Source organism: Arachis stenosperma, chromosome 6 (genome assembly GCF_014773155.1).
Source record: "Arachis stenosperma cultivar V10309 chromosome 6, arast.V10309.gnm1.PFL2, whole genome shotgun sequence".
Classification (NCBI taxonomy): Eukaryota; Viridiplantae; Streptophyta; class Magnoliopsida; order Fabales; family Fabaceae; genus Arachis; species Arachis stenosperma.
Genome location: NC_080382.1, coordinates 7173405 through 7460519, shown reverse-complemented (window position 1 = coordinate 7460519; position 287115 = coordinate 7173405). Strand labels below are relative to the sequence as shown.

General features: G+C 33.9%; 28 protein-coding genes, 1 long non-coding RNA gene and 2 other non-coding genes across 44 annotated transcripts; 20 read left to right on the top strand and 11 right to left on the bottom strand.

The window, feature by feature from the left end:
* Positions 1–22972: 22972 nt before the first annotated feature.
* Positions 22973–35380, bottom strand: LOC130935336 (protein SUPPRESSOR OF QUENCHING 1, chloroplastic). 2 transcript variants are annotated; one of them, XR_009067851.1, is made up of 30 exons: positions 34870–35380; positions 34176–34276; positions 34026–34082; positions 33844–33938; positions 33408–33507; positions 33022–33080; positions 32744–32868; positions 32294–32426; positions 31960–32047; positions 31786–31864; positions 31350–31410; positions 31047–31122; positions 30856–30966; positions 30543–30638; positions 30177–30299; positions 29837–30034; positions 29652–29756; positions 29432–29496; positions 28952–29045; positions 28677–28834; positions 27803–27852; positions 27590–27711; positions 27231–27338; positions 26760–26852; positions 25892–25925; positions 25154–25401; positions 24897–25046; positions 24542–24719; positions 24141–24231; positions 22973–23239 (listed from the first exon to the last, which is right to left on the bottom strand). XR_009067851.1 is itself a non-coding variant. In XM_057865037.1 (28 exons), exons 1-28 carry the CDS (start codon positions 35261–35263, stop codon positions 24555–24557), a joined length of 3288 nt encoding a protein of 1095 aa, XP_057721020.1. In that variant the 5' UTR covers positions 35264–35379; the 3' UTR covers positions 24288–24554. The 2 variants fall into 2 exon arrangements, 1 of the variants encoding a protein (XP_057721020.1); XM_057865037.1 differs by lacking the exons at positions 22973–23239; positions 24141–24231 and having other exon boundaries at positions 24288–24719; positions 34870–35379.
* Positions 35381–42025: 6645 nt separating this feature from the next.
* On the top strand, positions 42026–45478 carry LOC130932451 (uncharacterized). The gene is given in 8 exon segments (XM_057861778.1): positions 42026–42253; positions 42821–43348; positions 43434–43499; positions 43599–43765; positions 43848–43941; positions 43944–44381; positions 44957–45061; positions 45172–45478. Coding segments are annotated over 8 exon segments (1857 nt in total). The 5' UTR covers positions 42026–42031; the 3' UTR covers positions 45409–45478.
* Positions 45479–51564: 6086 nt separating this feature from the next.
* On the top strand, positions 51565–54951 carry LOC130935791 (laccase-2-like). The gene is made up of 6 exons (XM_057865686.1): positions 51565–51747; positions 51840–51991; positions 52097–52341; positions 52433–52567; positions 53524–54489; positions 54593–54951. The coding sequence occupies exons 1-6, from the start codon at positions 51619–51621 to the stop codon at positions 54721–54723; spliced, it is 1758 nt and encodes a 585-aa protein (XP_057721669.1). The 5' UTR covers positions 51565–51618; the 3' UTR covers positions 54724–54951.
* A 1317-nt stretch (positions 54952–56268) lies between these two features.
* On the top strand, positions 56269–63522 carry LOC130936515 (protein SEMI-ROLLED LEAF 2-like). 6 transcript variants are annotated; one of them, XM_057866595.1, is made up of 19 exons: positions 56269–56416; positions 56884–57022; positions 57356–57430; positions 57552–57667; positions 57817–57931; positions 58255–58383; positions 58592–58639; positions 59295–59497; positions 59594–59790; positions 60012–60295; positions 60397–60543; positions 60693–61082; positions 61180–61329; positions 61706–61778; positions 61885–62009; positions 62114–62305; positions 62386–62520; positions 62639–62776; positions 63083–63522. In XM_057866595.1, the coding sequence occupies exons 1-19, from the start codon at positions 56379–56381 to the stop codon at positions 63338–63340; spliced, it is 2952 nt and encodes a 983-aa protein (XP_057722578.1). In that variant the 5' UTR covers positions 56269–56378; the 3' UTR covers positions 63341–63522. The 6 variants fall into 6 exon arrangements, with proteins under 6 accessions (XP_057722578.1, XP_057722579.1, XP_057722581.1 ...); XM_057866596.1 differs by having other exon boundaries at positions 56272–56609; XM_057866598.1 differs by having other exon boundaries at positions 56275–56427.
* Positions 63523–65779: 2257 nt separating this feature from the next.
* LOC130933576 (protein FAR1-RELATED SEQUENCE 5-like) lies at positions 65780–68107 on the top strand. Its single transcript, XM_057863205.1, has one exon. It carries the CDS (start codon positions 65780–65782, stop codon positions 68105–68107), a length of 2328 nt encoding a protein of 775 aa, XP_057719188.1.
* Positions 68108–76998: 8891 nt separating this feature from the next.
* On the bottom strand, positions 76999–77907 carry LOC130933575 (uncharacterized). The gene has a single exon (XM_057863204.1). It carries the CDS (start codon positions 77905–77907, stop codon positions 76999–77001), a length of 909 nt encoding a protein of 302 aa, XP_057719187.1.
* Positions 77908–90540: 12633 nt separating this feature from the next.
* Positions 90541–92166, bottom strand: LOC130932589 (uncharacterized). Its single transcript, XM_057861936.1, has 3 exons — positions 92149–92166; positions 91745–92035; positions 90541–91257 (listed from the first exon to the last, which is right to left on the bottom strand). Exons 2-3 carry the CDS (start codon positions 91979–91981, stop codon positions 90985–90987), a joined length of 510 nt encoding a protein of 169 aa, XP_057717919.1. The 5' UTR covers positions 91982–92035; positions 92149–92166; the 3' UTR covers positions 90541–90984.
* Positions 92167–94183: 2017 nt separating this feature from the next.
* LOC130932758 (nicotianamine synthase) lies at positions 94184–95406 on the bottom strand. Its single transcript, XM_057862168.1, has one exon. The coding sequence runs from the start codon at positions 95345–95347 to the stop codon at positions 94388–94390; it is 960 nt and encodes a 319-aa protein (XP_057718151.1). The 5' UTR covers positions 95348–95406; the 3' UTR covers positions 94184–94387.
* A 6110-nt stretch (positions 95407–101516) lies between these two features.
* LOC130933574 (uncharacterized) lies at positions 101517–102473 on the bottom strand. The gene is made up of 2 exons (XM_057863203.1): positions 102404–102473; positions 101517–102067 (listed from the first exon to the last, which is right to left on the bottom strand). The coding sequence occupies exons 1-2, from the start codon at positions 102471–102473 to the stop codon at positions 101517–101519; spliced, it is 621 nt and encodes a 206-aa protein (XP_057719186.1).
* An 863-nt stretch (positions 102474–103336) lies between these two features.
* On the bottom strand, positions 103337–105407 carry LOC130935641 (40S ribosomal protein S14). The gene is made up of 6 exons (XM_057865482.1): positions 105329–105407; positions 104738–104857; positions 104598–104643; positions 104068–104153; positions 103684–103813; positions 103337–103600 (listed from the first exon to the last, which is right to left on the bottom strand). Exons 1-6 carry the CDS (start codon positions 105329–105331, stop codon positions 103533–103535), a joined length of 453 nt encoding a protein of 150 aa, XP_057721465.1. The 5' UTR covers positions 105332–105407; the 3' UTR covers positions 103337–103532.
* A 3638-nt stretch (positions 105408–109045) lies between these two features.
* Positions 109046–112266, bottom strand: LOC130932842 (peptide chain release factor PrfB2, chloroplastic). Its single transcript, XM_057862277.1, has 7 exons — positions 111735–112266; positions 111442–111654; positions 110996–111097; positions 110618–110755; positions 110021–110325; positions 109768–109921; positions 109046–109666 (listed from the first exon to the last, which is right to left on the bottom strand). The coding sequence occupies exons 1-7, from the start codon at positions 112137–112139 to the stop codon at positions 109532–109534; spliced, it is 1452 nt and encodes a 483-aa protein (XP_057718260.1). The 5' UTR covers positions 112140–112266; the 3' UTR covers positions 109046–109531.
* Positions 112267–113945: 1679 nt separating this feature from the next.
* Positions 113946–117751, bottom strand: LOC130936790 (universal stress protein PHOS32-like). Its single transcript, XM_057866937.1, has 4 exons — positions 117266–117751; positions 117058–117164; positions 116719–116837; positions 113946–114692 (listed from the first exon to the last, which is right to left on the bottom strand). The coding sequence occupies exons 1-4, from the start codon at positions 117471–117473 to the stop codon at positions 114575–114577; spliced, it is 552 nt and encodes a 183-aa protein (XP_057722920.1). The 5' UTR covers positions 117474–117751; the 3' UTR covers positions 113946–114574.
* Positions 117752–123654: 5903 nt separating this feature from the next.
* LOC130933573 (uncharacterized) lies at positions 123655–124452 on the top strand. Its single transcript, XM_057863202.1, has one exon. The coding sequence runs from the start codon at positions 123655–123657 to the stop codon at positions 124450–124452; it is 798 nt and encodes a 265-aa protein (XP_057719185.1).
* A 7252-nt stretch (positions 124453–131704) lies between these two features.
* Positions 131705–136636, top strand: LOC130933572 (probable protein disulfide-isomerase A6). Its single transcript, XM_057863201.1, has 12 exons — positions 131705–131731; positions 134284–134462; positions 134581–134665; positions 134780–134877; positions 134979–135034; positions 135232–135349; positions 135422–135449; positions 135531–135622; positions 135726–135882; positions 135976–136100; positions 136247–136346; positions 136571–136636. Exons 1-12 carry the CDS (start codon positions 131705–131707, stop codon positions 136634–136636), a joined length of 1131 nt encoding a protein of 376 aa, XP_057719184.1.
* TRNAP-CGG (transfer RNA proline (anticodon CGG)) lies at positions 133904–133975 on the top strand. The gene has a single exon. It is a non-coding gene; the product is annotated as a tRNA-Pro (tRNA).
* A 2603-nt stretch (positions 136637–139239) lies between the features above and the next one.
* On the top strand, positions 139240–143250 carry LOC130933571 (uncharacterized). The gene is made up of 5 exons (XM_057863199.1): positions 139240–139721; positions 139964–140129; positions 140655–140814; positions 141720–142294; positions 142684–143250. Exons 1-5 carry the CDS (start codon positions 139240–139242, stop codon positions 143248–143250), a joined length of 1950 nt encoding a protein of 649 aa, XP_057719182.1.
* Positions 143251–145375: 2125 nt separating this feature from the next.
* LOC130932760 (uncharacterized) lies at positions 145376–145874 on the bottom strand. The gene has a single exon (XM_057862173.1). It carries the CDS (start codon positions 145854–145856, stop codon positions 145524–145526), a length of 333 nt encoding a protein of 110 aa, XP_057718156.1. The 5' UTR covers positions 145857–145874; the 3' UTR covers positions 145376–145523.
* Positions 145875–152886: 7012 nt separating this feature from the next.
* LOC130935670 (calmodulin-binding protein 60 B-like) lies at positions 152887–155465 on the top strand. Its single transcript, XM_057865528.1, has 7 exons — positions 152887–153071; positions 153149–153209; positions 153299–153348; positions 153434–153933; positions 154018–154178; positions 154259–154459; positions 154558–155465. Exons 1-7 carry the CDS (start codon positions 152959–152961, stop codon positions 155212–155214), a joined length of 1743 nt encoding a protein of 580 aa, XP_057721511.1. The 5' UTR covers positions 152887–152958; the 3' UTR covers positions 155215–155465.
* Positions 155466–157859: 2394 nt separating this feature from the next.
* LOC130935474 (calmodulin-binding protein 60 B-like) lies at positions 157860–160497 on the top strand. 4 transcript variants are annotated; one of them, XM_057865235.1, is made up of 8 exons: positions 157860–158199; positions 158300–158351; positions 158491–158564; positions 158656–159131; positions 159207–159367; positions 159442–159663; positions 159785–159905; positions 159972–160497. In XM_057865235.1, the coding sequence occupies exons 1-8, from the start codon at positions 158099–158101 to the stop codon at positions 160337–160339; spliced, it is 1575 nt and encodes a 524-aa protein (XP_057721218.1). In that variant the 5' UTR covers positions 157860–158098; the 3' UTR covers positions 160340–160497. The 4 variants fall into 4 exon arrangements, with proteins under 4 accessions (XP_057721218.1, XP_057721217.1, XP_057721215.1 ...); XM_057865234.1 differs by having other exon boundaries at positions 158638–159131; XM_057865232.1 differs by having other exon boundaries at positions 158282–158351; positions 158638–159131.
* Positions 160498–160815: 318 nt separating this feature from the next.
* On the top strand, positions 160816–169312 carry LOC130936744 (calmodulin-binding protein 60 B-like). Its single transcript, XM_057866888.1, has 9 exons — positions 160816–160974; positions 165482–165588; positions 166087–166210; positions 166302–166371; positions 167148–167269; positions 167441–167946; positions 168045–168205; positions 168458–168679; positions 168768–169312. The coding sequence occupies exons 3-9, from the start codon at positions 166113–166115 to the stop codon at positions 169200–169202; spliced, it is 1614 nt and encodes a 537-aa protein (XP_057722871.1). The 5' UTR covers positions 160816–160974; positions 165482–165588; positions 166087–166112; the 3' UTR covers positions 169203–169312.
* Positions 169313–169658: 346 nt separating this feature from the next.
* On the top strand, positions 169659–178233 carry LOC130933436 (uncharacterized). Its single transcript, XR_009067722.1, has 3 exons — positions 169659–169899; positions 171106–171289; positions 176069–178233. It is a non-coding gene; the product is annotated as an uncharacterized LOC130933436 (long non-coding RNA).
* A 4810-nt stretch (positions 178234–183043) lies between these two features.
* LOC130933435 (calmodulin-binding protein 60 B-like) lies at positions 183044–187942 on the top strand. Of its 5 annotated transcripts, none has more exons than XM_057863050.1 (8): positions 183044–183610; positions 184010–184082; positions 184185–184246; positions 184318–184772; positions 184858–185024; positions 185401–185514; positions 186061–186130; positions 187503–187942. In XM_057863050.1, the coding sequence occupies exons 1-8, from the start codon at positions 183606–183608 to the stop codon at positions 187664–187666; spliced, it is 1110 nt and encodes a 369-aa protein (XP_057719033.1). In that variant the 5' UTR covers positions 183044–183605; the 3' UTR covers positions 187667–187942. The 5 variants fall into 5 exon arrangements, with proteins under 5 accessions (XP_057719033.1, XP_057719032.1, XP_057719031.1 ...); XM_057863049.1 differs by having other exon boundaries at positions 184004–184082; XM_057863048.1 differs by having other exon boundaries at positions 183044–183903.
* A 10636-nt stretch (positions 187943–198578) lies between these two features.
* On the top strand, positions 198579–201059 carry LOC130932372 (calmodulin-binding protein 60 B-like). Its single transcript, XM_057861689.1, has 7 exons — positions 198579–198763; positions 198870–198957; positions 199261–199289; positions 199415–199914; positions 200159–200319; positions 200470–200623; positions 200789–201059. Exons 1-7 carry the CDS (start codon positions 198672–198674, stop codon positions 200851–200853), a joined length of 1089 nt encoding a protein of 362 aa, XP_057717672.1. The 5' UTR covers positions 198579–198671; the 3' UTR covers positions 200854–201059.
* A 5480-nt stretch (positions 201060–206539) lies between these two features.
* LOC130936203 (uncharacterized) lies at positions 206540–208102 on the top strand. The gene is made up of 5 exons (XM_057866240.1): positions 206540–206934; positions 207028–207115; positions 207207–207277; positions 207613–207669; positions 207756–208102. Exons 1-5 carry the CDS (start codon positions 206824–206826, stop codon positions 207909–207911), a joined length of 483 nt encoding a protein of 160 aa, XP_057722223.1. The 5' UTR covers positions 206540–206823; the 3' UTR covers positions 207912–208102.
* A 5678-nt stretch (positions 208103–213780) lies between these two features.
* Positions 213781–214779, top strand: LOC130936406 (GATA transcription factor 16). The gene is made up of 3 exons (XM_057866470.1): positions 213781–213956; positions 214041–214139; positions 214226–214779. Exons 1-3 carry the CDS (start codon positions 213933–213935, stop codon positions 214502–214504), a joined length of 402 nt encoding a protein of 133 aa, XP_057722453.1. The 5' UTR covers positions 213781–213932; the 3' UTR covers positions 214505–214779.
* A 1850-nt stretch (positions 214780–216629) lies between these two features.
* On the top strand, positions 216630–219188 carry LOC130933240 (exonuclease DPD1, chloroplastic/mitochondrial). The gene is made up of 4 exons (XM_057862795.1): positions 216630–216942; positions 217686–218325; positions 218563–218768; positions 218856–219188. Exons 2-4 carry the CDS (start codon positions 217751–217753, stop codon positions 219071–219073), a joined length of 999 nt encoding a protein of 332 aa, XP_057718778.1. The 5' UTR covers positions 216630–216942; positions 217686–217750; the 3' UTR covers positions 219074–219188.
* Positions 219189–220259: 1071 nt separating this feature from the next.
* Positions 220260–220333, bottom strand: TRNAT-AGU (transfer RNA threonine (anticodon AGU)). The gene has a single exon. It is a non-coding gene; the product is annotated as a tRNA-Thr (tRNA).
* A 16498-nt stretch (positions 220334–236831) lies between these two features.
* Positions 236832–240091, top strand: LOC130935883 (protein DEHYDRATION-INDUCED 19 homolog 3-like). Its single transcript, XM_057865794.1, has 5 exons — positions 236832–237055; positions 237689–237831; positions 238184–238263; positions 239337–239585; positions 239777–240091. The coding sequence occupies exons 1-5, from the start codon at positions 236977–236979 to the stop codon at positions 239883–239885; spliced, it is 660 nt and encodes a 219-aa protein (XP_057721777.1). The 5' UTR covers positions 236832–236976; the 3' UTR covers positions 239886–240091.
* Positions 240092–240916: 825 nt separating this feature from the next.
* On the bottom strand, positions 240917–244467 carry LOC130935882 (uncharacterized). The gene is made up of 4 exons (XM_057865792.1): positions 244039–244467; positions 242496–243875; positions 241439–242399; positions 240917–241290 (listed from the first exon to the last, which is right to left on the bottom strand). The coding sequence occupies exons 2-4, from the start codon at positions 243873–243875 to the stop codon at positions 241034–241036; spliced, it is 2598 nt and encodes an 865-aa protein (XP_057721775.1). The 5' UTR covers positions 244039–244467; the 3' UTR covers positions 240917–241033.
* Positions 244468–255540: 11073 nt separating this feature from the next.
* On the top strand, positions 255541–261408 carry LOC130933570 (kinesin-like protein KIN-14I). Its single transcript, XM_057863198.1, has 20 exons — positions 255541–255697; positions 255779–256021; positions 256121–256195; positions 256287–256355; positions 256447–256521; positions 256613–256678; positions 256775–256849; positions 256939–257115; positions 257232–258047; positions 258131–258212; positions 258314–258409; positions 258500–258673; positions 258764–258870; positions 258944–259124; positions 259221–259380; positions 259458–259711; positions 259799–260019; positions 260109–260285; positions 260605–260999; positions 261087–261408. Exons 1-20 carry the CDS (start codon positions 255659–255661, stop codon positions 261202–261204), a joined length of 3600 nt encoding a protein of 1199 aa, XP_057719181.1. The 5' UTR covers positions 255541–255658; the 3' UTR covers positions 261205–261408.
* A 21682-nt stretch (positions 261409–283090) lies between these two features.
* LOC130932471 (probable protein phosphatase 2C 5) lies at positions 283091–286351 on the top strand. Its single transcript, XM_057861803.1, has 8 exons — positions 283091–283392; positions 283967–284213; positions 284527–284698; positions 284768–284985; positions 285070–285177; positions 285271–285396; positions 285483–285715; positions 285875–286351. The coding sequence occupies exons 2-8, from the start codon at positions 283995–283997 to the stop codon at positions 286083–286085; spliced, it is 1287 nt and encodes a 428-aa protein (XP_057717786.1). The 5' UTR covers positions 283091–283392; positions 283967–283994; the 3' UTR covers positions 286086–286351.
* The last annotated feature ends 764 nt before the right edge of the window (positions 286352–287115 follow it).

The following is a 287115-nucleotide window of genomic DNA, read 5'->3' as shown; positions in this document are numbered from 1 at the left end:
ATTGGAATGCATCATCGTTGATGCATTTAGATCCTCGATCAGGGCAATGTGAACTAGAAGTTCAAAAGATTATACATTTGCAAAGAATAGCAAATGAATTGCCTGATGCATTTTCCGATACAAAGAGGATAACCAAATCTTATATACCAGCGGAAAATGCCTCAATTCGAATTGACGTCCCAGTAGGACAAGTAACCACTGAAGCAAATTCACGCCAGAAGCGTGGCAGGGCGGAAAATGCCCCAATTCGAATTGATGTCCCAGTAGGACAAATAGCCACGGAAGCAAATACACGCCAGAAGCGTGGCAGGCCTGTCGGTTCCAAAGATAAAAATCCTCGAAAGAGAAAAGAGGTAAATACGATTCCTGTTGAAAAAGACATAGTAAAGACACCGACAGTTGTCCAAAATTCTGATATAACGCCAGAAGACGTTCAGGTACCTGAAAATTGTGAAAATGATGAGATCTCAATAAATTATGTCTTTACAGGAGAGAAATGGGACCGAAATAAGACAATTGTCAATGAAATATTTGCATATAATGTGGCATCAGATATCATGCATGAAAGTAAGGATCTTGAGCCAAGATCAGTCGAAGAATGTCGACAAAGAAATGATTGGCCAAAATGGGAAGCAGCCATGAAGGCTGAATTAGACTCACTTGCAAAACGTGAAGTCTTTGGACCTGTAGTCCGTACACCTGAAGATGTAAAACCTGTTGGATATAAGTGGGTATTTGTGAGAAAACGAAATGAGAAAAACGAAGTTGTGCGCTACAAAGCCCGACTTGTGGCACAAGGTTTTTCACAAAGGCCCGGTATAGATTATGAAGAAACGTATTCCCCTGTAGTGGATGCGATAACTTTGCGTTATTTGGTCAGTTTATCTGCATATCATAAACTGCATATGCATTTAATGGATGTGGTAACAGCCTATTTATACGGCTCATTAGATCGGGATATCTATATGAAAGTCCCTGAAGGATTAAAGATATCTAAACCATCCAATGAATATTCACAAGGGCTATACTCAGTCAAATTACAAAGATCTTTATATGGTCTAAAGCAATCTGGACGAATGTGGTATAATCGTCTTACTGAGTATCTGGCCAAAAACGATTTCAAGAATGATGACATCTGCCCATGTGTTTTCATAAAGAAAACTACATCTGGGTTCATTATAATTGCTGTGTACGTTGATGATTTAAATATCATTGGGACTCCTGAAGAGATTCCAACAATTATAAAAACTCTAAAAGAAGAGTTTGAGATGAAAGATCTTGGAAAAACTAAATTTTGTCTCGGCCTGCAGATCGAGCATATAAAAGACGGGATCTTTATTTATCAAACAACATACACAGAAAAGATCTTGAAGAGATTTTATATGGATAAGTCACATCCATTAAGTACCCCAATGATCGTAAGATCTTTGGATGTGAAAAAGGATCAATTCCGTCCTAAAGAAGAAAATGAAGATATCCTTGGTCCTGAAGTGCCATATCTTAGTGCCATTGGAGCACTAATGTATCTTGCTAATAATACGTGACCTGACATATCATTCGCGGTGAATTTACTAGCAAGGTATAGTTCCTCTCCAACCAGAAGACATTGGAGTGGAATCAAACAAATTTTTTGATATCTTCATAGAACGGTTGATATGGGATTGTTTTATCCCTACGGATCCAAGTCACAACTAGTTGGCTATGCAGATGCCGGATACTTGTCTGATCCACATAAAGGGAGATCTCAAACAGGATATCTGTTTACATATGGTGGTACAGCTATATCTTGGAGGTCCACGAAACAGACGATTGCTGCAACATCCTCTAATCATGCTGAAATACTGGCGATTCATGAAGCTAGTCGCGAGTGTTTTTGGTTGAGGAGTCTGATTCAATATATTCTGTCATCATGTGGACTGATTGATCATAAGATAGCTCCAACCGTCCTGTTTGAAGATAATACAGCATGCATTGCTCAACTTAAAGGCGGATACATTAAAGGCGATAGAACAAAGCACATTTCTCCCAAATTCTTCTTCACTCATGATCTTCAAAATCAAGGGACAATTGATGTCCAACAGATCCGTTCAAGTGACAATCTGCCAGATTTATTCACAAAGTCACTCCCAAAATCCTCCTTTGAAAGATTGGTACATGAGATTGGGATGCGCCGATTTCAAAATATTAAATAATGTCAGCAAGAGGGGGAGACTGTACTCTTTTTTCCTTGGTCAGGTATTTTTCCCATTGGGTTTTTCTTGACAAGGTTTTTAATGAGGCAGTCCCCATCACAAAGGATATTGTACTCTTTTCCCTTTACTAAGGTTTTTCCCACAGGGTTTTCCTTTAGTAAGGTTTTAATGAGGCAATAATCCTAAATGGGCATCCAAGGGGGAGTGTTGTGATAAGAACAAGCAACGTGGATGCCCATTCCCATGTAAAACTTATATTTTCAAAAGAGAATGAAGATTAAATGCATGTTGAAAATAAAGACCCCATGCATGTATAAATAGGGGGTGTTGTACGAGTCTTGTAATACAGCAATAAAAAATCCTCTTCCTCTCTTTATACTTTCTCCTCCCCTTAATACGCTTCTAATATATAAAAGTAGTAAATATATAAGTTTCTATTATATTGTGATAAGTAATAAGAAATCTATTCCCTCTTTATGTTACAATCAAATACTCTTCTCCTTATATTCCTACTACAATTCTTTCTCTTCTTTTATTTTATAAGTATTTTAAATTCTATTTTCTATTACTCTTTACATATAATATTAATAGCAATATTAACCATCTTTATTATATTGAGATAGTATCAAATGCAAATCTCTCTCTCTTTATTTTTAATACTTTTTCTTATCTTTGTATATATATACACAATACAACATATAATATTATTATATATATATAATAATTATTGAGCTAATTATATTAATAATAGAGTCTTCTATTTATACATCTTTATTTTATATATCCTTTATTTTACAACAAAAATGAGGTAAAAAATTGTGTACAACTAAATTATTGATTTTCAGTTATGAATTTACAGCCCCATGTGTTAGCAAGCAGTGTGCATTTAACATTGGTTTCAATCTTCAAGCTGCCAACTGTTGATTACTTAGGAGGAATGGGAGGAGGTGGTTATTTTAGAGCGGAGTGCATGAACAGAAATAAATGAGTAATAATCTAAGCAGGGTTTCATTTGAGAGTTTGAGCACACTACTAAGGGTTCCTCTAGAAATTTTAGAAGTAACTTTTTTTTACTTTTGACATATAAAAAGTAGTAGTATTAATATTTGGTATAATTTTAAGGATTAAATTACAATTTTTTAAGAAGTTATTTAGGAGCTTACAGAAAAGTTAAAAAAATAATTTCTCTCATAATACTTTTATTTTTCATCACATTTCTATAAAATAAGCACTTTTAGAGTTAAAAATTTAAATACAAAATAACTTATTTATAAGTTACTTTTAACAAAATCATTTATTGTTTAAGTTATTTTATAAAAAAAAACTTAATTAAGTTAGTTACCCAAACTGAGCCTTAACAAATTAACACAATACTTTTAGAAAAATGTTCAAACACTAGTATAATTTATTATTTTTATTAATATTTTTAATTATTAATTTAATTTTTTAATTTAGTAATTTAATAATATTTTTTAATTTATATTTTTAAATATTAATAACAAATTACTGACAAAAATTAATAAAGGAGAATACTAGGTAAACAATGACTATCTTGAATAACATGAACAACCATCAATGAAATAAAAATATACTACACCTTAATTTAATGCTATTAATTAAATTTACTCTTTTAACTCTATTAATTCACATTATTTACACATTATTCAAAAAAGTTATTGGTTACTTATATTTTTTCACTAATAAATTTTACTAATTTTCTAATATTTTGAGTGTTTTGAATATGCTAAAATAATGGGAAGCAGATAGTGACCTCACATGGCACCTCCTACGAAGGAAATTTTCGTGTATATGATTGGACAAGGTGTGCCAGTGGACAACTTGTTTCAATAAATTATCACATTCTCCTTCATTCTAGCCTGTTCGTGATCTTTTTCTTCAATTTCAGGCCTTGACTCCTTTGTAGATTTTTTTTATTCCAAAATTCGTTTCAGCAAACATTAAATTCAAGTCATGGGAGTGAGGCACTAACTATTATTAATTAATTCATTGATTCCCTAATACTTCCTTCCATTTTCAAAGCTAGTATTTAATCACTGTCATTTAGAACTGCTTACGGATAAGATCTCCTGTGTTAATGATTTTAACTTGCTTGCAAAGACAGTACCCAACGACACAAAAAAAAAAGAAGAGAAAAACACACGTTAATAAAATTTTAAGTCTTGTCCTTGCTTTAGATGTTTATATTTGATAGTAATCATGATTCATGACTTATTGTAAAAAGGGATGAGAGATAATATTAGACAATGCACAAACAAGATGCAAGTTCACATATCAAAGTATTTCAATCAAACAGTATTCGAGCGTTGCCATCTCTTAAGTCTTAACCAACGATAATAATGCTTTGTTTTATCTATTTACTTAAAACTTTGGTAGGGTCTAAACTGAATCCATCAAAACGGTGGCATGTGATAAAAGCACTAGCTAGGATCTATCTTTATTATTATATAATGTAAAAAATCATCGAGTTTCATGCCTTTATCTGCAAGGATTGGATGCTCAATCCTTGAGAAATTGATAAACAGTTAGTATTTAGTCAATGTCATTTTCGAAATAAAAACTGACGTTACTCTCCCTCTGATTTAGGTGGAATAGATTGATAGGCATATAAAGCGATGGCTTTAGTTTCCAGAAAACAAAGAAAAAATCTTTTGAAGGCAATTATGAGGTGCCAATTCCTTATTGGGTAACAAAATTGTGTTGGAAACAATTCATTGGTTCCGGGCATGGGGCCGGACTTGATTGTTTTATTCCCGGTAATGATTAGGGGGGAATGCATACAAATGAAAGCCAAGACAGAAAAAAAGGAACGCATGTGGTTGTTTTCATCGCACTTTCCATCACCTGGGCCTCCGTCTTTGTTATTTTAATAAATAAACAAATAAAAGGAGGAAGCTTTGAACTCACCTCTCATACGGTGTGGCCAGGCTTCATCCACATTGCCCAAACCTCTCTCTGGAATGTAGTTCGGAGAATATTTTTCTGTACAGAATCCTGCATTATTGGTTCACCCTCCATTCCCACGGCTTTATTCAATCAATTGCTTCTATGTTGTGTGGGTTTGAGAAGATTGTGCTATATTAAACATTGAGCATATCAGAGATGAACCAAAAAAAAAAGAAAAGAAAAAGACAAATTGATTATTGACTTTTTGGTACCCAGACATTTAAGTTTCTGAGAATTTAAAAACACATTTAAATTTTTGATTTTTTGCAAATCTGCACATATTGATCTTTGAGTTTAATTTGTTTAATATGCGTATTTATATCAACTAAGTTAATACAATGAAAGTCACATTTAATTTTCTGTTGAATCGGATAGACACAAGTAAATATGAAAGACTTATATGTTTAAATTAAAAATAAAATCTAGAAATTTTTAAAATTTGAAAATTTAAATATCTCTGGATTAAAAGATTAAGGACTTATAACATTTAAAAAAAAAAGAAAAAAGAAAAAAGAGAGCCAAGACATAAATGAATAGTCGAAAATAAATCTGTTACAATAGATCAGTTTCGCATCCAACCAACCAAATGACATGGCACAGAACTTTGCCCCCCTAGAAAGAGACATGCTTTACTGTTTAAGCTTTCCAAAATCCATGGGAAAACAAATACTGTTAAACTAGAATGAACTTGGTCCGGTACAATGGTTTTCGCTTTCAGTAAGGAAATAATCAAAGTCGTACGCTTTAATCATGCTAATGAGGAATAACTATGTGAATTAGACTGACATCCCTTCCTCTTTCTCGGAAACTTCACTGGCTGACAAAATACAAGTGTGAAGTGTCCCAATAGGGTGCACATGGTCACCAAATGAAACTCTTTTTGTTTATTGTTCTCTATATTGATTGCTGTCCTTGTGCACTTTTTACATTTGAATTTTCATTTTCAAAGTTTTCTGGGTCGTAAATTGATCTTTACTACAAAAGGAAACAATCAGGTTTTACTTTCTTAGATTCACTCTTAACCTTAGATCCTCCTGTTGGGTTCGAAGGTTTCCAAGGCCTGCAACTTGAAAATCTTTGTTAATACCAAATGGAGAAATCTGGCTCATCAATACTTTATATGTGATATTTGATGATATGTACTACTCCCTGGTTAATAACGAATTTGAATCATCAATAAAACAGTTTTGCACATCCTTTACTTCAATCCATTCTACAAAGTTAATTTGCATTCCACTTTTTATCGAATGAATTATTTTGTTATGCAATATATTGGTTAAGTATTTTTTCTTTTTTTTTTCATTGTTTAGTGAGATAATTTAAAGGCAACTAGTATTTAATAACGTGTTATACAAACTTCCAATTATATATATTATTCATAAAAGGAAAAGTCTAAGAAAACTAGTATAATGATGATATGAAATTGTGAATAAGCAGATTATTACTATTCAACAAGTGTGCTATCATCATGGGATTTCTCGTTAGTATAGATAATGATCAAGCTTTGAATAAACCCACGATAATTGTGCTTTATACCAAACAACTAAACATATGTTAACTTAGTCAGATCCAACAGAGATGGAGAACCTTGAGAACTCTCCTAGGATTTCACCGGAGGAAGAAGAAGATCTAGTACTACGCAGTACAAAAAAAATCAAAACTCGTGGAGAGGTTGACCTTAACCAACCAAGCGATGACATGGAGAAGATCCTTCCAGAGAGTAACGAGGCCTCTAATTTGAAGCCAAAAGCATCTTTCAAAGAATCCCTTCTGACACCAACTAGTCCCTCAATAAAAGACGATACAATACAAGAAATACGTTGAATATCATCGAATTTACTATTGGAATTAGCATCGGATATTAGCGATTAATTTACCGGCAGATTTTGGATAGGATACAAGGTAGCTTATATTTTCCGAACTTGTTTATTGTCATATTTTGCAATCTAACGCTAATTCTGACTGTGATTAATGGCGCGAAATATTATTTTGTTGGCGCCACACTTATCGGTGGCTTTATCGGTGGTTTTCGTCGACGATAAGTGGATTTAATGAAACGCTGTGTTGCATCAATTTACCGTCGGATGCAGTAAAGTGGTATAAGATTCAAACGTGAACCATTCCTCCCTCACTTGTTCGAATTCACTCTCTCTCTCTTCTCTCTCCTCTGGTTCTCTCTCTCGCCGCCCATGTTTCGCTGTCAGAGAAGGGCCTGTCGGTGTCGCCGTCACCTGCCGGAGCTTCTGGTGCCACTGCCGCATCACGTGGTCGCCCATGGAGCTGTCGATCACGGCTGGGGAGGTTGGAAACGCTGCTGCTGTTCTTGGTGGCCACTATCGTTGGTGTCGCCGTCACTACTGGTACCACCACCGCTCTAGCATCCTGCAGTCATTATCAAAGGTAAGTTTGGCATAACTTTTAAATTTTATTAAAACTTTTACGTGAGTTTAGAATTTTTTAGTAGATAGTTTACGGAATTATTATTTAAATTAGTGTAATAAAATTTGTGATTAGGATTTAGTATAATTTTATGGAAAAGTATAGGGTACCAACATATTATCTGTCAATTTCTGCCAACTCTTATTTATATCTGTGTTTTATGGAAGTGTGTTAGTAGATGTGTCTAATAATTAATATATTTTAAATACATATATAAAGAGACACATCCAGAAAATATATCTATAAAGACACTTCTATTAAATACAGTTATAAAAAAGATATTTTTATTAGACACATCCACGAACACACTTCCATGAAACACAATTATAAATAAGAGTTGGCAGAAGTTGGCAGATATGTTATTGGTAACGTAGCGGAACCGTAATTTTATTTTACTATTTTTCAGATTTTTGTAACTTTAGGATTTTGTTAGGTATGTTACTAAGTTGCTGATTAAATTATGGTAATAGAGTTTGTGGTTAAGGTATGGTTTAGAATTTTTATTAGTTTTCTTAGATTTTGTTGTAAGTATAGGATTTTGTTATATATTTTATTATCAAATTATTGATTAAATAGGGTAATGCAGTTTGTGGTTAGGATTTTTATGTTAATTTAATGTAAATAAAAATTATAATTAAGTTAATGTGTTAAGTAGGGTGAGATTAACATTATTTGACTTTGTTTGGTTTGTTGAATTAATTAGTTTCACATAGTGAGTTTAATAAGTTTTTTTTTTTTTCATTAGGATGGTGCTATTTCTCTGAGAATAATTGGATTTTGCTTCTTCCATATTTTGTGCATCTGTATTTCAGGTAGATTTTCTATCTCTAACTATAAACAATTGTTTAAGTTTTATGCTTTACTTACTTTTCCTGGAATAATATTTTAGGACGGAAGTGGGAGAAGGTCGCGTAGATGCGCCTTTTCGAAATCCTTGTTTGTTGGAAAATTGTGAAGTTATAAGAGGTTGCGTACTAGAACAGCTATGATTTGATATGTTATTGAATTTATGTTTATTCTAATACATGCATGTAGTTGTTTCCATTGTAAAAATTGTTATATTTATTTGATGGATGTCTCTGAGTTAAGAAAAAGTTCTACCAAAGTTTCGTGCGATTTGATTTAAAATTTGTTTGGTTTACAGAAGATTCTAATTATAGGATATGCTATGCTGGATTATGTAAAAACTTTAATAATTTTGTCTTGTTCATTAAATTCTCGGGTGTGTGATTCAAAATGATTCCAAGTAATCATCTATAGATGTATGATAGAGATAACAGTGGATGCATGGGGGAATTAAAACATTAATTCTTTAAGGGGGTTGAAGCTTTTGTTGGGCATGTATATAGCACAAAACCGTTTAGGTCTGAAAGGGTATTTAGTTGTCCGTGTGAAACGTGTCGGCTGACTAAGTGGTTAGGGCCTGCGGATATATCACTTCACCTTTATCGTAACAGGTTCAAGGATGGGTATTGAACGTGGACGGAATACGGAGAAGTGGACGAATAGAAAATTAACCGGCCTGACTTGAACTTCAATAAGTTTGATTGTCGATCAATGAGGATTCGGGTTAAAAGATAACTAAACATAAAAAACATGACTTGGGAGGATAACCAACAGAGATACAACGAGATGATATTTGATGCAATAGGTGTTACAGAGTAGAAAGAGGCTGAACAAGAGCCTAACCCAGAGACAAAGATATTTTATCATCTGTTAGAATATGCTACAAAATTTTTGTTTGAGGGAAGCATTCATTCGGAGATGTCTGCATGTACTAGAATAATGACTATTAAGTCGGAGTAAAATCATACTCAAGAGTCTTTTGATAAGTGGGTCATCTTTTGCAACAAACTGGTACCTGTTAGGATCTCTGGCATCCCACGAAACAACTACGAAACAAAGAAGCTAGTTTCGAAATTGGGTTTAAAGTCGTTGAAAATTGATTGTTGTTTGAATGGGTGTATGTTGTATTACAAGAGGATACAGACCTAACTGAATACAGATTCTGTAAATCAACAAGGTTCTAAATCGAGAGAGAATATATTGGTAAACGCAGGTTAAAGAGAGTTCTTATGAAATGGATGCACTACTTGCCGTTAATCCTTAGGCTAAAACGATTGTTTAATTTGCATCGATAAGTTCGGCCCCTCATATGGCCTAACATAGTAACAACAAGAGAAATGATGAAACTATGACGCATCCGTCACACGGCGAAGCTTAGAAGCATTTTGGTCGTGTCCATCCTATATTTGTGAGTGAGCCTAGAAACATTAGACTAACTTTGTGCTCTGACGGGTTCACATCAAATTCCAACTTCGGTAACGCGTACTTGTGTTGGCCTGTAGTCGTGATATCTTATAACCTGAGTTCCGAAATGTGCATGAAGAACCCATACATGTTCCTAACTTGTATCATACCTGGTCCTAGCAATCCAAAGGCTAAAATAAATGTCTTCTTGCAGCTCTCGGTGGATGAGTTAAAGGAGTTGTAGATTGATGATATAGAAACGTATAATATTTCGACGAAAACAAACTTTCAATTGCAGGCTGCCTTGATGTGGACCATTATCCATTAACGTCTTTTCTGCATATGGCATGTTGTCAAGTTGGTCCACTCAGGGCAGAATGACATGCCCTATTTGTATGAAGGATACGAAAGCATTTTGATTGTCGAATGATGGTAAGAATTTGTAGTTTGATTGCCATTAAAGATTTCTTGACTATAATCATTCTTTTTGGCGCAATAGGGACTCGTTAAAAAAGAATACAACTGAACACAAAGAGTCACCCGTAAAGTTGAATGGTAGGCAAGTTTGGCATCGTGTTAGTAGAATCCCAAGGATCATCGCAAACGGGACATATTTGAGACCTCCGGGATATGGCAGGAACTATAATTGGACTAAACAGAGTATATTTTGGGAGTTGTCTTATTGGAGAGACAACTTGGTTCGAGATTATTTTGATGTGATACACATTAAGAAAAATGTGTTCGATAATATCATGCACACAATAATGGACGATGAACGAACAAATGATAACGATAAGGCACAGTTAGACTTGATGGACATTTACAGATAGCCAGATCTGAACTTAATAAGGAGACTTGATAAAGGGCGGTGGGCTAAACCAAATACGGTGTTCGCTCTAACGAAAGAGCAGAGACAAAATGTTTGTAGGTGGATTAGAGAATTGAGGTTTTCTGATGGTTATGCCTCTAACTTAAGCAGGTGTGCGAATGTGTCACAAGACAGACTTGCTGGGTTGAAGAGCCATGATTGTCACATTTTCATAGAGTCTTTGCTTTCGGTCACATTTAGAGAACTTTCAACCAACATCTAAAAACTCCTCACAGAAATAAGTGAGTTCTTTAGGGAGTTATGTGCTACCAAACTTAGCATTAATGATCCCACAGTCATGAACAGGAATATTTGCATCTTACTTTGTAAGCTAGAGAGGATATTCCTTCTATTATTTTTTGACGTTATGGAGCATTTAGCAGTACACCTACCATACGAAACAATACTGTGTGGGCCGGTACAATTTTAGTGGATGTACCCATTTGAGAGGATGATTGGTTCATTCAAGCGCACCGAGAAGAACAGAGCTCGGATTAATAGTAGCATCTGCGAAGCATTCCTAGCTAAGGGAACAGTCGCATTTTGCTCATTCTATTTTCATCATCAGGTTGAGTCATATGGAACAAGGATTGCAAGGAACAATGAGAGGGGACAATCATCGTCAAGTGGAACAACATACCCACTCTTTGTCCCGGAAGGAGTTGTAATCAGTGCGGGCAGTCATTACTGGTTAGAGCAGAAGAAAATCGATGCTGCACATCTGCATGTGTTGTTTAACTATGACCAGATTTTACTGTACTTCATGTGAGTTTATTAAGTCGTCGTAAATATTGCAATCAGTAACATTCTAACTTTTTAATGTAATCAAAACTTCTTTATGCTATTCTATCATACATGTTATTCCAAGAGGCAAATTCTGATACCTTATTGAACAACTTTTCACATTAGTTTAGAGAATACGTCAGCGTGCAGCTACGTGACACAATAGATTCAGAACTAGTTGCATTTGGTTCGGGCCCTATGAATAAGGGCACTAGCTACCCGATGCACACTGTTAATGGATATCCGTTCCATACCTTACAGTGGTCGATAGGGAAGAAAACTGATAACATTGGAATTTGGATTCGTGGAGATTCAAACGGTTTAGTGTGTTGCACAGGATAATTGAGTTATAGTATTTCTGTCGTACTACATACAAGGTGTGTGTGTTTCAATGTGAATGGTATGATCCAAGTTCGTGACAAAGAATATAAAATCACAAGGACTACGATATCACTAAAGTTAATGTAACTAGAAAGTATAGGCACTACGATCCTTTTATTCTACCTCAAAATGCACGGCATGTGTACTTTTTGCCTTATCCGGGTTCATGCAAGTATATTTGGGTTGTTGTGGTTAAGACTAAGCCAAGAGGCTGCATCGAGTCTGATGATAGGATAGAGGGTCAGGAACATGACAAGATTGATGACCCAACCCCTTCGAAAATAATGGTTGATACCGGTGAGCCGATTATCCTTAGCTCTGCTGTTAGGGATGATGATATCATTGACCTTGGATTACAAGATGACACACTACCACAATAAGACGAAGATCTTAAAGAAGAAGACGGGGTCGATGTGGACGAAGAAGAGGAAGACGAGTTCGATGATAAAAAAACTACCTCGGAAGAGGAGGATGGTGAACCAGAGAAAGAAGATGATAAAACTGAATAAGGTTAATGTAAATATAGTTTTAGGATATGTAAAATTCTTTACCAAACATTGAGAATAATGAATTGTAATTAACATTGTTTCTGATATATCAATTACCATGTATTTTTCCATTCTTTTACGTTGTTCAAAGCACTGTTTTAATTTGTGTATGTCATCAGGTTACGCTTTAAATGGACGGAAAATAATTATTTTTTTAATAAAAACTTATTTTCGTCGGCATTATCGTATGAATTTACTGATGGTAATAACCAATAATTTTTTAAAAAAAAACCTCAAAAAAAGTTCTGACGGAAAAATGGCGAGAATGTGTGCAAACATGGCGCCAACGTTAATCCGACAGCAACTTTCTATATATTTCTTCATTGTACCCTATATTCCGCCACTAATTTTGATGAACGTTAGTGTCAAACTACAAAATTCCAACAGTAAAAAGTTTTCGGCGAAGTTTATATTGTCAGATTTATCTAAAAAATTTGCCAGTAAATCCGACGATTTCTAGCAACTTTCTTGTAGTAATATGACATCACTTGATGATATAGATAAGGATTCACCCGATCCGGAGGATTGATGGTATAAGGATAACGAGGATTCCCCCACTGAAGAGAAACTTTTTTATCCATGTCCAACTATTAAAGTAACTCAGGAGGAGTTTGAAGAATGGTGTAAACCATGACATGCATCGCTCATCGTTAAAGTGTTAGAAAATGAGTCAATCTTGGCTTCATGGAACAACGTCTCAAGAGAGACTAGTTAAAGAAAGATAACATTAATAATATTGGTATGGATTGTGACTATTTATTGATTCACTTTTCAGAGAAAGAAGACTATTCGCACGCGTTGATGGGAGGACTTTGGATGGTGGTGGGTCATTATCTGATTTTTCAAAGGTGCCGCCCCTTCTTTCTTGAGTATGAAAAAGCAGTAAGGAAAATAGTGGTTTGGATTCGTATTCCCAACCTTCCTATCGAGTTGTATAATCGCCGCTTTCTTTGGAGAGTGAGAGCGATAATCGGCACCATATTGAAAATTGATAGAGCCACTTCTATTCACTCTAGAGGGAGGTTTGTCAAGATCTGTGTGGAGATAGATCTAACTAAGAAACTTGTTCCCAGAATCTCGGTGCTAGGAAGTATTTTCAATATCGAGTACGAATGTCTTCAACTTATTTGCTTCATTTGCGGTTTGTATGGACATCACTTGGAAGACTATAGTGAACAATGGTTCATGAATAGGTCGCTAGAATGTTTCCAGCGGTAGTAGAAAAGACTAATTTCGATGAGCAGAGGATTGGTGTAATCATTGAAGACGAAAATGGGAATAGAACAAAATTCGGAGGACAAAATCAAAAGAAATTTGATCAGAATCCACCCAGGTTTAGTCTTTGGATGATGGTATTAGTGCACGGAATTGTGATCACACTTTTCACAACTCCGGTACAACTAACCAGCAAGTGCACTGGGTCGTCCAAGTAATAAAACCTTACGCGAGTAAGGGTCGATCCCGCGGAGATTGCCGGCTTGAAGCAAGCTATGGTCATCTTGTAAATCTTAGTTAGGCGGATTCAATTGGTTATGAGTTTTGATAATTGAAAGATAAATAAAACGCAAATTAAAATAAAGATACTTATGTAATTCATTGGTGGGAATTTCAGATAAGCGTTTTGGAGATGCTTTGTTGCTTTTGAACCTCTACTTTCCTATTGTCTTCATCCAATCATGCGTGCTCCCTTCCATGGCAAGCTGTATGTTGGTGGATCACCGTTGTGAATGGCTACCATCCATCCTCTCAGTGAAAATGGTCCAGCTACGGTTTTTGTACGGCTAATCAACTGTCGAATTTCTTGTCACGGATGAAAAATACCAGGCACAGCTACTGCACGGCTAATCATCTGTCGGTTCTCACTTGTGTCGGAATAGGATCTCTCTATCCTTTTGCACACTGTCACTGCGCCCAACATTCATGAGTTTGAAACTCGTCACAGTCATCCCTTCCCAGATCCTTCTCGGAATACCACAGACAAGGTTTAGACTTTCCGGATCTCAGAAATGCTGCCAATTGATTCTAGCCTATACCACGAAGGTTCTAACCTCACGGACTCGGTCCGTGGATCAGAAACCCAAGAGACTATACTCCGGTTGTCATCCAATGACTACCTTGAACATCATGTAGACCGCTTGTGGTTGTCAGGCACGCGGATCTTGGCTAAGTGAGTAACGAAGATAGTGGGTGATTCTTACGCCAGAAAAGGGTCTCTGACTGGCGTTTAACGCCAGTTTGGGCCATCAAATCTCGGGAAAATTATGGACTATTATATATTGCTGGAAGCCCAAGATGTTAGCTTTCCAGCCCAATTGAGATCGCGCCAATTGGACTTCTGTAGCTCCAGAAAAACGCGTTTGAGTACATGGAGGTCAAAATCCAACAGCATCTGCAGTCCTTTTTCAGCCTCTGAATCAGATTTTTGCTCAAGTTCCTCAATTTCAGCCAGAAAATACCTGAAATTACAGAAAAACTCACAAACTTATAGAGAAGTCCAGAAATGTGATTTTTGCATAAAAACTAATAAAAATATAATAAAAAGTAACTAAAATATACTAGAAACTATGTAAAAATAATGCCAAAAAGCGTATAAATTATCCGTTCATCAGGTATGAAAACAATTTAGAAGAAAATCAGAGAAATATTTGGAGAGTCAGAGAAGCAATCCATATGGAAAAAAATCTTTGCCTATTAAGGAAGGAGCTCATTCTAGCATTGGTCAAGACACAAAATCCGGATCCAGATACAATGTTTTATTTGAGGAAGATTCAGAGGATATGCATGGATTGCATGAGAACTGGGGTAATGACATAAATGACCAACCCATCGTGCTACACAATGGGCTGTAACTGATCTCTAAACAAAAGAACCATTGGCTTACTACTAAAGCCCATCAAAAAGTCCTGAGGCAAGGAGCTGGGAGAAAACCACAGTGGAGCAAAAAAGTTTACATAATAAAGCTGGGGTAGCTAGGCCTTCGAATGTTGAAAAAAGTCCCAAAAATGCAACAAAGAAAATTGAAAACAAAGTGCTCTCCTCGGAGCCACAATCCTCCAATATGCAACCTGGAATGTTTTCTTCCAGGGATGCCAACATGGCTTCTATGGAGCTTGAGATGGTAGAAGACATGAGGAGGATTCAAAAAGAACAGTGGAAGGCTTATGATGAATCGAAATCGAATAATAATTTCATGGATTCACATGTTGTGATTAATAGCTTCCTCACACAAGTCCCAAGGGAAACCGTCGTGGGCGGTGTTCTGGTGTAGTGACAACAGAATTGGTTGATGGAAAAACACTGGAGAAACAACCAGACAAAACTAAGAAAGACAATTCTAGCCAATCTTTTGACAGTTTTGAGGAAGCCCAGAATGAGTTTGCCAAGCCTGCTTCGGGTATGAGGGATCCTGCTTGGGTTTAATTTGGAGGTCATTTTTTACCCTTTCTTCTTTTATCCTGGTTATCCATGAATCTTATATCTTGGAACTATAGATGTGTAGGTGGGAAGGTGTTTTCCATCCTCATCAAGGATATAAAAAAAATAATACACTGCTAGTTTTTGCATTTTATTAGAAACCTACACTAGTGGGTCGTGTGGGAAATTAGTCTGGAGCATGATGGATTTTGATGGTTACTTTATAGAGGAGGCTAGAGATCAATCGTGTGGTATATGGTGCTTGTGGGATTCTGGTATTTGGAAAGTTGAAATCCTTTCTCACAATTCGCAAATGGAGCTATGAAAGTCAAAAGTGGTGCTTCTCCCACTGGTTCCTAACAGCTATCTATGGAAGTCCATAGAGAGCTAATAGTAGTTACTTGTGGGACAACATCCAAGCCTTGAGTAATGATGTTGATCAACGTGGTGTTTGATCGGAGACTTTAATGCCCTCTTTCATGAATTCGAACACCACAGAGGATCTACTAACATTAAGAGGGGTGCTTGCTCTGCATTTCAAGAATGCATTGCGAATTGCGGATTGTTCGACTTGGGCTATTCTGGCTGGCCGTTTACATGGAGAAGAGGTGATTTGGTGGAAAGGCTTGACCGCAGGCTCTGTAATTTGGAATGGCAAATTCAGTTTTCTACTGCTTGCATTACTCATCTTCCTAATTTCAAATAAGATCACTTCCCCCTTTTGTTTGAATATGTGTAGTGAATCCCAACCTAACATGGGCAGAAGACCCTTCCAGTTCCAAGCTGCCTGGCTATCACACCCGGACTTTCCGTATATGGTTAATATGAACTGGAAGATGCGGGGCTCATTGAATTATGATATGAATGCTTTCAAAACTTCCCTCAAAAGCTGGAATCATAGGGTGTTCGGTAACATTCACCAAAGAAAGAGCAAAATTATAAGCAGGTTACAAGAAATCTCAAATTCTATGAACCTTAACAGCAATTCGTTCCTACAAGAGCTCCAAACCTTGTTATGGGAAGAATATGAACATATTCTTGCTCAAGAAGAGATATTTTGGTTTCAAAAATCGAGGGATAAATGGATCCAATGTAGTGATCGAAACACAAAGTACCTTCATGGTACCACTATGGCAAGAAAAAGGAAGTATAGAGTTAATTCCCTCCAAGGCGATAATGGTAATTGGATATCTGATAAGCTTGCTTTAGAAAAATATGGCTACTTCTTTCCACTAATTTGTACAATGATGATATGACTGATGTGCCTTACATTTTAAATAACTCTTTCCCCACCCTCAATCAGTATGATATTTGAAGGTTGTAGAAGGATTAGAGAATGTGGGGGGGGTTGAATCTATGACCTTCTTTTACTTTAATGAATTAAGTCTTTACTTACAAACTTTTACTTAGAATCTGTTTGAACTGTGCAACGGAAACATTATGAGATAATTCCATTTTGTCTCATAAATATCAAAAATCAGAACTCAGAGAAAGAGAAGAAGAATAACACATGCATGTATCTTGGTTCAATTGCCTTGTGCAATGCAACCTACATCCAGTCTCCACCACAACAATGGTAGAATTTTCACTATAGTTCAAGTATTCCATACACCAATTTCTTAGGATTTACACAATCTTTTCTCTCTCAAGTTCTAATCTAACTTAACTTGGTTATGCTAATACCTAACTCTTCACTCTAAGTGCTAACCCAAGTTAGAAAGGGGGCACCTCACAGGTAAAAGACACAAGACATAAGAAACAACCTAAAGAAATCTGAAATAACTCTTGGCTTTTCTCTCAAGTATTCCACTAAGCCTTTTATCACTCATAGGCTTTTTCTTGATTCCTCTCTTTCAGCCTTTTACCTCTCAAGAAATTATAGAAAGATATACATTGAAAATAAAATACACACTGTAAAACATGAAGGAGATTGATGTAATAACAGCTTCTGTTGCTATAAGTTGAACCGGATTCAGCTGACTCTGATTGAGTTCTTCATCTTGGCAAAATGCATTTTTAACTAGAAAACACTGTTCAAAATTGATAAACTCTATAGAGAAGCTCTTCAAAACAAAACACTCATAATATGGTTCTCTTTCCTTACTCTTCAGAAAACAAAATTTTCTTTTGGTACCTCTTCACAAGTTGCTGTATTGGATCTTTCCTCAGTCAACTTCTTGAGCTGTGTGCTTCCCAAGCTTGTCATTTTACTTTTTTCTATTAATCCCTAAATTAGGGATTTCAAAGCTGGTCTTCTTGCTTGGTCGAAGACCTCAGATCAGCAAAGAGCTTATTTCAATGGTAAACCTAAATCTGAACTCTTGAGCAAGTGATTTGTCTCCAAGAAACAATTTTAGCCTTTGATTCACAACAGTGATTATCAGAGAACACTTTCTTCATTTATCCCAAATTGGAGTTGCAGAAATTTGGAGAAGAAGCAAAGAAAGTAAATTGCATGCAAATAGAAATAAATCACCTTTATCTTCTGACTTAGCTTAGCTTACTTTGATTTGGATGATTAGACATTATCTTTTTGTGATTTACCTTTCTCTCGCTTTCTTTTTTTATGAATGAACAAGAAGAAGAACGAAGCTCTCTCTCTTTCTTTCTGATTATGACCGAAGCAAGCATATGAGGTGCTTTGGAAGGCTCCAGTTTGATAAAATCTCCTTGGATTTTGGTTGAATAATTTCCATTTAGCCCAGCTAACTTCTTTGCATTATTTTCTTTGGCTTTGAATGTTAGGAAGCCCACCGAAGATCTTGTTTTTGTTTTTATTCCTTTGGGCTGCTGCAACTTTGATTTTGGCTTGCATCATTTAATCAAATACAATCAAAACTAATTGGGTGTTTAACCAAATTCATCAATATTTGTCATCATCAATTAAATTAGTTAATTTTTTAACTCAACAATATTAATATGATACAGTACAGAATGACTAATGTTGAAATTAAGGATGCTGTTTTAAAAATAGGGGGTTTGAAAGCCCCTGATTTTGATGGTATTCATTCCATTTTCTATCAAAGCCAATAGGATAAGGTTGGTATCGATTTGTGTAATTTGGTTAAAAGTATTTTCTCTAATCTCGAGCAGGTTAAAAATGTAAATGAGGCTCTCATCACACTCATCCCCAAAGTGGAGCCAGTTTTAAATCCAAAGCAAATGCATGCCATCAGTTTATGTAATGTCTCCTATAAAGTGGTAACCAAGGTCATATCTATCCGTTTGAGAAGAATTATGGAGAAACTAATTAGACCGACCCAGTGCAGTTTTGTTCCATGGAGACAGAGTTCGGATAATATCATTGTTGCTCAGAAAGTCATTCACTCTATGAAAAATAAAAAAAGGGGCAAAAGGGTGGATGCCTATCAAGGTTGACTTAGAGAAAGCGTATGACAGATTGAAGTGAAGTTTCATTAGAGATATGTTGGTTAATATTAGTCTCCCTTCTCATGTGATTGACTTGGTCTGTTCTTGTGTCTCGACCACCAGAATGAGATTGCTTTGGAATGGGGAGGTCCTGCAGGAATTCCTTCCTTTGAGAAGTATTCGTCAAGGAGACCTACTCTCGCCCTACATCTTGATTCTCTATCTAGAACATTTGTCCCATCTTATTCAAGCCACGGTTGATAACAAATTTTGGAAACCCATTCGCATTAATAATTAAGAAGAGTCTTGAGCTTTCACACCTCTGCTTTTCAGATGATTTGGTCCTGTTTGCCGAAGCTAACTTGGAGCAACAAGATATTATCCACAAGGTTCTTGAATCCTTTTGTAATAGTTTCGGTCAGAGAGTTAGCAAGGAGAAAACCAGAGTATTTTTCTCACAAAATGTTGGTTACGATGCTAGAGTGGAGATCAATGAGAAACTGCAATGTGCAAGAACCGAAGATCTTGGGAAATACTTAGGGGCTCCCATTATTCATTCCAGACTCTAGAGTTACTAAAGAAACTTACAAAGAGATTGAAGGCAAGCTTAATCCAAGGCTCAACAACTGAAAAATTTCGTCGCTCTTTCTAGCAAGAAGAATCACCCTGGTGAAAATCAATTCTATCTTCTATTCCTACTTATATTAAGCAAACTACTATTTTACCTGTATCTACTTATAATTCCATTGATCGTAAATACAGGAACTTCATTTGGGGAGAATCGGAGCAATCTAAGAAGGTGCACTGGTGAATTGGAAGACCATCATTAAGCCGAAATCTGCTGGTGGCTTAGGTGTCAGACACTTAAAAGGATCTTTTTCATGCGTATATGACGAAAGCTGGTTGGGGCTGATTGAGAGAAAAGATTTCTTATAGACAAGAGTCCTAAGAGCTAAATACAAGTGTGAAAGTGATATTATTCCCCAAGTGGAGAGAAGAACTGATTCAAACATGTGGAAGGGCATATGTTCAGCTTGGGAAGATGTGGAAAAGAACACCATTTGGCGCATTGGTGACGGTTCTAAGTTTAAGTTTTGGACTCATAATTAGATCCCGAATTTGGGAGCACTATGTCACCAAACATAGTAGGTAATTCAAGATGACTAATTGAATACTTCATTAATGAATTTCTTGTGTGTTTCAGCTGATTGGGACATAACTAGACTAAAAGAACAGCTGTCGGATGAAGTGGTGAACAAGATTTCTAGCCTAGCACCACCTTTTCCTTGGAAGAATGCTGGCTACAATGCGTGGACTCCCTTATTGGATGGTTCGTTCAGTTTAAAAACAGCTTATCAATCTATCCAATTAATCAAGGCTCCCATGATCGAACTTTCAAGTTAACATGGAGCTGGCGAGAACGGAAAGGATTAGATCGTTTTTATGGTGGTGGGACACAATGCTTTACTGACCAATGTGGAGCATAGAAGGAGACACTTAACACAAGCTGCTCCATGTTCAAGATGTGATACTAATGAGGAGACTTGCCTTCAGGTGTTAAAGGGACTGTCCATTTGCTCTTTTCGTTTGGCAATATCTCAAACCACAAGACCACGTCAAGGATTTCTTCATTGTAAACATTTTGTGTATGCATTATTCAAGATGAATGATTTAACAGTTACGTGATATTTTTCACCAATATTAGTGAAATTCTTAAGAAACGGCGAGATATTTCTTATGTGCAATCTTAATGGTATTTATTGGGTTAAGTTATTTAAAAAAAATATATCTCTTTTTTTTATTTTGAAATTGTCTATATTTTCAAAATGACCCCACAAAATTGTTATATATATTTAAAACTTTCAATTTCTGATTCTTGAAACAGAATTTTGACTCCATAGTCCATACACAATTCTTAATTGATATGTTTCATAGTCCGTAATAAGTCAAGGGAAAGGTTTTATTATTAATACTTAATTGAATATTTTTGATAATTCATTATTAAAATTTTATAAAAATTATTTTCAGTAAAATTAAAGATATACTAACCTAAATACTTAAAATTAGGTCAGACTTCTATATTCTAAAAATTAAATAACTATCTAACTAAATATATAGTCATTGTAGTTAACCGTTAATAAAATAAATAAATAACTAAATATTGCTTGCAATAATTACATTTAGTTTTTAATTTTCGTTGAACCCATTTTACTCTCTTTGGACCAATATTTGCGTTAAAAGAGGTGTAGTTGAAGGGATTTTTTTTTAAAATAAAATAAAAGTATACAAAAGTACACGGATAATAAATATGATTTTTTTTAGCATTGCTAGCGGCAATTGCAACTGTTATCATCGTTTTTAGAAATACATAGATATACGGAAATAAGGTATATTTAATAAGATTTTTTTTTAGTATAAATTTAAAAAAAATATATTATTTTTTTAATAAAAATATAACTTATTCTTGTGTACTCTTATGTATTTCTATGTACTTTAGAGATGATAACAATAATTGTATTAGAATTTGAAGTGAAAGTTTGCAGGATCAGACAAACTCTAAAATTTATAAAGTTTGCCGGGAGTGCAGCAAATTTCTCTAAACAAAAATAAAATTAAAATTAAAAAATAGGATTTAGAAAAATAATATTTTTTATTTTATTTTAAAAAAATCTCAATATTTTTTTTAATAGTTTATTGTATTTGTATAAAGCATTACTCAAAAATACACTTTTTAATTTGAATATGGAAACAAAAGTAGTGTTAGACTCGAATATGGAGAATACGAGTGCTTCACAGCTATGTGGTGTCAGTGAAATAGAACTCGGATCATGCGAATTCTTCATCAGTAAAAAAATTGAGAACAGCAAACAATTCAGAAGATCCATTTTCTAGCTTCTGAAATTCATCTTTACCCAACCACAAGTCGGACCATGCGATTTCTAAAGCAAAATTTTAAAATCAAACAACTCGCCGATTTGTATACTCTGAGTTTTTTTAATTTTTTAACACAAATTGAACCCACTCTAAATTTTTTCAACTTTTTAAACACAAATTGAAGGGTCTGATTTGTGTACTTCCACAATTTTAAAAACCACAAAAAATTACCATATCAAAAATTTTTAGCCTAAAAAATATTGTGGTTGATTTATATGAAATTAAAAATAATTATTTAGATTTATACGCCAGTACGCCACTGCAGCTAGTATGCACTGCATGCTCCCAGAACTCTGCTATTTTTGCCGTTGACTCAGGTGCGACATGGAAGACTATATTGAAGAACTCCTGTGTTCTGGCTTCGTGGCCCTCGCGCTTCTGCTGCCATCCAATTCCAATGCTTCCGACTTTGTTTGATTGATGACCTGCTCCGCGCTTCTCAGCCATCAAACCAAGTTTCTGCGTCAACCTCTCCTCGATTTCTATGGCCGCCATCCTCTCTGTCCTCCAGCACTCATCTTCCCGGGTTGCTGACTTATCTTTATTTTCATAGTTCATACTCCTTTCTTTTTTTCTTTCTTTTTTTTTTATTAATCGTGATTACTTCATTCATCATCATTCACCATTGTAAATCCACACGAATTAATTCTTTATTCATAAATATCAACAAAAATAATATTACAATCTAAAAACTTAATATTTTGGAAGGAGAAAAAAAATCTACGGAGCACTACTTCAAAACTTATAAAGTATAAACTAAAACGAAAGAAAATTGATTTAAAAAGTTATAATAGTATCATTATTCATGAATATCAACAAAAATAATGTCACAATCTAAACACCCAATGTTTTGGAAGGAGAAAAAAAAAATATACGGAGCACCACTTTAAAATAATTATAAACTAAAACGAAAGAAAATTGATTCAAGAAATTATAATAGCATCAGTTTATCTCCCATGCATAAGCATCTTGGCTCTCATCCCAACAATCATCATGTGTTGGCATCTCATTCTCTCCAATGAATTCACAATCGTCATCTTCATGTTCATCAACAATGGATGTGGTGACTCGAAGGTTTACATCAAATGGCCAAATTCCTACGTAGCGGTCACATTTAGACATTTTCATGATCTCCTTAGCAAATTTGCATATGGAAGGCATAATTTTATTTAACAGCTCAAGTGATAAGAACATTGAAGAAAAAGTTTCTTGCAAGTATTTAAATTTCTCTTTGTCATCATCAGTGGCAGGTTGCAAATAACTAGGAATTTTATACCAAGGAACCAAGAAGGTTTGGTTGACAGTAGTAGAAGTAAAAGAAGAGGATTCATCATCAATATATGACTTAGAGGTTGATTTCGTGACGAATTTTCTATGTTGGATTATTTGATTGGTACAACAAAAATTTATACGGAACTGATTATAAAATAAATTTCCTTCGGTTATAGGCCATAAACATGGTTTTTTAGAACATGTGAATTCTATTGAATAGGAGGTTGATTTCTTTGCCATGAAAACTTACTATTAATTAATAAACTAAGTTGAGGTGAACAAATTTGCAGGTTTAGGATCTTTTATTTTTACTCTAATATTATGGTTATATATATATATATATATATATATATATATATATATATATATATATATATAATAATAATAATAATAATAATAATTTTGTACAACAAAATCATAAGTATTTATCTTATCTTATCTTATCTTATTAGATTATTTTAAATTTGAAATCTTTTTTACTAAGTTAAATACGGAAAGATTCAGAATCTAGAATTGATTTAAAAAAAAAAATCAGGCTTTACTTTCATAGATTATGATCAAGACATCAAGTTTTGAATAAGCCCACGATCATCGTGCTTTATACCAAACAACTAGACATATGCTAACTTAGCCAAAGCCCAGAGATTTAAATTCGGATATAATGGAACTAACGCGTTTGACCATCTTTATTTCCATGTTTTACTAAACAAAGCTGATTCTACTTACCATACACTAATAATTTGCTTCGCTAGCAACGTAGGGGACCTGATCTGCTTTGCTTCAACTACGAATAAACAATATACCTCACGTCCAATTACTGAAACCCAACCAATCATAATATGAACAAAACATAACTGTGCACGAGCGTCTTCATTGATATATAATAGCGATCACGTGCTGATATATTATAATATATTGATATGTAACATGAAAAATAAGAGAGAAAAAAAGTTATTTAAAATGGCTATACAACGAAATACAGTGTAATAGAAGCAGGAAAGACAGAAATAAAAAAGAAAACCTTGATTTTGTGTGAAGAAAGCTCATGACCCCTCAACTCTCGAGCATTTGATTGGTATATATTTTAAGGCAAAAAATGAGCGCGAGATAGTGTGTGCTAAATTAACCTGGATTAAGGAGTCACGGGGCAACCGAGGGCAGTAAGAAGTTGTTGGGAGTTTTGGGCTTCACAAGATGAGCAAGAGTGACGTCTGCCTTGTTAGCGGTAGGAACTCCCTCTCGGAAGGGAATCTCAAACAGCAAAGATTGGTACAAACATACTTCATCTTCCTTGCAATAGTAAACCTGCAAAATTAATATATATTATTTCTCATCGAAGATCAATCAGATTGTCCATCACCACAGAAGTTATATGAGGTGATGGATTTATAGTTCTAGCACTAAAATACACAAACAAGCTGCCATTGCTTCTACCAATATTTCTGGAATTAACATACATGTTCTTGCTTTAAGGAGGCATACCTTGCAATTAATTCTACCCATGGAAGCCGAGTTAGATAACCTCTTAAAGCGAAGCGTTGCTGATCCTTCTGAACTAAGGAATCCGTCCAAAGGATCAATGTTTACAGCATCCGCAGGTTCGGTATCAGCACTAAATCTACTGCGTGCTTCCTGCAATGGAATTTTAGGGGCAGTTGTCAATGACATATCTAACATCTAACGCCTAATGTATGCAAATAGTTGGATTAGTGTTTGAAAGAGAGAAAAATGACGAGCACCTTTGAGAAATGATACTCATTTGGTAATGCAATATCAATATACAAGTTTCCCTCATTTGATGAAATAGGATCAATCATAATAGTCATTGTGTCGGCTGATGGTCGTCTTCTGAGGCGTTTCAAAGATCTTGATTTCGGTTTAGGAGGCTGAAATCCTTTAAGCTCTAAAGTATGAAGCAAAAATTCATCACTTATCAAATCCAGATATCGGATTAAGCTGTTATTTGTATCTGCAATAAATAATCGCCCTGAAAATGAAAACCAAAAATATTTTATACACAAGTGAGCATTTTATACCGATTCATTCTAGACAAGAGTAGGTGCACATCCCCAAATTTCATGAACAAGATATGTACTACAAGTAGCGAATATATAATGCCATAGCATGCATGATGAGATGGCAAATATGTACATTACAATTAATGACAACCATTGCCAGGAACAATAATCCAGCAATACTCTGTCACAACAACTAAATAACAGGTCAAGCTATTTCCCATAAAGTAAAAGCATTGTCTTTGTGAAAGATGAGGAAAGAAAATCTTGATTCTTCAATATCACATGAATGATCAGTAATCAGGATCAAGAGAAAGTTAGCAAAAGGCTACATTCCATCTGCTAATCCTAACCGTACTTGAATAATTCGTAATTAAGATTTGATCTCTTCATATATCTACATACACATATGAAGGGCATAATAATAAAGAGTTGGATTAATTGCACCAAAAATCACATTACCATTCCCTTCAGCAATTCCCGCTGGTTCAGATAGCTGCAAGAACAGTGATAAATGTATTAACATAGATTGCGGGCTATTATGTACGGAAGAATTCATTAATTTTTCATGATTCTGCTCATGCTTGTTTGCACGGACATCCAAATTGGGAACATGAAAAACATCTTGATATATCTTGAAAGAGTTATGAGAAGGTTTGTGTAAGTATAAGAAAACAGAACCATGCAAGTATGTGGATGCTATATATAGTTATATCATAAAACATATATGAATTAATAAGACTAGCACAGTTTATTATGATATTATCTTAGACATCATAGCTTTTACCATTTTCCCCCTTCAGAAAAAAGGCAGGAAATAAGATAACATCCTCAAAGAAATGAAGAGAAAAGAAAAACTACAGTAAACCACATAAACAGGATAGAATAAATAACCCAAAACCTGTCGCATAATTTCACTAAGGCATTACTATAACTAAATAACATCAATACCTTCGTGGACTGTGGTGACTCTAAATGTCTATGGTCATTAAACCGCTTAAAGAACAATTAAAAGAATGAGTGCATTTGATATTTTATGGTTGAATGCTGCTTTTCACAAAATTTAATTTATAGTGCTTGAACTATGATCATACAACCTATGTGCTACATAAGAGTCTACAATATAATTTAAATGATTCTGTTGTTGCCCAAAAACCAAATAGTTAGTTCCACACTTAGGATGTACATGGATGCACTGATGTGAAAGAGAAAAGGATCTAGCAGTGTATCCAGCATTACAACCATTATAAAAGAGGAAATAAATTGTAATTTGTCTGCTTACAACTCGGGGGCTATTTCATAGACAAAAGGCATAGAATATTTTACCAACCTGAGACGTCAAAGCTGTTCCATCCCTGAAACCAGCTTTTCCTGTTCCTGCAATGCTGCTAACTCTTTTACTAGTTGGATCATACTTCTTGATCTGAAATATTGAAAGAAAACAGAGAGAAAGGAAAATAGGAAATTCTGTTATTGAGTATTTCTCGAATGCCAGGCCAACCTATTATTGAACTCATGTTTTTTATGAGTTATAACATTTATGCTTCGAAACCTTCAATAGTAACTGTAACCACATAGGAAGGTTACTGTAGTTTCTGACAATTGAAAAGCTTAAAATATTGATTCCGAATACCAACATGCATTGAGCGGTCAACAAAAATAATACACCAACAGCGAGAAAAGGGTAAGTATTAAACTTCAGCAAGAACTAGGATAAAATAAGAAAATGTTGAAATATATATTAAAATGTTGCTGTTTCCTCTAAGATATAAGCATGCTAAAAACAGACAGAATTATCTACCTTGTGATTGTAGCTATCGGCAATATAAACTTCACCATCTTTTGCACATGTAACCCCCAGTGGATGTTGAAGGAGTACTTCAGAGCCTATTCCATCTTGATCACCAAACTGCAGAAGTTTGAGGCATAAAGGTAGGTTACCAGGAGAAAGGAATTCTAAAAAAGGTTAAAAGGTTAAACTTTTGTGCAGCTGTGCATAAAGATGAAGAACACACGTATCATAAAAAGCCTAAGCTCATCTACAGGAATGTTTTTTTACCTTCTAATAGGCAAATTTAATTTAAGAAGAACAACCTGGGGGACCAATTTAAGTAATGAATATTAAGGCATGTAATTGGCTTATGGAATCACATAAACTACCTTAAACAAATTATCTGGGAAGATTGGGTCACCACCAGCTATCAGACGAGATCCTCCTGTTTTCAGATCAACAACTCGGATAGAACTACTCTCACTATCAGCAACGTAGATCTCCGTTAGATCTTATCAAACAAATTCATGGAGAAGAACTGTTATTATGAATGGCATTTGATGTAAATTTAAGTTCAAGAAAATTTCTCTGCAACATCTTACCTCGAGAGAATGAAAGACCAGAAGGTTGTGCAAATGACGAACTTGTAGGACTATCTCAATCCAAAAAATAAAAATAAAAGAATTAGAAGTTGTTCAGTGCTTCTAGAAGAATGACCACCAAACAGAATTCATGAAAATAAACTGCACTAAATACTTTCAAAACCACAATCTAAGGAATCATAAATATAATACCTGTCTTGGCAAAGAGTGAAAAACTAATAATAAAGTCAACACTGACGTTAACATCAGTTAGGTATCCCTTGAAATCCTGACGATGAAAATTTCAGTGATGAGTTTTTCGCATAAAGCTTCTCACCAATATTTTCACCTCAGTTTTTAAAGGGGGATGAAACTGACCCTTCAATTGTAAATTTTGAGAAAGAAAATCTAAAATTGAGTTTACTTTGTCAATAAATTTTCAGCAAGCCATCACTCACAGCTATGTTCAAGATTTGCAACAATTATTTCTTAGAGTAACAATTTCAACTCGAAAGCTATAAAAAGTGCTCCGTGGAAAAGGGTACACTATCCCCAACATACTACACAAAAATCAAACCAAATTCTGAGGATAAATAAATTATGACATCATATAGATAGCATAGATAAACATAACACATACTCTAGTTCATTCAATCCAAACAATTGATAATGATGGAAAGATCAAATAATCACAGTCAAGATGTTGAATCCATGTTCATAGTTAAGTACAGATGCATTACTGAAGCAGTCAAAGTCAATATACAATTAGATGGAATTCAGCGAGAATATCAAATTTGAACAGTTTAATTGTGGAACATCCTAGTATAGCATCAATATATGCATAACAGCTGCAGAGTAGTATCTTATATCCTGAGCATCATGCTAGAAGTGATACCTTGATCCATTTAGATTTCTTTCATAACCATCGCCACTAAAGACTTTCGTAATTCCGTCCAATATATTGTGCTCCCAAATCTGATGTTGGCCAGCCATTGCAATATAAATTTTCTCTTCAACTGGATGAAAGCAGACATCCCAAGGGGAATTGAGAAGCTGAGAAAAGTGGGCAAAAGTGAGGAATCTAACCTTGTGGTCTGGTCCATTTTAGATTCTTTCTATCAATAAGTAAATGTCGCTCATTCTCAAAATTTATTAATTAATTTGTATTACCTGAGTGTCTCCTTTTCCTCCTCCAATATAATCAGAGCCCTTGGTCCCATTTCCAGCAAGAGTACGCACTTTCTCATTAATGAAATCAATTTCCCTTTAAAACAGATCTAACATATGTTAGACCCAACATTGAAAAATCTGTTGTTGTAATTGAAAGTAATAAATTGATCCACTACTTATGTGAACACCTAAAACTATGATTCAAAATGAGTGCTTCTCTAAAATGCATTTGTGGGATTAAAAAAAATTGTAATTTTTTTAGGTCACTAAAGTTCATGAATCTTTTGAGAATGAAACCATGTGTATATTATTAATTTCAAGATTTTGAATCAGATATGACATATAGACATATAGTTCACAAAGCAAGAGTTCCTCTACTGTTGTCTATGACTAAATTCACCATTTTAACACCAACGATTGCTGTAACATAGATCATGAAGATTACTTTCAGACTATTACTATTCTGATTCTATCACATACCTCAAAGCATGGTTTTCAGTATCTGCAACATAAACGATATTTTTCTTTGCATTATAAGCAAGGCCCTAGAAACAAGAGCAGAAAAAGTAATATATCACTATTGAGACTGAGGAAACTGTAGAGTAATCACCAATCTCAGTTCGCCATAACGATGGCACAACCACTCTAAATCTAAATAACACTTTATCTTGATTTTTATTCCCCCCCAAAAATTCCATACCTGAGGTCGGTTAAAGGTGGCATCATCAAATGAACCATCCTGCAGACCTTGCTCCCAACTGCTACCAATTTGTACAATGAAGTTCCCATCAAGGTCAGTAACCACCTGAATACATTTTGGGATTTGAGGTTTAATTTGAAGTTGAGAGAGAGAGAGAGAGAGAGAGAGAGAGAGAGAGCACCCACTATACGGTTATGGTTGCTGTCAGAAATAAAAAGCCTGTTGTTGAGGATATCAATTGCTAGCTTTCCAGGGAACTTCAATGGAGATGCTGAAAGCCGAGGATCATTATCTTTCTCCAAATTCAACGTAATTGGTGTATTATCCAACAAATTACGTTTTCCATAAAACATCAGTGCTGCCTCCACAAAATCATCAAGATCCTTTCCAAAACAGGAGCAATGCAAAACTTTTTTAAATCACCACACTGTAATAAGCTTAATAGCTATAACAAGAATGACTACAAGTATCAGTATATCTCAAAATTATATTTCATTAATTCAACATATCAATTTGAATCAGTACCTTCTTGTGACCTTCTCCAGCAAGTTGTGCTAGGAGCTTACCATTGGGGCCAACGACAGCAAATGTTGGCCATGAATTTATGCCTAACTTGCGCCAAAGATACATGTCACTATCATTCACAACCTACAAATGAGTCAAAATAGAAATTTGATAGAACAAGTTTTGTTAATCATGTGTTCAGGAGTACTAAAGCATTAAAATTAACAGTAGTGCAACAATAAAACAAAATAGCAGCAGAATAACCATGATATATCAGTTCTTCATAAGCAGAAGAGGATAAAGACCTGATAATATTTTAAAATGTTAAATATCAAGTAAAAGAATATGGACTTTGAAATACTAATTGAATTCCAATTTTTGTCGTACCGGATGAGTGATATCATAGCGTAGAACTGCATTACGAATGGCTTCAGAATCTTTCTCATTATCGAACTTCGCAGAATGAACACCCACAACAATGAACTGGATATATAAAGCATACATAAAATTATAACTTCATGTTTTCAATGTCAATAATGACTGGCCACCTTCATACAGAAGAAAACTGAACAAACAGAGAAAATTTTAAGCTCATCATGAAGTGCTTTTAAATTGGTCTAGAAAAATTTTATAAAGCAGAAACGCAAATGCAACATTTTATATCCAAAATATAGAAAAATGAAATTTAAAATAAAATTACCGGCATATCTTTGTATTTCTTCTCCAAAAACTCTAGGTCTGGTAAGACATGCATACAGTTTATACAACAATAAGTCCAGAAATCCAGGACAACAATTTTTCCTTTCAGATCCTGTCAAAAGATAGAATCACAATCCAATGAGTTATTGCAAATCTTTTATTTGGATTATAACACAAGCTGAAGAAAGGTACCCTGCGAAATTGTAGTGGAGCTGTATTCAGCCAATCAAGTTTCGATGGAAATTCTGGAACAATCTGAGTGTTTCCCCTTGAACAGTAAAAAGAAATTAACGACAAATATCAAATTAGAACTTCTCATTTACAAGCCACAGTTGCTCACTCATGGGCTAAATGCCAAAACTTCAACATTCAATCTCCACTTCTTTTTCCAAATAAGGAGATTTAAACATTATCTGTGATTAATTGGGATCATATTCTGTATATTCTAAATCAGCAGAAATTGAAAATATAGAGATCCTTATATGCTCTAACTACCTGCTCTCTAGATCAGTTATGTAATTCACAAATTGCTGGACCCTATCATCTCTTGAATCACCTGAGAGCAAAAAGCAATAACTATTCCTCTTAATTCATTTTCAGTATTGATCCAAAAAACACAAAGATTGGGGTTACCCAATAAAATGAGCCAATGCCAACATTTTGACCAAGGATTTAATTTATGCAATAAGTTCTGAGGCTGACTAGTTCTTTGACACGACCATAAAGCTTTGCACTTATGAATGAAAGGTACATTTGAAACTCATTAGAGATGAGATATTTTACCCTTATCAAACATGTTAAAGTTTTGAACTGGGTAGCCTTTTAAGATTTTATAACTATACATAGTGACATCATGCTCTAAGATGCAAAAATAGATAAACTGGTGAAAGTCTGTGACATCATCAAATATTCATTTCAAGGCATACATTACCTTCTTTCTGTTCCATGGATGGTTGGGTGACTCCAAACAACAGATTCCATATTGCTTTGGGTGAAGCATATTGCATTGCCTGTGGTATAGCGGTTAAACAGCTAGACATGATTGACTTCCATATCAATTGTATTGTATGTATACCATGTATACTGCTACTCAGTTTAATTGTACCTTCCAGTTACTAATTGTGAAAACAAGGCAAGAGATAGCAATACCAAGACTCCCGAATCTCATTATATCGCGCCGAGAACCCTGTAACCTGCTCATAAATTATTTCTGCACCCTCATGGTAATAAATCAACAAAAACTCAGGTTGCTGTACGAAAAAACGAAAATAATTTCATGGTATAAAATTACATATACAGAAAGCCGCAGTTCTTCATATAGGAGAACATCACCAATGATGCTAATTATGTTTATCATACAAACTTATTTTTGAAGAAAATATTTAGTTTTCAGAACATATGAATGGAAATAAAAACCACACAACATAAAACTATATTACCCTTCAGTTGGGAATATTCCCTTGTCACTACCACTGATAGTTTTTCTAGCTCTATCATCTTTTTCAACAGCAAGCATAGCAGAGGAAGATTGTGCAGAATCATTTGATGTTTCAGATCCCTGAACCCTCTTATCTGCAATGGCATGTCTACATAAGACCTCACACAACATAATATCTACACTCTTGAGCAGTATCCAAGAACAATTGTTAGAAAACAGCTAATCCTGAGATGTACTTTGATAAAGCAACAACTATAATATATTAAGTGATTCAACCAGTAATAAACAAAGCATCTTGCAATAAGAGATATTTCTCATACAAGGAGCACTCATTCGACGATCACAGTTCTTAAGTTATAGGACAAATGTGGTTTTACCTTTCTACAGCAAAGATGATAATAAGAAATTAAAGGGATAAAAAGTTTTACAACAAACTCCCAAGACTACATACTATATCCAACAGAGCCTCCACTGAGAATGTCATCAAGTGAAATATTTCCTATGTCATCTCGGATGAGTGATGGACCAACAGATTCCAAAGCCTCATCTGACAACGTAGTTCTAACAGCTATGCATCTGCAAACAATAATCATGACAATATATATAAATTTCACTTCTTAAATAGAATATAACCATAACAGTGATTTTGAAGTCTAGAAATTAGTTTGACTTGATAGGTTCACATCTTCATGCAGCAATTAAAAAAAAAATACATTGGTCAGTACATACCTCATTTGTGCAGTTTTAGCAGCCTGAACTCCAGCTAGTGCATCTTCTATAACTATACACTGGGAAAAGGTTTAAGCATATCAACTAATTCTATATTGATAAAACCTTTCAGTAAAGCTTAATTGATGTATACAGTCAGTACTCATGAGACTCGGTGAACTAAAATGACAGGCTACCTAGTACCTACTTAGGTATTCCAGATGCATTTCCACAGACCCTAATAATAGTTCTAGGGTTATGCTTGTCAATTGTTATCTATATATTTTCGGTATCCTAATTTACAACAATAAAACAAAGCCACCCTACAAAATCTATGAACAAACAAATATGCAGCATGAATATCTAATGACAAGCTCAATTAATCTAGTAATGTTAGTAGCAAATACCTCACTGGGAGGCACATCCAATATTTTTGATGCAGCTAAGAAAATATCAGGAGCAGGTTTCAAATTCTCAAAAGCATCTGCAGACACAATTGCATCAAACCTGAAAGAATAAATGCTGGTTTTCAATAAGGGCATCATGGATATGGAAGCACATGTTAATATTGAAGTCACGTTGATGAAGCCTAGCATGAAATCAGACGAAAATGTAGGCAGTTTGTACTTCGTTTAAATTAAACACAGAATTTGGCATATAATATCCTATGGACTTGTGTTGTATCTCAGATTATTATGGTTTGATGCTTCAGTGCATAAAAAATTGATGAAATTAAGAACAAATTTTGAAAAAGAAAAATATTCCATACTTTTGATTATTAATAACAATTAAAGGGTAATATCTCCAAAGGTATTCATCAAGTTGTTTGGAATTTTGACTTACATTGACAATGACAAACCAGCAGCAGCTAGATTAGCATCAACCTTTATGCGATCAGCACTAGATGCAACAGCCACCTTAATGCCTTTGCTTTTACACTGTTATATGTCCGTGTGTCCTTTCTTAGTTGATTGATGAATCAGCAACGCAATCAAAACATGGTGATCGTGATTTGTTTTACATACCTGAGAAATAAGTTCACTGGCACCAGGAAATCCTATTCCGGAATCTGGTTTGGCATACTGAGATAAGTACAAGACTTTAGGCAATAACAACATTAACATGTAGAGTAAAAGAAATAAAAAGCTGCATCTAGTGAGATATAAATGGTTTACCTTATCCAAATATATTTCAAAGAATCTCTTTTTTGCAGCTTCGGTATCAAATCCTTTAACTCCCTTAACAGAGGCAACACCTCCCAGAAAGTTTGCTTCTCCTTTCATGTTCAAAGAAGTCATGAATAATACAAATGATTAGAATTCAAATAACCAACTCATTTTCAACAAATGGTGTCTGGCAGATAACATCATTATATGTCTGCATGTATTCATTTCAATCTTTGTCCCTTTTTAAGGTGTAAGCAAGAAAGAACCACAACAAACCGAAATACAAAGAGTAACTTAAACCGCATTAGCACGGATGAAGATTGGTAATTCCCGTGGAGACAAAGAATATGCATTAAATTAGCTAGTCAACATCCATGCTTAGCTAATCACTACTGAGTCCCATATTCTCATCGTTAAGCACGTTTATATGATACAAATTGACTGTCCTATCAAACACAGTAGCTCGGAATGAAGTCACCAAATGATCTCAATGCAGCCAGAAACTGAATCACATACTAAGAAGTTTCAAAAAAAAATTAAAAAACAAAAAAAAAAGATGAAAAATCTAGACAGTAATCCAAATTATTATAAGCAGTTATAGCAAATTAGGAACCATTCCCAGCCTGAGAGCACATGTTCTACCGGAAAGCGGAGATTGAGCCAGAGGGTTTAAATCAACAGAAAACAGAATTAGGAAGAGTACCTGTTCCCATGAATGGGACGAAGTCATCGACGGTGACTTGGACGCCCATCTCGGCGAAGACATCAACAGCGGCTCTTCTAGAAGGTTCCTCGCTGTTGCAGAGCACACCGTCCATGTCAAACAACACCGCAGAGACCTTTCCCCACTCTCCTCCTTCAGCTCCACTAGTCGCGGCAACATCCTTCTCTTCGACCTTGACGCAAGCTTTCACAGCAAAAGTAAACCGCGGAGTCAAAAGAAGGCAGTTGGAATTCGATCGGCAACGGAGGACTCGAGAATAGAAGGAAGAAGAAGAAGGTGTGAGTGGTCTGATAGTAGAGTTGGAGAAGACGACGTTGGTTGTGGCGGTTGGTGTGCGAGATAGAGAGTAGGCAGCTGTTTCGAATAATGCCATCGCAACTGAATTCAGTTACGGCGGGAAGAGTTTGTTGGGAATGTCATGCAATAAAGAGTGGGTGATCGGATGGTGTGGTGCAGTGTTGGGAAATTGCGAGTGTCAGGTAACGGAATTTTCGCGGGTACCTTATCCACTTCCTGACCACAATATTTTGTATTTCTTTTTCTAATTTTAATTTTTATCTTTTTGGGTGGAAGTTTTGTGTCCCTGGATGCATGCTCCTGTTGCTCCATTAGCTGCGGGTCTGAAATCTAAAGTCAAGACCGGTCCACAAGGAAAGGAGCCAAATAAATGTATGAAATTATGAATCATCGATAGGAAGATGGCAAAAACAACCCATTTTTTTAGTTATTTATTTGTTCATAATGAAAAAATATATTTTAAAAAATATATATTATTAATAAAAGTATAAATTATAAATAAAATTGAAGATAAGAAAAGAAATAATTATATTAATAATTTTAATTAATACTAATTTAAATAGCATTGAATTTTTTACATTTATATAAAATAATTTTTTTAAAATCTCAATTTTGAAATAAGTTTTATTCAAAAAAATTTAAAAATAAATAAAAAATACTAGACTAAAAATAGAATAATTAGCCATAAGAATTAGTATATTAAAATATAAATCTTTAAAAATTAGAGAAAATATTAAAAAAATTAAAAAATTATAAAAAAAACTCAACTCGTAAAAAATTATTAAATTTACAAAATAAAAACATCAAAAGAATAATAAATAAAAACAAAAAATAATATTATAACATTTATAAAAAATAATAAAATAAAATAATCTTCTAATAAAATTTGTGTTAAAAATTTAAATTTTAAACAAATTAAAAAATTGGTATTTCGAATGTTGGTGATCTATCAAGCTTATAGCAACTCCTAATACCGATGAGTTACTTGATTGGAAGAGTTATCTGTCGGCTTGAATTGAATATCATGTGTGGAAACAACTACAAAAAATGCTTCATATTTAAATCAAAAGCGAGTCTTAATAATATGATAAGAAAAAGTAAAAAATAAGTAAAAAACAGATAATCCTCCTGTGTGTTATTTTAGTTGTTTATATAGAGTGAGAGTCCATTGTGGTATTTTTGAATTACGCTGAGATCCTCAGTGAGTTCCGTGCATATCGCTATGTAAATTATTTTTATTGAGTTATAATTGTTATTTAACTTGAAACTTATTATGTGTCCAAGCCTATCGTTTCTATTGTCTGAGGTATGATGTACATATGAATTGTCTGTGTGTCAACGGCTTTCCCTCTGTTCTAATTGTTTTTTGTTTGGTTTTTGTGATTTTGCCTGGATCTTTTGTTATCTTTTTAGTAGCTTTCATGTTAGTTGTTTCGGCTACCTCCTCTTCGTAGCCTTCTTATGTTTCTTCTATATCTAAACTTGTTTTCCTTTCTTGCTTATTTTCCATTTGTATTGCTAGGCCCTACTCCATCCTTTCTAAGCCTTCTTTGTCTTTGAATAATTATCCAAGACACAAAATTGTCCTCTTGAATCATGATTTGTTTGCAAAGATCTTTTGCTATTGCTGTAGCTTCCTTTCTTCTTTCTGTTTTTCCAGCACCTTTTTGAGTGTCCTTTAATTTTCTTCATTTCAAGTTGTATCTTCTCTGGTGCCTTCATCTTTGTTGGTAGTTTTTAGCTTTTCTTTTTATATTAGGCAGTGTTTTTGTTCGTGATTAATTCTTCCACACAAATTTAGTGAATACCATCATATTTATAACACCTTATCACAAAAAACTTTACATTATAATTGTAAATTAGAAGTAGTAAAATATTACGACTCCTAAAGACAAATACATACTTAATACTTGGAGGATAATAATATAACTAGGAGCTTGTGAAGAAAAGATAAACAAAAACGATAAACATTGTCAAATACAAAACGTTAAAAATAAGAAGCGTCGAATACAAGAGTTATATATATATATATATATATATATATATTCCGGAATAGAATACATAAAAGTCACTAGTTTCAACCCACAAAAAAAAGGCCGGCTAGAATATTACAAACCAAAAAATATACAAAATACGATTTTGTTTCTCCAAAATAAAAACCTCTAAAAGGAATATACAATAATATTTTCAAAAGTAAAAAAATGCTAAACACAAAATAAGTATCATCAAAAGTCTTCTTTACTTTACCAAAAGAATCTTGCACACTCAATGAAGTGCGTCACGCCCTATATCTGAAAAACTAAAATTCTACAACGGGGAGAATTCATAGGTTTTTAGTAGAATAATAGTTTTAAATAAAGACTATATAAAGAGAGATGAACCCATTAGGCAATCATAACCTGTAGATTCAAAAAAGTTCCAGCCTAGGATTTAAACTAATCCAAATAAGGTTAATTTACTAAGTCTCGACTCTATCAATTTTCTCCAGCTTCAATCATTTCAATATATCATCATTTTTATCCTCGATGCTATATTTTCTCAGTACAATATTCAGTTCAATATCCAATTCAGTAGTAATTATTTTAAATACAAAGCAAAATGCAAGAACCACAATTAAAGCACAATTAAGCAAGTAATACATCTAACAATTAAGCAGGATACACAATTAAGCAAATCAAAGACAATTAAGCACACCCATACAATAGCAAACAAATGCACATAATGCATGCATGTTCTACTGGCCATTAGCTCACATGTCGGTTATTATGCCAAACTTGACACAAAATCTAGCTAGCAACACCCGAATCGGTGTCTCCGTACGCATCCCAAGAGGAATTAAATTATGGTACCATTATCTCAACGGATAGTGTCGTCTCACATTTTCTTGGAAGTATAAACCGTGCCAAAAATAACGGAGAATGTCGTCTCACCTTGCAATCTGAGAGAATGTGGGCAGGATAAAACTACCATTCCCACATCACACCGCAACCATGATCAAGTGGGATGGAACCACTGTCCTTACCCGTTGCATGTGACAAATCAATACGCAAGCGGGACAAAATCCACTATTTTACCACGTAAACGAGACAAACTCACGACCTTGCCACATAAGCGGGACAAACCTCCGACCTTGCCAATTCTTCTGTCAAAATCATTAACTCAAATCAATTTCATAAGTTATCATCTTCATTAACCCCAATTCTTTATCAATATATCAACTTCGTTATCTCGTGAGCAGGATAGTACCACTGTCCTTACCGTGGGTAGGATGAACCATCATCCCCACAATATTTTTATCCGGTTAGTCAAGTATTTATCCGAAAATTGATCAATTTAATTCTTTAGATTTATCCACACTCTATTCAAAGCTTAAAATTTGGTTATCGGGTGTCATATGAGGGTTATAGGAGGTACAAGCTTTTGCAAAGGCTAAACAATAAAAAAATATATATATATATTTTGCAGAAAACAGGACATGTGCGCACGCACAAACTAGCAAACATCCCAGACTGATGCGTACGCACCACCCTGTGCGTGCGCACAAGCTTGCAAACATTCTTTGTCTCGTGCGCACACACGTTCCTGTGAGCCTGCACACTAGCAATTTTTCTGGTATGCTGCGAAATTTAAAATTTTTAATTTTCGATACCGATTTTTAAACTTCTATAATTTTTGCTACAAAAATTATTTTTTTCTTCGTTCTTAGACTATTTTAAAATACTCATCACCAATTTTATTCAAGAGAAGTTTCACTCAAATTTGAACTCTAAACGCCAAGTTATGACCCATTGAAATTGGCTAAAAAAAATTTTTACCAAAATTTTCTACATAACTCAAATTCACCATTTCTCAATTCCACCTCTTTTTAACACCAACATTAACCAATTTTTTAGGTATCATCTACACTCATTCATCAATCCCAACCACCCACATCCTAGTCATTCAAGACCCAATCAACCAATTCCAATTCAATTTCATAGTTCGTTACTATTATTCATTCACAATAATAACCACAATACAATTTAATCTTTTCAATACCTCAATTGAGACTTATAACTTACCAAAAGGATGTACCTCACCTAATCATGGCTTCCAACCCAAATTTTCATATTAATAGCCATAATAGTCAACAAACCACAATTTGTATCTAAATTTAATCATACATATATAAGACTCAAATTCTCAAAATCATGCCACAACACATCATCACTCAACCATCAACCAACATTAATTATTCACACTAAATCATCAATATTAATCACATCAATTTTTTTCAATTCATTACTAACCTATTGTCATCTAGCCTAGGATTTCACATAATGTTATATAATGTTTATCTGAAACTAAGACCCATACATTCGTTGACGGCAGTTTTCAAACTCTTTAAATCTCCTCTCGAGTCACATCCAAGCTTTAATCAACGCAACCAAGCTTCACCCGATCCTCTTCCAATCAAGTGGCGCACCCTAATCCGCACCAAAACTATCAAGCAACTCTACTCAATCTAATTAAACAATTTTTCATACTTTTAAGCTAGGGTTTCACACATTAGGGAAAAACAAAGAAAAAGAGTTCTTTTACCTTATACCACGTAATCTTAGGTCAAAACTCTGCTAGACTCGAGATTAAGCTTTTTCTAAACGTCAAAATTACAAATTTTCAATACCTCAAACTCCAAACTCGAAAATAGAGATAAATGGAGAAATGAGATAACATTCTTAGGATTCGTAAAAAAAGTGAATTTGTACGGTGAAGTGAATAGTGCTAGGGTTCTATCTTCTCTTCTCTCTATGTCTTGAGCTCTCCTTTCTCTGTGAAATTTATGATTTTTGTGAAGGGGATGAGTCATGCCCTTATCCTTTAAGTGAAGGACAATTTCATAATTTTGTCCTTTGACTCCACTTAGAACTAAAATCTTTAAAATAAGTGTTTCAATTCGATTTTTATTCTAAATATTTTCTGATCAATCATACATTTTTACTTTTATCATACACAGTATCGGACAAGTTTAAACTTATACAATTAATTATAACGATAGTACGCATTTTTTCATAATTACTTATATTTTCACACTCTAATTAATTTTCTAAGTTAAATTTTTACTGATAAATTTTTAAATTATAATTTTAATTTTTTTTAATTCTTTTAACTTATTTTTAATTTATTGATTAATTATTTATTATTATTTGAGTTTTACAATATTTTACTTGGTAAAGCTTTTCATTTATCATGTATCGTCCTAGCACAGGCTTTGTTAAATCAACTTCAACGCAAAGCCTAGCAAACTTCGTTCTACATAGGTGTGATATGTTGTAGTCAATTTTGCATATTTTGCCTACCAAATCTCCTATTTTCCTTGAGATTCTTTCGTTATACAGCTCGGGAGTGCTGGTAATCCGATCCATGCTTTAATTTTGTCAATGGAAGTAAGAAGCGGATTGAAATCTGATTTCTATAACCTGACAGCTAGGTAGTGATCATAGATTTTCTATGGGCCATCAAGGAGGGCATGGTTCATATCATAATATCTATTCCTCCAAATCTCCCCCATATTGTTTTCAGTCTTCTCTTCAATCATAATATCAGATTGTTTGTCTTGTTTACTTTCTCTGTTAGTTTCTGTTTCAGGTACTTCATCTGCGTTGCTAATATTCTCTTCTTCCTTTGCATTCTCGGAAACATCCTTTGAGGCTGATGCTCCACATGTGACCATACTTGCTCCGTTTTCGGGATTCATCTAGTCTTCTTCTCGAGGAACAAGGCCAGCTGATTCTGTTCCTGAAAACCTTTTTGATGCTTCTCTGGATCCGGCCTTCCACTACTGGAAAATTCTCGCTGGAAACGTCTAATAGTACGGAGAGAAAAAACTTCGACGACTATTTTTTAGAATGATAACTAAGGCTTTCAACTAAATCGGTCACCATAATCGTTCATTAATCATTATCAACATTTCTTTTAAAACACCATTATCAACTTCAAAATCTTGAATACTCTCCGTGTTTCTGACTTTCAAGCACGTATAAATCGTGATCGGCCTAGACCAATATATACACCTCGTAGTGCTAAGGCCCAAACTCTTCACTTCCGACTGGGAGAATAAATTTCATACTTTTTTTTTTGTAGTGGATTTCATACTGAATTATAAATTTGTTTTTCTCTCTGTGGATTGCAAATAATTTTTTGGAAACAAAAAGTTAAAAGACTAATAGAATTTATTATTTTTAATTAATATTTTTAGTTGTCAGTCTAATTTTTTTAATTTAATAATTTATTTTTAATTCAATTTTTAAATATTGTAGTTAACTGCTAATAAAAAATATTTTTTAATTATCAATTACGTATAAAAATATTTTTATATAAATAGCTATCGAAATTTAATCTAGAAGTAAAAATTATTTTGTGGACTAAAAACCAAATGGCATTAAAAATAAATAAAATCAATTTTTTTCTTATGTTCAAAATTAAGTCCAGTGAGAAAAAAAAAATCCAGACCTCCACGAATTATTAAATATTCACTCTAGAGTTTTAAAATCTAAGCATGCAAGTTACCCAAAAGAAAAATACTTGCAATGGCAGTGTACAATGTGTCGTCTACAATAGCATTAATATGGTTGGTCGTTGTAGAAGGAAAAAAAAGGTTTGTTTAATTGGTTTCACTAGAGCCATGGTTGCTGTTTGTTGGCACAGTGATTTGGACTTGAAAGCACCCATCTTTTCATGTCTTACTGATATTGATATTTGACAGTTGATACATCATTTGGCTTGTTAATGTCCCTCTTTGAAAATCTCTTTTTTTTTTTTTTCAATCTTTATCACATTACCACTGTTTCTTCATCTTTGTCATATGTCAAGCACTGTGCCCAAGCAATCCAATACAACAAAGCTTTTAAATTATAAAACCAGTAACCACACTCTCAAGATGCATAGAACGTTGGGCTCTTTGGTAGCTGAAGTTGGAGAGAAGATGAAAGCAATGTGGTTATGTCCAAAGGTTTCGGGTTTTGATCCTTCTGAAAGATGGGGTCACTCTGCTTGCTTCTTCAATGGCCTTATGTATGTCTTTGGGGTATGACTAAAATCAAAACTCCCTTTTGTTGAAAACAAAAATATAATTCAAATTAATAAATAAGCTTTTTAGTTACATGTAATGGTATTTTGACTAATTTGGAGCTCTGTTTTCTATTAACCTGGACATGTTTTTTGACTAATTTTGTTGGTTGCAGTGTACTCGTTGAATTTCATGAGTTCTTAGTACTTCTCTCTCAAATTCCCTGTGTTATTTGCTATCTATGGCTAGGAACCAAAGCACTTTCTTCTCTGAATTTTAGTATTTCCCTTAAATCTTTCTTACCACGTGGTTTTTTCCCCTAGAGAGAATAAACTGAATTAATTTTACACTTTCTGTAATTAGTTGAACAATACATGCTCAGATGTAATTACCATCACTTTTCTTCTTTCTTAATATAGTAATTAAAATTTTAAATTCTCATCTTCTCCCTGCCTTACAAAACATACACTAAACAAAGAAAATAACATTTTTTCCCCTTCTTGAACTTGTTAAGAACAACCATAATAAAGAGATAATAATAATATCACTAAATATTATAAGATGTTTTTTGTGTCCAAATTTCAGGGCTGTTGTGGAGGGATGCATTTCAGTGATGTTCTCACTTTGGACCTTGATAAAATGGTTTGGAGGAAGGTCACAACCACAGGCGAAAATCCAGGTCCTAGGGACAGCCATAGTGCTGTTATTGTAGGCCATAAGATGATAGTGTTTGGTGGCAGCAATGGATTCAAGAAGGTGAATCATATTCATATTCTTGATCTTGTCACCAAAGTGTGGGTTAGTCCTGAATGCAAAGGGACACCTCCTTCGGCCCGGGAGAGCCATACGGCCGTGCTCGTTGGCGGCTATAGACTAGTGATCTTTGGTGGTAGTGGGGAAGGCAGAGCAAACTATTTGAATGATTTGCACATTCTTGAACTAGGAACCATGAGATGGACTTGCCCTGAATTGAAAGGTGAATTTCCTGTCCCTAGGGACAGTCATAGTACCATTGCCATTGGGAACAAGCTTATTGTATATGGTGGAGATTCAGGTTATCAGTACCATGGAAACATTGATATTCTTGATATGGAAACAATGACTTGGTCTAAAGTATGTATAGTTCTTAACTTTTATGTTGGAATTGCTAATAATTTTCTCGAATTCGAACAATTAAAGATCAAATTTCATATGACAGTTGAGAATTCAAGGTTCTTCACCTGGAGTCAGGGCAGGTCATGCTGCAGTAAACATTGGAACCAAGGCAGATTTCCATTAATTGCATGATATTGATTTTCATTTTGTGGAACTCTTATATAGTTTAATTTGTCATGGATTTTTCTAAACTCTCCATGATATTCAGGTCTATATCATTGGAGGGGTTGGAGAAAAACGTTACTATAATGACATTTGGATCTTTGATATATGCACTTGTTCATGGACTCAACTCTATATAACTGGTCAAAAACCACAAGGGCGATTTTCTCATACTGCTGTTGTTATAGACATGGATATTGTCATCTATGGCGGGTGAATTTCTCTTCTCTCCATTGCGAAAATGTTGGTCTCTTTGTCGATTTCAATTCGCCGGCTTAACCTTGTCTGATAACAGGTGTGGTGAAGATGAAAATCCTCTCAATGAATTGTTAGTTTTGCAGCATGAAGCAGAGCCAAATCCACGTTACAACGCGGTACATATAGAAGTTAATGTAGCAATTATTGGCATAATGTGAAAGAACTAACAATGTGTTTTGTTTTGCATCAGAAAACTATGTTGATGGGGTCTAATGTGAAAGAAGGAGGAGCTTATGACTTTGATTCAGGTACTTCACAACAGAAGAGGAGGAGAGTTTCTACTACGAAGGTTTGGGATGTTGATTCTGAACAAGAAGAACACTCTCTCTCACTATCACAGCATTCATCACCATCTCAATCTGATCAAGAACAGACTCTTGGTCAAAGATCAAATGCTTCTGTCACCGATTCGCAGCAGCGTCTTCTGTTCAAACAGATGAATCAAACCCCAACCAATTGTCCATACAACAATGACTTGAGTAACAAGAAATCTATGAAGGATATCGCTCAGGGAAATCCACAAAATCTTCCTTCTCTAGTTCATCAGCCAAAGCAAGAACAGTGCCACCTGGTGAATTATTTTCTAATTTCGCTTCATGTAGACTATTTATCTGCAACCAAAATCAACTACTGAAATCAGTCACCAGTATAAAATAAATATTAAAATACAAATACACATTTAAAATATATTAAATCACACATATATTTATACATAAATCAATTGGTGTCTGATTTTAATAATTGATTTTGATGTACAAATAATATTTTTAATTTAGCTAACATGTGTTTTAAGGCATCTATTAAGATTATTTAATTAAAATTTTTTAATTTTTTATTTTAATAAATATATAACAAATATATTAAAAAAATTTTAACTGATATATAATCTTAACGTAATAAAAAAACGAATATTAACTAAAGAGAAGTGTTAGGGCCAACAATTTTTGTATTTTGATCAATAGTACTTTTAATGGTGTGAAATTACATCCAATGATAAGAGATGACTCACTTTTCTTTTGATGATTAAGTACTGGCCATAAAACACAAAAATTGCTGGCATAGACTTTCTCTTAACTAAATTCTTTTTTAATTTATAGTTACTTATTATTTATTTATTTATTTTTCACGATGGGTTCAAATTACAAGATTGGTGCTGAAGTTCGAGGTAAAATAGATGGAGCCTTTGACTCAGGTTTACTCATGACTGCATCCGTGAATGGAGAGATTTTCAGAGGGGTCTTATTTGCTCCGGTATGCTTCCATAATATTAGTCTCTGTCACTTTTTGATTTCGGATTTTTCTTAATAATTTAAACAAATGGAATAATAGAAAAAGTAAAGTGATCATGTAATGAATGTTAGATACAGCAGGCAGTAAAGGTGGTTGAAACAAATTGCTCTCTAACTACTCAAACTCAACCACCATTTGTGAACTCCAACTCAGATCATTCCCCACAAATCAGGCGAGGCGCTCGGTCGTCGATACTATTCAAGGAACATAGAGCAAATAAGAGTGATCTTGAAGGGTTGCTTTTGACACTTGGAGGACCTGCTAGCGCAAATAATCCTGAGGAGGTAGATTATTTAGGAAGCAAATAAATAAGCTTTGATTTGTGTGTTTTTGATTTGCATCAGTTGTCAGTATAATCTGTTTCCCACTTAACCAAACTGTGATGCTTATGAATAAGATAGTTAAGGAGGATTATTATTGTACAGTGGTGATTTTTATGGCGTGGTTATGTTGAATTAAAATGATAAATCTTAAACCCTAAGGCTTTGTTTGGTTGGAAGGAAAGAAATAGAAAGGAAGGAAATAAAAAGAAAAGAAGAGAAAGGAAAGAAATTGAGTAGAATTTTATTTTCCTTGGATATGTTTGGATGAAAGGAAAATGAGAAGGAAGGAAATAGTATATAATGTTATGAAAAGACAATTTTATCCTTAGATATTTTAAAATATATTAAAAATTAAAGGGTAATATTGGAATATTAATACAAAATATATTTTCCTTCCATTTTCCATCCATTATTGGAGGGAAAAAATTTTCAATGGGTCCCACCCATTTTTTTATAGGGTAGTGCTAGGGAATCAATGGCTTAAGTGTACAATGTGTACAATGGGCTAAATTTTTGGTCCATGAATAAAATGAACATCACTATACTAGCTAGAATAACCATCCGATACCAAGGATAATAAACATCTCAATAAAAAATTAAACTGATTTTGGGGTTCACCAAGGATCGAACTCTTGACCTTTCGAATCTAGAACTCTAATACCATATCTGAAACCACTCATCCCAAAAGCGTAACCTGACAGGACAATGTAACACTAATGGTCATATCTCTAATACTTCTTAAACCTCCATTGTACACATTATACGCTTAGGCCATTGGCTCCCTAGACTTTTTCTTTTTTATACTATTCATTTTTTCCTTTAACTTTTCCATTCAACCAAACAAAGGAAAATAGTTATTTTCCTTCCAATTTCTTTCCTTCCTATTTCCTTCCTCCCATTTTCCTCTCAAACAAACACACCCTAAATGACCAAGTATATGTGTAGGTATGTAAGGGTGCAAATGAATTAACTGGAACTAAAAAAAAAAAATGATAAAATGAACCGAAACTGTGAGATGCTGTGATGTATATTATATGGTGCAATGATAAGTGGTACGGTGGTTGTTGCGTCAAACTTGGTATCCGTCAAATATGGAGCTACACAGTAGTAACGTGGATTATTATATTAAAAAAATAGTTGCATGGTGGTCTCTGCTTGCCTAACCTATTATAAGGAAGAAGATGGAACAGTGTCAAGCCTGAAAAGGCACTTATAATGACACAAAAGTAGAGAGGTCAAAACACATACTACATGCTTAGCTTATATTGCACATGCATGTCCTGTGTGGCACAGTCATTGATTCTCTTCTGTAGTTCTGTTTTTGAGTCACTCGTACCAGTGTTCTAAGTTCTAACCATACTATCAATAATATTTGTTAGTAATTTTATAACCAATAATAAGGGTTTCTAAAAGAAGATTTTATTATCTATTGTGAAATACAAAAATTCTTATTTTTTAATATTTAAAAATGAATGAATTATTTATTTTATTATATTTTTATTTATTTTTTAATTATTATAAAATGAAAAGGATTATAGTGAATTAGGTTTACCGAAACTAGGTAGAATAGGGCAGTAGGATGTAGGAAAAAAATAGAAAAAATGGTTCCGTGTATTGCGCGGGACGCTGTGATGTGAGAGTAAAGAAGGGGGTCTGGATAGTGGATAGTAGTAAAGACAGACGACAAAAACATAACCCATGGACAGTACAAATTTAAATGAAAAGACTGATTGGATTGATTGAGTGAATGTGTGTTATTAAAAGATTGACCATTGAGTGGAGCGGGGCCATGTGCTGATGTGCTTCACCATTGGCCCCTGAAATGATAACACACCTGCAATCAATCAATCATACACTAGCTATGTTCCCCTCTCTCTCTCCACTAGCGTGGGCCGATTGCTCTGCATGGCTATGGGTTTCATGGGCCTCAGCCCAACCGCTTCATGTCAGTTCCAGTTTAGAACGAGTTTGACGACCAAAAAAAAAAAAACGAGTTTCACGATTCAGTTCATGACTTCATGCATGAAGTTGTAGCATGCAGCTGGGACACTTTTTCCCTTGGTATCGAGTTTACGAACATAGAAATCGTAATTAAATATACGAAAATGTTTAATAACTAAGTTAAACTTATTTTATTTAGTATTTATTAATTATTGTAATATTAATATTAAATAAGATAAATTTTAATTATTTTTTATTTTTTAAAATTATCGTTAAATATAAAGCTAATGACTATATTACGGAAAGGGTAATACTAGAGTACAATACTTGTATTAAAATAAAATATTCGTATTGATTCAAATTAAATGAAAGACAAATTAATAAAAAAAAATATTGACAATCTAAAATGAGGTATTTTCTACCATACTCAATTTTATAATTATATAATATAGATATAAAATATAAAATCCACTTTTTTTCCCCTAAGGTTTTAGACAAATTAAGCATAAGTTTGTTAGGCAGCATAAAATTTTTCCTAAAATTATTTATTAACAAAAAATGTATGCTCGTTCGTCTTTCATCGTTGTTCATGACTCAGACTGACTAGCAAGTTACGAAAATCTATTGCCATGACATTTTGACGATCGATAGGCTACTGATCTATAGGAACTTGCCAGAAATAGCTATCTGCACGACAAAGTTATATTGTATATGTAAGCTAACTCTTCCTTCAGGTGAAGTTTGTCGCATACAAATGAATTAAACGTCCAGAATGTTTGTTGGTAAAGACCTAAAGGGTAGTAGCATATAAGATATAACTAAGAATGATAGAGAACTAACTTACTCTTGGACTTCCGTTTCCAGTAACTGGAAACAATATATAATAATACTTCAATCTCAAGCACCTACTACATGCATGCCTTCAATTCCATATCCAACCTTAATTACTCCAATAATAATAATGTTTGATGATGTATGGCTTTCATTATGTCAAAAATAACATAATGTTAATTGTACATTAAATCAGTCCCTATTAAAATTAGTTTTTTTTACTAAAAATAGAAAGACTCGAACTCCACTCTTACGTGAATATGGAGAGATTATACGATTTGAGTTATAACTCATTGCGACTATTAAAATTAGTTATTAGTATAAAATATGCATTAAAAATAAATTAAATTACATATATTTATATAAAAATACAAAATGATTAATTTTAGTAGCTGATTTTAGTAAATAAATAATATTTTTGAAATTTATATTAGTTATATGAATTACACTTAATAAAATGAATACATAAACTTTTTAATTTAATTAATTTAGTGAGCATATGAAGTAGATTATCTACCTTCCGATCTTGGGAATAAATTTGATTCAAATGAAGTAAGATTAGCATTAAAGTATGATGAATTAAATAGGGCCAATGGTACAACATACACAACCACAATATATATATGAGCCAAAATATTTCTTCCACTCTAATTAATCTTAGCACGAACTGGAGGTATTCGTTATCAGGAACATGACCGAAGACCAAAGTGCGTAGGTGCCACGGTAGAGTTCATACACAGATATACGCTCTACCTAGCTTCTTCGTAGTACATTCATCATTTCTTGGACCGACCTTAGGGATGATGCGTATTCAGTTCACATGTTAAATCTCTTGGCCCACGCTCTATCCACGTCTATCAATCAATTACAAGATTATTCATATCATACTAGGCCTGTTTGATGAGCCCTACTATAATGCAGTAAAGATCACAGATCAGATATGTTCAAATTTATTTTCTCGCTCAAATGGCCAAATCTGATTAATGCATGTATGTTAACATTACTGTTGGGAATAATGGAAAACATTGAGAAAGATGATGATAAATGATTGTAGTGTTTGGTATGGCAGCATTACTACATTACTATATTATAGAATTTATTATTTTTTGCCATCATTTAATTATTAATTCAATTTTTTTAGTTTAATTCTTTTTAATTTAGTAATTTAATTTTATATACTTTATTTCATATTTTTAAATATTAATAATTAATAATTAATGATAAAAATAATAAATTTTGATAGTTCTTACTACAAGAAAAGAGAGCTATTTTAATATGATTTGTTTAACAGTCATAGTTAAGTGTAAAAATTAATATATATTTTTGACAAATATTACAAATGTCAAATTTTTTATATTTTTTTATGAATAATTTGATTATAGAAAATTACTCCTCAATTTTGACACTCATTTGTTTTCAACTTACTCCATTATTTCTTTTTTTCGTTAAGCTCCGTCAATTTTGACATCACACTACTTTTAATTTGAAATCATACTACTCATTCTTCATCTTCAAAATCTCAATTTATTCTTTAGTTTCAAGATCTTATCTCATTTTTTGTTAAAAATTTTTGTTGAGAATTTTTTATGATCAATAAGTGTCAAAATAAATAGTATTTTTGACGGTTAATAAGTATCACAAAAAATATATTTTCAATTTTTTCTAACAAATTATTTTTGACGGCCAATATTTATCAAAATAAGATTTAAACTTTTTTTATAATTACTTATATGTTAAAAATACTATTTTTAACAAAACTTTTATTAACATATTTTGATAGTTAAAATAGTGTCAAAATTTATTTTTTTTAACGAATTTTAATTTTTTTTGATACATAATAATTCTAAAAAATAGTCTATATTATTGTAGTGCCTCTAACATTTCTCTAATATTATGATATTTACATACATACGAAGTTTTATGATAGTTCCATTGAATTGAATAAAGAAATATGAGTACCTTAAAGGTTGCAAAGCATTAGGTGATTTCAATAACAGAAGAATAAAATGAAAGGAAGTGCTCTGGTGGGGGTTAATAGTTAAGAGACCTAGTTATTTTTGTGCAAAACCTAATTATAAATAGTTATCACACCGAGTCGATTGTATAATTGAATTTATTAGGCTTTGAGTAATATATATGTGTTGTCTACGGTTTAAGATTTAGAATTTATAAAATATTTAATTATATTTATTTTTTATAATTATTCATATAATTAATATAAAAAATAATTATATTTAATGTAACATTATGTAATTAAATGTAATTGTAAATAATAATTAATGCATCAAATTTAATTATATGTCTTATTTTCAGTTCTATGTGAAATTTTATGTGAGTCATCACGTTGAGTATATATCATTATGTGAAAATTTCTTTGATGTAATTTGTACTCCACTTTTTATGACTTATGAATAATTGATAGTTTAGGTGATCAATAAATTATGAAGGAAAAAAAAAATCTAATTTAGTTACTTCAACTATGATGTAAAATTCGGTTGAAATGTGGTGTGTAAAGATAGATCGAACAAATGTTTTAGATTTGTTATTACTTGAGCCACATGGTAAGTTGGTAACTCCAAGCCAAGTAGTTTTCAACTTTTATCTTTTCCTGATATAATTTATTAATAATAAGGAAATTTAACAAATCACCCTTATCACTGTCATTCTTTTTATTGCTTTAAAGAAAGGCAGGTCAAGTGTCTTATTCTGGCGTCTCGGGTGTGAAATTTATCTCTTGCTGCAAGAAATATTAGTCACCAACTAAGTTACATAATAATCCTATGGCAGTAAATATTTGAACTCCATCGTTATGATTTCTGACATGACTGTATGGTTATCATGAACATAATTATAATGAGCATATCTAAAAGGAGGATAATTAAATGTAAAGCAGTAAATTAAAGCGCTGGATATGGGTTTATTACACAGCATTGATTAAAATTAAACTAGATTTTCATTAGAAAATGAAGTATGTGTTTTATTACTTGGGTTATATATAAGAGTTGAAATATTATTTCCTATCATGTATTTGTTTGGTAATGCATACTTAGACAACATGATTAACATATAAAAAGAAGGTACTTAATTGATTTTAACTCGTGTAGAAGAAGTCTTTGGTCAAATAGTTAGTTCTCACATATAAGAAGTCACTATAGGAGAATGTTATATGGATTGTGAAAATGATTGATCAGATCAAAAGGAGGATTTAGCCAATTAAATTGACTTTTACAACACTCCAATTAGTGTTATTGTTAGTAAACTGGGCCAGTAGCCACATTGTTGAGACATATAGTTACCTAATCAACCAAACACTATTTTGTGTCTATATAAATTGGAGGCTGTTGAATCTAACAATGCAACCCACTTCAAGTTTTCTAGTAATTATAAGTGCCACAGTAAGAGTTGAAAAAAATTACATTTGAAATGGGTGCTTTAATTTTTCATCCAGCTGCAATATTTGGAGCTTTGGTGGTGGCTATAAGCTCAATTGGTTTCTTCCCTAGTGTTGTGATTGCATATCCTGGACCCATTACAAGGCACTACACATTTGATGTATGTATAATAAGTGCTCCAATAATAGTTAAATTTTTTCTTTCTTTCACAAGCATTAAATTTTTTTTCTATGTTTGATTTGATTTTCACAGGTAAGGTTGCAAAATGTGACAAGGTTGTGCCACACAAAGGCCATGGTGACAGTTAATGGAAGTTTCCCGGGGCCTCCCATCTATGCTAGAGAGGGAGATCGATTAGTAATTAAAGTGATCAATAATGTGAAGAATAATGTCAGCCTTCACTGGTATAAAGAAATGCATTGCAAGAAATAAAAATTTCTGTTATATATATTGATGATGATGAAGAAGTTAAGCTAACAAGATTAGTGAATGTTGGATAATGATGACAGGCATGGAATTAGACAAGTTCAAAGCCAGTGGGCAGATGGACCAGCATACATAACTCAGTGTCCAATCCAAAGAGGGCAGAGTTATGTTTACAACTTCACTTTAAATGGGCAAAGAGGGACATTCTTTTGGCATGCTCACATTACGTGGCTAAGAGCTACCCTTTATGGACCCCTTATCATCCTTCCCAAGCATAATGTTCCCTACCCTTTTGCCAAACCATACAAGGAAATTCCAATCATGTTTGGTACAAACAATCATACATAAACAATCATACATAAACCTTTCATCAATTCCTTATTTGCTAATAATGGATCTCTCTTATTATATATATATAGGTGAGTGGTGGAATTCTGATTCTGAGGCAGTAATCAACCAAGCTCTTCAGAATGGCGGTGGTCCAAATGTTTCTGATGCATACACTCTTAATGGTTTCCCCGGCCCATTATACAACTGTTCTCAAAAACAAAATGGTAATGCATGGTCACGGTTTCATAATACTCGATCTAGTCTCCCGTTAGATAATTTGATTGATTTGTCTAAATTTTTATCTAACGGCTCTCAGATATCAACTTCACGTAAAGTCGAGTGTACCTGAGTTTTCATTTAGGAAAAGTATAGGGTATCAACATATTATCCGCCAACTTCTGCCAACTCTTATTTATATTTGTGTTTCATGGAAGTGTGTTCGTAAATGTGTCTAATAATTAATATATTTTAAATACATATATAAAGAGACACATCTAGAAAATATATCTATAAAGACACTTCTATTAAACACAGTTATAAAAAAGACATTTTTATTAGACACATCTACGAACACACTTCTATGAAACACAATTATAAATAAGAATTGGGAGAAGTTGGCAGATATGCTGTTGATAACGTAGCGGAACCGTTTCATTTATTTATAATATTTTTTAGGAGGATGCTCTTATAAAGACGCGTAAAACGTTTTTTTATAAAGACATTTATGTGTCGTATTATTATTGGGCGTGTTAATGAACTGGTTATTTTTGAATTTCTTAATCAACTAGAATAAAACCGATTTTTTTATAACAATAATAATAAACCTAATTGTTATTAGATCCGGTCCAACTGACTAATTTACATAACCCACTAGATTATGTTTTTTTAAACAAAATTCAGGGATATATTTATCTTTTAATCAAAAAAATTTAAACATGATTCGATTTAGATTGTGTAAATCGATCGAATCAAATCGGATCTAATCATTATAAATCGATCGATTTTGTTCTAGTTTATTAAAAAATAATTTTTAACTAATTTAATAAAAATGTCTAATAATATTATAATACATTTAAAAAAAAATATTTTTAGTGTCTTTATCAAAATAATCCCTATTTTTTAATAACAATATTTATCAAAGATTTGAAAACTAAAGAGTGTGTATGTACCTTTATTATAGAAAGTTTGAAGCTAAAGGTGAAGGCAGGAAAAACATATATGCTGCGACTAATCAATGCTGCACTCAATGACGAACTCTTCTTCAGCATAGCAAACCACAGTGTGACAGTTGTTGAAGCCGATGCACTTTATGTCAAACCATTCAAAACCAACATTGTAGTAATAGCACCGGGTCAAACCACAAATATTCTCCTCAAAACAAAACCACACCCTCCACACTCACGTTTTCTAATGGCAGCAAGGCCTTATTTCACCGGCACCGGAACCTTCGACAACACCACCACTGCCGGTATTCTTGAGTATTACACAACTACTACTACTACTACTTCAAAAGACCATAATGCCCCTGTAATAAGACCTACCCTCCCTCCCATCAATGACACTGCTTATGTTGCCAACTTCACTTCCAAATTCCGCAGTTTGGCAAATGAAAAGTTTCCAATCACAGTCCCTCAAACTGTGGACAGAAGCTTCTTCTTCACCGTAGGCCTTGGAACCAATCCGTGCCCTAAAAACCAGACCTGCCAGGGTCCTAACGGTACCAAGTTCGCGGCTTCTATGAACAACGTTTCGTTTGTACTGCCTAATACTTCGATGCTTCAGTCCTATTTCTTCAAGAAATCAAATGGGGTTTTCACCACTGATTTCCCAACCAGTCCGTTGATCAAGTTCAATTACACAGGCACCCCACCAAACAACACCATGGTCATGGATGGAACGAAAGTGGCGGTGCTTCCGTTCAACGCTAGCGTGGAGGTGGTGCTGCAAGACACAAGCATCCTTGGAGCTGAGAGTCACCCTCTTCATCTTCATGGATACAACTTTTTCGTGGTTGGGCAAGGTTTTGGTAACTTTGATCCCAAGAAAGACCCTGCCAAGTATAACCTTGTAGATCCACAAGAAAGGAACACTGTGGGAGTGCCATCTGGAGGCTGGGTAGCAATTCGTTTCTTTGCGGATAATCCAGGTAAATAAAACTCTTTTTTAAAATATACATAAAAAAAAGAGAAGGAAAAGTGATAAACTATTTGTTTGATGTTCTGATATTATAGATTATATGATGTGAATAGGTGTGTGGTTTATGCACTGCCACTTTGAAGTGCACTTGAGCTGGGGTTTGAAGATGGCATGGATTGTGGAAGATGGGAAGCTCCCTAATCAAAGGTTACCTCCTCCACCGGCGGATCTTCCCAAGTGTTGATGGATGTAATACTTCACGTTATTATTTTCAGCCTGCAAGATTGGATTATTCCCCACCAAATAATAGTGACTTGGGTTTTTCACTTTCTTCTTTTTTTTTTTAAACTTTCTGGAAGAGATTGTTTTGGAACGGAAAGTTTTGCTTTGTATTGAGTTTGAATGCTTCGTTGAGAAGCTTCCTTCGGTTGTAATCATCTAACATTGTGCATGAGAAAATAAATCTTTCATCGATATGCTTGTCTTTCCATTCACTATTATTTAGGGAAAAGCATATGATTGAAATATATTATTTGTCAATTTATTATTAATAATAATTAATATTAAAATTATTTTTATTAAAAGATACATGTATAAAGAAATATATTTATACAGGGGCGGAGTTAGAAAAAATATTAGAGGGGGGCTAAAATTATTTACACAATAAAATAATATTAAAATAAATTTTGGGGGTTAAACTGAAATTTACATATAATTTACATGTAAAAAATTAAAATTAGGGGGGCCGTTGCCCCCCTTTCCCAGTATGTAGCTCCGCCCCTGTATTTATAAGATATATTTATAAAGATATTTTTATTATTATATATAATTATAAAAAAATATTTTTATTAGATATATCTACAAAGACATTTTAATTAAATACAATTAAAATCAAAAATCGACAAAAATTGGTAAAAATTACGTAGCGGAATTGATGATTTATTTATTTATTTATTTATAGTATCTTCCAACCGAACAATACTACCATTAATCCGTTATTGGTTATTTATTTATTTGGTCAGAAGTTGGCTTTTTATTTTTTACTTTTTTTTGTTTTTAGTGATTAACTTATAGTTTACTGTTCAATAATTTTTTATTTTAAGTTTTTGGTAAACCAATGAGGCTAAGGCCCAGAAAAGGGAAAACACTGGATATTAGTTTTCTATTTTAATTTTTACACTATTTTATTTTGGTTGGACTTTAAGCCTTATAGAGGAAAAAAAAACTTCTGTGAGGTCCATTTCATTTTTTGTTGATTGAGGTCCAATAGTTAATCAACAAATTCTATACCAAAAATACGGTTTTAATTTCACTAAAGGCTATCAGGCCCTTAGTTAACAAATTAGTTTGACTTCTAGTTTTAAAGTGTCTTTGGTGCTTGTTTCCTTTGGGGCTTCAGCCCGCAATTTTACCAAAAAAAACAGTGTTTTTTTATTAAAAAAATTGCATGTGATCTCACTCTCACCGTATTAAATACGGATTAGTAAGTTTCCTACCAAAATAGAGAGCGAAAAAGACGGATTAGTAACTGTCATGAGTCGGCAAGCTACGGATTCAAAACCAATAAACAACAGATGATGTGAAAAGCGAAATACATTTGAAGATGACTACAATTATAATCCAATCTAAAAAACGGTAACTTCTCTCAAACGCTATTTCATAAAAATGGTTAAAAAAAAGATAAATTAACGACTAAGGTCCAAAACTCCAAATTTTGGAGACAAATTAAAGGGTAAAAATGGGAAAGAAGGGTGAAAAAGTTAAAGACGACAACAGAGCTTCAACATCATTTCCTAACACAACGTCAAGGCATAGAAAACAACCAAACAGATTTTCGATTGTGGGAATGGTTGCACTCAAAAGTCAAGTAGCAGAATTTTGAAACCAAGCTCACTTTTAATGGTTGAGGAAGTTGAACTACACTACACTACTCTAGTGTACTGACACAGTCACGTGATCTATATAGCTCATACTCTCTGTCTCTCTTTAAACTTTGCTTTAACTTGATTCAACCAACGCGCCATTTTTTTTCAATGCTTCTTATGTTATCGCTTCCTCTTTCTTCTTCTTCTTCTTCTTCTTCTTCGCTTTCTATTTTCACACTTGCTAGATCTGCTTCATAAGGACTAGGTACAGTTATATATATGCTTTTTCTGTTTCACACTTTTATCCGTTATTTTCGGTTGGCTTTTCTTTCCTCAGATTCTCAGAAACCTCGTCACCCTCCCCTACCATGTCTGCCTTTTTTGCTTTTTTCAACTTTAGCACTTTCTCATGCATTGTGCTTCGAGCTTTTTGCTTTTTTTTTTCTTTTTAAATATACTTGGGTTTGAATTTCGATGATGTGATGTGTTTTTGACCGAATATTGGTTTGATATATTGTGTGGGCTTTGAGAATTTGCAGGGGAATGGGGTTCATCTCAAGGAAGATCTTCCCAGCGTGTTGCAGAATGTGTGTTTGCTGTCCTGCTTTGAGGTCAAGTTCACGCCAGCCAGTCAAACGTTACAGAAAACTTCTTGCTGACATCTTCCCCAAATCCCCTGTATGAACTACTATCCTCATTCTGTTCTTGTGTTTGCCACTGTTGTAGATGATGCCTCTTTTCTAAACCAATGTTGCTGTCAACTGTCACCTAGTCCTTGCTGATGCTCATGTTGGTTTCTTGTAGAAAATTATCTCTTTGCTCATGTTGAACCTCCTTGTTAATTACTCTTGATTGTAGCGCACAATGGTGTATGCATATATATAGGCTTGAAGAGATATGATTCTAATTCTAACAAACTAATAAATCAAACAATTTTGTTGAGTTTACACTTTACCATTCAATTATACAAGTGATGGAGCCCAAACACTCATGTTTTATGATGTCTCTCAGGATGAGCTCCCAAGTGAAAGGAAGATTGCCAAATTGTGTGAATATGCTGCAAAAAATCCTTTTCGGATTCCAAAGGTATCTTCTCTTTCATTTCATTCATATAGAAGTTTGAGAAAGGGGGAAGGAGAATAATATGAATATCCTTCAATTAATTGAACCTGTTGCTGAAGTTCATGAAATCTACTTTTCCTGCTAGATAGCAAAGTATCTTGAAGAAAGGTGCTACAAGGAGCTCCGATCTGAGCACATCAAACTTGTGAATATTGTAGCTGAAGCTTTCAACAAGTTGATTTCTCATTGTAAGGTGCAAATGTAAGTTTTTCATGATTAATTACCCTTTTTTTGGTGCATTATGTATGCGATTGGCTGTATTGAACTATTGATATCTCATGCATTGCATTCTTTCTAATTTATATAAAGGAGCCTGTTATTAAGATTTTCATGTCTTCCGTACATTGCAGAGCATACTTTGCTGTTGATGTGCTTAATGTGGTTTCTGAGCTTTTGGGCTATTCCAAGCATGATGCTATTCAAATACTTGGGTGCCAAACTCTAACAAGTTTCATCTACAGTCAGGTAATTGCTAAAATTCAAGAAGATTAAGATGACTTTCGGTTGTTTGCTCATGTGACTTGTGTACATGATGAATATTTTTACTCAGAATAAAATGTCTATGTATCAGACCAGAATTGAGAGTATATTTTAATATAGTAATATTAATCACAAGCAATCCAGTCAAAAAAAAAAAAAAAGTTAAGCATCTCTACAATATTTCAGATACCTTTTGTCATTGTGAATAATGATGATTTTTTCTCTTCCTTATACTACTAATACAATGTATGAAGTAGCTGATGCTATTTTGTCTCCGGTGTTCATGATTTTACCCAATGAAAGAACAGGTGGATGCCACTTATGCTCGTAGCATTGAAAAGTTAGTAAGAAAGGTATGCATGCTATCGAGGGAGCATGGTAAAACCCATGAGAATCGCTGCTTGAGGGCATCAAGCTTGCAATGCCTTTCAGCAATGGTAATTTATACTCCATTTGTCATTTGATTTTGTTTGTGTTTCTGCTTTTTGGATAATTCCGTTCATTGAGGTGTGATTTTGTGTATGGTTTCTAATACTTGTTTTTATTAAAAATTTTCATGGTTGTAGTGAGGTTTTGATTTTTATCATAAAGTCCCATAGTAATAAGTACAAAACAAAGTTAATTTGTCTGCCTTTTCCATGGCAGGTTTGGTTCATGGCTGAGTTTTCACATATTTTTGTTGATTTTGATGAGGTAAGTTATTGAGTTATCCCACTGAGTAGTCTTATAATGAAGCTTATATTGCATCTACAATTCCAAGTTGATGGGAGAGAAAATGAGTGTCTGCATATCCCCACTTTGGGAGAGAAAATGTCATGAAATTTTGTATGACTGCATTATCTAAGGAATATGTTGTTTCTTCTTTTCATCAAATTGATTTTCATAAGAAAACCAACTGATGCTTTAAGGTTGAAAAGTTGTATGATTTAGTTCTCATCATTGATGGAAATGTCTATTTTTGTGTAAATATTACTCTGCAAGAAATGGAGATTAAAGCTTAAATTAATTGAAAGCTCTTTGATGTTAACTTGCTGATCAGGGAGTTTAGTTAATCGCTGTGTTTGACCTCTTATACTTGGTAAAACCCTTCACATTGACTCTGAGAAGCTCACAAGGTGTGGGGGAAAAAGAAAATGAAAAAAAAAAATTATTCTTAAAATGAATGATTTGAAGCAAATTTTCTTAGCTAAATGCTCCTAATTTGATTTATAATAATTAATTGTCATAAAGGTTTGCAGGTTTCCTAAATAGCACTCAAACCAAATGACTTTGTAGTGGCCATTTCGCTAAGGTTTTAGAGTTTCAGATAGGTACTATCCCTGATCTGTTGGTTTCATTCTTAATGCAGATCATTCGCACCACTTTAGATAATTATATGCAGGACAGGCAAAGTGAAGATGCTGATCTTAGAGAAGGGCCTCATCATAATTGGGTAGATGAAGTTGTGCAGTGTGAAGGCCGGGGTGGTTTAGTCGTTGGTAATGACACTCGCTCTAGGTGCTTGATCATCTGGCAGCAGCTAGAAATAAAGGATCCTTCCCTGTTGACAGGGTAACAGTTCTTCTTATTAATAACTTATAAAAGAATTTAGATCATTTATTGGTTGTTATACTTCCATTTTCTGATTTGTTAGTGTCATTGTTTTAGAGAAGAAATGGGAAAACCTGAAATATGGGCTCAGATATGCATTCAGAGGCTGGTTGAATTAGCCAAGGAAAGTACAACGATGCGTCGTGTATTGGATCCAATGTTTGTTTACTTTGATTCCGGACGACATTGGTCTCCTCCAAAAGGGTTAGCAATAATGGTTTTGTCTAGCATGGCCTATTTCATGGAGAATTCAGGTATTGTTCTCTTCAGCATTTCTCAGTCAAATCTTTGTCTGAAATCAAACCCAATAATATGGTGGATGTGTTGTACTGTTGTTTGGTTCCACTTCGTAACTTTGAACATTCATGGATTTTAAGATTCAGAACAGCTATTAAACAATGCCATATAAGATTCTTATGCAAAATCTTGTACTCTTGTCCCATGAATTTGCCATTTTTTTCACCTTGTTTTCCAGGGAATCAGCAGTTGATTCTAGCTTCTGTCATACGTCATCTGGACCACAAAAATGTCTTACATGATCCCCACCTTAAAGCTAGCATTATTCAAGTTGCCACATCTTTGGCTGTGCAAATTAGAACTGGGAGAGGGTTGGTAGAATTTGGTTTTGTTGATGACCTTTGCAGGCATCTTAGAAAAAGCCTTCAAGCCTCTGGGGAATTTGTTGGGGAGCAAGAGCTGAACTCAAATATCTTGCTCCAAATCTCCATTGAGGAATGCTTACTAGAATTTTCCAAGCGAGTAGGTTTATGAATGTGCATTCTTTGGCCTAGAAAATCATTTTACAATTAGTTAGATCTCTCTGCTTCCAACAACTAAACTGCTTCATTTTCTATAACTAGGTCTCTGATGTACGGCCACTGCTCGACTTGATGGCCATAACCTTAGAAAATTTGCCATCTGGTGTTCTTGCTAGAGCAAGCATTGGATCACTTATAATCCTTGCTCGAGTGGTCACTGTAGTATTGCCATCTTTGCATTCACAGCAGGTGAAAGGAGTTCATTGTATGCATGTTTCAATTTGAAGCTTAGTGATCATTATTTATGATTTTCATATTGATTGAATTGTTAGTAATAGGAAACCTGTTGTTTTTTCCCTGGAATATATCCATTAACAAAGTTTTATGCTTCCTTCTAGGCATTTCCAGAAGTGCTTCTTATGCAACTCATAAAAGCAATGCTGCATTCAGATCTGGAGACTTCAGTTGGAGCACACCAGATTTTTGCTTTAATTCTTTTTCCAAATTCTTTCCATTCACATTTAGTGCCTTCACGGTCTAGATCTCTGCACAATAAAAGGCCTTCCCACAGTACATCTGCATCTGCATCAATTTCAGCTTTAATGGAAAAGCTTCGCGGTGGCAGAGACAGCGCCAACCTAGAGAATCATGGCGACATTGTTGATGATGGATGCAGAGAAAGAGGCATTGTGGAAGAAGACCGGAACCAGCAGGGCCGTGGCTCTAATATTTCTCCCAACTTTTACAAGCTTAAATCTGTCATTGATAGCACTAGTTTGACTGAGTCTGTGAGTAATTGGACAGGTTTATGCTACTATGTTGTTATTCATGATTATTTGTGGAAATAAATTATTTATCAAGTTTTGTTATTGAACTGGCTCCCAGGAACCATATATTATGGAGCTAAGTGAAGATCAAATGGCACAGTTACTTTCTGCCTTTTGGATTCAAGCCAATCTTCCTGACAATTTGCCTTCAAAGTTTGAAGCTATAGCTCACTCTTTCATGTTAACACTAACTGTTTTACGCATAAAGGTATACTTATGTATTCACCTATGTCCATACTGTCCTTTAAATGTTTGTATACATGAGTCATCCATAAAACTGAATGCATGATCTTAAAATTCTTACCGTGTACACTTTACCCCCTCACTGTCTGTATTTTATCTTCCTTTAAATATAGAAATACAGAAGTATAGTGGAATTAAAACTTTCATTTATGTGGAAATTTACTGCCGTTTTGCTTGACTGTAGAAGATTTCATATGCTTTTACTGCAATAGTCTCATCAAAGACTTCGTACTATTTTGAAACGAATTTGAACTAGAATCCTGATCTTAACATAGTTCTGTTCTGAAATTTTCTATACAATTATTCTGATTGAGAAAATCTTTCTAAATGCAATGCTGCAGAACCTTAAAGATAATCTGTTGGTCCGCTTCTTCCAACTTCCACTTTCTCTCTGGAGTATGTTGTTGGACCCAGGTAACAGTACGACCTATATAGATTATTCTTATGAAACATTTTTACTCTCAAGCAAATAACTGATTAAATAAAAGAAAATTAATTTGGCGTTCCCATGATCTTGCAGGAATGTTGCCCCCAGCATGTCAGAGGTCTATCTTTGTATTCTCTGCAGGCATGTTGATGTTTGCCTGCAAATTATATCATATTCATGATCTGCATGATATGTTCACATCATTAGCAATATCTGAAGTAAGTGATATGAGATGAGTATACTATTTTTAGCCTCTAGTGTCCGCTAGAGGACTGTCCTGTTTCCTGTTAGAATAAAAGCTCCATTGTATTTAACAAATCAGGTTGATCCATTCATGGGAATCAGTGATTATCTTCAAGTATGTGCTAAGATGGATGTGGATGTGAAAGGATATGGCACTGCTGATGATAATCAGATGGCAACATCGGTATTATCTGTGTTACGGAACAAAATACCAGAATATCTCCAGACTACAAAAAATGTTTTGGTTCAGAATTTGACTAGCATCACTGAGGTATTACATTTTATACCTTTGACTATGGTTTTTCCAAAATCAACCACTTTCACTTTTTGATTTTATTGTTTCTTCTTTAGCTGGATGCAGATCACCTGGACACCCTACTGTCAGAGGCATTCAGGCCTGATGAAGAATTCATGTTTGGTCCACAATGGGTTCTTGATAACAATCAAATGATTTTGCATTCCAAGGAGTCAATGTCACTAGATGGGGTATGTTGTCCCTTAGCATTTGTTACTTCTTAATGGGTGATTAGTGTCATCCTAGTGAATTTTGTAACTTCAGTTTGTCTCCAGAAATACTTTAATTTTGATTATCTTGGTGGTTCAGGATGTTCTATCAAGTTCAGCAGTTGAAGATGACTCAATAAGTGAAGCATCTGTTTCCGAATTCTCTCGATCTATTCCAAAGATGCCTGCGTCACCTTCACTACTTCGTGTTATCAGCGTTGGACGGCTTATGGAATCGGTACACTTTTCTCTTTACTCTTTAGTACATGCATGTAAAATAAGAGAAGAATAGGTTGCTAAAGCAGGGTGCCGTGTCCATTCCACTGACCATATAAAATTCTAATTAAGAGGTTGAAGTTACCAAGTAATTTGAAATTTGTTGATGCAATCAGATTCCCTTCTTTTGCATCCTTGCATCAGAAAAATATCAAGCATAATTAATCTAGTCCAAATCTGCATGTCTCAATCTACAGATGAGAATACCAAGTTACCGTCAGAGATTATATCATTGGTGAACACTCATTGTTTTATTCAATGTTTCTAGGTTCTAGAGGTAGCTGGTCAAGTTGCAGGGACTGTTGTCTCAGCTTCTCCTCTCCCATACAGCGCGATGGCTAACCAGTGCGAGGCCATTGGTACCGGCACAAGGAAGAAGCTCTCAAGTTGGCTGGCCTATGATTATAGTCAAGTAGCTGATAAATCACTGCTCAAAGTTTCTGATAATAGTAATAGGGATTCCTTGGTCATGAAGCTACCTCCAGCCAGCCCCTTTGACAATTTCCTCATTGCTGCTGGGCGTTAAGGCTATAGATCATGCAAAAGTCATATGCTATGTTCATATTTGTATAGCTATTATTCCTTAGTCATCAATTCAATTCAAGGACCAGTCACAAACTTGATCTATATAGCTTATGCTAAAGTTGTTGGAAACTAGTTTGTAAACCATTTTTTCCATATAATTTATATTAACTGTTATGTTTTTTATATCTCGATAGAGCTACTAAAAGCTAGATCTTATGAACAGAAAGTTGGATAATTTAACTTAATTCGGCAGAAGTTCTATAAAGGAAGTAAGGGGTATTAACTGTATTTTAGAAACACCAGTTATTATCTGCTTTTTTCCTGTTAGGTCTGATTTTTTCTTGTTCTTTTTTTTGTCAGTGCTTTTGGTTTGAGATATATATATATATATATATATATATATATATTCAAGAATCCACTCAGCTGACGTAGGCGCAAGTAGATGACAATGTTGTAAAACTTTGTATGGTGGTAGATTCTAATTCTAGTGATTAATAGACCAAATCGATAGAAGGAGCCAAGTTAACAAGAATATATCTTATCATTGCCTTTTGGCCAACTCAAAAGGCATAATATAAGTGATCACGCTAACCAACAAAAATTCAGTCCTACCATTCTATTTGGACAATTTTTTTTAAATTATTTTGCTTATCTTAAATTTTAGACCTTAAATCATAAACACTTAATTTTACATTCTAAATTATAAATTCTAAATTTTAAAATTGGTTAATGTTAGTTAACTAAAAGTTAGTTGAAAATTTTCTTTTTTGGCTTCCTCTTCAATTTCCCTTTATATTGGCATCTTTATTAAGGAAGATATGCCTCACCATTAATGATCAAGTATACAGTGAGGAGAAGATATGCCTCTCATCATCATCATCATCATCATCACCATCATCAGTTATTTTCTCAGGTCAAATTGGAATCTCAAAATATCATCCACATACTTTATGCACCAAAGACAAACATTATTGGATCTTCAAGTACAGCAGTGGCAAATGAAAAGAAGATAAGTATGCATCATTTAAAGCACAATAATATTTGATTTGATGGGCATTGTTGGCTATTGTATCAAAAGAAGACATGCCCGGACGTGGATTTTCTCTTTTTGGTTCCATTAAAAAACCAACTAGGAGTAAAGCCTACTCTATATAACTATATGTATATATGATAATATTTAAAAAAACAAAAAATAATCAGTCTAAATAATTTAAATTTATTTTATTAATTTTTATTTAGAGGAGTGTTAAGGGCCAGCAATTTTTGTATTTTGTAACCATCAATTGGCCATCAATAGTGTTTTTAATGATGTGATATTATATCCAATGGTGGGAGATCACCCACTTTTCTTTTGATGGTTAAGTGCTGACCACAAAACACAAAAATTGCTGTCCCCTAGACTTTCTCATTTATTTTAGGTGAATTCTTCCAAATCCATGTCAATTTTGTGGGTAAGTTACCCTTGCACATGTGCCTTCATCTCAGCCATTGATCTAAAAAATTTTCAAACCTTGCATTAATACATTCATTGATAATAGCAAAAGCCTTTAATGAACATATACTATAACAAATACTACATTAATTATTGTATACATATACTATATATAATGTATTGGGGAACATTTATAATTACTCTAACTTGTTTTTCATTTTATAAAATACCCTCCATCACTTTCTGAAATTCAACATGCATGTCTCACAAGCCTTTAATTCATGTTTCACTTCCTGGAAAACGCATAGAACCCACTGCCCGGTGGTTTTTCCGCCTTCGTTCTATACCCAGTACCGAACCCTGAAATTTGTTATCCTAGAACCCACTACCGAACCCTGTTTGATTTTGTCACCTTCGTTCTATACCCAGCGTCCATTTAGCAAGAATGATATCCTTCGAGTAACAGGTTCCGGAACTGGTACTCTGCTTTTGTCGGATTGGCGTCGACGTCAACTGAGGAGAGGGCGAACGCTAAACTGATGTGGCTCCGATAGAGAAATTTGTAGCAGAACTTCTGCTAGATCCGAAGCTGTGGCTGCTGGAAGCTAGTTTACCAACAATCAATTTTCGGCTGCCTTTGAATTAGGTGCGTCGGATTAGGTAAAGGTCACCTCCCTCCGACTCCGACAGTGCATTTTTTATCCGCCGAAGCTCAACCTCTGCTTGTCATCAAGGTATGTCCAGATTAGTTCAATTTGGATGATAGTCTATGCCTTTTTAATGGTTCTCTGTTTAGGGTGTTGGGTTGCTATCCTTGAATTTGGAAATTAAGTTACATTATCTAGTTCTATGCTGTGGCTAGGTTTGGGGAATTGAAATTAAATTGGGTTAGTTTAATTGGATTTGATTCATTTAATTTTACATGCAGCTTATTTTAGCTTCCCTTCGTTGTTGCCATTGGCTCTGTTTATTGACATTTTTGGGTAAAATTATGGCAGGGGTTAAATTATGTCCATAAACAAGGATAATGTGAAGAATGATTCTGATAATGATTTGGGTGATGATTTCGATTATCAACCGAATGCAGAAGACGATGATGAAGACGACGATGTGGATTCGCTGGATTCTACTAGCAAGAGTGAAGAAGTTTGTGGTGTAAAAAGAATAGCAGATCTAATGGTGGAGGATATTTGGAACCTGGAGTTTAGGACAGAGGATGAGGCCTGCCAGTTTTATAACGCTTATTCTTGTTGGCATGGATTTGTAATGAGGAAGGACGACGTGGTTAGGGATAATCAAGGTAGAATTATTAGCAGGCAACTTGTTTGCAACAAAGAGGGCTGGAGAAATATGAGGTATCTTGATATAGATGATAGATCAAGGGAGGCAAGGTCACTAACCCGAACCAAGTGTCCAGCTCGGCTTAGGGTAAAGCTTGACTACGGCTGCGGTAGATGGAAGGTATCATGTTTTGTGGAATCTCACAACCACGATCTGACGCCACCCCAATTTGCGCATCTGGTACCGGCCAATCGTCGTCTCACTGTGACTGATAGAGTCCAAGTGGAAAATCTTCATAATTTTGGTGTCAAGAGCTGCCATATTATGGGGTATATTGCATTCCAGAAGGGTGGATATCGTCATGCTGGCTTCACACGGAAAGATTTGTACAACCACATCGATCGCTATCGTCGGACAAAAGTTAAAAACGGGGATGCCAATGCGGCAATAAACTATTTGATTGGCAAGTCAAACAACGATCCGCTGTTTTTTGGAAAGTATACGTTCACTAGTGACGAAAGGCTGGAGCATATTTTTTGGGCAGATGGGCAGTCGATTATCAACTATCACTGCTTTGGAGATATTGTTGCCTTTGATTCAACCTACAAGAAGAATAAATACAACAAGCCTTTGGTCATTTTCTCTGGATGCAATCATCACGGGCAGACTGTTATCTTCGGCGCCGGCCTACTATCGGACGAAACCACAGAGACGTATAAGTGGTTGTTGGAAACCTTTGTTGAAGCGATGGGTGGGAAAAGTCCAAAAGCAGTAATAACTGACGGAGACCTTGCCATGCGAGATGCAATCAAGAATGTTCTGCCTGATGCGACCCATCGGTTATGCGGCTGGCATCTGCAGAGAAATGCATGTGAAAATATAAAGAATCCTAATTTCCTGCGCGATTTTAAGGGTCTTATATACGACAACAACGACCAGAGAGAATTTGATCGGAGATGGACAGCCATTTTGGATAAGCACAACCTTGTTGGTAGTACCTGGATGGAGAAGATGTACGAAACTCGTGAGATGTGGTCCCATTGTTTCCTCCGGGATAAGTTTTTCGGTTACATAAGGACGACGTCACAGTGTGAAGGTATAAATTCTCTCATCAGATTTTATGTTAATCGCAAGAACACCCTCATTGACTTCATGCATAACCTGGATAGGGCCTTAAAGGAGTATAGAAACAATGAATTAATAGCTGACTTTAAGTCTCAGTGCTCAGAGCCTGTGATGATTACCTCATTGGAGGTATATGAAAGATCTGCATCATGTTATTTCACGCAAAACATTTTCAAGGAAATTCGTAATGAGATTCAGAGGGCAGGGGCTTTGAATATAACGGTACTAAGCACAACCTTGGACAAGGTAGAGTTCAGTGTGACTGCTTTGGGAGACCCGGCCAAAGATCGCCGGGTGGAAGTCGATAGAGGTAAGAATCTGTTCTCGTGCTCGTGCAAGCTGTTTGAATCACGTGGTATTCCCTGTAGTCATATCTTCTGTGCCATGAAGTTCGAAAACATACTTGAGTTTCCAGATTCGTTGATATACAAAAGGTGGACAAAGAATGCAAAGAACGAATTTATTAGCACAGATATGCCTGTGAATGATGACATCAAAAGGGTCTTAAAGTTTCGAGTTGGAGCGTTGGCATCGAATTGCAACAAGCTGTGTGATATTGCTTGCAAGGATCTTGCAGACTTTGATGAAGTCCAGTCTGAACTTGTCAATTTAGTTATCCGCCTGCAGTCACGCAAACAAGGCAAGTCAACTCCTAATGTTAACGTGGAAGGCATCAACGATCCATTCGTTGTCAAAAGCAAAGGAGCCCCTTCCAAGAGGTCTTCTTGGAGGAAGAAGAGAGCATGCTCTAATTGCCACAAGTACGGTCATTACTACAAGCGCTGTCCAGATCTGATGCAGCATAGTGTGGAAGGTAACCCTCGCGATCGATCATACGGCAATGCATCAGCCAAGGACTCAGGTTTTAGTCCAGAAAGGTTTGCTAATTCTTCAAGGTCGTTCTCAATTAAGTCCGAACACCACTCATGACCTAATACCAAGGTACGATCTGTTTATTCGAAATAGGCTCCTGATGTGAAAATCTTGTTCGGTGTGTGTCCCTTTAAAAACCATTAAACTATGTGAATGTTCCTCTGTTTGGGCAGCCTTTTAAAAAGGGTGGAACAAGGAAGTTTACGGCGACGGGTATGAGGAACTGGAAGGGTAAAGACAACACTTTTGTTGAGGTAATTTTTTTGAATATAAACATCTAATTTCCGTGTCATGAACTGGGTAAATTAATGATGATCTCGGACTTCTTGTCTTAAAAAAAATTTATAAAACAGCGGAGCCTCCATGAAAGCAGCGAATCCATTGACATCGCGTCCACGAATGGTGTTTTCAATAAAAATCTCTACTCGTTAACACAGGTGTGATGCGTAAAACTCCTCTTAACCACTTTGCGATGAATGACCATTATGGTTTTATGCATGATTATAGTTTCTGATTGGGGATTATGATGTTATCAGCAGGTGAGGGAGTCACAGCAGGACAAGAGACATTCATTCAAGAACTATGAATGCGTTACGGATGTCGTTGATGATAAATGTGACACACGACATGTGCAGATCGATGTCCGAGATCCGTTAACATCGTCACTGCCTTGTGGCAACGAACAAGGATCGTACATGGCATTGTTCGCGTCGATGCACAGGACACTTTGACCATTTCAAGGAATTAGTCTTCTGAATTTAGTGCAATGCAAGTATAATTGGTTCTAAAAGCATGATCTATCCCGATTTACTGACCGCAATGTATTAGTCACTGCTTGGTATTGAGGAGTTTTTTAGTTGTAGTTATTTACGTTAAGTATGAACAGTGTTGTGTTCTTGTTGCAGTAAATTGCGGTTGACTTTTGGGTAACGATTTGCAACCATTGTGATTATGCAATTCAGTTGATCAATTAGAGTTGTGTAAATTGATTTTTTTCCCTACTTAATCCATTATGATGACAATAATCAATATGCATGTGTTTTGCTTACATTGCTGTATTTTAGTTGAAGTTTATTGTGGTTGCATTTGGAGTAAGGATTTTCTACCATTGTGGTTATGCAATACAGTTGAAAAAACAGAGCTGTGTTAAATGAATTTTTTTCCTTTCTTATTGCATTTGATTTACCAACCAAATTATTTGATTGATTAGGTTGTAGTTTTCAAGGTTGAATTGTTCTTAGATGGTTACGAATCTCTTTCGTAACGTTGAGTTTGTGAATCTACTTTGTTATTATGGATTTCCTGTATTCATTGAAAATTTTATTTAAGGGAAAATGGCACACTGCGTATGAAAGCAGTTTGAAATATATATAGATATATGAAGCAGATAATTCGTAAACAGAAACACATTTTTATTCGCTCATATCATAGTTTCGATTGTTAGGTTCAATAACATTTTGAGGTTGTTAGAGTCTTACATACTGACTGAATTTAACACTAGAAACAATAAATGTTTGAAACACTGCGGACATTTCCTTTAAGTTGTACAATAACGAATCTTTCTATGTTCTCAGCTACTTGACTACGGCATGATTTTACTTTGACAGGCAGGGTTTTCCTTCCTGGCATTGAGAGCTTGAATATTTCCAGAATGTAGTCATCCAGCATCCGTAACATTGTTTACTATTAGGACCTGATATTAAGAAAAATTATGCACGACAACTATACACATTAGATGAATCAAAAAAATCAATTAATTCAGTAAACACATAAAAAAGGATCCACGAAACTGCTAGTTACCCTTTAGCCTTTGGGTTCTAGGTTCTTCATCAATTTTCTTTCCCAGTGTTCCACCTACATACACAACAACAGCCTATGTTAAATATAAGTATATAAATTCAAAGAAATACATCACATGGACCAACCATACATTACTCAGATTTTTTTAATAGCTCTACTGCATGCGCCCAAACACCATCCGAGACACTTGTACTCTAAATTACAACAAGAAGCATCTTTTTTTTTACCTCTAGACGGATTTCTTCCGTGGGAAAATGAATCGGTGCCGCAGCACAAGTGCCTTAGTTGGTTTGGGAATGGTACTTCTCATTTTCACCATCTTCCTGATCTCTTGGGGGAGAAGCAACGTCATCTGTTCCCTTCGCGCATCCTCGTCGTGCATTGAGATGAGATATGGTTAGTTAATATTTTGCTTTTTTCTTCCGTGCATAAGTATGTGGAAAAGGTACCGCGGTCGTAAGTACAACTGATCGTGAAACATATACGGAGTTCCGCTACGTATGAAAATTATGAATTACTCGAGACAAAACCCAAGACAGTATTATCGAGGTCTGTAGCCGATGACATGTTGTCGAACTTTAATTTAGTGTGTCAAGCCGACTACAGAAGACGTTCCTTGTTCGGCCAAGTGGGAATGATTATCAACTCCAATTTTGTCGGAGCTACCAACTGGTGACGGAATGAAAGTCAGACGGAGGAATGTAGATGATAGTGTTTGGTTAAATGAAGGTTGGTATGCACTTCCTGAGTTCTTAGGACTAAAACATGGATATTTTGTGGTTTTCAAGTACATGCTAAATCCTTATACGAATTAATTGTGATCCACTTTGAGTGATGCAAAGTTTGCCTAGTCAAGTTTGAAATGTTTTCATAACGACCAGTTGGAAGTGATACGGAAAATCATTTCCCACATCCGGTGCTCGTGATGGAAACCGATCAACCTCGAAAATTCAATCATCTATTCACTCAGTAGTGTCATAAGGAATTCATCATGGATTTACCAGTGTACAAAAAAACAACAAAATACCCAAGCCTTAGCGCTAAGAAACCAACAACTCCATACCAACTTTCATTCAAACAGACACGAGCATCTATATTTTTTCTCAGTCAAAACTTTTTCCCGTCACCCGCTGGTATCTCCGACAATATTGTCTCCGACAACATTGTCTTAAAAGAGCCTAACCAAGTAACCCTTAAAATTTTATTCACATTACAACCATCACGCCATTGTCTTACCTTCATAGTCAGATTTGTTGGCTGCTTTGGGTTCGGTTATTGAGTGGCTTCACATGTGACTGCAGTTTCCAGCATCCGAACGGCGACGGCAACCCCATGGCTGTCAATTTCATCGACCAACGTGCATCTTGGATCACAAAAGTCCACCCAGCAACACTTGGAAAGAACACTGCTTCCCGAACACAATCTGAAATCCCAGACAGACACATCAGGTATAAAACACTCAATAAGTCATTCATCAAATCAATTATATACATTAACAACCATGTTCCAACAAAATCATCTCGAAATACACAACCTAATATAATGACTTCACAAATTATTCCATAAATCGAGAAGAACTTACCATCGTATCGACGAAAGAGCCACTTTGATTTAGCGAGAAACAACCCATCCTGTGAGTCGATAGAGGGCATCCATGATACTACCGCTAATTGTGACGATTTGTGAAATTAGGGAAAACCTCAACCGAACGAGCGTTGATGGGGTTGAAGACAATCTGCCCATTTGTAGAACCCTCGCTTGGTGTTGGATAGAGTGATATTGGATGTGGATAAAGTCTTATCTCATTAGGATCGGCAATTTGTGGTTCTCGTTCTTCTCTTCCAGATCCACCTCTTCTTATCTATGCGCTGGACCTGCAAAATAATTATAAAAAAGGCAGACACTCCACGCTAGACCAGTGACCCAACTGAGATCCAAGCCCAACAACAATAAATTACCCACCCTTGAGTGATTAAAATAAACTACGGTTGGGCTATTTTACTCATTGATTGGGCCGAATTAAGTTTTTACTATTCTGTTAATGTGTCAAAAAGAAAAACATTTTTCGTTAAACCAAGTTAAAAAAAAAAAAAACTGTTGACATACGACTTCATTCAAACATTACCGGTGTTTTCATGTTTCTCGATTTACTTTTTTTTCTTTAACATTTTGAGGTCAAACTAAACCAATTTTTTAAAAAAAAAACCCTTTACATTGTAAATTTAAAACCCAACATATAAGTGATAGGTACACATACAAAAATACAAGGTTTTGTTTTCTTCCTTGCCTATTGGGCCAGATTTTTTTTATAATTTTTTGTAAAGGCCATCAAACATTTATTCTGGCTATACATCATAATAAAAAAAATTAAGGCAACTCTGCCATTTGTACTTGGAAAACTAATTTCTGTCCAATCAAGTTAAAATGGAAAAGTCAATTAAAAAAACGGGCAGGAAAATATAACATTTGCGAATGCGATTCTGTTTTAGGGTTACTACCAAAAGTTGTTTTCAATTTCATAACACCAAAAAAAAAGTCATTATAACTGTTCAACAAACAAGACACGTATAATACTTTCTAAACCTAATGGAAAAGTCGTATCATGATATATTTTGACACTGAGGTCAAACACAGGGGCTAAGCGCCTTCAGTCACTCATCCTTCTGCATCCTATCTGCATCGGACCTGGATGATCATCACTGGCTCCGTTGATATCACCTTGAAGACACCCACGCCACCTGGCTTGAAGTTGCACAATGAAGCAAAGTTCTCCCATCCTCCAGAAATAACGCCGAAGCTACAATCCCTTTTTCCACTATACCTTGTATATGTAGCTTCGACCTGTATGTGGCCATGTGTGAGGATGAGAGGGTGTCTCTGACCAGTGAAGTGACTGAGATGAGGGACGTTCGGCTGTTTATAACACAATAAATTTCAGTTAGTATTATCTACTTTAAAGCTTACTTCAGTAAAACAACATTCCAACCAAAATGTCTTAACAACTTAACGCTTACCAATAATCGCGACGACATCATGCGAGCAGTTAGGTCCATCACAAAGAAAGGCCACTTGCTTTTGACCTTTGCGGTAACCGCTCTAGCACTGGCTGAAGGAGGGATGTTGATACACTTTGCAATTTCATAATTACCAGTCCTTATATATGGTGGTTCTTCAGGATCACGGAGTTGGTACGAGTTCTCAATACCACCAAAATAAAAAATCCTGACTTGGAAAGTGGAGTTTCCTTTGTGTGTGAAATATAGCATGGAGTCCAGATTGATTTTGTACATCTGATAGAACTCCTCCCAGCCTCGAGTCAATGCAATTTTGCCACTTTGGAGCTGCGTCCAGAAGCACCGACAGGGGTTATTCCTTCCGTCAGGCACAACCAGGTCCAGGTAGGGAGTACGGTTTGGTAGCTCATCGGGAGTTCTGTCAAATTGGTGGAGTTCTGTCAAAACATCGATAGCATTGCAAAAACTCTAAAATTAAGAGGTGTTACCGAAACGGATGTTAGTTACCAGTTTGAACATTGAAGGCCTTATTATTGGCTTCAGAAACCTCATCTTGTAGCTTTGTGTCGTACCGTTATCAATCTCTTGGACTCTCTTACCCTTGTCCTTCGAAGTCGTCGTCTATGGCAAGTGTCACACAGATGCCAAGTTCAGAAAGGAACAAGGTCAGAGTTCATTTAAAAAAACCCATACAGTAGAAGCTTTTGATTTAAAATCAACACACATGCATGTTTTTGAAATTGGAAACTAAGTGCTTCAATTTTTCCACACACAGTGCAACTATATTTTGTTGTAATCGTTTACTGTCGTGATCTATTGAATCTTTAGCAGAACAATCTTAATTAAACCTAAATGCATAAAATCCTTTTCAGACGATCAAATCAGAAACCCAAATCATTCCCCCAATCATTTAATAAATGCTCCAACCATCTTAATTTGATTTTACTACATTTAATAAATGCAGATGATGATAAATAAAGACCACTATCAGGATAAGAGTTAGGATAGAGTTTCACCTTGTTTGACATATTCTCCGAGACGAAGCTGTTGGAGTCGATGCATACAGCAGTGTATTCTGTGTTATGTTGGGGTTGCTTTAAGGGTTTTTTTTAAAGGAAGATGGAAGGTGAATAGTGATTACAGAAGGATACTTATGTTACACGCTTGTGAATCAAAAGAATATATAAAGTAAAAAAATGAGGGGTTAAAAACGCGGCGTTTTTATAAAAAAATTTAGTGAGTAATTTATTCAGCTACTTAAACGTTGTGGTTTTCGATAATCTCCAACAAATATTCTGTTCTATCCCAATAACTCCCCGTAAATCCCTCTCCTTCGAAGTTCGTTTTCAACGAAATACTAAATAAAATTTAGTTTAACTCCAAAAAAAAAATCCTAAGAAAAAATCAATTATTAATTGATTGCTATTAACCGCATTAATTTAATAAGTCGGTTTATACGTAACTACTACTATTTCCTTTGAAAATTAAATTCTTCAACAATTGATACTACCGAAATTAATGCTAGATTAAATCAAAACCGCCAGAAACTCGAAACAAACGTTTTAAAATGTTTAAAATTAAATTCAGTTTTTTAACTAACCTGATTATTGGGTATCTTTTTTTCTTTTTTAACATGCCCGTGACTAACTATTTCGTAACTATTATCGTTTATATTTAGATTCTTCTACGAAAATTATTAAACTACATAAAATTAAAAAAAAATCTTTGCACATTTATAAACGACACATTTCCAAAACATTTTGATAATCAATTTTATGTTACGTTTTCCAAAATTTCGGATAACACAGAGTTGGCTAATAATAAGTACATTCTACCACTGATTCGACGTTTGGATTAATTTTACATTAAAAGGATTAATAAATTCTCAACTAACATAGTCACATAGCAAAGCAACTGAAGAAGAAAAAAAGTTACGTTCATTAAGCAACTATTGTTCGTCTGAAAACTTCGTTGGCATCTCCCTCCCTTCAACCACATCAATCGTTGAAGTAATTAATCTAGAATGGAGTCTGGATTCCGGTAACCATATTCTTTAATTTTTGCCACCTAGTTTGATAGCAGCCGTATCTGTAAAGAATAAAATGGAGCATATTGAAATAACTGAATGCATTGATTAATTAAATAAAGAGTGACAAAATGTTTGGCTACTCCCTTCTTTTATGGTTTTGGGCCACTCTGTTTTATTCGTTGTTGTTTCTACATGTTGGTTTAGGTATGTTAATGCATTAAGGAACATTCAACAATCGTACAACCAGTTCTATGTGTTTGGGCTCTTTGCAACAGATGTACGTATATCCACAATTTTGCCTTCTTTTGTTGTTATGACTCTGTTAAAAAACGTTTGGAAAACTAAGTTACCATGGTTTTGTCTTGTTCCGCCACAGGATGATGTTGAATTCCCACCTAATATTGTGAATCTCTTCAAGTGGTACAGTACCACTGATCTTTATTTGGTTGACACTCAAGACAATTGCCTCCACATCACACCCAAGCAAGAAGGTAACAGGTTCTGGATAAAGGGAGCTGATTTAGGGAGGATACGGCGCATGTACAGAAGAAGTTCTTTGCTGAGTGTGGAGCTTAAGTACGTCGGCTGGGGAGTATTCTACATGCTCGTCCGGGACATTAACCGGAAAGATGAACCTCCGTGTGTTGTTGATGAACTGTATGCGGCGAAGGTTTTGCCTGACTATATCGTTCAACGCTTAGCTTCGGTGTGCGGGGCTTACTTCAACAAAGAAGTCCAACTTAGAGTCTATCAGACCGAGATGTTCCTGAGGAATAACCGCCGGATCCAACAACAGCAATATTTCGATACTCAGCAGTCAGGGTGAGTAACAATGGACCATTATTTTCTGGTATAATTTCTCATGTTTTCATGTTTTCTGCCTAAGTTTTTTCAACTCAACTACAGTGTAAACAAGAGGCAACATGGTGGGGGGGCTGAGGTAGGTCCTAGTAAGCGACACCGACCCCAGACCTCTCCTGAATCGTCTGTCAACCAGGGGTCAAATTAACAGATTTATGGAGACCTATAAACTTTCCTGTGTAGTGTAATTAATCAAAATGTTATCCTTAATGTGTTATTTTGTATGTGAAGTAATGTGTTTGACATTTGGTGATCAGCTTTGATATATATGGTTTGTATTTATGGTGCGTATGTTGGTTTCTATTATATTGCGTCTATGTTTGGTTATCAGCAGTGAATCGACCAGATATTGACTGCTACAGCATGCAAATACAATGCTACTGAATGCAAATGATCCTATACGCACGTATCATATATGACAACATTAGTATGTGGGAAAACAATGGATTATGTTAAGCATTAAAGATGAAAAAAATTTCCGTTTAACTGTTAGAGTTTTAACTATTCTTCTTGTTTAACATTTGTTTGTGGCCATAAGAAAATAATTGTAACAATATTGTATTCCCTCAAGAATGCTGGGTTTATTTGATTCTTTAACTTTGTTATTTTTAAGTTGCAGCACTCTCCCGGTTTTGGGTTTTCAAAAAAAGTCAAGGAAAAAAAAGAAACGTACTATATTTCCAAAACACGTACATTCTCACGGGCCCACTTAAATGTCATTTAGAATTTTTGGTCATAGTGTATAATTATTGATGTCTTAAAAAAGATTTTTTTTCCTAACAACACCTTTAGGGCCCACGAATAAAATTAAAACTTAAACACAAATTGTCTGCCACATACACCAGTCCGAATTTAAAATGACCAACTAAAAAGGGTGAACTTCAAGTAATATAGTTGTAAAAACATTCCTGCTATGTCTCCTACGTTAGTCCCAGTAAGTCCTAGTACATGATAATATCTTGTGTTTGAGAGGTACATGGTGAAGGACTCCAAACGACATTAACTTAATTAATGGTCGTATGGTTTGTTATTTTCAATTTAAACTTCATGACCACAGCCGAATAAGGAACTGGATTGATCAAGATTCTATCAACAGAATCAAGTAACATGGAAAGATAATCTAACTTGGATATTAAAAATGAGCCTACAACGAATATTTCATCTCCCTTAACAAGTAAAGATTCTGTTTGAACTAGATTATTTTGAAAAAAAAAAGAAACTAACCTTTATCGTAAATTGTATGACTAATTCACACAGCGATAATGTGTTCCTGTCCACCATCTGATCCAACATTTCATGCCTTGTATCGTATGATGAACGACATTTTTGTCCCCCATGATAATGCGCGGTATTGATGCATCGTTGAAAAGAACGAAAGCAAATTCACCCGATTCTTTGTCCCTCCGAGGCATGACTGTCACCCTTTGAACCACATGACCAAACATGTTGCAGAAAAACTCAGCAATGCCCTCTGCAGTGGGCATGGACTCTCGACCGAAGCATACGGTCAGTGTCTTTGGACATTCCGCGTCATCCAGCTCCTTGCAGACGTACTTCTGCTTTCCCTTATCTTGATCAATTTGCCTTCCTCCTTGTTGCATATGCAATCTTCGGCCATTGTTATGTCTACTCAATGCCTCTGGTGCAACCGATATGCACTGGTCATGTGTGTTGAAATCCAGTAGTTCTTTAGGAGTCCTCTGGTACTCCAACCACACCGCATCCATCGTTATGTCGCCCATAATTCTAGCGCAAATGGTTGATAGGGTATCGGGAATTAGAGTTAGGAGGACGGATCTCATCCTATGAACCTGATATAACGTGAGCTCAGTTTTCAGCACGTGTCCGAGGGTTTCGAGTTTTCTGGACTTCTCCACAAACCCAGAGAACTCATGAGATACTAGGCATTGCAAACAGATGACACATTCATCGGCAAGACTGTTCATAAACCAGCCTTCTTTTTTTATGGCTGTTTGCACAATACCATTCAGTCCCATTGTCTCCAGTGACAGTAGAAATGCCATGACCATCAGGGACTGTTTAACTTCACGGTGAAGGACTTGCGTCAGCATCCTGAATGCAGTTCGATCGATTCCATGGAACATTTCCAAACATTCGATTGCCATTGTTGAGGGCTTCCTTCTAGTATCCATGTTGTATGGGTAAGAATTTGTAAGTATATAGTTTGTAGTTGTAGTTTTTTATGCTTAGACCACCAACTCATTTCCTCCTTCTTGTAGTCATGCAGCATGGTCTCCACTTTATTGCACCATCTTCTTGCTCGTGGTCCTAGACTAACCATCACCTACCTAATTGGAATATTATTTATTGGCCTTAATTACATTCTATACATGTATGTGATTTTATGGATACCACTAGGTGGCGGTTTATAGTTTCTTCTTGAAAAAAAACATGTGATAACTTTATCTACTAAGTCGAAATTGAAATTTAATTGCGTAAACCTCGCCATATTCTGTGAATCATAACAGGTTATTTACCATATGCAGTAATAATTTTTGCATACTACATTATCATTTTAATGTACATAACTGAATATATGTAACTAATTAATTCTGTAATAAATTTAATATTTATAGACCAAAATAAAAATAATATATAAAAAGTGGGAAACTATAGTGAATGGTTCTGTGCCCCTGGTTTTTCGTTTGGCGGTTTCCGGTTCAATGTTAACGGCTTAGTGTGTGTTTGGATTTCAGTTTGTAAACGGGAGTTTGCATAAAATTGATTTTGCAAACGTGATTATAGTAAAGTAAATATTGGATTTGGTAATTTTTATATCAAAATGGATTATAGTAAAGTAAATATTGTTTGGATTACACTGCTCAAAATTACTTTTAGATAAAAAATTACTAAAATAGACATCAAGTTAAATAAATTTTTTATATTATTCTATCATTTTAATTTAGATATTTAAATAAATATTATTAATTAATTTTATAATAAAATTAATATTTACTTACTAAAATAAAAATAAAATATAAAAATTGACAAAATATATTTTTATATAAAAAGCAAAAATAATATATGAAAAATATATCAAAATATACTTTATTAAATTATATTACTTATAATTTTTTTAATACTCTTAGTACTCTTTTATTTAATACTATTTTAAACTATAAATTTTAATTATTCATGACTTTATTCTTAGTTATAATTAGTTTTTTATTTTTTTTATTTTTTTTAATGAGATCAATAATTTATATTATAACAAAATTATAATAATAAATTAATATACAAGAATTACACTTACAAATTTTAACAAAGCCAAACAAAAATATTTTTTTAATACAAAATTAAAAGTAAAAATTTAATAAAAAACTATAATTATATATTTGAAATATTTGAATACTAAAGAGATTACAAGCAAGGAAACGTTCAATGCACTCAAACGTGCTTTTCTTCCTTCCAACGCAAAACCAAAATTTTAGTGAACGGCTTCGTGTATACTGTTTATTGTTTGCCGGTTTCCAGTACGATGTGCACGGTTCAATGTGTCCGGTCTAGTTACTAGATCTCAGACTGAATGGCCTTCGTGCTAATGGTTTATTGTTTGGTGGTTTCCCGTTCGATGTGTACGGTTTAGGGTTCGCGGTTTCGTCGGTAGGTCTTATCATGAATGGTTCTGTGCCCCTGGTTTTTCGTTTGGCGGTTTCCGGTTCAATGTTAACGGCTTAGGGTTTGCGGTTTGATCGCTAGGTCTTTTAGTGATCCGCTTCGTGTATCTTGTTTATGGTTTGACGGTTTTCGGGTCAATTCGCACGGTCCAGTGTGTACGGTTATAGTGAGTAGGCCTTAGAGTGAACGGTTCCGTGCTAATGGTTTATTGTATGGTGGTTTCTCCTTCAACGTGTACGGTTTAGGGTTCGCGGTTTCTTCGATTGGTCTTTTAGTGAACGGCTTCGTGTATACTGTTTATTGTTTGCCGGTTTCCAGTACGATGCGCACGGTTCAATGTGTCCGGTCTAGTTACTAGATCTCAGACTGAATGGTCTTCGTGCTAATGGTTTGTTGTTTGGTGGTTTCCCGTTCGATGTGTACGGTTTAGGGTTCACGGTTTCGTCGGTAGGTCTTATCATGAATGGTTCTGTGCCCCTGGTTTTTCGTTTGGCGGTTTCCGGTTCAATGTTAACGGCTTAGGGTTTGCGGTTTGATCGCTAGGTCTTTTAGTGATCCGCTTCGTGTATCTTGTTTATGGTTTGACGGTTTTCAGGTCAATTTGCACGGTCCAGTGTGTACAGTTATAGTGAGTAGGCCTTAGAGTGAACGGTTCCGTGCTAATGGTTTATTGTATGGCAGTTTCTCCTTCAACGTGTACGGTTTAGGGTTCGCGGTTTCTTCGATTGGTCTTTTAGTGAACGGCTTCGTGTATACTGTTTATTGTTTGCCGGTTTCTAGTACGATGCGCACGGTTCAATGTGTCCGGTCTAGTTACTAGATCTCAGACTGAATGGTCTTCGTGCTAATGGTTTATTGTTTGGTGGTTTCCCGTTCGATGTGTACGGTTTAGGGTTCGCGGTTTCGTCGGTAGGTCTTATCATGAATGGTTCTGTGCCCCTGGTTTTTCGTTTGGCGGTTTTCGGTTCAATGTTAATGGCTTAGGGTTTGCGGTTTGATCGCTAGGTCTTTTAGTGATCCGCTTCGTGTATCTTGTTTATGGTTTGACGGTTTCCGGGTCAATTCGCACGGTCCAGTGTGTACGGTTATAGTGAATAGGCCTTAGAGTGAACGGTTCCGTTCTAATGGTTTATTGTATGGCGGTTTCTCCTTCAACGTGTACGGTTTAGGGTTCGCGGTTTCTTCGATTGGTCTTTTAGTGAACGTCTTCGTGTATACTGTTTATTGTTTGCCGGTTTCCAGTTCGATGCGTACGATTCAATGTGTCCGGTCTAGTTACTAGATCTCAGACTGAATGGTCTTCGTGCTAATGGTTTATTGTTTGGTGGTTTCCCGTTCGATGTGTACGGTTTAGGGTTCGCGGTTTCGTCGGTAGGTCTTATCATGAATGGTTCTGTGCCCCTGGTTTTTCGTTTGGCGGTTTTCGGTTCAATGTTAACGGCTTAGGGTTTGCGGTTTGATCGCTAGGTCTTTAAGTGATCCGCTTCGTGTATCTTGTTTATGGTTTGACGGTTTCCGGGTCAATTCGCACGGTCCAGTGTGTACGGTTATAGTGAGTAGGCCTTAGAGTGAACGGTTCTGTGCTAATGGTTTATTGTATGGCGGTTTCTCCTTCAACGTGTACGGTTTAGGGTTCGCGGTTTCTTCGATTGGTCTTTTAGTGAACGGCTTCGTGTATACTGTTTATTGTTTGCCGGTTTCCAGTACGGTGCGCACGGTTCAATGTGTCCGGTCTAGTTACTAGATCTCAGACTAAATGGTCTTCGTGCTAATGGTTTATTGTTTGGTGGTTTCCCGTTCGATGTGTACGGTTTAGGGTTCGCGGTTTCGTCGGTAGGTCTTATCATGAATGGTTCTGTGCCCCTGGTTTTTCGTTTGGCGGTTTTCGGTTCAATGTTAACGGCTTAGGGTTTGCGGTTTGATCGCTAGGTCTTTTAGTGATCCGCTTCGTGTATCTTGTTTATGGTTTGACAGTTTCCGGGTCAATTCGCACGGTCCAGTGTATACGGTTATAGTGAATAGGCCTTAGAGTGAACGGTTCCGTGCTAATGGTTTATTGTATGGCGGTTTCTCCTTCAACGTGTACGGTTTAGGGTTCGCGGTTTCTTCGATTGGTCTTTTAGTGAACGGCTTCGTGTATACTGTTTATTGTTTGCCGGTTTCCAGTACGATGCGCACGGTTTAGGTCCAATGTTATGATACTAATAAAAAAGTTCCAAACACATTACTAATAGTTAGTTTTAAGTTTCGTTATTATCTTTCGGGGAAGGAAGTGCTTTGCGATGAGGGATGGGAAGTTCAGTCTCCTATAAGTGATAGGCAACGGGCCTAAAAGTGGAAAGCAAAAAAGTCATTAGGCAATAAATTAGGGTGCACCATAAGTTAGATGATGAGTGACCATGACAAAGGAAAAATCAAAGATCTGTGTTGGAGACAGGTAATGGTATACACATAGTTAATGAAAAGGAATATAACTCATAGGAAATGGAATAAAAAGTCCCCTTTTCTCGAACTAGCAGCAAATACGTGTATTATTTTCATGCTAACCTTTTCGAGTGTTTAGCCGTCGCATTAAACTCTGTTGCGGACTAGATCTTTGACCGAGTTTGTGAAACAACAAGAGATAACAACAAACAAAATTCTGTTATATGAGCTAATTACTTTATGAGCAACTTAATGGAGACAAGCATTCATTACGAAAATTAAAACAAATCTTCCAGTCACCGATTGGTAAAAGAAAAAAATAGACGGTTACTTGAAAATGTTTAATAGCTTTGACTACAGAAAAGAAAATTAAACAAATGTATTGAGCTGAATAACTTCAAATATATTTAAAGGATCGATACCTCGACCAAACGAAAATAATTTAAAAAAACAAAATGGTTGTAGCCTTATCTTTTACCAATCAGAAAAAAAGATGTTTTTGTAATTTTTTTTATTCAAAAATTTAGGAATATAAAATGGAAACGTAAACTGCCTGATATATTATATTAAAAGGCCAAAATCCAAATATCACTCAATTGTCAAAACTCCTTTGAATAGAAGGGACAACCTACCATGTTTGTTATTCTTTTAAGAAATTGTGGTTGCTAGTGGAGTGCAATTCATTAACTAAACATGTTGCAGTACTTTTCATTTTTTTAAAATAAAAAAATTAAACAGCTAAAACACCCAATGGCTGCTAGAGGAAAGTGACGCTCAACACAAAAAATAGAAAAGGGAGACGACGAAGCCAAAAAGGAACAAAGTAGAAAAATCTCGAGAAAAGTTGTCGACAAGGAAGTGATAGAACTGTCATCAAGGTTAGAATTAAATTACATTTCCAGAAACTAGTCAAGTCCTTTTATAACGATTCCGAATATAAAGTATTCATATTTTTAAGTTTTGTTTCTCATAGTCTGCGAGGAAGCACCATGCATGACCAGCGACTACATGTAAATTTTAACGGTGGAGCCAGCAAAGAGATAGGCGAGGACTTCGGTAAAACTACAGTCGTAGAACCTTCCCTAAAAGAAGTGGTAACACAAATGTCGACGATGATGAATACACTTACAAACCTGATTGCTTCCCAGACCAAGACGTGTTATCCTGTGTTTGGAACAATGCCACAAACAATCAATCTTCGGAATGGGCCGGCCGATAACTTCAACCCCACATTAATGCCTGTGATCATGAGCGGATTCAGCATGCCGTCCGGTAGTCTTGAGAGGAATCTGGATTCCTCCAAGAAGATTAGATCCAACATGTCAAGCATTCATCAAGCTGCGGATTCAAAATCGCATATGGCTACAAAGTGTTGTTCAATGTCTCCGAAGTGTGAACAGACACCACCAGATGATTATGTTATTCGCCGAAGTTTGTTCAGCGATGATGGTACTGGAAAGAAGACAGCTACAGAACCAGTAATAACGAGTAGCTTAGACAAGGCTGTATATGTTAGCTACTTCAACCCGGCTGACAGAAAATTGCCACTAGCGAATGAAACCGCAAAGATACCTGCGGTGGATTATATCATGTTAAGTAAGTTTTACAGATTTGTTGTGCTGGTTTACTATTAATATATAACGGCTTAGTTTTCCTTGTATCAGTGGAAGCATGTTCTGTTCCGTCCCCCAGCTGATATGGCACTGTGCAAGGACGAAGTTTCAGTCGTAACCTACGTCTTTGGTTCAGATATGGAGGATGAAGAACTGAATTCGGAGATAATTTCACAGATAAACTTGTGGCACGCTAACAGGAGAGTCATGTATACTCTACTGCCGAACAAACCATTGGTGGACGAGGTATGGATTTTTCAGTCTTTAGCCTTCGTTAATTTCATAAATGAAACTCCTTACATATAAAATAATTTTAACAAGGGAATATATGTTTATATTTTTCCTTATTGGCCGTCAATCAACGAACGCTGAAGCAGATCATAAACCTGACATCAAGCATGCTCATGTGTGATGCACGCAAGGACACCGGTTTTCCCTGCTTGTGGTTTTTACCGACTACATTTTCGGTGAGTGAAAACCATTAAGAGGATCTCCATCTCCTGGTTTCCATTGATCTTATACATGTTTATGAAAAATCAAATTTCAGCAATTTGCCCTTAATTGGACTCACTCCCCAAAGACTTTGAAACGCTATTACGCTGAGGAATACATGGGAGAGTTTGAGTCGTTATGCAAGGTAACTTTATAATTTAATTGTCGTAATATATGATAATGTAAATAAAAAACGGTTATTCTAATATAACTTATTTGTGTATATTTTTGATAGATTTTTGTTCCAATGAATGAGGATAACATGCACTGGTACCTGGTTGTAATTGATATAGAAAAAAGACACCTAATATTACTGGATTCTAAACCATGCGTCTCAAGCAGAACCAGACGCCGTCGTTGTGCGAAGCTAATGGTAGTGTTGCAAAATTCCTAAAGGGTGGAAAATAGATTCTAAATTGCTTAAACAGACACCAGAGTTGACACCTGAATTAAATTTTACTTTGATTACAGGCACTGTTTATTAAGGAGATGCTTGATGACTCCACCTTCTATGCTAACCAAACAACACACAGACCGGTAATTTCAGAGTATCCTATAATACACCCTGCAGAAATTGGCGAGCAGAACGATGACTCGTAAGAAACCTTACAAGTTATTATTGATTATTGAGTTCTCAATTACTGAGATGCATCAATGAATTTGCTAACGTGTGATGAATACATTTTCCTTATGCACAAGTACCATTTCGTCTGTTATGATTTTTTCCCCTTAGGAATTAAGTTGGTTATAGACTTCAATAAACTTTTTTTACATATACAAGGAATGATTGTGGAGTTTGGGTGACAACCTGGATGAGGGAGTGCCAATGGAGGAGTAACTACAATATTAAGGTAGTTTTAAAATAAAATTCGTTTCATGGTTTCATATATTATCTCAAAATTTTAATTTAACCTATGCGTCTGAATTCTTTTGTTTTTTCTCCTAGGTAAATGATAGCACTAGATTACGGCTGGCTATTGATCTGGTGATGAATCCGTTCAATTTGAAATCCCAAGAAGTTCTTGAAGCAGCAAAGAAATACTACAACGAAATATCTAAAAAGGAAGAGCGATTGGTTAAGGGGTTAGGCAGTATGCTCTGAGTTATTTATACCTAAGGCATTAAAATAATTGTGTCCATTGCATAGACTTTTAATACTATAATGCGTGCAATAAGTTATTCTGGTTATGTTATTTTAAGTACGTTCGGTTAATTTTTGATTGACGTTTTGTGTTGCGCTTACTGAAATTGAAAAAGCGGGTCTTAAAAAATATGATTATGTTATTTGAAGTTCTTTATGTTAATTTATGAATGGAACAGCACATTCTGATATGTTAATACATGATTTCGTATATTTTGTCAAACAATTTAGTAAACAGGATTTCAATAATTTACGTAAATATGAACACAATACTAAACGTTATATTTTTTAACTTTATTATGTGTAACCTTCGTTATGTTTATTCATCTAGTGATACGTATACCAATGAATGGTTATTAAACTACATTTACCTTTACCAAAACATGAGTAATACAATTCAAATAGAGTTTATTATGTGTATTTATTATTTAGTTTAGATTTACGAAAAGGTATGATTAGTGATGAGGTTCGAATCCTAATTGGTGGCTTCAATATATCCCTTCAACTTCATTTCCAACCGCTGTGACCTCTGGTTTTACACTCTTTAAAAGTAAAACTTGACTTCCTATAGAAAATCATTTGACAACACCATTGTAATTTGTAAACCCTCTCCTAATTCACTCACGGCGGCTATCAACTTCAGAGACTATTCACTAATATTAGCAAACAAAGATGGAGCCAGAATTCCGGTAAGCAGATAACTATTTTTTTCATTTAGTTAACTATTTTTTCCATACGCATGACCATCTCTCCTTGCATGGTTTGTTCTTTTTTAACATTGATTACTTCTCAAGTTTCGGTTCTGTCCTTCCATGGTTTCTTATTCTTAACAATACTGACTTTTCAACATTTGGTTCGTGGTGGCTACCGGCCAGTTACGTCAGTGCCTTAAGGAACGTGAGAAGATGCCCTGAACAGACTTTTGTCCTAAACCTATTCCCAACAGATGTAAGCTTACTTCCGGCGCTGCAGACACCACTTTTCTTTACGATTTTCTATCTAATTTTTTTCAAAATCTGTTTAACATCTAATTTTGTTTCTCTGACTATAGGAAGATGTAAGGATTCCACAGCACATTGTATGGCACTTTTCGTTCTTCACAACCACTGATCTGTACTTAATTGACAGACAAGACAAATGTCTCCATATCCACCCAACTAGAGACGGTCATAACTACTGGATCAACGCAGCCGACATGGGGAGGATAAGATCTCTCTTTCGACCAACTCCACGGCTTATGCTGGAACTCAGTTACATAGGTTAGGGTATCTTCCACATGCTTGCATGGGACCATACTCGTTCGGTTGAAATGCCCAGAGCCGTTGATGAGATATATGCCTCCAACGTATTGCCGGACCAAATCAAACACTGGCTAGCGGACAGATGCAACGTACACTTCAACAAGGATGAACAGGTGGCTGCGTTTGAGACTGAAAGGTTATTACGCCGGCAGCATCGGAGGCAAGAAGGTTCACCACCGCGTCCTCACGAGTCAAGGTAACAATAACTTGTTTACTTAGGAAAGTAAGTCTACATACTTTATTATATTCATTGTTGTATAATAAATTTTCCAAAATTACTGCAGGTTCAACCGCCGTCAACAGGGGGGAGGTGCAGTGGGAGGACCTATTAGGAGGGCAATCGCAGGACCTAGTAGGAGGTATGGAAGAAATTCGCCATCTGACTCTTCCGACTCGTCTGTGAACCAGATAACACCATCATCGTAGGACAAAAGACGACAGATTAAATTGTTTACGGTTTATTGGTGAAATAATGTTTTGTAGTAGTGTTTCGGTAGCCATGTCTATATGTACATGTTTACTTTTGTGGAAATCTTCAATTAGTATTCTGTGTAATAGCTTTGATTTTGTGAATGTAAATTATGGTGTTGGACTTCGTTATTTTGTTAATGTATATACGTCTATGGGTTTATTTTTGATCAAGTCTCACACAAGTCTACCATCGGAAGTATTTTTTTATTCCGGTCATTATTTGTAAGAAAATATGGTAACAACGACTTTTTTATCATGGGGAAAACTTGACTGATGTTTACCTGTGGCTGCATGGATGAGGGTGTGCCAGTGGTAGCTGGTAACATCCTAATTAGGTATTGAAAATGTTTAATTTGGGGAGTAACATGGTTTTCTTTAGGATGAGGGGTTGTAATGTTGTGATAAGGCAAAAAAAATTTGGAAATCAAGTAAACAGATTAGTGAGTATATCAGCAAATTAAAACTTAATAGGAAAAATTTGCGGCTACATCTAATTTCAAGCTAGAAAAACAAAAAATCAAAGATAAGCTTATTGGAGTATGTTGGAATTCCAACTGAATTTATTTACTAGGGTAGGCAAAAACTTGGGTAGACGAGTCAAATTTAATGGTACTAAACACCTAGTTCAAAGAGGTTACGATAACACCGGTAAATACAATTTTATGCCTCATCAATTCTCATTGGATGCTGCATCTCACACAATTAATAAGTTAGACTAATTTAGGTTCATTACTTAAAAGAGAGCAACAGACTTCAACAATTCAAAAACTACAAAGTAAACACAACCGAAAACCAAGACTACGAAGATCGCGTCTAGTAAAATGGCTAAATTCCAACTTCCCTTGCCGATTATTCCGGATGAACTGCTACAAGAAATCTTCCTGCGTAGTAGTGCCAAAGCTGTAGGGAGATGTATGTGCTTGAATAAATTCTGGTACCGACAGCTACGCCAACCAGAGACATGCATACACCACATGCGAAGGCAGAAAGTGTTAGATCAACATGTTTTGTTTCATGTTGGATACTCACTACTGTTAATGGGTTCAGATTCACTATATATAGTGAATGCTGCTTCTGGAGAAGAAGTGAATGTTCAGCATCCTTTCGGAGTTGGCGTCCATGGGTGGTTTCGTATTGTCGGAGTGTCAAACGGGAACATATGTTTCAAGTTCTCTCATGAATGAGACGACACAAGTCTTTTGGTATGGAATCCGACAACACAATGCTCTAGATAAATTTCCGACCCCCACAGGGATCACGGTAGATCGTTTTTCCCAGTATATGGTTTCGGTCATGTTCCAAACTCAGATGCATACACAGTCATACATATGTGCAAAAGGGACATAGCTGATGCCTACATTTTTTTCTCTAGATATTGTTCAAGGCGTTCTACATGGTTTCACTGCGTTGATTGTCTCCCTGGTGTAGAAAAAATTGACCCTAACTCTGTTTTTAATAATGGTCAAGTGTATTGGATAACTGGTACAGGAGATAGCTATGCTACACCCAAGTCTGTTTTATGTTACAGTGTTGAAGATGATTTAGCGAGGTGTCTATCCCTGTAGGTGCAATATATACCATTCACAATTTACTAACCCACAAGGAAAAAGTTGCACTCCTCGCTCATACACACAACGAATTTGGTTATGTCGCAGCAATTTGGCACTTGAATGAAGACGCGAATGGAAATAGAATACTAGAGCAATACTGCAGGTTTGCGAGTCGAAGCATCAGAGAAAATCCAATACTATTTGTGGATGAAAACCTACTTTTGTTGGTGAACAATTCAAAGGAAAGAGAGTTACTCGTCAATTACAGGTACAGAGAGCTTGTGTTGACAGAGTATGACATCGAACATGGCACTAGAAATCTATTGGTGAGGAGAGCATGGCGATACCCAGAAACGCCACACCCGATCACAGTAAGGTCTACACTCAAGTATTTTGCAGGGATGTTTCCTGTCTAGAAATAATTGACATTTAGATATACTTCGACTACATGTATTGTGGAACTTGGTTGAAACTCTTTGTTTACTATTCCAGTTGTTGTTAATTATGTTTTTTTTGTTAATGGAATCCCTAGAACTGTTATGACATTGGTTAATTCCTACTGTTTTTTCTTTCAGCCTGTCTTTACAATTGTATGTTTTACATTGGTTTGAAAGAGCCAAAATTAAGAGAAATGGTTGCATAACAACCTCAATCTATCTAATTCGATGTGTCGTGTAGTCTTCCTCATGTACAGGAGATTTATGATGGTGTTATTCTGTTTCTAACCATCCTAGTATAGGGATTATGTGAGAAATAACAATTAACCTACTAACATTTTACGCGAATATTCAATCAAGAAATGCTATTCCAAAAAAACATAAATCAAATTAACGGTAAACACAAACATAAATGGAATAAATAGTTACCTGGAAAAACTTGGTTTTCTTTTAAAATTCCGGAGAGAGTTGGGCTTAACAGGTTTCAAGCCAGTTGCTGCATTAATCCTGACTTGAATTATCCACTAATTGTTTTTGTAGCTGGCCCAAGTTGATAGATAGCCCACTTTACTTTTAGATAGACTTGAACTACCAAAAAATAAACGTCTTTCCAGGTTAGTTGACCGAGCCCAATCCCAAGTATGACAGAAAGACTAAATATTCAGTTAATTAAAGTAACAAACGCTGGGGAAAAAAAAATTCAATGACCTTTGATCATATACTATGTTACACCTTAATACCTAACCAAAACTGATCCGAGATAATCGTGAATCGAGACAATTCGACCTATAATTCGACCAAAGTTTTCCTATGTAACACGATTCGACCAAAAAATACGACATATAAACGGACAATGTTACAAGAGAAACTTACATGATGGCCCTGGGTTTTAAGAGAACATTTGTATACACCACTGCTTTGTTGGACGATGACAGAACCTAGCCCAATGGACGGTAAAACCTGCAATAAGCCATATACTCGTTGAATATTATTTTATAAGAAGAAAAAAAGAGCAACCAAGTACATGGTAACCTGGTAAGACCTGAAATAAGCCATTAGCACTCCATGAACAAACTCCAGCTTGCACTCTACCTCCACGGCCACGTCGCTGAAATGATCAACCCATTAACACTCGTTCATTTACTTTGGATTATAGGCTAATAGGAATTCAATCAAGTGCATGAAGGGGTGAATAAAGTCAAACAAATTGATCAAACAAAAGATTCAGCAATAATGAGAAGTTATGGTATTTTAAAAAGTCAGATCTTTCAATTGGAGTATTATACATCATGTGCAATGGTATAAAGATGATGATCTACAACTTCACTACATAATGAGATGAAGCCTTTAAAACCCATTATGTTAACAGACAAGCTAGCTTATTTCAAGCATCATAGCTTACTGAACAATTTATGTGTATTAGAACAAAGCAGTGGCCATTCATCATGATCAAATAAACTACAAGTGTTAAGATTTATTTAGGTTCAAGGGATTAGGAATTTCAAAACCTATGCAGGAAATTTTCTGAAAGGAAAGCAATTAAACTTGACCAACAAGTTGCAATTCAACAAATTTCCAAAGCCTAACATAACATTCTAGTTTACTTTCAGCTTCTTCATTCTATCACAACTTAAAATTTATGCTGCACACTAGTATATAAGAAGAAAAACAGATCTTGTCAATTATCTATTGTGGTGGCTGCATGATTTGTTATGGAAGTCACCAAATCATCGGTGTATATTGTCATGCCCTTCTCCTTCCTCCTCTTACAGAATTGCCGAAGATTGAGTTATAACATGACTGCAATCTTAAGCATTCGTTTCACTAATAAAAAGGTTGCTATTTTCTGGTATTCAGGCTGACTTACTACAACATATTAGCCTTCATACGATATTGAAATTAGTAGGGAATTTTGGTAACTAAGTCACAAAAATAAATACCACAAAACATATACGTATCTATGGGTAAAACAAAAACACGTAACTAGAAACATAAACAAATTCCAACCATGTTGCCCAAATCAGATGAACGTCTTCGACAATTTTTGCTTTTAAAGCTTCAAACATTTGTGTCTCTACATTCCAGTAGCAATTTTCAGCAAAGAAGGAAATTATTCTTAAGTTTCTGAACCTAATCGAGGTGCTTCGGGTTCTGGTTTGCAGCTAATCAATAGACGTTGTTGATGAAGCCTCCATGTCTTTTGCAGCTGCTTCTCTAGCCTTTTTCCTCAACTGTGCTTCTCTACTTTTCTTGTTCAGCAGCTTCTCCAGTTTTGCTATTCTTTCCTCTACATGGTCTATCAAGTTATCCATTCCCAAATGTTTTCCAATATCACTCTGCTTCCCGTCACCCGATCCCCTTGTAGCCTCCCCCGCTATGACCCTAACAATGTGGTCATCAACCCAGAGAAAGAACTTGCAATGTGCTTCTGTCACCTACAACGAATATAGAACACAATTAATGTAAGGGGTTACAAAATACTCCAATTCAATCTAATCCATGTACGTCACTGTAATTAATCCCTAAATTCTACATCTATAAAATCCTTTCAAATTTTAGCATCCATTTTTAATATCAGAACATGTCAATTCTTGTCACAATCATGATTTTTAATCTAGGTAGATCTATTTTGAATAAATCAACTTTTTCCCAATTCTCAGTCATTCATCAAAATTAACCAGCACCAATATCAAATCATATACAAAATCAACCCAATTTAACATCAAATCAATAACAAAGTCAAATCATTTTCATAACCAATAGGCATGCAATTCCCAACAATTCAAAATCACATCCACAACAACTTGAGCAAGGTGGATAATAACCAAAATATAGAGTCTAAAGCTCCATTCCAGAAAATTCAAATTTTAATCAAATTTTAGCATAATCTTAGTTCTCAAACATAAAGAATTGCGTGGTTACCTTTAATAATGGGCATCCAAAAAATAACCTATTTGGGTTGGTGTCTGTCTTCGACATGTAACTGATGGCATATTTTTCACAGAAGCATTTTGGGGCCACACCATCTATTACATCCTGAGGTTGCAGCGAACTTGAGGTTGCATTTCCAGATCTCAGTTCCCGTTGTCCGCCGGCTCCCCCTATGCCTCGTCTCGTGTTTGAGGAGCATGCATCACTGGCCATCGATCTGATTAACATTTAACACCACCATGGACAACTAACATCATCTATTGCATTCCAAATTGAATCAATCTTCTTCGATGAACGGTGATTACAAAAAGTGATTAACAGAACAAATCACGCAAATTAGCTAAAAAAACAAAAAAACGAACGAATGACCTAGATGAAGAAGCAGTGGGGCTTACAAGGGTTTTCCGAGAGCGTTCTGCACGTGGGTCACCAGAACCTTGCTATCAACGGGATGACTTACGTTCTTCGACGGCAAATCACAGAAAATGACACCCGCGTAACCCTGGACGAAGACGCAGAAGGCAGGGTCTTCCAGGGGGTTCGAAAAAATCTGTCCCTGACGATGACTGACCTAGAAATCAGAGGAACGAGGTAGAAAAAGAGGCTGTGGACATTACGGCGGTATTTGGGGAAGATTTTGCGAGTGGGTCGTCGGAAAAATCAAACGCTTAAGTTAAGGGGAGGGTAGAAGAAGCACTGAGGTAGATGATGGAGCTGTGGATACTACAGGAGTATCTGGGGAAGGTTTTAGGAGTGGGTCGCCGAAAAAATTAAACCCATCACCCACAGGAAGGGTAGAGAAGAAGAAGTGAGATCGTAGAAGGGTTAAAGAAGCAGTTCTTTTGAAGTGTTTTTTTAGAGGTAGAAGAAGAAGCTGTACACATTGAAATGGTATTTGGGGAAGGTTTTGATTTGTATGATATTTGGGGAGAAATTTGTAAAATCAACTATTTACGTATTGCATCAAGTATAAATAAGTTATGGGGTATAATGTAAATAATATAAAATACAATATAGTGTGAAAACATTTAATGCGTCAATTAATGCAAGGTTGAAAATTTTTTTGATCAATGGCTGAGATGAAGACACATATGCAAGGGTAACTTACCCACAAAATTGCCATGGGTTTGAAAGAATTCACCTTTATTTTATTATAAGATGCATTAAATAAAACTAAAAGTAATAAGTTTTAGTAATTTTTTATTAATATTTTTTATTATTAAATACTTTCGATATATATTGACATAAAAGGAATGGTCATAAAATTAACAGTTTCTATTTATAGGATTCTCACTAAACTAAAGTGCCAAATTAATCACAATACCATAACCACCTATCCGATCCGTATCAACGTTTTGACTCGTTAGTTATATATATGCTTTAGCTTTCAATCACTTTCGAATTTCAATCACTGGAAAAGGAGAAGGAATCACCAAAATGGACCATAGTAGAAAGCACAATGTGTAAATAAAAAATAAAGATGAATAAAAGTACACGAAACTGGAATAAATATGCCTTATTTATTAAATTTGAACAAATATTATAGTGTTAAGTACAAGAATAACCTCCTTGGATTGATAATGGCTTTTATTGCTTTTATTATTGTAGATGGATTTCAATAAAAGAAGCCGAAGTTAAAAATGTCTTTTTTTTTTAAATATTTTTTAATAATTAAAATTTAACACATAATCGATTAAATTATATTATTTTTTATTAAAATTAAATTGGACAAATCAGTTTAGTCAAAAAACCAATAAATTAAATTTTGAATCGGTCTAAATTATTTTTTTTTATTAAACATAACTACAATATTCCTATTATAAAAAATAACAAAAATATCTCTTATATATATATATATATATATATATATATATATATATATATATATGAGAGAAATAAAAAAATAAAGGGTTAGAATTTAAGATTCTCAAAATCAATGTATATAATAGAAATATTTTAGTCATTTTTTATAATAAAGATATTATAATCATTTTCTATAAAAAAAATAATATTAATTAGACCAATTTAATATTTGATTCACTATTTTTTCAGTCAAATTAATTTGTCTTGTCTAATTTTAACTAAAATAACACGGTTTAATCGATTATATATGTTAAATTTTAATTATTAGAAAACATCTTAAAAAAAGATGTTTTAAATGTTTTTATTTGAGTGGCTCCCTTCAATAAATAAATTAAAGATGATTTTTTCAAAATTACGTTATATGAAAGAGTAAAAAAAAAACAACTAACAAACTACATTATTAAAAATAATAAAAAATGAAATTATTAACTTAAAAAGTTATTACCCTAAATTTTTTATTTTTCATTCATCTTATCACTTTAGAGATATCTGTTGAACTCACCTTGAGAATATGGTTTGCTCGGAAGAGTTGTCCAAAGACTCAACAATCCAAAAAGCGCACACACATTTGCAATAGTATCTTGTATATTTATTGAAAATTTAAGATGAGCAGTAACATTATGAAAAGATATGTAATAATTCTAGTAAGATGATGGATGATGAGATGCAAGCACAAGTGGAAATTAAATATAGACTAATTAAGCTACTAGAACATGGCCCCCAAATTCAATTGGTAAAGATAAAGAAAATATCTAAAATCTGAAGAGATCATCAGAGTTGATCGTCAAGGGTTAATTCCTCAATGATGATGTTGCCATGATTGAGAGGGTGGTTGAAGGCTTGAATCTCATCAGAGCACTTATTGGGTAGTATCATAGAACCAAGTCCTTGTTGTTGGTCAACAACAGAAAGAGGGTATTTTCTGGCTATGAGAACAGAATTGATAACCTCATCAGTAGGGTGGAACACAGAGAGAACCTCAAAGCCTCTAAGATCACAGGGCTCAACAACAGGGTACAGAAAAGCACGAGCGCCATGAGCACTCCTCAGCATAAGAACAGCACCAGGTGCCATGTACTTTGACAAGTGATCAATCACTCTGTTCTTTTCTTCCTTGTCCATTCCCACAAGCGCCGCCAAGTAAACAACGTCAAACTCTTCCAAACAACTCACATCCAATATATCATTGGTGTGAAACGCCATGCGCTTGGACAAGTCAGGATCTCCTGAGACCAAGCGCATGGCGCTCGAGTTGGCGGAAGAGTCGATGTCATAGTTGTGGAAAGTGGTTGACGGGAGGTGGTTGGATGCGAGAACAATGGAAGTTAGAGGAAGAGGGCCGGAGCCAACAAAGGCGATCTTGTTGGGGAGTTGTGGGCCGCAGTGTTGGGAGAGGATTGTGAATTCAAGAAGACCGAGTTTGAGGTAGTTTTTATAGTAAGGGAAGATGTGGAGATGGTGGAGAGGGTTATCGTAGGAGCCAAGGATGGCGGAGTAGTGGTGCTCCAAATGACCCTCGGCTATGCTACAGAGCCTGATGAGGTTGGATCGTATCTCTTGAAGGTTCTTTGAGAGCTTTGTGACATCGATGGGGCTTGGTGGTATGCATGTCAGGACAAGCTCTGTGAATAGGGTGTCCACATTCTTGCACGGTTTTAGACTCTCTAGACTCGCTATTTCTGAATACAGCTCGCATACTTTTGAGATCAACACTTCTTCTTGGCACACCATTATGTCGACACTCTTTGTGCTTTCTTCTTTTCTATATGCATCTATGCTCCATTCTCCTCTCAGATCAGGTCATTATTTATGCCCAACTGTGGGCTCCACATACTCTCAAACCGAATAATACTGTCATAAACTATGTTGCTTAGCTTCTCTTTAATTTGGTTTAACACAATTTTAGGTGTTAATTTGAGTGAAAATTTATGTATAGTTATCTTGATGTAAAATTGATTATATTTAAAAAGTGTTAGTGATTTGATAAATTTGATTAAATTATATCGAATAATTTTTAACTTTTAATTTTATATTAAAATAAGTGCATATGAATCTTTATCATTAATTTAATATGATATCATGATTAGATATCATCAAAACTACTTTGTGGGTGATATATACTAATACTACTAATAATCTCTATGTCAAACATTGTGCTGTTCAACATAAGAATATAGTTAATAATAAAGATAGGGCCGCAAATAACAATGATCTTGGAGAAGTAAATTAATTAAACATATAATCGGAACCAAACAAGAACAAGAGTTTCATCTCTATACTCGCCTCATATCCCATGCTTAACATAAAATTAGGGTTTCTGTGGACTTGCAAGTTGTAATACAAGTTGCTATTAACATACGATGACACGAGTATCAACATGCAGCAGAAAACAGAAAACAGTTGTTAATCAGTAATAAAAAGAAAAAGATGAAAAATTGACGATACAAACAGAGTAATAATAACATGGCAACATCTCAGAGCACATCATCATCATGATATTTTATCCGTTATTATCAAATACATCTGAAAGACAATAAAAAATAGTGTAAAATAACTCTAAATTATAATTTATTTTATTTTTTAAAATTATATTAAAATAATTTTTTTAAGACAAGAAGAATATTTTATTTATTAAAAAAATAAAATCTAAAAAATTCAAGACATAAAAAACAAAAAAATAAAGAACTCTCAAATTTTAATACAAGAATACGAAGAGTACGTACTCTTTTGGAGATGTGAAGATAAAGTAAAAAAAAATTGAAGTAGGAGTAAAGTATAGAAATACTGAAATAATTGAATAATATTAAATATAATAAATATATAATTATGTATCTTATATACATAAAATTATAAATATTAACTTAAATAAAATAACTTTAGTTATATTATCTTCTAATATTATCATATTAAATATATAAAAAATAAACATTTAAAAAAATTAAATAAGCCTTTATTTTAAATTTTAAAAGATTTATTTATTACAAAATAGTACATTACGACTATTCAAATATTAATTTCGTTTGATAAAAATAAATTTTCCTTTTTTGTTTCTTTAAATTTAAGTAAAAAATTGATAAAGTGCACAATATTAAAAAAATAACGATTTTAATTTTATTTAGTAAAATTCACACAAATTAAAAATTATTAATTAATTAATGTGATAACTATTTTTGTCTTTATCTCAATTATATTTGATATTTATTTTGTTTATATATTTTTTAAATTTTATTCTCACTCGCGGGAGCTAAGTCCCTTACGAAAGTTTTATTATTGTCTTTAGCCACGTACTATCAGCATCATTTAATTAGAGTAGTTCACACAAGATTGGCACTTTAAATAAGAAAAATTTGTCTTTACCACCTTCTTTATATACAACTATATACAACGACAAAAACACATCTTAATACATATAAATGTTGATAATGATTATACCTTCATTTGTTTATTAATTTTGTTCTTGATACACGAGGAAACATAATTCTTTTAATACATTAATTTAAAAATTATTAAATAATTTGATTAAATTATTATACAAATTTTAATTATTAATTTTATAAAAAAAATAATTATATAAAATTTTTTACCAATTCGATAAGAATGAAGAAAAAATAGTTTCTTATATATTAATATACCTCGATGGATTATTGTAATTATTTTACTAAATTAATTAAGGAATCATGATCCTCCTTTTACTTTATTTTTCTTGTTTTGGGGATCAATTTTCCTCCCACAACTACTCTATAGAATATATGTGTTTACAAAAGTGAGTAGGGATGTGAATCTGAAAATGTTGACATTCAACATCAGAAAAATAATTCTCTTTGTCTGGTGCAAACAATTTTTCCTTAATCGTTTTGCCTTATACTGTTCTAGATTTAATCTCTATTCAACTTCTTGTTCTAAAGTTGAAAAAAATTTAGGTCACCCTTTCTTTTTTATTATCAAGTCTACTTTTTAAGTTGAATAAAAATTTAGTTTTCTTCAATTAGTAAGACAACTATTATCTTCAAAGCATTTTTTTTAATGAGGCCTATTTACATAATTTTTACAAATTGTCTACCAAAAAATGTCTTTATTACAGTGATAACACATAGATTCAAACCCTTATTATTATATGATATTATTTTATAAATTTTTAACAAATTTAAATGGTTCGATATCAAACGATTTGAGAACGAAATCTAGTCCTATCAAATTTTAAAAGTGTATCAAAATGTTCTTTTAATTGAATAAAACAATAAAAGAAAATCTGAAAAAAAAGTAAAATAAATTTAAAAATAAAATGATTGAAATTAAAAAAAAAAATAACATTCAATTTAAGTAAGCAGTAAACTGCTTTTGACAGAATAAAAGGACTTTAAAATAAAAAACAAAGTGCTAAGTTTTAAAAGAAAACATAAAGAATAAATTTGTTTGAAAGCTAAATTTGCAATAAAATAAAAATTACATTAAATAAAATTTAAAAGACACGGAAAAATCTTCGATAAATCAAATTCAAATATAACTCTCACGTGCATTAATCTTTGAACCGTTTCCGTTCTCTTGCACAATGTGAGTAATTATTATTAGAATCATTAACTTCACTTATCAACTTCTTTATTTTTCCTGAATGAGTCTTTATCCATCGAAATTTACTCCCTTGTCAATATGTCATTCTTGATAAACACATGAAACAAATTTCTACTTCAAAACTCATAACTTATTTATTTTGACTGACAGATGTATTTAATTTTTTATTCAAAAATAAATTATTATTTTTATTCCTAAAATTTTAAAATCTTAGATAAAACGAGTACGTTGGGACATTTTGTTGCAAAAAATAATTTTTTATGTGATGTAAAACGATATATGATACGTCGATACACCAATTTTAAAATCTAATAAGACACAAAGATACATATATATATATAAAATATAAAGTATTTTTCAGATAAATTATAATAATATTTTGATATTTTATTAATATTAAAATATAAATTAATGTTTAATTATTTTTAATATTTTATTTTAATTATATAAAATATTTAAAATATTATTATTTTAATAAATAATAATATATACTATTTCTAAATTTATTTCAAAAATATATATTAAATATAAGGTTAGATACATTGAAACGTGATAGAATTTAAATATATTCAAATATGTCTGAAAAATAATTTTTATTAAGCATAGTTAACAAATACGTCTTCAGCAATTTCAATCTTTCAATAATATTTTACTTTTTATTAAATCTATCTAATTAATTACCTCGGTGGACTTGCATCATTTCCCATCATATATAATGGATATAAAAACAGTGAATTTAGTATAAGCGAAAGGGCCGATAAACTAGGTCCCTACAACATTATTCGAGCCAGGTTTAATACAGAATTAGTAGATAGCAATGGTCAAGTGGATGGGATCATCACCCTAATGTTTCCTCCAACAAAACGTCCACAGAATTGGGGCCTTCTCTTACTGTAGATTGAATAGGAGATCTCACTGAAACAAAATAGACATCAGATTAGATGTTTGGGGCGGAAAAATAGTTTGTATATGTCCACTAATAATGCAACAATAATATTATATGATTATTTTTTATGTGCCTTAGCTTAATGCTACTTCTGTTCTTTCTACCCTGACCCCTTGTCTATACGGTTAATGCTCCGTGAATACATATTTTCATGTGAAGATAGTAGGTATAGTAGGTATTGTGAATACTTAGATTATTCGATTAAATACGTTAAAAAATTTAATAGTTTGTAATATCATTTTTATGCGTAGATATTTATAATATACAGAAAATGATACGATATAGAATACGAGATACACGGACAATAAATTTAAAATTTTTATAAAATATTGAGACATAATATATATAAAATATAAAGTATTTTTAAATAAATTATAATAATATTTTAATATTTTATTAATATTAAAATATAAATTAAATTTTTAATTATTTTAATAATTAATAATATATATTATTTTTAAACTCATTTTAAGAATAAATATTAAAAATAAGATACACTAACACATGATGGTATTTAGGTGTATTTAAACGTGAAAGAAGAAGAAAAAGCAACCAGTAAAAAAAAGAAAGAGATGAATAAACAAAAGAATCCACCATGGTCAAGTTTCTTTATACGTTCCTTTATATTGATCAGATCTGTCGCGTCGCGGATGATGACGCTGGGACGGTGAACGCAATGGACTGTGGGGGAGGCTGCACGGCGGGTGGGCAGCATGAAAGAGGCTTTTGGGGCTGGTGCGCCGCGATCGAACGTTCGCAGAGAGGCTGGCGGTGGCGGGCTGTCCGGGGCTGGTGCTGCGCAATCGGACGTCCGCGGAAAGGTTGGGCGGCGTCAGCTAAAGGCTGGACGGCAGCAGCTGGAGTCTGGCCAGCATCGGACCGAAGAACGGGAAAATGAAACGGCAGCCAGATCACTCTGCAAACCGGAGTTCGCGAATGAAAAACAGAAATTAGCGTGATATTAAGTGTAACTGTTTGATTCAATTTGAAATATTTATTTTTTAAATTTCAAAATCTAAAATTATTAATAATTAATTAATTATCTAATTTATAATTATAATTTTATTTTATCCTTTTTATTCTATTATTCACATTGATTATTATTCTCCTTCTCTTTCTATACTCTTTCTATACATTGATTATTATTCTATACTTCCTATAATTTTATTTTTTCTATACTCTTTCTATACTTTACGACAGTATCCAACTATCTGAATTATATTCTGATGTCTATTTTTGGGCAATTTGGCCACTCCAATTGCAAGATGGCAGTAACAGTAGCAACCAAATGCGATTACTCGACGCTGAAACAAATCAAATTAAAAGGGAATAGTCAATATAATAGTGCAAACCAATAACATAAAGCACTTTTACAACAAGGTGCGTGTAGGGTAGGGGTATCTGAGAAAAAAGAAGATACCATACAACTACAAGAGATGAAGATATACGGCTATATTAAAGATATGGGGCATCACGTAGCTAGCTAGCTTAGCTTTCGGTTGTACCATTCCAATTTTATTGCAGTGCATAAGACAAAGATTGCATAAAATAATAATAATGAAAAGTTGAATAATGTTGATTGAGCATATTGGTGGGTTATGGTTGAAGTCAAAAATACTTTTATTATTTATTTGATTGATGCAAATGGGAGTATGGCAACCACACGACGCCGGAACCACATAACAGATAGATAACTCAACATTGTCTCTTCCATGAATGATGCTTCCTCCGTTACTCCATCAATCTCAAAGAGGTGTATGGCCACCACACGACACACCACGCCGTGTACCTAACGGAAACCACATATAATAATAATACGTATTCCTCTGAATCATACTTAGCTTTCCCCTTATATCTTCTATCCTAACCTTCACAAGAATTTAAAAGAGGAATGACACAAAGTAGTGAAATGAAATCTGTTTTTGTATTATAAGTTAGAAACTAAAAAGAATAATAAATAAATGGTGACCACTAACATGAAGTTTTTTGTATAGGAAAAGTTTAGGGCGCCAACAGTTTTATTAAAATCTGGCCAGCATTTAAACAGCAAAAGCAAAGTAAGTAATCTCACACCTTTAAAATCACCAATGATAGCTAATTGATGGCTACAAATCACAAAATTTGCTGGCCTTTAACACTCATCTTTTATATAAAAGATAATAATTCATACGAAGATGGTATCTATATCATCTTTACATAAAAATAATTTTATGAGTAATCACTTGAATAAGGAGATTTTGGGTGTCTAAAGCATTTGTATCGAATTTGTCTAAAAGGTGAAAAATAAAAATGTAAAGACCTTATATTTTGTATCTTAATTATAGGCATGATATCTATATATGTTGATATTTTATAGTGAAACTAATTGTTTAAAATATGAAAGTTTCAGTTCCTAAGATTAATCAAGAAATGGATTGCATTAAGAATATCATAGAGCATTAGGCCAATTCTACCACCAAACCAACTTCCCATTTGGCTACCCACTAGAAAACCAAGTCTGCCAAGTCTTTGTTCCCCAAAGAAGCCACCAAGATATGAACCAAACAAAGTGCCGCTTCCCCTGATTGCACCCTCTGCATCACTCCCACCATAGTACACTGCCTCAAAGAAGTCCCATCCAGAAGATATCATGGGACCTATCACGCGCTGAGCCTTGTGCGAAGCCAACTTTGCCGCCTTTGCGCCTTCTTTCTTAGCATGCTTCTCCGCTAATGACTGTGCCATGCCCTGTGACTTTGCATCAGTCAGTGCAGATTTCATTGCTTGGTTCTTGGCTTTCTCAATATGTGCAGATCTTAAGTTGTGGAAATACAGCTTCGTACTTTCCTTCACACCGCATGCTAGACTTCCGTATCCCATGTCCAAGCAATTCCACACTGTAAACTTTCCACTCTTGGATGTTGCATGATCCGGAACAAGCTTCCTGCATTTCTCAGCTTGGAAATATAATGAAATTAAAAACCATTATTTGAGATTGTTAGAAATAAGAACGCTTCATTGTTGGAAAACACTCCAAGTTAATATAATTAATGATGCTAATGCAAATAACAACAGGGTTGAACTTATGACAGATCCAAATGTGTTTTCTTATATTGTTTCTTCCCCTATATATGTTCATAATCGAACAATACAATGGATATATATGATTCTAACGATATTTCTCAATTATTATTATATATAACATGCATGAAATTAATGTTATAGCGATCTGTGAAAAAAAAATTAATAACATTGAATTGAGATTGAGAGTGGGGTGGAAGGTAATTAGGTACCTGCCATGCTAAGAACAATGATGAAGGCGACAAATACCAGCAACCGGACGCGTTTCTTGTGGAAATCCATGTCATCGGAACGACAGTAACGGTATATGGGAAACCGAATCCAATTAATGTTTATTTAATACAAAGAAACAAAAATTAATGAAGCTTGGAGGAAAGGCAAGATGCAGAGTTAGATTGAGTAGATTCTAACTATGGTTTCATGTTCATATTCAGTTTTTTTTTTCTTTTAATTTCTGTTTAGACTATGTGTGAAGTGGACGATCCTTGTCATGGATCCCAATATTTCTTTCTACAAAATGGGCTCTTGCTCCATCAAATTGGGACATAGCTCGGATTTTGTTTTTCCACCTCTGGAAAACATTATTATAAAAGGCTTGGTTTCGGTATCACTAAATGAATTTCATTTTGATCAGTACAAAAACATCCAACTTATGTTTAGCTACTAGACCATATATGTCATTTTGAATGAGATCGTATATACTATATTTTACAAAACTACCTTAGTCTCGAACATTAATTATGAAATTCATTTCACTTTTGGGTCAATTAAAATTCATTTTGTTTTTGGATTAACTCGTTTAAAAACATTCAAGTAACTTCGCCTCATAACTTGTAAGAAAAACGTTGCATTCCTTATTTTCTTTGTAATTTTAACCATATACCAATATTTCGTACATTATTCATATAATATAAAGTATCATATTTCGAAGATAACAAGGCTAACAAGCTGATTTAGTGTGATTGTTTTAAAAACGGTAAATACTATGGCCTCTATCACTTTCTACCGAAGTTACTAAAAAGGTAAATAAATAATATTTAATAAATTTTACATGATTTACTTTTCATTTTAAATATTTTATTTTTTACTTTAAAAAGAAAATTAGGCAATTTAGACACCTTGACAAAGGCATCATAGAACTCACCTTTAAAAAATAGCAGTCTAATAAAATTTCATGTATTTTGTTTTGTATTTTACTGTCCAACGGGGGCATCAAACGGAAACTCTAAACAAGCTCAATTAAAACAGTTGGACAAACATGTCAACCGTCAAGAAGTACAATAGAGTTCTGAATTTCAAAACACAGACAAAAACAGAAGGCTTGGGCAGCCATAGCAATCTTCAAAGCCTTCTTCCCCTTCTACCGCTCTTTCTACGAGTGCTATCTGACGGAATCGGGGTCACATCCTCTGAAGAAAACAAAAACATGATTAACAATTGCAAAAATTAGTCAAGCATCAAGTTTATCGCAGCATCCCAAAAATGTATATACCTATGCGGCCAATTTTCATTCCAGAACGAGCCAAGGCGCGGAGAGCAGACTGAGCACCAGGGCCAGGTGTTTTTGTCTTGTTTCCACCGGTGGCACGGAGCTTGATATGAAGAGCAGTTATGCCCAGCTCCTGCTTCCAAAAATAGAATCAAGTCAGTGTACTTTGAACACTATACAGAGATGTAATCACAAGTTGGAATAAACATGTAGCAGACTAACAAGAATGGACATGGAAAAATATTCAAAAACATAAGCACCGACAACTATTGATATGAACAATATAAAATTACTAAATCAACAGTTTGAACAATACAAGATTCACATGTATAATATATTGTCATGAAAGTCTATATGAAAAACTAAATTAAGGATAATCATAAACACCTTGCATCTAGCAGCAACATCTTGTGCTGCAAGCATAGCAGCATATGGGGATGATTCATCTCTGTCAGCTTTAACCTTCATTCCACCTGATTATCAGAAACAAAATACATAAGATACATATGGATTTATTCTGAGACTTATCAGGAACTCTTGGAAAGCTAAAACAGTTACTTTGGCACTATATAAAGTAGAAAGTAAAATTTTGCAGTTTGAGAATGTAGTAGTAATTAAAATAGAAAGTAAAATTTTGCAGTTTGAGAATGTAGTAGTAATTAAAATATTGGCTAGTTTACATTATAAAATAAGGCATATGTTTAGTATTACTTGAAAGTTGAAACAGTTTCATAAAACAGGAGATCATCAGCCATTCAGCCCAATCATAATCTTGGAAAAAGTAAAAAATATACGGCAGGAGTTTCAAATACCCAAAAAACAATGAAATTGGCTATAGAACTGTTATAGAATAAAGTATCCATGTAATAAGAATCTTTGTTTATATCTTAAGGCAATGTGAAGAGAAACACACTTACCAGTGATGCGGACAAGGGTTTCCCTTCCAGACAAATCAGTCACATGCTGCAATGAGAAATCACCCAATCAAAACCATCGATTCAGCAAATTCAAATAAAATAAAGAACAAGGAGAAAAAAGATGAACATAGTGTACTCACAATAAAGGTGTCATTGAATGATGCAAAAATGCGAGCAACACCAAAAACATGTTCGCCCTCTCTAACAGCAGGGCCAAGAGTGACGGTTTCCTCCTTGGGCTCTCTAACCTTTCTCCTCGACTGCAAAAGAATCAACACCACACAGAGTCTTAAAACTGAATATCCTTATCACATTCCCAATTGCACAACCAATTCCCCACACAACTAACATAACAAGTTCTAATAATGAAAAAATAGCATCTAATTATTGCTTCCTTCTAATTAACAGAACAATGAGAGTTTCCCATCATTCCCTTCAATCCTGTTTTTAGCTGCTACTGAAGGGTTCAGCTAATTAAGTAAAGATTAAAAAGATGCATACAAAGAATCAGATCATAACGAAAATACAGGTAGCTAGGGCAAAAGAAAAAGAGATTTTATTTAAAAGAAAAATCAACGTCTAGCTGAATCACCTAATACACTACAATCAGACTTCTTCATTGATTATCACAGATCAAACAAAATGACGTGGACTAATAATTAAGAACAAGAATGAAAGACTAACCAACAGAAATTGGTTAAACGAAATCTAACAGAAAGAGAGAGACATACCATGGTTGGTGCTCGAAGGTTGCGCAGTGAGAATCAGCTTTCACTTACCCTAGGTTTGTGATATATACCCAGACAGTGGAATGCGTTAGGGTTTTAAATTTTGTAGAGAACTACGTAATACTGGAGTTGGACTTGGGCCTCATAGAAGCCCAGAAACAAACTAATCAAACAACCCAAAAAAACAATTTTAAATTCAAACAGCATCATCTCTGATAGATGTAGCACTCTCCCAGATCCCAAAAAAAAAAAACATATAGCACTCTGAATTTATCTTGACCCAAAAAAAAAATAATAATAAATTATGAAGCACTCAGAAAAAAGGAAGAATATTAATATTAATATTAAAATAAAATACACTTTTTGTTTCTAATATTTTTTAATCTTTTTAAAATTATCTTTAACATTAATTTGATTCAATTTTGTTTCTAACATTTTTGATAAACTTTAATTTTATCCTCACCATTAATTTTTTAACTGTAAGTCAAAAAAATTTTTTAATTATATTCCTAATTCTCATCATCATCATCTTCACTTTTCTCCCTTCATTGTTACCATTATTCTCTCTTTCTCTCTCTCTCTTTTCTTACCACCTTCACAAAACCATCCTCTTCTCACACTCGTAACTTTGTCCTCTCCCTCACTTATTTTTTTTGTTGAAAAATAATAATTTAAAATGTTTGTAGTTGTTTTTATTATTGTTGAATTATTGGTTGAAAAAAGATTGAGGGTGATGGGGTTAGGATTAAAGGGAATGTGGGATCCTAATGGAACGATTTAAATGTTAGGAATATAAATAAAACTTATCTCAAACTTTCAGGACAAAAATAATATTTTACTCATAAAAAATTATATCATAAAAGATTTTATAGTATAACATAATGATATAATATAGTATAATAAAAATTAATTCTAATACTATATATATATATATATATATATATATATATATATATATATATATATATTGAAGCATTTACTTAAGTAGAATTTTTTGTAAAATATAGAGAAGAGAATCAATTTTTTGTCTATTTAATTTTGATAAATTAGATTTAAACAAAAAATAGCATATAAATACAAAAATAATACATTGGCACTCAAACAAGTTGTCTATTTATTTGTTTTGTGCATGGAGATTGGCGTGCTTCATTTTCAAACAAGTTGACGAGAATATTTAGGATGGTGTGATTATTTCTAGATAGGACCTAGAGTTTCTCACTTGCTGTTTGTAGATGACCTCCTCCTTTTTTGTAAAACGGAAAAAAAAATCAAGTTCAGAATGTCGTGAACACCTTGGAGTTGTTCTGCAAAACTTCAGGTATGAAGGTTAACATTGAAAAATCCAAAGCTATTTGTTCTAGAAAAACCTCTAATAGAAGGAAGGAAATGTTGTCTGGTGTTTCTCATATTCCTTTTACTAGTGACTTAGGCAAATACTTGGGGGTGAACCTTAATCATCCTTGAGCTACTAGGTCTGTTTTTTTTTTTTTTTTTTTGACTCTTTAGAGAAGATCAGGAATAGGCTGGCTAGTTGGAAAGGTCGACTCCTTAACAGAGTAGGCAGGCTTTGCTTAATTAAATCTATTACTTCTTCTCTTCATATTTACCAGATGCAAGTGACTCTTTTTCCTACTTCAATTTGTCAAAAGATTGATTATGTGCTTAGACAATTCTTGTGGAAGGAAAAAGTGGGGGAGCATTGCTTAAGCTTGGTCAAGTGGAGCAAAGTTGTTACTCCAAGAAAATATGGAGGTTTGGGAATTAGAGATACTCAATGTGTGAATTTTGCTTTATTAGAAAAGCTTATTTGGCAATTACTGCATAATAAAGATAAGTTTTGGGTAAGGATTATGTTGACAAAATATTTATCTGGGAGTTCTTGCTTTTCACCCAATTTTTCTAATAATGTTCCAAGCACTTGGTGAGCAATTTATAAGACAATAGAAAAGCTTCGTGATGGTTTTGAATGGTGTATAGGCAGGATGTCTCAATCCTTTTGTGTCATGTTTGGCGACCATCTGGAATGCTAGCTCCTTTGGTTCCCTTTGTGCATATTTCTGATTCTCTCTTAAAGTTAGAAGATGTCTGGCACCATAGACATTGGCTGTGGGATATTCTTTGCACAATGATTCCGGATGAAATTAAACTTGATTTGATGTTCTTTGATCCTATCAAGCAAGCAGGAGATAAAACAGGTTGGTTTTGGACAAACTCAAATACTCTCACCTACTCGACTAAAAGCGGGTATAAGTGACTATTGAAGAAGAAATTTGGCTGAAATGATAATGAAAATTGGCCTTGGCTTTGGCGCTTGAGAATACTGAAGAAGATAAAGTGTTTGCTTTGGCTTTGCCTCAACAACGGAGTTCCCACAACTAGCTACCAGTTTCAAAGAGGTCTTGCTACTTCTAATATTTGTTAGAGATGTTATCTTGCTCTAGAGGATATTAACCATTGTTTTAGGACTTGTCAAAAAGCTCGTCAGATTTGGATTAGCTTAAACTTGGGAATGACCGCTGTAGATTCTGGTTTGGATTTTGTGTCTTGAATTCATTCTAACCTCAACAAAAATGAGTTCCTCTTTGCAACGGCCTTTTGGTGGATTTGGAGGGATAAGAACAATGACATATTCCATCAAGATGATCCATGGAGTAGAAGAAAATTGTTCACTTGACTAAACATGCTGCTCGAGATTTCTCCAATGTCAATACCACCCAAAAACATATTACTCCTTCCTCTTTGCAATATAACTAGGAACCACCTCTGATGAATGTCTGTAAAGTGAACTGCGATACAAGCGTTTTTGAAAATGAGCAATTAGCTGGCTTTGGGTGTATTATTAGAGACAGCATGAAAATTTGGATAAAAAATTGTTCTGCCAGTATATCTCTTTCTAGTATTCTCTGCTGTGAGTTTCATGCTATTTGGAGAGGGTTTGTTACGGCTTGGGATTGCGAGTGCAAAGAGGTCATATGTGAAACTGATAATCTTGATGCGTTTCTTTTTGTTTCGCGAGACACAACCAGCATGATTAGGACTGACTTTGATCTGCTTGACAAAATCAAAGAGATGTTCCAGCGTAATTGGACAGTTACGGTAGTACTCATTCAGCGCACAACAAACAAAGCGGCTGATTTAATGGCTAAGACTGCTGCTTTTAACAAGCAGGTGTACCTGGAGTAATTGCTGCCCCGTAATAGTTTAGATATTATTATTAGAGAGGAATTCTATTATTTCTCTTAGGTCCTTTTTATTTGTGTTATTTTCAATTTAAAAAAAAAGTTAATGATAAAGAAATGGGATAGTTTTTCTTACGAAATAATTTAATAGTGATATTAAATTTATTAATTAAAAGATAATGCTAATGGAGGTTATTGATTAAATTTATTATTAATATTAATTAGACGGTAATATTAGTGGAGACACTTGAATGAATAGAGACAATTAAAAAAAATTTAAAAATCTAAAAAAATTACAATATAAAATATAATAAATAAAAACTAAAAAGTGTTTAATTAACAAAAATTATCAGATGAGAATTTTAAGAATGAGCTTTTTTATATGTATCTAAAAATGATAAAACTTACAAACTTTATCGTTAATTGCAAAGTTTAGAATATTATGTTATTGTTTGTAGATACATTAGTATTAGTATAATAATAATATTCAAAAGCACAACAAAATAAGAGCTTAACTAGTCTTAGCAATTTTCATCAGGCAGATAACTGAAGTTCTCAAAAAGCTTTTTTTTTTTGTTTTTAATACAAAATTTCTTCATACATATAATGCATTGTACAGCTTTGGCAAGTCTTGCCATGATTTGCATATCTTTTTAATCCGAATCTATAATTTTACCACGACCTCTTCTCATGAACCTTCTAGGTTATACATGTAACAAATAAGCAAATAAAAAAAGAGGGGGGGTAGATTTATCGTGCCCTGCATCATTGGTTGGAGCTTATAATCAAGCTTTCGAACTTTGTACTTCTATATTCAATTGTATATTTGCGTGTATTCATTCATTACTGCAAATACCAATAGGCAGCCAACAGTTATGTTTCCTCGTACCAGGAGGCCTCGACGAGGAATGATGGTGCTCGAGGATAACTGAATTTGCCTCATGCTAAAAATGCACCCAAAAAAACACCCCATTTCAGCACCAAATATGAAATTAGCCACCCCATTAAAAATGAGATTTCAATTGGTTCAAGCATCACTGTCTTCTTTATCCAAAGTAGCTGATAGATAGCTCAAGATGAAGCCGTCTATATCTCCCTCAAGGACAGAGTCAGGGTCTGAAACCTCATAATTAGTTCTAAGATCTTTCACCATACGATAAGGCTGCATTGTAAATTAATTAAAATAAAAAAGGTTATGCAATTGCTCATATCATCAAAACCTGACGGAAAAAAGAAGGGGGAGTATAGAATTTCAAACCCTACATGGAGCACGTAACTGCGTATCTGACTGCCCCAAGTTATGTCCGTGAGAGATTGTGTATGTTGTGAATTCAACTGAGCCTGGCGTGCCATCTCCAGTTGGTCTAATCTCGACTTGAGCACAGCCATCGCAGAAGCCTTATTCTGATGTTGGGATCTATTTCCAAATCACAAGCAAACACAAAATTAATGAATGCAGCACAATCTATGAATGACCTCCCCAAACCAACACAAAATGCCCAAATTTATTTCTTACCTTTCATTCTGACAAGTTGCAGTAATTCCTGTAGGAATATGAATTATTCTTATTGCACTTTCAGTTGTATTAGCATGCTGGCCACCGGGACCACCAGAACGAAACCGTTCAATTCGAAGATCAGATTCATTGATTTGTACACGACTAGATCCATCACCAAGGATTGGAATCACAGCTACTGCAGCAAAGGAAGTATGCCGGCGCTTATTACTGTCAAAAGGTGATATTCTCACAAGTCTGTGGACTCCTACTTCTGCTTTTGCATATCCAAATGCAAACTCACCATCTACTTCAATTGTAGCTCGCTGAAAATGAAAAAAAGTAATCTGAATTCATAAACTAGCAATTCTTCCCTTCAAAGAAAAGTCTAGTCTCTGGAAAAGTCCATGAGTACTGCAGATCTAAAATATGTTAAACTAAATCCTCATGAAAATCTTGCTTGAAACTTAAATGCTCATTATACAAGTACTTGAAAATCAGAAACCATAGCTACACAAAACACGTTGGTCCTGAATCCAAGATTCCAAGCACACAAGAAATCTGTAGAAATGTAAAATAACTTAAAAAGGACTCAGGAAGGATGGTGAGAAGGAGAACCTTGATTCCTGCAATCTCACCAGGCATTTCATCTATTACAGTTACATTATATCCACGTCGGTGGGCCCATGATTTATACATCTGCATAACCATTGCAGCCCAGTCCATGCTCTCAGTACCCCCGGCCCCAGCCTGAACCTACATTAAATAATAAAACAAGCAGTTTCAAATTTCAATAGTTAAGCACAGCTTAATTTTACTGTTCTACTGATGTTGGACAAGGGAAAGGATACACATTGCAGCAGATTCTTGTGCAGCATGATGCTAACACCAAGAGCCATAGTGACAACTGGGAACTTAAAAAGAATGCTTTTGAAGATTTGAAAAATATAAAATAATCAACAATACTAGCAATTTATGTTAATCCATTGTAACAACCTCGATGAAGCAAGAACAAGAATCCTGCTCCCCAGCTAGCAGTGCCTCTAGCTCTTTTTCCTTTGCGTTTTTTCTCATGTCACGCAAAGCTTTCAATGATTCCTGAAAAGGAAAAGAATTGTGAAATGAAAATAAATTGACATCTAATATAAGAAAGGATCTAATTGACACTTCAAACATCAGAGAGTTTAGACTATCAATGCTTGTTTCAACTACAAATTTTATCTTAAAACATAAAGCTCACTGATCTATTTGAATTGTCTAGATAGATGCTCTTGCTCCTAACAACAAATAAATCCACCATGTCCAAATCAACTTGATTAATCAGTTGTATCGTTCAAAACTTGTTGACATACATTGTAAGCCTTATGAAACAGTGATACTCATAAAACCGATAACAAAAGAGTAACATGCCTAGGTGATGAGGAAGTGAGTGCCGCACGCACCGATTCCAATTCTGAGTCATTCTCATCACGAGCAAGCTTAATCATGTCAATATGCTCGAGTAACTCTTGCTCAAGCGCATTCACCTCTTTCACCTTTCCCATTAGGGTTCCATGCTCTCTGCTAATGTTACCAGCGTGCACAGGGTCATCCCAAAGATCTGCCTTATTCAGCTGCACAGATAACATATCCAACCTTACCTTCAATTTCTTCCACTGTCACAACACACCACACCATGGAATTATTAATCAGCAAGCAAGTAATTCTTGAAACAGAAGGAGGTTGACGTAGGTACCTGTAAGCGGCGTTTGATGAGATGAATAGATTGCGCAACCGCAGAGGCATGGCTCTTCCAATCGCTTTCGTTATCGTCTAGAATGTTCCAATTGTTGGCGAGAATTCCCTCCACCGTGAGGCCATCGGAGGTTGAGCGTTGGGCGGCGGTGGCGGCGGCTTCAGAAGCGAAGAACCGACGGCATGTGGCCTGGTGGTGTTGGCGATGCGAATAACCATAACCGTAGCAGTGATTTTCAGTTAAAAGGGAAATTGAACGGAAGCAAACGGAGTGAAAGAGGTTATCTGAGAAGTGGCGGCGATGGTTAATGGTTTGGGAAGAATCAAAGGAGTTAGTGAGAAACAAGTTAAAATCGTTGGAGCTCAATAAACGAGTCCTCAGTGATCTTCGTAGAAAAATGGACATGCTCAACGCTATTCTTATTCTATTCTCCTTCCTTTGAAGCTTCAACAACCAATGTACTCGATCCTATTCAAGAACACTGCTCCAACTTCAACTCACCAAAGAAGAATATGCTCCTGCTGCTGCTGCTGCTTCGAGCTTTTTTTTTTGTTATGTCTTGGTAAATGGGCTTGACCCTGATTATAAATATGGGCTTTTCAAGCCCAATTTGAAACAAAATAATTAATTCGGGTCCACGTAGGATTTTAGCCAGCTTAATTTAATAATCTCTAATCTCTACTTCGCCGTTAGCAGGCTGAGCTTTAAAAAGCATAGCAATGTGACACTCTAGGATGTTCTAAACAAGTAAACACAGCGTCTTGACTAAAAATCCCACCATTTCTCCCCTTTCTAAATTGCCTTTTGCAATGTAGGATTATCTTTATATCCAAGCAAATTTTGTTGAAGTCTTTTCCTTACATCAATTGAAGTGGTGATTATCTAACTCATTAGTTTGCCGGTGGACTTCCTTTTGTAACTTGCAGAATGTTCAAAAAATCAAATTCAGGGAAATTTTGGAGTAATTACCCAAATCAATCCTAAAAATTTTAGAATCGAACATTTTAGTCTCCAAAAAAAATTAATACTCAGATCAATCTTTAAGGTTTTCTTTCGGCAGACAAATCAGTCCCAGTTTATTTTTCGATAAAGTAATTATCCAAATTAGTCCCCAAAGATTTTAAAAACGGACATTTTAGTCTCCAAGAAAAACTAATGTACAAATCAATCTCCAATATTTTTTTTATTAGACATAATAATTCTCCGTCCAAAAATAAAATAAAATAAAATAATAATTATTATTAATTGCACAATAATATTGTACTATATTTTTTGTATTTTTTAGACAAAAATAATGATAAATTTATTTATTAAATTCTTATATATATATATATATATATATATATATATATATATATATATATATATAGTCACTTAATAATAATAATAATAATAATAATAATAATAATAATAATAATAATAATAATAATAATAATAATATAAAATTATTAGATATTATTTTACAAGAAATTCAAGGTTAAAATTATTTGATATTTTTATATTTAATATAATTAAAAGATGTCCTATGTAAAAAAAAAAATATTTGTATTAAAAAATATGTATTAAAAGAAAATATTATATATATATATATAGTCATTCAATAATAATAATAATAATAATAATAATAATAATAATAATAATAATAAAATTATTAGAGATTATTTTACAAAAAATTCAAGGTTAAAATCATTTGATATTTTTGTATTTAATATAATCAAAAGATGTATTATTTTTAAAAATATGTTTACATTAAAAAATATGTATTTAATATAAATCCAAATTAAAATTTTTTCTTTTAATACATATTTTTTAATACAAACATATATTTTTTTTTACATAGGACATCTTTTAATTATATTAAATACAAAAATATCAAATAGTTTTAACCTTGAATATATAAGAATTTAATAAATAAATTTATCATTATTTTTATCCAAAAAATACAAAAAATATAGTACAATATTATTGTGCAATTAATAATAATTATTATTATTTTATTTTATTGTATTTTTGGACAGAAGACTATTATGTCTAATAGAGAGGAATGTTGGGGATTGATTTGTATATTAATTTTTCTTGGGGACTAAAATGTCCGTTTTTAAAATTTGAGGACTTATTTGGATAATTACTCTGTCGGAAAATAAACTGGGGACTGATTTGTCTGTCGAAGTAAAACCTTAAAAATTGATCTATATATTAATTTTTCTTAGGAACTAAAATGTCCAAATTCCAATTTTAAAATCCTTCGAACTGATCTGGTTAATTACAAACAAATCACTTGAATTATTAACAACTACTTTCATAAATAAAATCAGCAACGTGGACATAATACCAATTGTTATTCTCCTCAGTGTGGGGAGCCATGGCCCCAAATATTTGATAAAAAGGATTAGTTACTACGTACTTTGTTTAAGGAGTAAGTTGGTTTAGTTGATTATGTCTTGCACTAAATATTTAGTTATCGCAGGTTCAATTCTAGTCTCTCACATTGGTTTAATGTGCTTCATTGTTAAGATATACCAAGCAACACAAATCCAAGGGTAGTAAACTAGTTAGCAAATCTAAACATAGTGTTTTTAACCTTCAATACTCTGTCTCTTCACGTGAAAACAAGAAAATAACTAGCCATTTTTAGGTGAATTTACGTGAGTTTATCCCATAGAAAAAAGAGAACCTATGTATTTGTCCTAGAAATACCAATGATTAATCCCCGAGGCATCACAACATGAGATTCCCGAAGAAGCAGGTACGGTCAAGGAGCAACAAGTACACATACCTAAGAGATACATAAGCGACAAAATCGATGTATATATAACAGAAATTATGAAAATAACGACCACTTATTCCGATTGATATGTTTGATCTCGAGCATCAGCAATTGATTTTGGCTTCTTGACTATGAGAACTGGGCACTTAACGTTCTGTGCGCAGTGACTACTCACACTTCCAAGAAAAGTCCTATAATTCAGTTCCAACCCCAAAACACAACTCACTATTACACAAATTACAATATATATTAAAAAAAATTAACTAACTTGTATTTTAAGATGCATTTTAAAAATATAAAAATATATTTTTTTAATACTTTTGATGGATTAAATGCATTCAATACATTAAAAATATAAAAGAATTAATTTTTACAATAAATTTTTATAATGTATTAATAACTTCTGTCTTTAAAACACAAGTTAGCAAAACAAAACAAAAAAATATTTTATCATGTTTATGTTATGGTGTTTATAGTATTTTAAAAAATATTATTAAATTAAAATTTTTTATTATTAAACATTTTTCAACAAATATTACTAAAATATAAAAAATATGTGATTTTAATTTTAATAACACTTACATACTCAAATAATTACAAGCTTACTAGAATCTTTTTTTAAAAATAATTATTTAAATCAATTCTCGACACTTTTAAAATTAGAGATTTCAAAATACATAAAACAATGAGCAAATGACGCATATAAACCAACTAGAGGCTGGTTTTACACAATTCCACCAAAGATAAAAACGTTACAAAGTTCTACTCAGAGTACTTTTCTATATAGTTCGAATTAGAGCCACTCGAATTCCACATACCATAGTAATTCGAGTCACTATAATTCGAATTATGCCACTCATCATAGTAATTCGAATGAAACTTATTCGAATTACACACACTAACATATACTAATTCGAATTAGCATCATTCGAACTAACCCACAATTTTGTGCCCATAGTAATTCGAAACAACCTGTTTCGAATTACTCCCTGTTTTGGTTGCCGTTGGTAATTCGAATCCTACTCATTTGAATTACATGGCCCTTGCCTATATAAAGAGTTCGAATAACCTCATTCGAACCACTATTCTAAATCCATGCCCCACCAAATCCCAGAGAAAAGGACTCGTACAACTCCAACAAAGGCTTGAGCAGAAATATTTAGCCGATGGGGATAATCCGGACTAACTTTATCTTTTGGATGGAGTAGCCCATATAGTTGGTATCATCAATGAAAAGGTTAGTGCGAACATCATCCACTATATGGATCGGGTGTTATCAATATTTAGCCTATCATGGATCGGGTGGATGATGTTCGCACTAACCTCTTCATTGATAACACCAACTATATGGGCTACTCCATCCAAACGATAAAGTCGGTCCGGATTATCCCCCATCGACTAAATATTCTACTCAAGCCTTTGTTGGAATCGTACGGGGGTCCTTTTCTCTGGAATTTGGTGGAACATAAATTTAGAATAGTGGTTCGAATGAGGTTACTTCGAACTCTTTATATAGGCAAGGGTCATATAATTCGAATAAGTAGGATTCGAATCACCAACGGCAACCAAAACAGGGAGTAATTTGAAACAGGCTGTTTCGAATTACTATGGGCACGAAATTGTGGGCTAGTTCAAATGATGCTATTTCGAATTAGTATGTGTTAGTATGTGTAATTCAAATCAGGATAATTCAAATTAGTGTGAGTTAGTGTGTAATTCAAACCAGTTTCATTCAAATTACTATGATGAGTACATGCAGGCATAATTCGAATTATAGTGATTCGAATTACTATGATATGTGTAATTCAAGTTGTTCTAATTCGAGCTACATAGAAAAGAACTCTTGGTAGAACCTTGTAACGTTTTTATCTTTGGTGGAATTGTATAAAACCAACCTCTAGTTGATTTATATGCGTAATTTGCCCTAAAACAATTTCTAATTTTTATTTTTGTACTTTTCCATTTAATCAAAAGAATAAAGTAAAAAATATCTTTGAAATTTTTTAAATATCACAAAACAACCCTAAAATCCTTTTAAAATTTCTAAACTAATTATTTTGATTAAAAGAATAAAATTAGGACAACAGAGATAAATGTTAAGGACTTTTTATATATTTTAAAATTTAAAAAATTAAAGCATAGAAATTAAAAATATCGATAATTGATTTGAGTAATAAATAAAAAAAAAAAAACGTGTGATAGAAGGGGAGGGAGTACCTCTTGATAAGACCATAACCGTGGCTTCCCATAACAAGAACATGAGCACCCAACCTTTCAGCCATCTCACAAATCACGTCCCTTGGATCGCCATCCTCTACTTTCGTCTCCACCTTAACCTATTATTCACCATTCCAATATTAATTATTAATTATTTATACTTACATACATAGATAAGCTTCACCTTCACATGGAAAGAAAGTGACGTGTAACAAAACACTGATTAATTAATTAAACAAACAGTGAACAAAGTAATATATGACAAATGTACGGACACCATTATCATCAGAAGAACAAATCCAACAAAATACGACAAATATTGAAGGGAACGAGACATACGTGTTGGAGATCTTTACACAATTTCTTGGCTTTCGCTAACACGCAATCTGCCACTTCTTGGCTATATCTTTCCATGGCTGCCGTTATTTCCGGCGAATACAGATTTGCTGATGAAAAGTGAAAACCAAACACAGAACAAAATAGTAATTTCGATTAGCAAGTTTAGTTTTAATTATTGAAGGGTAGTAAAGAAAAACAAATAAGATACCTGGATGAATTTCAGGATCATCTAGTGCGGCTGCGGTTTCAAAGGGCATATAACCGCCACGTGGTGGGTTTACATAGAGAAGGATAAGGGTATTTTTGGAATTTTGGAAGACGAGGTTGTTGAGGCACCATGAGAGGGCATACATGCTCTCATCGCCTTCGTCCACTGCTACCAGAACCCTCCGTTCGTTCTCTGCCTCTTCTGCCATTACTGCTTCGCGCTTGATTTAGGAAAGATTGGGAGTGACACCGTTACTTTCACTTCTCTTGTGTTTTGACTAATTATGTTGAAGCTACTACTATCAGCTGACTCTAGTGAAATTATTATTTTCTAATTGGAGTGTATAAACGCTTTTTTATATTATTGGACAATGAACCATCGAGAGGTGTGTGTTATCCAAACTCCAAAGTGTACGCACTAGAATGAATTTGACCAAAATATATGAGTTATTCAGTAGAATCTGTTGGCGGTTTGGCTTCCTGGTTTTCATATTTGACGGTATTACCACATGTCCAATAGGACAATATATTTAGGGTAAATCACATATAAAACAATTGTGTTGTTTGGATGGGAATAGAATTGCACAAATAAATTGTTTTTTTTAATTATTTAAAAATAATATTATATATATATATATATATATATATATATATATATATATATATAAATTTTTTAAAATTAGGTTGATCTTAATAATATAGATTATGATAAAAAAAATTATAGTATTAAATTATTTTTATAAAAAAATTATAATGGACAAAGTTTTTGTTGATTAAAAAAATTAGAATTTCTGTAGATAAAAAAATTAAATAATAAATTTTTAGTTATTATTTTGATATAAAAGAGTTTAGTTTTTATTAATAATTAATTTTAATATTTATTATCTAAAATTTGAAAGAATGTTAACGTATATTTTTATATTTAATTAGGTGTTAAGTCTGTTACATAAATAAAAATAATTAATTTTTTTATTATTTAAAAATAATATTTTTTCTCTTTATATATAAAAATATAATTAGATATTAGTATAAAAAATATTTTTATTGATAGTGTTATAAAATTAACTCAATTTGTTTTAATACAATTGAATCTTGATTCTAACTTTTAATCACAATATTAATTTTTTTTATCTAAATTATATGTAATAAATATTTGAAGAAAAAGAAGTAAATATATAGATTAAAAAGATAAGCACTAAAAATTTAAAACTAAATAAAAAAATATGCATATAATAATATTTTTTATTTAAATTATATTATATTGTTAATTTTATTTTTTATAGAACAAAAAAGTAGAAAAAAATAAAAAATAAGAGAAAAGAGAGAAAGATAAAGAAGAAGAACGAGAGACGGAGTTTGTTAATTTTGGAAGCTAAAGAAAAATTTATTTTAATTATAATAAAAAAATATCTGGTGACACGTTTTGATTTGTCAAGTTACCAAGCTAATATAAAATATAAATTATAAATTATATTTAGAGTGAGAATGATAAACAAAAATAGAAAAAAAAAGAGAAGTGGATAAGAGAATGTAAGAAGAATGTTTACTAATTTTTGAGAAAAATGTTTTTTTTTCTAAACTTTAATAAGAGAGTGTCATGTTAAATTAGTTAGTAATATATAAATATAAGTTATAATATAACTATATTTCAATTTTAATTTTAATTTAATTTTGATAAAATTAGATAATGTTATGTTGTATATTTTAATTGTTAAATTTGTAATTAGTTATTGATAATGATATATAAGAGAGGTAGAGCGAGTGAAGGAATGAAAGAGATAGAGAAAAGAACAGAGAGGAGTGGAGAATTCTTTAATTTTGGAGGAAAAGATTTGATTTCAGTTGCAATGAGAGAGTGGCATATGACATATTTTAGTTGTAAAATAGATAAATATTTTCAGCAATTAAGATGCACATTGGACCATTCATACTTTAACTAAATCGTCCTATCATTACAATATTTTGTGTCTATAACTACAATTTTTTTTGTCACGGTAAAATACCGTGATAAAAAAATCTAAGGTCACAGTTTTTTTTAAAAAAATGGCCATAAAGTATCTATGACCACATTTTTATAAAAAAGATGGCCTAAAAAGATTTATTGTCACAATTTTGGAGGGTGACTTAAAGGAATCTATAGTTACAGTTTTAGGAAATGACATAAAAGAGTCTATAATCACAATTTTAAAAAAATGGTGACTTAAAAGAATCTATGGTCACAGTTTTGAGGGGTAACCTAAAGAGATCTATGATCACCATTTTAGGGGTAACCTAAAAAGGTATATAGTCACAATTTTTTGAAAAAGGGTGACATAAAAGGATCTATAGTCATGGTTTTGACGGGTGACCTAAAGAAGCTGGCCTATGATCACGGTTTTGAAGATTTACCTAAAAGGATCTATGATGACGATTTTGGGAGGTGATATAAAGGTATCTATGGTCACAATTTGAGGGGTGGCTTAAAAGGGTATATGGTCACGATTTTACGAAATGGTGACCTAAAAAGTGCCTATGGTCATGGTTTTGGAAAGTGACCTAAAGGTATCTATGGTCACGGTTTTGGAGGTGACCTAAAAAGGTCTATGGTCACGATTTTACGAAAAGATGACCTAAAAGGGTTTTTGGTTACGATTTTAGAGAGTGACCTAAAAGTATATATGGTCATGATTTTGAGAAGTGACTTAAAAGGGCCTATAGTCATAGTTTTTCAAAAAGGATTACCTAAAAGACGTTTATAGTCATAGTTTTGGAGGTGGCCTAAAGTGGTCTATAATCACAGTTTTTTTATTTTTTTTAAACCCCTAAACGACGTCGTCTCCTCTTTTAAGAAAGAAAAAATAACCTTAACCTATCTCCCTCCCCCAATCCCCCTCACTCGATCGAGTCTCTAACGCACACAGTAGTGCAGCCACTAATCACTAACACTTACATCATTGCCAACGATCGGCCACTGTCATGGCCACTGTCGAAGGTCTCCGTCTGACGAAGGTCTCTTCGAGTACGTGGCGTCGCTATCTCTTTGAACTCTCTTCGATCATCGTCTCCTCTTCGAAGTCATTTTCTCCCTCTTCTCGCTCTCTATTTGAGTCCACTTTCCATTCTATATCGCCGTCTCTTCTCATTTCTCTGTCACCGTGATTTTCTTTCCCTTTTTTCTTGTTATTGGTAAGAACTATTGGTCCAATATTAATTATGGAGCAAAAATATTTTAGTCATACAATTTTACTAACATTAAAATTGATGATCTGACCTTTTTTTATTGGCAATCTAATATATACATTCTCTTTCGATTGTTTTGGTATTAAAACTACAAAATGAATTTGAGTTGGTGTTGTTGACATTATACAATTATCTATTATTGAGATATTTTTTATTCGTCAGATACTTTGATATTTATTTTGCATTTGAATTTTTTTTCGTTTTAATGTACATTGTACTCTCTCTGCATTACCTCGTGCTTGGGTCACTTTGGAGTACTCTCTGTAAATTACTATCCGTTTTTTCTAGCTAAATTTATTAGTTCTTTTGGCTCTAATAAAGAAAAAAATCTTGCTGATATCCTCAATTTATTTTGTTTGGATGTATCTGAATAAAAAGGAACTCTAGAACTTTTAATCAATTTCTTTGATAATATAGATTTTATTTGACATATATTATCTTTAAGAATTGGTTTAGTTTTCTACTCTTGGTGTGTTAAATGGTGTATTTTTTATCTAACATATAAGGGTTATATTATGTGTATACCAAAATCAATCATTAAAGTTAACTATCAGTATAAAATATATATTGAAAATAAATTAAACAACACATGTATTTATACACAAATACATTAATAATTAATTTTAGTGACTGATTTTGGTGTACAAATAACATTTTACAACATAAAAATAGATTGGCATACGGTATTGTATAGTTCATCCATTTATGATCTAGCAATTAATTTTTTACAAGTATTTTGCTATTGCTGATTGACTTGTTAATATAATCCTTTTTAATGTTAATTGAGTTATTAAATATGTGTCACATATTTATTATTCAATTGTACTGCCTCATTAAAAATATTTTTGTTCCATTCTAATATTTATTTTTTTTGCTAGCAGGAAGACACGATATGAAGAAAATATTATTTTTCATAGAAATATGAGATGAGATGGGTCTCATATATACCTTAGTTATCTATATATAATATTTTCATGTATTCTCTACTTTTTTTAAAGAGACTTTATCTGGTATTACATATAATGGATAAATTATACCCTATTTTGATTTGTGTTGTTTGGATTAAAAGCATATCTAACTTATCATGTAAATTTTATAATTTAGATTTCTTGAATTTCTCTTTTTTAGACTTATTTTGTAATTATCATAATTTTGGGATGTAATTATGCTTTAAAAAAAATAAATTTAAAAAAACAGAATAAGTTATGGTCACGATTTTAAAATAGGATAACCATAGATAAGCTATAGTCAGGCTAAAACTGTGACTATAGATAAAATTACGGTCACGGTTTTTTTAAAAAAGTGACCATTGAATAAGCTATGATCATAGTTTTAAAATAAGGTAACCATATATAAGCTATAGTCAGGCTAGAATTGTAACCATAGATTAGACTATGGTTATACAAAAGGGTGATCATAGAGCAAGGTATGATCACGATTTTTACGCGTAGCCATAAAGTAACCTATAATTACGTTAAAAAATGTAGTCTACAATATCAAATTTTAAACATTGTAACTGTGACCATAAATAAAAATATTGTAACTATAGATCTATAGTCACACTAAAATAGGCTACGATAAAAAATTCGTGACTGTAAATCAAAAATTATAACTATAGACTTATGATCACCCTTTTCACTATTTATTATCATAATTTTTCATTATGACCATAAACTTTTTTTTTTTTGGTACAACGAATTATCATGGCTTAAAAAGTGATAAATCTAGGTAACTTACAACAAATTTTTAATGCCAAGAGGCAACAAAATTTTGGACTTCTACGATTTAATATTTTGGAGCAACTCGATTTTTTTTATACCAATTTTAATTTTTTACAGTAATTAAATTAATTTAAAATTAAAATTTATATTAGATATAATATTTAAAATAATACTAATATCAGCAAAGAGATATTGCATTATTTAAAAAAATATTAATAAAATACTGTCATTTTTATATCTAATAAATTTATTAAATAAATATTATAATTTTATTATGTAATGCTGTAAAATCAAAATAAAATTGAATATTAGAATGACGAATTTTATATTGAATTTTAAATTAATTTTTATGATATATAATTTCATAAATACTTATATAATATTGTATGAAATCCAAAGTGAAATAAAACTAAAACTAGGTATTAAAAATGCTCTTTTTTTTTTTCATTATCTAGAGGAAAAATTTAGGAAATCGAAAACCACAATCAATAAAGAGTGCTCGTTATGGATAGACCAGATCGTTTATGTTACGGCCTGGCCCAAAGCGGCATGGGCCAACCCGACCCATGGGCCCTCCGACCCGGACGGTCGGTGGAAAACCTTCAAAGTCTGACCCGAATACGCGTCTTGGACAGCTCCTCATCACAGCTGTCTAAGGAAGCTTCGAGGAAGGTGGGCTCTGCCCTTGCGGGGCCCACCCCTGATACGATATATATTGGGGGTCTAGCTCTTCCCCGAGGTACGTCACACATTCCACATGTCTATTTCTCGCCTGCACACTAACTGACTAGAGCGTCGGAGTGTCTTTGCAGGTGACACCCCTCTCTCCAAAACAAGAGCTCGGCAGCCCAGTTGGCCCGATCCGAACACAACAGATCAGAACAAGGCGTCCCCACCATCTCAAACCTCCACCCGAATCGTCCGGTAACCAACCAACCGAACATTGGCGCCGTCTGTGGGGACTGCCTAAATGGACGTCGTGCCGGGCACCGGAGACCAAGGCCGAACAGCCGGCGCAGAGGGGGTAGCCTCTGTCGCCTCACCGGGAGGGCGACGAAGGTCCCCCCGACAGCGCAATGAACCACGCACAAGGACGCGAGAGACACGCCCCTTCAGAGGAACTGGCGGCGATAACGCCAGGATAATGCAGGAGCTACGCCATAGGGTCCAGAACCTGGAACGACAACTAGCCGATCAGGAGCATAACCGATGAACAACTGACCCTAGCTACTCCCCGTCTCCTGAAAGCCGAGAGAGAGATTCCCACCGGAGTCGCTCCCGGCACGCCTCCGCTTCCAGAACGGAAGTTGAAAGCACCTGAGAAGATTCGTCTATCCCGAGAAGACGAAACGACACAATCATCTACTCCCGAGGCAAGGAAACGCGCCTCACGGGATAAGATCGTGAGGACGGGGAAAAGAGGCCTGTGAAGGCACGGTGACCCGTGATAATGGGCGCCACCCCATTCCACCGATCCATCCTCAAAGTCCGGTTGCCGAAGCACTTCGACAAACCAACAGACATGAGGTATGATGGAACCCAAGATCCTCTGGAACACCTCACGACCTTCGAGGCCATAATGAATCTGGAGGGAGTAGGAGACGAGGTGAGGTGCCGTGCCTTCCCGGTCACCCTGGCAGGGCCTGCGATCCGATGGTTTAACGGCCTCCCACAGGGATCCATCTACGAGTTTTCGGACATTAGCCGTGCCTTCTTAGCCCAATTCACAACACGAATAGCAAAGGCTAAGCACCCGATTAACCTACTTGGGATAACCCAAAGGCCCGGGGAGCCGACCAGAAAATACCTGGACCGGTTCAACGACGAATGCTTAGAAATTGACGGCTTAACCGACTCGATGGCCAGCCTCTGTATGACGAACGGCCTCCTCAACGAGGACTTCCGAAAACACCTCACCACGAAACCGGTTTGGACGATGCACGAGATCCAAACTGTAGCTAAGGAATACATAAATGACGAGGAAGTCAGCCAAGTCGTGGCTGCCAATAAACGGCACTCCTCCTACAATCCACCTAGGCAACAAGGTAATAGAGAAAGACTGAAGGAGCAAGCCAGAGATGGAGGGCCGAGCAAGGCACCCAGACCGTTTTCCCGGATCAGAAAATTCACCAACTACACTCCACTCACTCTTCCCATCATGGAAGTTTATCAGCAAATAGCCGAGAAAGGAATCTTGTCGAAGCCCCGACCACTCAAGGATCGTACTGGGGGAAATAAGAGCCTCTAATGTGACTACCACAAGGGCTATGGGCACCAAACACAGTACTACTTTGACCTGAAGGACGCACTAGAACAAGCGATAAGGGACGGTAAAGTAACATAATTCTCCCATCTTATAAGGGAGCCGAGGAGACGACATCGCGACCAAGACGAGGAGGGCAAGACCCGGTCGGCGAAACAGCGACAAGAGCCAGAAGACAAAGACCACGGCCTCACCGTGATAAATGTAGTAACCGCCAAAAACACCGCGCCAAGGTCGAGATCGGCGCACAAGAAAGACACCAAGGTCCTGGCGGTCTCCTCCCCGCTAGTGCGAAGCTCTAAGAAGTCCCCATCCATCTCTTTTGGCCCGGAAGACCAATGGTTCGACGAGGCCCCTGAAAACCCACCCATGGTCATCACGGCCAGAGTGGGAACCGGCCTCGTCAAACGAATCCTTGTTGACACGGGGGCAGACTCGAACATTATGTTCCGCAACGTGTTTGACGCACTGGGGTTAAAGGACGCCGACCTATCGACTCACCAGCACGGGGTCATCGGGTTAGGTGACCACTTCATCAAGCCAGACGGAGTGATATCTCTGCCGATTTCCATGGGACAGGCCCAAGGCCGAAGATCGGCAATGGCTGAGTTCGTGGTTCTCCGAGACTCCACAGCCTACAACATCATCTTGGGAAGAAAGACGATTAACGATGTTGAGGCAATAATCAACACAAAGCTACTAGTCATGAAATTTGTTACTGACGACGGATCTATAGGTCCATAAGGGGAGATCTAGAAACGGCGGTCGCTTGTGACAATGCCAGCCTCTCCCTAAGAAAGAAATCTAAGGAGACGTCGGGGGTGTTCCTAGCCGACCTGGACGCCAGAGTTGACGACAAGCCCAGACCGGAACCAGTGGGGGACCTGGAGAAGTTCAGGGTCGGTGACACGGAAGAAAAGTTCACGTTTGTCAATAGAAACCTTCCACATGAATTGAAGGAGCCTCTGGTAGAAATGATCAGGGCCAATGGGGATTTGTTCGCCTGGACACCGGCCGACATGCCGGGCATAGACTCCAAAGTCATGTCGCACCACCTAGCTGTCAAATCGGAAGCCCGCCCGGTAGCCCAGAGGAGGAGAAAGATGTCACGAGAGAGGGCAGAAGAGGTGGCCAGGAAGACGGCCAGCCTCCTAGAAGCGGGCTTCATACGGGAACTAGACTACTCGACCTGGCTTTCGAATGTAGTTCTAGTAAAAAAGCACAGCGACAAATGGAGAATGTGCGTAGACTACTCCGACCTCAACAAGGCATGCCCTAAAGATTGTTTCCCCCTCCCCAACATAGATGCACTCGTCGACGCGGTGGTGGGTTACCGGTATCTGAGCCTCATGGATGCCTACTCCGGCTACAATCAGATACCGATGCACCGACCCGACGAGGACAAGACAGCATTTATAATGCCTGGGGGGACCTACTGCTACAGGGTGATGCCATTCGGCCTAAAAAACGCAGGGGCAACATACCAAAGACTGATGAACAAAATATTTGGCGATCTCATAGGCAAGACAGTGGAAGTCTATGTGGACGACATCCTCGCGAAGACTACGCAGCCCGACGACCTCCTCAATGACCTGGGAAATGTATTCGCGTCTCTCTGACAATACGGTATGAGGCTCAATCCCCTCAAATGTGCCTTCGCCATGGAAGTTGGAAAGTTCCTAGGATTCATGATAACCCAAAGGGGGGTAGAAGCCAACCCTGAGAAATGCCAAGCGATACTCCAGATGAAGAGTCCGGGCTGTGTCAAGGACGTCGAGAGATTGGTAGGTCAACTCACCTCGTTATCCCGTTTCCTCGGAGCTTCGGCAACAAAAGCCATACCCTTCTTTAACCTCATGAGGAAAGGGATAGCATTTGAATGGACGCCTGCGTGCGAGGAAGCTTTCAGACACTTCAAGGAAATCGTAGCAACACCCCCTGTGCTCGGGAAGCCAAAGGCCGGAGAGCCGTTATACCTGTACTTCGCCATAACGGGAGAAGCCCTGGCCACGGTTTTGATACGAGAAGAAGGAAAGGTTCAACAACCAGTCTATTTCGTGAGTAGAGCCCTACAAGGGGCAGAACTAAGGTACAGCAAACTGGAAAAACTAGCTCTGGCACTCTTGACCTCTTCTCGGAGGTTAAAACAATACTTCTAAGGTCACCAGATTGTCGTAAGAACGGACCAAGGAATCCAACAAGTACTCCAGAAACCCGATTTGGCGGGAAGGATGATGACTTGGTCCATTGAACTCTCCCAATATGACATACGATACAAACCCCGGCAAGCAATCAAGGCGCAAGCAATGGCAGACTTCCTGGTAGAAGTGACGGGAGATCCAACCGAAGAGACGGGCACACAGTGGAGGCTCCACGTGGACGGGGCCTCCAATCAGACGTCCGGGGGCGCCGGGATCATCCTAGAGAGCCCAGCCGGGGTCGTATACGAGCAGTCAATCAAGTTTGAGTTCCCCGTCTCGAACAACCAAGCAGAATACGAAGCCCTCATAGGGGGCTTAGCCCTAGCAAAGGAAGTTGGAGCGGCGAGGTTGGAAATATGCAGCGATTCACAAGTCGTCACCTCCCAAGTGAACGGGAGCTACCAAGCCAAAGACTCGCTACTACAAAAGTACTTGGAGAAAATCAAGGATTTGAGCCAGAAATTCGAGGAGGTCACGATCCACCACGTTCCAAGAGAAAGGAACACACGGGCAGATCTCCTATCAAAACTAGTCAGCACAAAACCGGGAGAAGGCAATCGATCTCTCATCCAGAGTATGATGAGGGAGCCGGCAGTCACTCTGCACCTGGCAAGGCTAAGCCCCTCATGGTTAGATCCCATCACCAACTTTTTAGAAAACGGCAAACTCTCCGACGACGAAAAAGATGCTAAGAAACTGAGAAGGGAAGCAGCCAAGTACGCGATCATCCAGGGTCAGTTGTTCAGAAAAGGACTCAACCAACCCCTATTGAAATGCCTACACCCCGACCAAACGGACTATGTTCTCAGGGAAGTCCATGAAGGGTGTTGCGGCCATCACATAGGGGGCAAAGCCCTAGCAAGAAAGTTAATCCGAGCTGGATACTACTAGCTATCAATGATGGCAGACTCTAAAGAATTCGTTAGAAAGTGTGTCAAGTGTCAAGAAAACGCCAATTTTCACAGAGCACCAGCTTCCGAGCTAAGCTTGTTAACGTCCTTCCGACCATTCTCACAATGGGGAGTCGATCTCTTGGGGCCCTTCCCGGTTCGTCCGGGACAAGTCAAATACCTCATAGTCGCCATTGACTACTACACCAAATGGATAGAGGCCGAGCCGCTGGCCAGCATATCCTCATCCAATTGCAGGAAGTTCATATGGAGGCAAGTGATAACACGGTTCGGTATCTCGGAGGTCGTCATCTCGGACAACGGGACACAATTTACCGACAAGAAGTTCACGGAGTTCCTCACCGGCCTGGGCATAAGACAAAAGTTCTCCTTAGTAGAACACCCCCAGACAAACAGACAAGTCGAGTCCGCGAACAAGATCATCCTGTTAGGACTTAAGAAGCGGCTGGATAATAAAAAAGGCGCTTGGGCCGACGAGCTCGCCTCGGTCCTCTGGTCCTACCCTACAACCGAGCAGTAAACCACTGGGGAGACCCCCTTCCGACTAACATACGGGCTAGACGCAGTAATACCTGTGGAAATCGAGGAACCAAGCCCACGATTACTTCTGAAGGGAGTGGGGGAAGCTGTGGAGAAGGACCTAATAGATGAAGCCAGAGAGATGGCCCACTTGACGGAAACAGCGCTAAAGCAAAGAATGGCCCTGCGCTACAACACCAAAGTACTCAAGAGAGAGTTTGAACCAAATGACCTCATTCTAAGGCACAATGATATCGGTCTACCGACCCCGGGAGAAGGCAAACTGGCGGCGAACTGGGAAGGTCCCTACAAAGTTAAATAGGTGATTGGTAAAGGCGCCTTCAAGTTGGAAAGGCTCGATGGCAAAGAAATACAAAGAACATGGAACGTGAGCAACTTGAGAAGGTTTTACTCCTAGCACGCGCGCGGCGATTTAGCGACCAAACGAGCTAAGTAGTCAATTCATGAGATTGTACTTTTTAATATGGCTTATAGACCTTTTGTGTAATTACCGACTAAAATATACTTGCCAAAAGTTTTGTTTCTTTTGTTTACTTTTCTCGGACAACCCATTGTGCAAATGAATCCCACGCAACGCGCATCGAACAACACAATAATATGCGACCCCGGGACTGATCACCCCGGGAGACCTTCAGCTACCACGACGGCAAACGGCTACACTAAAAAGCCACGACCTGGCTCAGCCAGAATACCATCAATACGGTAGAACGAGTGCAAACAACAAACCAATAACGGTGAATAAAACGAGAACACAACCAGACAAACGGGAAAGTATTAACTACAATAAACCGGACAGATGACCCAAAAATCCATTGTTCACAAGACTAAATAAAACCACTCACAAAGATTTCATGAAGTTATACAAGACATAAGAAGTCATTTTCTGGGCATGTTGACAATCTTGCCGTCTTTGATCATCTTGAAGACACTGATTGCCGACGTGTCGAAGTCAGGGGCAACGATTTGGACCTGAGCCTTAGGGGCCTCCTCAGTCGCCAATATTGCACCTTTTCCCTGCTTAACGACTTCCTTGTACTTTGTTTTCCACCCCGCAAACTCAGTCTCGACAGCCTCCTTCGCCGAAACGGCCGCGTCGCGCTCTTTCTCTAGCGCGGTCACCCGCCCCTGAGCCACGCCGACTTGACCCTCTAAAGTCATTTCCCGCTCGACAAGTTGCGAAACGGTGGCATCAGACTCCTCCAGTTTTTTACTAGCAGTAGAGGCCTTGTTCTCGGCAGCCTGGAGCTTCTCATTAGATTGTTCAAGTTGCTCCCGAAGAGTTTCAACTTCCCGTTTAAGATCATTATTAGCTTTCCCAGCAGATTCCAACCTCCTACGGAGGGATTCCATCCCGGACAGCTCAAACTCGGCCTTCCAAGCTATCACTGCGTCGCGCAGGAGGGTACGATACATCCACCTCGCTTGTCCGGCCAGAGATGACTCGTGGAAGTGCTCTTCAGTGCCAGGAATCAACTGAGCGTCTATGAAATTCCCAGCGTCAAAATTTTTCTCCATCACAGTGAGGACCCCCTCAGGATTGCTGGACATTTTTCTCCTTTTGAGATTGGGCACCTCTTCCACGTCGTCGTCGGTCACTGGATTAGACGTCGAACCCCCAATACCGACCACTTCGGGAAAAAGGGAAACACGCACCTCTTTGTCCCCATGAGCTAACGCACCCTGAACCAAAGTGCCAACCTCATCAGCCACAACTTCCAGCTTGGAAGAAGCCTTACTCTTATCCTCTGGGGGGGGGGGGCAGTCGACTTCTCGTTGGCCGCTTCGTCGTCACTCGCACATAGAAAGGTCTGGAACAAGTCATGGAGATCCGTCACCTCGGCAGACATCCCCACTGTAACAGGAAAAGGAGATTGTTAGTCGCAATGGAATACTAAAAAAAAAAGAAAGGGGCAAGAAACAAAAAGGAAAGCTCAAGTTAAAACTGCTCACAAATATAGTTCCGACCGACTTCCCGATCACCCATGAGGAGGTGAGGATTCACATGATTCCTCCCAAAGACTGCCCATAACACGTCGGCAATCTTCTTGTCCACAGCGGACATACCCTTATAGGTTACTTTAATAAAGGCATTAGACACCGCCCCGAAGCTCCAATACGTCGGGATGAGGCGTTGCCCTTCTAACGACAGCCAAAAAGGATGACGACCTTTGATGGGGCGCACCTTGAAATACTTATCTTTGAACCCGTGGTAAGAGTCCTCAAATAAACCAAAAATTCTTCGACCTTGGGCAGATCGGAAAGACATGAACCCCTTCCTCGCTTTCCCTTCCTTCGAAGGGTTTGTAAGGCTGAAAAAGAAAAGGAAGACATCCACAGACACCGGCAGCTCGAGATATTCACAAACCATCTCAAAACAGCGGATTGAAGCCCAACTGTTCAGATGCAGCAGCGACGGTGCCACGGAAATCCGGCCAATGAGCGCAATTTGGAAGGCGGAGAAAGAAATACGAACGCCCACTTGCGTAAACATGGATTTATAAAACCAAATCCAGTCGGCAACTCGGGGAGCACTGAAGTTGATCTCGTACAATCGCTCGTGGGGAGCCAGGACGAAGACGTCATAGTTAGACTCCTCGTCGGTTCTGCCGCATAAGTGCCCGTTTTGACGTAACTCGGTGAGCTCCTCCTCGCCCATTTGATTGGGGGGAGTCCTTCAGATCGGAAACCACCCAGGCGTAGGGGTCGTACGCCGCGGGAGAAAGGGAAGCTCGGGAGGCGATGCGAGCCATACCTACATGGGGGTACCACCCGGTTAGTCTAAGAGGTCGGGTGCTCGGAGTGAACGCAGAAACTAAACTCAACCTATTCTGCAACTAAAACTAAACACGGATAAAAGGTAAAACCCAAACAAAATCCATCCTAGAATGGCAACCTCCCCCTAACGCACCCACTTAAAGCCAAGGATCAACCATCATGCAAAGTTAAACAAACAGCATGCATGAAAAGGAAGCAACAACAGAAGCAAAAGAACAACAAAAAGAGGGTAAAAAGGATGCATAATTACCTGTATTGATTGCAAAGATCTGAAAGGAAGACAAAAACAACACCCTGAATTGCTGAGGGAGAAGAAGATGGGGATAGCTAGATTGGAAACGAAAAGGTAAACGCCAAATGAACACCAAAGGAATCACAAAACTGTTTTAAAACTACCACCAAAAGGAGTGCGAAAGCCTAGGGGTATATTAGTCTTTGCACGAAGGGTTTTAAACCCATTATGAGCATTTAATGCACTACGCGAGGAACGAGGCGACAGAAGGTCACCTCAGCAACGAACGGACACGCGCGCAAAGATCGCGTCCTCTCCACGGATGGCCGATCTGACGACAACACGCGAAGAAGGAATAACACGCCAACAACAGACCACACAGCTGTTACTGGCGCGTTGGGGGCACTCTTACGGCCTGGCCCAAAGCGGCATGGGCCCTCCGACCCAGACGGTCGGTGGAAAACCTTCGAAGTCTGACCCGAACACGCGTCCTGGGCAGCTCCTCATCACAGCTGTCTAAGGAAGCTTCGAGGAAGGTGGGCCCTGCCCTTGCAGGGCCCACCCCTAATACGATATATATGGGGGGGGTTCAGCTCTTCCCTAAGGTACGTCACACATTCCACCTGTCTATTTCTCGCCTACACACTAACTGACTAGAGCGTCGGAGTGTCTTTGCAGGTGACACCCCTCTCTCTACAACAAGAGCTTGGCAGCCCAGTTGGCCCGATCCGATCACAACCGATCAGAATAAGGCGTCCCCACCATCTCAAACCTCCACCCGAATCGTCCGGTAATCAACCAACCGAACAGTTTATGCCAATTAAATAATATTTTTCATATTGTTCAATATATCAATAAAAATATTAGTGCATAAATTTTTTAGTATTTGGTTGATTTCATATTATATTAAAAAAATGTTGATTTTGAAATAGTTTTAGAATGATAGTGATAATGTTGATTAGATTTAATTATCATACGCATTTTAATATCATATATTTGTGATTTATTTAAAGATAGATGATTATAATAATAGAAAAAAATATTTAGTAAAATAAGGTGAAATTTTATTATCGTGTTTTGATTGCTTAATTGATGCAAGAAAAGTAAATTAAAAAAACTTAAAATCATTTTATAACAAAATATTAATATATAAGTAAAAAAATTTGCATGTTTTATGTAATTTTAAAAATAAATCTAAATTAAACTCTATAATTTAATTATCAAAATAAATTCAAATTCTACTTGAATTATTTATTTGATTAAATTAAACTCTATAGTTTAATTATCAAAATTAGATAATAGTGTGTGAGTTTATACATTCAACATTAAACGGTTCGTAAATAATAAGTTACACTAGGGTTTAGTTTGGTAAAATTTTTATCTTTTAAAAATAGTTTATAAAATTTAATTTTTAAAAGATAGTTTTTTAAAAAATATATATAGCATTTATGTTTGATAAATCAAATAAAAAATGACTTTTAATAAATACAAGTAACAACAATTACGTTTGATAAAATAGTTTTTAAAATTTAAACTATAAAAGACATAAATTTAAACGTTAAATTTGAAAATTAGTTAATATATGAGGTTATATTAGACTTTTAAATTTTAAAAAGCATAGACCAACTTTAAAAAATTTTATCTTAGTTACTTTTAAAAGTATCCCAATATTTTAAAAGCTGCAAATACAAGTACATAATCTTTTTAATTTACTAAATACAAAATAAAAAATTTGTGTTTTTAAAAAGTACAAACACCTTTTTAAAAAATTTTACTAAACCAAACTTAAATAATTTAATATTGGTTGTTTCTTTATGCACTCCAATGCTATGATTTATGCAAAAATATTATGTACACAAAAAAATTAATCATTAAATTAGTCACTATATATATATATATATATTATTTAATTTATTTTTAATGTATATTTTATACTTTAATATTTATATTTTATATAAGCAATTAATTTTTAATATATACATAATATGGTTAAATGGTTAATGACCTATATGACTCTGTTAAACTTTTCAAAATATTAACTTATAGCTATTTATTTATTATATTAACTTATATAATTTATTTATGATATTGTCTGTATATATATCCACTGGAAATTAATTTCCATTTTTTTTGTACACAAAGAGGGCTAACACCCCAAAAGAGAAGAAACAAGAGATTACAACTCAGAAACTTAACGGGGACTATTTATGGGCCAGTATTTGTAAAGTGATTTTTTTTAATGATATTTTTTAGTTTGACAAATTAATAACTAATTTATTGTAGATTTGAGTTTTATTTAAAGATCTGACGCTGACTAATGAATTATTATATACATAAAGTGGGATGTAATGAATTGTTGTATGTATAAAGTGAGATTCAAACATCCGTCACTTACTTAAACAGACAAGTAAACTGATCACTCGATCTAGTCAAATTGATTTATAAAGTAATTTTTTTATCATAAGATGTTAACCACGAGCCATAAACGTTCTTTTTGAGTTGGTCTTTTGTAACAAATCAACTCTATAAATAGAGTTATTTTTGTCATTTCCACTCTCACTACAAGACCAATAACTATTTGGCAAACTTTTGGTACGTGAAATATCATATTCTAATTTTCTCAGCGGAATTATGTAATAATTTTCCATATATATTTGGACAACCCTCATTTGCGGCGGGTAAGACAGACATATATTTTATGCTGGTTGGCAGCATGGAATGTTGAAATAAATTGATTGAGGAGTGAAGCAATGAACATCCCCAAACAACGGCAAGAAGGGTGTTTGGTCTAGTGGTATGATTCTCGCTTCGGGTGCGAGAGGTCCCGAGTTCGATTCTCGGAACACTCCAGTTAGATCTATTAATTTTCAATTAAGTAATCTTAAATTATTCATACAGTTTATAGTTATAGTTTTATACTCATGCAAAAAACTCTTCCACTAATACCAAGTATACACTCTCTTACATGAATGGTAGATTTGAAATAATGAGTGCCAAGATGAGCATTGATTTTGTATCTAGCGACAACAACATCAATCTAATAATAATAATAATCACTTATCAAAGCGATGGTGTTAATTATTGTTAAATGATGAATGTAACGCCACAATAATTTTACAATAACGAAAACCAAGACTAATTCCGGAGACTCGATCAGCTTTTGGATCCTGGAGTGCACAGCACATTCATGATGGCCCTCGTAGCGATAATAATGGGTCTCTTCTTGTTTCAGTCGTCTTTTGCGGAAGAAGACGACGCCTTTGTGCTCACACAGGACAACTTCGAAAACGAGGTTGGCCATGATCGCGGCGTTCTCATCAAGTTTTACGCTCCCTGGTACGCTCTTCTACGTTACGTTCTTCCCTTACTTAATATTAAATCAAGATTTGATTCAGTGCATGCAACGCTTTATCATTCTTCACTCGTTAATTATTCTTCCAATGCATGTTGTTAGGTGTGGCCACTGTAAAAAGCTTGTACCGGAGTATGAAAAGCTCGCAGCAACTTTCAAGAAAACCAAGTCCGTTTTGATCGCCAAAGTTAGTAATCTCAAAAATACTATGTACACTAGTTCATTTTATATTTTAATACGTATTTTATATAATTAATTTTGGTAGTTGATTTTAGTATACACCTAACATGTGTGCGCACAGGTAGATTGTGATGCAGATAAAAGCATTTGCTCTAAATATGGGGTTTCTGTTTACCCTACAATTAAGTGGTTTCCTCAGGGTTCTTTAGAACCTATGTTGTAAGCTCGCACCTGAACCCCTTTCCTTAATTCACTTCTAGATTATCAGTCACATATATATGAACGAATTGGTTTGATTTGCTTGAATGTGGTGTAACTAGATATGAAGGTGCAAAAACCGCAGAAGCCCTTGTTGGATTTGTGAACATGAAAGGAGGTATTATTAATCTTGAAAATGTTTGATAACAAAAAAAAAAAAAGCCAAAAACAACCGTAATTTGTCTTATTTAACATTCATTAATTGTTGCTGTTTTTGGCTTTTTTTTTTGTCCCCTAACATTACCGTATTAATCTAAATTTTCTTCTGCATTTGCATTGTCACTGTGATGAAACAAATATGTGTTGTTAATATAGGTACCAATGTAAAGATAGCAACAACTCCATCTGATGTGGTGCCTCTCACCTTATTTAACTTTGATAAGATTGTCTTGGATAAAACAAAACATGTTCTTGTTGAGTTCTATGCACCCTGGTAAGTACAGATTTTTACCATCTTAAATTCTTCATTTTTAATTTTTCTGATTAAAAAAAACATTTCTTGCAGGTGCAAACATTGCAAGGCCTTTGCCCCTGTAAGGATGTTATTATCTGTCCTAATTATAGCTTATAGTCATAGCTTAATGACTTAATCCTTCTGTTCGTTGTTTCTATAGACTTATGAAAAGGTTGCTACAGCATTTAAACTAGAAGAAGATGTAGTTATAGCTAGTATTGATGGTGACATGTACAAGGATGTAACTACAAAGTAAGTACATATACCATGTGTGTAGATTGAATTTTAAATGATATATAATTCTAATTAGATACACACATGTGCATTAATTGATTTGTAAATTCTGCCAGTACAGATATGAAATTACTAGTTATCCCAAACTGAAATTGTTCAGAAAGAGCAATAAAGCTGGTGAAGTTTATGAAGGTGCTCGTAATTTGGATGATATTGTATCTTACATCAATGAGAAATGTGGCACAAATCGCGATGGACAAGGAAGACTTACTTCTAAAGTTGGTACCTCTTTTGATACCATTTTTTTCAATCTGTACTTCATTCTCGTGTTTTTAATCTCTAAAAGGCTTAATTAATTGTTCTTGGAACAGGCTGGTATAGTAGCATCCCTGGATAAGTTGGTGAAGAAATTTGTGAATGCAGGTGACAATGACAAAAAGGCCATCTATTCACAACTTGAAGAGGAAGTTGAGGATCTTGAAGGATCTGATGCAAGGTTTGAACAATTTCGTGGTTATATTATTATTGTATATATAGTCCTAAGTATTTGGTTACAACTCTGTCTTTTATGGTTTGTTTGATTCAATTTCTCCTAACTGTTATGTTTTTCTCTCTAAAAGATTTTGATTTAATTTTTCCCAGATATGGCAAATTGTACTTAAAACTTGCTAAGAACTGTATGGAAAAGGGTAAAGAGTATGCAAAGAACGAGGTTCAACGGCTTGAGAGAATGCTTGAAAAGGTAATTTTGTTAACTTTGGATCTTAAATAACTATTATCAAAGGTGGAAGCTCAAGTGTAGTTAAATTTGTGTAAAGTTAATAGTTTAGAGCTTTGAATAATATTTAGTCAAATCTATTACATTATTTAATAATTCTCATTTATCAACCTCATTCAAAAAGACCATACATATGGATGCATGACTTGGCTGCACATGTTAATTGGTTTTTCTATGTTTTGGTGCAGTCAATAAACCCAACCAAGACAGATGAATTCACTCTCAAGAAGAACATCTTATCTTTATTTGCTTAATCCTTAAGATGGTGAAATAAAGGGTAATTAATGGCATTCAGATGCTGCATGTAATTCCTTAGTTTTCTTTATGTCACCTAAATAGGTACTAGTCTATTAGGCTTATTTTTGCAATGTAACCTTTAAAATTAAAACAAAAGATACTTCAATCAGGTAGTATAATTGTTCATTTGCTCTGTATTTTAATAGTTCCAAACATGTGTGTATTTATAAATACTGATCTCAGTCCAAAGAAGAGTGAAAACCTTTATACCCTTTAATTTATCATGTAATGTATTAATTATTACTACATCAAACTTTTTTTTTTATTATGAGATACGGACTAGGAATAACAATGAAGATCCGTAAGGAAAATAGGAATAAGAATAAGAATGAGGGCAAAAATTATCTTGTGAGAACGGGGATAGAAATAAAAAAGTTTTATGTGGAGAATTTTAAAATGGGGATGGGAACTTTATCCCCCAACCTGTGGGAACTTCTGTCTCGAAAAAATCATATATATTAATTTAATTTAATGTATATATATATATTAAACTAAAATAATAAAAAAAGATAAAGTATTATAGTGGTCTCCAAAATTAGGACTAAATTCTAATTTAATTTCTAATGATTTAAATATTCTATTTTAGTCTAAAAAAGTTTCGAATGAATTTAATGTTGTCCTAAAGTTAAATTTAACATGAATAATTAGCATATTTAAAAGTCTAATATAATATTCGATTTTAATGGATAAGTAAAATTGATCCATCAATTATTGCTCATGTAAAAATTTTTTGGTTAATTAATCAAATCGAATTTAAAGGTAGAATAATATTAAATCCGTTTAAAATCTTTTAGGATAAAAATAGGACATTTAAAATATTAAGAGTTAAAAGAATTTAAGTCGAATATTAGGATCAAAATAATACTTTATCCTAAAAAATCATCGAACTATAAAAAAATTATAATAAAAATACTAATATTTGAATATTAGAAAACACTTTAAATTTGAATTATTTAAAATCTACAATATTTTTTTTTTAAATTTATATCGTATATTTTATTTAAGATTTAAATATTTGATTAATTATTTTTATTAATGATATAATAATTATAAAATATTAGATATATTTTATCTTAAATTATAGTAGAATTAATATTTTTTATTAAAATAAATAATCTCCACAAGAATCCCATAAGACTATATTTTTCTGCAAAGAATGAGGATGAAGAGAAATATTATCCTGTCGTGAAAAATAAGAATGGGGTGAAATTTCAAGATGTGGGATGAAGGTAGAAGATCCGTCCCTGTTCCGCTATATTGTCATTCCTAATTTCACCACTTTTAAATTGTAGTCATAAACATCAATCAAAAGGTCAATAATTGCTGAAAACTTAAGCTCCAATATCATTACTAAATATTTCAAAAAAATTGCATTAAAAAGCTAACTATTAAGATTTAAAAGAAAAGAAACACTCTTTTTAAATATAATATTAAGCGTCCTATGTTATTCGATATTGTATGTTAGATATTATAGAATACCTAGCTCTAACATAATATATATGTTAAAAATATGGAAATATAAAAGATAAATGATTTACAATACTTTTTTCTTTTTAAAAATTGTATTGTATATTTTATTTAAAATTTAAGTATTTCATATCTGTTATTTTTATTAAAGATATATAAAAAATATTCAATATATTTTATCTTAATTAAAGTAAAATTAATATATTTTATTGAAATAAATAATCTCTACAAGAACTTCATAAGACTATTTTTTTAGTGAATTTTTTAATAAAAAAATTATAATTATTTTTATGTAAAAATATTTTTTTAGCCATTAGATAGTGAATTTGCAGAATTTGATTTTGATATTTTATAAAAGTATTATCTTTATTTAAAGTATGGTGAAATAAATAAATTATATTTTAAATAAATATATTTATAAAAATATATTTTTAACATTGTTGGTTAATATATATATGCTGAAAATAATATTTTTAAATGTAAAAGATTTGTTAGTATATTTTTGTTTGTTTGTTAGATTGTTCAACTGACTAGTTTGTTAGGGCTAGCTAGTATAGTTTGTTATTTTTTTTGTTTTCACACCTTTTGCATAGTTATATAAACCATATAGCATAGTGTGAAGTTCTCATGATGTATTATTCAATTGGAATCAGAAAATTCATCATCACAACACTCCTCTCTCTCTCTCTCGATTTCTTCTCAATCATTCTTTTCTTCCTTTTCTTCCTAATTTTGCTGCAGCTATTTCACTGGCTGCTAGCAACTCTTTTTCACTTTCTCCATTTATTGTCAATTTGCTGCTTAAGATTGATACCATTTTACATGGTATTAGTGCTAGGTTACATCAATGGCGATAAGCGAAGAAAACAACTCAAATACCAACACTCAAGTAGATTCCACTGCAGATTTCGAACGGTTAACAGCGTTTATGCGTCAGTTCTCACAATTTCAAGCTCAGCTCAACAGATCGAACTCTTCTTCTTTAATCTCTGACCCCATCAGCCCGTATTATTTGCATCCGAGTGAAAGCCCAGGTACGGCTTTGATTCCGCTTTAACTTACTTCTCAAAACTACTACCAATGGTTGCACGATATGTGGAGAGCACTCAGATCAAAGAACAAGGTGAAGTTCTTGGATGGTTCGATTCCAAAACCAGCTGAGAATCAACCTTTGTTTGAAGATTGGGATCGCTGCAATAACATCTTGCTTTCATGGCTCAACCTCTCGCTCTCCCCAGAAATTGCTAAGAGTGTGATGTGGATTAGCAATGTTTCAGATCTGTGGAAGGACTTGAAGAATCGTTACTCACATGGAGATGTCTTCAGAGTTGGAGAATTGAAAGAGGAATTCTACACTATCAGACAAGGTGATTTAACTGTTACTTCTTACTTTACCAAATTGAAGTCTGTTTGGGAAGAATTAGAGAACTTTCGTACAATTCCTAGCTGTATAGCTTGTGTTAATGGCTGCAACTGTGGATTAAAAATTATTAGGGATTATGCTTCTGAAGAATACGTTGTGAAATTTCTCAGAGGTCTAAATGAGCAATACTCTACTGTGAAATCCCAAATTATGTTACTAAAATATTGTCCGATATTAATGCTATTTTGGCAATGCTAACTCAACAAGAGAGGGAAATAAGTTCAGATTTCTTGGATACAAAGATAATCACAAATTCTATGGAAGTACAACATCAACAAAGAGGTAGTTATTTCTCAAGAGGCAGAGGACGAGGTCAAAGTGGTTGGAAGGAAAACACTGCTCAGAAGACTTTTGGTAAAAGATACACTTCCAAATTATGCACTTATTGCAATAGAATTGGGCATTTGGTTGAAAATTGCTACAAGAAAAATGGTTTTCCTGCACACTGGAAGCAGAAAAGTGCAAATCACAGCAGCATTGAAGGTGAAATTGAAGATTCAGGTGCTGGTGGTGACATTACTGATTCTGCTCAAGAAGAAGGTAGTACTGAAACTGCTCTTGTGTCTTTCAATTGTCCCATCTGAGTTGAATTTTGTGCGAAAAATCCATTTACAACCTACTGCTTTCTTGCCAGGAGGAAGAGAAGTGACGATCCAGGTCTTGTCTTGACTCCAAACCAGAAGCAAATTTTAATTGCTCTTCTCCAGCAACCACTCATGACAGCTTCAAGTAGTGTGAATCATACCACTTCCTCAGCCACCTTAACTCAGCCAAAAGGTAGACATATTTTGAATGCATGTTTTACTAAAACCTCTTGGATACTAGACAGTGGTGCTACTGATCATGCCTGTTATCTTCAAGATTTTTTTAAAATCTTTTATCATATAAAGCCTGTTTTGGTTAATCTACCTGATAGATCTAAGACCTCTACGAATATTTGTGGAACTATGCAATTGTCAATCTCTTTAATCCTTACCAATGTTTTATTCATACCTCACTTTAAATACAATTTAATTTCTGTTTCCAAGCTTACTAAATCATTACATTGTGAATTTAGATTCACTGATTCTTACTGTGAGATACAGGCACTTCCTTCACTGAAGATGATTGGGCAAGCTGAGATGCAAGGAGACTTATATGTGATGAATGCTGAACCTATGAAACTGCCTTTATTAGATTTTAGGATACAATCTATAGCTCTTAGTGTGCAGCAAGACCTAAGAACTCTTTGGCATGCTAGACTAGGTCATTTACCTTACACCAGATGATTACTATGCAAAAAAGCTTTCCTTTTATTAATTGCATTACTTCTTCACATGTTTGTGATTCTTGTCAATATACTAGACAGAGAAAATTATCATTCACAACAAGCAATACAAATTCTGAAAATGCTTTTGATTTATTGCATATTGATATTTGGGGACCTCTTTCTATTCAATCAATTTCAGGTCATAAATATTTTCTAACTATAGTTGAGGACAAATCTCGGTTCACATGGATTTATTGCCTGAAATTGAAATCTGAAACTAGAAATTTGGTTCAAGACTTTGTCCAACTTGTGCAAACACAATTCAGCAAAAGAATTAAGCGAATTCAAACTGATAATGGTATGGAATTCAAAATGGACTCATTTTATAGTTCAAAAGGCATAGAACATCAAACTTCTTGTGTTGAAACTCCACAACAAAATTGTGTTGTGGAGAGAAAGCATCAACACCTACTCACAGTTGCAAGAGCATTATTGTTTCATTCAAATGTTCCCAAATATTTTTGGCATTATGCTGTGCAACATTCGGTTCATTTAATTAATAGATTACCTAGTGCCTTTTTGAACAATAAAACTCCATATGAGGCTTTATTTCATTCAAAACCTGATCTAAATGAGTTTAAAGTTTTTGGTTGTCTTGTGTTTGCTTCAACACTTACAGTTGGTAGGACAAAACTAGATCCTAGAGCTCGAAAGTGTATTTTCTTAGGCTCCAAGTCAGGAACCAAATGTTCTATTTTGTTTGATTTAAACACAAAAGAAATTTTTTTCTCACAAAATACAGAATTTTTTGAACACGTCTTTCCTTTCAGATCTGTTCAAACAATAACCAAGACTCATGCAAACTCAAATTCTCACTCACAACACTCTTTTAATCCAACAGATTTTGATCCTTTTCCTGAATTACAATTGCCTTTTGCATCACATTATGAGGATATTATTCATACATCATCATATCCTAGAATTACTGTTGATGTCTCTAATAATAATAGCTCTCTTACATCTTTGAATAATGAGATTAGTAAGAATTCTACATCATCTGCATCTGCATCATACATTCATGAAAATAGTGATAATGCTACTGCCCTTATGCCTCATGTTGATCACATTCAACCTGAACCAACTCAGCCTGCCCTGAGAAGGTCTGAGAGGGATAGAAAACTACCCTCATATCTTAAGGACTTTCATTATTTCAGCATGGCCTCACATGAGGATCCCATCAATGCTGTTCGATCTTCTTCAAACTGTAAGTATCTTTTATCACACCATTTGTCATATGCATCTTTCTCTCCAAAATACCTAGCCTTCACTTTTGCACTTATAAATAACCCTGACCCGAAGCACTACTCTGAGGCTGTTATGCATGATTGCAGGAGAAAAGTTATTGATGCAGAACTTGCTGCTCTTGAGCAAAACAAGACCTGGATCGTCACTTCTCTTCCTCCTGACAAGAAAGCAGTAGGTTGTAAATGGGTTTTTCGCACGAAATTTAACCCAGATGGGACAATTGAATGACACAAGGCTCGTTAGTTGCTCAGGGGTTCACTCAAATTTCAGGCATTGATTATATTGACACCTTCATCCCGGTTGTTAAAATGAGCACAGTGAGAGTTCTCTTAGCAATTGCAGCATCAAAGAATTGACATCTTCATCAACTTGATGTCAATACCGCTTTTCTTCATGGGGATCTCCATGAAGATGTTTATATGAAGTTACCAAAAGGGCTGAAGTGTGATAATCCCAAGTTAGTTTGTAAATTAGAAAGATCTCTTTATGGTTTGAAACAGACGATCCGTCAATAGAACATCAAACTATCCAATGCTCTTATTGATTTGGGATATATTCAGTCAGAAAATTATCACTCTTTATTCACCAAGTCCACTAATGTTAACTTCACTGCTATTTTGGTCTATGTCGATGATCTTGTGTTAGCTGGTGATGATCTCTCAGAAATTGAAGCTGTCAAACGCTTCTTAGACAGCAAATTCAAGATAAAGGATCTTGGTATTTTAAAATTCTTCATTGGCATAGAAGTAGCAAGAAGTAAAACAAGGATTGCTCTTTATCAAAGAAAATATGCTTTAGATTTGATCAATGATTGTGGCTTACTTGGAGCCAAACCTGCCACTACACCCATGGATTATACTACACCTTTGTCAAGAAATTTTGGCTCTCCTCTACCCAATGCTACTCTTTATAGAAGGCTGGTTGGTCGCCTTCTTTATCTCACTAATACCAGACCCGACCTGAGCTACCCTGTAGGTTGTCTTACTCAATTCATGGAATGTCCCACTGATGTTCATCTCAAGGCAGTTTATAGAGTGATTCGATACTTGAAGCAGTCACCAGCATCAGGTCTTTTTTTTTCTGCCTCTAATTCTTTTATTCTCTCTGGATATACTGATTCTGATTAGGGGGCTTGTAAGGATACTAGAAAATCTATTACTGATTATTGCTTCTTTCTTGACCAAACTCTTATATCTTGGAAAAGCAAGAAGCAAAAAAAGTCTCTCGATCATCTTCTGAAGCTGAATATCGAGCTCTAGCAAATGGAACTTGTGAACTTGTATGGTTGCTAAAACTTCCAAAAGAATTCAAGATTTCTCCTCCCCTGCCCGTTGATATATTCTGTGACAATAAATCTCCTATATATATTGCCTCAAATCCAGTTTTTCATGAACGGACAATGCATGTTGAAATTGACTGTCATGTAGCTCGTAACAAATATAAAGAAGGAGTTTCAAATCTTTAACATATTGCCTCTAGTGAGCAGCTGGCTGATCTGTTTACCAAGCCTCTTGCACCGGGACCCTTCTCGTACTTGCTATTCAAGTTGGGATTACTTGATCTACACAAGCCAAGTAATACCAACTTGTGGGGGGATGTTGGTTAATATATATGCTGAAAATAATATTTTTAAATGTAAAAGATTTGTTAGTATATTTTTATTTGTTTGTTAAATTATTCAGCTGACTAGTTTGTTAGGGCTAGCTAGTATAATTTGTTATTCTTTTTGTTTTCACACCTTTTGCACAACTATATAAACCATATAGCATAGTGTGAAGCTCTCATGACGTATTATTCAATTGGAATCAGAAAATTCATCATCACAATACTCCTCTCTTTCTCTCGATTTCTTCTCAATCATTCTTTTCTTCCTTTTCTTTCTAATTTTATTACTATAGCTATTTCACTGGCTGCTAGCAACTCTTTTTTACTTTCTCCATTTATTGTCAATTCGCTACTTAAGATTGATACCATTTTACAAATATCTTGATTAAAATAAATATCATATTTGTTTTGCAAAAAAACGAAGATAAGAGAACTATTTTTCTGCCATGAAAAATGGATGAAATGAAATTTCAAGATGTGGAGTGGGGAGAAAAGAGACCATTCCCACTCTATATTGTCATTTCTAACTTCACTCTTTTAGTCTTTTTAAATTTGTAGTCGTAAACAAATAACATTAAAATACTTAAGAAAAATAACATTAAAAGCTAACTATTAAATGAAAGAATCACCTCTTCTTAAATATATATAATAATAAGCATCTATGCTATTCCATCTAAAAACACTCCACTCTATAAAATTATGTTTGAAAGAAAAAGTGAAACTTAAAAGATAAAAATTATGAGATAGAAATTAAAAAATAAAAGTTAAATTAAATTTTTGTATTATATTTAGTATAAAATATATATAATTATTATGTTTTAATATTATGTTTAATTTAAGATAAATATAAATATTAAAGAATATATTTAAAATTTAAAATGTTAAATAAGAATATTTTAAAAAGATATTATTAAAATTTCAGTCTCTATTTCTATCGGTTGTGTTTTTATTTTTTGCAGTATTAAAGGAATTGAAATTTTGTATTCTAAAATTAAAATTTTAGTTTCAATCTATAATTACAAAATACAATACTTAGTCTTAATTTTCTAGTCTCAATTCCAATACCAAAAAGGAAACGTAGCCCAACGTATTATATTAAATTGATAGAAATGTGAAAGATAAATGAGCTAGCAAATTCAGGTAATGAACCAAACCACCACCGCGGTGCCGCTGCCGCAGCCGGAAGGGTGTGGGAAGGGTTGTTATATATGATTTATAAATTTGGCTTGGAGAGTTGGAATAAGAAAATTGCTTGGTTAACGTAACGTTAACAATAATGTTGTGACTATTATGATTTCAATTAGTTAGCTCTTAATTACGCCTCTAATATGGTTCTTGTTTTTTCTTCATTTCTACAACCTCAACCTTAAAATAAGCACGATTTTAAAAACCTCAAGTTCTATCCATTTCTTTTTTTTTTCATAAATTAAATAATGAAAGGAATTGAATAACGCAAACAACTAGAAATGCATTTGGCATTTCAACATCAACAAAATAACATGTTGCAATCTATTTCACGTTGATAAATTTCTGGTTTAATAAAAGAGTCCTTGAAAGCAGGAACTAATAATAATAAGAGGATCAAATTACACAAAATGGAGGAACTAATTAATTAATTAAAAAGAAAAATCAAACCCCCATAAAAACATTACCAAAAAAGAAGGTTGCTACAAAAATACAAACATTTATGCAAGCAGTTACGATGATTATTTATAAGACAACACACAAGATATTACAATGAATTCCAAATTTTCCAACTCATATATGCATACGTGTTGTGTATGAATCTAATTAATTAATAATCTTTTACCATCTTGATCCATTTGATCTTGAGCCAACGAAAACCTTTCTTGATACTATGCTTGAACTTGCCTTCAGTTGCATAAAGCTTGTATTTGGCCACCCTCCGTTTTCTCTTCCTCTCAGCATCATTCCACCACCACGTGCTCTTTGTCTCCTTCGCCGCCGCCTTCGTCCTCGTCGAATAAGACGGCTCTTGATATAAATCCCATGATGATGTTGGTTGCCTTACGGTTGATGATAACCACATTTTGTTGTCATTATTTACACCGCGCGCGTTGTTCATATTATTTTGTTCATATTGATAGCGTCCATAAGACTCCTCCATACGAGTTTAATTGTCCTCTCTTTCTTTTTCTCTTCTTATTTTTAGTGCAAGAATTTATTAAGCACGGAACGAGAAGAGATAAAGAAAGAGAGGAAACTCGAGAGAAGAATTATGAATTTTTATTTTATATATGTTTGAAGGGAAGAAGACGACTTCTAAATCTGGAACATGAGGCGGGGAAGGCATTCAGAGACAGCTTATCATGTTTTGTTTAACAAAGCCTCCAGTTAATGTTGCCTCTTAATTTAACTTTCTCTAATTATAGACCATACATTACCTTAAAATATGATTAAATTATATCTTAAGGGAGATTATTATTATTATTATGAAATAAAACAAAAATGTCAAGTATACTCAGTTTGATCATTAAATTTTCAAATTTTTAGTAACTTAATTAATGATGTGGATGTTAGTGTAACAAGTAACTAAACGTGCTGTTTTTATTTGTTTCCTCATCTCCGTACAACTTGCTGAATAATAATGTATGACAATTTTGTCGGTATCCAACTAGGGGTAGGTGAAGCCAACTAGGAAAAAAATTCTACTAATTAAGGAAATTTAAAATCAATTTAAAAAAATTTAAAATTTAACAAGACAAACACATCTAAAAATATTAAAAAATAACTTTTAAAAATAAAAAACATCTAAAACTATTTAAAAAATCATCTAAAATCTATAAAAAAAGAACTATCTAAAAATATAAAAAAAAACATCTAAAATATATAAAAAATATTTAAAATCTAAAATAAGAAACATTTAAAATTAGTTAAAAGAATCATCCTGATGATGGGTGACCGACTGACAGATGCAACGAACATGCATAGCACAAATACTAGTAGGCACATTTTTTAAAATTTAAATTTTTTTAAAATTTAAAATATCGGCTCAAATTTACTACACTCATAGTCGGTTATCTATACTTGTTCAACGTATAAATGTGTCCAAATTTAGGTTAAAGTAACGTAACATAAATAACAAGTAGCAGCCCAACAAATTAAACATCAATGAACAAAAAACTAAAGCAATAATAAATTCCTTTTAACTATAAAAAAAGATAGTAAATTATTCTTCCGCCGGTTCAATAGCCTATGCGGCTATACTAAAAGTGTCAAAGAAGGAAATGCTTAACATGTCAAAATTGTTAGTAATACTAATACCATAAGTAAAAACTACACTAATAAAAAACTGCGTATAACAGTTTTGTTGAGGAAACAAGACTAGTAGATGGTTTGGACTATGAACTTTTTTAACATTTTATTTATAATCCTAGACCACATGTCCATGCAAGTTATAATATATTGGGAAGTTACGCTGCAGTAATCTTCCAGCAAAGTATTTTTCAGGAAATTAGTATTGGGAGAAAATCTAGAGCTAGCTGGGGATCGGATACGGTACTGGGCAATGGAAATCGCGCATATATAAATATATAATCATATATTCATATATTTAGACGAATTGTCTTTTGAACGGCTTTAACAGGATCATAAAAATAACGACTATCTAAATTTTTAGTGATTAAGATTTTATTTTATTATTTTATTATATTTATTTAATTTATTAGACGTTTAATTTATTTAAATATTTGATATTTAATATTATATAATTAGTTTTTATTATTTATAAATTAATCATTAATTATATAAAATATAAATTTAAATAAAAAATTAAAATTTAAAACAATTGCATCATAATATTTTTTTTTTAAATTGACATTACCATTGAATTTACCAAAGAAATAATCCGACGATAATATATAGTGCAGGAAACAATTTATTGTAGTGCCAAACATTACCATCAAAAAAATTTGTCTATAACTAAATGGTTTTTCGGACAAGTAATCTATCACAGAATTCGATAGGAATTATCATCACACAAAAAAAATTTGACGATAATTATTTACCGGCGAGATTTATACCATCTAATTCTTTTTAACGTCGAGACAACATTTGTCTTGTAGTCTAACTTAATAAACTTTTAAAGAACTAAAATTATACATTTAATAAAAATATAATTTTATATTCTAAAATATTAAAAAATAATTTTAAAAATAGACCAACTAAACATATTTTTATTATTTTTAATAATTAAAAATAAATCTTCTTTGCACAAATCAATCACATTTTTTTAGATCCGAAAAGTTTAAAATGAAAATTATTTAAAAAATAAAAAATAAAAAAAAATATAGAAAATATTTGCGTAAATTAATATCGGCCCCTAAAAGTTCAATTCCGTTAAGTAACCAACTAGCTAGGCGTGAAGTCAACCCTAATTAATAAGCTAAAAAATAATTAGTCCGTTACAAACAAAATCTCCTACTACCTTAATTTTTTAAATTTCAAAATAAATAAAAAATGAACTTTGTTAGTTGACTCTAATTTTTTTTTTTAGTTTTTAAAATTTAAAAAGTTGAGTTAAGTTAGCTACATTACTTAATTGATTATCAATACTTTTTCAATATATAAATGTGTCCAAATTTAGGTTAAACTTACGTAACATAAATAACAAGTAGCACCCAACAAATTAAACTTGAATGAACAAAAAACTAAAATAATAATAAATTCCTTTTAACTATAAAAAAAAAATATAGTAAATTATTCTTCCGGTTTATTAGCCTATGCCTACTAAAATTGTCAAAGAAGGAAATGCTTAAGATGTCAAATTGTTAGTAATACTAATACCATAAGTAAAAACTACACTAATAAAAAACTGCGTATAACAGTTTTGTGGAGGAAATAAAACTATAGACGGTTTGGACTATGAACTTTTTTAACATTTAATTTATGGCAACTATTTAAATGAAAATATCAAAAATATATTTTATAAAGATGTTTGTATAAAAATATAATTTATTTATTTAGTCATATTTTAAATAAAAATAATATTTTTATAACATTTCAAAATTTAATCTTATAATTTATTATTTAAAAATAAAAAAAATTATATAAAGATAATTATAAAATTTTTATTAAAATACCCAACTTTATTTATAATCCTAGACTACATGTCCAAGCATGTTATAATATAATATTGGGAAGTTATACTGTAATCTTCCAGCAACGTATTTTCTAGGAAATTAGTTTTGGGAGAAAATCTAGAGGTAGCTGGGGATACGGTACTGGGCAATGGAAATTGCACATAATCATATATTCATATATTTCTGGCTGATCTTCAATATTACATTTTTATGCTCTATTCTAGAATATAGAGTCGAAAACGCTGACATTATCAACCAAAATTTACAACGTAGATATAGTTAAGTTCAATTTCTTTGACCTTTTCATTGATACTACCAAATTGACAAAATTCCACGTAATGCAAATTTTCCAAGTACAATATTTGTAGATTTTCCATAGTAAATTTCATTTTATACGAGTGTCAATTATTAAAGCTATAATGCATTTTGAAAACAATTTAACTAAGTATTTTTTAAAAATAGTACAATATTCAGTTTTTTTTTATAATAATTTAAAAAAAATCAAAATAAATACATCTAAAAATTATGAATAGATTTATTATCTTTTTAAAATTAAATACACATTTAAAATATAAACTAAATAAAACTGAAAATTAAAATTTTAAATTTTAAATTTCTGTTTTAGATTTAATATATTTAATTATTAATATATTATAATTTAAATACATATCTACAAATAAAATTATTCAAAATTCAAAATTTTAATTTTAAAATTATAAAATAAATCTTAAACCATCTAATTATTAACTAAACCCGTACAAAACACTCAAAAAAGCAAAGAAGTCACGTTTGCGCCACATCGAAATCCGGAGGCGCACATGAAAACCTTAGAGGTGCACATCGAGAAGTCATCCTCCGCCATCGTTCATCCGCGCCACCTTCCTCTTCCGCGCTCATCCTTGACGCTGCCTTCCTCCTTCTCGGTGTTCATTCACAACACCACATTCCCCTTCGTTAACACTCATCTTCGTCGCCGCCTTCCTTCTCCTCCTCGCCGTTCGTCCGCATCAACGTTGCCACGCCAAAACTTACCTAAGGTTTGGATGGGTCTGACACCATTATTTTTTTATTATTCTATATAAGTTTTTTATTTTTTTTGAAATAACAAATCTAATAAGATGGCCTGAAAAGATTTTCATATATATTGCAATGTTAAATTATTTTTGCATGTGTAATTTTTGTATTTTGAAAGTGTTTTAAAAATATTTTCCGCATAACTTCATAATTTTATATGTGTTATAATTATTTTTTAATGTTTAAATTTAAATTTTAAATTTATGATTTTGGATGTGTTTTAAAAATATTTTCTGCATAACTTCATAATTTTAGATGTGTTATAATTATTTTTTAATGTTTAAATTTAAATTTTAGATTTATGATTTTAGATGTGTTTTAAAAATATTTTTTGTATAACTTAAAATTTTAGATGTGTTACAATTAAAAAAAAGAGCATATACCCATTTTGGTCCTCAAAGAATTTTAAACCAGACATTTTAGTCCCCAACTAAAATTAATTACTCGATTGGTCTCTAACAATTAATTCTGTCAGTCACTTAGGTCCTTGGCTCCGTCAACTCTAACGGAAGACAAAATGGTCCCTGAAAACTCTAACATGGGATAAAATGATCCCTGGCAACTCTAACAAGGGACAAAATGATTCCTGACCCCGTTTATTCGAAAACGACATAGTTATTCCCCAATTTTTATCATATCTCGCATAACCCTAACATTCATACTCTCCTTTTTCACCTTCACAATCTTCTTTTCCATCTTTTCCTTCCTCCTCGTTAGCTCCAAGATTAAGCCATGGTCTAATTGTCACACGTGTCGCACCTACCTCAACATGTCATGGACCACACAATTCCTAAATCTTTGTGACTGGTACATCCACCTCCTCTGCACTTCACCCACCAAAAGCATCCACTTCCACGTCTTTGATAACATCACCTCCAACCCCAACAACGTCCACGATATCCTCAAGACCAAGTTCCACAACTACTCCAAGGGCACGCATTTCTCCACTCTCCAGCAAGCAATATAGATTGTTGGACATTAGGACATCATGAGAAGATTCTCCTTCGACATCATATGCAAATTTTCATTTGAAATAGACACTAAGTGCTTCATTCCTTCTTTTCCGGAGTCCAAGTTGGCAGACAGTTTCGACCTCGCATCCAAGCTATTACAACGAGCAATGTCGTCGTTGCCACTCATATGGAAACTGAAGCGATTACTGAACATTTATTCGAAGAAGAAGCTGAATGAAGCGATCGGAGTGGTGGACAATGTGGTCATGGAGATGTTAGGGTAGAGGAAGAGGGAGATGGAAAGGATAACAACGAGTCTTAACAAATCATACTTGCTTTCAAGATTTATGGGATCCATCGAATACGACAACTAGTTGAGAGACATAGGCATTAGTTTCCTAAGTTTGAATTGGTTGAGAACAAGTTGAAGATTTTTTTTTTCTTATGAACATTAAATTTATAGAGTGTGCATTGTGTAGTTTGAAGTTATAGTGTTAGACTGTTAGTGTTATGCGAGATATGATGGAAATTGGTAGAGAACAGTGTCGTTTTCGAACAGATGAGATCAGAGACTATTTTGTCCCCTGTTAGAGTTGTCAGGGACCATTTTGTCCTCCGTTAGAATTAACAGAGTAAAGGACCTAAGTGACTAACGGAGTTAATTGTTAGGGACTAATCGAGTAATTAATTTTAGTTGGGGACTAAAGTATCCAATCTGAAATTCTTTGAGGACCAAAATGGGTATATACTCTAAAAAAAACTACAATTAAAAATATTTTAGTTTGTGTATATAATTATATTCGACCATTCATTACTAGAAAGTCGTAAAACAAATCCTGCATTTTATTAAAGGTACAATAAGTAAGGGATTAATTTTTTTCTAAATGTACTGACTTTGAATTTTTTTTTTGCAGATATAAATTGAAATATTGTAACCGAATAAAAAAAAAAAGAAAACTGTATTACAAAGAAAAAAAACATAAAAGAAAGAAATAATAACTAACTATAAAATGATAAAAAATTAAAGAAATTTTAATTTTTAAAATTTAAATTAATTTTAATTATAAATATATATCCTATAAAATAAGAATATATTTTAATTAAAAAATAATTAAATAATATTAAAAGCTGATCAAAACTGAATATATTTTAATTAAAAACTGAATGTTTCATAGAAGACGGTGAGAAATTTTCTGAGAAACCCAAACCGTGGATAATAAAAAGATTATTTTAGTATAATCATACTAAGATAATTACAGTAATTATAATGTTTTAAAATTATTATTAAAATATAAAAAAATATAATTTTAACAACACTTAGTTATCGTATTAGAAAGGTTAGAAATAAAAACGTTTACTTTATTTTTGTGTGATAAGTCATAAGTGATGAATGTTGAGAATTCTAACGCGTTATTAGAGATCGAGGATCGGTCGTCAGCCATTCTTATTTTCATTTCACCCCGAACTTGAAAACGCGTGTCTGCTTCCATACGTGGAAAAGACAGAAAAAGAGACCAAAAAAGTGTATACATGTTTTCTTGAATATCCGTATCAAATGGTATCGCCCACAACAATCATTGTCCTTGTCTTGTTATTCTAATTAACTCTCCCACCTACTTCTTAACTCGACATATCACAATCAAATGGTATCGCCACTTCGTTTTTTTCATTTTCATATCTTTTTCTCCCATTAAAGACGCGTTTAGTTAGTTAGTTAGTTGGAGTTATAGTTACTAGGAGTGGTAACAACTTCTCTTGATGAGCTTTATTTATTTAATTAATTATTGGGATTCCTTGTATGACTAACTAGTACTATTTATTAATCAAGTGATAATTTCACTTGTTAAGGTGGTATTTTCTGTGAATTTTGAGCGCAAAAATGCACTTGACTTTTCAGGATTAACGTGTTGTACTGGTGAACTGCACATGACGTGAAAATGTAGCTTCCTCGTATCTTCGCTAGCTCCTAGATTCATGTTGGTCAATGTCCCCTTTTGTTTCTTATTCTTATATATACCCAGTTAATCCTGTTTTTTTAGCTCTTACACTTTGGCTGAATCTTTCTGATTTCTGTTGTTGTTTATTTACAATTTTAATTTGGATGGTATCAAATAGGAAATTTCCCCAGGAGCAGGAAGAAGGAAATGGTGCTAAAATTCCAATTCAGAAATCAAAATGGGGAACCGCTGATCATACAAAACAACCATCAATTAGGTATTCAACATCAACTATTTATTTCTGGTAATTAAGGGTGTGACTCTGTGACTAAGCTCTAAATTTGGTTTGTGCAGTGGCCTTAGAAATGTGATCAATGGCCATAATTCCTACGTGGAAACCTTCCTCCGAAGAGTGGTATTAAGAAATCAATGAATCCATTATTTTCTCTATCTCATTTCTTTGCTTTCAATTTTCTTACACCTTGTTTTAATTTCCTCAAATAGGTGCGAGAGGAGGTGGAACGTATAATTCAGGAACATCACCTATCTCCAAGGTTTGTTTGGACTATAAAACATGAATAGGTTGTGTTAACTGTTAAAATTTATTAACATATAGTTTAATATTCTGTTTTGGTGCAGAGGAACGGTTAATCATAATCTGGCAGGAACATCTGGAGCCAAACCCTTTCAGCTGTGTTTTATCAACAAGTTGCCTGATACAATTTTCACACTCTCTAATATAATAGCAGAGGATGAATCACCCCTTCAAATTGCTCTATTTGATGTTACATCTCAGTCTATAGTCAATGAAGGTCCCTTATCCTCCATCAAGATAGAGATTTGTGTCCTCGATGGCGAGTTTGGTTCGAATTGCAGTGAGGATTGGACTCAAGGGGAGTTCAATGGCAGTATCTTACGCCAAAGGGATGGTAAAGGTCCATTGTTGACTGGAGATAGGTTTATTACTCTCAAGAATGGGATTGCTTCTGTCTCTAAACTTACCTTAACTGATAATTCAAGATGGTTGAGAAGCAGAAAGTTCAGATTAGGAGCCAAAGTTGTTGAACCAACTTCCTCTGGAGCAAGCATAAAGGAAGGTTCAAGTGAACCTTTCATCGTCAAAGATAATCGCGGAGAATGTGAGTCTTAAAACCGAACAATTATTTCATCTGTGATCATTGTGCACAAACTGACATGTGATATTGTGATGTCTTTTGTTGTAGCTTACAAGAAACACTACCCTCCATACTTGAATGATGATGTATGGCGTTTGGAGAAAATTGCAAAGGATGGAAAAATCCACAAGCGGCTCTCTTCCCATGGAATTCACACTGTTAAGGATCTCCTGCAGCTATACACAACCGACCCATCTTCATTATATGTGGTAATAAATCTTGTTTCTTTTTATTTTCTTATGACTATGGAATGTCATAAAATACTAATGAATTTTTCATTGAGGTGCAGAAGTGTGGCAGCATTCCAATTAAGTCATGGACAGCAATTATGAACCATGCCAAGACTTGTGTGATAAATGATCACAAGCTCTATAGCTATCGCGCGACACAACAACCTATAGTCCTGCTATTCAATTCCATCTACATCCTTGTTGGAGTATTCGACGGGCAAAATTATTGTTCACCTGATGCACTCACTCCAAAGGAGAAGGTATGCATTTAGATTCTATTCTGAATTGTCTGCTACATATAATTTTAAAGAACATTTTTTCTGGGGCAGAAATGATTAAGTCAATCCTTCATTTGCAGAATTTGGTGGAAACCATGAAGCAGCAAGCATACAAGAATGTTAATAATTTGAAATCAGTTGATGACACTTCTTCATTGAGCTGCTTCACACCAGTGGCATGTCCAAGAACAGGTCAATCTGATGTTCCAGACCAAGTCATGGCAGGTCAAGAAGAAACATGGCTAGGTTCTACACAACCCTGCACCTCTTCTTCATTTATTGATGAAGAAGTTCCAAGTTACCAAGTTTATGAAGATCCACTGCCAGAAACATGCGAAATGCTGCAGAACGGTTATACAGGAGGTGAATTCTTCTCTGGAATGTTCACTGAAGGGAATAGTTGGCAACTTAATGGATTGTCACATATTCCAGTTGTGCAAGGTGGTTATTCAGCTGATAATTGCAGTTCAGAGATTCAATTCACAAATGATTGTTCTTGTTCACCTTACACAGCACAATGGGGGGACCAAAATGGCTATTTATTTGGTTCTTCTGATGAAGCAGAATTTACAAGTCATTCTACTTTTCTGAATTCCAGTGGGGATATATCAAACAGTGGGAAAACTAAAGCAGTGTGGTTTAAAATTGGGAATGCTATCAAATGGGTCATATCAGTTAAAAAATATGCAGCTGCCAGAAAGAATGCAGAGCTATATTACTGTGACTTTAAGTATTAGATTCCTAGTTTGGTTTCTAGGTAGAATATGTGTAAAAATGTCTAGGATATAAGTTCCCTAGATATGCTTAGTCTTAGTCTTGAATCTTTAATTTCTTCAACTTCAACTGCAATGAATATATAACCCCAAAAAAAAAAAAAAAAAAAGCAGAGAAGTGACCTGTAAGATGTGGTCCTCCTGTACATTAAAGTGTCAAGTTATCAATGTAATATTTCTTCTTCTAGTCTGTAAAATCAATTACATATTATATATGCATAATTGTCCATGGTCAATTTAATAATCATTCTGTTGCTACTCCTGTAAATATTGAACACACATTAATTTTAGATTTGCTTTTTACTTATTCAAAATAAGCCTTATTTGCTCTACTTCTATTGCCATTCAAGTCAAATGATTATAGAACTTAATTAATTGCTAGAAGTTTCTAACTACTTTCCACAAATAGAACTTTCCATGTTAGTAACTAACATTACTCTTCAATTTAAGAAGTGGAGCTGGCAGTGCAGGGTTAGTATATTCTGTAAAAAATCCTGCAGCTTAAGACTCTTGAACCTTGACTTTAAGAACTCTCAGCCATTGATTCCTTTAAACTTTGAAGCATGCATTTTCCTGCCATCTTCCAACTCTTCCTTCCCATGGAAAGAGTATGAGTAGTGAACCAAATGGCAGAAAGAAGGCATGTCACAGGAAGGTGCAAACATTTAGATACTCTAGTTTACCAGAGTCCAATTTAATTAAAAGATAATTACTACACTAAAGTAATTGCACATATTTAGTTGTGTGACTCCAATGACTTATACATAATACAAGCTTAACTCAGTTGTATTAGTTAATCTCCCACCATCTTATTTTACTAGTATCCTCTCTTCACTGAATTCAAAAAGAGTTGCAAATCTTTGTTTGGGATGAACCTGAATCACACACTAATATCTAGTTTAAATCTTGTAAAGATTATATTTTTGTTCTATATATATATTAAAAGAATAGGATAAACATTGTTTCTCTTTCTTTTCTTAAGCATTACAAACCTTCGCCGATTATGGATTAGCTACAAAACAGAAAGGAAGATTCTTGGTAATTAACAAGAACACTTTTCCAAGAAGTTTCAGAAGACTAAATTTTCCTATGATATTAAATGTTTACAAAGACAGAAACGTGATTAGCTTTGCCTCCGGTTCCAATTTCTAACCTTAACTTTCAAAAGGAACACCGGCATGGCTCAGTTACGCGGGGTTATGGAAATTTTGTTCCCCACACTATGAGATCACCATTCCTTTTCTGAGTTATTAATTAAAGTGTTTAATTTTGATATATGACAAGTTATTTTGGTAATAAAATTTAATTAAGTTGGGCCAATAATTTTAATAACTAGAAATTTTAGTTGGTAAAAAAAAAGAGAAGAAGGAGAGGCATAAGAAAAAGAACAAAGATTTAGATAGATTTAGCTACAAAAATAACTTGTTTATTTAGTATTTTTTATTTTTTGTATATTAAAATTTGTTATATAATTATTTAATTATATTTATTTTTTTAAATGATCATTTATGTTATTAATATAAAAAATAATTATTTTTATTTATGTTACCAATAAAATAAATAATTAAATATACATAACCAAACTAAAATCATGAACACATATAGGATTCATAATTTTCTCAATCAGCCAAAATTTGTATCCTTTTGGATACTTGGCCATCAAGCATTCTCCTCCATAGGTACCAACGCGGTTTTGTCTCAGAGATTTCAAAAATCATTAAATTTCCAGAGATTTTACTAATACTAATATAAAAATGAGTGATGATCCTGTGTAGTGCTGGTGCAGGTTCATGAAATCTTATATACATATAATACATCAATGGAAACATTTAATAATTCTTTGATACGAACAAAAACGTAACACTACAGAGAAAAAAAAATAGAATTTATCTTATTTAACATTAATATTATAATAATAATTAATAAATACTAAATAAAAGAAATTTTGATTAAGTTTTGATCAATTTTTTTGGTTACACTTTTTAGTAAACCAAAATTTAATTTGAATATGGAAGTAAAGGAAGTATTGGACTCGCGTATGGAGAAGAGGGGTACTTCACCTCATTGTGGGATTATAGAAAGCAGAACTTGGACCCCTGCGAGTTGTGTCCCTCAAAATGTAAAAAAAAAAAAAATTACTCAAAACAAGAAAAACGGAGAGTCCGAATTCCACGTTTCAGATTTCAAATTTCATCAACTGCTGCAAATCGGACTATGCGATTTGTGAAGCAAAATTTCATCACCAAAAAACTCGCATGCTCCGAATTGTGTACTCTGAATTTTTTCGATTTTTTTTAACATAAATCGGACCTTTAGTACTCTGAATTTTTTTCAACTTTTAAAACATAAATCGAAAGGTCCCATTTGTGTACTCCCATAATTTTAAAAAACACCAAAGATTACCATGTTAAAGTATATCACTCATTTTGCTTATATATCAAAATTTTTTAACCTTAGTAAACTATTTTATAGTGTATCTACATTACAATTACTATTTTTACTTTTATTTTTGATATCTCTTGACTTTAGGAGTTGACGCGGAAGAGATAGATGAGAAAATGAGGACTCTTCCCAGATTCAGAATTCACATATATAAAAGCAACTGAAAACGAGAGTAATGTTGCGTGATTATCACAGTTTAGAGTTTCTGGATTTGAGCTTGAATTTTTCCAGTTTCTTTCTTGCTCTAACTAGTTCTGAAACCAAGACTAGTTGAGTGAATTTGTCTACTACTACAAGTGTAGAACTAGCTTGCTTGTTTGTTTTTGGTTGCCAGAATCACTTTGACCCAAAAAAAAAAAAAAACGACTCTCTTCACACAGAAGTTGCGTTTAGAAAGCATCAGTGAATGGCACCAAACAAGAGAGGATCATCAAGCGATGAGGGTAATGATGACAGAGACCTTCAACTCCCTCTTTGTAAACGAAAAGCAGCACTACCAGATACCCGGTACCTCTCTTCTCTTGATTCACCATTTCTTTTATGCACTTTACACCTCTTAACGTCTTTGCCCTTTTTCCTTACTTACTAGTATTTCTGCTTCCGGTAGTGGTTCCACCAATGACATGGCGTTGATCTTGGAACCTGTAATTCGGAAAGTGGTGAGTATTTAATCTATTATCTGTTTATAGCTGAAGTGAGTTGTTTGTTTGTTTGTTTATTTCCATATTGAGAAACTTAACCTTAAGTTTTTGGAAGGAAAAAAAAGTGTTATTGATGTTCTTTTTTCTCTTAAACTAGTTACAGGAGATGATGCCACCTATGCTAGAACAGGTGATTCCACCTATACTGCAGCGTTACCTACCTTCCCCATGGTATGTTTCCATTTTAACTCTGTTTGTGTACATATACAGAACCATATATTTAATTAGAAATATTCAAACTTAGTGATGGATTATCGGTCAGGGGGCAGATTAGTCCACCAGCTGGTAGAGGCAGATCATTGCAGTTATGTCTGATGAAAGGGTTGCCTGCAACCATTTTCACACAGATCAACATTACAGCAGAGGACAGTTCCCCGCTCCAGGTTGCGGTGTGTGATGCAACAATTCAGAACAGCAAGGTAACAAAGGGAGATGGTCCCTCCTTGAAGGTCCAGCTGTGTGTCCTGAAGGCTGATTTTGAAAGTGAGGATTGGACTGCTGAGGAATTCAATAGCAACATAGAAAGTCCAAGAGATGGAAAAGGACCATTACTCAAGGGAGACACGGTTATTACCATGGAAAATGGAGTTGGCTTCTTCAAGAATGTTGAGTTTACTGATAACTCTTGCTGGACTAGAAGCGGCAAGTTCCGGCTTGGAATTAAGGTACTGTCATCGAATTCAGACATAAAGGAAGCAAGAAGCGAGCGTATAAGGGTGAAGGATAAGCGAGGAGTGGGTGAGTAAGTCTTTTTTTATTCTTTTTCATGTCAGATTTGGTGTCTACTGATCTTTTACTTGTAATATATGTCAGCAAATGAGAAACCGGATCGTCCTTCATTGGATGACAAGGTGAGTTGTCTGCGTAAGATAGCGAAAAATGGTCCCATTCGCAAGCAGTTGTCCTCCAATGGAATCAAAACTGTCAAGGATCTGTTGCGCTTGCTCACAACTGACCAAGCTTCACTAAAACAGGTATAGATTTGCAATTTGTTATATCTTATATGTACATGTATATGCTAATCTGACGTTTCTGCTTGTGGAATTAGAAAACCGGCCACATTCCGGGGAAGTCATGGGAGAAGATTATTGAGCATGCCAAGTCTTGTGCCATAGATAATGATGAGCGCTACATCTATCAATATTTCACAGGAACAGCAGAGCAACCAATAGCAGCATCCCTTGTCTTAAATTGCATCTATGAGCCTGTGGCGATTTCATTTGATGGCCAAAATTTTTGCAGCCTAGAGTCTTTGAATTCGGAAGGCAAGGTTTGTATTTATGCGGCTTGTTCATATGAGTATGAACGAGAACACTTGCCACGTTTTCAACATCAGATCATAATTATATAGTGCCTAATTTGATGAAAAGACTTGTGCATGTGAATGGCAGCGTTGGGTGGAAACTGTAAAGCGGCAAGCATACAAGAACTTGAAGGATCTGAAGCCATTTGGCGCAAGTTCAGCGGGTCAATCTCTGGAAAACTTTGATTTCCCAGTTTCTCATCAGCAAGGTATTGCATAAATATATAGATTAATATTAATTAATGTATGTTGTTGATAATTATGTGAATGTGCAGGGCAAGGGGAAGGGCAAGCACAAATGGTTCAAGCATCGGCATCGACAGCATCAGGCGCACAGAGTGTTAACAAGCATCAGGTGGGATGGGAAGAGTTCGTCGGCGATAGCGGATGGAGCAACAACAACATGAATGCAATACAGGTTGATCCGTTTCAAAATTACTCGGACCCAGTTTACCCCTTTTACTATGTTGGAGGTGATTATGGGGCAACATCATCCAACGATTTTGATGTGCATTGGTCAAGCAAAGGTGGGTGCAACACTGTGTGGGCTAAAATCCGAACTGCTGCCATTCGTAACGTTCTTAAATGGGCCATTCTCTATGCCGCCAAAAGGAAGCCCAAGCTTCTTGTTCCCTATCAGTAATGCTAGAAAGTAGAAACTCATCTGAAATTGATCAGTTATTCATTATTCAATTTCTTTATTTCTTTATTTGTTGGATTCTGTATGTATGTATCAAGCTGTAACGTAAATAATCATCCCTCAGTTAATGTAATTAATGGTTCTACTTATTATTCTATCAATATTGCTTCGCATTTTAGATAACAATTGAATGGAAAAATTTATATTATTAACATAGAACGAAAATAAAGTGACATAACGTTGCCTAAACTACATTGTATTATTTGCAATGCCTCACGTGGTATGGTACAAGACAAGATTCCCCAATCCCCACCATCATTCCTCCACACCAAAACAGACAAAATAATAATGATAACAATTGGACTAGCTGTAAGTTGACCGCGCAAGTCATTATAACTGCCATTAATTTATGTTCAAGTGATAAGTCCGTTAATAGTCTCATGGCCACTTCTCGTTCTCCGGCCATATGTATGTATTCTTATTTCTTAGGCTTACATTTCCAACAACACAGCTCATCTAAGTATAAGTAGAAATACAGATCCGAGTTGAATGCGAAGAAAATGATATATGTATGAGCCAATAGAGGAGTTCTGCTCTCACAGCAGTCGGCAAAAGCGATAATAATAGCTTCAGCTCAGGTCAGTTGTATTGTATCCCTCCTCCTCCAATTCGCACGCTAACATAACTTTTCAGCTTCCATCTACATATTTTCTCTTTCATAAAACCAAAACTTTTACTCAGATCTCATCTAGTGGTTACACAACTCGCAAGTAATTTGTCACCGTTGTTGCAACAATAATATAATATTCTTCTTTTTATTTATCTATAAAAAAAACACTTTGAAAGTACTTTTAAAAATGTTAATAGCCTTCTGGGTTCTGTCAGTACGATATTACTGCAATATAAATGAATTAATATTTAGTTATCAACTTTATTTTACATGGACTGTTAAAGTGATAGACTTGATAAGATATCTTGGATAAAAAAAATTGCCAAATTATTTTATTATTTAATTTTTCTATATTCTTTAGAAGTATTTACTTAACTAAAGATATTAAAAACATTTTATATAAAAATATTTATGTTAAAAGTGTGATTTATTTGTTTAGGCACATTTTAAATAGAGATAATATTTTTATAATATATTTAAATCAAATCTTATAATTTATTATTTAATAATAAAAAAATATTTTTATATAAAGATAATTGTAAAATTTTAATAATTCTATCTATTTTTTAATGAGAACTTATCTATAATATAATAATAGGTTTTTTTATAAAATAAATAGATAATTTACTAAAATAAATCGATTTATAGAATTTTGAATTTTCTAGAGTAAAACAACAAGAGATCCAGTAACAAAACCCAAAGAACAACACGTCAATGAACACCTCAAAGTAAAGGAACCTCTAATTCTTATTATTTTAAATATTTAATTACAAATTTACTGACACAAAAAACGAATACGAAAGTTATGATATTTGTGCAGATTCTAATAGCGTAAATAGGTCATAATTTTTTTTTTCCAATTTTGCTTTTTTTCATAGCGAAAACGGACTAGTAGTGACTATAAACAGTGCGACGTTGCTAGCATTTTTCATATCAATCCTGCTATGTAACTAACAAAAATTTCAATTTTTGTTAAGAAGCTACTCAGATAAAAATATCTAAAAAGTCTTTTTTTAAAGATATTTTTTAATAATTAAAATTATATATATAATCGATTAAATTATGTTTTTTTTTAAATTAGACTAGACAAATTGATTTGATCGAAAAAATAATGAATTAAATTTTGAACTGGTCTAAATTAATATTTTTTTATAAAAAATACTATAATATCTTTATTATAGAAAATAATTAAAATAATCTTATTATATATATATATATATATATATATTAATTTAAAAATTTTAAATTCCAACTCTATCGTAGAAAAATAAAGGACTAAAATTTAGAATTCTCAAAATTCATATATATAAGAAGTATTTTAGTCATTTTCTATAATAGGGTATTGTAGTAATTTTTATAAAAAATAATATTAATTTAGACCAGTTTAAGATTTGATTCACCATTTTTTCGGTCAAATCAATTTGTCTAGCTTAATTTTGATAAAAATAACACGATTTAATCGATTATATATGTTAAATTTTAATTATTAAATAACATCTTTAAAAAAAATACATTTTAAGTGTCTTTATCTGAGTGATTTCATTTTTGTTAACTTTTGTTTATGACTGTGTTTGATAAAAAATGTTTTTATGGATGTATCTAATAAAAATATACTTTTATGTTTAATTGTATAGATGTATCTTTTGAGTATATTTCTTTATACATGTGTCTTCTAATAAAAATATCTTTAATATTAATTATTGTTGACAATAAATTAATAAATAGTATATTAGTATTCAATACTTTTTCTTTTCATATTTTTTCATTTGCAAAATTTAACATTTGAGTGAGAGAGAAAATGTAACAGCCAAAGAGAAATAGAGAAGTGAAAGACAAGAGAAGAAGAGTGGGAGAAAATGTGGCAGTAATGATATTAATTGATTCAATAAAAATAAACACATTGCGGATTATCTAAACGAGCAGGTTAGTATTGTGTGTATTTTTTTATTTTTTTAATTATGAAAATTAAATTTTTTATAATTATTTTTGTTTAAATTAGTATAAATATAAACTTATTTATATATGTTAGTATTAATTTCAGTTGAATATAATTATTATGTTTTATGTTATATCAATTATCAAGAGTTTTATTTGTATGTTTTCTTATATAATTATGCTCATGAACTAAAGTGCTTCTTAAATTCTTTTCCACCAACCCAAATTTGAACTCAAATTTTGGTGCAATATATAGGGAAAAAATGTCACTGAAAAATATGAAATAGCTGTTGTCATCACCTTGTATTTTTTCTTTTTTCTAATAAAAAATGAACTGCATGTTTAAAAATAAAGTAAAATTATTGAACTTGATCACCAAAATAATGAAGCTATTTTTATTCAAAAATATCATTTACATACCAAAATTAATTATTATATATATATATATATAATTTGATTTTTTTAGTGTATAATTTATATTTTTATATATATTATATGAGTTTAATTTTGATACACTGATAGTATAAAGCGTTTTACACAGTCGTTCAATCATATCCGTTTTTTGGATAATCATTCACGCAGTTAACATAAAAAATAATTATTTTTACTGATATGATATTATATTAAAATTAAATTTATATTATATAGTGATAACTAATTTTAGTGTGTATATTTGCATGGTTAATTTCCATTAGCGTGATAATCATTAATTAATTATAAATTGCATAAAAAAGAGAGATAGTCAAATAGAAATATATCATGATAATAACTATTTAAATATATTAGGTAGTTAGTTATTTAATTTCTAGTATTGTTGACGTTTAATTTGGAACTACGTTGTTCTTCAGCAACAATATGAACTTAAAATATCATCTAGGGTTAAATACTAGCATGCATGTAGGGCTAAAGGCAAAAAAGTACTCTTGGATTAACATAACTGCCACAGTTAACTAATAATTAACCGTAATAGACTAGTAGCTTTGAATGCTCAGTCTGTATTAGCAATTTAGCATATCCTCATCACTATATATACAAAGAAGAGCTTTTCACAATGAAATAATTGAAGTGCCGCGGTCAGAAATTTCCTGGAAAGGAAAATGAACGCGAACTATCCTGGAAATTGATATAGTTTAATTTATTTTATGATCCTTGGGTCGTTAATTTGTGTGTTGAGGTTGGAATGTTATTTTGATTTCTTAGGGATCTGAAAGGCGTCTCAAACCCCAAGCTACGCGAAATCAACAATTCTACTGTATATTCCGATATCCGAAATCACGCGTGTATATATTATATATAAATGATTATAAAATTTTTAATAAAGATCCAATTTGATTGTTGTCTATTTTCACTAAGAATAAGGTATTTTTTATTTAGTGGGACACTTCGATTCTTAATTTTTTTTATTTTAGGATAATATAATTTTTTTGTTAAAAAATTCATTAAATAATGACAAAAATAAATTTTGTGAGAGTTTTATTTATAATTTGTAGAATTTTAAATTCTTACATATTATTAATAAATTTATTTTTAAAAAAAATTTTCACTGATAATAATTAAGTGGAGAAAGACTATTATTAGAAATGATGTCACAAAAAAAAAAGTAATTGCTAAAAGAAAAAATAACATCAAACAAGAAAAATGAAATAAGATAATACTAATGTTCATGATATTTGTATTGGTGATGATGATAATAGAATAGATAAAGATGGTGATAAAATATGGTTACACAATAATAGTAGAAGTAAAAGTAATAATGATGAGAATAAAAAAAGGGATGATAGTAGTAATAATAGTTTATTATATTATTTAAAAAATTTTGTGAGAGTTTAAAACTCTTAGAAATTATAAATTAAACTCTCACAAAATTAAATTTTTTAATATTTATCAAATTTTTTAATAAAAAAGTCTTATTATCCTAAAATAAAAATATTGAAGACGAAATATTCTTTTTTTTAGACAAAAAACGTCTTATTTTTTGTGAAAATAAACAAATAAATGGACCAAATTTTATTTTTACTCTAAGATTTTTAGTTATATAAAATTCTTTTAGGTAAAGATGATAACTGAAAAATTTTAAATAATTCATTATGTTTCACTAAATTATTTGATATAGTACGTGTTTATATCTTATTTATTATTTTTTGTAATATAAAAAAAAACATATATGGCCTCTGAATTATTAAAATCTGAATTATTGTTGTGTTATATCTGAATAAACCTAACTTTATAACTGCATAAATTTCTAATAATTTTGAATTGGCGCCGTTAGAATGCTTTTTGTAAGTAGAAGTAGTGTTACTTATGTGAAAAATGCTTACACTTATCTTAAATCACATACAGTATTAGCTAAACCCAAATTGTTATTTACTTTTAAAACACCTAATAAATTCTCTTCAACACATGTTCATCATATCTATATGCATTAAATTAGTCACCAAAAAATATGCATTAAATTGTGCTATTGCGTGTTGACTGTTGAGTGCATATTATGTTCATATATAGTATTGCGAATTAATTTTGATGGTTTGATTAATTACTAGGTCAATGCACCAGGCTTTATGATGGCCTGGTGCTGCAAAGAAAGAAAGGAAATGCACCATGCTAAGCTAACAATACAAGGCGGTGAAACCTATTTTGAGTAAATTCGGTATGGTTTTCCATGAATCTTCCATATATAATCTATCACTAGTGGACAAAGTTAGTTAGAATTGAGTGTTAATTATGCCAGCTAAGCACAATCTATTATTGTAACTAAGTAGAGTTAGTTAGATGATTAGTTTTTAACTTAAGCCACTGTGCACACTATATAAGCATGCCTCCTCCATCATTCACTTCACTGCTTGAGCAATTCACTCTCTCAATCTATCAAATTCTGAATATCTCTCTCATCTCATTCTCTCTAAAACTACCTGATTGCCACTGATACCATTTTCACACATATATAAAAGCAACTGAAAACGAAAGTAGTTGTGTGATTATCACAGTTTGGATTTTCTGGATTTGAGCTTCAAATCTTTCTGTTTGTTTCTTTCTTGTAACTACTTCAGCGAAGTTGTTTACTACTACAAGTATACAACTAGCTTGTTCGTTTTGTTTGTTTTTGGTTCCCAGAATCAGTTTGACCAAAAGAACTCTCTTCACACAGAAGTTGCGTTTAGAAAGCATCAGTGAATGGCACCAAACAAGCGAGCATCGTCATGCAATGAGAGTAATGATGACAGAGACCTTCAAGTCTCTCTTTGTAAACGAAAAGCACTGCCAGACACCCGGTACCTCTCTTGTCTTTTATGCACTTCACACCTCTCTGATCGTCTTTGTCCCTTTTCTCATGTTTTCGCGATTTGCTTTGCTTATTTGTAGCACTGCTTCCGGCATTAGTTCCACCAATGACATGGCGTTGCTCCGGGAATCTGAATTATTTAAGAAAGTGGTCGGTATTTGTTCTAGCTGATTTCTAACATATTCTCATAAATAAAAAATTAGTTGGCCTCTATAAGTTATTTAATAGTTATTAAAGGAATTCAATTGACACTATGATTAATATTAATTATATCTTTAACTTTAGTTTTAATAACTAAATAGAACGTGATTTTAAAAAAATTTAAGTTTCGTTTTATAATTTTTTAGTATTTTCGGATCTCATTAAACACAAAAGCTTGATACTCTTTTAGTATTTTCGGATCTCATTAAACACAAAATACGAAAAATTATGAAATTGAAGCAAAAACGTACAAGAACTTGAAAAGAGAAATTTCAGACAAGAATTCAGAAAAATTATAAACTCTTTTGGATTTTCTTTTGAATCCTTTTTAAATCCTTTTTCAACTTTTTTTTTAGCTGGAACAAATATAAAAAATTGGATAATTTGAAAAAAGAATTGTAAAATAATTTTTTAAAAGTTTTTTTAATTTACAGAAATTTTTTTTACTACGATTGACTTATTTGGTTATTAAAACCAAGATAAAAGATATAGACATATAGTTAATGTTAATTGTAATAATAATACAATTTAATTCTTCTAATAACCATTAAATAAGTAATTGAGGGTAATCAACTTTCTATTTCTATTTAGGAAAAGGGTAGGTTAAAAATCACCTTTGTAGTTGAAATGAGTTGTTTGTTTGCTTATGTCCATATTAAGAAACTTAACCTTAAGCTTTTGAGAAAGAACAAGAAAATTGATTGTTCTTTGTTTTCTTAAACCAGTTAGAACAGGTTATTCCACCAATGCTAGAACAGGCAATTCCACCAATGCTAGAACAGATGATTCGGCCTATGCTAGAACAGATCATTTCACCTATGCTGCACCGTTCGCTATCTTCCCCAAGGTTTGTTTCCATTCCAACTATGTTTGTGTACACATGTCTCGTTGGATTAAGCGCGTATCACTAAGCTAAAGAAAAGAAAATAAAATTGCAGTAACCGCTTTGGTCCAACATGTCTTATACACACAAACATACATTTTAATTAGAGACATTGTTTTTGTGATTGAAATTCAGTCATGGATTTTTGGTCAAGCGGAAGACTAGTCCAGCAGCAGGTGGAGGCAGATCATTGCAGTTATGTCTGATGAAAGGGTTGCCTTCAACCATTTTCACACACATCAACATCAGAGCGGAGGACAGTTCCACGCTCCAAGTTGCAGTGTGCGATGCCACAGTTCAGCACTCCAAGGTCACCATGGGAGATGGTCCCTCCTTGAAGATCCAGCTATGCGTCCTGAGGGGTGACTTCGAAAGTGAGGATTGGACTGCTGAGGAATTCAATAGCAACATAGAAAGTCCAAGAGAAGGAAAAGGACCATTGCTCAAGGGAGACACGGTTATTACTATTGAAAATGGAGTTGGCTTTTTCAAGAATGTTGAGTTTACTGATAACTCTTGCTGGACCAGAAGTGGCAAGTTCCGGATTGGAGTTAGAGTACTGCAATCGAATTCTTCCCCTGTAGCAGACATCAAAGAAGGAAGAAGTGAGCCTATAAGGGTGAAGGATAAGCGAGGAGTCGGTGAGTGCAAAGTTTTTTTTATTCTTTTTGAAGTGATTTTGGCTTTTGGGTGTCCATTGGTCTTTTACTTACAATACATATTGTTGTCATCATTTCAGCAAATCAGAAACCGGATCGTCTTTCATTGGATGACAAGGTGAGTTGTCTGCATAAGATCTCAAAAAATGGTCGGATCTGCAGGCAGTTGTCAGACGATGGAATTAAAACTGTCAAGGATCTGTTGCGCCGGCACACAACTGACCAGGCTTCACTAAGACAGGTATAGGCATGTAATTTTGCAGTTAGAGGAGTGTTAGGGGGCAGTAAGTTTTGTGATTTATAGTAATCAATTAACTATCGTTGATGTTTTTAATGGGGTGAGATTTCATCTAATGATGTTGGATTACTCACTTTTCTTTTGATGGTTAAGTGCTGGCCAAATTTTAATAAAACTGCTGGTCTTTAGACTTTCTCATTTGTTATATTTACATGTATATGCTAATCTGATGTAAATTTCTGCTTGTGGAATTAGAAAAATGGCAACATTCCGGGGAGGTGTTGGGAGAAGATTATTGAGCATGCCAAGTCTTGTGAGATAGATAATAATGAGCGCTACATCTACCAGTATTTCACAGGAACACCAGAGCAACCAAAAGCAATATCCCTGCTCTTAAATTGCATCTACGAGCCTGTGGCTATTGCATATGATGGCCAAAATTTTAAAACTCTAGAGTCTTTGGATGTGGAAAGCAAGGTTTGTGTTCTTCTGCCGCTTGTTCATATGAGTATGATTGAGAACACTTGCTACAGTTTCAATACTTGTGTATGTATGTGAATGGCAGGGTTGCGTGGAAACAATAAAGCAGGATGCATACAAGAACCTGAATGATTTGAAACCATTTGAAGCAAGTTCAGAATGTGGTGTTGTAGGGGAAGGGCAAGAACATATGGTTCAACCGTCGGCAATGACAGCATCATGGTATATTGGTGGAGGCGAGCAAGTAGGGTGTTCCAGTCAACAACCGCTATATGAGGCCAAATGGGAAGGGTACATGAGTCCATCACAGGATGATCAGTTTCTAAATTACCCCTTGAACTTTGGAGGTGATTATGGGGCAAAATCATCCGACTATTTATTCCCTAGCAGCTTTGATATGTATTTGTCAAACAAAAATGTGGGCAATACTCAGTGGGCTAAACTCCGAAATGCTCTTAAATGGACCATACTCTACGCCGCTAATAGGAAGGCCAAGCTTCTTTCCTACTATCACTGTTGATTTGCTTCATTACTTTATTTTCTTGTATCTGTAAGTGTTTTAAGCTGTAACGTAAATAACCATCGCTGAACCTAAATAAACCACGGTGACGCTGATGGTGTCTTTAGCAATTCGTCTTGTCTAGTCTGGTCAGTTTCCTATTTATTCTTTTATGTGAGTGAATGTAATTGTATATTATCTGGTTCCCAAGTTCAATTCAATGTTGCTTCGCATTTTAGATATACAATTGATTGGAGAAAATTTTATTATTAACATAGAACGAAAATAAAATGAAATAATGTTGTCTAAACTACATTGTATTATTATTTGCAATGCCTCACGTGGTATGGTAGAAGACAAGATTCCCCACCATCATTCCTCCACACCGAAAGTCCGAAACAGACAAAATAATAATGATAACAATTGGACTAGCTGTAAGTTGACCGCCAAGTCAATATAACTGCCATTAATTTATGTTCAAGTGATAAGTCCGTCATTTTTAATAGTCTCATGGCCACTTCTCGTTCTCCTTCTTATTTCTTAGGCTTACATTTCCAACAACAAACATTACAACTCATCTAAGTATGTAGAAATACAGATCCGAGTTGAATGCGAAGAAGATGATGTATGTATCTGGCGATAGAGGAGTTCTGCTATCATCAATGGTCTGATGGACAAGTTCTACAAAAGCAAAAGCAATAATAGCTTCAGCTCAAAGGTCAGTTGTGTCCCTCCTCCTTCAATTCGCAGGCTAAAATAACTTTTGTGCTTAGATTTATATTTTCCATTATTCCCTCTTACAAGAAACCAGAACTTTTAGTCAGATCTAGCTGTTACAACTCACAAGTATTGCTTGCTTCTTCAGCAGTCTTCCCCAAGCAGTATCGTTGACTTTAGGCCAGCGTTTCATACACATTCTCACAAGGATACTGAAAATTTTCCCAAAACAGAGACTACTCTTATTATTAATACATTTTATGATGACAATTTGAGAATAGTATCAATTAAAAAGCACTTGCTGATAATAATTTATTTTTAGGTTGGTATTTTATATTCTGATATTTTTTTTTGCTATTTAACTCTTAAGTTTATATTTCAATAACATGGTAAAATTTTGGTTAATATAATACTTTAAATTAAGATTATATTTTGATATTTATATTAGATTATAATTATATTTTAATGTATTTATTTATATTTTATTATAAAATAGTTGTTTTGATTGAACCATAATTAAACCAATTAAATCAGTAATTAAAATAGTTTAAATAATCGGTTCGTTTTTTAGATTCTTACTACTCTACAGAAAACATTTAATTTGTTACCATAGTTTTTTTGTGTGTGTGTGTCTATTTGTTACCAAAGTTGCAATAATAATATAATATAAATAAAAAAAAACTTTGAAAATTCTTTAAAAAAATATTAACATGGATCTTACACATATCCCCTGTTGTCAGTACAATTTTCATGCCATATAAATGAATTAATATTTGGTCATCAACCATATTTTACATGGACTGGTAAAGTGATGACGGATAAGATATCTTGGATAAGAAAAATTACAAAAAAAAATTTCTTATTTCTCTTTTTTTTTTTAAATAATTTGGTAACTGGACTTAATGAATATTAGTTTTATTTATAGGTATTTAATTCAATCCAATTCTTACAAATAAAATTGGCAATTCAATTTATAGCAAATTAATTATTGAGGGCAGAACAAATTAAATTACGAGTAAGATTAATTGTGAATTTAAACCTAATTCAATTCGATGTATTCGTATTTTGATATATTATAATATGTAATTAAAAATTATAATACATACATAATAAAATTGATGAGATCGAATCAATATTTTTTAATATAATATTATTATGATTTTATTATTTTTAATTTTAATATGTATTTTTTTTTCTATTTTATTAGTATGTGTTTGCAGTTTGCACCATGGCTCAAAGAACAAAGGCCATACCCCAAATAAATTGTTCTACTAAAAATGGGCCTAGAGAGCAACCCATATCCACTCAGATGTGGTTTAGGAGATGCAAGTCAGCCTACCCAACTTGCCAGAAGCATGGGTACCATAACCCGTGTCCGACTTAATTTGGGGGTAAGTTACTGTTCCCTATGACCCTATTATTATCTCCCTTATTATCCACATGTGATATCTCCACAACGTGGACTAATTTTTCATGCATTAATTAAGAGAATGAATCACCCACTATTCATTCAGAAAGATCTAGGAAATTATCACTCTATTTTATAAATATCTCATTAAATTTGGATATATATTATTATATTCAGTCCCAACTCATTTAAATTTATTTAAGAAAAAGTCTAGGAATTGTTGTAAAATAAATAAAAGATATAAAATAGAGATGTATAAATAGAAGACTTTATTATTAATATAATTAGCTCAATAATTATTATATATATATAATAATATTATATGTTGTATTGTGTATATATATACAAAGATAAGAAAAAGTATTAAAAATAAAGAGAGAGAGATTTGCATTTGATACTATCTCAATATAATAAAGATGGTTAATATTGCTATTAATATTATATGTAAAGAGTAATAGAAAATAGAATTTAAAATACTTATAAAATAAAAGAAGAGAAAGAATTGTAATAGTAATATAAGGAGAAGGGTATTTGATTGCAACATAAAAAGGAATTGATCTCTTATTATTTGGTTGTGTGTAGTAAGAGAAAAGAAACCAAATACTTTAAGAAAGAGAGAGAGGGAATATATGAGTTTTTATTGCTGTGTGTTTCTTACTGAGGTTTAACCTCTATTTATACATGCAATAAGATTTATTTTTCCACGTATCATTAAATGCAAGAGTTTTGGTAACATAGCATTTCAGCATGGAAAATATGAGCCACCCATGGTCATTCATTTCATACTTATCGTAACACTCCCCCTTGAATGACCATTTAGGATTATGCCTCGTTAAAATCTTACTAAAGAAAACCCAATGGGAAAAACTTTAGTCAAGGAAAAAGAGTACAAAAATCCTTTGTGATGGGGACTGCCTCATTAAAAACCTTGTCGAGGAAAACCCAATGGGAAAAAACCTGACCAAGGAAAAAAGAGTACAGTCTCCCCCTCTTGCCGACATCATTTAATGTCTCGAAATCGGCGCATCCCAATCTCATGTACCAATCTCTCAAAGGAGGATTTTGGGAGTGACTTTGTGAATAAATCTGCCAGATTGTCACTTGAACGGATCTGTTGGACATCAATTGTCCCTTGATTTTGAAGATCATGAGTGAAGAAGAATTTGGGAGAAATGTGCTTTGTTCTATCGCCTTTAATGTATCCGCCTTTAAGTTGAGCAATGCATGCTGTATTATCTTCAAACAGGACAGTTGGAGCTATCTTATGATTAATCAGTCCACATGATGACATAATATATTGAATCAGACTCCTTAGCCAAAAACACTCGCGACTAGCTTCATGAATCGCCAGTATTTCAGCATGATTAGAGGATGTTGCAGCAATTGTCTGTTTCGTGGACCTCCAAGATATAGCTGTACCACCATATGTAAACAGATATCCTGTTTGAGATCTCCCTTTATGTGGATCAGACAAGTAGCCAGCATCTGCATAGCCAACTAGTTGTGACTTGGATCCATAGGGGTAAAACAATCCCATATCAACCATTCCATGAAGATATCGAAAAATTTGTTTGATTCCACTCCAATGTCTTTTGGTTGGAGAGGAACTATACCTTGCTAGTAAATTCACCGCGAATGATATGTCAGGTCGCGTATTATTAGCAAGATACATTAGTGCTCCAATGGCACTAAGATATGGTACTTCAAGACCAAGGATATCTTCATTTTCTTCTTTAGGACGGAATTGATCCTTTTTCACATCCAAAGATCTTCCGATCATTGGGGTACTTAATGGATGTGACTTATCCATATAAAATCTCTTCAAGATCTTTTCTGTGTATGTTGTTTGATGAATAAAGATCCCGTCTTTTATATGCTCGATCTGCAGGCCGAGACAAAATTTAGTCTTTCCAAGATCTTTCATCTCAAACTCTTCTTTTAGAGTTTTTATAATTGTTGGAATCTCTTCAGGAGTCCCAATGATATTTAAATCATCAACGTACACAGCAATTATAACGAATCCAGATGCAGATTTCTTTATGAAAACACATGGGCAGATATCATCATTCTTGAATCCGTTTTTGGCCAGATACTCAGTAAGACGATTATACCACATTCGTCCAGATTGCTTTAGACCATATAAAGATCTTTGCAATTTGACTGAGTATAACCCTTGCGAATATTCATTGGATGATTTAGATATCTTTAATCCTTCAGGGACTTTCATATAGATATCCCGATCTAATGAGCCGTATAAATAGGCTGTTACCACATCCATTAAATGCATATGCAGTTTATGATATGCAGATAAACTGACCAAATAACGCAAAGTTATCGCATCCACTACAGGGGAATACGTTTCTTCATAATCTATACCGGGCCTTTGTGAAAAACCTTGTGCCACAAGTCGGGCTTTATAGCGCACAACTTCATTTTTCTCATTTCGTTTTCTCACAAATACCCACTTATATCCAACAGGTTTTACATCTTCAGGTGTACGGACTATAGGTCCAAAGACTTCACGTTTTGCAAGTGAGTCTAATTCAGCCTTCATGGCTGCTTCCCATTTTGGCCAATCATTTCTTTGTCGACATTCTTCGACTGATCTTGGCTCAAGATCCTTACTTTCATGCATGATATCTAATGCCACATTATATGCAAATATTTCATTGACAATTGTCTTATTTCGGTCCCATTTCTCTCCTGTAAAGACATAATTTATCGAGATCTCGTCATTTTCACAATTTTCAGGTACCTGAACGTCTTCTGGCGTTATATTAGAATTTTGGACAACTGCCGGTGTCTTTACTATGTCTTTTTCAACAGGAATCGTATTTACCTCTTTTCTCTTTCGAGGATTTTTATCTTTGGAACCGACAGGCCTGCCACGCTTCTGGCGTGTATTTGCTTCCGTGGCTATTTGTCCTACTGGGATATCAATTCGAATTGGGGCATTTTCCGCTGGTATATAAGATTTGGTTATCCTCTTTGTATCGGAAAATGCATCAGGCAATTCATTTGCTATTCTTTGCAAATGTATAATCTTTTGAACTTCCAGTTCACATTGTCCTGATCGAGGATCTAAATGCATCAATGATGATGCATTCCAGTTAAGTTCCTTTTCAGGAAGCTTACTCTCTCCCCCTAATGTTGGAAATTTTGATTCATCAAAATGACAATCCGCAAACCGGGCTTTAAACACATCACCAGTTTGTATCTCAAGATACCTCACTATAGAGGGAGAATCATATCCAACATATATCCCCAATTTTCTTTGGGGTCCCATTTTGGTGCGATTAGGTGGTGCAATGGGAACATATATTGCACACCCAAATATTCTTAAATGGGAAACATTTGGCTGCTGGCCAAAAGCTAATTGCATAGGAGAGAATTGATGATAACTTGTTGGCCTCAAACGAATAAGTGCTGCGGCATGTAAAATAGCATGCCCCCAAACCGAGGTTGGGAGATTTGTTCTCATAATCAAGGGTCTAGCAATTAATTGGAGGCGCTTAATAAGTGATTCTGCTAACCCATTTTGTGTGTGAACATAAGCTACTGGATGTTCAACACTTATTCCATTAGCCATACAATAAGCATCAAAAGCTTGGGAAGTAAATTCACCAGCATTATCAAGACGAATTGCTTTAATTGGATTTTCTGGAAATTGTGCTTTTAATCGAATAATTTGAGCCAGTAATCTCGCAAACGCCAGGTTGCGAGAAGATAATAAGCACACATGTGACCATCTCGAAGATGCGTCTATGAGGACCATAAAATATCTAAAAGATCCACATGGTGGATGAATAGGTCCACATATATCACCTTGAATCCTTTCTAGGAATTCAGGGGACTCAAATCCAATCTTTACTGGTGATGGCTTTAAAATTAGCTTTCCCTGAGAACATGCAGCACAACAAAATTCACTAGTTTTAAGAATCTTCTGGTTCTTTAGTGAATGTCCATGAGAGTTTTCAATAATTCTCCTCATCATGGTTGTTCCCGGATGACCCAAACGGTCGTGCCAAGTTATGAATTCATTTGGGCTAGTAAACTTCTGGTTTACAGTGGCATGTGATTCAATTACACTAATCTTGGTATAATACAACCCAGATGAAAGAGAGGGTAATTTTTCTAATATAACTTTCTTATTTGAATCATGAGTTGTGATACATAAATACTCATGATTTCCCTCATTCATCGTCTCAACATGATATCCATTTCGGCGAATATCTTTGAAACTCAACAAGTTTCTCAGAGACTTGGTAGATAATAGTGCATTATTTATTATAAATTTTGTTCCTCCAGGAAACAAAATTATAGCTCTTCCGGAGCCTTCTATCACATTGCCTGAGCCAATAATCGTATTAACATATTCCTCTTTTGGCACAAGATGGGTAAAATATATATCACTTTTGAGAATAGTGTGCGAACTTGCACTATCCGCAAGGCATACATCTTCATTACATATCCTTGCCATTCTTCAAAAACAAATAATAAAATGAGTAATATGCACAGTTAAATTGAATACTTGATCAGAATTATTTTTCTAAGAAACACTGTACATAAAATAATGTCACATTTAATAATTTCAAAATTCATATTAATATTTCATTATTTATGTATATCACATTTGAAACTTAAATACATAGAAAATAAAACTTAACAATAAGTTCTTTACATTATTTATTTACATATATACTTCACAATCCCACATATTAAACTATTCCATCATTGATCAAATGACCAATATTTCCTTCAGGGTCCTCAAAGAAATCAGATACATCATAATGAGTGGTGGAGTTCTCAGCATCATTTGAAACAAAATTTGTTTCCTTTTCTTTGTCGTTCTTTTTCAAAGATGCCTGGTAAAGATCGACTAGGTGCCTTGGGGTACGACAGGTACGTGACCAATGGCCCTTTCCACCACAGCGGAAACACTTCTCCTCCGTTGATTTATTCTGCCCGATATTCCTTTCTTTGTCCCACTTCTGGTGAGATCCTCTCTTTTGAACATAATTCTTTTTCCTTCCATAATTTTTCTTGTTATTAAAAGCTTGCCATTTACCTCTTCTGGGGTAATGATTTGCCGCATTTACTTCAGGAAATGGGGCGGCGCCAGCTGGGCGCGCTTCATGATTTTTTAATAACAACTCATTGTTGCGTTCGGCAACAAGAAGGCAAGAAATTAACTCAGAATATTTTTTAAACCCTTTCTCTCGATACTGCTGCTGCAGGAGCACATTCGAGGCATGGAAGGTTGAGAAAGTTTTCTCCAACATATCATGATCAGTTATTTTTTCCCCACACAATTTCATTCGTGAGGTGATTCGAAACATTGCAGAATTATATTCATTTATAGATTTAAAATCTTGTAAACGCAAATGCGTCCATTCATACCGGGCTTGAGGAAGTATCACCGTTTTCTGATGATTGTACCTTTCTTCAAGGTCTTTCCAAAGATCTGCAGGATCTTTTAATGTGAGATATTCATTTTTCAATCCTTCGTCAAGATGACGACGGAGAAAAATCATGGCTTTAGCTTTATCCTTCTGGGATGCATTATTTTCAATTTTAATGGTATCTCCAAGATCCATTGAATCAAGATGGATTTCAGCATCTAGTATCCATGATAAATAATTGTTTCCGGATATATCAAGAGCATTGAATTCAAGATGAGAGAGCTTCGACATAATGAAAATATTACCTGAGTCTTCCTAAAGATTTGATCAGAGTCTCGTGCTGATAACGTGTTGTAAAATAAATAAAAGATATAAAATAGAGATGTATAAATAGAAGACTTTATTATTAATATAATTAGCTCAATAATTATTATATATATATAATAATATTATATGTTGTATTGTGTATATATATACAAAGATAAGAAAAAGTATTAAAAATAAAGAGAAAGAGATTTGCATTTGATACTATCTCAATATAATAAAGATGGTTAATATTGCTATTAATATTATATGTAAAGAGTAATAGAAAATAGAATTTAAAATACTTATAAAATAAAAGAAGAGAAAGAATTGTAATAGTAATATAAGGAGAAGGGTATTTGATTGCAACATAAAAAGGAATTGATCTCTTATTATTTGGTTGTGTGTAGTAAGAGAAAAGAAACCAAATACTTTAAGAAAGAGAGAGAGGGAATATATGAGTTTTTATTGCTGTGTGTTTCTTACTGAGGTTTAACCTCTATTTATACATGCAATAAGATTTATTTTTCCACGTATCATTCAATGCAAGAGTTTTGGTAACATAGCATTTCAGCATGGAAAATATGAGCCACCCATGGTCATTCATTTCATACTTATCGTAACAGGAATTAGTAATTTTTGTATTTTTTTGCTAATACTTAATCATAAAAAAAAAAAGTGAGTGATTTTTTATTATTGGATGTAATCTTACACCATTAAAAATACTATTAATAGTCAATTGATGATTACAAAATACCAAAATTATTGGTCCTCTAACATTACTCTTTACTTAAAATTACTACTGATTCAGCATCAAAATCTTTAGTTGTTGGTACTTTTTTAAATTGGCGTGAAGACATCTTTAGCACTCTTATCACCATTTTTAACTTCTTTTCCGAACCTAAATTAATTTACAATCTGTTTCAGGTACATCGCAAAATAATATATTTATAAAAATATAAAATGATTAAATATTATATTTAATTAAAAAAATATTTTTAGTATAGATAAAATTAAATAAAAAAATTTTAAAATATGAATAGGATTTAGAAGTGAGAAATTCTCATCTTATAAATAAGATAGAATTGAATTTTAGAGAAATTTTAAACCTGTAATTAAGATTAGGATAGAATTTAAATACTATTCTACTTTATACATTACCAGTCCTAAGACCTACCAACAAAATTTCAGTGATAATCTAAAAAGAAAAAGTCTAAGTTAGTTATATCCTAGTTGGTTTAATAGTGAGATCAATCTAAAAATGGTTGAAATTTAAAAATGTATTGTTCATTAAAAATATTATTTGTACATTAAAATCAATTATTATATATTTATGTATGATATATATTGTTTAATTCATTTTTAATGTGTATTTTATATTTTAAGATATATTTTAAATTAATGACTAATTTTAATATACATCTAATATAATTAGACTTTTTTATATTTAAATTAAAAAAATTAATATTTACAAAATATATAATCCATTGAGTATTTACTAATTTAAATATGGTTACACATTATAGATACTGAGACACAAAAATCATAAAAATACAATCTAGTAACTCAGTATATATCTGAATAAATAACAATGTGTAAAAACAAATAAATCAGATTTATAAATAAATGCGCAGTTTGTATGTATTCTGAATTTAACCGATTTATTTGTTTTCACACACTATTACTTATCCTAGATACTAAGTCATTGAATTATGTTTTTTTATGATTTTTATGTTTCAAGTAACACGTATTTAAATTAGTAACTCTATGGATCATATATTTCGATAAATATTAAATTTATTTAATTTAAATATAAAAAGCCAACATAATTGATTGTATATTTTATTTTTCAAAAGTTGTGTTAGGAACTTTTCGAAAATTTTTGAGTGGATTGATATTTTGGGATAAAGGGTTGAATTCGTTTCTAAAATATCACAATTTAAATTAGTCTTCAAAAAATATTTTTAATTAAATTATCTTTTAAATATTTTAAATTAATCGTATTAGTCTTTCTGTTATTTATCGATGGTGTCAAAATTTTTTATTGTGGCTTGTTAAACAATATTATAAGATATACACATAGAAGTTTTAATTGACTATTAATATGATAAATTTCTGAAATTATATCAAATTAAAATATAATTGAAGAAAAAACTTGAGGTATTAGAATTTCTTAATTTAGAGTTGATTTAATCTAATTTCATAAACTTATTATATTAACTGTCAATTAGAACTATTAAGTATGTGTTGTGGTATCACTTAACGTGTTACCTGACGAAAGAACTAAAATAACTAATTTAAAATCTTTAAAAGACAAATTTAATTAAAAAATGAATAATTTTTTCGGAACTAATTTGATCATTTACTCATATTTTGCGAGTAGAAAACACTTTTCTAATTCAAGAACAAATGATATTTTCAAAATATAAAATCAAACTTTTAAAAATTAATTTTTTTTACTTTTTTAAACTAATCATTCTCTAATATGGCTGATGTATATAACATAAATGAAATAAAATAAAAAATTTTATTTACTTTAAAGTTTGTTAATATCTATTTTAAAAATATATATTAAAGTTATTATCATTAAAATTTTTAAATTTTGTATTTTAATAAAAATATAACAATTGTATTAGAAATTAAATTTTACACACTTTTTTATAAAAACCTTGTTTAATTATTTTAAAATACATGTTAGTTAAATCCATACCTTTAAAACATTTAATAAATTATACTGAACGCATATTCATATCTATGCAAATTGGGTTATGATTATATTGCATGTTGACTACTGTTGAGTTTGCATATTATATGTTCATGTAGCATTGCGAATTAATTTTGATGCTTTGATTAATCATTAGGTCGATGCACTAGGCTTATGATAAGAGAATTGCAGGGCAATTATATCCCTAGTTAACTTATATCATTCTGACTTCTGAGTGTGTTTTTTTTTTAATGTTTTCTTTAAATATAATTGTGCTCATCAGCTAAAGTGCTTCTTAATTCTTTTGCACCACAACCCAATGATTGAACTCAAATTTTGGTGCAATATATAATATTGCGGGAGAAAAGATGGTCACTGAAAAATATGAAATAGCTGTTGTCAACTCGTATTTTTCTTTCTTTTTTTTTTTAAGGTAAAAAAAAAAACCTACATGTTTAAAAAATAAAGTAAAGTTGAACGCGACACCAAACTAATTAAGCTATTTCAATTAGCGTGATAATCATTAATAAATATGAATTGCATAAAAAGACAATAGTCAAACAGAAATATATCATGAGAAGAATAACTGTTAAAATAGATTAATTAGGTAATTAGTTATTTCTACTATTTTTCACGTTTGGAAAGACGTTTTCTCTATTATTTCAGCAAGAATATGAACTTAAAATGTAATTTAGCGTTAAAGACTAGCATGTAATGTTAGTAAATGGCAAAAGGAAAAAAAAAATTAATTAAAGTACCCTTGGATTAATTAGAACTGCCACAGTTAACAAATAACCGTAATATATAGCACTACATCTGTATATATAACATATTATCATCATCTATACAAAGGAGAGCTTCTGACAGTGAAATTGCTGGGGACGGAAATTTCTTGGCAAGGAAAGGAACGCGAACTATCCTGGAAATTGATATGGAAAAATAATGACTGGAATTTAAATAATTTATGATGTTCGATTAAAATATTTAATGTAATATATACTTATATGAGCAATGTTAGGGGCCAGCAATTTTTGTGATTGTTAGCCATCAACTAGTCATCAATGATGATTTGATGGTGTGAGATTGGTGTGAGGTTTTATCTAATGGCTCACCTTTTTCTGCTGGTTATATGCTGACCAAAATTCAATAAAATTGCTGGTTCTAGACTTTTCATATATATATATATATATATATATATATAGCACTCTAAATTATTAAATTTTGAATTTTTGTGTTGCCCCCTAGTTTAATTAGGGCAAAACTAATTGTATAACTGGATAAACGTTAGAATGCTTTCATAAGACACAGCATTAATAAACGCGGGGTGGTGGTGGCGGTGCAACAAAGAAAGGAAATGCAATGCCAACCTAATGAACGATACGAAGGTGAATCCTATACATTTCGAGTAAATGCAGTATCGTTTTAAAAATAATCAATATAAATATAAAATAAAATAACTTTAGATTAATTTAGACTGATTTTTATTATTTTTAAATATTTCTATTTAAATTTATATTAATCAATATTTTCACTCAGTAATTTAATATTTTTAGTCTAATAACTCATATTTTTTAATATTATTGGTTAATTGCTGAATAAAAATAATAAATTATACTAACTCTATATCGTTACTCTTCCAAAAATTGGTGAAATTTGAAAATATATTGAATATTTTATTAATAAAAATATTTAATAACAAAAAATAATTAGTAAAAATCAATCAGAACTTACTTTATTTAATATTTATTTATTATTATAACAATTAATATAAATATTAAATAAAATAAATTTTGACTGCATGTTTTTTTTTTCTTTCTAACATTACTGTTTTATTAATTATTAGTTGAGTTTTAATTTGAACTTCCTAACGACTTTGAGTGATTTCTAATTCAAGAGCAAACGATATTTTTATTATTTAAAATCAAACTTTTAAATATTTTTTATTTTATTGTTATTTAATATATATTTTTAAGACATATATTAAGATTATTATAAATAAAATACTTTAACTTTTATTTTAATAAAAACACAACAAATGTGTTAGAAATTATGTTTTACAAACTTTTCTATAAACTCATGTTTAATAATTTTAAAATACAGGTTAATTAATTATTCCTTACCTTTAAAACACCTAAAAAATTTATATTCAACGCATATTCATATCTATGAAAATTGGGCTATGATTATTGCATGTTTGACTGTTGAGTGTTGAGTTTGTATATTATCTTCATATAACAATCAACATTGCGAATTAATTTTGATGCTTTGATTAAGAGAAATATTAGAATAGAGTTGTTAAAATTTATTATTTTTTATTATTAATTGGTTATTAATATTTAATAGTATGAAATAAAATTTATTATTAAATTATTAGACTAAAAGAATTGAATTAATGACTAAATAATGACAAAAATAATAAATTTTGATATTTTTAATATTTCTCTTTAATTATTAGATCGATGCATAATCAGGGACGAATTTACAAAGATGTGGGGACAATTGTCCCCATTAAATTTTTATAAACAAATAATAAATACCTACATAAATAATATAAAATGTCTCTCTTAAAATAATAAGTTTGTCCTCATATTTAATTTTTTTTAAATATATATCTGAAAAATTTAGATTATTAAATAACAATTCAAAGATAAAAATTATCGAATTATATAAATTTAATTTATTTATATTAAAAAATAAATATGCATGATTAAATAATAATAATAATTTAATTAATTAATTAACTAAAATGAAATTTAGTTTCTCAAATAAAAATGAGACGGTTAGTATTTAATAGTTTTTTTAGTTAATTGAGATAATATATATTATATATCATTTATTTATTTTTACTATTTATTTAATTTAGTTTTGGTATTATGTATAATTATTTTTATCAAAAAAAATTTTACTATGAATATTATAGAGTGTCAACTGTGCAATTAAATGGCAAAAAATATTTAAATAATTACTTGATAAAAAAATATTATTTATATTTATATATAAAAAATGTGATTGTTTGAGTTAAATTTTTATTTTTCTCGTAATTATTTTTGTGTTTTTTTTTATTTTATATATTTTTTTATAAATTTTTTAATTATTGAATTATAATTTTTTTGTATTATATAAAAAATAATCAATAAAATGTGAGTCGATGGATATAGAGAATATTTGACAAAAAATATTTTTAAATTAATATATTTTTTATGTGTTAATTAAATTATTTAAAGTTTGGTTAATATATTTTAAATTTTTAATATCTAAATATATTTATGTTAAATTTTTATTATTTTTATATATTATTTTTATCTCTAAAATTTTGTGGATTCATCACTAGATACACTAGTAGAATTAGAAGTAAGTCAAGTCAACTCATGAATTATGAGTTATGAGTCATTTTGAGTTTAATTTGTTAATTGTTTGATTATGAACTCGCTGTTGACTGGTGAGCCAAATTTAAATTTAGATAAACTTAATTCTGACTTGATTATATATCTATTTATTGTTGGTTGAATAGATGATAAAATCAAACCTGATAAATCTAGTTAAATTATTTAAGATAGAAAAAAATAAAAAATAGGCATTTATATATTAACTTTTTAATTATTTAAAATTTTATAATCAGTTTTAAAAAAAAAAACGTTTTAAACCTTTTTAAGGGAGTGACTCCCGTATATTTATTAAAAAAATTGAATTGTTGTGTTATATCTGAATAAACCTAACTTTTTAACTGCATAAATTTCTCGTAATAATTTTGAATTGACGCCGTTAGCAAGAATGCTTTTTGTAAGTAGAAATTGTTACGTATGCGCAAAACGCGTCCAATGAAGGAAGGAAGAAAGGCAATGCAATGAGAAGGTAGCGATATTAAGATGAGGCAAACTTATTTCCAGTAAATGAGGTATCGTTTTCCTGGAATCTTCACATATAATCTTCTCATCACTTCAATAATTCCCAGCTTCAACTGTGTCCTCTTTTAAAAGAAGCACGCACTTGTCAACAATCAGCATCAACAACGAATTTAACTTGCACAGTTGCACATTGTGAACTGAATCCTTCTTGATAAGTGATAGCTTAAAGTAAAGGGTTTTAGCTGTTGAATTTGAATAATATTGATTATTGTGTTTCTAAAATAATGAACACAATAAGCCAAGCTGGAAACTTAAAGCGGAGACGTGAGGAGGGAGGCATCTGGTATCAATAAACAAATTCTAATTTGTTATCTGTTATATTTTCTATATTGTGTGTTTAATTAAGTTGTGGTTTCTTTCTCTTGTGTTAATTAATTACTTAGTATCAGGACTGGAAAATATGTGAAGCTCAACATAGAAACGGAAATCGTGCCGGCTCTCACAAAATTCATTCGGGAAGTGGTAACAAAATACATAACACTCTTTTTTATTTTCTTTGAGAAATTCGGAAAGTAGTTAACTTATCACTTATGGTCTCTATCTGTATCGTATTATTTCAATTAGGTAAAGGAGGAGTTGGAGAGCAAACTGTCCATCGCGGAGCTCAAAGCATCACTACATTCAGGGTTTGTTTTAATTTCTTCCTCTTAATTAATAATATGGATGAAGTAATTGATGTGATTTAATTTGTTGCTAGGGCGGCGGAGAAACGCTACAAGTTGGTTTTCAAGGCTGATTTGGGTGATACAATTTATAAAGACTCCAAAATCAAAGCGAAAGAAAATGATGTTGAGGTTGCTCTATATGATACTGTGAGTAATTCAGTAGTAACACATGGCCCACTGTCTTCCATTAAGGTCGAGATTTGTGCCCTCAACGGCGATTTCGGCTCCAATAATGGAAGGTGGAGCACAAGCGAATTCAAGCACAACATCGTTCACCAAAGAGAAGATAAAGCCATGTTACTAAAAGGAGAAACGGTTATCACACTAAAGGAAGGAGTTGGTCACATCAACTTCATTACCTTCACCGGTAACTCAAAGCGTACAAGAAGCAGCCGTTACAGATTAGGAGCCATTGTTCACTTACCTTGCCATCAACAACACGTCGGAGAAGCTGTAAGCAATCCTTTCAGGGTCAAGGAAAGCAGAGGTCACTACTCAACTAATTATTTACTTAATAGTAATCATTAATTACACATAATCTTAATCTCATCATCATCATCAACCATTATCAGGGAATACGAAGCATTACCCTCCGTCACCTAAGGACGAAATATGGCGATTGGTCAACATATCAAAAGATGGTCACGTCCATGACCGCCTCTTTCGTCACCTTAAAATCCAAACTGTTGAGGATCTCTTGCGTTTTGACAACCCAACCGATCGTCCTTTGTTACAAAAGGTATGTTGTTTGTTCATGTTTTATTTTTTTTACTATTTGAAACTTAATTATTAATAGGTTTTATTAGCTAACATGCAAAATTTAAATTTTTAATACATTTATTGTATATTTATTAAAATAAATTATTTAAATTTTTTTATTATTAACAATCTTAACTTGTGTTATTTATGCATAGTGCGCGTGTGATTCAAGTGTACGAATAGTTATTTAAATATTAAAATTTAGGTAAATAATTTAGAGTATAATATATTTTACTTGAATTAGACCAATTTTAAAATTTGTTGTTCATGTTTTTCAAAAAAAAATTATTGATTACCTAATACAATCCTATCTTATACTATAGATTTTCACTTGAATCTTCTGTTTTTGGCCACAGATATTTGGCCAAGGTTCAAGAAAGCTGAGGGAAACACTTAACCATGCTAAGACTAGTTGTCAAGGACAAAAGTGTCATTCGCAGAATATTATCATCAACTCTGATGATGATAAGGTACACCTACCTCTGATCCGGTATAGGTAGTATCATATTTTTTTTAACTTGAATCTTTGTAATAATTAATTAGTGGTTGATGGACAACAGAATTACTGATCATCTGCTTTTGAATATATATACTAATCCTGTTATATCTCTGGTGAGAGTATTTGTGTAAATAATTATTGCAGGACTTTATAAACTGGTTTAGGCGATGCCTGTTAATTATAATTACAATACAATAACCAAGATGAATTATTATTTCGGTTAGAGTTTAGAAATTGTAATAGTTAGACTTGTAAAATTTACTCTTGCCTATACATAGTAAGAAAAAGTGATTATTTTACCAAAGTTTTTAAAGAGCTCTATATTTTGAGATTCTAGACAGATCAACCTATCTGACTAGGATCATCATTGGTAATAATCCTAGATTAACGTTTGATTTTCTCTTGTACTTTTACTTTGATTTAAAAAAAAAAATCCATGAATATATACATACATTATTATTTATCGATGGATATCTTCTGATGATATTATAGTATGCTTGGTTGACAATATATACAGCAGCATGTTGAGGAGACACTAGCATTTGCACACACCTTTCCAGGCCCAATGGCAAGTCTACAACATCAAGGTATGAATTATGCAAGTATGTATATTAAACGGATAAATTACTGTTTTGGTATTATATATCTAACTATTTGGATTAAGTTTTAGTATTATTGTTCTTAGTTTTTGAAACCTTCTATTTTATTCAAATATTTTATTTATTATTTTTTTTATTATTTAGTCACAATTTTTTTTTCTTTTGTCTTTTAAAAGTACTCCTTTTCTTTATTGTCATCTTTATCTAGGTAATATCAACAACATAATTATAGTAGTTGTAATGACCATGGTAATTGTAATAATTTATAATAAAACTGATATAGAAATAAGAAAAATAAAAAGATAATAATAAAATAATTTTTTAAAAGAAAAATTTATTTTAATAAAAAATTTTAAACTAATAAAATAAAATATTTAAAATAAAAATAAGATATTTTAATTATTAAAAACAAAAAATAGAACTTAACCCACAGGACTAAAGCATTACTTTATTATATTAAAAAGTTTTGTACTTTTTGTTTGAACATAGATCTTAATAATTTTGTAGTACTGCCTACCTTTTCTTTATGTAGTTGTGCAGTAATCTTGTATGTGATCCAAATCATCCAATAATAAATTATGAGATATGGCGCACATCAAATATTTAGTATATCTCATCATCAACTAATCGCGAATGAGTTAGTATAGTTATATGGAAAAGTAATTAAATGTTGGTTCAAATAATAATTAAGAGTTTCCTTTGTCCTATGCTCTGATAACAGTGAGATGGTCCCTCCCAAATAATAATCATGTTTATATACAGGATAAATTACTAAAAATATATTCAAATAATTTTGTTATAGGCAAAAATGATGTACGTATTCGAATTTTATTATCGATAAAAATATTTTAAAATAATTTAAAAATATAATAAAAATATTTTATAAATTAATTTTTTATGCGATTTTTTATAAGTATAATTAAAAAAATGAGATTTTTATTCTTAGAAAAATCACCAAAGAAATATATGCTTAGCGAAAAATCACCAAATTTTAACGATAAAAATATCTCATTTTTTAATTACGGTTGCAAAATACCACATCAAAATTCAATTTCTAAAGTATTTTTGAATAATACATATTTAATGTTGAACATTTTTATCATATTTTAAAATTATTTGAGAGTATTTTTGTTAATAACAAAGTTTTAGTGTATTTTTGTCGACGATAAAATTATTCGGCTGCATTTTTTGTGGTTTGCCTATATATTATATATATATATATATATATATATATATATATATATATATATATATATATATATATATATATATATATATATATATATAATTTAATAAGCTATGCTCTTTAATTTTAGCTTCCTTTAATTTGTTTATCCATCTGCTTTAACATATGATGCAGATCAACTAGGAACAGGGCAAGATTTTGTCCAACCTTCTACCTCAACACCACACGTTGCTGGAGCAGATAGCAATGGGCAGTTTGATTTTGAAACAGAACTATTTGAGCTACTACCCCGTGAAACGCGCATAGAAGGGAATAATGATTGGGATTATTGTTTCTGATGAGTTCATATGACTTTTTAATATGGCAATATCTATCTTGTATGTGTGGGAATAATTGTTGTTGTGAATGAATTGAAATGCATGGGGGCGAAGATGTATAGCACTTTTTAGGCTCTCTCTATAGTCTATATATATATATAGCTACTTGAACTTTGAAAGACAAACACATACGGCAGTGTTTGGCCATGGGCCGGATAACTTTATTCAATTATAATTTAGGTATTTATTTGTATTTGTTAATTTATCTAATCAATAAAAACAATTATTATCATTTAATATTGAGTTTAGTTAAAATGTGTCTTTAAAATATATGTTAAAATTATTTATTTTAAAAATTATTTTATGAAAAGATATAATTTTATATTTTTAATAGAGAAAGTCTAGAGGCCAACATTTTTATTGAAATTTGACGATCACTTAACTATAAAAAAAAAGTAATCATATACTATTAGATATCATCTCACACCATTAAAAATAGGTTTAATTACAATGTTGATCTCTATACTTTTTTCCTTTTAATTGGGTCTCTGCATCCAATTTTTTTTCAATTGAGTCCCTATACTTTTTTTTCATTTTATTTGGTCTCTGCACCAATTTTTTTTTAGTTGGGTCCCTATATAATTAAGCTAATTACTACTAAGAGAGATCTAATTGAAAAAAAAATTGGTTGAAGGACCTAATTAAAAGAAAAAAAAGTATAGGAATCTAATTGAAAATTTCGCAAAATTATAAGAACCAACAGAGTAATTAAACCTTAAAAATATTAATGATGACTAATTAATGGCTACATATCACAAATTTTGTTAGCCTCCTAACACTTCTCTTTTTAATATATCTTTTATTTATTTACTTATTTAAAAAAATATTAATAATAATTTTAACACGTTTTAAAATATATATTGTAACTAAATTATTTTATATTTTTTGTGTCTAAATTATTTAATACTTAATAAAACAATTATTCACTTCATATATATTTTTATATATAATTAATAATTAAAATTATTAACATATTTAACTAAATTATTTTACCTCATCTATATCTTTAAAAGACTTTTGTCTTTTTGGAGACTAATTCAATGGAACAGACAACAGTGGTGGTATATATAATTATTTTTTTCCGAAACGAGCAAATTAAAGATAGGCTTTCGGACAAAGTAAATAATGGAATGTATGATTATAAGAATTAATGGCAATGGAGTAGATAGCCATAACAAAATTGAATTCGGAACGGTGCCATGAGGTAATAATAAGGGAGTGGATTCTCTCCAGTGAATAAAAAATTGGATGGTGTGTAGTGTTTAATCTAACCATTCATCACACTCTCTCTCTTATTTATTTTTGGTCCCACTATTAAAATCAACGGTGAGAGATTGCACTGTATTTTGTCAAGTGTTGAAAAAACTGGAGATGATCCATTTCCTAATAGTAATAAGGATATTTAGATGTAAAATGCAATGAATGCATGCATCTTAATTATGTACAAGAGGAGAAAAGAGACTTCCTCTCTCGTGTAAAATATTTAAATGATATTTTTATTAATCAAATATATATTTCTTTTTTTGTAAAATTAAAATAAAACATACTTTAGTGTATTTTACTAAAGGAAAAGTATAGATAATCAATAATATTTTTAAATAATATTTGAACAATGTGAATTAATAGAGTTAAAAAAATAAATTAATATTAAATTTAATTAATAACATTAAATTAGGATGTAATATAATTGGTGGTTGTTTATATTGGTTAACAAAATTATTGTTTCTTAACATTTTCCTATATTAAAATATTTATAAATAATTTTTTCTTCAGAGTAGCCACACGGCTTACTTGTAAGCTTATCTCTAGCGTGTAAGATAAGGTGGCTATAAATGAGCGTAAGACAAGTTTTCTTCTTTGACCGAAGATGAAATCTAGTTAGAAAGAAACAAACAAAGCAAAAAAGGGAAGCTAATTAAGTATGCTATATCTAGGGATCAACGAACAAGGAAATTGAGCTTCTGCTTTGTGATAAATTCGTTACATTATAATTAATTTGCAGGTGTTCTGCGAGAGTGCGTTTGTTTTTGAGAATAGGATAGGATAAGATATTAAAAATAAAAGAGAATAAAATATAAATAAATAAAGACATAAAATTTTATATTTTTATATTTTGTTTGGTGATAAATTAAAATAAATTATAAAAATTTAATTTATTTTTATTTTTTTATTTAAAAAATTTGAGATGAAAAATATAATAATAAAAAAATATAATTATAAAAAATTAATAAAAATAATAAAAAAATAAAAAAATAAATTGTGTCTTTTATTAGTATTTTTGTATCTTTTCTGTTTAAATGGACATAAAATACACTAATTCAATATTTTTAAACATACTATTTCTATCCATATTTCTTCTACTAAACATAATTTTATATCTCTGTATCTATATCTCAATGTCCTGTCTCTATAAACAAATATAACCTACCTGACTGAAGCATAATTAAGCGGCCTCAATATAGCTAAACCCTGAAAGCCTACTAAACTAAATCAAGAGTAGTAATCAAGAAGGGTTTATTATTTATCATGTGTATGTCAGTGTGCATGACACATGTTAAAATTACAAAATTAAATTTTTTTATTAAAAATATAAAAAAATTTTAATTTTTAATATATTTATTTTATATTTATTAAATAAAAATATTTAAATTTTTTAATTAATAATAAACTTATCGTATGTTAGCTACACCCAATTAATAAGAATAATAATAGATAATCATTCAAATGCCATATAATGTAACTAGTTTCACGTATGCTTATGTGATCTTGTCTCTGGCGGTCTAAAAGTCTTAAACGCGCTTACTTGTGGAAATTTATGTTACTGACTCGGAGTCCCATAGACCCACCAGGCCACCACGTTAAATTCCTCACACTATATTTAATGAGAAACACTTAGCCCACAGTTTTTTCTAATTTTAATTTAGTTATTATTTGATCAACATATATAGACTTTAAATTATTTTCAATAAATAAATTTATTTATTTATGTATATAAATTCTAAAAATATAAAAGTAAATTATATTAATTTATGTATCCAATTTTTAGTAAATATAAATATAAATTATTAATGATCACATACGGATCTAAAATAATAATGATGGTTAACCATGTAGCATTATTCATATTTAATACTATGCGTGTCACAGCTACATATTTGATGAAATTATATTACTATCACTAAACTCTATCGGAAAATTGCAGGAGCCAACAATTTTTAATTTGGATAAAATATTATTCTTAATATTTAGGTTAAATTTTAATTAAATTCTTAATGTTTTAGATTTTTATTTTTATTTTAAAAAATATCAAACGTCTTATTTAATTTTAACTTTAAAAAAATTTAAATATTTAATATTATTCTATTATTAAATTTGAGAAGAACAATTAACGTACATATTTAAGAATTAATAATATTTAATTTTAGTACGTAAATAAAATTGACTCATCAACAATCACTAACACAAAAGCTTTTTCTTTAATTATAGAGCGTTGGTGATTAATTACTAAATTTTAGAATTTTTTTTATAAAAATGAGATCTAAAAGAAAATATTAAAAGATGGTTTTGGTAACAATAAGGTTGTTAATGTTGTAAAATAAATAAAAGATATAAAATAGAGATGTATAAATAGAAGACTCTATTATTAATATAATTAGCTCAATAATTATTATATATATATAATAATATTATATGTTGTATTGTGTATATATATACAAAGATAAGAAAAAGTATTAAAAATAAAGAGAGAGATATTTGCATTTGATACTATCTCAATATAATAAAGATGGTCAATATTGCTATTAATATTATATGTAAAGAGTAATAGAAAATAGAATTTAAAATACTTATAAAATAAAAGAAGAGGAAGAATTGTAATAGTAATATAAGGAGAAGGGTATTTGATTGCAACATAAAAGATGATTGATTTATTTGTATGAAAAGGAAGGAAGAATAATATTTTGTTATATTGTTATTGTTGTGTACAGATGGATGCAATGCATCCCCTATTTATACACATAAAATATCACCCTTTTTCAACCTTTATTAAATACATGCTCTCTTGAGAATGTGAGCTTCACATGGAGAAATGGGCATCCACGTCCATGCTTATCACAACACTCCCCCTTGGATGACCATTTTAGGATTATTGCCTCATTAAAACCTTACTAAAGAAAAATCCATTGGGAAAAAACCTTAGTGAAGGAAAAAGAGTACAATATCCTTTAATGATGGGGCTGCCTCATTAAAAACCTTGTCAAGAAAAACCCAATGGGAAAAAACCTGACCAAGGAAAAAAGAGTACAGTCTCCCCCTCTTGTCGACATCAGTTGATGTCTCGAAATCGGCGCATCCCAATTTCATGTACCAATCTTTCAAAGGAAGATTTTGGGAGTGACTTTGTGAACAAATCTGCCAGATTGTCACTTGAGCGGATCTGTTGGACATCAATTGTCCCTTGATTTTGAAGATCATGAGTGAAGAAGAATTTGGGAGAAATGTGCTTTGTTCTATCGCCTTTAATGTATCCGCCTTTAAGTTGAGCAATACATGCTGTATTATCTTCAAACAGGACAGTTGGAGCTATCTTATGATCAATCAGTCCACATGATGACATAATATATTGAATCAGACTCCTTAGCCAAAAACACTCGCGACTAGCTTCATGAATCGCCAGTATTTCAGCATGATTAGAGGATGTTGCAGCAATTGTCTGTTTCGTGGACCTCCAAGATATAGCTGTACCACCATATGTAAACAGATATCCTGTTTGAGATCTCCCTTTATGTGGATCAGACAAGTAGCCAGCATCTGCATAGCCAACTAGTTGTGACTTGGATCCATAGGGGTAAAACAATCCCATATCAACCGTTCCATGAAGATATCGAAAAATTTGTTTGATTCCACTCCAATGTCTTCTGGTTGGAGAGGAACTATACCTTGCTAATAAATTCACCGCGAATGATATGTCAGGTCGCGTATTATTAGCAAGATACATTAGCGCTCCAATGGCACTAAGATATGGTACTTCAGGACCAAGGATATCTTCATTTTCTTCTTTAGGACGGAATTGATCCTTTTTCACATCCAAAGATCTTACGATCATAGGTGTACTTAATGGATGTGACTTATCCATATAAAATCTTTTCAAGATCCTTTCTGTGTATGTTGTTTGATGAATAAAGATCCCACCTTTTATATGCTCGATCTGCAAGCCGAGACAAAACTTAGTTTTTCCAAGATCTTTCATCTCAAACTCTTCTTTTAGAGTTTTTATAATTGTTGGAATCTCTTCAGGAGTCCCAATGATATTTAAATCATCAACGTACACAGCAATTATAATGAACCCAGATGCAGATTTCTTTATGAAAACACATGGGCAGATATCATCATTCTTGAATCCGTTTTTGGCCAGATACTCAGTAAGACGATTATACCACATTCGTCCAGATTGCTTTAGACCATATAAAGATCTTTGCAATTTGACTGAGTACAACCCTTGCGAATATTCATTGGATGGTTTAGATATCTTTAGTCCTTCAGGGACTTTCATATAGATATCCCGATCTAATAAGCCGTACAAATAGGCTGTTACCACATCCATTAAATGCATATGCAGTTTATGATATGCAGATAAACTGACCAAATAACGTAATGTTATCGCATCCACTACGGGGGAATACGTTTCTTCGTAATCTATACCAGGCCTTTGTGAAAAATCTTGTGCCACAAGTCGGGCTTTATAGCGCACAACTTCATTTTTCTCATTTCGTTTTCTCACAAATACCCACTTATATCCAACAGGTTTTACATCTTCAGGTGTACGGACTACAGGTCCAAAGACTTCACGTTTTGCAAGTGAGTCTAATTCAGCCTTCATGGCTGCTTCCCATTTTGGCCAATCATTTCTTTGTCGACATTCTTCGACTGATCTTGGCTCAAGATCCTTACTTTCATGCATGATATCTACTGCCACATTATATGCAAATATTTCATTGACAATTGTCTTATTTCGGTCCCATTTCTCTCCTGTAAAGACATAATTTATCGAGATCTCGTCATTTTCACAATTTTCAGGTACCTGAACGTCTTCTGGCGTTATATCAGAATTTTGGACAACTGCCGGTGTCTTTACTATGTCTTTTTCAACAGGAATCGTATTTACCTCTTTTCTCTTTCGAGGATTTTTGTCTTTGGAACCGACAGGCCTGCCACGCTTCTGGCGTGTATTTGCTTCCGTGGCTATTTGTCCTACTGGGACATCAATTCGAATTGGGGCATTTTCCGCCCTGCCACGCTTCTGGCGTGAATTTGCTTCAGTGGCTACTTGTCCTACTGGGACGTCAATTCGAATTGAGGCATTTTCCGCTGGTATATAAGATTTGGTTATCCTCTTTGTATCGGAAAATGCATCAGGCAATTCATTTGCTATTCTTTGCAAATGTATAATCTTTTGAACTTCTAGTTCACATTGCCCTGATCGAGGATCTAAATGCATCAACGATGATGCATTCCAATTAAGTTCCTTTTCAGGAAGCTTATTCTCTCCCCCTAATGTTGGAAATTTTGATTCATCAAAATGACAATCCGCAAACCGGGCTTTAAACACATCACCAGTTTGTATCTCAAGATACCTCACTATAGAGGGAGAATCATATCCAACATATATCCCCAATTTTCTTTGGGGTCCCATTTTGGTGCGATTAGGTGGTGCAATGGGAACATATATTGCACACCCAAATATTCTTAAATGGGAAACATTTGGCTGCTGGCCAAAAGCTAATTGCATAGGAGAGAATTGATGATAACTTGTTGGCCTCAAACGAATAAGTGCTGCGGCATGTAAAATAGCATGCCCCCAAACCGAGGTTGGGAGATTTGTTCTCATAAGCAAGGGTCTAGCGATTAATTGGAGGCGCTTAATAAGTGATTCTGCTAACCCATTTTGTGTGTGAACATAAGCTACTGGATGTTCAACACTTATTCCATTAGCCATACAATAAGCATCAAAAGCTTGGGAAGTAAATTCACCAGCATTATCAAGACGAATTGCTTTAATTGGATTTTCTGGAAATTGTGCTTTTAATCGAATAATTTGAGCCAGTAATCTCGCAAACGCCAGGTTGCGAGAAGATAATAAGCACACATGTGACCATCTCGAAGATGCGTCTATCAGGACCATAAAATATCTAAAAGATCCACATGGTGGATGAATAGGTCCACATATATCACCTTGAATCCTTTCTAGGAATTCAGGGGACTCAAATCCAATCTTTACTGGTGATGGCCTTAAAATTAACTTTCCCTGAGAACATGCAGCACAACAAAATTCACTAGTTTTAAGAATCTTCTGGTTCTTTAGTGAATGTCCATGAGAGTTTTCAATAATTCTCCTCATCATGGTTGTTCCCGGATGACCCAATCGGTCGTGCCAAGTTATGAACTCATTTGAGTTAGTAAACTTCTGGTTTACAATGGCATGTGATTCAATTGCACTAATCTTGGTATAATACAACCCAGATGAAAGAGAGGGTAATTTTTCTAATATAACTTTCTTATTTGAATCATGAGTTGTGATACATAAATACTCATGATTTTCCTCATTTATCGTCTCAACATGATATCCATTTCGGCGAATATCTTTGAAACTCAACAAGTTCCTCAGAGACTTGGTAGATAATAGTGCATTATTTATTATAAATTTTGTTCCTCCAGGAAACAAAATTATAGCTCTTCCAGAGCCTTCTATCACATTGCCTGAGCCAATAATAGTATTAACATATTCCTCTTTTGGCACAAGATGGGTAAAATATATATCACTTTTGAGAATAGTGTGCGAACTTGCACTATCCGCAAGGCATACATCTTCATTACATATCCTTGCCATTCTTCAAAAACAAATAATAATAAAATGAGTAGCATGCACAGTTAAATTGAATACTTGATCAGAATTATTTTTCTAAGAAATACTGTACATAAAATAATGTCATATACCAAAATTTTATTTTAAAATTTGACACATTTAATAATTTCAAAATTCATAAACATTAATATTTCATTATTTATGTACATCACATTTGAAATTTAAATACATAGAAAATAAAACTTAACTATAAGTTCTTTACATTATTTATTTACATAGATACTTCACAATCCACATATTAAACTATTCCATCATTAATCAAATGACCAATATTTCCTTCAGGATCCTCAAAGAAATCAGATACATCATAATGAGTGGTGGAGTTCTCAGCATCATTTGAAACAAAATTTGTTTCCTTTCCTTTGTCGTTCTTTTTCAAAGATGCCTGGTAAAGATCGATTAGGTGCCTTGGGGTACGACAGGTACGCGACCAATGGCCCTTTCCACCACAGCGGAAACACTTCTCCTCGGTTGATTTATTCTGCCCGATATTCCTTTCTTTGTCCCACTTCTGGTGAGATCCTCTCTTTTGAACATAATTCTTTTTCCTTCCATAATTTTTCTTGTTATTAAAAGCTTACCATTTACCTCTTCTGGGGTAATGATTTGCCGTATTTACTTCAGGAAATGGGGCGGCGCCAGCTGGGCGCGCTTCATGATTTTTTAATAACAACTCATTGTTGCGTTCGGCAACAAGAAGGCAAGAAATTAACTCAGAATATTTTTTAAACCCTTTCTCTCGATACTGCTGCTGCAGGAGCACATTCGAGGCATGGAAGGTTGAGAAAGTTTTCTCCAACATATCATGATCAGTTATTTTTTCCCCACACAATTTCATTCGTGAGGTGATTCGAAACATTGCAGAATTATATTCATTTATAGATTTAAAATCTTGTAAACGCAAATGCGTCCATTCATACCGGGCTTGAGGAAGTATCACCGTTTTCTGATGATTGTACCTTTCTTCAAGGTCTTTCCAAAGATCTGCAGGATCTTCTAATGTGAGATATTCATTTTTCAATCCTTCGTCAAGATGACGACGGAGAAAAATCATGGCTTTAGCTTTATCCTTCTGGGATGCATTATTTTCAATCTTAATGGTATCTCCAAGATCCATTGAATCAAGATGAATTTCAGCATCTAGTATCCATGATAAATAATTGTTTCCAGATATATCAAGAGCATTGAATTCAAGATGAGAGAGCTTCGACATAATGAAAATATTACCTGAGTCTTCCTAAAGATTTGATCAGAGTCTCGTGCTGATAACGTGTTGTAAAATAAATAAAAGATATAAAATAGAGATGTATAAATAGAAGACTCTATTATTAATATAATTAGCTCAATAATTATTATATATATATAATAATATTATATGTTGTATTGTGTATATATATACAAAGATAAGAAAAAGTATTAAAAATAAAGAGAGAGATATTTGCATTTGATACTATCTCAATATAATAAAGATGGTCAATATTGCTATTAATATTATATGTAAAGAGTAATAGAAAATAGAATTTAAAATACTTATAAAATAAAAGAAGAGGAAGAATTGTAATAGTAATATAAGGAGAATGGTATTTGATTGCAACATAAAAGATGATTGATTTATTTGTATGAAAAGGAAGGAAGAATAATATTTTGTTATATTGTTATTGTTGTGTACAGATGGATGCAATGCATCCCCTATTTATACACATAAAATATCACCCTTTTTCAACCTTTATTAAATACATGCTCTCTTGAGAATGTGAGCTTCACATGGAGAAATGGGCATCCACGTCCATGCTTATCACAACAGTTAACATTGTGTCACTCTCTTTATTAATTATTCATATCAAATTTAATAATAGAATAACATTAAACCTATTTAAAATGTTTTAAGACAAAAATATTTAAAACGTTATATAAAAACTAAATTAGAATTTGATTCAAACATTGAAAACTAAAATAATATTTTTTTAATAATTTCATTCAATATTTGAGAAGAATGAGTACTAAATTATTTTTAATAAATAATTTTTTAATTTATATATAAATTATGATAAATATATATACAAATTTTATTAATTTATATGTGCAAACTTTAATAAATATAAATATAATTTATATAATTTTTATGTATAAATTCTGATAAATATGAGTATAAATTATTATTAATTAAATATTAATTCAAAATAATAATATTTTACCTGTCATATAATGTAACATTATTGTTATGAAACGTTGTATTTTTATTGATTGATAACATTAACTTCGCATAAAACACGTTATTAGTTTTAGAAATCTCTCGCATATGTATTAGACACATACACCAACGAAAAAAAAAATTAAGTGAGTGAAAGAAATAAAAGAATAATGAAGAAAGAACCGAGAAGTTCCAATTTTGATGAAAAAATGTTCATACTCAATTATACGGAGATACCTTATTAATTAGAAGGAAAAAGTATAAACCGTTGTTGTTTTAAATAATTAATATTAATCAACCTTTCGATTATAAAAACATTTATAAAAAATTTTATTTTGAAAAGTTTAAAATTTATAATTAGAACTTAAGATACGAAATTTAAAATAAAAAAATTTAATTTTAATATACAATTAATATAAAATATTTTATACAATTATATAATCACAATTATTTTTTATGACCATTTATAATTCATACGATTAGTATAAAAAATAATTTATTATATAATTAAATACGCATATAAAATAATTTTACACTAATCCTTATTCCTTCATCAAAATTAAATTTATAAATAATGGCTAAATAAAATTCTCTCTCCCGAGTGACGTTGGTTGTGCATTAGAGCAAAAATATAGTATCAGTTGCGTAGCGTTTTCTTCGAACCTTCATTCCCTGTAGTAATTAAATTCCTCGAACCTTCTGTGCTTCAATATACAAACACTACTATCTAAATATCTATAAATCAATATTAACCAATATACCATAAGTATCAGTGATTTCCATATTAGTAAGTTCCAAAAAGATTAACAACTTCAATTTTAGGGCATTCCTAATTAGTTTCCCGGGCTTTCGAAATGGATTCAACGAGGGAATATGAAAGTGCTGCTGCTCATCAACATCCCAAACGGAGACGTGAAGAAGATACTCATCAACAGCCAGACAAATTGTGTTTATATAAATTTCTTTCTTTTATTTATTATATTTTGTTCTAATTATTATTATATGTTTCTTTATTATAAGATATAACTATGATTTTGTTTCACCATGTGTAGTATCGTTACTGGCGGAAAATATTTGAGGTTCGCACTGGACATAGAGAAAGAGATTGTGCCCTGTGTGGCTAAATTTGTCCAAAAATTGGTAACAATGTTTTCCCTCTTTTCATTTTGAAATTAAGCTAGCAAACTAGATATTCTTAACTCTGGTTAATATATTATTTAACTGTGCGTTGTTAGAAACAAGAGATTAAATTGGAGAAAGAATTTGTGTATTATTGAGTATATTCAAATTGTCTGTTCAAGTTATCTAGAATGATACAATATAAAAGGGTATATATAGATGCTAAAAGAATCTATAATATATATTTAAATATACTAAATAATTCTAATTGATCCTAATTATATTCTAACATGCGTATATTATTGTATTTGTACGTCTAACTAGGTGCGCGAGGAGATGGAACCTCTTCTAAGGTTAGTTCCTCTCTAACCCTAGAGTTAATTAATTCATCTTCCAATTTATTAGCATAAATAAGAGTTATTTGTCTTGATTATTGTACGGTCATAAATGATTAAATTTGATATATGTATGTATGTAGATCAAGACAAACTATGAATGAGACTGGCGCACATGTGGTGAAATTGTTTGAGCTGGTTTTCAAGAATGATTTACCTGCCACAGTGTTTACACACTCCAACATCAAAGCTAAAGATGGAAGCCCTATTCAGATTGCTTTATACGATGCTAGGTCTCAGCTAATAGTCACTGATGATCCGCTACTATCTTCCATTAAGGTCAAGATTTGTGTCCTTAAGGGTGAGTTTGGTGGTGATGAGAATGAGAATTGGAGCACAACGGAATTCAAGGCTAATATCTCCCGAGAAAGAGAGAATAGAAGCAAGTTACTGAAAGGAGATACGGTTATTACACTGAAGAATGGAGTTGGTTATATCGGTAAAATTATGTTTACTGATAACTCCAAGTGTACATGGAGCCGCCATTTCAGGTTAGGAGCCATTGTGTCCTCAACTTCCCATGAAGCTAACATCAAAGAAGCCATAAGTAATCCTTTTATCGTCAAGGATAGTAGAGGAGAGTGTAAGCCTTCAATTATTTGCTCTTAATTATCATTATTCATTATTGCATACCAAATTACTGTCTTGTGTTATCTATACATATATTCAATTAAACATCTAATATTACTCTTTTGGTTATTTGATATTCATTTAATACGAAAAATTGTGCCATAATATATATAAACTTAAATGATTAAGATCATGACCTGTGTATATATATAATTTGATACACTAATACGTACTATCAATTTGGTAATTTAATTCAGTGAATCAGAAACAGTACCCTCCATCCCTAAATGATGAAGTATATCGTTTGGAAAATATATCAAAAGGTGGGAAAATCCATGAGCGGCTGCTTGAGATTGGAATAAAAACGGTTAAGGATCTGCTGCAGCTATACGAAACCAATCCAACTTTAGTGCAAGAGGTATATTTCCTAATCAAGGAGAGTAACAAAGATCAGAATTTTTATTCTTCTTTCCTATTCGTCGTGAATGGAAATTATTTTTTACTACTTGGTAAAAGTGTACTTTAATTTGATCTGAATCTAGCTACTTGTGACTGTGACCTTAATTAGAAATTTGGTAAACTTTCAAGAAAGCTAAAGGGAACAATTGATCATGCTAAAACCTATACTAATGAGGAAGTGATGATATCCCATGGACAAAATGATATGCCTTTGCAATGTAATTTGCAAGTGCTTGATCAATATTTGCCAAACGCACACCAAGGTACTTCTAAGTTTTATTACATACAGTGATGTGTGTATTTATATATATCTTCATTACCTTTTTGTTTTTGATTAATTCATTTGAAAACATATATATGTTTATGGACTTATGGTTTTTATGCTCGTTTCTAATTTTCTCGTCTGGATTATATTATTCATTTACCAGGTTTAACCTATGATGATGATCTTGATTCGTCCCTTCTTGGACCAACCGATCATGATGGAGAATGATTTTTTCAGAGCTTAAATTTTTAACTAATATTTTCTTTTCTTGCATGGGATCCGAATCATATATATTGGGTGTGGGGAAAAGATGTACATAAAACTTGGGTTCTCTAGCTGCCCAAAAAAGGCCACAGGCTTAAAAGATGAAAAACAGAATGTTAAGATTAGTAGTTGTTGGACAAACGCTTGAACGGGTTAGGAAATACTTGTAGGTAACCAAAAAAATAAAAAAGATTATTAGTTGTTGAATAATTAATTCATTTTATTTTATTTATATTTTATGTATTATTATTAGTGTGAAGAATATTTGATATTCATATTTAATTATATTTTATCACATCATATTATTAAAAATATATAAATTCTTATATCTATTATTTATTACTTAAATAATTATCCAAAAGAGATTTTATTATTAAATAAAATAATATACAATTTTTACACTATTAATATATTAAAGTAAATTCAAAATAGATCTTTTTAAACTTCCAATTCCATCACTTGGAAATCAAATTTAAAGCACATTTAAAGAATATTTGTATTTTGAAAATAATTTTTTTAAAATATAAAAATAAAATAAAAGCTAAAATGTTTAATTTAAATTCCTTTCTTATGAAATGAAATACCAACATTCTATCATATAACTACGACGAATCATTAAAAACGTTAAAATAATTAATTTGTAAATCAATATTAAATAAAATTTTATTTTGATAATGTAAAACGTTTATAATTTTTTATAATAAGATTTTACGATTGCTATTTACCACCAAATCGTATCGGGTCTTAGAGGTGAACGTGGATTGGATCGAATTGTATATTGTCAAAATTTCAATCTGATCCGCACTAAAATTATCGGATTGGATCTAATATCTGCAATTTTTAAACTTGGATCCGATCCGTACATCTGCGGATCGGATCGGATCGGGATATCAGATATATTCGTAAAAAAAAATTAAAAACTTTTTTTTTTTAAAAAATATCAATAAAATTTTTTTTATTCTTTTAAATATATTTATTCTTAAAATAATATTAAACATATTTTTTTAAAATAATAAATTAAAATAATACAACATATATAATAATTATTAATTAAAATAAAATATAAAGAATATTTACTTATTTATTTTTTTATTTTTGCGGATATACAAATCAGATATGCAGATACTTACATAAAATTCGTAATTCGTTCCTATTAGTGTGCGGATCAGATCCAATCCGATAGCCTTACGGATTGGATCTATATCCGCAATTTTTTAATCGAATTTAGATAAAAACTACGAATTTGCAGATCGGATCCGATCTATGAACACTCCTATCAAATCTCTATTGTTAAGGTAGTTCCGATTAATGCTAACGTAGATGATATGAAATATATAAAAATAAAATAAAATTTACGTAAAATTTTTTTATAAAAAGTTAATATTAAAAAATTATTAAATAATTTAATAAATTTAATTAAATTATTTTTAATAATTTTCCGTTATCAGCAGCTTCATACGAAGAAGCACGTGAGTAGTCACAAGATAAAAACCTAAAATGTTTAAGGCCAATTTTATAGTATTTATAGGTTGGATTCATTATTTTGGTAATGGATCAAAAAATATAACATAATTAGAGAGTTGCTGTGTTTCTTATTTTTTTTTATAAATATGGAAAAAAATTAAATTAAAAACTATAAATCGAAAACTTAAATTTAGGGATGATAAAAAACTGAAGATCATATTTTGGAGATAGAAAACTAAAGATCGACTTTGAATAAAAAAAATTTAAAAAACTCAAATTGGACATTCCAGTTGACATGTTCAAAAAAATTTTAGTGTTGAAATACAAATCTGACTCTCAAATTTGTAAACCAAATTTATAAACTTAAAAAAAATTATAAATTTGACCTTTAAATTTGTAGTATCTATACAAAATATAAATATATTAAATTTTTATATTATTGAAAAATACTATCTATATTACAATACAAAAAATAAAAAATTTATAAATTGTTATTTGAATTTTGCTTAATTTATTTTTTTATTAAATTTTCATTTTTTAAAATTATTTATTTCTTATTTTTAAATTAAAAATTTATCTAACGTATATTTTAAAAGACTGATTTTTTTCAAAATAAAAATGATGATAATGTAATACAATGAAATGGATGTATATTAAGTATTTGCATTGCTATCGGTTTCAAACACAGATTAAGTTTTGTCTTTATCTCATTTTTTAATGTTTGTGCAACCAAAATACAAGCTATGTTTATGAAGTTTCAGCTTTTTAAATTTTTTGTGTTTTGCTTTTAATGTTTGTGCAACCAAAATACAAGCTATGTTTATGAAGTTTCAGCTTTTTAAATTTTTTGTTTTTGCTTTTTAATTCTAAATGCAGGTTGTGTTTGAAAGTGGACATTTTTTTTAAATCTAAAATGTAGGTTGCATTTAGAAATGGACTTTTTTATTTTTATTTTTTTTGAAACCCCAAAACGCAGATTGTGTTTTACGGGATCAAACAAATTTTTTGGAAGCTGCAAAACGTAACCTGCGTTTTGTATAAAAAATAATATTTTAATCGAGAGTCTTACCTATAAATACGAAATTCAATTCAACCCAAGTTGTACCTCACATTCATTCTATTCTCATTCCTCTTTCTTTCATATATCTCATATATACTTGTGAGTTTTTTTGGCAATTAATTGTGTCAAAAAATATGAGTTAGGTGAGATTGAGGTTATGGAAGGTATTGCAAATATGCGAGTGTATTATAACGGTGAGATTATACCAAACATACACGAAGGAGTGACTTTTGTTTGTGAATGTCCGTTTTTATTTGTTATTCCATATACCATGAGTTTTGTAGAGTTGCAAAATAGTCTTTGTGAGAACATACAAAGTCACATTTCGAAAAGAGTGAGCAACGTTTTGTACAGAAATCCTGTACAAGTATTTGGTGGGCTGATATAGTTTCAACTAATGTCCATCACTAACGACACATGCATGCATCAGATGTTTTATATTTAATTATTTATCAACAACCCTGATTTTACGTGTCGATGATAGAGCTGCATGTTGAGTTTGAACAACATACGGGGAGGGATGCAGTTGGCGACGATGTCATTGTTGATGAACTCAGGGATATAGATTGGGAACAAGATAACAACGATAATGGATGAGAGTTTGAAGGCAACTATGAAGTCAATGACGAAAATGATGACAGAGACTTGGCAAGCAAACCGGGGGTACAAAATGAGGCGCATGTGATTATAAGTCAGCACCCTTTTGGCGTTCCGTCTTTTATGCGGACTCTGGATCTCGAAGCCATGCATGCCTCAGAATTTTCTGAGTATGCGAATATTAGTATGTTATCTTATGGTTATTAATTAAAGTTACCACTATCATTAATTTTATTTGCCTTATCCGACTGACAGTGGTTCGCATGTCGTAGGTGAAGGCAACGTTGCGGCAGAAAATTGTGAGTTTAGTGTCGGAATGGAACTTGATTCTAGAGAATCGGTGATATTTACAATCAAAAGCTACACTATCTCTAGAGAAGTTGATTACACTATTTATAAGTTTGAGCCGAAGACATTCTATGCGAAATGTAATGGCTATGGTGCAGAGTGCAATTGGCTTATCCGAGCTAGCTTGATTCGAAAGATGGGGTGTTAGAAGATCAGGAGATGCAATGGCAAACACACGTGCACCATGGGCACGATTTCACAAGACCATGCCAAGTTGGACTCAAACACAATTGCAGATGCCATTAGGTCGTTGGTTAAAGCAGACCCGTCGATAAAGGTGATTTCTATTATTGCAGAAGTTCAGTCCAGGTTCAACTACATTGCATGTTACCGCAAAGCTTGGTTGGTAAAGCATAAATCTGTCGCAAAAAACTTCGGTGATTGGAAAATTTCTTACCAGATTCTTTCAGTATGGTTGAAAGTAATTACTGTAAAGATGTCAGGGTCTCGTGTTCAAATGAAATCGCTCCCCATTTATCATGAGAGTGAGGAGGTTCATAGTGTAAGAGTTTTTCATCGTATTTTATGGAGCTTCTATCCGTGTATTGTAGCATTCAGACACTGCAAGCCACTGGTGCAGGTTGATGGCACACACCTGTACAAAAAATATAAAGGTGCACTTCTAGTTGCAGTTGCACAAGATGGGAACCAAAACATTGTCCCTATTGCATTTTCGATTGTCAATGGTGATATGGCAGACGCATGAGAGTTTTTCCTAACCAATTTGTGGAGATATGTTGTTACCAATGATGACGTGGGCATTATTTCTGACCACCATAACTCCATTAACGCAACAATAACTCGCAATAACGGTGCATGGTCACCATCAAGAGTGTGGCACATGTTCTGCATCAGGCACATCGGGTACAACTTCTTAAGGAGGTTCAAGACTCTGTATTTGCATAAACTCGTGGTTAACACATGTATTTGATTTCGCTGTTATGATCCTATTCATAGTAATTTTGTGACATCTGGTTATGATTAAATGGTTTGTTCAACAGGCTATTCTAGGAAGGAATAGAAGTACAAAAAAAAACTACCAAAGGCTTAAAGAGCAGGGTGAGACATATACTCAATGGTGCGATGAGATGGGTGTTGGCATTCGACGGGGGTCATTGTTGGGGACATATGACGACAGACTTAGTAGAGTGCATAAATTCTGTCCTGAAGGATGCACGCAACCTTCTTGTGACTACCATTGTTAGGTTTACTTTCTATCGGCTAAACAAATTGTTTACTCAAAAGAGCACCGGGGCTCATGAGCGTGTCCGCAACGGATTCATGTATTCAAAATTTTCTACCAAAAGAGTAGAAGAAAGCTTTCGACGTGCAGAAAACATTGTCGTCAATCGGTTCAACAGGCACAATAAGATGTTTGAGGTTCGCGAAATGCAAAATGGTTCCATTTACACTATCAACCTTGTGAAACAATACTGCGATTGTGGCCATTTCTAGGTCAAGCAACTCCCATGTCGCCGCGTTCTTGCATGTTACGCTAATTATATAATGTTAACGACCCGATTTTCACCCAGTTTTTACCCGATATAATTGTGGCCTAAAAGTGTTTAGGTTTCATTGGGTTTAAAGTCGGATTCGAGTCTAATAAATACGCCCGATACATATTTTCGAGTCGGATTTAGGTCACATTAAATTCGGTTTTCACACGAGCCATGCATACCCCTACAATATACCATATCACCATTTATTTATCCATTCATAACTTAATTTTTTATTTTAAAAATATATTAAAATAATAAATTAAAAAAATATTTTTTAAAAATACAAAAAATTTAAATTTTTAATATATTTATTTTTTATTTATTAAATAAAAATATTTAAAATATTTTATTAATACAAGATTATCATGTAAAATACATATTAACTAAATTCTTAAATTAAATATTAATTTTTAATTCTTTTTAATAATAATAGACATTACGTTTTAAATGCCATACCATTGGTCATGGTTTAAATTCCATTTTTATCACCCAATGGTGTCTTGTCCCCACTCCCCTCGTAGTTCCGGTTAATGCTGACGTGGAAGACGTGAAACTACGCAATGCACCGTGCGAGTGGCACAGCGGTGTAGTTTCTTCATATTCTAGTGTCAATTTGTTAGCCCCAGCCCAAAATATCTAATCTTTCAAAATGTCTCGAAGTTTCTTCGCACATATCGTATGATCATATCTACCATCTCCCAAGGACCCAAAAAACCAAATCCAGTAACCCGTAAGATATTTTCCTCTCTCTCTCCCTCTCCATGTTCCTTTTCTCTCTTCCACCACCCAAATTTACGGTTTTATCCTCTCCCATTCATTTATATCCTCGATTTACCCTCTCTCCTCTTTAATTCCCTTATGGAAACTCTCTGTTTGTTTTAGCTCGTACTCTTCCGATTCCAAATTCAGTTCTCGCCGTTTGATTTGAGGAGGCAGGCAGGCAGGGGTTCTATTTTCAGCGGTTTGATGAATCGAGAAGGAGGATCCAACGGCGGATCTTGCTACTACGCCGTCCTCGGGATTCGCAGGGATGCCTCCTTCTCTGATATTCGCACTGCATACCGCAAGCTTGCTATGGTAAAGTAAAACCACACGCCGCTCTTTTCTCTCATTCTTCCTTCAATTCAAACGTTAATTAATAATAACGTTTTCATTTGGTTGGCTGAGAAGAAGTGGCACCCGGATAAGTGGGCCCGGGACCCTTCCACCGCTGGAGAAGCCAAGCGCCGCTTTCAGCAAATCCAGGAAGCTTACTCAGGTGAGACCTGACACATCATGATTCTTGGCTGTTAAATTAAATACTAATTTCGATTAGGGATTGCTTAATTGATGTGGTTTAAATTTCATAGTTCTTTCGGATCAGTCCAAGAGGTCAATGTACGATGCTGGGCTCTACGATCCATTGGAGGAAGAAGATCAAGTCCGTATTGTTTCCTTTCATTTTATTTTTCACACTTGTTAGGCAACACTACGTTGAGGAAAAAAAAAAAAAAAATCTCGTTTCGGTTTCGAAAACGATGAATACTTTTTTCCCCATCAAAGTATTTGCTTTTCTCTTTTTTCTAGCCGTCGTTTTCACAGAAGTAAAATTACGGTTCTAGGCAAGGGCACGGCGCGCATGTTGCTTTAACTCTACCTTTTCCCTCTGTGCATTATTTTGATTGGACTCTCTTAAGTCTTAATTTTTTTTTTAATTTGGGAAACTGGACTCCCTTAATTTTAATTTGGGCACAAAACTTGTCTGGTCTTAAGCAGGAGTTCTGTGATTTCATGCAAGAGATGATCTCAATGATGAACAATGTTAAGGATGAGGTACTGGTTTGTTTTTCACTTTTATAAATAAAATAAGATGGTGGCTTATTCAATTTATTAATTTGTTGGGGCAAATGTGTGATTAGGGGGACAGTTTGGAGGACCTACAGAGGATGTTTGTGGAGATGGTGGGTGGAGATGGCGTGAGCTTTGACTCCAATCAAGATCAGACGGCTGGGAAGCGTGGACGCGGCAGTGGATCAAGGGGCAACCCTGCCAAGCGCACCAACTCCCGATGCTAGGTGGCTGTACTGGATCAATGTTGTAATTTAGTTTATTTTATTGTTTTATTTTGTTTCCCCTCTCATTGGATCATTGAAATGTGAAACAACTTAAAACAGATCAGCTAGTTAGGAAAGGTCAATGGAATGCATTCCTTTTAGACTACTTCTTTTGTTTAATTTTTTAAGTTAAATTCTTCTGGTTCAATGCACCCATATCTCGAATTACCCAACGGGTTCCACCTGGTAACTCTGCAATTTTTGTTATTTTTTTATAATACTTTTCCCTGCATAGGAAGAAAGGGGTTAGAGGGATTCAAGCACGTCCCATCTGACACGTGTATGTCATGCAAAACTGTCGAGTTCTTGTTCTTGCTTGTGTGAGTATGTAAAGGAGATAAGGAAACACCATGAATCATCGTCATATGATGAAGGATTTTGGGTTCTATGATGGTGGGGATGATCAACAGTTAATGGGTCCTGCTATATAAATATTCCCAATTAGGGTGAATGGGGATTTGGTGGCACGGGGCGACATAAGTGGCGATTTAAGTATTGCGTTGCACATATAAAAATGCTCTCGGCGCATGGGACTATGGTACATGTCTTTGTGATATGTTCTGATGAGGCGCTTCTGGGTTCACGTTTATTAAATTAAAATCGAAATTCATGCGTTTGGTAGAAGAAGTTTCTAGTTTCTAGTTTATGGCTGATGCTGATCTTCAAAGATATTTTGGCTGGCTTTTATTCATCTATTTTTAACCGACCTTTTCGATATTTGTATATGGCACCAGCAGGCATGGTATGGGGATAATTAATTAATTAATTATGCAACTAGAATATTACACTTATACCCTTGATCGTTGATCCAACTTTATCCAGGGTAGTTGCCGCAATGTCCTGGATGGAGTATGGACTGCAATTCAAAATAGACTCAAATGTCATTTTCATCCAGGAAAAAAGTTTAATTAGTTTTTATAGTTTTATTAAATTTAAAATTAAGTCTTTATATTTTTTTATTAAAAAACAAATAGGTTTTTGAATTTTTTTTTCAGGTATTTTTGTTTCTAACCATTGAAAAATACTTTTAACTTTAAAAGTTGGACGGATCAGTCCTTTCGTTCAAATGTCTCTGTCAGATCCAATAGAAAAGTTCTGACGTAGTTCCTGTAATGCTTGTCACGCGTATCCGTCGTCTGACAGACTTTCCTCTTACGCGTATGCGTTGCCGTGAATTTTCCACTTTGCGTGCTTTTTTTTCATTTTTTTTAAGTCATTCTTGCCTTCAAAACTTTAAATCACTCAAACAAACATATCAAGACATCGAATGAGAGAAAAGTAAATTAAATTTAGCAATTTAATAATCTAAAAAGTATATTTTCAATCATTAATCACACTTAGGAGAAATTCACAAACCATGCTATTTTAGTGAATAAATGTGAAAAAAGTTGATAAAATCCACCAAATTCGATACAATATAAACCATAAAATTGTGGTTTATCAACTTTTCCATACTTAAATATTAGCATGTCCTCATGCTAAACTCTTGTGGTTCATCAACTAATATGCAAAATGCGTCTACCTACTTAGGTTAAAAATGAACCAATCTCCAAGAACATATATTAACAAGTAGGGCTAAGATAGTATGATGATTTATGAATTCCACTAATTCAAATATCAAAATGAAGTATAAATATACTTGCGAGAAGAAAGCTCATGAAAGCAAGGAACACGGGATTAAGCATCGAACTCTCACCGGAAGTGTTTGCACTCTAATCTCTCTAGTGTTTGAGGGTTGATTCTCTCAATTTTGTACTAATCTTACTTTCTAAGGCTTGTTCTTCTTCTACCAATCAACATATATTCAATGCATGGATACACATATCAAGAGGTCTTTTCAAGGGTTGTAATAGGGTTAGGGCTAAATTTAATTTACTTTTATCTCATTCGATACCTTGATATGTTTGTTTGGGTGATTTAAAATTTTGAAGGCAAGAATGACTTGAAAAAATAGAAAATAAGCATGCAAAGTGGAGAATTCATGAAGAAATGAGGATTTGCATGGCGACGCGTGTACGCGTGACAAGCATTACGGGAGTCACGTCAGACTTTTTCGTTCGGTATGACAAAGGCATTTGGACGGAGGGACTGATCCGTCCAACTTTTAAGTAGGGGTGTTCAAATCTAAACCGATCCAAATTAAACCGCTCATCTAATTCAATCCAATTCGAAAACCGATTAAAACCGTACTAATTTGGATTTGATTGGATTCTAATTTTTGCAAACCGTTGGATCGAGTCGGATTTCTGATCTACTTTTCATAACCGATCCAATCCAGTCCAAATCGCACAATGTGCTATAATATTATTATTTTGCTATGTTATTTACAATTATACTTATAATATGTTCAATTTGTTATATATTTTTATACTATTCATGTATTATTATCAAGGTTGCGAGAACCGGACCGGTCAATGAACCGGTGAGGTTACTGGTTCAATGGTTTAATGGTTCGACCGGGGTTCAACCGAGGTTCAACCGGTTTAATTAAATATTAAATAAAATTATTAAAAAACCTAAAAATAATTTTAAATATATTAATTTAATAAAAAACCGTTAACAAACCGTTAAAAAATCGGCCGGTTCGATCGGTTTACCGGTTAACCGGCCGGTTCGACCGTTTTTTACCGGTTTTTTGCTGGCCGGTTTTTGAGCTTACCCGGACCGGTTAATTGACCGGTTTTCGGTTTTTCCGGTTGAACCGGCCGGTCCGGTCCGGTTTTCAGAACCATGATTATTATTATTATTTAATAAGAGTCCGTTTGGGAAGTAGCAGAAGCTACTTTTTTTTTACTTTTGGATTATAAAAAGTCATAATCTATGTGTTTGGCACTATATTAAAAAAAGCTTTTAACTTTCCGAAAAGTTAATTTGCAGCTTTTTGAAGAAGTAGAAATATATGACTTCTTGCTTCTCGAGAAGGCATTCTACCACTTACTTAAAAAAATTAATTTTAAAATAAAAAAAATCTACTTTTCTTCTTGACTTTATGAAAAATACTGACCCTTCATCACCATTTTCACACAAGGTCTGCTAGAAGCACTGACCTTCCACCATCATTCTCACGCAATGTTCCAAGTCTCACCATTTTTACGTAATGAAACATGTGATGGAAGTATTGATCCTCCACCACATTTTCAGACAATATTACATCTGAATAACTTACTGCATATATTCCTTCTAAATATTTTTTTTTATCATTTTATCACTATTTTTTATTATTAAATTTGTATTCAAGTGTGGTATGAAATTTCAGTTTTAATTTTATTTTTTTCATATGTAATTTTATAGCTTATTATTATTTTCATAGTTAATTATAACAAGTTCTTGACCTCAATAAAGGAAAAGAGAGTTCTAATAGGAGTAAAAATAAAAAATAAAAAACAGCAATAAAATATACATTGACACGCATTTTATATTTATTTTTTATTTTCACCTACCATATCATACACAATATTAGTGATTAGGTTATGTAAAATCAACATTCAATATTGAAAAGTATTTGTTATCATTGTTATTTTAATATTCATTCTCTTTTGTAAAAAAAATTTATCTTTTGAGTTATTTATCCAAACACTATAACTTTAAAATAAGTACTTTTATAACTAAAAATCCAAACACAAAATAACTTATTTATAAGCTGCTATTAATAAAAGTCCTTATGTTTTAAGCTCCTTTTTCAAAAGAACTTATTTAAGTTATTTACCCAAATTGGCCTAAATATTTTATATTCAAAATGTTATTTATTTATTTATTTTAACGAACCTATGATTTTATTTCTATTGTTATGTTATCATTGACTTTTTAAGATATTGTTGAAACTTGTTATTTCATTATTGATTATTTAAAATTTGATGTTGAGACTTGTTATATGTATTTAATTTTTTTAATTTACAAAATCACAAATCCAATCCAATCCAAATTGATTGAAATTGGATCGGATCGGATCGAATTTAAAAAAAATCATCCAATTCAAACCGTACCGCAAGTAAAATTAATGTTCGAATCGGATGGATTTTTGACTCAAAACCGATTCAAACCGCGCGACGAACACCCATACTTTTAAGGACGTCAGGAACTTAAAAGTATTTTTCAATTGTTAGGGACGAAAATATCCGCGAAAAAAAAGTCAAGGACCCATTTATCTTTTACTCTATTTTTTTTTTGAATTTTTATATTATTTAATTTTATAATTAAATTTTTATTAATATAAAAAATATTAAAATTAATAAAATATTTATCGGTAAATTAAAAACATCTATAATTAAAAATCTAATTAAATTTTTTATCATATATTTTTTAACAAATATTTTATTAATTTTAATATTTTTAATCTAAAAAAATTTAATTTTAAAATTTAAAATATTATAGAAATTCAATTAAAAAATAAGATGTAGAAATTTAATTACAAAGTTGATAGTAGTATAATGACTAAAGAATTAAATTTCGGAAAAAAAAAATCCCAATTTGTCATGTTGAGTAAAGGGGTAAAAACGAAATAGAGTTCAACCAAACAGGAAATATGGAGGGACGCTAGGTTATTTGTCTATCCACTCCCTTGCTTGACATTTCCTGACTTAATGTAACCTTAAACCCATTCTCTTTTCTTCTTCTCTTTTTTTTTTTTTTAACATAAAATGACGCCATTTTGAATAAAACTTGGGCAAAATTCGTGAACTCGTGGGTAGACTCGCGAGTTTGAGCTACGAGTTTACGAGTCAACTCACCTATTCTCAATGAGCTCAAACGTTGTAAACCTATTGGGTACTTTTGTTATTTTAAGCTTTTGTTTATGTGCGTTTATTTGTTTTTGTTTATCACAAGGTACTTGAACATGATTAGTAGTACTTTTTCCTTGTTTGGTCATTAACATGATTACTAGTTTAGAACCTAGGAGGGGAGCAATGGGTCTTTATTCACCGAAATAAAAACAAGGAAGCTTTGGTCTGAGCTTGCCTTTGGGGTTTAAAGCTTGTTTTGTCTTTGTGAGAAGCAAGGTGACCCATAATAGTTATGACCACTAAACCGCCTGCATTCTGTTGGGCTTTGAAAAAATATGATTGAATTTTGGTTTTTGGTCAAAGTAGAGGGCCCATAGGCCCAAAATGAAAAAAAGAAACACCATACGGCAACAGGGACCACCTCCTTTAGAAAGCCTATCTGTAACCGCATTATCTTAACGTATGATATGCTTGCATTTCCATATTGTTTGATTCGAATTGCACAAGTTTAATTATAGATTGTCACATTTGTAAAATTATTAATCTTAAGTATGGTGTTATAAATTGGGTTTAGGTTTATAAAGTTGGATGGCATGTGTCATTAGTTGCTTTCTCCTTTGTTATTTTTGCTCGCATTAGCAAAGAAAATATAAATAGGTAAGAGGGGTGTGTCGGTGAGGCGCATTGTGATTGTGATTGAGCATTGGCATACGGCTACGGCATACCCCGTTTATTTAATTATGCTTAAAAGTTGAGCAACAGGGTTCAAGGTTATGCACCACAGTAGTGATTATGCTTTTTAATTGTGTTTCTGAAAGTCGAATGGATAATGAATACCGCCAAGTAAAGCCAAAGAGTAGTGAGTTCTTAAATCCCATTTCTCAAGATTAATTAAAGCCAAAACCTCATCAATAAGATAATTGGCTGCTGCCTGATATCTATCTATCTTCTATTTTTGTAAAATAATAAGAATGGTCCTGAAATTTCCACGGTCCTGTGTAGGGTGAGATTGTGTGGATAGGAGAAGCAGACACGTCAGAGGGCACGTGGTTGCTTCAAAATGCGGAACTGTGAGGGCGTTTCGGTCATTGTAATGGGGAGCCCTAGGGTTTTAGGGGTATATTCACAATCACATAGTCGGTTGTGCTTCTGTTTCTATTCTCATTACTACTCCCTGCTGCAGCAGCGTGCGGGTGTTAGTAGGAGTACTAGTACTCATTTACATTTCCATTTTATTTTTCTCTCTTTCGCCGATTCGGTTATGGTAATGATGGATCTCAACAAGGTCTGTTATGTAATTCAGTAGTGATTTTGAAGTGGCTGATTATTACATTACTGTTATATGCTAATTACGATTTGATGATAACAGGAATGGGTGTGTGAGGAATTGAGTGAGAGCAAGAAGTGTTGTAGTGATTGCAAGACCACCAAGACTCCGCTGTGGAGAGGAGGACCTGCTGGTCCCAAGGTCATACCCTCCAATTTTAATTTTTTTTTTTTCATTGGATGTGTCATGCAAAATATTAATTCTTATTGTTTGTGTTTGTTGATCAGAGTCTTTGCAACGCGTGCGGAATAAGGTACCGGAAGAGAAGGGCTTCAGCGGTGGGAATGCGAAAAGGACAAGAGAGGAAGAGAGAGAGATCACAAAATGGCGGTAGCAGCAGCTCCTCTGATAACGAGTTGAAGGAGTCGTTGAAAGTAAATTTGATGGCGTTGGGTGAGGAGTTTTGGTTGCTAAAGAAGAAACAGAGGAGTATGTGTTTGTTGGGAGAAGAGGAACAAGCCGCTGTGTGTTTAATGGCACTCTCTTGTGGCTATGTTTTTGCTTAATTAAGGAGACTATTTTTCTATTAGCTATAACTCCCCCAACCCTTAATCAACTCTTATACTTTTGGAGCATTCTAATTTGTAGAGTGACGTACCCTGTGTTTATGGAAAGAAGGGTATCTCGCAATGTTTCTAATGCTTGTTATAGTTTAGTTAGGAGGGGGAGCATCCTTCCGCCTAAAGGGTCTGGGTCTTAGTCGTTCATTTTGTTATGGTGATACGTTCCGTTAGTTATTGATGTAAATGTTAGAAGAAAATGGAAATATACGGTAATTATATTAAAGTAGTATCATTCTCCTTTCCTTTCTGTAATATTTCTTTTCTATTGTCCCTTTTATCTTCTATTCTATGCATTAACCAATTAGGCAATTATCGTATACACTTAAACAGCCAATGTGACAGTAGTTACGGAGAATCCCAGCAGAGTAGGAAGCACTTTTTTTTTTGGTAAATTATTAAATTTAGGTTTAATTTTATTTTAGTCTTTAAAATTTAAATTGTCTTATTTAAATATAAAAAAATTTATTTAGTTTAGTGTAGTTATGTCGGAGTTTATGTTAAATAATTAACGAAATTCAGTTAAATAATTAACGAAATTCAGTTTTCAGATATGAAAAATTTATATAAGCAAATTTTTTGGTTGCTTAAGGGAGTTTTTGCAGTAGAGATGATGATCTTGTCTTTGTCGCCGTGAAAAGCGAGTTTTATATTTTGACGATATTCTTCAATCAAGATCAGTGGTTTGCAGTGATACATTCGCAGTTGAGTTGGTGTGTTGAGTTTGTATTTCTTTTTTAAGAAAGAATATTAAGATTTAGTAAAAAAGTGATATTAATTATTAATATTGACTCAGATTATACTAAAGCTAAATAATTTTTATGAATTTAAATAAAATATTTTAAATTTTAAGAATCAAAATAAAATTATGTTTAAATATAAGAAATTAATTTAATATTTTATTATTTTTGTTTTGTTTTGTTTTGTGTCGTGAGAGAGAAGATTTTGTTGGTTTTGCCATACTTAAGGTTAGAGGATTATTAGGTGAATTTATCAGTTTTTTTTTCTTTTTTTTTTTGGTCAAAGGTAAATTTACCAGTCTGGGGATTTGTTTTAGTTTTTTCTTTATAGACAATAACTCTGGGCCTGAAGCTCTTAACTTTGTGATCTGGGCCTTCAGAAGACTTAGAATCAAGTTTCTCAGTAGCATCGATATGTGCTTGGAAGTCATTGACAAAACAAAGGGTCTATTCTTTGGGCATATTTAATATTTGTTTACTTTGTGAAATAGAAGATCTAGTTGGGCCTAATTTTTGGACTAAGCATGACAGTGATTGGTTTAGCTCCTCTGACTGGTTTGATGGGCTGAGCGCTGCCTAGCCCAAATCTCCGCCGAACAAATGAAAACGAAAATCAACCACACCAAAAGAAAGGAAGAGTAACCCGTTATGTTGAATTGTTGACCCTATAATATCTACATTCGTCAAACTAACCTGGGCATTGGGTACTAAACCCAAAAGAAAATCTAATAATCTATCATTGGTAAATAACTAAATATGCCCTCTTCTTTTAATTACTAGGCTAATTTTTTTTATATAATTATATGTGTACGAATTTTGCAGGTTGAGAGTCAACAAGCATTTTACGTGTTGGACACATGAATTATGATAATATTTTAGCCAACACGTAAGATAATTTTTTTGTACATCTATAATATTGTAATACATTTTAAATATCAATATTCAATCAAAATATTATCTTCATTTTTATATTAAAAATAATTTGTGCAATTATTAATCAATGAAAATATGTTTACAAAAGAGAAAAAAAAATTAACTTGTACAACCATCTCAAGAAAGGTATAGTTGCACATGATGTTTGCCCAGTATATCTCACTTGACCAAAGCAATACTAAAGTATACGCAACTTTCATCCTAAAATAATGGCCAAATCGCAGCACATGGCAGTCACATGATATTTTCATCGTAATATCGTATCCTCTTCCTGGATTTACCATTGTTATAGAAAGTATATTGTAGACAAGAATAAAAATTTCTCTTCGATTAAAGAGGATTGGTCACGTATGATCACGGTGAAAATAATGATAATAAATAAATAATCCTAACATATGGCATGTGACCCATCACGTGACGAGAGGACATAATTAACTAAGGAAACAAGGTTAACAGTGGCCATAAGAAAGTTTTGAGAAAGAGTTGAGAGTTTGCAGTGAGAGAAAGAGAAGAAGGAAATGGTTTGAGTGAAGGGAAAGACAAAACAGGGGCGATCCGTAACTTACGTTCTCGTTATAGTTAAACATCGCACGCTGTTCCCAACTTCTCTCTCTCTCTCTCTCTCTCTCTCTCTCTCTCTCTCTATAACTTCCTATTCCCTGTAAATGCTTTTTCCTTCACACTTCCAATCACACCTTCTCTCGTCTTCAGGTAATTCGTATTCTTTAACTGCCTTCCTCTCTTTTAGTTTCAACTATGTCAATTGTGATTCAAGGACTCAATGGTAGCATTTTCATACTCTCCCGACATCTTTTTCCCTTTTAATTCGCTTTTATTCAAATTGCCTATAAGGTGTTTGATTATTGTTCTCACATATCTGGAGGGAAACAAGTAACCGTTTTGATTGAACAGTTCGCATCTTGTTCATCCAAGTGTTTCGGATAATGAATCGTGCCAGTTGTCTTCTCCTCTTTTATTGTTTGATGGGTACATTATGGGATTTTAGCAGAAAAAAGAAAAGAAGCAATGTTTGTTTGTTATGTGCAAATTTATGATTGTAGGAGGCTGAAGGATGTGATAAACTTCTACTGCTATGCCTTATTGAATGGTATTGGTTTTAATTGATCATCAGTGAGATGTGGTAAACAAATAACCACTTACCTGCTGAAATTCTCCCCATGAAACCACTTACCGCTTTTTGAGGTTACTTATTTTGTTCTCAACAAGAATTATCTTTTCTCTATCATTAGGCAGGATTTGATTGCTGGCCCTGTTTGGCAATTAAGCATTTTGTTCACAAGAAGGTTGTTAGGACAATTGATTTTCTGCATATATTTTTGTGACTTCCTGTTATGCTGGATGTAGTAGTGTTCAATATAGGATCAGTCCTATATGATGATTTCTGATTTTAAAGTCTCTTAGAATTATATTTGTACTGTTTGTCTCAATTTCAGGTTGTAGCTGCAGGCTGAAGAATTCCCAGTCTAGTATTTTTCTCAGTTTTCATTATTGAAGTCAGATGAGGGCAGGATCCATGATTTTTTCGTTAGTGCAAGTACCTAGGTGTAGAATACATCGCTTAGCAAATTATTGGGGTGAAACCTTTCATAGTTTGAGTAAGACTTGTGGAAACAATTCTAGTGTTAGGCTGCTTAGTTCTAGAATTTATGGGCTTCAAGGAGGGCAGAAAAGGAAGTGGACTCGAAGACCTATAACCACAAATACAGAAGGCACTGGGAGCACCAAATCAAGAAGTACCAAGCATGAAATTTTGAGTGAACCTATTTTAAAAACTTTTACAGAAAATGTAAATAAAGAACAGGTAGTTGAATTCGACAATGTTCAATACTGTAACTTACAACAAGAGATTGCCCAGAATAAAGACTTGTCTAGCTTAGTCACAGTCATTACTTTTGATATTGAAACCACTGGATTCAGCAGAGAAAATGACCGGATCATTGAGATTGCACTTCGAGACCTTCAGGGTGGTGAGAACAGCACATTCCAAACTCTTGTAAATCCTGAACGCTGTGTTCCTAATTCACACATTCATCACATTACTACTCATATGGTGAACAGACCTGAGGTTCCAAGGTAACTTAAATGTCTATATCTCTTGCATTTTCAGTTCCTTGGATTATGTTTATGTTTGCAACAACAAATTTTGCCACTATCTCTATAAGTCTTGTGGAATTTATTTGAATGTATCAATGTTTAGATTTTGAGCCAGTTCGTTCATCGAGATGGTGATTGAGTTAACTGAAACTATTGCTAAAATTTTTCAAGGGAGTCGCTGAGTATTTTTCCTGTGGCCTTCTGAATTTTCTGTAGGATGGAAGAACTGATTCCCATCTTATTGCAATTTGTTCGAAGCCGTCAGAAACCTAGGGGATATGTGTTATGGGTTGCTCATAATGGTCGCGCTTTCGACTTTCCTTTCATCATGAACGAATTTAGGCGACATTCTACAGAGATTCCTCCTAATTGGCTGTTTGTAGACACCCTTCTTTTAGCACGAGAACTCATGAAGGCCAGAGGTCCCTTTCTCTCTATTTGCTTCAACAACTACACAATTATTTTTTTTTAATGTTTATGTATGAAAGCATTAACATGAGTGTTAACAGGAACAAAATCAACCTCAATATCCCTTGGTACATTGTGTGAGCACTACAGAATCAATGTTGATGGCCAAGCTCATAGGGCTATGGTAGATGCTAACACATTGGCTCTGGTACTTCGTAGGTTAACCGGTGATCTGAAGTTGACCCTCTCTGACCTTGTTAAAAGATCATTCACAGCATTCGATATTATCAACTCCAAGAAGAAAAAGAATTCAGATTAGTTACACAGTACTTTGCAGTTGTTGTAACGCAAAAAAATTATTTGTACCCAAAAATGGGGCTGGAATTTGTATTTTAAGGTGAAAAGAAACATTGTAATTGTTATCTTATTATTCTCAATATAATATTTGATAATTATATACCAAAGTCTGAATTTTCTCTTTGTTGGATAAGTATTGATTTCGTTTAAGTGGGAATCTTCGGGGTAAAAAAATGGTAGTATGTTTGGATAGAGAGGAAAATAGAGGAGAGAGTATGATAGTTTTATAACAAGAGTAATACCTCATATTTCAAAAAAAAAATTAGTTTGACACTTTAATCCTCAATAAAATTTAATTATTAAATTCATTTTTAATATTATATTTTATTAGAAAATTAATTTTTATATAAAAATTTAGATAAAATTAGTCTATATAGTTTATTTTAAAAAAATATAACAGTGCTTAAAAAATTTTAAAATTCAGAAATTATTTTATCTAAACGAACACTTTTTTTTTTTGGTGACTATCTAAACTAACAATTTAATATGGAAATTAATTTATCTAAAAGATAAAAATTTTGAGAATAATTTAGTGAGTAAAATTTGTTCAGAACTAAAATATCTCACTAAAAATTTCTTTAGACTTATTTGGGATATCATTTATAAAACAGTAGAGCCATTCAACAGGGAACCAAATGCCACGGACTACAGATGAAATAATCTGTGCCTACTAAAATAGTGAAAGTTGGAATGGATCTTTTCTTATAAAAACTTTTCAAGACTTTTATCATGTATTGAGTTTTACTATAATACCTTTTTAATTTAAAAAAATTACTATTGATCAAGAAGATGGAGCCAATTATAAGACTAAAATGATCTAATTAAGAGTGAAAATGAATACATAATAGATTATATAAAAATTTTCATATAACAGGAAAAGAGCATGTCATTGACTAATATCAAAAGAGAAATCAACCATAAGAAAATTAAGGAAGAAAGAAAATGAGAATTCAATCTCACGTTTAATTTGTGTCCTAAAAGAGCCGAACAATGATGTTAATATAGGCTAAGATTAGAGATCACTCTCTTATATCAGAATGTATAAATTAATGTAAGAAAAACTGCCTCAGCAAAGCCACATCATGAAATATTGAAATTTCTTTAATTTAAGAAGATTAGGCACATATTAAAAACAAACAACTTCAGTTTGCTCTCGTTGAGAGTCGAACTCAAGACCTCCCGCTTACTAAACGGGTGCTCTAACCAACTGAGCTACAAGAGCTGCTGTTTATAATGCTGACAAAGTATTAAATTATTTTCATTATAATAAAAAATACTCGATCCAACTAAAAATAAAGAAAATAAGTGCGATGCCATTACATTGCTTGAAATGTTTGTTACAAACTACAAACACAAAAAAACCCCACCCACTTTAACTACCAGGACAGGATGTCCACGGAATACTAAAATATCAACCGATACAATAGTGTTCAATCAAAGGTAGTCAATCATTCAACTGCTCTATGAGCTTTCTAGCTTTATGTAACCTTTCCAGTTGCACCATACAAACATCCAAGGCAAGTTCTCCCCACCGGAAAATGAAAGTAATTAAACATAAAAGTTAAAGCAATATATATATATATATATCTACTGAGTTCCTAAGCTAGGTGTTTAGTTGTCATCCTGACCTCAATTGTGTGGTTGCTTTTGGCCACATTTAACTGAATTTCGTGAATAATTGATGAGCCATATTCGATCCTTACTTCATCAACAGCTTTCTACGGTGGAATCTTGCAAATTTTGTTTTCAGATGTGCGAAATAAAATAAGATAGATACGAAGTCACTTAGCCAAAGCTAGTTGAAGTCATATTCATTAAAGTTTTTTGCTCGAATATAAAAGGGATAAGTATTGACACGGGAGCAAATAGAGTTAGTAGGTTAATTATATTAGTTAATTGAATATAAGTCCTGTTACGGTGGGTAACTGGAGATTGATGGGTTGGATGGCGTTGGTTGCCCCAAACGTATGAAGGAGGAGGCTTTCAAGTGGGTCTGCAACTCGGGGGCCTCCATCCGACTTGTGCTCGTGAAGGAATGGGGGTGGTACCTGTAAAGATACTCCGATGCCTAAGTCAGCAAGGGTGTTAGCAGATTTAGAATGTATTGGGACTTAGAGATACCTGAGGGGTGTCAGCGTATTTATAGTGGTGAACCAATAACCACCGTTGGAGTAGTGCCACCTTTTTAGGGTGTTAACCGTCCCTTTATCTTAGGGAGGTTAAGATATGGCTCAGTGAAGTAGTTAGAGAGATTATTGGGGCAGTTACTCATTTGAATGAGTGTTTATCTGCCAGCTGACCCTCGTACCCGACTTCTTTAGAGCGAGTCGTGGTGAGTACCGACTTCATAAGTCGAAAATTGGTACTGGGTGAGGCCCAACCCTTTGGATTAGACCTTTTGCTTGATCCTGGGCCTTTATTATTGGGCCAGGGTATTAACAGTGCCCCTACTCGAGCCCAATTTTCTTTTCAAGATTTGGGTTCGAGTATTCTACTTGGGGTCGTAGTCGACTTGTAGGAGGACCGACGTGATGGTCTGAAACCGACGTGACTTTTCGTAGCCTTTTGGCTCTGACAGTTACGTCTAATCAAGCGTCGTGTCCGTTAAGGATGTGCGTAGGGATTGATGGCCTTGGTAACGGTGCATTCTCATTAATGACTGCCCCGCTTTTACCATTATGCCCCTAACGTGCTTATAAATACTTTCTCTCTCTTTCATTGTTTCGTTTCTTCGATTTTTCAAATTTTCGCTTTCATCCGTTCGTGAAGCATTTTCATATCGGTTTGTGGGACTTCTTTCGCTGAAGGCTTTCATCTTCTCCTACCTTTTTCCAGCAAAGGTTGGTTCTTTTTTCTCTCCCTTTGTTAATCGCTTTTACTTGCATGCTTTTTATTTTCTTTGGAGAGGGAGAAGTGACGTTGTAGGCTTCTGTTAAGTTTCGTATCCCCTTAGCGACTCTCGTTTTTGATTCTTTTTCTTTTTCCTTTGTAGGTTTTCATCGTATTTTAGAAAAAATGTCTTCTGTAGAAGTTCTTGCTCAATGGGTTGATGTTACGGTCCTGGGGGAGGAACCCTTGGTTGATGCCGAGTTCATCACCCATCTTCGCACTCATCACCGCATTTGTACTTTTGAGGAGGATGAGCCCAAGTATGAGTTGGTGGCCCCGGGTCTGGAAGACCGGGTTTGTTTTGGGAGGGGTTCCGAGGAGGTCCCTCATTTTTTCTATATGTATGAGAGCATGATTACCCGTTTGGGTATTTTTCTTCCGTTTTCTGAATTTGAAATGACTGTTTTACGCCACTGTCGAGTTGCCCCTACCCAACTTCACCCCAATTCTTGGGGTTTTCTGAAAATTTACCAATTTATTAGTCACGCTTTGGACTTTCCGACCTCTTTGAGGATTTTCTTCTATCTTTTCCACATGACTAAGCCCTTCAGTGGGCTAAATAACAAGCAGCAATGGGTGTCTTTCCGAGCCATACAAGGTCGGAGAATTTTCACTCTTTTTGACGAATCCTTCCACGACTTCAAAAATTATTTTTTCAAAGTTCAAGCTGTAGAGGGTCACCACCCCTTTTTCTTGGATGAGAATTCCTCCCCTCATTTTTCCCTGTATTGGTTGGAGGCCTCCCCCTGTGAGAAATACGGTCTGGACGACCTGGACGAGGTGGAGGCGGCCATTGTGGGGTTTCTCCGAGAAGTGTGGGGGAGGGCCCCATACTTGGATACTAGAAAATTTCTCCAGGGATCGCCGACTTTTGTTCGGTCGCAACTAGGTAGCTTATATATATGTATATATATTTCTTATTTCCGACTTGTATCTGCCGACTTGAGGTTTGACGACTTGTTGTTTCTGCTAATTGTTTCTTTTGCAGATATGGCGAGGAAGAATGCTCAGGAGTCTTACCAAAGAGTCCAGGAGGCTAAGGCAAGGTCCCGGGCCAAGACTGGTGGCACCAGGGCGATCATCTCTCCTCCTCCTCCTCCTCCCCAGAACACGGGGACTCCTTCCCAGCCCATTGTGATTTCTTCTTCAGCTTTGTCTCGGCCACTCCCCTCTGCCCGACTTCATCCTGAGCCGGAGAAGAAGAAGCGCAAGATTTTAGAGTCTGGCTCTTCTTTTGATGGTGGGGTTAAGGCGGATGCTCTTGCATTCGTCCGAAAGAACATCTATCCTCATATAAGTATGGATGATGTCTCTGTTCGGAACCACCTTACCACTCTGGCTGAGGAGAGCTTCAGGGCGGCGGGTGTTTGTGGCAAACTCTTGGATATTTTTGAGAAGACTCCTCTCAACTCTTTGGGGTTAACCTCGAAGGTTGAGGAGCTGGAAGGAAGGCTTCTTACTTATCAAGAGCATGAGAGGGAGTTGAAGGAGGAGGTCACTAAGCTGAGGGAGGAGAGAGATAGTCTTTGGGAGAAGGAGAGTAAGTTGCAGGCCCAATGCAACATGGAGGCGGGTTTGAGGAAAGCAGCACAGGAGAGTTACCAGAGTTTATTTCAAGATCTTGTGTGTGTGAGGAAGGATTTGCTGAATTCTCGGAATGCATATGCTGAATTGGAGGACTCTATTGCTGATGGCGCCGAGGAGGCTTGGAGGATTTTCAAGGAGCAGGTCGGAGTCATTGCTCCTGACTTGGACCTTTCTTCTTTAAATCCAGACAAAGTCGTCATTGATGGTGCCATTGTGGATCCTCCTGCCCCCGTAATCGTTTCCGAGTCAGAATTGAAGACTTTGGGGCAGAGGATTATTGAGTCCCCTCCTCGTCCTAAGGACGCTCCAAGCTCTTCTATCGTTCCTCCGACTTCCTCTTCATCTCCTATGGATGCCTCTCTTCCCGGTCCTGGTGGCGCTCTTCCTGACTCTGGTGGTGGTGATCCGTCTACTCCTCTGCAGAAATAACTTTATATGGCTATATGGGGGCTCGGCCTGTGGGTCCCCCTTTTTTTAACTCTTTATATCTGTTTGTTGGTGGTGACGTTTGTTGAACAATTTCTTTTGGCCTTTTAAGGCCGTAAACAAAATATTTAAAAATACCCTTTCTTAATAAGGGTTTAAATTAACAAAATAAATACCCTTTTTTGGATAAGGGTTTAAGTTACCTTATGCGTGCATGCTTTTCTGGTTTCGGAAGTTTCCTTAATCTTTTTTCTGAAAACTCTTGGCTTGTCTGTCTTTTTAAACCTTTTTGTTTTCAAGGATTTTTAGGACAACTTTTAAGCTTTTCTTGGGATTTTCGATCTCTTTTGTTATTCCTAGTACTCAATTTTGACTTATTGAGTTTTCATGACTTAGGCTACTTTCGTGATTCATTTTCGTTTTACTCGGTTTTTTCATTTCGACTTATGAGTCGGAATGTTTCCGAGTTCCTCATGATCAACTTCTATAACCTTTTTACACCGACTTGTACCTCGTCATTTTATCCTGACGACCATCTAGGTCGGTTCATGGGATTTTCACGTTTTGTCGAGCTTAAGTCGGTGCGTTTCGTCGAAAGAAAGAGAAAACAACAAAAAAAGGAATTTAAGAGATATTTGTAAGATGAAAAAGATCTTTATTAATTGGGGAGATACTTTTATTGCTACTAAAGGTTTTTGACAGTCTGTTTCCCTTAGCCCCTACTATGATGCCTCGTTAAAAACCCTTCTCCAGAAAAAACCCTTTGATTTTGGGGAAAAATCATGAAGTTGGGAAAAGAGTATATCACGGAGTAGAGTTCGCTTTTAATTATAGTACCTTTTTATATTACAAGCATGCCACGACCTTGGTAACTCGGTGCCGTTCAGGTCGGTCACTTTATAATAACCTTTTCCTAAGACCTCATTGACTTTGTATGGTCCCTTCCAATTAGCAGCGAGTTTTCCTTCCCCTGACTTGTTGACTCCAATGTCGTTTCTGATCAAGACCAAGTCATTCGGGGCAAATGTTCTTCGAATGACTTTTTTGTTGTACCTTGTAGTCATCCTTTGCTTCAACGCAGCTTCTCTTATCTGGGCTTCTTCTCGGACTTCGGGGAGCAAGTTGAGCTCCTCTTTGTGCCCCTGTATGTTCCCGATCTCGCCATGGAGAATTACCCTTGGGTTTTGTTCATTGATTTCTATTGGTATCATTGCTTCTACGCCATAGACTAGTCGAAAGGGCGTTTCTCCAGTGGCGGATTGGGGCGTTGTCCTGTAAGCCCATAGCACTTGTGGGAGCTCTTCAGCCCAGGCTCCTTTTGCCTCTTGTAATCTTTTCTTTAGCCCTGCCAATATGACTTTGTTGGCTGCCTCGGCTTGCCCATTGGCTTGCGGGTGCTCCACCGAGGTGAACTGGTGTTTTATTTTCATACTGGCTACTAGGCTTCTGAAGGTAGAATCGGTGAATTGGGTTCCATTGTCTGTAGTAATGGAATAAGGTATCCCATATCTTGTGATGATATTTTTGGAGAGGAACCTCCGACTTCTTTGAGCGGTGATGGTGGCCAATGGTTCTGATTCTATCCACTTTGTGAAGTAATCTATTCCCACGATCAGGTATTTGTCTTGTCCTGGCGCTTGGGGAAAAGGACCTAACAAATCCATTCCCCATTTTGCAAAGGGCCATGGAAAAGTGATACTGATGAGCTCCTCTGGGGGAGCCACGTGGAAATTTGCATGCATCTGACATGGTTGGCACTTTTTCACAAATTCTGTGGCATCTTTCTGCAAGGTCGGCCAGTAGAATCCAGCTCGGATTACTTTCCTGGCTAGTGACCTTGATCCGAGATGATTTCCGCAGATTCCACTATGGATTTCCTCTAACACCTTGGTGGTTCTTGAGGTCGGTACGCACTTTAACAATGGTGTTGATATCCCCCTTCTGTAGAGAATATTTCTCACCAAAGTGTAATGTTGTGCTTCCCTCCGGATTTTCCTGGCCTCTTTTTCCTCTTTTGGAAGGATGTCAAATTTTATGTATTCGACCAAGGGGTTCATCCATCCGAGGTTTAAACCGATTACCTCAAGAACTTCTTGTTTGTCTTCTATTTTTACCACTGAGGGTTCCTGGAGGGTTTCTTGGATCAGGCTTCTGTTGTTCCCTCCTGGCTTGGTACTTGCCAACTTGGATAGGGCGTCCGCTCTGCTGTTTAGATCCCGAGTTATGTGTTTAATCTCGGTTTCTGCAAAGCGCCCGAGGTGCTCCAGAGTTTTCTCCAAGTACCTCTTCATATTTGGGTCCTTTGTCTGATACTCTCCGCTTATTTGGGAGGTCACCACTTGTGAGTCACTGTATATCATCACCTTTGTAGCACCGACTTCTTCTGCCAGCTTCAATCCCACAATCAAGGCTTCATACTCTGCCTGATTATTGGAAGCTGAGAATTCAAATTTTAGGGAAACCTCTATCTGGGTTCCTCTTTCATCTACCAATATTATGCCTGCACCGCTTCCTGTTTTGTTGGAGGATCCATCTACATAGAGTTCTCATGTAGTTGGTTTTTTCTCCTGATCCCCTGCGTATTCTGCAACGAAGTCGGCGAGGCATTGGGCTTTAATCGCCGTCCGAGTTTCATATCTTAAGTCGAACTCGGAGAGCTCTATTGCCCATTGAACCATTCTCCCCGCAACATCCGTCTTTTGGAGGATTTGCTTCATGGGTTGGTTCGTACGCACTCTTATTGTGTGAGCTTGAAAGTAAGGTCGTAGCCTTCGTGAGGCTACTACTAAGGAGTAGGCAAACTTCTCTAGTTTGTGGTACCTTAGCTCAGGGCCTTGTAGAACTTTACTGATGAAATATACTGGATGTTGTCCGACCTCGTCTTCTCTTATCAGGGCTGATGAGATAGCCTTGTCTGCTACAGATAAGTATAGGACGTGGTCTTTTCCGGCTATGGGTCGGGTCAGAATAGGAGGTTGGCTTAAGAATTTTTTGAACTCCTGGAATGCCTCCTCGCATTCAGGGGTCCATTCAAACTGACATCCCTTTCTCAATAAGGAGAACAGTGGAAGGGATTTTAGTGCTAATCCTGCCAAAAATCTGGAGAGGGCTGCAAGTCGGCCATTCAGCTGCTGGACCTCTCTCAAACAAGTCGGGCTTTTCATTTCCAGGATAGCTCTACACTTATCGGGTTTGGCTTCGATCCCTCTTTGTGTTAGCATAAACCCTAGAAATTTCCCTGCTTCCACCGCGAAGGCGCACTTTGCGGGATTTAGTCTCATCCCGTGCAGCCTTATGGTGTCAAAGACTTGTGAAAGGTCTGACAAGAGGTCGACTTCCTTCTTGGTCTTTACCAACATGTCGTCGACGTATACTTCAATTAGGCTCCCAAGGTGAGAGGCGAACACCTTATTCATCAACCTTTGATATGTGGCCCCTGCATTTTTCAATCTAAATGGCATGACCGCATAGCAGAAATTAGCTCTGGGTGTGATGAATGATGTTTTCTCCTGGTCTGGCTCATACATTGGGATTTGGTTATATCCCGAGTAGGCGTCCATGAATGATAAGTATTGATACCCCGAGTTGGAGTCCACTAGGGTATCAATACTTGGCAGTGGATAAGGGTCCTTGGGACATGCCTTATTCAAGTCGGTATAGTCGACACACATTCTCCATTTGCCATTTTGTTTTTTGACTAGCACTACATTGGCTAGCCATGTTGGGTACTTGACTTCTCTGATGAAGCCAGCTTCCAGGAGCGCCTGTACTTGCTCTTCTACTATTAGGGCTCGTTCTGGGCCGAGCTTGCGTCTTCTTTGTTGTATAGGTCGGGATCCCGAATAAATCGAGAGTTTGTGGGACATGAGCTCGGGGTCTATCCCAGGCATGTCGGAGGCCTTCCAGGCGAAGAGATCGGAGTTATCTCTTAGGAGCTTAGTCAACCCTTGTTTTAGGGTTTCCCCTAGGTTGGCTCCTATATGAGTATTTTTTCCTTCCTCTTTGCCGACCTGTATCTCCTCAGTTTTTCCTCCCGGTTGTGGTCGCAGCTCTTCTCTGACCCTTGCACCACTGAGCTCTATTGTGTGAACTTCTCTGCCCTTTCCTCTCAGATTTAGGCTTTCATTGTAGCATTTCCTTGCCAACTTTTGATCTCCCCTTACCGTTGCTATCCCCGCTGAAGTCGGGAATTTCATGCAAAGGTGGGGTGTGGATACCACTGCTCCGAGTCAATTAAGAGTAGCTCTGCCGATTAAAGCGTTATATGCTGACCCCACATCGATGACTATGAAGTCTATACTCAGAGTCTTTGATTTTTCCCCCTTTCCAAAAGTGGTGTGGAGGGGCAAAAATCCCAGTGGTTTTATTGGCGTGTCCCCTAATCCGTATAAGGTGTCGGGGTAGGCTCTTAATTCTTTCTCATCCAACCCTAGTTTGTCAAAAGCGGGCTTAAAAAGGATGTCCGCTGAGTTTCCTTGGTCTACTAGGGTTCTGTAGAGATGGGCATTTGCTAGGATCATAGTTATTACTACTGGATCATCGTGTCCAGGGATTATTCCTTGCCCATCTTCTTTTGTGAATGAAATGGTAGGGAGGTCGGATGACTCCTCTCCGACCTGGTAGACTCTTTTGAGATGTCTTTTGCGAGAGGATTTGGTGAGTCCCCCTCCCGCGAACCCTCCTGAGATCATATGGATATGTCTCACCGGAGTCTGCGGTGGTGGGTCTCTTTTATCCATATCATATCGCTTTCTCTTTCCATGACTGTCCGACCTTTCTATGAGATACCTGTCAAGTCGACCTTCTCTAGCCAGCTTTTCTATCACATTTTTAAGGTCGTAGCAGTCATTTGTGGAGTGACCATATATTTTATGGTACTCACAGTAGTCGCTACGGCTCCCCCCTTTTTTATTTTTAATGGGTCTAGGGGGCGGCAGCCTTTCAGTATTACAAATCTCTCTGTATACATCCACTATAGAAACTTTCAGAGGAGTATAAGAGTGATATTTTCTTGGCCTCTCGAGACCGAGTTCTTCCTTTTTCTTGGTTTCCCTCTCCCTCACTTTTGTTGAGGGAGGGTGCCGAGGTCGCCAACTCAAGTCTCTCAGCTTAGCATTTTCCTCCATATTGATGTACTTTTCAGCTCTTTCCTGTACATCACTTAGAGAGACGGGGTGTCTTTTAGATATGGACTGTGAGAAGGGACCTTCTCTAAGTCCATTGACTAATCCCATTATGACTGCCTCCGTGGGCAGGTTCTGAATCTCTAAACATGCTTTGTTGAACCTTTCCATATAGGCTCGTAAGGGTTCTCCGACCTCCTGTTTTATTCCCAGGAGGCTCGGTGCATGTTTCACTTTGTCTTTCTGGATAGAGAACCTCATCAGAAACTTCCTTGAGAGGCCTTCAAAACTGGTGATCGACCTCGGGGGGAGGCTGTCGAACCACTTCATCGCTGCTTTCGGTAGAGTGGTCGAGAAAGCTTTGCATCGCGTAGCGTCGGAAGCATCAGCTAGGTACATCCGACTTTTGAAGTTGCTTAAGTGATGCTTCGGATCCGTGGTTCCATCGTAGAGGTCCATATCGGGGCTTTTGAAGTTCCTCGGAACTTTTGCCCTCATTATGTCCTCACTGAAAGGATCCTCCCCTCCTAGGGGCGGTTCTTCTTGCTCGTCACGGGAGTTCCGGCCTTTGAGGGAGGATTCTAACTTTAAGAGTTTTCTTTCTAACTCTTTTCATCGTTACATCTCCTCTTTTAGGTTCTTTTCGGTCTCCTTTTGTCGCTCCCGTTCTTGTTCTAACTGTTCCAGGCGACTGTGGACTAATCCCATGAGTGCAGTTGCATGGGATGGTCCCTCTTTCTCTAATTCGCGCCCTTCTGAAGAGTTTACCTTCGGATTTTTTACTCCGGAGGTACCTTCCCTGTGTTGATCATTGGTTCCCTGGTGGAGGGTCAAGTCTGCATCGTTATTACCTGTGTCCAGATTCTCTTGTTCAGAATCTGACTCCGCATGACCCTCTTCGGGGGATCTGTCTGCCATCACTGGTTGATCTCTCGGGTCCCCGACAACGGCGCCAATGTTACGGTGGGTAACCGGAGATTGATGGGCTGGATGGCGTTGGTTGGCCCAAACGTATGAAAGAGGAGGCTTTCAAGTGGGTCTGCAACTCGGGGGGCCTCCGTCTGACTTGTGCTCGTGAAGGAATGGGGGGTGGTACCTGCAAAGACACTCCGATGCCTAAGTCAGCAAGGGTGTTAGCAGATTTAGAATGTATTGGGACTTAGAGATACCTGAGGGGTGTCAGCGTATTTATAGTGGTGAACCAATAACCACCGTTGGAGTAGTGCCACCTTTTTAGGGTGTTAACAGTCCCTTTATCTTAGGGAGGTTAAGATATGGCTCTGTGAAGTAGTTAGAGAGATTCTTGGGGCAGTTACTCATTTGAATAAGTGTTTATCTGCCAGCTGACCCTCGTACCCGACTTCTTTAGAGCGAGTCGTGGTGAGTACCGACTTCATAAGTCGAAGATTGGTACTGGGTGAGGCCCAACCCTTTGGATTAGACCTTTTGCTTGATCCTGTGCCTTTATTATTGGGCCAGGGTATTAACAAGTCCCATATTATTTGGAATAATGAATTATGTGTTATGTATTAGTCCCACATCATCCAAGTTATGAAGGTTTTTCCTTCTCCTACTAGTATAAATAACTCATGTATCTTATATTTATGAAACAGAATTGAAGTTTAATTTTTAATATGAAATAAGTTGTGTGTTTATTTTCTTCTAGGTTATTTGAGAGTAAGAGGTGCATCTTTGGCTTAGCCAACTCACCATAGTAGGATTATTAATCTCGCCAAGATTGGTGGCCCAAGCGACGTCCCGGCGTCAAGTATTGTTTTGGTCTCTTGAGGGTTAGAATCAAAACCGTCTCCAATGTAATTTTTGATTTAGAATCATCCTTAACGTTTGTTTTCGCATTAAAATTGTCTTTTTTAATAAAAATTTTTATTTTACTATTAAATTACCCCTATCTTAATAAAAAAATTATAAAATTTTAAAAAAGAAAAAGACCCGAAGGGGAGGGGAGAAAGCCCGTCGTGAATCCTAGTGTCGTCGCCGCCACCTTTGGGTCCTTCTTCGCCACCAAGTACGAGCTAGCGAAAGAGGAAATCCGAGAAAGAGAGAGCGTCGGTGGAGGGGAGGAGGCCGCTGCCATAGCTGCCGTCACCATCACGCCACTTGCATCATTTCCGGTCCGCCCACGAGCCACCGCCAGAACCGCGAACAGAGGAAGACGTCGCCACCGTTCATGCATACTTCTGCCGCCGTGGAGTGCGTCACCGGGAAGGGAAGCCTGACGCGAGGAGGGCGGCGCGCGAAGGAGAGAGAGAGAGATCTGAGGCTGAGTTGGGTTCCTACCACCGCCGATCTACCAGTCGCCGGCGTTCCGTCACCCACGAGCTGCCGGTGGTTCTGTTTCGGCTTCTGCATCTGCTTCTTCTTCTGTATCTGTATTTTCTTTTGCTTTTGCATTTGCTTTTACTTTATTTATGCTTCTGTTTTTTATTCTGATTTTGTGTGTTGATTTTGTTGTTGTTGATTCTAAATTTGATGTTGTTGAATTAGGTACTCGTTGAATTTGATGTTGTTTTTGCTTTTAAATTTGATTCTGATTCTGATTATTAGTATTTGATGAGAGTAAGAGAGGTGGTGGTGGTGGTGGAGTAAAGGAGGTATTGGTAGTGGTAGGGGTGGCGAGCGGGGAAGTCCGCCCCGTCCCGCCCCGCCAGAAGCCCCCCTTTGGCGGGCTGGCCCGCCCCATCCCGCTAGTAAGGCGGTTCTAGAATCCTAGCCCGCCCCGCCTAACTGCGGGCTGGCGGGCTAAGTCCGCCAAAGCTCCTCTTTTTTTTTTTTTTACTATTAACTACTAAGTAATGTATATAATTTCACAACCATATTAATAGATTTATAATTTCTAATGGCATAAAAAATTATATTTTTTATATTCACAAACATTAAAGTCTTTGTAATTATAAATATCTAATAAATATAATTATAAACTAAATTTTCATTCAAAATATAAGTATAAATATTCTCTCCAAAGCAAAATAAACATAATCCAAAACATAATTATAAATATTGTCTCCAAAATAATATAAACATAATTCAAAACACTCAATTTTTATCTTTATACTCTTGTAAGTTAGGTTGTGGGAAGTTAGGTTTTGGCAATAAAATTACAAAAATATCCCCTTACTAAAAAAAAAAACCTTAGCCCGGCAGAAAAGTCCGCTCCGCTCCGCAAAAGCCCGCCAAAGCCCGCGGTTTAAACGGTGCGGACTAGGCGGGCTTTTGCTATTTGGCGGTCCCGATTTTCTAGCCCAGCCCGCCTTTTTTAGCGGGTTACGCGGGCCGGCCCGGCGGGTTTAGACCCGTTTGTCACCCCTAAGTAGTGGTAAAGGTATTGGTAGTGATAAAGAGTATTTTTGTCTGTAAAAAGTTAAAATGATGATTTTAATATGAAAAAAAAAACATTAAAAATAATTCTAAATAAAAAATTATGTTAGAGATAGTTTCAATTCTAACTCTCAATATTAAAGACCAAAACAATACTTATTCCGATATAAAACTAACTTAACAACATTGTTGAGAGAGAGAGAACAGGAGAGACAAGTCTATATAGTTGATTCTCTAGCTCCATGCTCGTCGTTACTTGTTTCTAATAGTAGAAGAACTTCGATGTTCTAGGTTACGCGTGGACAAGACAAGAGGCACTAAATTAGAGATGTTGTATGTATTAGGTATAATGCAAATTTGTTATGTTGTGTATGATGAGGTGAAATTATATTGGATTGGATTAAACGTGAGATACGAGATAATTTGTTAACAAAGATTAGTGGTTATTTATAAATCAAAAATGCTATTTGTAAATTAAAATTAGTTATTAAAATTAGTTATTAATGTATTTGTGTATAAATATATATGTGATTTAATTTATTTTTAATGTGTATTTATATTTTAATATGTATTTTATATTGATAGCTAATTTTAGTGGCTAATTTTAATGTACATATAATATAATCTTTTATAAATAAAATAGAAAACATTTAAAATTCAAGTAGATAGTTGAAAATCATTATTATTGTTATTATTATTATTATTATTATTATTATTTTATTTTTTTATTTTTTTTATCTCATTTCGTATTTTTTAACAATACAATTTATGATGGATGAAAATTTTATTGGATATGTTATATATTAAAAGTTTAAGTATTTTGTTGGTCTTTATAGTTTTATCAAATTTTTAATTAGATTTTTATATTTTTTTTCTTTTAATTAGATTCTTACATTACTTTTAATTTTATAATTAGATCTTTTTTAGTGTAAAAAATATTAGAATTAATTAAAAATTTTTCCACAAATTGAAGGTATCTACAATTAAGAACCTAACCAAATATTTAACTACATAATTTTTTGAGAAAAATATTCGATTAATTTTAACATTTTTGACATAAAAATACTTAATTACAAACTTAAAAATAATGTAAGAACTCAATTAAAAATATATATATAAAAATCTTATTAAAAATTTAATAAAATTATAGAGATTAACAGAATAATTAAACATATAGTAAATTCAAATAGTAAATTATGAAACCACGTCATAATAATGTTGTTTAAGTAACTAGATATTCACATTCATATTGTGTCCAAATTTCCAAAAAATAAACTAATATAATCTAATTATTTAAGTAAAACGCAAGAACTTATTTTTTTCTCTCTCGTAAAAGAAGCACATTGCAACCTAGAAGACTGATATCGTCTCAGTCTTGGTAGCGGTGGCTCTCGTTAGAAATGGCAACACCATCCGAATTCACGAGTATTCTTTTCAACTCTACTTGTTCGGAGTGGATAATTATTCGTTCCGCATTGAGGCAGATTTTTACCAGAGCAGGTTCTTAGGCGGGGAGGGTCGTGGTCAAGTTTAAGTAGTGCTCGCCCCTACCCGCCCGGTGTATATATAATATATATAATATGTGTAATATATGTAAAATAATTAATAAAATGATTAATAATATTGTATTATATTTACATTTTTACTTTAATTTATATTATATATGTGATGATGGTTATATAAATTTTAAAATTTAATTTTATTTATTGAATTTTAATAACTATAGGGGCAAGTAAGGACGAGGCGGGTACCCAAAGGAGTGAGACGGATTCTATACTTCTATGCAAATTATTGTAGGATGAAGTAGAGTCGGATAGAGCAAAAACCTACCCCTACTCGCCCGATTGTCACCCCTAGCTCTGGCTCTCCTCAAATCCTCTTCTTCCCCTCTCTCTCTTTCTTTCTACTCGCTCATCCGCCGGTTCACACTTATCTTTTCACCCGTATGCTGTTTGCCTCAAAATTCCACCACCACTATTACTCTTGCCATCTCTCTTACCTGGTCCTACTTTCTTATCATCACTACTCTCACTCCCATCACTTCATCAGCATCAACTCTTCCTATCACTATTGTCACCACCTCTTTCTTTTAGATATCACCATTGTCGTTCCAACTGCTTCTCTATTTTTCTCCTCTCATCGTCCTTCAAACCACGATCTCTCCAATCACCTCTTTATACCATTACTACCTCTTCAAGTTCTATTTATTTGGTTGTTACTAGTTTTGTTTTGTTTTATTTTTGTTCTAGTTTAAAATAACTTTTTTTAGAGTATTTTTCCTTTTTGTGGTGATAATTATTTTTATGCGTGTCTTAATTTTGGTAATTTGGTTTGTTTAGTTTGGGAGAAACATTTTACGAGAAAATTTTTTATTCGTAGAAATTTTATGCATATTTAAAAAGTATTTTAATTTATTTGAAAAAGAAGATATCATATTCTATTATAGTGTAATACGTTCCTATTGAATTAGAAACGCAGTAAACTTAGATTTGTCTCTATTTTCTACTATTTAAGATTCTATAAAACCGAACATTGTGCCTCTTATCAGGTAATAATTTATTGGAACAAATATTTATCTTTTTCATTAGATATAAATTTTATGCTATTTCTGATTTTTAAATGTTGCTTGATTTTTCTATGAATGAAAGATTTACTTTTTAAAAGAAATTGAGATAGTTATTCTAAAATATATTTTTTACTTCTTTTTTAATTAAAGTAGTTAATACAGTCATTTTTAAAACTAATAGTATATTATATATTATATATAAAGGTAAAATATATTTTTTCTTTTTAAATTTTGTTAAAAATTTTTAAAATATTCTTAAGTTTATTTTATTTTAATTTATTTAAAAAAATTATTTATATTAAATATATTTCTTATGACTAATTTTTTAAAAAATTAGAATAAATTTAGTAACAATTTCACAAAAACAATCTTTATTATAAACAAATTAAACATAGTTGTTATATATCATTACTAAATAGTTGTTATATATTATTTCAAAAATATATTTAATATAAATAAAAAATTTTAAAAATAAAATAAAATTTAATTTTTTTCAAAATATTTATATAAATTTAAAAAATAAAAAATATACTTTACCCAATATATAATTAACTTCTTTACTTCTTTGTAGTTTACTCGTCACTCTAAAATCGTATTTAAAATTAAAAGCAGGATGATGAAGGTTCTTAATATGTGGCTGGACTCGCAATCACACTTAATATTATATTATACTTGCTTTGACATGATTTTGTTTAGTTTAACTGAATTGTGTGGCTGCTATTATCTCTTTAAATCAGTTCATTACTAAACTTTTTTAAGGATTAGCTAGTATCATTTTGGTTCTGTTTTGCAAAGTGAATGATTAAACTCAACGTCCACTTGCATTGTATGACAAAACGAGTGGAAGAATGTACCTACATAAATTAAATTAAATTAAATTAAGGGTAAAGTATCGTTTTTTTTCTCAACGTTTGGGGTAAGTTTTATTTGTGTTTCTAACGTTTAAATCGTGATATTTGTATCCTTAACGTTTATAAAAGTGATTCAATGTTATCCTACTATTAATTATACTAACAAATCAGATTATATTTTTCAATTATTCTTACTTGAATGTATTCATTCTCAATTAAGTTTTACTTAGATGTGTTCGATTTTAATATTATACCCACTATTTGTATTTAGATTCAATTATATCCCTAAAAAAGTGAATTATGTAAATATTGTAGTAATTAATTTCAATTTTTGATGAGCTATTTTTCGGAGTGGATCATTGATTCTATTCTAACTTTAAGAAGTGACTTTTAAAACTCAAATCAAAGCATTCATGATGTGTAATTAACGACAGGATAACATTAAATCACTTTTACAAACGTTAGAAATACAAATAAGACAATTTAAACATTACGAACACAAATAGAATTTACCCCTTGGTAACAAAAACGATTATTTACTCTTAAATTAAATACATTTGGATGGTCTAGTTAGATTTTACGACAAGAAATCAAAAGAATAAGTGATCCACGTGCTTCAGAGTTTGGCTTTAGTTTTTGTAAATTGTAAGTGGTTTGATGAGAAGTATAAAATAGAAAAAATGAAAAAGGACACGAAAAAAAAAAAGAGAGCAACCAAAGTAATGTTCTTCAATCTTCACACCTAAACCCTAAATATTATTGAAGTAGGAAAATTATAAATCTAAAATTTGTGTTTGAATAATTGATTTTTTTTCAAAAAAAAAAGATATGTGATAAATATAATTATTTAGCCAAGGACATATTTTAAATTTATAAATTGGATTATAATTTTACAAAAATCATACAAATAATTTATTTTATTGAATATATAGATATTTATGAGTGATTTTAATAATTTAATTGGAAATGATATATACGGTAGTGATGTCCCCTCAGTGTGGTCTCTGGAACCTTGAAGCTTCAATCTTCAACCTCGAAATCAATCTCTGTGGACGTGATCTCTCCGATTCGACAGAGTTAACCAGCTATGGACGCAGAATCGTCATGGAGCGCACGTCTCTCCTCTGCCTCAAAACGCTATCACGCCGCTCTTCATTCCCGATCAGGTACCTCTCTCTCTCTCTCTCTCTCTAGTCAATACCACCCCCAAATTAATTAATTAAATTAATTGATTAATTAGTTGCGACAAAGATCCTAGCTTTAGAGCATTGGCATCGTTGCCAACATCCGGTGTTCCTTTTATGTGTTATTTTTCTAATTTAGTGCACAAAAATTAAGAACATACATAGAAATTGTTCTTAAACTGAACATCACTGTTGTGCTAGAAAGTTGCTTCTATTGTAGCTGCTGCTGCTGCTGCCACTGAATTCGTCATCAGAACGATGATTTTATCTAATTCTACTGTCCACTACTTGAAATGATAAGCCAAACTTGTTGTTTGGTGTCCCATTTTCCATGGAAGATAGAATAAATGGGATTGCTGATCTCAAATATCTTTGTCAGCTGGACCAGTCATATAAAAGTTTGACAGTGAAGAATTTTAAAATTATATGGCATGACTTTACTCAAACATATTATTATTGCTACTATGATATTATCTTTTTGTGAATCATAACTCATAAGATTCTCTACAAACCCCTCCCCGAGAAAGCGCACCCTCTTTCAACTTTGGCCTTTTCTTTTGTTTTATGTTGTTTGCTTGTTTATGCACTGATTTATATGAGATTGTGTAAATGTAGATATGTTCTTGGGTTTTGACGAGAATGATGGGGATGATGATGTAAGGGAGGAGTTTCTATGCCCATTCTGTTCTGAGTATTTTGATATTGTTGGATTATGCTGCCACATTGATGAAGAGCATCCCGTTGAAGCCAAAAATGGGGTATGACTATTCCATTTGCCATTCAACAAATTTTCTAGTGTATGTGATCTAGTTGCTGCTCAATTAGGGCTTGGCCTTAAAAAAGTGCTGGTTATCTTAGTTTGTCCTTTGCATCTTGCAGAGGCCCTTAGAAATCTATGCCTAGTTGGAAGTTTTAGTTGAGAATATACTAGGATGATTTTATAGATATTCCAGATTAGTAACATTGAGAATATTTTTCCTTCCTTCCCCTCTTTCTACTTTATCAGGAGTGTTAGTTTAGTCTCTTTTTTTTTTTTTTTTCCCCGTTAGGAGGGGGATTTGATCTCTGGAAATTCCAATTCCAATTCAATTTTTGGCATCTCTTATGCAGGTTTGTCCAGTTTGCACATTGAGGGTGGGGGTGGACATGGTTGCACACATAACCCTACAACATGGAAACATACTTAAGATATCCTTTTCACTTGTGTTTAATATTTATTTGCCCATTTTTTTCAAATAGTATTTATATTAAACATCCACTTAATGCAGGTTTGACTTTTCAGCTTTCAGTACATTATTCGAAATTTAGCATTAAGTAAAATCTCTTTAAATAACCGCATTTCTGCTGTGCCTTTTTTTTTTTTGTTTGAAAGAGTATACTTTTGCAAAGATCGATCCCCATTATTTTAGCTGGTAGCCAAGTACACAAGTTTCTAAACCAATGCTGATTCAACATTTCTGCTTAATGCATTTGCAATTTACTAATGTGTGAATGCTTAGTTAGTAATCTTAATGCTTATTGAACATAGGGGTGTCAATAGGCAGGGTAGGGTAGGGTTTGGATCCAACTCTAACTCTACCCGCAGGTTGAGATTTTTATATAAACTCAACCATACCCTACCCATAGGTTGAGAATATCCCAACTCTAACCCTACCCGTTCTTAACTTGCGGGTACTCGATCCTACCCATGAGTTATCAAAAAGATGTAACATTATTATATAACTTGATGATAATTTAAAATAGAACTGATTTTTATGTTAAAAAAAAAACGTATTAAATTATCAATTAATAATCTCTTAGTGGCTAAGGATCTTTTGCATTTAGTGATAGGTATTTGGCTCAGCATCCACATGAAACATATATATATATATATATATATATATATATATATATATGGGGTACGGGTTGGTCAGTTAAGGTTGAAGCTCAACCCGTACCCTACCCTACCCGTTGCGGATCGGGTTGGGTACCCTCAGTTAGGGTGCATGTTGCCACCCCTAACTGAGCATTTGTCTAAACCCTAACTGACCAACCCGCACCCTACCCTACCCGTTGCGGATCGGGTTGGGTACCCTCAGTTAGGGTGCATGTTGCCACCCCGAACTGAGCATTTGTGCTTATTAGATGCATATCTTTAGCCAAGGTCGATTTTTTCCAGTTTAATTACACTTTCTCATGCTATTGCATTATAGCATTGTGCCTTTATTATTACAAGGATGGTATTTTGTATATGATGTGTTGATTCCTTAGCCAGTAAATACATGCAGCGCAAGAGGAAATCACGCAAAGGTGGATCCTATTCGACACTCTCTTTATTGAGGAAAGAGCTACGAGAAGGAAATTTACAAACCCTTTTTGGTGGATCCTCATGTATAGTTTCCTCATCCAATGCCGCACCAGATCCATTGTTGTCATCATTTATATTGCCTGTAGCCGAAGACCTTTCCAGTTCACAACCTCACTTATCTACTGACACAAGGCCATCCAAGAAAAGTTCAGATGACGAAAAACAGTATGTCTTTCATTCATCCTCTCTTCAGTGAAATCCAGTTGTGCTAGTTTGCTTCTATAAGCAATTGGGTTCCTATTTGTACAGTTTTTGGTTAAGGGCATATCTTCTAACAGCAATACTACAATTCGTGCAAGTTCAACCTGTTTTCTGGTATAGTCTAGTTTTTAACTTGTCTGATTGTTTCTGTTCAGATATGTGAAGCCAAGTACCTTATCAGACAAGGATAAGGAAGAGAAAGCGAAACGGTGCACCTTTGTTCAAGGGTTGTTGCTTTCAACCATTCTTGATGACAAGTTATGAGGAAAATTCATCTCCAAGGAGTGCTGCTGGCTTTAAGTTCACTTATTCTGATGTTGTCAATGTATTTTATCAGAGTGAAATAAGATGCAGAAAATGAATGTAATTTATGTCATATGTGTGAGCTGTGATTTCAGTTCAAATGTTTCGTTGTTTCCTTTGATTTTCAGATCATAAAAGCTTTAATGAAATATATGAAGTTCCTTTGATTTTTGTTTTTTACTTATTATATTTGCATTTAAGGACGGACCATGGAAGACAGGTCCTTATTTCCTTTTTTCGCGGGGTGCACATTTTGTTGTGGTTGATTGTTGGGAGTTGATGATTTGAGAGCGATCCCTCTGGAGGCATGGTGGCCATAATCATGAGGATGGTGGTTGTTCTTGGTGCTGCCAAAGCAACAATTCTAGTTATACTGACAAGCTGCTTCTTCCTTCATACGCTGAATCAAAGAAAGGGAAAACGAGAAGAGGAGAATTGAAGTGGGATTTCTTAAAATGTGGTGTCTCTTATGCCATATAGACACTTACGATATCATTAACTTCAAAGAGATCATGGTGGCTTATTTTGTCGAACAAAAGGCTATTCTGCCAAAAACTGTAATTTATTTTTCATAAAGAGCCGAAATTAGTTATTTAGTCATTAAATCATAACATCAGGTTATGCCCAAGCTGCTTATGAACCTCTGTTGCTTTTCTCATTACTTTAGGATTGATAGTCCCCACGTTATATCCAAAATGGAGCTTGTAGACTAATAAAATGAAAGGTTTACTATCCTTGATTCCTTGCATCATATATATATATATATATATATATATATATATATATAGCTTGAAATAGTTTGACATGAATACATGATCCACGGACAATAGGAAGTTATTGATTTAAGGATAGTTAACCTTCACTTTGTTTTACTTCTTTAGAGAATGTACAACCACCGTAAGTCCGTAACCCAATAAAAATTGTTGGTCCAATTACTATCACACTGGTCCAACTTAACAAATTACATTTTGGAACAATGCATTGATAGGGGGTTTCTGTTCAAAGTTAGTGAATCATATTCATGTATGGGTATAAACAAATAAATGAGTGATTATTGACTCCTAACAAAATGGTGTGCCTCCGGACACAATTTAAGAATAACATTACGCCTAGAGACCTAATCGTAACCACTGTGAGGACATTCTTCTGTCCAAAATATTTTTTACCACATTTTTTACAAAAGAATCAAAGCAAGTTGAGCAGCAACCTCTTATCAAACTAGTTTGTCCACCTGCCATTAGTTCAATGTGGGGGCAGACATCTGGTGCGGGCACAGACCGAACCTCACTCTTCTTGTGCTCAAGACCACATGCAGCTAGTACGGTGTGTTTAGAACTCCTTGCAACGTCCTTGAGAGTATTATGCCCTGAATCAAGAATTTGGTGGCATGAACAAAAAGCAAAACAGAACCATGATACAATTTCTTTGTAATCAGAAATCACGATGGAAACGTGTTCCAAAGATTGAAAAAGGGTTGATAAACACACGTGCCTCAATGAAGGTTCTATGCTTACCTAAATCAACATCTCGAGATAAGCTCCACAGGTGTCTTTTAACCATAGACTTCAACTGCTGCTTTATTGTTTCGAAGTTACTCTCTTCTTTGATAGCAACGGGTAAGCTATTGTCAGTGACCACGTCTATGCTGTTGTTGAACGGATAAACTTGTTCATAACGAGATACGGAAGGTGTTGTTGCCACAAGTACGGGCAATAGCACACCGTGCATAGATCTGTTGGCAAGCATAGCTGAATCCTGAACCACTGGTCTTCTAGCATTGCCAATTCTCGTTGAGGAGGGGTCTGCATTCTGCATTGATGGAGACATATTGTTGCATAATCTCTCGTCTAAGAATGGGAGGTACGATGTTCCCGCATCCTGTGCCCTTGTATGCTGTGTTGCATTTGTTTCCCTGCCTTGATCGGTTTGAGAGTTATACAAGTTACTTGTTGAATTGGTAGCTGAAGTACCATTGGTTCTGCCAGATACCGAACGTAGCTGGTGAATCTGTCGGAGTATCCAGCGCCTTTCTGATAAAGTCGGTGCCCCTCCTCCAGGTCCTGGAGAAGCTAGTTCAACACTTCTACCAGAAACTCTAGCAGATGAAATATGCCCAAATCCTTGACTAAAAGATGCCCGGGGTGAAGATATCATGTTGAGGTCTATACTTTCTCGTTCATTAAGAACAATTGATGGTCTAACAGGCAAGTTTTGAGTTGGGACATTTGGATCAATCAGACGTTCTTGAACTTGAGAGCTTGAAGATGCCAAAGCATCCGGTCTGCAACCATCACAATACCAATTACCTTCAGGTACTTCCCGACCCAAACCAACACAATATGTGTGTGCAGGGGAATCACAGATATCACATAGTAACATGAGGGCATCATCTCCACCTTGATGGCACTCTGAACAAATAACATCCTCATATGGATCAATATAGCTCCTGAGTTCTTCTTCGGTGGGCTGGTAAACCTATATGACACATCAAAACATTTGAACCAGACCTATAATATAACAAGTGCAAAACCAAAAAGCAGGAAATCAAAAGTACAAGCACAATTTAAGTACCTGGTCGCGTTCAGGCACTTCTACTACCACTTCTCTAAAATCAACTCCTGCAGTTGATCTGGCAGGCTTAGTAATTGTTCTGAATCTCTGCTTACACAAAGGACACCGAGTTTCCACTTTTGCCCACTCCACAATGCAGGTAAAGCAAAAGTAGTGAGTACAACAATTTAGAATTCCTCTTATTTTTCTTTTATTTTCCTCAGACAAACAAATTCCGCACACCTGCTTTCCCAACTCATTTTTTAAATCCTCTACCTTTTCCTTACCCTTTCTTCCTTGAGATTCATCTATCTTTTCCTTACCCTTTCGACCATGAGGCTTCCTTAGTTGGTGTCGATCTTCATGTAACTCAATCTCTTCATTTTTGGTTAAATGGGAAGAACTCCTCAAATTCCTTCTAGAGCTTTGACACAATTCTTGGGCTTCTCGGACCTGTTCTCTTTCTTCTTCGGAGATAGTAAACTCGAAATCAGATGAACCAGAAGAGGCACCATATGCATCGGAATTGGAATCCTCGGGTAAAAGCATTCTCCTTGGCCTACCCAATTCTTTCCTCCTTTTTGTCCTGCTGGCTGGGCCATTATCAATAAAATCATCCACATCATCACATCTTACTTTCCTCTTTAACCCTCTATTCCTTCTTTTCTTTTTCAAGGGTTTATTTGAAGCTCTAGATTTCTTCCTCTTTCGATGTTTGGTAGAAGTCACGGAAACCTTTCTCTTCAAAATCTTCTTGCGCACTTTCATGTTGTTATTTTTCTTCTTTCTTCCCCTTGATTCTTCTTCCTCTACTAAGTAATCTCCTTCCTCTAGTGAAAATTCCTCATCATCATCTTCAAAATCAAAGTCCTCATCGTCGTCGTCATCGCCATTGTCCTCCTCATAATCATCATATTTGAAATCCTCATCTTCATCCTCATCATCCTCACCCTCCTTCTCCCTACTTCCACCTCCACATCCATCTCCATCCCCATCCCCATCCCCATCCCCATCCCCATCTTCTACTTTTACTTGTTCTTGTTCTTGTTCTTCTTGTGCTTCTTGATCTTCATGTTTTGCATATGCAATCCTTCCCCTCTTTCGTCTGCTTTTACTTGCATTTTTCTGTCGGCCACAAACACCATTCCTGGCCTCTGATCTATTGAATTTCTTCACTTGTTGAATTCCATCATCTTCTTCCTCCTCGTCTATAAAAGCATCATAACTCTCCTCTGTTGCACATCCATCTAGAGAGGAGCTATATTCGTCCGGACAATCGGACACTTCTTCATCTTCGTCTGAAACCACATAATCTTCATCGGAATCATCGGAACCACCTTCCTTTGACCGAGCCCTATTCCTAAAGCTGCTTTTGCCACTAATTTTTCCTCCCCTTACCATCTGTTTTTCCACACCAAAAAGAAAAAACCAAAACTATTTTTAAAAACCTAATAAAGTGTATAAACAATGAAAATTCCTCAAAACAACAGGAACGAAAGAAATCAGTAATCACATCAAATTAAGTCATCAATATTTTGTACGGGTTGCGGTTTCGTGGATTTACCCTTGATGGCGGCTTCACAGGCAAAAACGCAACACAGAGGTGGGGTTCATGGTGGTCGCAGCTTGAAGGGCAAAGTACGCGTGGAATCGGCGGCAAAATCAAACGCACCTGACAGATTGGCAGATAGTAGTTGAGATTCGCAGCGGCCGGGAGTGCAGGTGTCTCCGATTCGCGTCAAGCGGTGGTCTCCTTTGATTCGCGTCGTGGCGTCGTGCGGTGGTCTCCTTCGATTCGCCTCCTTCGCAGCGGTCGAAGACGGAGATCGATAGAAGGAGTGGCAGCGGAGGAATTTAGATCGGTTATAAGAGACGGCGACGGTGCGGCGAGGGGTATAGAAGGGAGAGGGATCTGAACCCTAGGTGAGGGATGAGGGTGAAGATGATGCAAAAATTGGGCATCAAAACTCAAATGTGAATAGAGAAAAGTCAGAGAAGGGGTCGGGTTTTCAGAAATAATAAACTATATATATTTTGTACACGGGTCACCGGGTGGACTTTTTTCATGCCCGATATCTAACCCAGATAAAGTTACAGATATTCCCTTATGCTTGTGCCGCTTCAACTTGAAGTGACCAAATCCGAACCGTTATTCAGCCATTGGATCGGATCAGCCCTTTATGGATGTGGGTCGGGTAATCGTGTTGCCATTTTAACCCACGTTTAGTAATTGACTCATGCATATCTCATGTAAGATTAGGAATTTGGATTCTATGCTTTTTTATTTTTCCGGTTTTTTATACTTTTAGGATTTCATGTTTGACTGGTACTTTCTTTTTTTTTTTTTGCATTAGTTACTTGAATATCTCTTATAGTTGATAATTATTACAATATTAATATATTTAATTAAACTATTTAGCATTAAGCCATTAACAAATATTTTTATGCGAATAGTCATATTTTTTTAAATACTTCTTATGAGTAGTTCCTAATTTTACTATATTTAGTTAAAAATTAATTATAGTATACAACAAATAAATACACACAAACATAATATATTAATTTAAACTATTCCAAAAATAAATGTGATTTATGTAGGCTTATAAAAATTAATTTTTAAAAAATAACTTTTTAAAGTTATAGTATCTGTATTTGATAAATTAAATTAAAAATAATTTTTAATAAATATAAATAACAACAAATATGTTTTATAAAATAGTTTTTAAAATTTAAAAATACTATAATAGATATTAATGTAAGAATTAAATTTAGATATTGTGCTTATTTGGATGTTTGATAAAAAAAGTTTCAATAAATTTTTTTTTTGTGTATTTGATAATTTTTTTGTAGTAAACGTAAAAGTACTAAAAAAATTTAAAAAAATATATTTTTTGAGAAGTTATAATTTACATCTTTTTAAAAAAAAATTTTAAAAAGATTTTTCACATAATAAATAAACAAAAAATAATTTTATATTGTTATACCTAAAAATAATTGAAAATAAAAATATCTTTTTACATAAGATATCCAAACATAAAATTACTTTTACTTTTCTATAAGATCTTTTAAAAAAAATAACTCGAAAAAATCTTTTCTTAAAAACTCACCCAAACAATCCCATTAATTAATATATGAGGTTATATTAGACTTTTTAATTTTGATAAACACAATTCAACTTTAAAAAATAGAGTAAAGTATCGTTTTTGTCCCTAACGTTTGGGTTAAGTTCTATTTGTGTCCCTAACATTTAAATTGTCCTATTTGTATTTCTAGCATTTGTAAAAGTGACTTAATGTTATCCTGCCATCAATTACACATCATGAACTTTAGTTTGAGTTTTAAAAATCTCTTGTTAAAGTTAGAATATAAATGTTTGGGACAGAATCAATGATCCACTCCAAAAAATAACTCATCAAAAGTTGAAACTAATTTCTGCAACATTTACATAATTTACTTTTTTAGGGATATAATTAAACCTAAATACAAATAGTGGGTATAATATTAAAATCGAACACATCCAAGTGAGACCTAATTGAAAATGAATACATCCAAATAAGAATAATTGAAAAATACAATTTGAGTTTAATTTTTTAATTGACGATAGAATAATACTAAATCACTTTTCTAAACGTTAAGGACACAAATATAACTTATCCCAAACGTTAAAGACAAAAAATAATACTTTACTCTTAAAAATACTCTATTAGATATTTTTAAAAATACCCATAAATTTAAAAAGCTGCAACTATAAGCTTATGAACTTTTTTATTTACTAAAGGTAAAACGACATTTTTAAAAAGTTTTACCTAATTAAGTCGTAATATGTTAAATTTTTTAGAAAAAAAAAAAGGATTATAGAATTAATAATAACATCTTTTTATGTTTGACATTTGGTATATATAGATTCAGAACTTGAGTAATAAGCTTGTTAAAAGAAGTTAATATAGAAATTTTCCAAAATTTTAAGTAATTCCTTGCATGATAATTGTAAAAGAAAGTAGCAAAAATTATAAAAGGCTTGGATGAAAAGTGAAGCAAAGAGAAACTTTTCTTGTGTTATATGTTTTACAATTAATAATTTTATAAAATAGAACCATATAAAATTAAGATAGACGAATGAAGTAGGACTTTGCCGAATGGCAAAACAATTTCTAAGCGTTCACACTCCTTGTTTGTAGCTTTCTCCATGTCTACCTAATTAAGCTGGACGGCTTAGGGTTTTTCCACCATGTGCTTTCTTTCCTAATGCTCTTATTTTAATAAATATAGTTTCATTGAGATTAAATGAATACCTATGCAATTCTATAGCTTATAGCTTATAAATTACATAAAGTGTATCTGTATTTCAATTTTATATACCATACTCACTTAGTCACTTTTGATGTAGCTCCTAGCTAGGAGAGAACAAAATCCTCACATTTATTTATTAATTCATAACCATAATAGGTCTTTTCTTATGAAATTGTATTAGGTTACCATATCCCCTTAATAAAATGATGCATTGATGTAATGACGTGAGCGGCAGGCAGCTCTGGTTACCATATATATATATAGAGGGCCGAAAACTTAAAACATCCTCAGCTAAAAGAACCCTTAAGAAACCGAGACATATCTAAGAATTGGAAACCATTGCTGCCGTCAAGTCCTTCTTTTGTCAAGACATTTGCTGCCTTATTTCCCCTCCTTATAGGTGTGCATGCATTTTATGTTCCATGTTCTGTTGGTTAGGTTTAAAATTCTTCTCACCAAGACTTTGGGGGTGTATATATGTTTGCTTTATTTCTATCTTGATCACTTCAATTACTGCCTGGGAGTCAGATTTTATTATCATTCTTCTTAATCCCAGATTCCAAGCCATATTCATACCACATATTTATTATAGACAAAAGTATTGTGTGTAGTGTGTTTATTGGTCAGAGGGACCATGTTTACTGGTCGACGAATATAGAAATTACTAAGTCACAAGACATCAAAATAGTGCATTCGACTCTCTACTATGCACAGACTAATAGCCAAGTCAAAGCCATTAATAAAATTCTGATAAGTTTGATAAAAAAAACATATTGGGAGACAAGCTTAAAATTGAAATACTACACTAAGTCAAGTATTATGAATTTATAAATGTTTTCTAAGAGAATCAATTAAATCGACACATTTTGAGTTAGTGTATAATCATAGAGTTGTATTGTCACTTGAAATAAATTTGTAAAATATAAGGGTGGCCACACATAATGATTTGTCAATCGAACAATATTGGTCAAGTATAATTGATAAATTAGATGAGTTAGACCAATAAATTTGACTCATGGCATTAGATAGAATGATAAAACAGAAATAGATGATATCTAAGTCATACAATCAAAAAGTGAAAGACAAAATATCTGCAGTTAGTGACTTAGTATTGAAATTAATACTTTCAACTGAGTAAATCAAAGGTAAATGGTCTCTTTTACGGGAAGGACCCTTTAAAAATAAAAAAAGTTTTCGATAGCAATGCGTATGAATAAGAGATACAAATAGCAGCCGAAGCATACATGTAAATGATAAGTATCTCAAAAAATATCATTGTCACTAAAACAAAGTCAGTCGAGAATACCAAACAAAATAAGTGCAAAAGAGAGTTAGAGCAAGCTCATAAACATGAGTTCAAATCCTCTTGACGTTGATCTAGGCTTGAGGACTCTTGCGCTACTTTTTGGACATTGGTGGCTCGAGTGACTGCTTCGACTAAAGCACCCTGACTCGACAATTTGGAAGCATGAGCCTTTTTAATCATTTATAGTCGAAGAGAGAGCACATTATTGGTGGATGCGACTTCATTTTTTCCTGATTTTAGATCAATCAATTCTTTCTCTAAGACTGCAATCCTTGTCATCATTTGTCGTTCTTTTGTTCGACCTTCTGACAAAACCTCAGTGACTTGAGACTTAGCCTTGTCATATTTTTTCAGCTGAGTATTACAGTCGGTTAAAGTCTTAATTGACTTATTCAGTTCTTGGTTAGCATTATGAATTTTGGAAAGGTAGGAGGAGACGACTTCAATAAATGAGCTAAGAGATGAATGCATGTCGAAAGAAATACGTTGATTGAGAAAAGCAAGCATATCAGTAAGTTGAGCCTTTAGGACAATATTTTCATCGATATCCTCAATGAAAATATTCAAACAATCAAGAACAATATTGATTCTATCGACAACTTGAGGATCTGGACCCGTGAGCACATGGGAAGTAACTTCTTCTATAACTTCTTATTCTTTGGTCAACGACTTCTCAACTTGAGGGACAACAGCGCTCAACTCTGGACCAGAAGACATCCCTATAGTTTCTTCAAAGGAATAAACCTGTCTAGTTTCAGATAAGATATTTTTCAGGTTAAAGTCGATGTCATCGAAATTCAAATCTCCAACTTTTAGAGAAGAAACGTTAAAAGATGATTTAGTGTCTTGATCGACGAATTTTTATGTCAACAGTACGAGAATAATGTTTTTGTCGACGAATTTCTGTGTCAAACGTCCAGGAACAATAATGGTAGTTGCAGCAATTGACCCTGGTCCATATATAGTTCCAGATTCTTGGTGAATTTTAGCACCACTAGAAAGAGGCATATAATGAATATGAAGAGATCAAAGATAATGGTCATGTGGCAATTGAAAGGAACTTAGTATTGAAAATCTAAAACAAAAGAAGTACCAAAGGAGAAGATTTTGAAATATGAGATGTTGTTGTCAATAATAGATAGATTCTGCTTCAAAGTCGGAACAGGAGTAGTAAGACTAACAGTTTGGGTAGTTTGAATTGGCTGAAGAAATTCTGTTTCAGTATGAACTATCTGATCCACTTCTCGGTTAGAGGGATCATTGATATTAGCAACTTGAGAGGAAGTCCCTTTCTAGGATTTCTTCAACTACAAAATATTAGAAAAAAAATAAAAATTGCAAGTACAAGGTGAAAGCAGTTGCGACAGATAGTATTGAGTATATAATTTTGAGGAGGTTGCAGGTCAAACTTTTTGAATCTTTGGTGGTCCAGCTTCCGTCAGAATATCAATAGGACCATACTTCTTTGAGGAAAGGGTCGCACCACTCGACCTTTCTTTTCTTTGACCTCTCCTTTGCTTGGTCTTTTTCTTAGGTGTCCTCATCAGTATCCCAGATTTTCTCAACTAGTTGTAAGTCAGCAGCAACTTGAGTGATGGTTGTTTGTTGAATAATTGAATAAATCAAGTAAGTTGGGTCAAGTATTATAAATGATGCTTAAAAAAGTATGAAATACTTAAAGAGAAATTAAAGATTTCTTTTAAATTCTCACTTTTAGTATTTTTTTTTATGTTATCTTCACAATAGAAAATATCATATTAGAGAGGATTTGGATGAGAAATGTACCGTGAGCAGAAAAATACTTTAACTGCTACTCATGAAAATCAGGAGTCAACAAGAAATAACGACTGATATTTAGATACTGTTATTGAGTCGACATTCTTTGGTGATTTATCTCTAACATCTTATCAAATTCTTTTGTCTTCGATACCTCATAGTGAATCATTTGGGCCTTAGAGTCGAGAGACAGCAGAAAAGGTAAGACTTGGGCTAAGTCAAATTGTTGGGCTACATACTGGGAAAAATAAATGACTAGTTTCTTTTTAAGAGCCTAAGTTGACTCATGAGGTAGTCCAACAAGGAGAATTTGAGGAGTATGCTATTCAAGGAGTGTTCTATTTTAAATAATATGTAACTGTCCTTTCAAATTTTAAGAATTTGAAAAGGTTGCACATGCCCGGCATTAAAACTTGTATTTTTTAATAAATAACAAGTTTTAAAGGGGCAATTTATTGGTACGAAAATTAAATTTTTTTCGACAAGAGGGAGCTTCGACTGCTAATAGTTTCGACTACAGAAGCGGTGTTTCAACCACAGAAACAAAAACAGGTAAGATGAAGTCGAAGAAAGATAGTACAAAGAGCGTCAAAGTCGAAAGGTAGTTATTGCCTTTCCTTGAACATCAAGGCTTGTTACTCGACCTTTAAGCTGAAGTGGAGAACATGGGTACAAAATTTTAGGAGCAAGTTAAAAAAAACGTGGGACTTGAAGATCAAGAAAGACGTGGGTGTCAAAACTTGAGGAACAAGATTCTTTATGGCTAAGGCAAGATCATGGCTAAGAAAAATGAAGAAGTAAGATAGTTGACAACATGCTCCATAACAAGTCCATCTGCATAGTCTATAAATAATAGAAACTTAGAAAAGTTATGGGATTTTTTCAAAAACACTAGATCATCATAGATTATGAAGTACATGTAGATATGAGTATCGGAATTCCACTTTTATTTACTTTCCTTTAATTTTTTTCTGTTTTTTTTTTATTTATTTTCTTCACGTATTTTATTTTTTACTTTTGTTCTTCAAGTAATTTGTTTTTTTTTCAATTACTATTTTAAAGCTCCAATTATTTTATTGCAATTCTTTATTATTTGTCACAATTCAAACATTTCAAACATTTTGATATGAACGTTAAATAATTTTCAGGTCGAGCCCACTCTTATTTAGATGAGTCGTATCTATTTTTTGATATTTGAGATATTGATACAAGTTTGATTCGACATTTTGTTAAGATTACTAAAAATTAAGTGAAATAACTAAAAATAAATGTTTGTTGAGTTTAAATTTTAAATATTTTTTATTTGAATTTTAAATATTTTTATTTTAAGAATTTTAGATTTTTTTTAATGTTAAATGTTGATTCACAATATTAACTATGCAATCTTAACTTTTTAAGATTTTTTTATTTTAGTACTTATTATTTTGTGTCACCAGCATTAATGATAAACGACAAACAACAAATGAATAACGAATAGCAAACACCAAACAATGTTACCTTCTGGTCTCGTCTCTTTTCTTCTCATCTCAAATAATGATTAGAGTTTTGAAAGAAAAGAAAATAAAAAATTATAATATTATCTAATGAAATATGAATTATAATATTAAATTAGATATGTAATCATTACAACATAATATTATCTAACAAATACTTAAAAATAAGAATCGCAAAATAAGTGTAACTATATATTATATTTGAGGTATTGTTAGTTGATTATCAAATTTAAAGCTGTCTTTTATGTAATAATGAAAAAGTATAGATAGATAGTGAAAATACTAAATAATATTAATAGGTATGTAGATAATTATATTTATTATTTTTAATTAGATGGTTATTTTTTTTTATTCGATTTATTCATGCACAATAATGATTGAATGTTCAATTTACTAGGTGTATAAATGATTATCCTAATTCTTAATGTTAAGATTTAGGAGGTAATTTGAAGGTGGAGTGTTTTTTTATTTTATTAGGTCAATTTTAAAGTTTATTATTCATATTATTTACAAAAGTCATTGTCTATTTAGTAAAACCTAATAATATTAGAGACCAGCAAATTTTATAATTTATACTCATTAATTAGCCATTATTAATATTGACGAGTTTGGAAAATTCTAATTTAATTTTGATGATGAACAAACATTATTAAAATAATTAATTACAAAATTATCAATTTTAATCTTCAAAGCTATATTTGCTGATTAATAATTTTGTTATTTTGCAGGATATGTATATTGGGCTAAAAGAAAAATTTATAAGCCCAATGTGAAGTTAAAATTCAACTTTGAGAAAGCATGGAGGTTATGGCTACACACCGAAGAAAAAGAGAAGAAGAAGCACGCCTAAAGACCATCACAATGATGGCAAGAAAACATAACAAAATAAAAGTATGTTGTGGCTGAGATTTTCACCAAAAGTGGTAAGATTTGGTGAGGTAATCTCGAGCTCTTCATACCCAAAAAGAAAGAAGAAGATTCGGCCAGCAAGTAGGAGATCTTTGGAGGCATGGCTTGTCTCTGATTCTGCTCAACCACCACAGGAAGTAGCTAGAGTGGTAAAGTGATGGAAGAGGCAGAGATTGGAGCAGATGAAGCTATTATCATCATGAAGCATCAAGGGCCAGAAATTCATCTTGGAGAGCAAGCCAAGGATGGAGCGCTCGGATTGATGAAGAGTGATGACCAAGGAAGAACTAGAGGTACTTGCATGTTGGGTTTTGCATGAGTTACCTCTTCTCTCTCTATGGCCGAACCGGTTCTGTTTTGAAGGAAAGGAAGTTAAGCTTGGTTTTGTTTCAACTGTGAAGGCTTCTCTTCTCTATAAAAGGGGTGAACAGTCACGGTTTGATTCAAGGAGAAAGTGTGAGAGTGCGAGGCACAGTGTTCTCAGAGCTTCCTGAGCTAACATATTTCTCTTCTCCTTCAATGTATTTCATTTTGTAATTTTTCTGTTTAATTTTGTCATGTATTGAGTCTCATTGAAAAAAGGCAAACAGTGAGGTTTGTATGAAAAAGCAATAGAGCGGAAAAAGACAGAGAGTACAAATTAAAAGAAAAAGCCATAGATGTCTTAGAGTTCCTTTACTCATCTATGTTGTGTTTCATGATTCTGTGGGAATCTCTTTGTAAGTTGGGTTAGCACTTTACAATTTGTAATCTGGATGATTATAGTGAAATTCCATCATTGTTGTGATGGAGACTGGATGTAGACTGCATTGCACTTAACAGCTGAATCAGGATATATCTGGGTGTAATCTTCTTTTTCTACTACTCCATTTTTGTTTCTGCTGTACAGGAGCTAAAATAAAAAATATCTCATGTTAAGTGACGAGACAAAAACAAAAAGTCTCGTGACTAGGGACGAGACAAAAATAAAAAAGTCTTCTCAAAGACCAAAAAGTGTATTCAAGAAAAATGGGACTAAGATTCAACCCTCCTTCTCTTAGCCACTGAAACCATCAAATATTTTTAATAATATAAAATTTTATTCAATAATATAAAATTATTTACTCTTCTTTTATTAATTAAATATTTATCAAATTTTAATAAAAATGATGCACTTGCACTTTTTCTTATCTATTTCCTCCATGTTTATATTATACTTTATACTCTCATTATTTGCATCATGAATAAGCACGGCCTTCCATATAAAGTATAGGCTAGAAAAACATTTCAGGAGAACAGTTTTTAATAATTTTGATAATTATTTAATTAATATAAATATTAAATTATATTATTAAATAATTTTATTAATTTATATATATAAATTTTAATAAATATAAATATATATTTTTTATGTAATAATTAAATACTAATTTAAAATAATAATATTTATTAGTTATATAATATTATTAATATAATATAAAATAAACAAATATTCAAATTGTATGATAAAGGCGTATTAACAGTGAATTGAAAATTTTAACCTCTAAGTATAAAAATAAAGGAAAACAGACTAAAGCAAATATCAAAACACAATAATAGTATTAATGTCTGGTGTAATTTTTAAAATTAAATTGTGATTTTTTAAGTAGTTATTTAAGAAGTTATAGAGAAGTTAAAAAAATGATTTCTCTCATAATACTACTACTTTTTATCATATTTTTATAAAATAAGTACTTTTAGAATTAAAAATTCAAATACAAAATAACTTATTTATAAACTATTTTTAATATAGTCATTTATTATTTAAATTATTTTTTCAAAAGGGATTTAATTAAGTTATTTACTGAGACCCATAATCTAGTTTCAATATAACTTAATAATAAGAAATAAAAATTTAAAAACATCATTTAATTTAAATTAATTTAATTTCGCTTCAATTTAGAAGCATCGTCCTTAAAAGAGAGAAAATAAATACCAAATAATTTATTATTACAGAGAGAAAAGAAACAGGGTGGGACTAAGAAAAATAAGAAAAAAGTAAAATAAAAAAGGAGAGTATAGAGTTTGCTTTTACTTTTACCCAGCCGTTAAATATAAAACATGCATTAAGGGACAAAGCGATAGGCTCGGAACCAGGTTCGGTTTTGGCTTTTCTACGTGAACAATATTATTAGGCAGCAAACTAAAAGGGACAGAGAAGAGAATAGAATAAAATAGAAGAAACAAGAAAGCGAGAGAAAGGACCAACAATCAATAATCCAAACCCCATTTTCCTTTCTTCTCGCTTTCTTAAATTCTTTCTCATTCCCCTCTCTGCAATACATATTCATTATTCTTTCATTCTTTCATTTGTTTATTCATTCATTCATTCATTATTAGTTGTTTCTTTTTGTTTTGTTTTTTCATTCCTAACTCTCTGAATTTTGCTATTTTTCTCCGAAAAGCTAAAGCTTGTTTCCTCTTGCATTGTCTTTGTTTTGATCCACGTATATTATTTTTGAATTCATTGCTGGCTCTCCCAGCGGTTTTTGGATTCTTTTTTTCATTTTTCCTGTTTGAGTTTATAATCCGAGGCATAGTTATTATGACGACGGAGGAAGCTGTGCCATTCAATACTGTATCCGTTGTGGAAGACATTCTTCAGCAGCGCGGCGGCCACTTCGACGGCAAGTTGGCGTCACGGCGAGACGAAGAAGCATGTATATATCATAATATCCCCTGCCTCTCATTTCCTTCTTCTTTTTAACATGAAAACACGTGCATGCATGTGAGATTTGTTTATTTTCTAATGTGAATGTATGTTTTTGGATGAAAATTCACGTGCAGTTATCTTTATACGAGGTTGATAATTGAGAATCATTAAATGATTTAATGATTCTCAATTATCAATTTCACATAAAGATAACCGCTCGTGAATCTCCATCATGATTCTAATTCTGAACAGCGGTGAGAAGAAATGAAGCTACTGAATGGATGCGTAAAACACTTGGAGTAGTCGCAGGGAGAGACTTGCCAGCAGAGCCTTCTGAAGAAGATTTCAGGGTCGCCTTGCGAACCGGTATTATCCTCTGCAATGTTCTCAACAAAGTTGTACCCGGTTCAATTCCCAAGGTACCCGGTTCAATTTCGAATGAAAATTTACATACGGTTTTCTTCGTGTGAAATTAATTGTAAAGAATCATTAGATATTAATTTAGTCAAATATATTAAATCATCTAAAAATTTTTAGCTAAGGACTTCACATGAAAACAACAGGCTGTTCACCCTTTTCCATTCACATCTTATGAGATTAATTCAACTACTCACATCTTGAATTCTAATAACAGATAATTCAAGCCCCCAAGGATTCTGTCCTAGTTACTGATGGAGGAGCACCGATTGTGTTTCAGTATGGTGAAAATGTGAAGAGTTTTATTGAAGCTGTGGGAGAAATGGGGATTCCCACCTTCGAAGCTTCCGATATGGAAAAGGTGCTTGCTTACTATATTCAACTAAATCAAATAGCATAACCACAATGTTGTTATTTAACTTTACTAGTAATTTGTTTGTAGGGTGGAAATTTATCAAGGGTGGTGAGTTGTTTGTTAGAGCTCAAATCCTATGCGGAATGGGTACAGGGAGGGAAAATTGGGTCATGGAAATTGGCTGGCCTTCCGAATTCAAAGCCACCCTTGATGAAAACCCTTCTAAGGAGAAACTCTGAACCATCCATGATGAAATCCATGGGGAACACATTAGGGGACAAAGATTCTTCTGCTACTGACAATGATCCCAAGTCTAACCTCATCCAGATGGTTAGAGGAGATTCTATTCTATTCTATTCTATTCTATTCATATTTACAATTTTTAAAGATATATCAAATTTAATTAACTCGTTGGATTGATATTTGTAGAATTCAACCTATCCTTCTTTAATTTCATTAGTTCGTGAGCATTTGTCAAATAAGAGGACAGAAGAAATTCCTTTTGTAAGTGTTATTGTTCCTATCAACTTAGGTTTCAACCACCTTGATTTTATGCCTCCTTATCCAAACTCATAGTACCTATTTGCTATAATAGGTAGTTGAATCCCTGCTCAGTCAAGTCATGAATGAGTTTGAACAGCGATTGCTTGAACAACATGAAAGGGTATGCATGTTTCTATTTTTAACTCTATGTTCACCAATGTATAGTTGATTGACTTTGTGGATCAAGCTGAATATGACATTTTAAATGACAGATTAGAACAATTCAACAAGAAAAATTATCATCATGTAAACCAGATGAAGATCGATTGCCTGAAGGACAAGAAACGGTGCGCATTCTCTATTTTCAACTGCATGTTCACTATTGTATGTATATAATAGACTCTGAATCAAACTGAATATGTGATTTTAAATGAATAGAAGGTTAAAGAAAAAGTATCATCATCTAAACCAGATGAAGAAAGATTGCCTGAACGACAAGAAACGGTGTGCATTCTCTATTTTTAACTGCATGTTCACCATTGTATGTATATAATAGACTCTGTGAATCAAACTGAATATGTGATTTTAAATGAATAGCAGGTTAGAGAAATTCAACAAGAAACAGCATCACCATTCAAACCAGATAAACAGCGACTCATTGAACAACAAGAAACGGTACATGTCTCTATTTTCAACTGCATGCTCACCATTGCATATATAGCATACTTTATGAGTCAAACTAAATATAAGATTTGAATAAATAGAAGCTTAAAGAAATTCAAGAGCAACTAAGAGCAGCTCAACAAGAGCTGCTTAGAGCAGCTCAACAAGAGCAGCTTAGAGCAGTTCAACAAGAACAGCTTAGAGCAGTTCAACAAGATAAAGTATCATCATCTAAACCAGAACCTTTGGTTTCAAAAGCTGCTCCTATTGACGAAGAGGTAAAATTTCTTATTCTTGAGGTATTTGTCTTACAACAGCAAAAGAAAAATGTTTACATTTGTCATTGTCGTGATCTGGAATGTTTGATTTCTTATTTGGTTCGAGGATTGTAAAGATGGAAGAAAAGGAAGAGAAGATAGATACAAAAGAAGAAACAATGGAAGAAATGATGGAAGAAACACAGGCCGAAGAGGTTGAGATGGAAGAAGAGGAGGAAGAAATAGATGAGATGGAAGAAAAGGGAGAAGAAACAAAAGATCTAGATCTTCCTCGGGACAATGGACCAAGCCTCGAGTTCTTAAGACAACAAGAGAATATCCGAAAAGAAGAGTTACTCCGACAAGAAGAGATAATCCGACAAGAGAGAGCTCGACATGAAGAGATAATCCGAGAAGGGGAGAGAGTCCGACAAGAAGAGTTAATCCGACAAGAAGAGATAATCCGACAAGCGGAGAGAGCTCGACAAGAAGAGATAATCCGACAAGGGGAGAAACTCCGACAAGAAGAGTTAATCCGACACGAAGAGATAATCCGAGAAGGGGAGAGAGTCCGACAAGAACTAATCCGAGAAGGGGAGAGAGTCCGACAAGAAGAGTTAATCCGACAAGAAGAGATGATCCGACAAGCGGAGAGAGCTCGACAAGAAGAGATAATCCGAGAAGGGGAGAGAATCCGACAAGAAGAGTTAATCCGACAAGAAGAGATAATCCGACAAGCGGAGAGAGCTCGACAAGAAGAGATAATCCGACAAGGGGAGAAACTCCGACAAGAAGAGAGAGCTCGACACGAAGAGATAATCCGGCAACACGAGATAACCCTGCAACAAGAGAGAGCTCGGCAAGAAGAGATGATCCGGCAACAAGAGATAGCCCGACAACAAGAAAGATCCCGACAGCAAGCGATAGTCCAACGACAAAACAAGAGTCTCCAGGTAATTTTGTAACATACACTGATGTGCACACCATTCAAATATTGTTGGTGGTAAATAGAGATTTTATTCTTGCCATTCTTTAGGATTTGAAAACTATAGTCCATCAAACAAAATCAGGAGTACAGGCTATGCACATGAAGTACCAGGAAGATTTCCTTGTACTATGTAAGTATAATGATGATAATACTAATAGTAATTTAAGGAGAAAAAAGATTATTAATAACAGTTACCTATGTAATTACTAACTAGCTTCCTGTAATAAATAGGCAAGCATGTGCGTAGCTTAGTTTCTGCTGCTGCAGGATATCAGAAAGTTCTTGAGGAGAACCGTAAGTTATATAATCAAGTGCAGGATCTGAAAGGTAAACTCTAATGGTTAAAGAATTAAGACTGATAACATTGGCCACTGGTTTTTCTATGTTCTAATTGACTTATTTATTGTATGTTGGTAGGGAATATTAGGGTGTACTGCAGAGTTAGACCCTTCTTGGGCGCTCCATCGCCCAATCAGAGTGTCGGTAGTATTGATGATGGAAGTATCTCAATCTTAACACCTTCAAATTATGGGAAAGAGGGGAAGAAGACATTCAATTTTAACAAATGTTTTGGTCCTAGTGCAACACAATGTTAGTCTTTCTTTGTGTTCTTTAACTATATTTTTATTTATTTATTTATATTTGTATGCTTACTCACTGTCATTGTTTGCTTGCTTTCAGCACAAGTTTTCGCCGACACACAACCTCTGATTCGGTCAGTGTTGGATGGATACAATGTCTGCATATTTGCCTATGGCCAAACAGGATCAGGAAAAACATTCACTATGGTAAAAAAAAATGCTTAGATTACAAATGTTGATTCTCTTAGAGCAATGATAACTCTATGAATGTTGAATGCAGTCTGGGCCAGACGATCTTACCGAGGAAACCATGGGTGTCAACTACCGTGCCCTGAATGATCTTTTCCTACTTCAGGATCAGAGGAAGGACACCATTATCTATGAGATTGGTGTTCAGATGCTTGAGATTTACAATGAGCAAGTCAGAGATCTACTATCCACAGATGGAGCTACCAAAAAATATCCTTCATTTGTGATATACAATACTATACTTTATTTATTTGTACATGAAATGATTTTATTGAAAATGTGATATGATCCTTAACCCCTTCTCACATTAGAAATTCGCAACCGTTCCCAGAACGGACTCAATGTGCCTGATGCCAACCTTGTTCCTGTTGCAACAACTGCTGATGTCATAAACTTGATGAACTTGGGAAACAAGAATCGAGCTGTTGGTTCTACTGCCATGAACTCTCGTAGTAGCCGTTCTCACAGGTAAGCAGAACTTGTGCTGTGCTGTGTGAAAAACATTACTTTTCTCTATTTGGTACTAAACCTGATTGTTATTGCAGTTGCCTAACAGTTCATGTTCAAGGAAAATACCTGACATCGCCGAAAACCATTCATGCTAGCTTGCATCTGGTTGATCTAGCAGGAAGCGAAAGGGCTGATAAAACTGAAGCCACTGGAGATAGGCTCAAGGAAGCTCAGTATATCAACAAGTCACTTTCTGCCTTGGGAGATGTTATCTCTTCCCTTGCTGCAAAGAGTTCCCATGTTCCCTACAGGAACAGCAAACTCACCCAACTGCTTCAAGATTCTCTTGGTATGCATTTCATTTTCAATTTGTATCCACTCCTCGCTACTTTTCTCACCTTTCAATATAAGAAGCTAAGTAAGTTGTATGTATCAGGTGGGCAAGCAAAGACACTAATGTTTGTTCATATTAGTCCTGAGCCTGATGCAGTTGGAGAAACACTTAGTACACTTAAGTTTGCAGAACGTGTTGCCACTGTTGAACTTGGTGCTGCTAAAGCTAACAATGCTGGTGGTGATAATAAAGCTGGTAATAACGCTAATACTAGTGGTGGTAGCAGCAAAGATGGTGCTGATGTCAAAGATCTCAAAGACCAGGTTCTTATTAATTATTATGAAAAACATTTTGCTATATCATAGTGTGTACTACTTTGTATCAAGAGTTTTGTAACGTGTTGTTTGTGTAGATTGCTAGCTTGAAGGCAGCTTTAGCAAGGAAGGATGCAGAACTAGAACAATATCAAGGCATGAACCTTGATGGAGCAAAGTTGAATAAATCTCATGGATCCACTCCTTCACTACGTAATTTGGGTTCTACTGGAGGTGCTAGGAAGCTGCCAAGAGATGATTCTGCTAACTCAGAGGTAAGGTAACAATGTTATTAAGTCTAACCATAAATTGAGAAAAAATAAAAAAAGGTTAACTTATTTGGCTTACAATATTTTGTTTAGTTTGAGTTTTCATTTACAGTGTTTTTTGTTTTTAGAATTTTATCAAAAAAACATGAAGCAAAAACAGAAAACACAATAATGTTATAGTTTCTACTGTTTTCCCTTTTTCCTTCACAGAATCTTGAAAACATAATAAAACACAAATAGTATTCTCTACTCACTAGTCATGTTGATAGTAAACCTGTGAGTCCAAAACTGATATTTAATTTGGTGTGTTTGTATGGTTTGAAAGGGCCAAAACCAGGACGAATCGAAGCTGAAAAGAAGAAGCTTAGATTACGAGGACATGGAAACTGGGTATGAAAATTCTGGGGACTGGATGAACAACCATAATAATAAGATGGCAATGGCAATGGCAATGAAGAGGAATGATAGCTTAACTAGTAATGATAGCCTAGTGGCACAATGGGAAGCAGATAACAAACCATCATCTCCATCTTCTAGTCCAACTTCATATGATTATGATGATGATATGGCAACCAATGATAATTCATCTGAGGCATCAGACATGAACTGGCAACCAACACCTAAATCAACCTCCTCCACTCCTTCAAATGCCTCATCAAGCCTTAAACCAAAGAAAACAACAACAACTGCTCCTCTTAAACCAACAAAGACCGCGGACAGGTATTTTATTTCTTACAACTAATAAACTACTTCTTTGTTGAATATTTTTGTTTTACTTTTATATAACACTGGATGGAAAATATATAGGAGTCCTGCATCATCAGCTCCCACACCAGCAGCAAAGAAACCAGCAGCAGCAGTAGGTAGTCAAGTAAAAAAGGTTGCAGCCACTGATGTAAAGAAAAGAGTTGGGGGTGCCAAGTGAAAAGTTGTTGTTACATTACAACTATTAATGCCAATTCATGTTTTCTTGCTCCACTACTGCATGTATTTAAAATCTTTGTGAAGGGAAGAGAGAGTGGTTTTTATATGTCTATGTATGTATATTATTCTTTGCAGCGTTACAATGCGTAAGTTGGTGCCAAACTATATGAAAAGATATGGTGTAAAAGAACAAAAGGAGATTCAAAACAAAAGTGGGTTATAATAGTGTGAAAAACTGAAAATGTTAATAAAATGACGAGTACACAACAAATGATGTATATGTGCAGCTATTTAAATAAATAAATAAACAAATAAAAAATAAGTAATTATTTCTTTTAATATTTAAATTAATATTAGTTCATTCTTAATTTTTTTTACACTGATTCCTATCTTTTTCAAATAAATAACTAGTTTTTGAAGCGTCCACAATAATAAGAAAATCTTTTTATTAAATTTCAAGAATAATTTACTAAATTAAACTAGTTGAAGATGGATACTACCACATTGTTCTAAAATTGAAATAACACGATTTAATTTAAACCGGTTTGAAATTTAATTTATTAGCTTTTCAGCTAAACTGATTTGTCCGGAATTTTAATAAAAATAACATAGTTTAATCGATTAAATAGTGGGTTACCCACAAATTTGTACAAAAAAATATAAAACCTAGTGAAAAACTACGATTTATGCCTGGAAAAATAAAATAAATCGGTAGCCTTTTTTTGGTTTTATGCTCTTCATGAATCAGAGGAAAACCCAGCATGCAATCACAATTTAGGGCTAGAATCACATGCAAGTATAATACTAGATATTTCTCACGATTTACGTTCATCAGTTCCAATCCTTTTAATAGCGTTGTGTAGAACCAATGTACATAATAAATAAATTAAATAGATCAGAGCTCAACTGTGATGGGAGTTGTTACGGTGGGTAACCGGAGATTAATGGACTGGACTGTATTTGGCCGGCCCAATTGTCTGCGGATGGTAACTTCCGAGCAGGTTTGCACGCTGGAACCTCCTTCCGACTTGTGTACGAGAGTGAATGGGGGGTGGTACCTGCAAAGACACTCCGATGCCTAAGTTAGCAAGGGTGTGAGCAGGTTTAGAATGTATTGGGCTTAGAGATACCTGAAGAGTGTCAGTGTATTTATAGTGGTGAGCCCATAACCACCGTTAGAGTAGTGCCATATTTTTAGGGTGTTAACCGTCCCATTATCTTAGGGAGGTTAAGATATGGTTCGTGGAAGTGGTTAGAGAGATTTTAGGGGCAGTTACTCATTTGAATTGATGTTAATTTGCCAACTATTCTCCGTCCCGACTTCTTTAGAGCAAATCGTAGTCGAGACCGACTTCTTAGTACGAAGGTCGGTGCTCAGCAAGGCTCAATCCTCTGGACTAGGCCTTTCGTTTGGATCTGGGCCTTTATTATTGGGTCAGGGTATGAACAGTGCCCCTACTTGAGCCCAAGATCTCTTTAAGACTTGGGGTCGAGTATTTTACTCGGGTCCGTAGCCGACTTTCGTGGAGGAGACACGGGTTTTTAAACCAACGTGATTTTCGCGACCTTTTGTTTCTGACAGTTACGTCTATTCAAGTGTCGTGTCCGTTAGGGATGCACCTAGGGATTGATGGCTTTGGTAACGGTGCACTCTTATTAATGACTGCCCCGTTTTTACCATTATGCCCCTAGAGTATTTATAAATACTTTTCCCTCTCTTTCATTATCTTCTTTCTGCGATTTTTCTAATTTTTTCTTCGTTCGTTCTTCATTCGTCCGTGCCACATTTCTGTGTCTCGAAGCTTTTACTTCCTGCAACCTTTGTCTTCAGAGAGAGGTTAGTTTCTGTTTCTCTTTCATATTTTTCATATGCCTTTATTTTGTAGATAAGTAGGTTTGTAGACTTTTACTTGGTTCCTTTTTCTCCCCTCTAGAGACCTTTGTTTTTGATTTTTTCTTTTCTTTTTCCCTTTGTAGGTTTCCTCATCTTCTTTAGAAAATGGCCTCCGTAGATTGGGTTGATGTTACTGTCCTAGGGGAGGAGCCGTTGGTTGATGTTGAGTTTATTACCCATCTTCGTACTCACCACCGGCTCTGTACCTCGGATGAGGACGAGCCTAAGTATGAATTGCTTATCCCAAGTTCAGAGGACCGAGTTTGCCATGGGAGGGCCAACGGAACGGCCCCTCATTTCTTCTTTATGTATGAATGCATGATCACCCGTCTGGGCGTTTTTCTTCCTTTTTCAGATTTTGAGATGTCTGTTTTGCAACACTGTCGGGTTGCCCCTACCCAGCTTCACCCCAACTCTTGGGGTTTTTTAAAAATTTATCAATTTATTAGCCATGCTTTGGAGTTTCCGACCTCTCTGAAAATATTTTTCCATCTTTTCCATATGACCAAGCCCTTCAGTGGGCTAAACAATAAACAACAATGGGTTTCCTTCCGAGCCATACAAGGTCGGAGAATCTTCACCCTTTTTGACGAATCCTTCCACGACTTTAAAAATTATTTTTTCAAAGTGCAAGCTGTAGAGGGTCACCACCCCTTTTTCCTGGATGATAATTCTTCTCCTCGCTTTCCTTTATACTGGCTGGAGGCCTCTCCTTGTGAGAAATATGGTTTGGATGACCTGGATGAAGTAGAGGCCGCCATTGTGGGGTTCCTCCGAGAAGTGTGGGGGAGGGCCCCATATTTGGACACTAAAAAGTTTCTCCAAGGGTCTCCGACCTTTATCCAAGCACAGCTAGGTAGCTTTCATTTGTTTGTTTAGATTCCTGACTCGTTAACTGAACTTTCCGACTTGTTTAATTCCTTAGCTATTGTTTTATTTTTCAGAAATGGCGAAGACGAATGCTCAGGAATCTTACCAGAGAGTCCAGGAGGCCAAAGCAAAGTCTCGCGCCAGGACTGGTGGTGCCAGGGTTATCTCTCCTCCACCTCCTCCTCGGAACGTTGGGACTCTTTCCAAGCCCATTGTGATTTCTTCTTCAGCTTCCTCTCAACCGCCTTCCGTCATCCGACCCTCCCCTGAGCCAGAGAAGAAGAAGCGCAAGACCTTAGAGTCTGGCTATTCTGGTGAGGTTAAGGCGGATGCTCTTGCATTCGTCCGAAAGAATATCTACCCCCATGCTCGTATAAGCATGGATGATATGTCCGTTCAGAGCCACCTTACCACTATGGTTGAGGAGAGTCTCAAGGCGGCGGGGGTTTGCAGCAAACTCTTGGATATTTTTGAGAAGGCTCCTCTCAGCTCTTTAGGGATGACCTCGAGGGTCGAGGAGCTGGAAGGAAGGCTTCGCTCATACCAAGAGCATGAGAGGGAGTTGAAGGAGGAAGTCGCCAAGCTGAAGGAGGAGAGAGATGCCCTCCGGGAGAAGGGGAAGGTTTTGCAAGCCCAATGCAACATGGAGATGGATTTGAGGAAAACAGCGCAGGCCAGCTATCAAAGTTTATTCAATGATCTGGTGTCTGTGAAGAATGATCTGCTGAATTCTCGGAAGGCATACGATGAGTTGGAGGATTCTATTGCTGATGGCGCCGAGGAGTCTTGGAGGATCTTCCTGGAGCAAGTCAGAGTAATTGCTCCCGACTTGGATCTTTCTCCTTTACATCCTGACAAAGTTGTTATTGACGGGGCCATAGTTGATCCTCCTGTCCCTGTGATCGTTTCTGAATCAGAGTTGAAGACTCGAGGGCAGAGGATCATCGAGTCTCCTCCTCATGGAAATGATGCTCCGAGTTCTTCAGTAGTTCCTCCTATTTCCTCTTCATCTCCTGTGGATGTCTCTCTTCGTGGTCCTGGTGGCGCTCCTCCTGACTCCGGTGGTGGTGATCCGTCTACTCCTCTTTCTAAAAAATGATTTGTGGGCTATTTGGGGGCTCGGCCTGTGAGTCCCCCCTTTTTTAAACTCTTCATATGCTGTTTGTCAGTTGGTGTTTGTTGAACAATTTCTTTTGGCCTTTCAAGGCCGTAAACAAAATATTAAAAAATACCCTTTTTAATAAGGGTTTTAAATTAACAAAATAAATACCCTTTTTTGGATAAGGGTTTAGGTTACCTTATGCGTGTATGCTTTTCTGATTTTGATTTTTCGAAGTCCCCTTGATCTTTTTCTGAAAACCTTTTCCTTTGGCTTGTCTGTTTTTCTGAGCCTTTTGTTTAAGGACTTTGGGACAGCCTTTAAACTTTTTTCCTAGGTTTTTCAATCTCTTTTTTATTATTCCCTATACTCAACTTTGCTTTAGTGAGTTCTTATGACTTAGGTTATTTTTGCGATGCGTTTTTCTTCTACTCGGTTCTTCACTCCGATTCACGGGTCGAAGTGTTTCCGAGCTTTTCTACTCGGATTTTCATTTCGACTTATGAGTCGGATTGTTCCCGAGTTTTTTACGATCAACTCATATAACCTCTTTACACCGACTTGTAACTCGTCGTTTTATCCTGACGACCATCTAGGTCGGTTCATGGGATTTTCACGTTTTGTCGAGCTTAAGTCGGCGCGTTTCGTAGAAAGACTTAGAAAATAGAAAGGAGTTTTTAAGAGATATTGTGAATAAAAAAAGATCTTTTATTGATTGGGGAGGTACCTTCTTGCTACTAAGGGTTTTTAATAGCCTATTTTCCCTTATCCTCTACTATGATGCCTCGTTAAAAACCCTTCTTCAGAAAAAAACCCTTTTACTTTTGGGAAAAAAATCATGAAGCTGGGAAAAGAGTACATCAGGGAGTAGAGTTCGCTTTTAACTGTAATACCTTTTCATATTACAAGCATGCCACGACCTCGGTAACTCGGTGCCATTCAGGTCAGTTACTTTATAATAACCTTTTCCTAAAACTTCATTGACTTTGTATGGTCCCTTCCAATTAGCAGCAAGTTTTTCTTCCCCTGATTTGTTGACTCCAATGTCGTTTCTGATTAAGACCAAGTCATTCGGGGCAAATGTTCTTCGAATGACTTTTTTGTTGTACCTTGTAGTCATCCTCTGCTTCAATGCTGCTTCTCTTATCTGGGCATCTTCTCGGACTTCGGGGAGCAAGTTGAGCTCCTCTTTGTGCCCCTGTATGTTTCCGATCTCGTCATGGAGAATTACCCTTGGGCTTTGTTCATTGATTTCTATTGGTATCATTACTTCTACGCCATAGACAAGTCGGAAGGGTGTTTCTCCAGTGGCGGATTGGGGCGTTGTCCTGTAAGCCCATAGCACTTGGGGGAGCTCTTCAGCCCAAGCTCCTTTTGCTTCTTGTAATCTTTTCTTTAGCCCTGCCAGTATGACTTTGTTGGCTGCCTCGGTTTGCCCATTGGCTTGCGGGTGCTCCACCGAGGTGAACTGGTGTTTGATTCTCATACTGGCTACTAAGCTTCTGAAGGTAGAATCGGTGAATTGGGTTCCATTATCTGTAGTAATGGAATAAGGTATCCCATATCTTGTGATGATATTTTTGTAGAGGAACCTCCGACTTCTTTGAGCGGTGATGGTGGCCAATGGTTCTGCTTCTATCCACTTTGTGAAGTAATCTATTCCCACGATCAGGTATTTGACTTGTCCTGACGCTTGGGGAAAAGGACCTAACAAATCCATTCCCCATTTTGCAAAGGGCCATGGAGAAGTGATACTGATGAGCTCTTCTGGTGGAGCCACGTGGAAATTTGCATGCATCTGACATGGTTGACACTTTTTCACAAATTCTGTGGCATCTTTCTGCAAGGTTGGCCAGTAGAATCCAGCTCGGATTACTTTCCTGGCTAGTGACCTTGCTCCGAGATGGTTTCCGCAGATCCCACTATGTACTTCCTCTAATACCTCGGCGGTTCTTGAGGTCGGTACACACTTTAATAGTGGTGTTGATATCCCCCTTCTGTAGAGAATATTTCTCACCAAGGTGTAGTGTTGTGCTTCCCTTCGGATCTTTTTGGCCTCTTTCTCCTCTTTAGGGAGGATGTCGAATTTCATGTATTCGACCAAGGGGTTCATCCATCCGAGGTTTAAATCGACTACCTCAAGTACTTCTTGTTTGTCTTCTATTTTTACTACCGAGGGTTCCTGGAGGGTTTCTTGGATCAGGCTTCTGTTGTTCCCTCCCGGTTTGGTGCTTGCTAACTTTGATAGGGCGTCCGCTCTACTGTTTAGATCCCGAGTTATGTGTTTGACCTCGGTTTCTGCAAAGCGCCCAAGGTGCTCCAGAGTTTTCTCCAAGTACCTCTTCATATTTGGGTCCTTTGCCTGATACTCTCCACTTATCTGGGAGGTCACCACTTGTGAGTCGCTGTATATCATCACCTTTGTAGCACCGACTTCTTCTGCCAGCTTTAATCCAGCAATCAAGGCTTCATATTCTGCCTGGTTGTTTGAAGCTGGAAATTCAAATTTTAGGGAAGCCTCTATCTGGGTTCCTCTTTCATCTACCAATATTATGCCTGCGCCACTTCCTATTTTGTTGGAGGATCCATCTACATAGAGTTCCCATGTAGTTGGTTTTTCCTCCTGATCCCCTGCGTATTCTGCAACGAAGTCGGCGAGGCATTGGGCTTTGATCGCCGTCCGAGTTTCATATCTTAAGTAGAACTCGGAGAGCTTTATTGCCCATTGAACCATTCTCCCTGCAACATCCGTCTTTTGGAGGATTTGCTTCATGGGTTGGTTCGTACGGACTCTTATTGTGTGAGCCTGAAAGTAAGGTCGTAGCCTTCGTGAGGCTATTACTAAGGAGTAGGCAAACTTCTCTAGTTTGTGGTATCTTAGCTCAGGGCCTTGTAGAACTTTACTGATGAAATAAACTGGATGTTGTCCGACCTCATCTTCTCTTATCAGGGCTGATGAGACAGCCTTGTCCGCTACGGATAAGTACAGGACGAGGTCTTTTCCAGATACTGGTCAGGTCAGAATAGGAGGTTGGCTTAAAAACTTTTTGAACTCCTGGAACGCCTCCTCGCATTCAGGAGTCCATTTAAACTGACATCCCTTTCTCAATAAGGAGAACAGTGGAAGGGATTTGAGTGCCGATCCTGCCAAAAATCTGGAAAGGGCTGCAAGTCGGCCGTTCAGCTGCTGGACTTCTCTCAAACAAGTCGGACTTTTCATCTCTAGGATGGCTCTACACTTATCGGGATTGGCTTCGATCCCTCTTTGTGTTAGCATAAATTCTAGAAATTTCCCTGCCTCCACCACGAAGGTGCACTCTGCGGGATTTAGTCTCATCCCGTGCAGCCTTATTGTGTCAAAGATTTAGTCTCTGCCCTTTCCTCTCAGATTTAGGCTTTCATTGTAGCATTTCCTCGCCAACTTTTGGTCTCCCCTTACCGTTGCTATTCCCGCTGTGGTCGAGAATTTCATGCAGAGGTGGGGAGTGGATACCACTGCTCCGAGTCGATTAAGGGTAGCTCTGCCGATTAAAGCATTATATGCTGACCCGACATCAATGACTATGAAGTCTATACTCAGAGTCTTTGATTTTTCCCCTTTTCCAAAAGTGGTGTGGAGGGGCAAAAATCCCAGTGGTTTTATTGGCGCGTCCCCTAATCCGTATAGGGTGTCCGGGTAGGCTCTTAATTCTTTCTCATCCAACCTTAGCTTGTCAAAAGCGGGCTTGAAAAGGATGTCCGCCGAGCTTCCTTGGTCTACTAGGGTTCTGTGGAGATGGGCATTTGCCAGGATCATAGTTATTACTACTGGATCGTCGTGTCCAGGGATTATTCCTTGCCCATCTTCTTTAGTGAATGAGATAGTGGGGAGATCGGATGACTCTCCTCCGACCTGATAGACTCTCTTGAGGTGCCTTTTGTGAGAGGATTTTGTGAGTCCCCCTCCCGCGAACCCCCCTGAGATCATATGGATATGTCTCTCAGGAGTCGACGGTGGTGGGTCTCTTCTGTCGATATCATCTCGCTTCCTCTTCCCATGACTGTCCGACCTTTCTATGAGATATCTGTCAAGCCGACCTTCTCTAGCCAACTTTTCTATCACATTTTTAAGGTCGTAACAATCGTTCGTGGAGTGACCATATATTTTATGGTACTCACAGTAGTCGCTGCGACTTCCCTCCTTTCTATTTTTGATGGGTCGGGGGGTGGCAGCCTTTCAGTGTTGCAAATTTCTCTGTACACATCCACTATTGAAACTTTTAGAGGAGTATAAGAGTGGTACTTCCTTGGTCTGTCGAGATCGAGTTCTTCCTTCTTCTTGGTCTCCCTCTCCCTCTCTTTTATTGAGGGAGGGTGCCCATGTCGCCAACTTAGGTCTCTCAGCTTAGCATTTTCCTCCATGTTGATGTACTTTTCAGCTCTTTCTTGCACATCACTCAATGAGATGGGGTGTCTTTTGGATATGGACTGCGAGAAGGGACCTTCTCTAAGCCCATTGACTAACCCCATTATTACTGCCTCGGTGGGCAGGTCTTGAATCTCTAAACATGCTTTGTTGAACCTTTCCATATAGGCTCGTAAAGATTCTCCAACCTCCTGTTTTATTCCCATGAGGCTCGGTGCATGTTTCACTTTGTCCTTCTGGATAGAGAACCTCATCAAAAACTTCCTTGAGAGGTCTTCAAAGCTGGTAACCGACCTCGGGGGGAGGCTATCGAACCACTTCATCGCTGCTTTCGATAGAGTGGTCGGGAAGGCTTTGCATCGCGTAGCATCGGAAGCATCAGCTAGGTACATCCGACTTTTGAAGTTGCCCAGGTGATGCTTTGGATCCGTGGTTCCGTCATAGAGGTCCATATCAGGGCTTTTGAAGTTCATTGGAACTTTTGCCCTCATTATGTCTTCGCTGAAAGGATCCTCCCCACCTAAGGGCGGCTCTTCCTTTTCGTCACGGGAGTTGCGACCTTTAAGGGAGGATTCTAACTTTAAGAGTTTTCTTTCTAACTCTTTTCGTCGTTCCATCTCCTCTTTTAGGCTCTTTTCGGTTTTCTTTTGTCGCTTCCGTTCTTGTTCTAGCTGTTCCAGGCGACTGTGGACTAATCCCATGAGTTCAGTTACATGGGATGGTCCCTCTTTTTCTGATTCGTGCCCTTCTGAGGAGTTTACCTTCGGGTTTTTTACTCCGGAGGTACCTTCCCTGTGTTGATTATCAATTTCCTGGTGGAGGGTGAAGTCTGCATCGTTATTGCCTGTGTCCAGATTCTCTTGCTCAGAATCTGTCTCCACATGACCTTCTTCGTGGGATCTGTCCGCCATTGGTGGCTGATCTCTCGGGTCCCCGGCAACGGCACCAATGTTACGGTGGGTAACCGGAGATTAATGGACTGGACTGTATTTGGCCGGCCCAATCGTCTGCGGATGGTAACTTCCGAGCAGGTTTGCACGCTGGAACCTCCTTCCGACTTGTGTACGAGAGTGAATGGGGGTGGTACCTGCAAAGACACTCCGATGCCTAAGTTAGCAAGGGTGTGAGCAGGTTTAGAATGTATTGGGCTTAGAGATACCTGAAGAGTGTCAGTGTATTTATAGTGGTGAGCCCATAACCACCGTTGGAGTAGTGCCATATTTTTAGGGCGTTAACCGTCCCATTATCTTAGGGAGGTTAAGATATGGTTCGTGGAAGTGGTTAGAGAGATTTTAGGGGCAGTTACTCATTTGAATTGATGTTAATCTGCCAACTATTCTCCGTCCCGACTTCTTTAGAGCAAATCATAGTCGAGACCGACTTCTTAGTACGAAGGTCGGTGCTCAGCAAGGCTCAATCCTCTGGACTAGGCCTTTCGTTTGGACCTGGGCCTTTATTATTGAGTCAGGGTATGAACAGGAGTATTTTTCCGAATTGTGATAAAGTTATAATAGTATTTGAATTTTAAAAGTCATATAAAATATCTTTTATAAACTTTTAATTACGAGTTTGTTAACATTTTTAATTATTAAAAATAACTAATCAAATTTGACTTTGAAAAATATTTTAAAAATTGTAACACCTATATAATTCGTAAGTTAAACTAAAAATAAATTATTTTCAATAAGTACAAAAAAAAAACAAAAATTTTGTTTGATAAAACATTTTTTAAAATTTAAGAGATCTACTTGTACGTATTTGAGAAATAAATGTAGATATTTTCAATTTTTATAGTTATTTTTTATAATTAAAATAAGTGCACTACACTCTTAATTAAGCTTCTTTTATTATGTGCAAGTTATGTTTCTAAATTTTCTTAAGTTATTTTTATTACGTTTTTTATTTAACAATTGATGAAAAATAATGATGAATCAAGATGGTTAATAATACAAACAAAAAGTCTAGGGCCAGTAACTTTTGTGTTTTGTAGCCAGTACTTAACTATCAAAAGAAAAGTGAGTGATCTTTTATCATTGGATGAAATCTCACACCATTAAAAATACTATTAATGATCAATTAATGATTACAAAATATAAAAGTTGTTGAGTCCTAATACTCCTTTAATATTCGTATTATCCAGCATGAAAGTTTAGAAAATCAGTTTACATAAGTATAAAGTTTAAGAACTAAAATACACATGACCCAAGAATTAGGGTAACTTTGATCTATTTAAAGGGAAAGGGATGACAAGAAAGAAAAAACAAAAGATGCCTAAGCTATGTCCTGCTGCAGGAGAGGCAGCCAATCATCCAAAGGTTGGAGCCATGTGAACTGCTCACTGTTACAAAAGATGTCAAATCTAGCCATGCAGTCTCTCAGTGAATTAGTGCAAAGCTGAATGAGGCTCGACTACACATCTTTAGATCAAATTTTTTTTTTAAAAAGATAATATTTTATTGATTTACTAGAAAATAAACCTAAGCAGAATCAGTTTCGCATTGAATGGAGAAGCACCATGCTCTAAATTTATCTATAACCCAATCCAAATAGTCCGTTGTTCACAACGAAGAACACTAGTACCCAGAATCGTACTGCCAACTAGCCAATTCCCCTCATGATCACGTAAAACACGTCGTACTCAACTTTATCACGATTAGAAAAAGTCTAGAAATCAGCAACTTTATTAAATTTTGGTCAACATGTAACTAATAAAAGAAAAGTGAGTAATTTCATACCATTGGATAAAATTTCACACTATTCAAAATATTATTGATAACTACTTGATAATTACAAATCACAAAAGTTGCTAAACCCTACTTCTTCTCGTTCAAAAAAAACACTCTCATCACAGTTGAGCTTTGATCGATCTAAATTATTTATTATATACATAGGTTCTGCGCAACGCTATAAAAAGAATTGGAACTGATGAATATAAATCGTGAAAAAATATTTAGTATTATACTTGCATGTGATTCTGATCATAAATCAATCAGTGGTTGCATGCTGGATTTTTCCTATCGTACATGAAGAGCATAAAATCAAGAAAAGGCCGACGATTTACTCTTCTTTCTAGGCATGAATTGTGATCTTTCATTAGGTTTTATATTTTTTTGTTAAAACTTGTGGGTGACTCGCGATTTATATAAATGTAGGGAGGACAAAATAGTACTCATTTCAGTTTTATAATTCGTAAATTATCCAAATTCTAATTATATAGAGAAGAATGTTAGAGAACTATTGGAATTTACTAATTTTTAACCATTAATTAGTTATCAATATTTAAAAGTATGAGATAAAATATATTATTAAATTACTAAATTAAAAGAATTGCATTAAAAAAATAAATTAATGATTAAATGATAACAAAAAATAATAAATTTTGATATTTTTAATTTTTCAATTATATAAAATTAAAAACAAATAAATATATTTATATATAACATTATCCTTTCTTTTCAAAGCTTATTCAATACACGCCCTAAATATGTGCTATTTCAGTTTTGCAACCTCTATGTACCACAAAACATATTACTGTTGGATTGAATGCTAAAGAAAATCGACTAATTTTTTTAATATTGAGTGTTCACGTGAGATTTATCAAAATATTGAATTTGTTGATAAATTTTGTTAATATGAGATATTGGTAACAACAACAAAATTATTGATCTACAACTCAAGCATAAAAGAATTGGTAACTTTTGTTATTATTATAGGTGTGTAGGTCATGAAATAAGAGCATGCAATGAATATCTAAAAGATGCTATCGAGGATAAGGAGGGAGAGGAGTTATGGGGTGAATACATTAGGACTGATCAATTTAATAGAAAATTAGAGACAAAAAAAATCAAAAAACAAATTAGACTAAAAACTATGAGAAAGGAAGGCAGAGGTTAAAGAAGCCAACCCCAGTTAGCCTGATTCGAAGTTTTGCGAGTTTTTTAGTCAAAGACGAAGACTTTAAAGCGGGGGGAGAGAATGAGGAAGTTTAGAGTGGGCAGAATAAACTAACTTTAAAGGAATAAAATATATTTCATCAAGATACACAAGTTGTTGTTGTAGTAATAGCCAATAAAAAAGGGATGTCGAACTACCAATTCAAATTCCTATTAATAATGGAGTTTTTGCTTTCACAACTAAGGTGACAATAGAGGAAAAGAAGTTGTCAAGAAGACAAAGATGAAACAACTTGCTAAAAAAGTCTCAATATATAAATATCTCACACGAGTTAAAAGGAGAGCTACGGAGGCTGCTGCAAATTCTGCTTCCAAAAAACAGTGTCAGGAGGAGTCGGATGAGGGTGTCACCCAACAATTGACACCTAAAGGGTTATGAAGATGCTCTCGTAAAACTGTCGGTTTACAACATTAAAAGGATTCATAAATCCATTCCCTTGAAGTATTATTCTTAAGTGAAACCAAGAATAATGTTTCGAGGTAAGATTCTAAAATCTTTCAATCATACCCATATATGTCTTATCCCTAAAATTTCACATGCTACATCTATAAAAGAAATCAGACTGATAAGCCTTAGTAATATATTTTATAAGATCATTTCAAAAATTCTGGTGCATTGACTACACTATGTTATGAACAGAGTCATCAGTAACAATCAGAGTGTTTTTATTAAAGGGCAACTGAATAGTGATAATATCTTGATAGCACATCAATTTACGCATTTTTTAAGGAATAAGACTTATGGAGAGTTTGACTTAGTATTGAAACTCGATATGAGTAATGCGTATGATAGGGTGGAATGAATTTTTATTTGGGATATCATGAAACGACTCGATTTCTGTGATAAATGGATGAACTAGATTAAGGAGTTAGTAGTAACAGTTTCTTACTCTATTACTGTGGATGGACAACCTCATGAATTTACGCACTTTTTAAGGAATAAGACTTATGGAGAATTTGACTTAGTATTGAAACTCGATATGAGTAAAGCATATGATAGGGTGGAATGGAGTTTTATTGGGATATTATTAAACGACTCGGATTCTGTGATAAATGGATGAACTAGATTAAGGAGTTAGTGACAACAATTTCTTACTCTATTACTGTAGACGGACAACCTCATGGTTTCTTTAAACCATGTAGAGGGTTACGACAAAGAAACTATTTATCCCCTAATTTTTCTTATTTTGTGCAGAAGGACTCTCCCACCTGCACCACAAAGAGAACAGAGATAAGATATTTCTGGACTAAGGCTTAATCATTGATATTCGAAAGTCAGTCATTTTTTCTTTGCAGATGACTCAATACTTTTTACTAGAGCTACAGAAGAAGAGTGAGACCACCTAATTGGGATCCTACAAGTTTATGAGGAGATTAGTTGACAAATGGTCAACCTAGATAAATTCTCGGTTTTTTCAACAAAAACACCTCTATCCATGTGCGTGATCAGCTAGCTAGTACGTTGCGGGTTCCCCACGTAGGCAATCAAAATAAATAATTGAGATTACCAGCAGTTATATAAAGATCTAAAAAGGATACTTTTAACTCTATTAAGGATAAAATCTCTCAAAAATGACAACACTGAAAAAGGAAACTTCTTTTTTCAAGTGATAGGGAGGTGTTAATCAAGACAGTGGCAGCAGCAGTTTCTATTTATACCCTCAATTTTTTCAAACTTCTAGAGACATTGATTAAAGATATTCAGCAAGCAATGATGTAATTTTGGTGGGGGCAGAAAAATACAGAGAGAATGATGCAGTGGATTAGCTGAAATGTTTCATGAAGACTGAGACCTCAAGAGGGTTTAAACTTAAAAAATTTGAAGGCATTCAATCTCGTTATGCTAGCTAAATAGGGATGGAGAATTCTGACTAAGTCCCATTTCCTAATACATAAAATCTATAAAAGCAAATATTATAGATTTTCTAACTTTTTGAGAGGTGAAGTTGGAAATAATCCATCTTGAAGATGGAGGAGTGTGTTGGAGGGAAGAAAGGTGTTGGAGAAAGGTTTGCTTTGAAAATTTGGCAGAGGCATTTCAGTGAGTAGTAAAAAGGATTCATGAGTTCATAAGTTTACTACTATAACCCTATTCCTAATGCCAATACAGGACACCACTAGAATGGATTTCAGAGTTAATTCAGCTAAATAAAAAATAGAACCAGACATTGATAACCAGCATTTTCAGTACAGAAGTAGCAACAACCATTCTCAAAACAGTCATCCAAGAAGGAGAAGACACATTGACTTGGATGAAGACGAAAAAGGGAGTTACTCGGTGGCTTCAGAGTGTAAGGTTGCTTTCCAATTCTTTCACCCTTCCATCGAATTTTTACCTGAACAACGTCAATAAAGCTCACTATGGTCCTCAATTTGAAAACTAAAATATCCACTGAAAACTAAAAACTCTTTGTGGAAGGTGATGCACGAGGCCTTACCAGTTAAGAAGAAAGTAAACTCAAGAATTGCTGCAATGAACTCAGACTATCCAAGATGCGGATTGGAGGAAGAGTCTGATTTTCATTGCCTCTGGTCATGCCTCGACGCTATTGAAGCTTGGAGCGACAACCAACTGCCTATTCCTCTCTGAGTTGAAAATCCTTGGCGATGGTGGATGCAATTGACCGAATCCCTTCAAAAGAGTGGAGATTATCAATGATTGAGTAGCTTACACAACATGGGAGAATTGGAGAGCAAAGAATGAAGTGATCTTCATTGGCTCCCGAAAAAACCCCCTTTGGTGGCAGAAGCTGCGCGAAGAGCTCTTGGAAACCTATAAACTCATTTCTCTTTTACGTTAATGGTTATTGTATATTGTTTTAGTTGAAACTTTTCATTTTTCCCTTTTGATTGTAGTCCAATGTGGACCATTTATTCCATCTAATAAAAGTATCTACTTTTTGATTAAAAAAAATACTTAACCAAATCCAACCAAGTTGTTATAACCGCTTCTTCTTCTTCTTCGTTATCGTCGTCACCACCACCACCTCCATCTCCTCCTCCTCTTTCTTTTTTTCATTTGAATTTTTTCGATCTCCTCCTTATTCCTTTTCCTTCTCCTCCTCCATCATCATTATTATCATCATCGTTATCGTTATTATCATCATCGTTGTCTTTTTATATGTATAACAGCTCAAATTTATAATGCACTGAATTTTTTCAATGATGACGACATACAAATAAACCCAGTTTAAAATAAGTTTAGACTAAAAGTGCACCTTATTTAAATTTATAATGCACCGAAATTAAATTTAGAATACACCAAAATTACTCAATGATGACGAACACAAATAAACTCAATTCAAAATAAGTTCAAACGAAAAGTGCATTTTATTTAAATCCATAATGCACTAAAATTACTTAATGATAATGATACACAAACAAACTCAGTTCAAAATAAGCACAGACCAAGTGCAAGTTATTTAAATCCGAAATGTACTAAAATTATTTAATGATAACTCAAACTTCTTCCTCCTCCTTCTTCTTCATTATCATCATCATCTTCTTCTTATTCTTTTCTTATTCATCTTCTCTTTCTTGTTTTATCTTCTCATTATTTTTCTTATTTTACTCTCTTAACAAGAATAAAAACAAGAAAAAATCAAATAAAAAAAATACATAATGATACAAAATTAATAGAAAGAAGAGGAATATACATTCATTCAACTAAATAAGATTGCAATACACACACATATATATATATATATATATGTGTGTGTATATATATGTGTGTGTGTGTGTAGTATTGCTTCTCATATTAGACTTGAATAAACACACACACATATATGTGTGTGTGTGTATATATATGTGTGTGTTCATTCAAGTCTAATATGAGAAGCAATACTACTAAAAGAAGAAATAAGTGTAACAGAAAAGAAGAAAAAAAAAAAGAAGAATAAAAAATATAACATTAAAGAAGATACTTTTGTGCTTTTATAGCAAAATTTCGATGTCAAAACTGAAAAATTTATGCATTATTAAAAAATTTTAGTGTTTTTTCTTATGAATTTTTCATAATTCAAAACTCATATTCCTCCTCCTTTTCCTTCTCTTTTTCTTCTTCTTTTATTTTCTCATTATTTTTTTGGTTTCACTCCTTTAAGAGGAATAAAATAAAATAAAAAAGAAAAATCAATTAAAGAAAAACAAATAACTGTAATATCATATGAGAAAAAAAAGATAAAAAAAAAACACAACAATAATAGCACCGATGGAAGAAGAAGAAGAAAAAAAAAAGAGAATATGCATTAAAAAACACAAAGAAGAAAAACAATGTAAATTCAACTTATGTTGTGTGAGTAGATTTTGTTTAATTTGAGCCAATTTAATTGAACTTAATTACTAAAAAAATTTAGATGCGTAGAGAAACTCTTTCAATTGCTAATGATAATTTCTTATAAAGTGAAAAAAAATAAAGACTACTTATAATATTAGCAATTATGTTGTAGGTGATAATATAGATATTATCGAAAAAATTATAGAATTGTTAAGAAAAAACTGAAAAGTGAGTACTTATTTTTAAATCAATGTGGATTTAACTAAGTGATGATCTCAAGTAAATTTTGTTAAAGGATTTTGCTGTATAATTTTTCGATGTTGTGTTTCTGTTGTTTTAATTTTTATAACAGCCACAAAAAAATGACATATAGAAAAATAAAATTTTCTCAATTTTTTACGTAGAGTGGATCTCTTATTATTTAGCATTTTCTTTTACATATTTTATCTTAATCTCACCTGAAAAATACATAATAAAAATTATGTTTAAAAAAAATTGAGAAGATTATTTTTTTATTGCGATATATTACATTATTCCAACCAAATATTAATATATTAGACTACTAATTTTTGGTTTAGCTAATTTTTCTCTCAATAAGCACAAAAGTGATTTTGGTCACATAAGCATGTACAGGATTACAAGTGTTCATAACACGCAGTGGAAGTAATAAAGTAATCCTATTGATCTATTTTGTGTTTAAAACTTTATTGAAATAAGATGGGTGAGATACCAATACCTGAGTACCCTAGTGAATAAATCTTTCTTCTTCGATAGTACGAAGGTACTATGTTTATCCACACCGAGACTGATACTTGTTGTCAACTCTTTGACCAATGGATTTAACTGAAAAGTTTCTTGCAACTTCTTACACCAGCAATTCTTCACTAAGAATTTGGAATTTTTGTGTATGTGGAGGTAAAAAGAGAAAACTTGTGTTTTCTTTCTTTTTTTCATATACACATATATAGTATGAGATTGATGACTAATTGTGAATCAAATTACAATTTAATTTGAAACAAAATCTCTTATCCATATTTAAAACTCATCATAGAATAAATAATTAATTATTTAATATTTTCAATTATAATATTATTATATTCATGGTGCTAGTAAAGAATATAATAATACTCCATTTGAATTAATATAATTATTTATTTGATCTAATCAAAATAATAATTAAATGATTATTTACCAAGGATTAGAACACTCGTAAACAGGTAGTATATTAGTCATACTAAATTTACTAATCGAAATTGGCGTCTAGCAACGCTCCTTGACGACCCGATAGTATGAAGTAATAATATTTTTTACTAATAACCCAAGATGAACAAAAATACAACTCCTTCTATCTTTTCAACTCTTGGCTAACTTTTAGAGTACGGTTTGATTGTCAAACTCTAACTTGTTACCATTATTATAATGAATTATGAATGACTTAAGAAACTCATTTCTTACTTCATTCAAACCCCTTGGCCAAGGCATTGTTTATTTCATTCATTATAATCGTAGAGCTCAAACTCATTACCATAGTTGATGGATTCCATTTTGACTAATCATACCCAATGTTCATTCAACTAACACCGTAGGATGTTAGGTGTCCGGAATCAAAGTATAATAAATACATTGTTAATATGATAGTCGCAGGTCAAATAAAAATTCTAATATTATGTTCATCATAAGAATATTCTATTGACAAATATACGGTAATTATAACCATTATGAATTCTTAGAGTGAGTCAGTTCAATGGTTATATCTCTATATATACTATTTATATATATAATTTAACAAATGAGATTTATTAATCTTCATCCAATGAAGACTATTACATATATATATATATATATATATATATATATATATATATATATATATATATAATCTATCCGAATCACTAATGTCCCATTTTTAGTTAAATTAAAAGTGCTCAAAAAACGTATATCTCATTATTACGATCCCTATCGTAATTATTCGTTTCTAATTTTTAATTAAGGACACTATCATAAATTATAAAAGTTTATTCTTATAAAAAGAATAATAATAATAATAATTCATGATAGTATTTTGTTGGATATACACATTTATCTTCAACATCATATTTACAATAAGTAACAATTTTTAACTTCTGCGTTGCACTAACTAGCTTTTAGCTATTAATATTTAATATTTAATTTTCTTTTACCAACTTTATCCTTTATAGGTAATATTGTATTATTTATAGAATTCTTATTATTTTTTTTATATGAACTCTTTTTTTCTATTATTTATTATTTATATTTTTTTATTTTTTATTTGACATCATATATTTTTATAATGATACTTTTTGTACATTATATTTATTATTATATTTTTATAATATAATTTATTGATTTTATTAGGTAAAATAAATTAAACAAAAAAATTAATCATAAATAATAATAATAATAATAAATTATAGCATGTTAAGAGTGAGTACTTATGAGTACTAAAAATATATTATATAAAAACATATAAAAAATATAAAAAAAGTTAAACATATATAAAAAATAACATTATAATCTAATGTTATGTTTTTTTAGTAATTATATATCTATCTAAAAGTGATTTTAATTAATATTTTTTAAAAAATATTTATTTTATTAAAATTAATTTTAATATAAAATTATCAAATATAAATTATATTAACACAAATTTATTTTTATTTAAAATTAATTTTATAAAATCACTTTCATTTAAATTCTAATTTAACGAATTACAATCCAAACACACACTACATCTCTCATATTAAAATTAATTTTCAAAGAAAATCTGTAAACAATTTAGGAATCTCTTGTTTTAGGGACTAGAATAGGAAAGAGACCAAAAAATGGAGTTATGTGTGGGCTACAGTTAGTTATCAATTTGTAGGAAGATGGGTAGTATTTTCCAGCTGGCATAAGCCACCAAATACACAGCGGAAGTTGATGGGTCCCACAAGCACATGGCCAAATCAGCACAACATGTTTTCATACATTTTTTTATGTGAAAAATTTCCGCTGATTTGAAAATGAAAGAACACTATACTTATTTACAGCTTCTTCCACAATTTAAAAAAATTGCAGTTACTTTTGCAGATTTGTCCAATTGTCCACGCTTCATTTCATTTTAGTGTGCTAATAAAGGTAATAAATTAAACATTTTAAAATACAGAACATAACCATGATTTCGGTTTATTAAAAGGATAACGATGGTTTTAGAGCAAATAAGCATTTCACGTGTTGAACCAACAAATAAAAGTATAAAACTGTTAATAGTTTCCCTTTCATGGATAATACATTAGCACTTTATTTATAAAAATTTAAAATTTTAATAAATTTAAGAAAAATACTGTAAATAAGTTCCAAACAAATTTACCATCAGATAAATTTATTCCAAAAAAAAATTTAAAATAAAATTATATTCTTAACTTCATGTAATAACCAGATCAAACTAAGTTATGAACATATCTGTCGCATATTACATGAAATCAGAAACAAAATTCTAATTAATTTTTTAAAAGATAAATATGACTGATTGTGAATATTTTAGAGACTTATCTGAAGTATTACTCTAAATTTAATTATAAATAATAAAAGATAAGTTATTTTTTTATTTACAAATTTTATCATATAAAAAACTATTTTTCTTGACATAAAACTAATTTTTTATTAATTTATAAATAAATTTATCAATATTTCACTTTTAAAATCAGCTTACCGTCAAATGTTGCGTGACATCTTTATTTTTACCATAATATTGAGACAACAATTTTCACATAGAAAATCACAGGATTTGAATTTTCTAAATTCTAAATTTTAAGAATAAAATGTAATCTTTTATTGTTAATGTATAATTTTTTATCCTAGTAAAAATATATATGAGAATACTTTTAAAATATCATGTTTATATTTAAATTATAAAAATATATAATATTTCTATATATATCTAAATTATTCATTAATACTTATTATTTATTTTATAAGTGAGACAAAAAATATAAAAAAATATTTAAAAATGAGAGATTATACTTTATTTTTGTAAGTAAAAATCTCAAATTTAAAAAATTCAAATTCCAAATCACAAGTAACTCATTAAATTTAGAAAACATGAGCAAATATTAACAGTTGCTAATGTTATTAACAATAGTTATTAGTGGACATAAAGAATTACATAAAATAATAAATTATTAACCTTTTAGACATGATAAATTAATATATATGATTATCATAAAATAAAAATGAATATTATTTTCAAAATATTTTTCAATTCGATAAATTAAAAAGTTAAAAATTAATTTGTAGTAGATTTGAGTTTAATTTAAAGGCATGTTATTAATCAATAAATTACTATATATACATAATTAAATTTAAATTCCAATAAATTACTGTATATATATATAATTAAATTCAAATTCCAATATTTGTTTAAGTGAATGAATAAATTGACTAGTCGACTACCTCAAATTAGTTATATAAATGAATAATTTATTTCCATACTTTTATTATCAAAATGAATTGTCACTTAATACAGAGAAAATATGGTTAAACAATGTAAAAATTCAACGTGTAATAAAAAAAATATTATTTATACATCAAATTTATTATCAAAATCAGTTATTATATTTGTATTATTTAATTCATTTTTAATATATATTTTATATTTTAATATATATTTTATGAATTTAATATTGATACATTCATAGTATAAAATATTTTATACAGTCGTACAAGTCAATATATAAAATAATTATTTTTATTATCATAAATATATATAATTAAATATACATATAAAATAAATAATTTTATATTAATAATATATAAAAAATAAATTCATATTTTATATTAATAATTAATTTTAATATACATCTACAATATTCCATTACAAAAAAAATCCATTCCCCTGAGTAAATGATGAGGCTAATTTTTTTTGTTATGAAAATAAAAGTGATGATATATTTTAACGTTGTAAGTTTTGGTATTTTTTAAAATTGTGAAAAGTACATAAAATGAAAGATTCGATTTCTGTACTTTAAATTTTTTAATTTTTTAACACAAATCGAACGATCTGATTTCTGTACTTCTAATAAATCGGACGATCTAATTTTTACTTCTCTAATTAAACTATTTTATATTTAAATATAACACCCTAACAATCTACATTTTTAAAAATACCATACCACTCCGATACTAAAAATAAAAAGTTCTAAGCGATGGAGACAAAACAAAACAATGCAAACTGTAAAAAGATCCTGCGAAGTGGAAATAAAAATGCAAAATGGTTAACGTGATAGGGGGAGGAGGGAGGGTATTTACGTAATATGGCATGGGGCTTCCATTGCGACTGAAAATATAGGTGGAAAGATTAGGACAAAAATGTCAATATGAAGAATCCCTTTTACCTCAAAACCAAAAAGGACCCTCCTCCTTTGTTTTCCGCGTTTTCTCTCTCTCTGGATTTCTCTACCCAACCAATCAAATCACACTCTCTCAGATCATAGCAAGCATCAACGCTCTTTTTCTCGCTATTTCTGTGTGCTCCCTGCTTTTCTACTTCGCCGGTACTAGGGTTTTTCGCCATCTAATTCTTCGGAAAATGCCGACTCCGCCGCTTCCACAATCGGAGCGCTAGCGCGCGTGCTTTTGCTGATGCTGCATTGCTGAATCCTCCGCCTCCGATCTACCGCATTTTTTCTCATCTGTCAGTTTTGCTTTTCTCCAGAATCTTCTTTCCTTTTCCCCTCCGAGAATTTTGTTTGTCCTTTTTTTCCCTTCTCAACCTTAAAAGGAATCTCGAATTTTACTCGGTTTTTTTACCGAATAATTCAGAAACATGTACTACTTACCCTGTTTTCACTGGAAAGTAAAATAAAATTGAAATGCACTATCCTAATCGATATTTAATTCTTCTTGTTTTGGTTCGTGATGTAATTTCATATATCTTGCTCCGCCAAATATACAAATTAACTTTGATTTTCTCGGATTCTGTGAAGCTTTGGATTAGCTTTGCTCAGTTAAGCTGTAATGCACATTATCGTACTTCCACGATTTTAGATTTGTTGCTTCTGGGGTGGATCTTAACTTGCAACGTAAATTAATCGTGTGGAAGTGTATGGAGTTTATTTTTTCTTCTGTGAATGGACTGTGCTGATAAAATTGAGACGTTAAAATTGTAGATCTAGTAGCTGAGACTTGAAAAGCCTTCTACAAAATTTTCTTTATTTTATTTAATTTTATTCGACTTAATTTTGATGGTTGAGATTTATTCTCTGCAGTTCCAGAGATGTGGAATTCTGAACTAAGATGAGCAAGGGTGAATTATCATCAAGGACAAGGATGAAAGCTCCGCCGGTTGCGTTGGCGACTCTGATTGGCCGTGAGCTTCGAAATGATAAAGTTGAGAAGCCTTTTGTGAAGTACGGGCAAGCTGGCTTGGCCAAGAAAGGAGAAGATTACTACCTAATTAAGACAGATTGCCAGAGGATTCCTGGGGATCAATCGACAGCGTTTTCTGTCTTCGCGGTATTATTTGTTTTCTAGATTGACGTGGATTTTGCAGCGTATTTACGAAAGTTAATTCAAATGGTTATACTAGTCTTTATTATTCAATAATAATGGAATATTTGAATCTTTTGGAAATGGGAATATAGCCTAAGTTAGTACTGATGCTGAATTGGTATGGTAATTGGTTCTGCCCAGCGGATAGAACTTTGTTTTTCAGGGTTAATAGAAGAATTGGGGGCGTTGTTATTTATCTATTTACATTTTCTCAGCGATCAAGTGGAGCATGAATTTATTCGCCCACTCCTTATGATAAGGAATTCTTGATTGGCAGATATTCGATGGGCATAATGGTATATCAGCTGCTATTTTTGCAAAGGAAAACTTGCTAAACAATGTTCTGAGTGCAATACCGCAAGACATCAGCAGGGATTCGTGGCTTCAGGCTCTTCCTCGCGCCCTTGTTGTTGGTTTTGTGAAAACTGACATAGAATTTCAGCAAAAGGGTACACACAACTTCTTTCCTTCCTTTCATGGATCTGGTTTGCATATGCTGACATTAATTTTGTCTGCAGGAGAAACTTCTGGAACAACTGCTACGTTTGTTCTGATTGATGGATGGACTGTCACTGTTGCATCTGTTGGGGATTCCCGCTGCATTCTAGATACTCAGGGAGGTGTAGTTTCTCTCTTGACAGTTGACCACAGACTAGAAGAGAATGAAGAAGAGAGGCAGCGCGTTACTGCCAGTGGTGGTGAAGTAGGAAGACTCAATGTTTTTGGAGGCAATGAGGTATGATGAAATATGTAATCATCTTTCTCCTTTCTAAACAGCGTTGCTTGAGCTCACTGCTTTTGTTTCCCAAATGTATTATAGGTAGGGCCTCTTCGCTGCTGGCCTGGTGGATTGTGCCTATCTAGATCAATAGGTGATACAGATGTTGGAGAATTTATTGTGCCAATACCACATGTTAAGCAAGTGAAGGTGAGCTGGTTTCATTAGTATGGTCTTCATCCGATAGCCCTTTTACATGAAAGGTTTGGCTCCAATGTTAACATGTATTTCTTGGTTCCCCAGCTGTCAAATGCTGGCGGAAGGCTTATCATAGCTTCTGATGGCATTTGGGATGCTTTATCTTCTGATATGGCTGCCAACTCATGTCGGGGTCTACCTGCAGAGCTAGCAGCAAAGCTAGTGGTTAAGGTGATTGATTCTGCTGGCGTTGTATATTCTCTAGGAATGGATATCATTTATTTATCGTATTAAATGCATTTTCCTTTGTTTCCCAGGAAGCTCTACGGTCCAGAGGCCTGAAGGATGATACAACTTGCCTTGTTGTAGATATTATTCCTTCTGACCTTCCTGTATTACCACCAATTCCAAGAAAGAAACATAATATGCTAACTTCGATTCTCTTTGGAAAGAAATCTGAGAATTCCTCGAACAAATCTACTAATAAGCTTTCTGCAGTTGGTGTTGTGGAGGAGTTATTTGAAGAGGGCTCTGCAATGCTTGCCGAAAGGTAACTTTTGCGAGTCTCTCAGACTGTAACATAAGTTTATATTTTCTGGCAGTGTCTAGAAGTGTAATAGCTTCTTATAATTATTTTTTGAGGTGTTATGTTTGGGTGGAGTACATGCATGCACAACTTTTGAAGTATTATGTTTTTTTTGAAATGCAGGCTGGGTAAGGATTTCCCGTTGAATAAGAATTCTGGGATTTTTCGCTGTGCTGTTTGCCAGGTGGATCAAACACCTGGTGACAGCTTATCTGTAAACTCCGGCCATTTTTTCACTCCAGCATCTAAACCATGGGAAGGTCCATTCCTCTGCACAAATTGTCGGAAGAAGAAAGATGCTATGGAAGGAAAAAGACCCACAGTGACAGCATAATATTATCTACCTAGTATTCTAGTAACATAGTAAATATTAGTATAATTTTTCCCTGGCAGTGTGAGCATGGTTGATTTTACTCTCTCGTTTCGGTGGATTGTCATTGATGTGTAAGAAATGAGGTTGAGGTAGGTTTAGGTGTTTTGGAGGTTGTTGTACGTTTGTGAATGGCTTGTGCTCAGCTGTTGGAATGACTGACGCAGCAAACATATGTCTAGTAGATAAGTTCTAATGTTATGTGCTAACGGCTTGTATCTGTAAGTAAACTGAAGCTTTCATTGCTCGCTAGCTTCCATATTATACCCCACTTGCATCTCTTTGCTTCCAACATCTTATACACTAAGGATGAAAACCATTTGAATGTTCATGGTCTTTTATTTATTTTAGTTTATAATGTTTACGTTTAAATGTTGTATTCAAAATCTAAAATAAATACTTTTCTATGTAATCCTATTTGTTCCTCGGTAGTCCAGAAATGACTTAAAAGTCATTTAGGGCATACATTAAGGTTTGAGGTTATCAATTGAAAAAGATTTTATAAACAAAAAATTTGAAGTGGTTTTTGGTAATCCAACGGGGCCTAAGCCCAAAAGAAGAAAACAAGAGACTAATTGGAGAGGGGTTAGCACCCCCTATAAGTGGATTATCTAAAAAAAGAAAACCAAATTGTCTCCTGATGCTGGCTTTAGCAAGGTGGTCTGCAGCGGCAGGGGTGTGTGTGAGTGTGACCTTTAATCTCCCATGGTTTAGCTATTAGGTTGTGAATTTCTCGAACCAAGCAGTTGTGTCTTTGGCTTCCCCCTTCATTGTTTATTTCCTCACTGAGCTCTCTAAAGTTCCGGTCACCATTGCTATCAACATACTCTGAAACAGTATCCTTCTCTTTTTCCCTAGAGATTGGATTCATGGCAGCTCTAATTAAGGAATTCTCTTCCTTAACCCATTTATCATACCAGAACAAGGTAACTCTATGACATCAATTTTAACATGTGTTACTAAAGCACATCTTAGCTATCTTTTTTTTTTTTCT

Excerpts from the sequence above, each read along its gene's own strand:
- LOC130935336 (XM_057865037.1), bottom strand. The coding sequence starts at position 35,263 with ATGGCATTATTCGAAACAGCTGCCTACTCTCTATCTCGCACACCAACC. Across the intron at positions 33,508-33,843 it reads GCTGGTTTGTCATTGTCAAT|GTTTGATGCAATTGTGTCTG; the intron begins GTAAGTCAAAAT and ends TTATTCTTTCAG. Across the intron at positions 30,639-30,855 it reads AGAAATACAAAGATATGCCG|TTCATTGTTGTGGGTGTTCA; the intron begins GTAATTTTATTT and ends TTATATATCCAG.
- LOC130936744 (XM_057866888.1), top strand. The coding sequence starts at position 166,113 with ATGGCACCAAACAAGCGAGCATCGTCATGCAATGAGAGTAATGATGAC. Across the intron at positions 166,211-166,301 it reads AAAGCACTGCCAGACACCCG|CACTGCTTCCGGCATTAGTT; the intron begins GTACCTCTCTTG and ends GCTTATTTGTAG. Across the intron at positions 167,270-167,440 it reads CGTTCGCTATCTTCCCCAAG|TCATGGATTTTTGGTCAAGC; the intron begins GTTTGTTTCCAT and ends ATTGAAATTCAG.
- LOC130932372 (XM_057861689.1), top strand. The coding sequence starts at position 198,672 with ATGGATTCAACGAGGGAATATGAAAGTGCTGCTGCTCATCAACATCCC. Across the intron at positions 198,764-198,869 it reads CATCAACAGCCAGACAAATT|TATCGTTACTGGCGGAAAAT; the intron begins GTGTTTATATAA and ends CACCATGTGTAG. Across the intron at positions 199,290-199,414 it reads GAGATGGAACCTCTTCTAAG|ATCAAGACAAACTATGAATG; the intron begins GTTAGTTCCTCT and ends GTATGTATGTAG.
- LOC130932760 (XM_057862173.1), bottom strand. The coding sequence starts at position 145,856 with ATGGAGGAGTCTTATGGACGCTATCAATATGAACAAAATAATATGAAC.
- LOC130935791 (XM_057865686.1), top strand. The coding sequence starts at position 51,619 with ATGGGTGCTTTAATTTTTCATCCAGCTGCAATATTTGGAGCTTTGGTG. Across the intron at positions 52,342-52,432 it reads GGAAATTCCAATCATGTTTG|GTGAGTGGTGGAATTCTGAT; the intron begins GTACAAACAATC and ends ATATATATATAG. Across the intron at positions 54,490-54,592 it reads TTTCTTTGCGGATAATCCAG|GTGTGTGGTTTATGCACTGC; the intron begins GTAAATAAAACT and ends TGATGTGAATAG.
- LOC130933574 (XM_057863203.1), bottom strand. The coding sequence starts at position 102,473 with ATGGATTTCCACAAGAAACGCGTCCGGTTGCTGGTATTTGTCGCCTTC. Across the intron at positions 102,068-102,403 it reads CATTGTTCTTAGCATGGCAG|CTGAGAAATGCAGGAAGCTT; the intron begins GTACCTAATTAC and ends TATATTTCCAAG.
- LOC130935474 (XM_057865232.1), top strand. The coding sequence starts at position 158,099 with ATGGCACCAAACAAGAGAGGATCATCAAGCGATGAGGGTAATGATGAC. Across the intron at positions 158,352-158,490 it reads AACCTGTAATTCGGAAAGTG|TTACAGGAGATGATGCCACC; the intron begins GTGAGTATTTAA and ends CTCTTAAACTAG. Across the intron at positions 158,565-158,637 it reads CGTTACCTACCTTCCCCATG|TGATGGATTATCGGTCAGGG; the intron begins GTATGTTTCCAT and ends ATTCAAACTTAG.
- LOC130935882 (XM_057865792.1), bottom strand. The coding sequence starts at position 243,875 with ATGGTAAGGGGAGGAAAAATTAGTGGCAAAAGCAGCTTTAGGAATAGG. Across the intron at positions 242,400-242,495 it reads AAGTGCCTGAACGCGACCAG|GTTTACCAGCCCACCGAAGA; the intron begins GTACTTAAATTG and ends TGTGTCATATAG. Across the intron at positions 241,291-241,438 it reads ATCTCGAGATGTTGATTTAG|GGCATAATACTCTCAAGGAC; the intron begins GTAAGCATAGAA and ends TTCTTGATTCAG.
- LOC130936790 (XM_057866937.1), bottom strand. The coding sequence starts at position 117,473 with ATGGCAGAAGAGGCAGAGAACGAACGGAGGGTTCTGGTAGCAGTGGAC. Across the intron at positions 117,165-117,265 it reads TGATCCTGAAATTCATCCAG|CAAATCTGTATTCGCCGGAA; the intron begins GTATCTTATTTG and ends ACTTTTCATCAG. Across the intron at positions 116,838-117,057 it reads TGTGTAAAGATCTCCAACAC|GTTAAGGTGGAGACGAAAGT; the intron begins GTATGTCTCGTT and ends GGTGAATAATAG.
- LOC130935883 (XM_057865794.1), top strand. The coding sequence starts at position 236,977 with ATGGACGCAGAATCGTCATGGAGCGCACGTCTCTCCTCTGCCTCAAAA. Across the intron at positions 237,056-237,688 it reads CGCTCTTCATTCCCGATCAG|ATATGTTCTTGGGTTTTGAC; the intron begins GTACCTCTCTCT and ends GTGTAAATGTAG. Across the intron at positions 238,264-239,336 it reads CATGGAAACATACTTAAGAT|GCAGCGCAAGAGGAAATCAC; the intron begins ATCCTTTTCACT and ends CAGTAAATACAT.
- LOC130933572 (XM_057863201.1), top strand. The coding sequence starts at position 131,705 with ATGGGGGGGGTTCAGCTCTTCCCTAAG. Across the intron at positions 134,666-134,779 it reads AGTCCGTTTTGATCGCCAAA|GTAGATTGTGATGCAGATAA; the intron begins GTTAGTAATCTC and ends GTGTGCGCACAG. Across the intron at positions 135,883-135,975 it reads AAGGAAGACTTACTTCTAAA|GCTGGTATAGTAGCATCCCT; the intron begins GTTGGTACCTCT and ends TTCTTGGAACAG.
- LOC130933571 (XM_057863199.1), top strand. The coding sequence starts at position 139,240 with ATGTGGAGAGCACTCAGATCAAAGAACAAGGTGAAGTTCTTGGATGGT. Across the intron at positions 139,722-139,963 it reads ACTGTGAAATCCCAAATTAT|AATTGGGCATTTGGTTGAAA; the intron begins GTTACTAAAATA and ends TTATTGCAATAG. Across the intron at positions 140,130-140,654 it reads GTAGTACTGAAACTGCTCTT|GCACTTCCTTCACTGAAGAT; the intron begins GTGTCTTTCAAT and ends TGTGAGATACAG.
- LOC130932842 (XM_057862277.1), bottom strand. The coding sequence starts at position 112,139 with ATGTCCATTTTTCTACGAAGATCACTGAGGACTCGTTTATTGAGCTCC. Across the intron at positions 111,098-111,441 it reads ATGACTCAGAATTGGAATCG|GAATCATTGAAAGCTTTGCG; the intron begins GTGCGTGCGGCA and ends TTTCCTTTTCAG. Across the intron at positions 110,756-110,995 it reads CTTGTTCTTGCTTCATCGAG|GTTCAGGCTGGGGCCGGGGG; the intron begins GTTGTTACAATG and ends TATTTAATGTAG.
- LOC130936406 (XM_057866470.1), top strand. The coding sequence starts at position 213,933 with ATGGTAATGATGGATCTCAACAAG. Across the intron at positions 213,957-214,040 it reads TAATGATGGATCTCAACAAG|GAATGGGTGTGTGAGGAATT; the intron begins GTCTGTTATGTA and ends TGATGATAACAG. Across the intron at positions 214,140-214,225 it reads GAGGACCTGCTGGTCCCAAG|AGTCTTTGCAACGCGTGCGG; the intron begins GTCATACCCTCC and ends TTTGTTGATCAG.
- LOC130932589 (XM_057861936.1), bottom strand. The coding sequence starts at position 91,981 with ATGTTAATCAGATCGATGGCCAGTGATGCATGCTCCTCAAACACGAGA. Across the intron at positions 91,258-91,744 it reads TTGGATGCCCATTATTAAAG|GTGACAGAAGCACATTGCAA; the intron begins GTAACCACGCAA and ends TATTCGTTGTAG.
- LOC130933575 (XM_057863204.1), bottom strand. The coding sequence starts at position 77,907 with ATGGATACTAGAAGGAAGCCCTCAACAATGGCAATCGAATGTTTGGAA.
- LOC130936203 (XM_057866240.1), top strand. The coding sequence starts at position 206,824 with ATGAATCGAGAAGGAGGATCCAACGGCGGATCTTGCTACTACGCCGTC. Across the intron at positions 206,935-207,027 it reads CATACCGCAAGCTTGCTATG|AAGTGGCACCCGGATAAGTG; the intron begins GTAAAGTAAAAC and ends TTGGCTGAGAAG. Across the intron at positions 207,278-207,612 it reads CATTGGAGGAAGAAGATCAA|GAGTTCTGTGATTTCATGCA; the intron begins GTCCGTATTGTT and ends GGTCTTAAGCAG.
- LOC130933573 (XM_057863202.1), top strand. The coding sequence starts at position 123,655 with ATGGGCGCCACCCCATTCCACCGATCCATCCTCAAAGTCCGGTTGCCG.
- LOC130936515 (XM_057866595.1), top strand. The coding sequence starts at position 56,379 with ATGGTTGAGGAAGTTGAACTACACTACACTACTCTAGT. Across the intron at positions 57,932-58,254 it reads CAAGTTTCATCTACAGTCAG|GTGGATGCCACTTATGCTCG; the intron begins GTAATTGCTAAA and ends ATGAAAGAACAG. Across the intron at positions 62,306-62,385 it reads ATTTGACTAGCATCACTGAG|CTGGATGCAGATCACCTGGA; the intron begins GTATTACATTTT and ends TTTCTTCTTTAG.
- LOC130933576 (XM_057863205.1), top strand. The coding sequence starts at position 65,780 with ATGTCCATAAACAAGGATAATGTGAAGAATGATTCTGATAATGATTTG.
- LOC130933240 (XM_057862795.1), top strand. The coding sequence starts at position 217,751 with ATGAGGGCAGGATCCATGATTTTTTCGTTAGTGCAAGTACCTAGGTGT. Across the intron at positions 218,326-218,562 it reads AACAGACCTGAGGTTCCAAG|GATGGAAGAACTGATTCCCA; the intron begins GTAACTTAAATG and ends AATTTTCTGTAG. Across the intron at positions 218,769-218,855 it reads AGAACTCATGAAGGCCAGAG|GAACAAAATCAACCTCAATA; the intron begins GTCCCTTTCTCT and ends GAGTGTTAACAG.
- LOC130935670 (XM_057865528.1), top strand. The coding sequence starts at position 152,959 with ATGGTATCAAATAGGAAATTTCCCCAGGAGCAGGAAGAAGGAAATGGT. Across the intron at positions 153,349-153,433 it reads GAACATCACCTATCTCCAAG|AGGAACGGTTAATCATAATC; the intron begins GTTTGTTTGGAC and ends GTTTTGGTGCAG. Across the intron at positions 153,934-154,017 it reads CAAAGATAATCGCGGAGAAT|CTTACAAGAAACACTACCCT; the intron begins GTGAGTCTTAAA and ends CTTTTGTTGTAG.
- LOC130932758 (XM_057862168.1), bottom strand. The coding sequence starts at position 95,347 with ATGGTGTGCCAAGAAGAAGTGTTGATCTCAAAAGTATGCGAGCTGTAT.
- LOC130933435 (XM_057863046.1), top strand. The coding sequence starts at position 183,845 with ATGAACACAATAAGCCAAGCTGGAAACTTAAAGCGGAGACGTGAGGAG. Across the intron at positions 184,083-184,184 it reads CAAAATTCATTCGGGAAGTG|GTAAAGGAGGAGTTGGAGAG; the intron begins GTAACAAAATAC and ends TATTTCAATTAG. Across the intron at positions 184,773-184,857 it reads CAGGGTCAAGGAAAGCAGAG|GGAATACGAAGCATTACCCT; the intron begins GTCACTACTCAA and ends AACCATTATCAG.
- LOC130933570 (XM_057863198.1), top strand. The coding sequence starts at position 255,659 with ATGGGGATTCCCACCTTCGAAGCTTCCGATATGGAAAAG. Across the intron at positions 255,698-255,778 it reads AAGCTTCCGATATGGAAAAG|GGTGGAAATTTATCAAGGGT; the intron begins GTGCTTGCTTAC and ends ATTTGTTTGTAG. Across the intron at positions 256,522-256,612 it reads TGCCTGAAGGACAAGAAACG|AAGGTTAAAGAAAAAGTATC; the intron begins GTGCGCATTCTC and ends TTAAATGAATAG.
- LOC130935641 (XM_057865482.1), bottom strand. Across the intron at positions 104,644-104,737 it reads CATTCAATGACACCTTTATT|CATGTGACTGATTTGTCTGG; the intron begins GTGAGTACACTA and ends TTCTCATTGCAG. Across the intron at positions 104,154-104,597 it reads AACCCTTGTCCGCATCACTG|GTGGAATGAAGGTTAAAGCT; the intron begins GTAAGTGTGTTT and ends TCTGATAATCAG.
- LOC130932471 (XM_057861803.1), top strand. The coding sequence starts at position 283,995 with ATGAGCAAGGGTGAATTATCATCAAGGACAAGGATGAAAGCTCCGCCG. Across the intron at positions 284,214-284,526 it reads CAGCGTTTTCTGTCTTCGCG|ATATTCGATGGGCATAATGG; the intron begins GTATTATTTGTT and ends CTTGATTGGCAG. Across the intron at positions 284,699-284,767 it reads CATAGAATTTCAGCAAAAGG|GAGAAACTTCTGGAACAACT; the intron begins GTACACACAACT and ends TTTTGTCTGCAG.